This window comes from Ochotona princeps, chromosome 11, assembly GCF_030435755.1.
Source record: "Ochotona princeps isolate mOchPri1 chromosome 11, mOchPri1.hap1, whole genome shotgun sequence".
In the NCBI taxonomy this organism is placed as follows: Eukaryota; Metazoa; Chordata; class Mammalia; order Lagomorpha; family Ochotonidae; genus Ochotona; species Ochotona princeps.
In genome coordinates, this window is record NC_080842.1 from 12,691,272 (window position 1) to 12,979,629 (window position 288,358).

Genomic DNA, 288,358 nt, shown 5'->3' on the forward strand with positions numbered 1-288,358 from the left:
ATAATATACAGTAGTACACCAAGACTCCTTGTCCCATTAGTGGCTTTGTTTCAGGTTTATTTTTTTAAAAAAATATTTTTGATAGGAAAAGTTACAGAGAAGGAGAAACAGAGAAAACAAAAGAGAATCTTCCATCCAATGGGTCATTCTGGGTCTCCCATATGGCTGCAGGAGACAAAGGACCTGGGGCCATCTTTTTTGCTTTCCCAGGCATATTAGTAAGCAGATGGATCAAGAATGGAGCAGCCAGAACTCAAACTGGTACCTATATGGCATCCTAACACTGCGAGCAAAGGCTCAACCTATAATGCTACAGCATCAACCCCCTTTTAGCAGCTTTGTTGTACACAGAATAGCCATGGTGTTCATACATTCATTCATCCTTTCAACAATCATCAAACTCTTACTTTGTATATGTTCCTGAACTTGTCTACAAAAAGTTGCATAAAACAGACGGCTCTCATAATAGTCTGCATTCCACGTCTACTACTTAGAGCACAAAATGAAAGTTAGAAGGACTTTCAGGATCTCATGCAAGAACATCACGCCTCTATCGCCACCCACATCTTCCCTGAGCACTTGTGCAGCTCAACTATCTAGTATACAATTTTCTGATCAACTTGCATTTTGTTGAGGACATAGTGCTTTTTGATCCACTGAATGTCACAAAAAAAAAACTGAAATTAGTCTTGCGCTTCTAAGACAGTACTCTCAACACACTGCACATTCTGACTCAGGAAAAAGGAAGCTGAGACAAAGAAGTACCTCTCTCTGGCAGTCTATCCTGAAAAAGAAAATGTCTATGAAGACAAAATGAAGGTCATTTTACCTTAGGGACTTCTGTGACTAGGGCCATCCCCCACACAAGGTTAAACTGCATCTGTTAACTCACATCTCAGCCACTGAGCAGACATACAATTAAATAAATTTCACTTAACTGCCAGTCTGTGAATATCTAAATCAACGTTTCAAGAATAGAAGGTTCTGTAACTCATTTGTCAGTTCTATTACATTCCTACTAATTCTAAAATGCACAAAATCTGGTAGATTTGTAATGTTCTCAATGCTTAATTACAGAGGAATTTCAAATAGGTGCTTATAAATTATCTAAACCTTAATGCTTAGCATTCCATTAAAATACAATTATTCTTTTAATACTGGAATCAGAAACTAATTTGATGTGCACTGATTTCTAACACCTCTTTTCTAATAACATCTTGACTGTTGAACCAAAACAGTTATCGATACATATCCCTCTTCTTCATTCTGCATCCAGTAAAAATCAGCTGCGAGGTCTAAAGAAAAGCAATAACATCCAATTGCCTAAAGTTAAATTACTCTTCGCTTGGCTATTCTGATTTTCGGTTAAAGTGACCTGAGAGCTTGAAGGAAACAGCCTTTAGTGCTGCATACAAGGTACTTTTCTCAAGGCATCAGGGGTCCCTGTGTGGTAGACATTTCTGATGACTTCTCCAATCCTCCCTGTATCCTCTGCCATTCTTACCCTGAGCTCTCCAGCCATGCAACATCACCATGCAATTCTTTGAACATGTTACATGTTCATGTTACATTCAAATGTACCTTGGGCTCAGTTGACATGCAGATAAAATCATAATAATTGGTCCTGGCACACCAGCCTAGTGGCTAAATCCTCGCCTTGCATGCACCGGGATCCCATATGGGTGCTGGTTCATATCCGAGCTGCTCCACTTCCCATGGCCCAAAGCCTTGGAACCTTGCAACTGCATGGGAAACACAGAAGAAGCTTCTGGCTCCTGACTTTGGATCAGCTTAGCTCTGGCTGTTGTGGCCACTTGGGGAGTGAACCAGCGGACAGAAGATCTTTTTCTCTGTATATCTGCCTTCCCAATAAAAAATAAATAAAACTTTAAAAATATAATAGCAATTATCATATCCAACTATAGCTGCTGTCATGTCCATACTCCATAACCCAATTTTAACCAGTGGCAGAGGCTAGATGGCACTGCCTACGTATCTACAGTGCTGCACTTTGTCAAAAGCAGCAATTGCTTGAACTAGCCCTCTAAAGCCTGTGTCAGATGCTCCAGCCTCTGGGATCCTATTTGCCAATCTGTCATCTATACTAAATTGGGAACTCTTCAAATGTAGACATATGGTCTTCTCTCATAGCCTACTGCTTCATCTTGTGCCAGAACATTGTTAGATCAATGTTTATTAGAGAAAGAGAGCTGGTCTTTGGGCAAGGTAAGAAGCATTATCATCAGCCGTCAATGAATATTCAAGGGCATAGAAAGCGAAAGTCTGCTTCCTGGAGCAACAGGCAAGAAGCAGCAGACACTGGGGCCAAGCAGCATGCGCTCCCCAGCTTGGACTTTCTCGGACTCAGTGTTGTCACCTGCCAAACAGGGTGAAAATAGCCCCAACTTCACAAGTTTGTTGCGAGTTAGCCCGCTTAAAGTTTCAGAGTATTGTTTGGCACATAATAAGTGCTAAAATATTGTGAATCAGCAAAACATGTTGTGACTACCACTTTCATTTGAGCATCTGAAACCTACCTTTAGACCTGACAGAAATGCCACCTGTGTTGATGGCCCATCAAAAGGATGTGAGACTTAACATACCATTCGGAAAGAACCACTGAGGCATACAATGTAATGCTGTCTAATCACCTCTGTACTCAGTGAGCTATCTTTCCCAACGAAAGATAAACATCACAAAAACTGATGTATTGAATCTTCTAGTAGTTCCCAAACCTACTCAGTCATGTTGTGGTAATTTGTCCAACCACCCACAAACGAAGTAACCGAATGGAATGAAACTCCCCCAGAGGTGTGCTGCCAAAAACTACTTGCCTTTCTCTGTTTCCTCTCTTTGGCACACAATGTGAACATTTCAAAGAGAATCATGGTAAGAGTATTTGTTTGCTCACAACCAGCTATTCTTCAGAGAAGTAATCTACAGAATGCAGACCACCTCTCCACTTCCATCAACATCAGTACAGATGTTTTCTCAGGCTGAGACCTTACAGAACAGAGTCACTGCTATTCTCAGGAAACAAACCTGAGAGGAGAAAGGATTTAGAAAAAAAACCCACAGCCTAAAAGCAGGTAATGTTTCCCACCTGCCCATCTCCTTTCACCAATTCCAGCCTCTTACATTCAAAAGATTTTAAAATTTTCTTTAAAGCAGGCCAGGAGTCTGCTTAATAGCTTGCTCCTATCAACTCTAGCTTGTCCCGAAGTTGGCAATTAATGCAGTAATTAAAGCCTTTTCAAAGAGCACTTGATTCAATCAACGGTGTTTTATTTTCCGAGAGAAGAGGCTCTCTTTCTATAAAAACACAGTGGGAGGCACATTTAAAAACTATATTTCAATTGCAAACAATATGGCCATGTTCCCAAATGGCAAAAAGACGGTAAGAAAATGATCCAGGGGGCCCCAGAGGGCGGCACTAGAGGTGTAACCGAAATTCCTTTCAGTCAGATTCACGTTCAGCTGCCGCTCCTACAGCCAAAGAAACATATTTGAAAATGGAGCAAATTAGCAAAATTAAACAGATGGGAGCCCTGGGTCACATCACACCACTTCATTAATACATCTAAGATGAATGCAATGTAACGAAACAAAAGCAGAATTGAAAAGTTTGGCAAAGAAAGCTTCAGCTGTTCCTTATTGACTGATAAAAGAAAATTTCAATAGAGACTGTCTACATTAGTCACTGATTTTTTTACTCACAGGCCAGGTTATCAAGTTTAAAAACGCTACAGGTTAAAGAAATGTTTAAGCCTTGTCTTCACAATCATGCCTTCCATGGTTCCTCCATTGTTTCAAACATGATTTGCCTGCCCCTCCAAACTGCCTGTAGTTCCCACGGTAGCTACTACTTTGTGTACATCAGTGGGCTCTTGCCCAGGACCACCAGCCCCAGGTTACTTTATCAAACTCCCCACTCATTTTTCTCCAAATGAACTGCACAGTCTATAAACTGATCTGGATTTCATCCTGGGTTTAAAAGACGTTTTCTTGTCCCTGACCATTTCTTGGTGCAGTGTCACAGAGGCAACCTAAAAGCTTGAAAAAGACTGGTTTGGAGTTTGAGGACCTGGTACAAGCTCTGATTTTTTACTATTAAAAATTAAGGAAGTCTGGGTCACCTGTACACACTGCTGAGCCTGTTTTTCCTTGCCATGAAACACAAATCAACCTTTTTCCAAGTTGTTGTAAGGGTTAGCACCACCATACATATTTAAAGTACTCATGCCAGCGGCTATACTCCCACATACTTGCTCCTGCCTGTCTCATCCACACTTTAGACCCACCTCCAATCTCATCTTTCCAAAAAAAAAAAATTGTTCTGATGCTTCCAGATCAAAGTGCGCTCTATTCACTCTGAATATTTAATTCATTTATTCATGATCCAGTCATTTGACACGTTGTAAAAATAATCTCGTTGCTACTTTTCAAGGTCCAGATACGTCCCCTAGTTATTGACTGTCCTTTCTGTGTTATTTCACTCACCACAAAGCCAAACCTACAACATGACCTTGATTCACTTAAATTCTGAGTCTTCCTGGATGATGCGGCACATTCTTTTTCCTCTCTGCAACAGAACTCAGTAATTGCTTCATTTCACAGGTCAACCACCATCCTACCCTCCTCTGGGGTCTCATCATTTGGAACAAAGAATTTCATAAGACACTTGATTGTTTTTCTCATTATAATGTTAAGTGGAATCATAAGGTGAACTAACTATCCTTTTAGGAGGTTAACACAAATTACAGAACTAGGTAATGAGGATTGTTTTAATAGCTGTTTTTAAAATTTTATTTGGAAGGCAGTTTACAGAGAGAAAAGACTCTTCCATCCATCAATATATTTCCCTCCAAAGGCTGCAGTGGCCAGGATTGGCACAGTCTGAATCAGGATCCCAGAGTCTCACCGGTATCTCTCACATGGGTGCAGGGGCCCACACACCTTGGTCAGCCTCCACTGCTTCCCCAGGCACATTACCAGGGAGCTGTATCAGAAATGGAGCAGCGAGGACTCAAATCAGTACCCATATTACAGGTAATGGCTTAGCTTGCAAAGCCACAATGCCAGTCTCTTTAAGGATTCTTAGTGAACTGGCAGAACAATCCCTGTATCTGAGTCAAAATTACTTTTCAGCATCAATATATATGATATTTCCAATCTCCATCATATCTCTAGCTCTGATAGATGTTTAACCTTTCTTTCACTCCATGTGTAAATTTCCCTTTCTCCACCCCTTTTCCACTCATTTAAATCACCCTGTCTTCAAAGAAACCTAACCATTTTTGGAACAGAAAGGTACAATTAGTTGATTGCTTCTTCAAAGTGGGAGAATTTCCTGTTCTGTGAAGTCCTGACTGTGGCTGCACTCACTGAAGTTCACGTCTCCCTGTGAAAAATGAAGGAGGCTATAAAAGGTTTAGTTAGTGAAGTTAGACACTAGACAAAAATGCCAAGTGCTCATGAATAAGCAACACAGTGAAGTACAGCCATCCCTTGGATTTCATGCAGACCTGTTCCAGCACCCCGACAGACATCAGAATCCTCTGATGATCAAGTCTCTTACATAAAATGGCACAGCTTTTTTTAATCTGAAACTTCAAAATGACTCAAATCAAAAACTCTGAGCATGTATATGACATCACAAGAAGAAAATGTCACACTTGACCTCATGTGAAAGGTCACAGTCAAAACTCAGAAGCTCTAAACATACTGTATAAAATTACATTTAGGGGATCAACATTGTGGTATGGTGGGTAAAAGCCATTTGTCTATGACGACAGCATACCATATGTATAATAGTTCCAGGTCTACATGCTCCACTTCTGACCCAGTTTCTACCTGATGGCCTGGGAAAAACAGTGAAAGATGGCCAAAGTGCTTGGGTCTCTGCCCCACCCCTGTGTTAAATCTGGGTAAAGTTCCTGGCTTCAGCCTGGATCAGCCTTGGTCATTGTAGCCAGTTGAGGAGTGAACCAACAGATACAAGAAAAGCCTCTCTTTCACCCCACCCCCAGGTTCCCCATAATTCTGGATTCCACATAAATAAATCTTGTTTACAATTACATTCAGGCTATGTTTATAAGGTATATACAACAAATGAAATAAAGATTTTCATGCCTAAGGGATTTCCTTATGTGACTGGAAACATTCCAAATTCTGAGAAAAAAAAAAAAACTCAAAACACCGCTGGTATCAACCACTTCAGATAAGGGATTCTCAACCTGTACTTTTCATTTAATCCACATACTTCCTGCTACATGTTTTATGTCATCTCTAGATTATATAACATTTGCATTAGTTAATGTATGTAAACAGCTATTATGTTGTATTGTTTACATACAAATGAGCAGAAGGTCCACACAGGTTCAATATAGATACAATTTTTAATTTAAATATTTTCAACTCTTGTTTGAGTTGAATACAAAAGGTGAAACTTGAGGCTGTTGTGGACCAGCTATATTTCTTCCTCTCCTTTATTTCAGTTAATCCACCTACTGGATTCATTTTACATGGAAAAGTCACATTCGTATAATCAGAAATTGAAGTGTGGATGAAACAAAGCTGAGTGCATCAACCTGCTCTTTTCCTTTGACTCCCAAGTTTTTCCATCATATCAATCTGCAGCATTCTCCTTCCCCCAATTTGCAACTCCAAAAATGGAAAAGAGAAGAATAAGAACAGAACAACAGAAAGCATATAGTATCGGGAGTCCTTCTACTCAAAAGTGATAAGACAAACACGTCTGCCCGAGAACCGCACATAACCCTTTCTTCCATCGCATTAGCACCCTGCTGCTCTCCCTCCACACTCCTGCAAAATACTCTTTCACAACTGAACAGAGTGCAGTAATTCATGATTTAAAACTTTCTTTGGGGGGCTATGGGAACCCCACAAAAGTATGACTTTCAATCCCCTGTTACCTAACCAGGAAAATAAGGTGTCTGCACACCATAAATCACAGCTAAATGCACAAGCAAGTACCGAAAAACAAAAACCAGTACAGGTAAGGACAGTGGACTCTCCCTGGATGGTGACAGCATTTTGGAGCTGGAAAACAGCATTGACTCTGCGTTCTACTCCTCATCTCTTCCTCTCTTAGGTTTTCTGCTGAAGGAAATGAACACAGAAGAATTAGCACTATGTTTGTAAGCAATCAGGCAATTTTTTAAACACCTGACTACCTTCAAATCAAGGATCTCTGAAAAACAGTGGTTGGAGAGTAAGTTAACCCAAAACACTAATTGAGGTTCCTTATTTTTCCAATCCAATTTATTCTGGGTGTTTTAAGCAGAGAAACATCCTTTCAACAACCATCATCATGGAGCACACAGAAGGTGGCACTTAGAGACCAGCACATAATGCCCAAGTGTTATATCCACACAGTGAGCGAAGAATTAACACTGGGCATAGCAGACAAGGAGCAACTGACCATTTCTTGATGGTCAAGTCCTTCCACACTTGGCCACGAGCAAGGAAGGGTAGGCCCAATGAAACACAGACTGGACCAATAATATGACCAACGTGTCTTCAAAGGAAAGGTTTGTAAGGAGAAAGACAGGGCTGGATAGATCCCCAGATAATTTTATAGCCAACAATGAATTCAAGCTATGTTTTGTTTCTGTAATCTGTAAGTGACTCTAATGATCAAAAAATTCAGTTTGGTACCATAAGTGATGATGAAATGTAACTGAGGAGGATCCTCCTTCAGTTTTCCTACACAACGAGACACAGAGGTGGCTCCATAAGCAACAATTACAAAGTTCATAAGAACCTGCAAAGATGGAGATAGAGTTACCACCGCAAGCAACTTCTATCTGAAGGTCCCAGATTGTAGCAGGCACTGGGATACTTCTAGATACATAAAAGCTAGCAACAGACCAAAGCAGAGACCAGGAAGGCAGAGGAGCCAGGTGGAATTTGCAAACATTGAAAATACAAAGGCTCCTATTTATTTTTTCTTTCTTTGAGAATACTAGAAACCACACAAGTTAAGCTCTGCATAGCTTTCTCATAACATTTTCAGGAATCCATTATCCCAAGGAAACAAAATTTTTAAGGACAGCTCATTTTCAGTTAATTAACTTATTCACAGCATATCAACCTATATTTTAAAAGTTGAAAGTTGATAGAAAAAGTACTTAAGTGTGACTTAGAATTCTTGATAATTCAATGTGGTAAAGAGTTGGGAATCTACCCTTTACCCACAAATCACCAACATCTGTCCACTAGCTGCATAATCTTATTTTCTGGATATTTATTGTAGAAGTGTTGGCCTATATACCATAATGGATATTTTTTTCTATTGAAAGGTAATCTCTGGTGATTCCTGCTCCCTAAAGTTCTTAGAATGAAGTCCTAAAATGGTTTTAGTCCCTTAATTTCAGAAACTTCTTTGGGGAAAGTTGGCCTTTAAGACTGGCTTAGTTGACAGATTCTAACACATGAATATGCATCCAAAGGGTGAGATCCTTATTCAGCATCATTATGTGGGACATCTAGACTTAAGTTTGGCTCACAAGTGCTCAGAGTATATTTACTCAGTAAATGACTGGAAATATGGAGATTGTAAGCAATTCCGAGCCAAAGAATTTTCTATTGGCTTTCAGCATTTTGCTGAGGATACATAACTGTGACATGCATAGGACATTGCTTAGAAAAGATGGAAACATGCAATGACTAACTTTGCATGAAGTCATATGATATAAAATTTTCAGAGCAAAGCAATAATACTGTGAATATGTTGGCTGTTTCATTATTTCGATGAAGATGCATTTGTTTCATTCCTATATATTCACAAATTGTTGCATGCCCACTTGAAATCAATGACATGGGTCCATCAGAGTATGAAAAGGAAGAGTCCACCTTTCCCTAATGTACTGGCAAACAGAGGGTAAGTAGATAAGTTTAACCTGACATCACAGAAACTAGCTGAATCAGCAACTGTGAAATTTAATATTCAAAATTTAGAAATCAGTCTAGCTTGCTTATAGCTTATCTCCCAATATTCTGGTGGGGACTAATTCACTTAAGGCCAACACCAGAGCACAGTAAGCTAAGGAGTCTTAATTACCCTATCATTCTGAAGACAGACAGAACCTAAACCACTAGGAATGGCCAGGGAATTCCTTTCATCTTCTAAGAAATGTCTGCAGGCTAAACAGATTATACAATATTGTAAAAGGATTCCTCCAAAGAACAATTCTGAGGGCTTATTCCTTTTAAATATAATTATTAAAAAATCCTATCCAATAAACATACAAAAAGAACAAAATTATATGAACTAAGCAAATACTAAATCATCACAATAGCATTACAACAAGAACAAGAATAGTAATTATTTTCCAGTTTATAATCCAGAAGCAATAATGTGTCGGATAAATTTATAATATACTTAGGTACTGTAATAGCTTCAATCGGTGGCTACTATTAAATGTAGGTAATAAAAATGCAAAAACAATTACAAATGAGACCAGAGACATGAATTTAAAAGAATGACTGCCAAATATTATCACAAAGAATGACTATCTCACTGGACTCCCAATAGTATCTGAAAAGCACATTACCTCAAAGGTATATTTCTGATGACAGAATTTAAGTCAGGTATTATTCTATTTTCCCCTCCTGAAACAAAAATTAGATTTCTTTGAAGGAAAAAGATGTATATACATTGTTTTTATTGAGAAAGAAATCAGAAATATGCTTTTTCCTCAATTTGGTGAAATTCTTTTCTGGGACTGTATCTCCTGAAGCAGGAGAGTCTGTAGGATAGGACACAGCTTTCTGGAGAAGGGGCAAACGTCTAGTATTGATAAAACTGTTCTGTCTTTCCAACTCAAAACAGACACATTTCTGCAAATGGTTTTTAACATACTCCACAATGAAACACAATCCTATTTACCTACAAACTACAGTCTCAAATTAATATCCTCCCTAGGAATTTCTCGGGCATGTCTCAGTTCAAGTGTCTTCCCTATGCCTAAATACCTGTGGCTCACAATGGCTTTACCCTAGTCAAGCCTGCTAGGTTATAAATTCCTCAAACTTCCCCATTTTCCATAGAACTTCAGTCTACCACAACACAGAGAAGTCACTGACAACTACTGGTTGAATTAGAGACACTGAAGAGTAAGTAGTTAAACCATTATTCAAGTTATAATGGCTATCTCTTAAATAGCATTTTTATTTTTTTTTCAGAGTCAGAGAGGAGATTGCATCTAGGGATCCTTTCTAGAAAGCCTATCACGGTTCTGAAACCCAGCTTCACCACTCATAGCCATTTGGGGAAAAATCTGCAACTATACATCTCCATCCATTAGAGTGGAAACACTAGCTGGCACTGTGGTAGTAAGCTAGGCCCGCACCTATAGTACCAGCATCCCATATAGGTAAGAGTTTGTGTCCCAGCTGCTCCACTTCCCATCCAGCTTCCTGCTTGTGGCCTGTGAAAGCAAGCCTTGGGCCCCTGTCCTCTCACGGGTAAACCAGAAGAAGCTCTTGGTTCCTGGCTTTGCTATAGCTTAGCTACAGCCAATGTATCCATTTGGAGAGTAAACCAGGGGATGAAAGATCTCTCAGTCTGTTTTCTTCTCTGTAACTCTACCTTTTAAATAGAAATAAAACAAATCTTTAGAAAAATAAATGGGAAATGCAGAAAGAAGCAAACTCTAGATGATTTCCAGGATCTAATGAAACAACACTGAAGGACCAGGCACAGAGCAAGCACACCAAGCAAACCCAAATCATTAGCAGCAGCCTGATTGTTCTGTAGCTACAAAAAAGGTCGCTTTTCATCTTGCTCCATTTCCTTAAGACAATATGAATGTGAAAATTCTGCTCTCAGCCAGTTCTACAGAGCCATGCACAAGGACAAGACAGCCACCCAAAGACCTGAGACCAAACTGTTTGAGCAACATCCCTGCCCTCCGGTCTGCCACTGGAGTCTGGCAGGTTGCTCTCCTCTCGACATATTGGAAGATTCTCTTAGAATCACTTTGGGAGCAGGGTCATTCCAGGAACCCCATGCCCCCTTCCAAACACTCTGAGATCTATCAGTCTGTGGCAGCTCACGCCCCAGAGACTTACATGCAGTAGTACAGAGTGGTGTTCACTTCCCCCACAGTAGGAGCCTCAGTTCCCACCCCACATTCTTCCTAGCACTGTGTCCTTCTTGTGTCATGTTCAGCAGTACCCTTACTTGGCATTTCATTATTGCTCATTCATGGCACCATATGACAGAGTCCCTGTGGAAAGAACATGTTATTATAGCATTTTTGGAAAGGTTTTTCCTCCTCCCCAACTCACCTCTCTTCAACATCAATTAAGTGCTGCTACCACCATTCCTGAGGTTCTAAACAAAGAACCATCACAGCTGAGCTCCTCTCTGACCAAGCAACTTTCCCAGACACAATCCATATGGAAGGATGCTATGCATGAAAGAAAAGTGGACCTAAACTGAACTTGAACTGTGATTATGCAACAAGGTGGAGGAATCCACCATGGTGGTAGGGTTTGGGGTGGGGTGGGGAGAATCCAAGTACCTATGAAACTGTGTCACATAATACAATGTAATTAATGAATTAAAAATAATAAATAAATTAATAAAAAAAAAAGAAAAAAGAAAAGTGGATCTAGCAAACACCTGGTGAGCACCAGGTCTGAAGGAGGAGATCCAGAACTCTGAATAAGCATCAGGTTACTACAATGCTCCTGAGTTGCCAGCCACACTCACAAGAACACTCTGTAAACAACATTTGGCACACATAGAATACCCTGATTCATAGAATAGCAAGCCAGCAGCCAACAGATAAGATTTACATTTACAGGCCTGTTGCAATCATTCAATGGCTAAATCTCCACCTTACAAAGCACCTGGATCCTACATGAGCAACAGTTTGTGTCTTGGCTGCTCTATTACCCATCCAACTCCCTGAGTGTGGCTTGAAAAAACAATGGATAGGACCCGGCGGTGTGGCCTAGCAGCTAAAGTCCTCGCCTTGAACGCCCCGGGATCCCATATGGGCGCCGGTTCTAATCCCGGCAGCTCCACTTCCCATCCAGCTCCCTGCTTGTGGCCTGGGAAAGCAGTCGAGGACGGCCCAATGCATTGGGACCCTGCAACCCGTGTGGGAGACCCGGAAGAGGTTCCAGGTTCCCGGCTTCGGATCGGCGCGCATCGGCCCTTTGCGGCTCACTTGGGGAGTGAATCATCGGACGGAAGATCTTCCTCTCTGTCTCTCCTCCTCTGTGTATATCTGGCTGTAATAAAATGAATAAATCTTAAAAAAAAAAAAGCAATGGATAATGGCCCAAAGCCTTGTGACACTGTACCCACATGGCAGACCTGGAAGAAGCTCCTGGGTTTGGATTAGCTCAGCTGTGGTCATTGCAGCCATTTGGGGAGTGAATCAGCAGATGGAAGATCTTTCTATCTCTCCTTAAATCTGAAGTGCCTTTCCAATAAGGATAAATAAATCATTAAAGATAATAATAAAAAAATTACATTCATTTCTATCTCTATTGCTATCTCCAAAGCTTCCATATTCCCAGCTCCATTACTTAGTACTGGCCTCTAGGGCAGCTACCCTGCACCTCTCCCAATAACTTTTAATAGGACAGGGATCTATGTCCTCTCCACATGTTGTACTAGCTGGCATTCACTTACCCCAGAGATATGTTACAAAGAGAAAAAACTTAGAAATTTCAAGCAATGTTCTCAAGGACATACATGACAGGAGTGAGATTTAGGAACAAAGGCCCAATCCTTAAGAGAGTTCTAAGTCCAGACTTACATTTTTCCCAGGTGGGCCCCATCATGTTAACATTCCATGTGTAACATATTGCATTCAACCACAAACTCATTAGCCTAGAACTTCTAAGATACAGTATCAACTCTAGCCACAGTAACCAGGCCTTTTCAACATATATTACTGGAGATACACTTTGAGCAAAATGAGTCTAACTTAATACTCTCAGCACAAACCCAGGCCTTGCCATTCAATCACTCATATACATGCCCTTTGTAGATCAATATGAGCCATCTACCTTTAGGAATAGGTACCCACTACAACAGAGAAGGCAAGTCAACCCCAACCAAGAGACGGAGCAAATAGAATTCTATCAAACCAAACTCACTTTTTTAAACTATTTATTTGAAAGCATTAAAGAGAGAGAGAGACAAAAAAGATCTTCCCTCAGATGGTTCACGCCCCTGGATGGCCACAACATCCAGGGCTGGGCCAGACAGAAGCGAGGTGCTTCCTCCAGGCATCCCATGTGGCTGGCAGGGACCCCCAAACCACTTGGCTCATCTTCCCAGGCTTTTCTCAAATCATCATCAGGAGTTTCGATGGAGAGTGAAGTGGCTGGAACACAAATCTGCACTCATATGCAATGTGAGGATTGTAAGCAGCAGCTTCACTCACTCTGCTACCATACTGGCCCCAGATCACATTGTTCTAATAGAGCATATAAAATGCCCTTAAAAAATGCCCTGGATGCAAATAAAGGTTCTACCTCCAGGCAACTGTGTGACCTTTAAAGTTCGGTAAACCTTTTTGAATCTCAGGTTAAAATTGAAATAAAATTAAATACCTTGAAATACGGTGTTAAAGAATAAATGAAAAATATGTAAAAATGCTAATCTGACAATAGAAACTCAGTAAATTCTAGGCATCCCTTTTCTTACTCATACTATTTTTTGAAGAATTTCTGACTTCAGTAGTTGGAACAACCCAGGATCCAAAATGAAGTGGTGGAGGCAGGCCTTAATTATTCCAGGTCTTTGCCTTCTACTTAACAAAGCATTCTAAGGACAGGCACATTAGGGTGCAAAAGGGACTACGTTTATTTAAAGTGTTAGAAAACAGAGATGTGTGGGCATAGTTAAGAAGTGGAGTGGGCCAGTAAAGGGGAGTGGCTATTTAGACACTGACTCCCCCAGCCCTGGCTCACAGGAACAGGAAACACACAGAAAAGAGAGAAGTTCTAATTAACAAACAACCAGATGGAATTACTCATGGGGTGGGGGACTTGTGGTTCACTGACACCTTGAGCTTCTTGACCCTAACCTATATGTTTATTTAAAATCAAAAGGTTCCCAAGCTGAGCAATCTGTGCATTCCAATGTGCAAATTACTTTGCAAACCACTCATCTAACCAAGTTCAAAATATCTGGTCAACTAACTCATCTAGTCTCCAGGGTCAACTGAACTGAAAAACCTTCGAGCTGAGCTCAGAGGTTTCAGAATTTTTTTTCCTGTTTTACAGATATCTTTTTCATTTTTTCCCTATTTCCTTCAACTTATAATATGTGGCTACCAGAAATACAATTCCTAGATTATTTATACTGTATTACAATTAGGAAAACCCAATGTAAAAAAAAATGCTATGGGGAAAATACTATCATTGCTCAGAAAGTAAGCAAATGCAAGTAGAAAATTTTAAATTATTCTTCCTGTGGCAGTTCAAGCTCCTTATGCAAATAATTGCTGTAAATGCATCATTTCAGCAGCTTTCTACACAATAAGAAACTGCGTATAGCTGGGCAGGGAAGATGTGTTCAGTTACTGTCAAAATAATAACTTTGGATTTCTTGACAATTGTTCATTAAAATGCTCAGTCACAGGCTCCCAAAAAGATAGCTCTTGTGTCAACCTAACACATGGTTCAAGGCCTTTTTGATGCAACCATTATTTTAAATTAGATTGATAGGTGTCACTTTGCATACTAATGTGTTATATTCTCATTGCTTCTCAGTCTTTTGGCTAAGGTCAAGTGTGATGTGTTATCACAGGACCTGTGTGCCAGCTATAGAGATGATAGTTTTACGTAAGTGCGTCGAGAAATATTTGAACAATAATTTGTCACCGAAAGAGAATTTTATGATATATCACAAGGAATTCTTAGCTAAAGGGAACTATCTGATTAAAAATGTGACCTTCAGGGCCCAACGCAGCAGTCTACTGACTAAAGTCTTCGCCTTGCATGTTCTGGGATCCCGTATGGGCACCAGTTCACGCCCCTGCAGCCCTGCTTCCCATCCAGCTCCCTGTTTGCAGCTTGGGAAAGCAGTAGGGAATGGCCCAAGGCCTTGGGACCCTGCACTCACATGGGAGACCCGGAGGAAGCTCCTGGCTCCTGGTTAGCTCCAGCCATTGCAGCCACATGAGGAATGAATCAGCAGACAAAAAATCTTCCTCTGTTTCTCCTCCTCTCTATGTCTGACTTTCCAATGAAAACAGATAATTTTTTTAATGTGACCTTCAGTAACACTTTAATAATGTTATATATAACTGTTCAAGTTTGATTATTTAAACAATTATGTTTTAACACAAGCATCCATATAGTCAGACTTTCAAAATCTATTTCCAACAATGCCTTGGAGTTCCAAAATGTCTCCCTGCTAATCTATGTTCCAATAAATAAAAGTATCACCAAAACCCAATCTTAAAAATCTCGACTTTCGCCATTCACACTTCACCTCTGGCACTTGCTCAGCATTTGCATGGCACACTTTGACCTTGAAGGAATTTGCCACAGTCAGCACTAGGAGAATGGTGGTTTGGGCTTTCCTTTGCTTTGGAAAGGATGCAGCTGATCCCTCTTTCCATCCTGAGTCCTCCTAAGGCCTTCCTCTCTTTTCTGATGGTTCATTTCCTGTCACTCCATCTCCTCCCCGACTCACCTTTAAAGATTGCAGTTCGTCTCCCTCACCTACCTTCCTTAAGCAACCTTATGTACTCCATACACATAGAATAACACATCCAAGCCCAAAATGGTCCACTTCTAACCAAAATTTCTCACCATTATCTCCAAATATTTAAGTGCTTACTTGGATTTCCATTTGGGCCATTCAGATACACATTGAACTTTATTCTTCCACTGCAATATTTCCCCATCTCATTACCTACCATGTGTATGATTTGCTCATGCCCAACACGTCAGAAACCATGCTGCCCCTCTCCCTCTACAGTCATTCTTCATGGCTAAGTCTAAAAGATGCTTCCAGAATAATCTGATTCTTTTGTTTCCCATCCCTACATCTCTCACTCCAGTCCCAGCCCACATCCAACCCCACCTGGATCTCTACCCAAGTTCCCTTCTTCTGTGCATATCTCTCTGTTCAATGCCCTTGAACAACCAGTTGTGATGTTCAAATACAAACTTTCTATTTCTTACTATGAAAAATTCTTCAGTGGCTTTTAGGACAATGTCCAGAATTGTCTAACTTTTATTTTCTTTCAGACTTCACTCTTGCTTCATTGGCACTGATTCTCTCTGCTATTCCTCCTTCCAGCCTGAGAACTGAAAATGCCTTCCCTCTGCTATCCTCTATTTCTCCCTACTCTATCAGAAGTGCCTTGTTCTCAAGGTCATCTTTCAATATCTTTCAGACTAGGCCACATTTACTTCTCCCATGGTTGATGGGCTCTTGTAGCTTTCCCTTATAAAAGCTCAGCACAATTATAATTATATATCGTGCAAATCTCTGTAAATGTTCTATTTTTCTACCCCATTAGCTTGGGAAGGGGCATGTCTTAATTTCTTCATCATTGTCATTCCAGAAATTAACAATCTATCAAATAACAGAAACGCAAGGATATTTGTGGAAAAAGTCAATAAAGAGAACTCTAGAGTTCTTTTTTCTCCTAATTACCAACATTTGTTTATCAATCTCAGGCTTCTAATAATTTAGGCAACATTGTTGGAATGCCTCCTGTAATTTCTCCAATAACCAAGGAAAATCTAGATCTGGGAGGAAAGAAACAGGATTTAAGAACTATACAAACTGAAATGCATTAACAGCAAGTTAATGATAAATTTCTAATTCACTTTAATGGATAGGTCCTTTATTGAAATGAAAACAAGATGGGGCCTTAAACTGTGTTGCATGACAGACAGATCAAGAGCCTTTCAAATACAAATGGCCCATGACAAAGATGAGACTGAAGAGTACAACAAATGTACTTTATTCTTTATACTTCTCACATGACTTATAGGTTACTTTCACCCTCTCAATATTAAAAATGCTTACAAGGGCACAGCAGTCACCTGTATGATACATGTATAGAAAAGACTAATTTACACAGCTTTAAACCCATTCCTTGTCTGTACTGACCTGCTACAAATTAAATTCCTTTCCTCCTGTGTTAAACAAAGGAATTACAACAATATTCAAAACCCAGCTAATCATGAAATATCAACAATTCTTGCCATTAGGAAGTAGGTGGGTTAAATTGATACCTTAATCATTTTCATGTACTTTTCAACAGTATTTTAAAGAAAAAAATATCACTGAGTACATAATTGCAGTTATTTAGCAAGTTATGGAAAGTAAAACTACTTGAGTCAACAGAAGTGATTAAAACGGTGGGAAGATTATTCATCAATACGTTCAATACACTGGGCAAGTTTAACCTAACAATTTTGCTTTTACAGGCAACTTAATCAGCCATTTTTAATTCATCCCACTAAAAAAAAAAAGCGCATGATAAAACCCAATTAAGTCAACAGTGATAAAGCCTGAGAGTAATTCTCCATCATTTCTCTTTCAAATGATTTGTTAAACATGGAGCTCAGAAAGGCATCCTAACATGCCAGTGAAACAGCAAGTATAGTCCAACCTTCTGCATTTCCCATGCTATCAAACGAAATCAGAGTGAACATTACACCTTAAAGATTTAGGACAAAGTTATCCGTAAAATGTTACATTGGGCAGAAGAACATGTAGTTAGTACACTATTTATCAACAAACAGAGATGTTCTTTATGATCTGATCTGTATTGGACTTTTAGGCTCTCCCAACTATGATGAGGCAAAAGAAGGCAATTTGCCTACATTTCAAAAATTTGCAAAGCCATCAAAAACAAACCAAATTAAAATCATCACAAATTAAAATAATTTAACAATTTGAATGAGGTTCAGCCATAATTTAAGTTCAGATGGGTCTTGGCCACAGCAAAGTATAGAGTGCAACATTTCATGTTCTGTGCATTCCTGGGCTGAAATAAACTGCTACTCTTGGACTGTTGCATATTTTGGACATTTGTTGTAGGAGCTACCTGGCCTTCACTAATACTTCCGAAAATGTAAATGAAGAAAATTCTGAACATAAATAATCCAAATATGTCGAGAATAAAATCTGAGATTTTGTAGCAATGTCCTAGGCTCTTATCTCTTGATTTATGAGATTTATGTGCAGAAAATTGATTACAGGCAAATAATATAACGCTCGACGATATTACAAATCTCTTAGCCACAGTTCTATCCAATTTTTTACATTATTTTCTAAAGTTATCATTTTCATATTCAATTCTAAAATTTCCTGCCATGAAACGGGGATATATGACTCTCATGACTCAGCAAAGCCACATGAAATCAGACCACAGAATACATCATCATAGAGCTACACTCCCACTTCTTAAGGGCATTGGCTGGAGCAATGGATGTTAAAGATACAGAAGGCAGAGAACGCACTCTTGAGAAAAGGGGGAAATATGCACATACTTAGAGCTCTAACTAAAGCCAGTTGGCACACGAAGAGCAGTGCCATTGATACAGTCCACAGTTCCAGGTAGAAGTAACTGAATGAAAACACTCTGGACAGAAGTTTAAAGGCTTTGCAAGCCATTCTAACTAGTTTACACTTTATCTCAGTGGCAACTCAGGTTTTAAATAAGGACCTTTTCTTTTTCAGCACAGAGAAATATAAGAAGGGGAGAGTCCACGAGCAAAGAGAATAAAGCAGGTGTTACAATAGTTCCTATCAAATCCACAGCCCCAGCAGCCTCCTTGGAACTGCTCTCCAGCTCCTACCCCAGGAGTACTCTCAGCTCCTATCCTGCAAACCCTGAAATGGAAGCAGTGACATGGGCTCCTCTCCCATGCACTTACTGTGAGGCCTGCATGTCTTGGAGACTAACAATCTGTCAACTGGTTTTTCTAAGATTGGAAAAAGGCTCCAGCTGGACAGAATATCTTCCCAGGGAGTTTACATTATCATTAGCATTGCCTTGGTTCTGAGCAAAATGTAAAAACAGCAGTCGAGACCAGTGTCCCTTATCTAGGAATGCCACCCCATTGGTGACTTCAGGCCCTGAAAATGCCCACTGAGCACAGGGCTTGTATTCAGGGACCCTAGTTGAATGCACCACTGTCACCCAGGGGGCTTGCCCAGCAAGCCTCTGTCTAGCCTCTCTTGCCCAGAGCCCTTGTGTTCACAAGTTATTTATAAATTAATCTGATCTTACCCTTCCCACTTAAATAAGAACTACCAGAAACAAGAGAACTGGAGTAGGAAAAGGGATCGGAGATTTGTTAAGGATGTAGAATCAGTGAGATCTTGCCATGAAACTGACATGGGGAAGATAGTATCAACTTTTTATTCGGAAGCAGAACCTATTATCAGTTGATACTGAGGTGGGGAGTTGACTGAATTTATACCAGTACCTGCTACTCTAGACATAGCACAGAATAAATATTGATCAAGAAAGCCACAGAGCTTAACAGTGGTGATTGTAATGTAGTAGTGATAATAATCTCATTGTTAGAATACAAATGCACACGTGGACTAATGAGAAAGAAGAGATGCTGTTAAATATGTTTAACATAAAATGTTCATACTGTATCTGCATTATCTGCTTTCTGAAGAGTTCAGAGACAGGTCTGGCCTAGACTACGGATTTAAGAGCCATGACTGATACACAACATTTAATGCACAGTGCATGGATCCCCCATGCACTGAGCACTAAAATGTAAAATGCACCTGGCTTGGCTCATTCCTGCCCAGCCTGCCCCAACACTATGGAGCTGCCAATGTCTCTTCATGCAGCAATTTAAAAAGTCAAACCAAATTATTCCTGACTTGACAACTTGTTTCTGCATTGCTCGTTTTATTCATAAAAGGTTAAATGTATCTTTTTCTTGCCCAAGTCATAAGAATCATAAGCTAAGAAAGCAAGCCCTGTAAGCCTCTCATTCCCATCTTTAGAACTAGTGGCACCTGCTGCAAACCAAGCTCTCCCTACCTTGAGTTGGCCTTGACCATTTCAGCAGTCAAGCACCAATTTCTAGAACCTGAAACATAAACCAGAACCTTAAACTCATAGGAAACAGTCAACATCATTTTATTTTATGACAACAAGAGGTGGAGTTTTTTTGTCCTAAAAGTTTAAAGTTGTGAACTGACCTACTAATCACATTTTATCATTTCAAAGATACACAATGTAAATGCAAACAAGTAACTGTTGGTATTTTAAACATTTCAGCAAAATGAACCAGGAGGCACTGAAGGCACAGGCATTTGAGGCAAGCAGGGGGTACTTTGCCTCAAGGGTTTCCTCTCCTTTAGCTCCCAGTCTTTCAAGAGTGTGTAAAAGCTTTCACAAGTTTGCCCAAGATCACTTCCTTAGACAAAAACTGAATGAGAGGAAAGGCAGAGAAAAGCTCCTGGAAGAATTGTAGAAATGGTTTATATGCTTGGGTCATTTCCTAGTGGAGTGCTCGCCATAGTTTGAAGGATCCTAGATCATCATCTTAATTTGCTAATGAAGGAGAAACTAGAAATAAGACCTACAGAGGTAAGTAAAATATAAGGCATCTAAAGCCACGCAGGTTACTAAATTTACAAAGTTGGAAATGGAATAATTCTGATTGAGGCCACGCTACTTTTGACTTGTGAATAAAGTGAAGAGATTGTTAGTGTCTACCCACAGGAACCATATGGCCTGCTGGGTGGGGCAAACTACACACACACACTAATTTAAAAATACAAATAGTACATGAACAAGTAGAAGAGAAAAACAGAAAAGACAATGGAAATGCTAATTAGCTGACTTGATCCTTGTACACTGAATACATCTCGTGAAATACTGTACTGTAGTGCAAGTGTTACATACCAATTGTAACAGGAAACATACAAAAATAAAATTTTTTTCATTTATAAACTACAAAACACACAAAATAACGTTGGAAATCTGTGATGGTGCCACATAAAAAGTTTAAAGAATTTCTCTACATTCAACTAGAGGTATAGGGAACATTTTTCCTGCCAAAAGCCATTTAATTATGATGTCATTCACAGGTCATACAAAATTATCAATGTAAAATTAACCTTTATTACACTTTATTACACTTTATTACACTTTATTACACTTTCAGCCTGCCTGCAGTTACCGTGGCAGGGCCAGATCAGATGATTCTGTGGGCCTCACAGGGCCTGCGGGCAGCATGTCCACCACTCACTCCTGAGAGTGTGTCTGGCAGGAATCCCCACTAGGATGGCCATGGACACAGGCCAACATGAGATGTTCCTCAAAGGAAAGGTGGAATTTCCACAGACAGAAAAGAGGAGGAGACCCAAGAAGAAGTAGTAGCATATGTAAAAACAGGAGAGTGAGGAAGGACATGGCCTGTTCACACAGCAGGTAGATTGGCCCAAAGGATTCAAATAGTAACATGAGAAACACGAGACTCAGTTCAAACTGAAGAGGAAAACGGAATTTGAGCAGCTAGGGTCAGCTAGGGTACACCCAGGGAAAGACTTGGCCCAGAAAGAGTAGGGGAAGGATTTTAGAAAGACCCAGACTCTAGTGTGGTACTCATTGGAAGGACTAGAGCAACACACAGAAACAAAGGGAAATCAGGAGACAAATGAGAAAAAAAAAGGAAGATGAATGATTAAATGAACTCAATTAAGGGGCTCTGATACCAGTCTAAATATGATAAGGTGCCTTTCTGTATTATGTTAATAATGTAAATAGAAATACTGTACTCTTATAATGACCATTGAGTACTATTTTCTGTGTCTTGTGGTCCTAGGCAGCTCAGGCTCATGACCTTCAAAGTCACACCTGTCTCACTTATGTGGTCCTTTCTGCTCACCTGTGATACTCATTTATCATCACCTGGAACCACTACCCTCACAAGTCACCATAAAGGCCTATTCTAAGGAGATTCACTCTCTTGGTGGCGTGCTTCTGTTATTCTGACACTCCAACTCTTGGCCTCCCCAGTACCTGCCTGCTCTCTGCTTCCTGCATACAGATTCCAAGGACAGGTGGTCCCTGAGCATAGTTCCCGTGTGTCTGTATTCATCACACTCTGTTCACCATTTGGGTGTATCACCGAAGGTGTTAATGCTAAGATGCTTTGTATTTCTAATGTGTGTACTTTGGAGAGTTCCAGGAGAGGTGAGGCTTAGCAGTAATGGAATACAGACACAGAAGTCAGGAAACGGTAAATGCTTGCAACGTTGTGTGTCCAGGTTGTTCACTGCATGTCTCTTAGTGTAACTTATACTGCTAGGGAAGCTGGGACATAGGTCTTCAGTTTAGTGGGTGGGGTTCATAGCAACGACCTTTCAGGGTTTTAGCTCAGACCGGATTATCACTGGACTTGCCATTTGCTCATTTCTAGTGGCCCCTATTATCACCAAGCTCCTTAAAACAGCCAAGACTTGTCTGGCATAATCTCTCTCATACCCCACAACATGTGTTTTCAGATATTAATGTGATCATTAGGTAGTTTCAGACTCAGACTCTAAATGCTATGAAAATTATCAATTTAATAGATAAACATCTGTTCTGAGAATTTTCATTTATTAGTAATAGTGTAATTAGAGACACTTTACTTTGTATAAAAACATAAAAGTGTTCACTACCACTTTATACCCATTATGATGGCTATATCAAAACAAAAAACAATGTGTTGGTGATACCATGGAGAAATTAGAACCACAAGAACTCAAATTACCTTCCTAACACCCTGCTGGCAGGAACGTAAAATGGTACTATCACTGTAAAAATGTGTGTGGTTCACAAATTAAATACAGAATTACCACATCACCCAGCCATGCCATGTCTGGTTACACACTGCAAAAAAATTCTCAGCAAGGACTCAAGTAGGTATTTGCACACCCATGTTCATAGAGGCATTATTCACAATCAGCAAACAGCATTATGTTCAGTGAAATGAGTCAGCCAAAAAAGCGCAAATACTACATGATTCTAGTTACAAGTGGTACATAATAGTAGTCCAATTTACAGAGACAGAAAGCCAAAAGGTGGCTACCAGGAGAGACTCTTGTATTTTATGACTATAGTTTCAGTATGGGAGAATCAAAATTTGCACGTTTACACAGTGATTTGGCTCCTAGATGTCACTGAACTGAACACTTGAAAATAGCTAAAGCAACTTGTATGTGACCATAATTTTTCTAAAAACTGGTCATTATTCTAAGACTAGAGTCCAGAATGCTAGGGATTATAGTGTAATTCCAACTTCAGTGAAAGATAAGTTATCGGTATTTCTGAAGATTACGTGCTATCAATCCATGTGGAAGGGCATGACAATGGAGGAAAGGTACATTTCAAAGTGCCTGCCTGGGCCTGCCAAGACAAAGAGCCTGTGCAGGCTTTTTGTGCTGTCAACAGGACAACAAGCCCAACACACATGCTATTTTGGAGCAGAACTCTCCCATTCTAGTAGTCCGTCTAGAGTCCTAAGTGACAGCATCACCTCCCAAGGGTGACCTCTAACAACAAAATTCTACAGGAAGCAAACACAGCCACTTATTTCCTCCCCAGGAGATGCTCACCACCTCCCATACAGAGGGGCAGCCAGGATGCTCCCCGCAGTGGAAGAAATGCTGCTCCACTGATAACACACCGTCCCCCATGGTGCCTCCTGGCCGACAAAGTCAACGGGAAGGATACCATTATTCATCAGAACCCAGACAAATAGGTGTCATCCTACTTGCAGTCTAACAAGGGGCTGACGTGACATTATGTTCAAGAGATTCTGTTTTAAAAAATCATTCAGCCAAACATCTATTTCTTAAAATACAAGCAGTGCTTTTCCATCTTCACTTACAACAACCAAATTTCAACATGAAGTACTTGTAGTACCAGAAGAATTAAACCCCAGCGAGGAGATATCAACAGAGCGCATAGAATTTCTGAATGATCAAGACAAGTATGTAAAACGTGTAGGGATGATCTTAGAAGAGGTCTGCCCAAAAAAAGAGGTGAGGAGTTGGCGAGATTCAGTGTCTTGAATAGCTGTAAGCATTTACAACACAGGATATCTCTTTTTTTCCACTGCTGGGCTATAGATTATAAAGAGCAAGTAGTACTCAAAAACAATTGAGGAAAAAGAAGTTTAACAAAATTAAATAACCTTTCTCTGAAGCCCAAGGTCAATCAAGAGGTGAGGACTGAGTGATAAGGGGGTAAAATCTGGGCTCAATAGGAAATGGCTTCAAACACTACTCATTTGCCTATGTCAGAAACTTTAAGAATCAGAAGGATTTTTTCCCTTCTAAATTTAGCCTGGAACAGTGATTTTCACTATACAGCCTGCTGGGGTGGTTCTATTTATTCATTTAATTATTAACAGCTTTTTAATCTGCACATAAAGCGAAGCTTTAATATCAAAGAGGCAAAACACAACCAGTTCAATGACTGATAAACCACCACATTATTTCTGTTCTTGCACTTGTTAACTGCCATTGCTTCACTGGAAGATCAGAGAGCACCAGTGAGATAGCAACACTGCTGTGGGCTTTCAAATTCAGCAACCAGAAATTCTTCACCTATTTCCGCATCCAACCCTCCAAAAGCTGACTCTTTGGCATGTCATCCCACTACCAAGACTTCAGTGCCCTCCTTACGCATGTTTCCCTGTGCCTGGTCAGTTCACATATTCTGGCACAGCAGAGAAAAAAAGGAAAAGCAAGAACCCCCTCTTCTGGGTCCTCTTGGCTCATCCCAAACCTGGCTGCCAAGTTGGTTCCTGCGCCACTCTGAGCTGTTTTCTTGTATTTTCCTGCATGCTGGGGTAAACACGCAAGGATGGAGCCTTGGACTTTGGAGGAGAAGCCTGGGAAGTAGTGAGCTGATGCATCTGGACCTACATGTCCAGCAGCTTCCCCAGTGTCCAGAGAAGGCAAGTCGAGGCAGTGAGCAACAGCAATCCTTTAACCACAGACTAAGGGCTTGTGAGTGGATCTAGCATGTTCCTAAGACTTCCCTGACCATATCTTTGAAAGGGAAACAGAGATGATGAGACAGCATAGGACGCCCTGAGGTAGGAATGGTAGGAAAATCTCTCCTATCATCCAAGCGGAGCCAAAATCATTTTTTGTTTCTCTGAGTTAGTATGAAAAGGTATGAAATTTATTAGGTCCTAATGAGGTAAAGCAAGGTTAAAGAATAGTTTCCTAGGAAATCATTTTCCACTGGGAAAGAAATACTGATTTTCTTGAAGAAGATCAAAAACTTAATGTAAATTAACACTTAAGCATCTTTCTCCAGGATGGCTATATTGGGGGAAGGGAGAATGCTTCCTAATAATGGGATCCATGCAAGCAGGAACAAATCAACCCATTTTTACTTCCAACTTCAACGAAACTGCTTTTCTCTTATCTGGACTGTACAGATCATTCGGGCTGAAAATCCATGAAGTATACTGTAGCACTAAACTTGAACAATAGGAAAACACAACCTCTCGGCTAGCATGGTTTCTCCAGAAATCGGTAAATTCTCCAATTACTCAATTTCACACTGAAACAGGGTATGCCAGTTGGCAATTATTCAAGCTTTATAAAGTGATGGATATTTGGGAAAATTCAGGGGTCAATTAGTTATGCCACATATTGTTTTATAACATCACTTGAACTTGAATGTTCTGATCCTTTAAGAGCACAGAGTAAAATACACAGGCACAAATGCAGAGTGTTCATAGGCACTAAAAACTGTCTAAGAGAATGTCCATTTCTGCTATCAGAAATGAGAGTTTTTTAACAATAAGCTTTCATTTCCTTACCAAAACTTACTAAGTCATTTTACTTTTCTTGTAACAAATTGTCTGAACCAGGAAAAATGTTAATTACATACTTATTTTCATTATTCATATATCATTTACTTACAGAAAGGCAACTTAAATACCCATTCAATTGGAGCTATCTAGAGGAATTTTTTCATGTAATTGGAGAATATCAAAAATCAAACTCTAAAAATCCAAGTATTATTAAGTACTCAGGAAAGATAAAAAATCTGAAAGCCTTCATGACAATTTATGGCTTAGCCAGTTGTCCAAAGATGTAAAAATAGGCTTTAGGATGTGATGTTTATAATTAAGAAAAAAAAAACAGGAAGAAAATTAGTATCGAAGCAAAGGAGATTTCCTGAACAATGAAGAGATTATATTTGACAAGGGCAATAACCGGGCCAATCATGTCTTTTGCTCTCATTTACTAAAAATATTCAGGCCAGGGGAAGACAGCTCATGTTTTTGATCCTTAGGGTTATTTAAGCTTCCCAGTGTCACCCAACACATTAAGACAGCCAGCCAAGCTTTCTTTGGATTCCAACGATTTACTGATCCCTCCCAACCAATAAGAACTAACCCTAGTACTAGGAAAATATCCTGAGATAAATTTATTTTTTTAAATCTAAATAGCTGTTTTCCCCAATGAGCTATCTTCGCTTCATTTTTAAACATAAATATAAACAAACACATATGCAGGCTTACTACTCAACAGAAGCAAGTATTTTAAACCAAGTATAGTTTTTTTGACAAGATTTATTTGGCTTAAAGCGAGCAGTAACAAACACTTGGGAAATTAAATTTACATGTGTATTTATGAAATATAAGCAGTCAAGCTGTATCTCTTACTATTGCTACTCCCTTAATATAGCTTTTATGAAGAATAATTTTATTCAGTGCTGACTGGAGAATCTCTACTGCATTTTCTCATTTTCACTACACTGTAAGGTCAACACACACTATTCAACAATGATTGAAGACATTGGAAAAGTGGCTGTCATTTATCATAAATATTTGATAAACATGTTTACGTTATCAATATATGCATACGTCTTCATTCCAACATCACGTGCTATATGGATATTTAGTTTGGATAAGAACACAACTGACACACAATCTGTCCTGGCCTAGCTACAGGTATCATTTACCAAAGGTATTTTTACACCATTCTGCAAATCACTTACTGCTTGGTGTAACTACAATAAAAGTGTAGTACGTCAAACAGCAAATTGTTTGAATAGAAATTTAACTGAATAGAAAATCATTTTTCATTCTGAAGAATGCAGAACTATCTTAGGTTCTTCAATAAGCCAGAGTAAATTTAAAAAAAAAAAAGATGGGAAGAAGGTAAATGGACATAAAGGAAGTGTAACTTCTTCAATGTGAACTACAAAGCAAACACACCATGGACTTTCACATTGTCTTCTAAAATGTTCAAACAGTTTCTATTTCAAACAGTTCAGTTTTCAAAGAGCTTCTCTCTATATAGATACTATACAGAAGTTTCTATTAGATGGGAGTGAGGGAAGAATAAAATGCAGGGAAGACTTCTATTAGCTCAAGCCTAAGGGGAATCTGTTGCACGTGTTGTCTCTCCACTAGGATGCAACTTGTAGGAAACAACACTGCAGTTTGCGAACAAGTGAGCTGGAAAGAGCTCCTCTGGGTATGATCTCACAAAATGACTTTGCTATATTCCTCTTCCTGCCTACCACCAGGGCTCAGGCTTGCCCACAGCCATCACACCCCCAAGGAAGCTTCCTGTCTTCAGAGAAGGACCCTCTGCTGCATTTTTCTCCCAGAAATCTTCCAAACAGATGCACACAGAGCCCAACCAGGACAAATCAGCTCCTATTCTCTCGGAATATTTTTTCTCCAGTTGTCTGTGTTGTGCCCAGGAAATTCTCGGTGGCATTGTTAACAGAGATCACGCAAAACTGGACAAACTCACAGGTTTTGCAACACACATGGTCATACGCTTTTACACTCAGTTTTCCAACCACAGATTTACTAACTTTATGTTACGTAAAATAGCTTGTACCATTTAATTTCACCCTCCAATACTATAAGGACTCTTGATAGAAATGTAAGAGAAACTCAGCATGGCTTGCCTTAGTCCCCAGCTAAATCTAATGATTCCACACAACATCCTCCTGTAAAGGACCCAACACTAAACCCACCAAACACACACCAACCCACAAGCAAGAACTTCTGTGATTTCCACATCTACTCAATTACATGCATGAGGACTTAGAGTCCATTATACACCCCCCAAGTTTTCTTGACATACCACAATTAACTCTGTGTTTCCTTTGACTGGAAAACAGTAGGGCAAAAACTATCCCACTAGCTTCAAATGAATCTTTTTTTCTGGATAAAAACTCAACTCAAAAACAGAGTATTATTCCTCCACACAATGTGGACTTCACATGTCCAAACCTCCTTTTGAGGCTCTTTAGAATTTTACACTGAAAGCCCAATATTTATTTCTAATTAGAAGGCACAAGTACCCCCTTGCTAAATTTAGTGAAACACCCACATCCTAGGTATTGCTGCAAATGACACCCCTTTATTCTACCTTCCCATCAAACCTCCCGCACTGACAAGCATCGAAACCCAAGAGAAACTGGATACTGCGGGGCTGGGAAGGTTTCGCGTTGGGCTCTCTAAGAGGGGAAGCCTTACTGCAGCCCAGGGAGGCTGAGCGTTCATACTCCCTCACTGGAGAGCTCCCATCAGCGTCTCAGTGGCTGCTGTCAACCAGGCTCAGGGAATCCTGCCTCCCTCTGCTCCTCCAGCACCACTCCTGGTGAACAGCCTCTGCTACAGAGTGGTGCAGCCTTCACAGGTCTCTGGCACACCCAGCACTTGGTCAAAAGAAGGGCACCGTGAGTGAACAATGCTCACTCCCACCACGAAAGGCAGATCATCAGGTATTAATTAACCGCAGGACACCAGTCCCACGGGTGAAATTTAAATAATTGGCCATCACTGAATACAAAATTGAGAGGAACTGACACACTCTGTATTGCAGGCAGTCAGGGTATGGCATGGTGCTGAGTTTTTGTGAAAATTCAATTAACCCAACCATCTATTAGTCCGATGCATAAAGACGGGGGAGAGAGGAGCAATTAGGCATGTTAGAATTGGTGATGTGTAATCATGTTAATTTGTGGGTTGAGAAGAATCCCTGCTATGTGTTCGAGATTATATGGCAATCAAGAAATTACACAGATATTTAGATCCCAGAAATTATTTTTATGAATGGCACACGCGTACGAATACATGATCATCCAATATCGCCAACCTCAACCATGCTTGCCAGAACCACATGGGGAACAGCACACTCTTGGGGGCCAAACGGGAAAAAAGCGTGTGGAAAAGGGGCTGCAAAACTTATCTTCTGAAATCTTTCTTCTTGGGACCTAGCTGCGCTGCTGCGTAATTATGTTCATCTGTTCTGAATCACTTAAGTGCCAAAACAAACTTCAGAATATTATGAAAACAGATATTCTTGAGATGATTTTGCCAAAATTAAAAATCCCACGAAACTTTTTTATAGAGTTCTCACACACCGAGACTCACAAGGTGCAGCCTGCACTGTCTGTTGGACACCGAATTCTCCACAAACTCCCACTCCATCTGTGGGTACCGTCCCTTACCTTGCCTCTCTCTCTCTCACACACACAAACCCCAGACCATCTCCAAACGCCAAGAGAAAGCGCGAAACCCCAGGCAGCCTCAGCCTCCCTCCTGCTCAGGAAAAGCCGCCTCCGTGGGGCGCCAAGCACCAGCACCTCCTGGTCACGGCTAAGTTCAAGCATCCGCACACGCCCAGAAAGCCACCAGCAACACACTGCCGCTCCAAAAACCAAACCCTAAAGGGAGCAAAAAGTTTCTGGCGGCTCCCACAAGCAGACCCAACTTGGGCTTCCACCACTTAGCGGAGCCCGAAGGCGCGGCGGCCAGAGGGCGTGGGAACCGCGAAGCCTCCCCTCAGAGGATAGGAACCCAGCCCCTCCCGCGAGCGCAGCTGCCGTCGAAGTCCCCGAGTCCCAGGGCGCCCGGCCCGCGCCCCCTCGCCCCTCGCCCCGAGGCGCCAACAACTTACCGCACCGCTTGCACAGCACTCGGCTGACCTCCTTCTTGAGGTTCCGGCCCGTCTCAAGAGGTGGGAAAGAGGCTCTGAAGGCGGCCGGCGGCGCGCGGCTACTGCTGCTGCTGCTGCTGCTGCTGCTGCTGCTGCTGCTGCTGCTGTTGGTCTCCGGCTCCATGAAGAAAATGTACCTGCTGTCCTCCTTGAGCCTCCCGCAGGACGGGAAGGCCGGGTGACCCCAGGTCCCCAGGCGCACCGTGAGCAACGAGTCCTTCTTCAACCCTCCAGCTTTAACCGCCCACACCTGGTGCACCTTCACCAGATAGGGCGCCTCCTCCAGCTCCTGCTCCTCCTCCTCCTCCTCCTCAGGTTCGCCCGGGCTGGACGCCGGGGTTGCGGGCACGGTCCGGTTGGCGGTGCGCAGCGGGTCCACGGCGGGCCACCCCAGCGCCCCGGGGCCAGCGGCGGCTGGCGGCTGGCGCTCGGCGCCCCACGCCCCTGCCTCGCCCGCGGCCGCCGCCGGGGCCGCTTTCCTGTCGAGTGCCCCCTGCTGCCGCCGCGGCGGGTGCACCTTTCCCTCGATCACCACGGCGGCGCGCTGAGCCAGCTCCTGCACCGAGCCCACGCTGGGCGGGGACGAGTAGCACACCGAGGCCCCCGCGGGAGCCGCCTGGTCGCCGGCCGCCGCCCCCGGCGCCAGGGCCGCGGTCCCCAGAAGCAGCAGCAGCAGCAACACCGGTGGCGGAGGCGAGCGGGCGGCGGCTCCAAGACTCCCGGAGCGGCGCAGAGAGCGTCGCCATCTCATGGTGTGAGGTGCGTGCGGGCGGCCGGCTGTCGGGTCGGACTCTGCCTCGCTCTCTGGCGCTGTCTCTCTTTTCCTTCCTCGCCCCCCCCTTTCTTTTTTACCCTCCTCCTTTTATTTATTTATTTGTTGGGGAGGGGGCGGGGGTAAGAGAGTTGTTTATGAGAGGAGGTGAGGAAGAAGTGGGTGGAACCACAGAAAGACCAAGAGCTATAAGAGGAGGAGGAGGAAAAAGAGGCGAAATTCAGGAGGGGAAGCCACTGTCACCGCTTCGGCTGCTGGGAGTGACAGGTCCCCCCCTCCCCGTGCCGAGCCCCCGCTGTCGGGGCTGCTGTCACCGGAGGAGGATGCGGAGCTGGTGGAGCTGCTCGGTGGGGGACGGTCCTTTGTGTGAAGTGATGCTGCTGCGGTGGCGGCTGCTGGGGCTGCAAGCGAGTGGCCCGGCGGGAGCGCGAGAGAGAGCGCCCTGGAGGCGGAGTTGCGTGCCTGGAAATCGCGGGGTGGCCGCGGCGGCGCCCTGCGCCTCTCCGGCCTGTTTACCTGTGGTGCGGACTCGCGCCGCGCCTCCCTGCCCCATGCTGCTTCCGGAGCCCGGCCCGCGCCACTGGGTCCTGCTGGGGCTGCGCTTCCCCGCGCGCCACCTCCCTCGCGGTCGCCCCAGTGGCGACGGCGGCGGCTGCCTTCTGCTGCTGCTCCCGCTGCCGCTGCTGCAATGGGAAAGACGGGCGGCAAACAGGCTGCAGTCCGAGTGGGCTGCGGAGATTGACTGGGGCTGGGAGGTGACGCTTCAGTAAGCAGGGACCTGGTAGTAGGCACAGGATGCTGGGATGCGACTGCGAGGCAGGCTGGGCAGGGTGGAGGTGAGGAGGAGGAGGATCCCTGAGGCACACGGGACACGCCGAAAAGTTTTGCTGAACTAGTGTCTTGAAGCAACACGTTCACAGTAAATCAGCAGCAATTAAATCATTGTGCACAGACACACCCCATCAGCAACACACACGGGGCACACGCTTCAGGTGTGAAGTCTCGGCGTCTTGTGATTTACTTCATTCTTCGTGAAACCTGCGGTTTCTTCTATTCAAACTCCTGCTCCCGTGATTCCATAACACGCGTGCTACTGCTGAGAGGAGCTTAGCTTGAACAAGGCATTTGTTTGGTTGGGCCATTTCGTATCAATTTTATGGCACTTCTGAAGAAGAAAAAGAAAAAAACCTACTGAAACCAAAGTCCCCAGACATGAGGAGTTGTGGCTTAAATACCCATCCGTGTGAATCCTCTACCCTAACTCTACTTCCACCTGTCCTGCCGAGTTGAAAGAGCTTTCAAAAGCAGAACTCACCACCTCCCTGGGAAGGTCTCCAAAGAATTAAACATCTTTGCCTTTCAAGGTAACTATTTCTTCCTGTGCTGTATCAGGGTGAAGACTAGATTCAGTAGCCTAATACAACTGTGTCAAAGTTGTTTCCCCGTGGGCAGTAGACACACATTAGGAAAAACTGAAGATCCAAAAAGCATTCTAACTTCGTATCAGCGTTACTCTGGGGTTCTACAAGTTGCCTCTAGCAGTTTCCTCAAAGTGTCATATAGCTTCAGAATACAGAGAAAATAAAAGCAGGTCATAAGTCACTAAGATCTTTTTGTTCTTGGCATATGAGAGAGTTGGCTAGCAAAGTTGCATTCTCTCCAGCATAAAGGGGCTAGCTCTGGATGCTCATCCATACTTCAGCCTGTGGGGAGTCCTTTTTCTTAGCACCTGAGGGCGTGCTGAAGCACAGGTCACTGTATGGGAGGATTTGGGGACATCTCTGACCTCAGTAATATGTTCTCTTGAGCACTTAGTGCTTCTAGCTATTGAACTGAAGAAACTGCTTGAGACATCCAAACCTGCTAGACTCCACCTTGGTTTGGGTGTCCACACATTGATGACTCTTGAGGGGTTTTTTTTGGGGGGGGGAATAAAACTCCAACCTAGAACACTTTCTGTCTAACTTTCTTTCACACTATCAGATGTCCAACGCCATTTGAAAAACTGCTGCACTGTCCTCAGGATGGTTAGAGTTGATGGTTTGGGCTGGGCTCGGCTACAAGATTACTCAGAGCCTACTGACAAATGCTAAGCCTCCTCTGACCTTGGCTGAAACTGCTCAGCTCATCAAGAGTGGGGTCACTTAGCCTTTAGTCAGCCCAGCTGGGGCTTGTTTGTGGCAGCTGGAAACAATTCCAGAGAGAGGCCAGACTTCCACATGGCCTCTTGAAGACCAGGCTCACAATTAGCATCTCATTATTGCCACGGTTTAAAAGGGGTGCAGGATTCCAGAGGTGCAGGGTTAGACTACCTCCTCATCGTAGAAACTGATAAGTTGCATGGGCAAAGGGCAGATATCCAGGAAAGGGAAACATTGAGGACGTTTCTGCAAATAATCCACCACTACTTCCACCCTTTAAGTCTCATCTGCTCTACAGAGCTGCTTTCCAGACACATTAAACACTGCAAGTGACCACTCCCCGCAGTGAAGTCCCTGCACCTGCAGTCTGTATCATGTGTTTTGAAAGAAGTCTTCATCTGCTGGGTCATGCTCCACAGTGTTTGCAGCAGCTGAGGGTAACCAGGCCAAAGTTAAGAGCTTTCAATGCACATTTCCCACACGGGTGGCAAGTACTTGAACCATTGTCTGTTACCTCCCAATATTATTTTATTGAGCCCCAAAATTTCAATGTAAACACATTAGCAAACTGGAATCCTTTTAGTAGTCCCGTTTTTTTTCTTTTAAAGATTTATTTATTTTATTACAAAGTCAGATATACAGAGAGGAGAGACAGAGAGGAAGATCTTCCATCCGATGATTCACTCCCCAAGTGAGCCGCAACGGCCGGTGAGTGCCTATCCGAAGCCAGAAACCAGGAACCTCTTCCAGGTCTCCCACACGGGTGCAGGGTCCCAAGGCCTTGGGCCATCCTCGACTGCTTTCCCAGGCCACAAGCAGGGAGCTGGATGGGAAGTGGAGCTGCCGGGATTAGAACCGGCGCCCATATGGGATCCCGGGGCTTTCAAGGCGAGGACTTTAGCCGCTAGGCCACAGCGCCGGGCCCAGTCCCCTGTTTTTGAACCCACCCTTGGGCATACTAAGCACTCAATATATGTCAGCTAATTAATCATGAACTGGTATGGTGTTGTACTTACCATACATAATGTCAACATTGGCAACATAGAGATGGGATTCTAGGCAATAATAAACTTTTAAGACATCAACTTGTAGTGTTGCTAAATGCATGCATGCCGCCTCTTAGTTCTCTAAGCATTTTAGCTATGACCAGATGTAAAATTCTTGTCTAAAAAAAAATCTTTAAAATCCCTTTACCCTACTCCCTCACTTTCTCTTCTCTGTGAAGGGACAGGAAGTGTTCTCATGGATGTCTTCTGGGTAGAGGTAGGCCTTGCAAGAACAGTTCTCTATGAAGAATTGCAGGCACCTATTTGCTCTGAGATATGGGGTTTCCAAAAAGTTCATGGAAATAAGTATCATGAAAATAGTATGCGTGGATCTTAAATATTTTTTGCACCAAAATTAACTTATATTTTAGTTATATTTTCCCACAAACCTTCTGAAATACCCTCATGTTGAAGTCTTCATTTCCCAGGGCACCCCTATCTGAGATGATACTTGTTTGAATGTGAAAGGAATGACATTTCTGATGTGATTGACATATGCTTAAGAGAAGACATGGATAATTGCACAGAAAGGGGGCAATTTACCTTGTCCATATCATTGTTAAGAAAGCAAGCTCAGGGCCCGGCAGCGTGGCCTAGCGGCTAAAGTCCTCGCCTTGAAAGCCCCGGGATCCCATATGGGCGCCGGTTTTAATCCCGGCTGCTCCACTTCCCACCCAGCTCCCTGTTTGTGGCCTGGGAAAGCAGTTGAGGACGGCCCAATGCATTGGGACACTGCACCCGCGTGGGAGACCTGGAAGAGGTTCCAGGTTCCCAGCATCGGATCGGCGCGCACCGGCCTGTTGCGGCTCACTTGGGGAGTGAACCATCAGATGGAAGATCTTCCTCTCTGTCTCTCCTCTCTGTATATCTGGCTGTAATAAAATGAATAAATCTTTAAAAGAAAAAAGCAAGCTCATTATGAAAATATCCTAAACCAGTGGTTCGTAGATTTTAATGTGCATCAGAACCATCTGTTCATGGAAATTCAAATGGCCAGCCCCAACACTAGTTGTTGATTTGTGTTTCTGACAAGTTCTCAGGTAACACTGAAATGCTACTTCTGTTTGGGAGGCCCACACTCTTGGAACCCATGCCTAGAAGTTCACATATATAAACTCCAGTACCCATCATAGTCACCTATAAACTTTATAAAAATAGTGCTTCTTCTGAAATACAGTTAATGTCCCCTACATCATGAATTTTCCCCAATCCAATTTTAGTAAGGATATATGAATTATCTCCTTGGTTTGGGAACTGATGCTATTTAGTAGACTTGTGCTGAGGTGGTACAGAATAATTGCCTGTTGACAGTAAAGGTGAATGGTACCTTGGGAACTTAGCATTATCTCTGGTTGGAGTTGCAAACAAAAGGAGCACTAGGGGTCATAAAAGTTGCCGTCATATTTACCTGGAATGTTTTACCTACTCTAGCCGGGAAGGAGTATACAGACAAAACTATGCAGGTAAATAAGAACTGCTATATTTTGGGGTTTGTTTTTTTTTGGGGGGGGGGGTGTTTGTTTTTTACTAGCTTAAACCTTTTGAAGAGGAAATTCATCATTGATTCCACAGTGCAGTGACAACCTGAAAAAGATGTCCCCACCCCTCTCACTTTATACCTGATTAAATGCTTCTCATGGTAGCTATGGGAAGGACAACTGGAAATCCACAGCAGCACTGGTATCTACTTTATCACCATTGACCATAGCTCACAAGAGTGCAAACCTTGCAGGAGAGCCTAAGAACCCAGGCCAGGCACCCCAAGCATCCCCAGAAGAGCATGTCCTACTTAGCGAAAAAGGCGGAGCAGTGGACACAGGCCGTGTTGTAAACAGAGAACATGGCAGCTCATTTGGTGCTGTAGCAGAAGAACAGAACTAACTGGACAACTACCCCAAACAAAAGGTGACAACAAAACAAATCTCAGTGAATGGAGTCAATGGCCATTGGGAGGGTGACATCATCATCCTCAGATCGGAGAAATCAGCAACATTTCAGAACTCTCCAAACCACTTGGACAGAACCCTTGGAATATGTACATGTTGAGACTCTGGGTTGATATGAGGTGGCAGTTCCTCATCCCTGGGTCCTGGGACATGTGGAAAGTTGTGAGAGGCCCCCTCTTTGTCACTCCCATTCTCCCAGAAACAACAAGAGAAAATAGCAAATTTGCAAACAATGAGTACACCCAATTTTCCCTAAACCTTGATCCTTTCCATCTTGATCCACCATGTAATCATAAAAAATAAAATTTATTTAAAAAGCAACCAAAAAAAGAGTGCAGACCTCCAGCCATAAATCGACAGCACAAACTGTTGTGTAAGTCCTGTTTTGCAGTGTACCAAAGAAGCCTCATCTGCTGAATAGCCTGTCTTAGAGCAGGCACAGAGCCTATGACAATTCAGGCACAGCAAATTAACAACCAAACAACAAATACAGCCCTGCAGAGGCCACCCAGGCAAAGCCATGAGGCAGAAGGTTTCCCTGCTGAAAAGCAGGTATAAAGTTAGGAAGACTGATCAAAGATCAGCTGTTTATGGACCTTGGAAAGCTAGGACTACTAAGTCCACAACTCACAGATCCCTGGTAACTTTCAGGCATCCCAATATTCATCTACTGGTTACATGTCTGTGTGCATGTTAGATCTGTATAGCTTACAGAGGAAATATGAAGATAAAAACATTCCGCCTTGAAGTAACTTGAGATTCACATGCCACTACTGTGTACACAGGGTATGAATCCTATAGATTTCACACATTTCAGTCCACCTTAGAGGCACAAGAAGAGGATGAAATCAAGAGGCTTTTTGTGATTCAAGAACTTTGTAGCCTGAATGGAAGATCAAAAGGGTCTAAAGATCATTTAGGTTCACATCTTTCACTCACTAAAGCAACAGCCTTGCCTAGCAAAGGAAGGGAATTATGGGACATTGACACTGAGTAGTATAAGTTTACAGATGTAATGTCTAGGGTCGGATTTCAATTCAGCAGTTGACCATCCTGTAACTTCCAAGAAAAGTTAGACATTTTCTGAGTTTTTTTTCCTTTACTAATATTCTCCCTGTTTTAATTCATAGGAAGCTTGCAAAGCTTAAAACGGCTCCCTGTAAATGAAAACTTATTATCAGCTCCTCTATTATTCAAAATACAAGCTGGAAAAATGATATTTTGCCTCCAAGATTCTGCAAATACTGTGAGTTGATCATGTAATGTCTACTTAAATGACTTTATTGCTGGAAACTTACTGCTTTCTACAGATGCTTATTCTGTTATTAGCTATTTCTAACTGTTTTCCTTGAACAGGAAGTAAGATGATTCTGTTTTTTTAAAAATATTTATTTATTTTTACTGCAAAGTCAGATATACAGAGATGAGGAAAGACAGAGAGGAAGATCTTTCATCTCTTGATTCACTCCCCAAGTGGCTGCAACAGCCAGAGCTGAGCCAATCCAAGCCAGGAGCCTGGAGTTTCCTAAAGGTCTCCCACACCGGTGCAGAATTCCAAGGCTTTGGGCAGTCCCCAACTGCTTTCCCAGGCCACAAGCAGGAAGCTGGATGGGAAGTGGGGCCACTGGGATTACAACTGGCACCCATATGGGATGCTGGCATGTTCAACGCACAGACCTTAGTTGCTAGGCTACCGCACCAAGCCTGTAATATGATTCTTGCTAAAGACTTGCTCATGAACTTCCAACAGCAATTCTCTGTTATGCACCACTATGGTGACAGTATTTATTTAGACTGAGCAGAAATTTCTGCTGTGGAGCTAGCCATCTTTCTACTCCCATCATGTCTCACATCTGTTAGCATGAGGTCTTTTGTTTTTAAAGGGTAGGTAGGTAGATTTGGTGGTTGTTCTTGTTTTTACTTACGTGTGTATGTGCTTTCTAAAGGCTAAAGGATGACTCAGGAAGAAATGGAGGATGGAAGGAAAATAGAAAGTGGAAAATGAAGTGGGATGTGTTTTGCAGAGCAGCTCAAAAAATAAAAAAAAAAAAAAAGGGCTCATCCTTATGGGGAGAAAGACCACAAGTAAAAGCTGAACTTGGGGCCATTTTGAGGAAGGACATTATGAAGTCTCATGCCATGCATGCTGCTTTAAAAATCAGGTAAAAAGTGTAAAACTGCATATGAAGCAGAAGACCTCTTTGTCCCCTTCCCTACTCTCCCTATGTTGGGAAGAGTAACAGTGCAGATGTGTTCTGAAGGAACTGCAGCAAGATGGGTTGGGGGAACCAACCAGCAGTGAGAAGTCGCTGCACCTGTCAGAGAAGAGGGGGTCCTGTTCCCCTAAGGAAGAAAACAGAAGAGCAGGTTTAGTCTCACAGGCCTATAAAGGCCCTCCCCACCATTACCATGAACCACTTTGCAAGTGCTGGTGGAGAAACATAGATTTCATTAATACCCTAAAGCGATACTACAGAATGAGCTAGAAAATGTGGGGAACAGCATAAAGAAAACCTCCTTGGGACTGCTTTGGGGACATTGTGATGATGGATATTAATACTGTTAACTAACAATATAATATTAGAATCACCATCAATGTAACCATTTTACAAATTAGCTGTGGAAATTGTAGTTTTTTTTTTAGGATTTCACTATTTTTACTTGAAAAGTCAGAAAGAAGAGAGACAGAAATTTTTCCCTCGTAACAGCCAGAGTGGAACTGGTCTGCAACCAGGAACCTGGAGCTTCGTCGTCTGGATCTCCCACATGAGCACAGGGCCCCCAAGAAATTGGGTCATCTTCCACTGCTTTCCCAGACACATTATCAGGGAGATGGACTGGAAGTAGAGCAGCTGGGAGTCAAACCAACTTCTTCTATGAGATGCCAGTACCACAGGTTGAGGCTTATCCTAATATGCCATAGTGCCAAGCATAAATGTCTTTCTTATACCTTAGTAGTGAATCACTATCAATAAATAACACACAGGACATGCAATAAAACTAAGCATATTATTCATAAGTTACTTATTCTATAAAGTGACTTAGAAATCTCAGAAGGCACTGAGATTTACAAGTAATAAACACACAGCTATGTATAGGCATACTTTAAGAAGCGTTTTGTTGTTCTTTACAAAGATGCCATGTCTGAATAAGGAACAGGTTTGATGGTTAAGCTGTTTTGAGCTCCATCTTTCTGAAAAGGTAAACAGCATTTTTGCTTTCTTGACAGTTATTCCAAGAGTCACTGAATATTCTGAAAGCTTTCTAATGAATTTTTCTTAATAAACTTGAATTTGAATGAACTTACAAGAAATCAAGTAGTTACATTTGTGACAATTTTTAAAATAAAACTCCGTAGTAAACACAACCTTGATTCAAGAAAGAAAGAAAGGGCAAGCCATGAATTGCTGAGTCTTAAAACTGGAATCCCAATGCTTGATTCTTTAATAAGATTTATTTTATTTTTTTATTAGAAAGTCAGATATACAGAGAGCAGGAGAGACAGAGAGGAAGATCTTCCATCTATTGATTCATTCCCCAAATGGCCGCATCAGCCAGAGCTGCGCTGATCCGAAGCCAGGAACCCGGAGCCTCTTTCTGGGTCTCCCATGTGGGTGCAGGGTCCCAAGGCTTTGAGCCATCCTCCACTGTTTTTCCAGGCAACACACAGGGAACTGGAGGGGAAGTGAGCTGCCAGGATTAGAACCAATGCCCGTAGGGGATCCTGGCACGTTCAAGGCAAGGACTTTAGCCACTAGGCTACAGCGCCAGGCCCCCAATGCTTGAATTTTGACAACTTGATGGTTTTCGGATTCGTTTGCATGGAGCCCCTCAACATCATCCTTCTCTTGAACGTGTTAGGATGAAGATGGCACTTGCAGTGTTTCAGAAGGAGAGCAATAGGTTTTTTAGCAGTTAGGTAAAAATTGCAATCTACCGTATTTCATCTGTGTCCATGAGAATAAAACACTTCCAGTTTTGTCGCTTTTGTTTTCCTTTGGAGTCACAGATTCTTCCACTTTGTCACAATCCACACATGCTCTTAGGCAAACTCTCTGAACTCATGCTTAATATAACTGCATGAAAATCAGTCATTTTATGTCAACTTTGCTGCTGAAATTTCTGATGAGGAACAAGCACTCAGTGAGTTGCATGTGAGGACACTTAAATGTTTGGGAGAGGTAGCTGGCACAACAAGGAACACCCCTCAGGATGCCTGCTCCTCCAGGGGTTCATGTCCTGGCTTTGGCTCCCAGTTTCAGCTGCCAGCTGATGTCTGTCGTGGCAGGGAGCAGGTCATGGCTCGGCTGTGTGGGTCCCTCCACTTACACAGAAGAGCTGCATTGAGTTTCGCGCTCCCGGTTTCAGCCAGGCCCAGCTCCAGCTGTGGTGGGCATTTGGGAAATGAACCATTTGAAGGGAGATCTCTATGTATCGGTCTCTTTTCTCTCATCCCTCTGTCTGCCTTTCAAATCTACTAAATGAATTAATTTTTAAAGGTTTGTGGCAGAGTGGAATTTAAAAGCCTAATTTTTGTTGCAAAAATTATTGATATCCTTGCAAAGTATTTTCATAGCACGCATTTTCCATTAACTTGTTTTATTAGTTATTTTTTTATTTCATCTGAAAATTAGAGACAGATAATAGCCAGGGCAGTCTCATCCACTGGTTCACTCCCCCAAAATGTGTACCAGCTGTTGCTGGGTCAGGCTGAAACCAGGAGCCTGGAATTCAATCTGAGTCCCATGGAAATGGCAGAGATAGAATGCCTAAACCATCAGCTGCTTCCTGTCAAAGTATACCCAAGACATGAACTCAGGCACCCCAATATGGGAAGTATGGAAGCTGCCATGAATTTTTTGAAGACTTCCTTGTACAGTCTTAGCATAAAACAAATTTTATTGCTAGGTTCTGAAGGGCATGAAAGTATAGGAGCTTGAAAAGCAATGACTGTGATAGAAACAAATTAAAACATGAGCAATAGAGGCCAGGATTGTAGCACAGCATGTCATGCTGACATTCTCCCATCAGAGCTTTGGTGAGTCTCAGTTGTTCAACTTTCTCTCCAATGTCTTGCTAGTATGCCAGGGAAATCAATATAAGATGGCCCAAATACTTGGACCCCTGCCACCCACATAGGAGATCTCAATGGAATTCCTGCCTTTGGCCTGGCCCATCCAGCTACAGCTGTGCAACCATTTGGGAAGTGAACCAGTAAATGAAAGACCTCTGTCTGTCTCCCACCACCCCCATCAACACTGGCCACTGGTCATTGTGCCTTTCAAATAAATGTTTTTGTTTACACCATGGTCAATACCGAACTTAACACACTGAAATAATTTTCATGGAAGTTTTTATTCCATCTACTTTTTAAAAAGCTTTATTTATTTTTATTGGAAAGGCAGATATACAGAGAGGAGAGACAGAGAGGAAGATCTTCCATTCGATGGTTCACTCCCCAAACAGCCACAATGGTTGGAGTTGAGCCAATCCTAAGCCAGGAGCCTCCTCCGGGTCTCCCACATGGGTGCAGGGTCCCAAGGCTTTGGGCCATCCTCGACTGCATTCCCAGGCCACAGACAGGGAGCTGAATGAGAAGCAGGGCCGCTGGGATTAGAACCGACACCCATATAGGACCCAGGTGCGTTCAAGGCAAGGACCTTAACCACTACGCTATCGCGCCGGACCCTCCATCTACTTTTGAAAGAATGTCATAAATAAATATTTCGTTGTTCACTTCTAACCTAGCATTCCTGGTTCCTGGCTTCAGATTGACCCAGCTCCTGCCGTTGTGTTCATTTGCAGAGTGAACTAGTAGATGTAAGATTCTCTTGCTCTCTCCTTTTCTCTCTCTTCCCCTCTCCTTCCCCCCATCTCCATAACTGTGCCTTTCAAATAAAAATAAAACTTTTTTTTAAAGTTGACAGCCCAGCCTTCCCTTTCAAAAGTCATTTCTAGAAGTGGAGGATATATATAATCTTAGCACCAAAGAAATGTTGATTTTATACAGCCAGGGTGATACATAAGAAGTATAATCTTCTTATGTATGCAGAATTCAGTGGCTTCTACACACACACACACACAGCAGATTTCTAGTTGTCAGCCCTATTTATTGTCTTTTCCATAACTCTCATCTCTTCAAGGCTCAAAGTAGGACATGAAACAACTAAAGGATTTTCTACTACCTTTTCCTACAATGCCTCAGAAGAAAGTTGTTTCAGGGATTCAGACACACTCCACAATAAGCCATCAAAATGAGTAGAAATAAAGTTACAGATTATCCAAAAGGCTTATATCCTCAATGAAATTAAGTGTGGTCTAAAATTTTTTAAGAACCTAAGCTATCTGTTTTACTGTGAAGGATATGTCTTAGGTGTAAAACCATAGGATTCCTGACAATGGATGCTACAAAGAACAAAATCTCTGAAAGAGGCTGATGTGCACTGTCATTCCAGGTTGAAGGATGCAGTTCCCATGTAAGACTGACTCTGCAATGGCATTGGAACATATAAGGAAGACGATTCTTCCGGTGTTTACAGATCACAGTAAGCCTTCTCCCTCTAAACATAGTCACATTCTAAATTAGAACCCGTGTTTGGGGAACTACTAGCATGCATTAGACATAACAACAGTCAAATCTCCATCAACCCCTATTAGTTTTGTTGCCTTTGGTGAGTCACTTAACCTCGCCATGCCTCAGCTTCCTTATAAAATAGTGTTATTAAAAGTTGCTACTTTTTAAATTAAATTAATTACATTAGATTAATTGGCATAACACACTTAGAAAAGTGCCTGGACCTATTAGGTGGTATATACATTTTGTGTCTTTATTTTTATCCTTGAATGATATACAACAGCCTTAGAGATACTTTAGGTATTGCACGGGACAGAAACAACTAATATATGGTAGAATGGAAAGGAAAATAAAAATCGTAATAAAAACTTTTGGACACACATGCACTCAGAGATTTTATTTTTAGGGTACGTTTTCCCATTATGCTGACCCCAATCATTGCTTTTTTTTTTTTAAAGATTTATTTATTTTATTACAAAGTCAGATATACAGAGAGGAGGAGAGACTGAGCGGAAGATCTTCCCAAAGCTTTCCTCAACTGCTTTCCCAGGCCACAAGCAGGGAGCTGGATGGGAAGCAGAGCTGCAGGGATTAGAACCGGCGCCCATATGGGATCCCGGGGCATTCAAGGCGAGGACTTTAGCTGCTAGGCCACGCTGCCGGGCCCCCACTCATTGCTTTTTGAGGGAAAAACTCCACTGACTCATTTGGTTCATATTCTGACCACAGTATCCCAAAGATCCCATATTAGAGAGACCAACTTTTTTTTTATTTTTTTTAAGATTTATTTTTTTTTATTACAAAGTCAGATATACACAGAGGAAGAGAGAGAGGAAGATCTTCCGTCCGATGATTCACTCCCCAAGTGAGCCGCAACGGGCCAATGCACGCCTATCCGAAGCCAGGAACCAGGAACCGGGAACCTCTTCCGGGTCTCCCACACGGTTGCAGGATCCCAATGCATTGGGCCGTCCTCGACTGCTGGATGGGAAGTGGAGCTACCAGGATTAGAACCGGCGCCCATATGGGATCCCGGCGCGTTCAAGGCAAGGACTTTAGCCACTAGGCCACGCAGCCAGGCCCAAGACACCAACTTTCAATGTCAACAGAGCAACTTCGCTGTATAATCTGTCCTGGTGTCATTGATTCCCTGAACAGTTTGAAGTTACGGTAAAATGGCACTAACACTAACTGGACATTAGTCACCTCTGTTGGTCAGACATTCACATAGTAATCTTTTTGTGATATTCATGGAAGTTTCTCTAGGAGCTTTGCAAGTGTTCACACTGCAGTCCCCTATGAAGGTGAACAGTCTTTGGTGTGCTACTTGAAAAATTCCCTATTGTCCGTAATTTTATATCTCCATCCTAACCTATTACTACAGTGGGGCTATCTATTTTTAAGAGATTTTCCAGCTTTTATAGCATCCTGTTAGGGATGGAAAACTCAAACATCCTTTCCATGCCACTTGCTAGCACCGCATGCTACTCCCAAAGACCCTCATGTTACTCCATCATTAACAACACTCCAGATGTCTGTCTACCTACCGTCAGATTCTCCCAGGAAAGCATGTCCCAATCTCTATGTTCATGATACCTCAGATATCAAAAGCACTTGTACATTCTCCAAAATTCTTTCTCATCATTTCATGCTCTTTTGGCAGCCCTAGAGATGATAAAGGACTTAAGTACTTTGGTATGCCTCTAACAGGAGACAAAATTATGAGTTTCCTCTTATTCTACCTAAATTCACTATCTCATTATAGTTTCCGGCAGCTCCTTTAGTTTGACTTGGAGTTGATATTAGAGAAAGCATGTCCTTGCTTTATCAGAACTGAGATAGGAAACCCACCAATCTCCTCAGAGGATGTTACATCTAGGCATTTTTAAAATTTTCATTCTTCCATTTCTTCTCTCTACAAAGGCCAGCAGTCAGTCACGAGGTAATAAGTGTAGAAGGTGATGATCCCAAGACAAACCTGTCTACATATTAGTAAGTCCACAAAGTACCTGACTGCTTCTTTAGTCTTTGTGCCAGACATCGGTATAGGGCAACATCACAAAGTCAGCAAAGAAAGTGTGTGAAATACTCTGTAAAATAAAAGGAAGGGGTGTATTCTTTATAGAGGTCCAGAATACAACATGAAACAAAATCTAAAACTCATTCTGGCAAACAGGATGGCTAAACTATGAATATATGTCCACTAATGAGATTGTTGAAACATACATACAGTAATTCTATTTTTGATTTTTTTTTTTAAAATCTACTTATTTGAAAGGTAGAGATGGAGAGGAGGAAGGGAAGAATGAAAGAGAATGATAGGGAGGTGAAGCTGGAGAGGGAGAGCGAGAGTGCTTCTATCTGCCAGTTTTCTCCTCCAATGGCTATGGCTGTGAGGGCTGTGTCAGGCTAAAGCCAGGAGCCAGGAAGATCATCCAGGTCCCCCATGTGAGTGGCAAGCGCATAAATACTGGAGTCATCAGCAGCTGTCTTCCCATGTGCATTACTAAGAGACTGAATTGGAAGGAGGCAAAACTGAAACTGGCACTCCATGGAATGCCAGGATCGTGCGTGTCCACACCACAACACTGGCTCTATTTTTAAAATATCTAAAATATGTGTTTATTTTACTTGAAAGTTGGAGTTATAAAAAGTGAGGGGGAGAGAAAAAGAGAATCTTCCATCTGCTGGTTCACTCCCCAAATGGTCACAATGGCTGGAGGTGGGCTGATGATTTAGGTGGAAACCAGGAACCCATATGCAATGCCACTGCTGCAGGAAGGGGATAATCCTGTTATGCCATCATGCAGGCCTGAATATTTTTTAATTTTTTGAGGAACTTTTTTTACCATTATGGCTATACTAAATTTCATTTCCACCATCGGTGTGTAAGAATTCTCTCCTACATCCTTGTCAGCATGTTACTTTTTGCATTTTAATAATTGTCAAACACCTACACCCTACTATTTATTACAGTGCTATTCACAGTGGCCAAGATACAAAATCAATCTAACTGAATGTCCGATACATATATGTAATAGGATAATATTCATCCGTGCAAAGGGGATGAAGTTGTAACATCTTCAGCAACATGATAAGACTATGGATAACATCCAGGGAATGTTGTGTTAAATGTGACGTAAAATGTCATCAGCCAAGCACAGAAGAACAGTTACCAAAAGATCTTATTCCTATACCGAATCTACAAATGTTGATGTCATAGAAATTGAGACTAAAGAGCAGAGGAAAGGAAGAAATAAGGTCGATGGGTGACACATGCCATGGTACAGTTGGACAGGATAAGTATTGGTGTTCTGTTACACAGTAGGATGACTAGAAAAGAGAATCTTGAATGTTCTCACCCCAAAAGGTGTTTTGATGTAATGGATGTACTAACCTATTTGATCATTACACAATGTCTACATGTATCTCAGTACAGCCTATTCAATACATATAAGTATTATATATCAATAAAAATTAAACCAAAAAGTCAATACGCTTTAATTTATAGAACAGTTCAGTCTAACAAAACCAGATATTTGGGAAACTACCAAAGCACTGAGTTATTTTATCATGAGGGCAGGCATTTGTCACAGCAGTTGAGATGCTGCTTGGGACCTCTACATTCTACATTTTAAAGGATTGAGTTCTGACTCTGCTTCCAACTCCAGCTTCCTGTGAGTGTGTACTCTGGGAAGCAGCAGATAGCCAAAATACTTGGGTCTTTGCCCCCTCCACCACCACCACCTGGGAAACCAGCCTGGAGTGCTAGGCCCCTGGCTTTGGGCTTATACAGTCCCTCCTATTACGGACACTTGAGGAGTGATCCAGCAGCTAGATTTCTCTCTCTCTCTCCACTCACCCTCCTCCCTCCCTCCCTCTCATTCTCCCTACCCTCCTCTCTTTCTTTCTCTGGCTCTTGCTCTGTTCACTGTCATTTTCACAGTGGAGTGAATAGGTAGGTAAGTAGATAGAAGAAAGAAAAGAATAGAATAGAATAGAAAAGAAAAGGATAGAATAGAATAGAATAGAATAGAATAGAATAGAATAGAATAGAATAGAATAGAATAGAAAAGAAAAAAGAGAAAAGAAAGAAAATCTCAAAAAACAGATCTTTGCTAAAAAATGTTTTGTCTTGACATTAAAATTGAGTTTGATAGACAACATCCTTTGTTACATTCTCGGATGTGTATGATAAACACACACCTTTCATTGTGTCGAAACATCACATGTGCAAAAAACTCTTCCTCCTCTGTGTGTGCTTCTGGTGAATCCACTTCCCCGGTCTATGCAACCAGTTATTCCTAAGATGGGTACTGAGTACCACAGAGGTTTTTTATTCTGCCAAGAATAAAAAAAAAAAAAAAGAAGAGAGGAAAATTTCTACCGCTATCATCATCCTTTTCTAGTAGTAACACTCTCCTGGCCTGAAAGAGTAGATCTATTCCTGATCCCACCTCTTCATCACTTCTCTGAAATTTTCACTACAAAAAATGTGATGGCAAGTATTCATGGATGTCCTATATGAATGCTTATTTGAGTTTTTCCAAGGAAGTATTGACTTAGTTCAGGGCTGTTCTGACAACAAAAGATTAGAAAATCATTAGCTGGCCGTAGACATGCAACCACCTGAGATTGCTTCTATAAAAAATCATGTTCAGGGGCCCGGCGGCGTGGCCTAGCGGCTAAAGTCCTCGCCTTGAAAGCCCCAGGATCCCATATGGGCGCCGGTTCTTATCCCGGCAGCTCCACTTCCCATCCAGCTCCCTGCTTGTGGCCTGGGAGAGCAGTTGAGGACGGCCCAAAGCTTTGGGATCCTACACCCACGTGGGAGACCCGGAAAGAGGTTCCTGGTTCCCGGCATCGGATTAGCGCAGCACCGGCCCGTTGCGGCTCACTTGGGGAGTGAAACATCGGATGGAAGATCTTCCTGTCTGTCTCTCCTCCTCTCTGTATATCCGGCTTTCCAATAATAATAAAATCTTTAAAAAAAAAATCATGTTCAGAGTCCTCGCAAAGGACATGAAGAGCTAAGTTAGAGATATCCTGATTTCTTTATAAATAATAAAAGTGGTATAGGTGAAAATGCTCCTTAAAAACTACAGGCTCCTCAAATGAACAATATTATGTTTTTAGAATTTCCCATTTTATAGGAAGTAATAAACTTTGCATTGAAATTAATTCTAGATCCCAGAGAAAAGATCTTTCTTCATTTCTTTCTTCTTGATCTGCTCTGAATTAATCCATTCTTGACATCTTTACTTTTCCTACGTTTTAGACTGAAGATACATACTGCTATGTTTTAAGTGAAGATATGCCCTCCAAAATTCATGTTGAAACTTAGTCCCCAGTGCAACTACGTTAAATGTGGCTATTAGGAGGCTTTTACTTCAAGACAGCTCTGCCCTTAGGAACAAGATTTTAGCACTAAAGGAAGTAGTGTCTTCCTTCTTCTCTGCTCCCAAGACACAAAATCTCCCTTCTCTGGTGCAGATGCATCAAGACGTTATCTTGGTCACATGGATCAATCCCTACCAGAAACCAAACCTACAGAGCCCCTTGATCATGGACTTCCCTGTTCCCAGAACTGTAAGAAATACATTTCTATTGTTCATAAATTACCCGGTCTATGATAATTTATTATATCAGCACAAAGATGCCTATATTCAGATGGTGTCACACACCTGCTTAGTGCTGTGTGTCCTTCTGTTACATTTCTGCAGAGGAACAAGGTAGTTGATGTTGAAACCACCTTCCTCTTGTCACTATCCACAACATGACTAAGTTTCATTACCCTTAACCATCCTATAGGCTATTATTACACGGATATTCTCACTTGCCCTCCATTCTCCAGGAGGTTGACTAAGATAGACTTAAGCTGAGGTTAAAAGTACCCTACCTGTCTATCTCACAAACAGGATGTAATGGAGACCAGAGTACCAGGAGTCAAAGATGATCTGCAGAATTCAGCTATACTCCTGAGTAAAAGTAGTCCTTCAATAAAACTGTTAAATATACCTCCACAACAAAATGCTAGACTCCTGATGATTGGTTATGCCTACAGTGTCATAAAACACACAGAGAGCAAAATACTGGAATCAAGGCTACAGTTGAAGGAATATATTATTGTAAAACACAGGGGAACGTGGAGATGGGAAAAAAAGGAAAGCAGGGTGGGGGGGCCCGGCGGCGTGGCCTAGCGGCTAAAGTCCTCGCCTTGAAAGTGCCGGGATCCCATATGGGCGCCGGTTCTAATCCCGGCAGCTCCACTTCCCATCCAGCTCCCTGCTTGTGGCCTGGGAAAGCAGTCGAGGACGACCTAATGTATTGGGACCCTGCACCCGCGTGGGAGACCCGGAAGAGGTTCCAGGTTCCTGGCTTCAGATCGGCGCGCACCGGCCTGTTGCGGCTCACTTGGGGAGTGAATCATCAGACGGAAGATCTTCCTCTCTGTCTCTCCTCCTCTGTGTATATCTGGCTGTAATAAAATGAATAAATCTTTAAAAAAATATCATTAAAAAAGGAAAGTGGGAAAGGGGGAACATGCTATACCTATAAAACTGTAAAATGGAAAATAAGTATAAAACAGCTGTTCTAAAAGTCCAGGGAAAAAAAGAGCAAAGAACTTGATTTTGATGTCCATGATTTCATCAACCACTTGAGAGGAATCTTAGAGATTCTTAAGGTTTTCACCCAACTGATTAGCGATTTATGGACTTAGAAACTCTAGAAATGTTTTGCCAAAGTGATACATGTATCTACCTTGAGAGTAACCAATCCTGTAATGTTTTTAGGAAAATAAGGCTGTCAAAATATCCCCCACTCTCTCCATTTCTCCTTCTATGATGAGATCTCTTTCAACTCTCAGTAATTTTTTAGTATCTACTTAAAAACATGCTTTTGTTATCATTAATGGATTTTTTTCAGTTTGGGGCATTTTGCGTTAACCATGGAATGGAAAGATACATCTCTCTTTTTTGTCTTCCTGAATCCTTAATGAGATGGAGCACACCACCCATGCCCCCACACCTTTTGAGAGTGGTCAAATCACAATTTTCAGTAGGTACTTAGGATTTACATGACCACATCTATGCACATAACTCGGAAATGAGCCATTTAACAAAGTATTACTAATATGCTTTCCCTTTGTAATGTTTACTCCAGTACAAATAATTTTGTGAGGTTTTCCCCCTTTGTTTAACTTCCCTGCCACAAGCTCACATCCTTCAGTGCTTGGTTAAACATACTCTCAACACATTTCTTTACCCTAGCTATACTACTATCAACTTCCTCTTCTTGAAGACCTGTGACTGCTGCAATGCTCACATGCTTCTCCTCCACTGATTGTCCTTGTTGCCTCTGAGATCTTCTCAGATGTTTCCTCCCACTACCAAACAAGTGGAGCTTGTCTGCCTCTCAAGTTGGATCTCTTGTTTTTGAAATACACTTCCCATTTCCATGGTTCACAAACTTGAGTTAACTGTGTATCCTTCCATAGCCTTCCAAGAGAGGATGCAGGGGGTCAGTGTCTTCAGACTGCTCTTAATTGTCATTGAGAGTTGAGAACTGATTTATCAGCTAAAAATTATTTCCCTTTAGAATGTAGAAGATACTGCTATGGTGTTCCAGGACTGTGCTTTCAAAACAGAAGCCATCTTAGTTCATTTTTTTCCTTGTGGTTTAAACTTATTTAATATTATTTATTTGGAGGAAGAGATTCTGCATGTGCTGCTGTTCCTCCAGTGGCTGCAATGACCAGGAGTGGACCAGGCTGAAACCAGGAGCCAATAGCTCTCTCCAGGTCTCCCATGTGGTGTGGGTAGCAAGGACTCAAGTACTTGAGCTGATCATATGCTGTCTTCTAAAGAGGTCTGGTAATCTGGTCCTGATGTGGAGACAAGGCTTGATTCAAGGCACTCTGATATGGAATGTGGTCCTGGTAAGTGGAGACTTCAATTGCTGTGCCACAGTGCCAATCCTAATTCCTTTTTCTTTTGGTTTGTTTGTTTTTTAAGATTTTTTTTAATTTTATTGCAAAGTCAGATACACAGAGAGGAGGAGAACCAGGGAGGAAGGTCTTCTATCCGATGATTCACTCCCCAAGTGCCAATCCAAAGCCAGGAGCCAGGAACTTCCTCCAGGTCTCCTAGGCAGGTGCAGGGTCCCAAGGCTTTGAGCAGACTGCTTTCCCAGGCCACAAGCAGGAAGCTGTATGGGAAGCAGGGCTGCCAGGGTTAGAACTGGCACCCATATGGGATCCCAGCATGTTCAAGGCAAGGACTTTAGTTCCTAGGCCACTGTGCCAGGCCCAATTCCTTTTTTCTTTTTATGTAACTTGACTTCCTCTCATCTCAAGGCTTTTAGGATCTTCTCGTTTGCTTTTCTCTGAAATTTGGTGAAAATTTGTGTAGTCCAAGTTTCAGTAATATTATGACATCCCTTCATGCTAGAAAGTTCAATCTTCTGTTTTAGGGAGTTATCTTAAATTACTTTACTGATTAATTCCTCCCCTCCATGTCTCTGGAATCTCTTCCACTAATTCTACAACTTTGGGATGGTTTTCATTAAATTTTTTATTCTTTCACTCCCTCTTATTTTTCCTCTTCGTGTTTTGGGTTGGATTGTGGTTGGGTTTTGAAATACTTATATGAAAAAACAATCTTGTCCAAATATTTTTATAGCTTTTTATAATTTTTTTAAATGTTCTTAAGTTCCTTTTGTTCTGGATATTCACTTCGAAGCATCCTATTCTTTTTTTATTATTTATTATTTTTAATTCATTAATTACATTGTATTATGTGACACTGTTTCATAGGTACTTGGGTTCTCCCCACCCCTCCCCAAACCCTCCCACCATGGTGGATTCCTCCACCTTGTTGCATAACCACAGTTCAAGTTCAGTTGAGATTCCCCCATGAAGCATCCTATTCTTTATGCATATGTTAAATAAAACAAATTTTGTTTCAGGCATAATTAGTCATAGTTTCTTAAAACTATTCTTCCCACCAAATTTCATTTTTCTCTCAGCTGTTATCTTTTATTTAGAATTGTTCCTTTACCATCTGCTAGTGCTTGGTTGTGTGTTCATATTCAGGAACAGCAGCTAAAAGCTAATGGACATTGTGCACTAAAAGGGACAGTTCTGTTTCAAGTGTCATGGAAGAGAAAACTGGGTGCACTATTTATTTGGAATCTCAGTTGGTCTCTTTCTAAAGTTATCAGATTCCATTAAGACAATTCCTCCTGCTGCTGGCTGGCAGTTAAAGACCTGACTAGTTTCAGCTCCTAAGGGAAACAGCCTCAGAATTCATTGTGTTCATATGCCCTGGGCACCTGGTCTCAGCATGAACCATCCATTCTCACATTTGCCAGACATCCCCAGTTCAGAAGTTCATTTTTTTCACTTTCTCCTAAGAACAGGCCTCCAGAGTAATGTCTGAATAGGGACGGAAAATTCAGGTAGAGAGATGGAGCAGGAGAGGGCAACTGAGGCATCTGTTTCTACAGGAGATTTCAGTTCCCTTAATACCTTCACCCATAAAACTTGCACTTCCAGGAAGATATGGTTCTCATCATTTTTGCAATGAGTTGGTCCTTCACATTACTCAGGGTGAGCTAAAGATTTGGCATTTTGAAATAATGTACTTGTTACCTATATCTAAACTCCTAGTGTTCAAATGTTATTGTGGACATTTCTTTTTTATTTAATAGCCCCTTTTAAAAAAGATTTATTTATTTTTATTGGGAAGTCATATATGCAGAGAAGAGGAGAAACAGAGAGGAAGATCTTGCACCTGATGATTTACTCCCCAAGTGGCCACAATGGCCAGCCATTGTGAGCTGAGCCAATCCGAAGCCAGGAGCCTGGAGTTTCTTCCACATCTTCCACGCGGGTGCAGGGCCCAAGACTTTGGGCCATCCTTGACTACTTTCCCAGGCCACAAGCAGGGAGCTGGATGGGAAATGGGGCCACTGGGATTAGAGCTGGTGCTCACAGGGGATCCCAGCGCATGCAAGGTGAGGACTTCAGCTGTTAGACTACCGTTCCAGGCCCTATTGCTATTATTTTTACATGGAGGGAGTTTATATCATTACATAGATCATTTTATCTCCTTCTGTTTGGATATTAGAAGTGAATAAATTCAATTTTATGCTACCTTCTTCTGAAATTTAACCTATTTCTTTTTGTTTTTTAAAAATTTAAGTAAATCCAATTTTCAGTTTTTTCTTTTTTCTATTTTTAATTTATGCCTTTATTTTTTGTTTTTATTTTTGCCTGTGTTTATGTTTATGTATTCTTTTCTACAAATTTTTCAAATATATCTTCCTTGAAATATTTTCTTCTAGCAACTAGTCTATTCTAACATAATTCTTACATGTAGTACAAGGCAAGAACAGATCTTTACTTTGTTTCCACATTTCTCCCATTGTTTTGCCTCAGCACCTTTCTCAAAAATCAGTTGACAAGGGCCCGGCGGCGTAGCCTACTGGCTAAAGTCCTCGCCTTGAACGCCCCGGGATCCCATATGGGCGCCGGTTCTAAGCCCGGCAGCTCCACTTCCCATCCAGCTCCCTGCTTGTGGCCTGGGAAAGCAGTTGAGGACGGCCCAAAGCTTTGGGACCCTGCACCCGTGTGGGAGACCTGGAAGAGGTTCCTGGTTCCCGGCTTCGGATAGGCACAGCACCAGCTGTTGCACTCACTTGGGGACAGAAGATCTTCCTCTCTGTCTCTCCTCCTCTCTGTATATCTGGCTTTGTAATAAAATAAATAAATCTTTAAAAAAAATCAGTTGACAAGTACGTGCAAGTCTATTTCCAAATTTATTCTGGTCTAATCTTTAAGTACATGTTTTTACCAAAACTATACTGTCTTTTACTGTAGCTTGATTTCAATACTATCAATACTTGATTACAAGTATTGAAATCAGGTAAGATAATTCTCCCAATATACTATTATTTCTTTTGTTTTAATGATTTATTTATTTTTATGTGAAAGGCAGATTTACAGACAGAAGGAAAGACAGAGAGGAAGACATCCCATCCTAGGATTCATTCCTCAAATGGCAGCAATGGCCAGGGCTGAACAGATTCAAAGCCACGGGTTTCTTCCAGACCTCTCACGTGGGTGCAGAATCCCAAGGCGTTGGACCATCCTCCGCTGCTTTTCCAGGCCACAAGCAGGGAGCGGCATATGAAGTGGAGCAGCCGGAACATGCACCAGCACCCATATGCAATAATGGTGTTTGTGGGCAGAGGGTTACCCAATTGAGCCATTGCTCTAGCCTCATTATATTCTTTCTTCTAAAACTGTATTTAGTTACGTAGTTTCATATAAATTTTAGAATGTACAAAAATGTCTTCTGAAGTTTTCACGAAAATCACACTACACTCAGCTCTGTAGATCAACTTGGGGAAATTGGTATCCCAACAATCAATATTGAATCTTCCAATTCATGAACACTTTTATTATGCATTTATCTCAACAATTTTAAAAGAATTTTCAATGATTTGTCTTGTTATTTTCTTTGGTGAATATATTCGTGGAAATTTTAGATTTTTGGTGTTCTCAGAAGGGATTTAATTTATTTTAAAATTTTTCTGCTTTTATATCTGTAAACAATTGATTCTTTCATATTGATCTTGTTTCCTGTGTTCTTATTACTTTCATTTAACAGTACTTAAAGTTTAGTCAGAGAATTTTGTGTAGTTCCTATGTGAACAACATGAAAAAAGAGAATTTTTGTTTCCTTTGCAATCTTTGCGATTTTTTGACTTTTTTCTTTGCCTAGTGTAATGACAAGGAACTTCAGTGTAACATTTGTGAATGAAACCACCATTCAACCTGCTTTACCTCCTTCCTTCTTATTTCTTTGAAATGGAGTTACTTGTGTGAAAGACAGCCCTGGGCTTTGAAACAGAAGAGATTTTAATTTGACGTCTGTGTCCTCTTTAGGCTGTCTGATTCTGAATGTTTGACCTTTTCAGACCACAAAGCTTTCCTTCATCTTTAAATGGAAATATTATCTGTTTCACAGATAGGAATGAGGTAAAAATGAAATCAATCATATACCACTTGGTGGGCATAACTACCCATTCCCTCTCTACCTTTGTAAATAATACCTTTCCAAGGTCAAACTTTGCATTGACTTCTATATTCCAAACTTCATGAAATATCACTGATAGTGCTGGCATTGGAGTCCCAGCTGCTTCACTTGCAATCCATCTTCCTGGTAATACCTGAGAAAGCAGTGGAAGATGGCCCAAGTACGTGGAGACTCGCACCCATGAAATATCAGGATCTGGCTCCTGGCTGATAGCTTTGTCCTGGCCAGCCCTGGACACTGGGGGTGAACCAGTAGATAGAAGATTCTCTCCCTCTCTCTCCCCTCCCCTCTCTCTCCCCCTCCCTCTCTCTCCCCTCCCTGTCTCTCTCTCCTCCCTCTCTCCCTCCCTCTCTCTCCCCGCCCTCTCTCTCCCCTCCCTCTCTCTCCCCTTCCCTCTCTCTCCCCCTCCCTCTCTCTCTCCCTCCCTCTCTCTCCCCTCCCTCTCTCTCCCCTCCCTCTCTCCCCCCCTCCCTCTCTCCCCCCCTCCCTCTCTCCCCTCCCTCTCTCCCCCCTCCCTCTCTCCCCCCCTCCCTCTCTCCCCCTCCCTCTCTCCCCCCCTCCCTCTCTCTCTCCCTCCCTCTCTCTCCCCTCCCTCTCTCTCCCCCGCCCTCTCTCTCTCCCTCCCTCTCTCTCCCCTCCCTCTCTCTCCCCTCCCACTCTCCCCCCCCCTCTCTCCCCCTCCCTCTCTCTCCCCTCCCTCTCTCTCTCTCCTCCCTCTCTCTCCCCTCCCTCTCTCTCCCCTCCCTCTCTCTCCCCTCCCTCTCTTCCCCCTCCCTCTCTCCCCCTCCCTCTCTCTCCCTCCCTCTCTCTCCCCTCCCTCTCTCTCTCCCCCTCCCTCTCTCTCCCCCTCCCTCTCTCTCTCCCTCCCTCTCTCTCTCCCTCCCTCTCTCTCCCCTCCCTCTCTCCCCCTCCCTCTCTCTCCCCTCCCTCTCTCTCCCCCCCTCCCTCTCTCTCCCCCTCCCTCTCTCTCTCCTTCCCTCTCTCTCTCCCTCCCTCTCTCTCCCCTCCCTCTCTCCCCCTCCCTCTCTCTCCCCTCCCTCTCTCTCCCCCCCTCCCTCTCTCTCCCCCTCCCTCTCTCTCTCCCTCCCTCTCTCTCTCCCTCCCTCTCTCTCCCCTCCCTCTCTCCCCCTCCCTCTCTCTCCCCTCCCTCTCTCTCCCCTCCCTCTCTCTCCCTCCCTCTCTCTCCCCTCCCTCTCTCTCCCCTCCCTCTGTCTCCCCCTCCCTCTCTCCCCCCCTCCCTCTCTCCCCCTCCCTCTCTCTCCCCTCCCTCTCTCTCCCCTCCCTCTCTCTCTCCCCCTCCCTCTCTCTCCCCCTCCCTCTCTCTCTCCCCTCCCTCTCTCTCCCCCTCCCTCTCTCTCCCCCTCCCTCTCTCCCCCTCCCTCTCTCTCCCCTCCCTCTCTCTCCCCTCCCTCTCTCCCCTCCCTCTCTCTCTCCCCCCTCTGTCTCCCCCTCCCTCTCTCCCCTCCCTCTCTCTCTCCCCCTCCCTCTCTCTCCCCTCCCTCTCTCTCTCCCCCTCCCTCTCTCTCCCCTCCTTCTCTCTCTCCCTCTCTCCCCTCCCTCTCTCTCTCCTCCCTCTCTCCCCCTCCCTCTCTCTCCCCTCCCTCTCTCTCTCCCCCTCCCTCTCTCCCCTCCCTCTCTCTCTCCCCCTCCCTCTCTCCCCTCCCTCTCTCTCTCCCCTCCCTCTCTCTCTCCCCTCCCTCTCCCCTCCCTCTCTCTCTCCCCTCCCTCTCTCTCCCCTCCCTCTCTCTCTCCCCTCCCTCTCTCTCTCCCCTCCCTCTCTCTCCCCTCCCTCTCTCTCTCCCCCTCCTTTTCTCTCCCCCTCCCCATAACTCCCTTTCTTCCTCCCCTTCCTCCCTCTTTTCCTCCCCGCTTCCCTCTTTCTTCCTAACTCTGCCTTTCAAATAAATAAATCTTTAAAAATAAAAACAACACTGAGTACAAAAGCTTAGTTTTCAAACTTGGCCATTGTTTGAACTCTGCATGTTTTACTTTCAGCTAGGTTCTGGTCTCAATTTCCTTGGATCTGGTTCTGATCTTAACATAGGTAACAATCACATGCATACATAGTTGACTTATACATTTTAAAATGTATTTTTCAAAAATCAAACTAATAGGGATATGTATGATGTATCAATCCATGAGCCTCATATAAGTATTTCTAGATATACCTCTTTTTTAATTAAAAAATATAAGTAGTTACATAACTTGGCTACCAACTTTATTTATATGCATGATTGCTGGCTTATTTCTGGGTATTTTCAAAATTTATTTATATACCCTCAAATATGAATGTTTGCTACTTTAGAAAAATTTAAAATCAGCATAGAAAACATTGAAAACCAGTTTGGGGAAAAAATTAAAAGTTAACCAAAAATTTGTTTCATAATTCATTATTACCAGTTATATGATCTTAGGAAAAATCATACATCCTGGCTGTACCTATCCTTTCTTCTATCAGATCATCAGACACATACCTGCCTTATAAAGTGTAAAACTTACTCTAGAAATACCAAGTAGAAGAAATATATATGCCTTTATCCTCCCTAATAAAGAAAATAAAAATAATAGAATGTGAAAGCATTTAAATTTTTAAAGGCGATAGATATGACTAGGCATCCATTCACGCTGCCGATCAAGGTGGCTACACTGGAGCTGTGATTCAGAACCTGATCAGTACAAGATTACTAGTGACTGCAGTAGGCAACTCCACAGCCCTAGACCCAAATAATGACAATTTTAAGAAATCCACTAAGTCCTGACTTCCCAATCCCTTATCATAACTTTCAAAATCCCCTTCCAGTGCAACAATCCACTTTCCCATTCCTACGCTCTTGAAAGTCCATTAAAAATCCTAATGGTTTATGGGAACACAGCTGGAGGGTTAGTCCAAAAGACGTTGCCCTTCTCCTGTGCTTCAGTGTTACCCAGAGGTGTGCCAGACCCCGTCAGCACACGATGAGACCAAGGAGCATGTTAAGCCTTTTCCTGGGTCGATGGCAGGCTGGCCTATTGCCTGTGACTGCAGTGTCCTCTATAATCCCACATTACCACTAAACACGGGATTTTAAAAGCTCATATATAAATTCAAGGAAGGTAAATAATTCAACAACAACTTTTCCTTAGCCCAAAGCCACACTCACAACTGCTCTAAGAAATGCAATATAGTAAACATTACAGGCGGAATAAACTCAGGTAAGGTGCTACTCTAGAGTACTGACATGAGAAAATGCATGCCAAACAACAAGGTTATTCAGATATTTCCTGTCAACTTCACCTGTATTTTAAGTCATTCTATGAAAGCCTAAAGTGCCATCATATGCACCATGATTAATGTAGTAAAGCTACATTTCTCAACCTTCTTTGTAGTCAGGTGTTGGCAATTGACTGAGTTTCCAGTTAACAAAATGTATTCAGAAGTTAGGTGGATTGCTTCCAAGTGGGACCACAGACTTCCTTCTGGCAGGCTAACAAACAGATAACCCCTGGATGTTCAGTGCTAAGGAAGGTGGAGTCTCCATTAACCTAAGTTTCTATGACATTTGAGACGTCACTTGACTCTAAAATCAATACCTAGAAAAACATAGCAAAGTGTATGTTGTAAATATTTTGTTTGCAACAAAGTGGTCTCAGCTAAAGACCATTTTGCTCAGTAAAATAAGCCAACCCCTAAGGATAAATATCTTATTTTCTATCTGGTATAAGGTAACCTTCATCTAAAATACAAGATCAATAGATATTTAGGTAAAAATTCATGTACATAGTCTTCTAGAGGAACTGTATAAAGGAGATGAGCAAACCGAAAGTACAAGCAAACCAAAGATACAATGCAGTATGCAATTCTACTTGCAAATCAAAGATGGACTCCTGATGAAACTGTTAAATATGTCTTGACGATAGGATGCGGGACTTTCTATTATTGTTCATACCTACAATGTCAGGATATACTTAAATAGCAGAATGACGGAATTATGACTGTTTATGAAGGACTATACAATTGCAATGCAAGAAAAATTAGCAGGGGGAGAAAATTTGGGAACAGGGGAAAGGGAAAATCCCAGAACCTGTGCAACTGTATCATAAAATAAGCACTTTTTAAAGATTTTGTGTCACATTGAAATCACTGAAATTCTTGGAGGCAAAAGAGTGATTGTTATAAGTGTGTCAATCAGATAGACTTGAGTTAGAGTTCATGTTCTCTACTATGTAGATACGTGGCATTGATCTTCTTCCTTTAAGCCTTGAGGGCTTTTAATGTATAGTATTTGGAGAGTAGTTGGATCTTTGTCATGGTGCTGATCTTTATCACATTGTCTGGCACATAAAGAAAGCTCAGGAAGTTAACTCTCACAATCTTAGTATCCTTCTAGGTCATTCTGAGCATTAAACTACATTAATCATTAGTTCTGTCCATAAAATATTCCTGGCTATCCTTCCAGGCAGGTACAGGGTGGGATTACATGTCCCTTCTCACTCTTACAAAACAGTGTACCCTTGTGTCTTATTTTGGCTGATAAAATGTTGAGTGGAAATGGAATATGTCATTTCCCAATGGAAGTTTTAACAGCATGAATTTCAAATCTTACCACAGCAATAACAATAATCCAGTCAATGGTTGCTCTGTCATCTTGAGTCCCTGACTTATGAAAATGCCATAATATACAGATATAGCCAAGAAATAACTTCTTGTTTTTAAGCAACTAGAGGTTTGGAACTTGTTAGGACAGCTCTCCTGAGCTATACAGGAACAAGTGAGCACATGTAGGTGTATGTTTAAGTTAGTTTTGTTATTTTACAGAGACCTTTAGTAACAATGAATAGCTGCCAATTGAGTGCTCACCATTTTCTCAGAAGAGCTGTATGCTTTACATGTGCTAATCCCATCTGTTTTACAATGTTTCAGGGAAATACTTGCAGGATTCTTATCCTTCTTCATAGAGATATAAAGGTTAAGTAACTCACCCCTAGTCACATAGCTTTATAAATAAGTTCCAGATCAGCCCATCGGAGGCTTGAGACAGTGCTGTTAGCTTCATGGCATTATGTCCTGTAGTACACCTCTCAGACACCTTCTTGAGGATCCAGGCTCATTTCAGCAGGTGCTAGAAGCATGCGGGCAATGATCAGAGCTTGGTCCCTTCTTGCAATTACCGTTACGCAGAGTTGCCTCGTGAGGGTTCAGACTCCCTTCCTGAGAGAGTGGCATGAATTCTGTCACATTCACCTTCTCCCTTTGCGTTTTCCAGCTTTCCTCACTAAGTTTTGCTCCCAGAAGCATGATCTCAACCTTGATCTCAATCTCACTGACTCTGATGTTTCAAGGGCCCAGAATAGTACTTTCCTCATATATAAAGCATATATTGATAAATTCCTACCAGTGCATTGAAAACAAACGCTACACATTTACTCAACCCACAGTTAATTGCCACATGCCTGTCATAGAGCATGTGAATTCAGAGCAAGTAAATATCACTGGGTTATCTGGGGAAGGTTTACAATGACAAATCTCTTACAGGGTACTGGAGATAACAGAATCTTATGCTCTCTGCTGAGTTTATTCTGTTTTGTCCTAAATGCCATCTGTGGTTGTACAGATCCACAAAACAGTCAAAGAAAGGACCCCATGTTTTATATATAACAAATGATAGCTTGCCTTGGCTGTGACATTTATTCATACTTGTAAGTATAAATGAGAGCTCCTCTTTCATAGCCAGATATCTCAGGAAACCAGAAACCACATATTTTTTAGTATACCAAACATCATATATCACTGTTATACGTAAGAATGCTGTTGAAAATTGATGTCTTAAATTGATGAATGGGAGATGATGAGTACAAGCTAAAATTTCATTCATAACCCATGGGTTCCCTCTTGAACATCTTAGCTTGCTTGACAGCTAATTCTAATAAAAGTAAATGCCAGTCAAGTATTAGGTATAATGTATTGGTTTTACAATAAGTCTCTGTTTCTCGAAATTTAAGCTGTATCTTTGCATCAGTTGTCTGATACAGGAATATAATCCCCAAAGGATAAATATATATTGTAAAACATCAAACACATAAGTGGAATCATAGGGGCAGTAACAGAATAGATGAAGTTATTACTTCAAAAATTACAAATGGATCTATGGAATTTCAAATAAACATCACTACCTACTTTACCTTGAAAAATGCATATCCTGTGCATTGCATGTTCTGCTAACATATTATTTCAAGTATTTATGAAGATCAATAGCCAATGTTATGTAGAGTTTACCAGAAATTAAAATATTTCTGTAATCTATTTTGTTTCACTCTTCACTTCACCAAAGAAACTTCACCTCAGAAATGAGAAATTTAAACTGAATAGTTTCATTTTATGCATTCCATACAATCTTAGAAAACTTAAATCAGCATACAGCTTGCACATAGATAGGTAACAGAAGCCCTTTGTTATCAAGATTTCAAAATGAAAATAAGGATTACATCCCTAATTGATTGTTTCAAGTTCACAATGGTCATTAAGTTATGGTAAGATGTCAGTGGGGACATATTTTTACATTCATATTACTACCCACCAAACAACTGCTTTAATTTTACAGAATTGCTGATAGAAATAGTAAACATGCATCCTATAAGTAATAGTGGTGAGAGAAACCCCTTGCAGTAATAAAGAACAGCAAAAGGAATCAAGGTTTTCGAGTCAGTGCGGTGGCTCAATTGGCTGCACTAAGTGCCAGCAACCCATATAGGCACCAGGCTGTGTCCTGGCTGTCCCACTTCCCATCCAGCTTCCTATTTATGGCCTGGGAAAGCAATGGAGGATGACTCAAAGCTCTTGGACCCTTGGGGATTCAGAAGAGGCTCCTGGCTGCTGACTTTGGATAGGGTCAGCTTTGGCATCTACAGCAATTTGGGAAGTGAGGAATTGAATAGAAGATATTTTTTTTCCTATCTCTCCTCCATTAGATTCTGCCTTTCCAATAATAATAAATAAATCTTTTTTAAATAGAATGAAAATATTAATATTATAGAGTATTTTCAGAAAAGTGCAATAGTTGAAAAATGCTAAGTGCCTAAAACAATACAAACTCATCCAAGTACCATAAAAGTAATTCTTATGTGAGGTTTAGTTAATGCCTAAAAATAATTATGTAACAGGAACATATCAGTTCTTTGCAGGTAAGTAATTGCTCTTTCTTCAGTCAAGGATGACTTTCTTGTTGTCAAGGATGCTTGACAACATTTATTGAAAAAGTCTATGAACCTCTTTCATAAGTAATCATATATACCAGATATATTAAAACAAAGTTTAACACTTAACTTTCTTTGGAAACTTAAAAACTTGTTTTCCAGAAGTTCCTTATTCCCCTCCCAGGTACTATACCTTCCATTCAATAAGTCACAGTTTGATAGCCTTGAGGTATCATTTAGGAAAGTTTTCTATAACCTTGGTATCTGAAAGACATCTCTTAATGCTTTTTGATTCGGTTAATGCCTCTTCCATCAAAATAAATCCTATCCTTAAAATGACTAAGCAAAAGTATAAAATACATAACATAAAATGATGATTTAAAACACTATTTGTCTAACATTTATTTCTTTGTTGTGTTATGAATTATAAATAATTACCTAATCTAATTTTGGCCCTACCCTCAACAGAGGAGTTCAAATGCACTAACCACTCCTAAATCAAAGAGAGAACAGTCCCAAACTCATTACTCTTTATCAGGCACGGCTACAAGCAACAAGCCCTGAGCCAGAGCTAGCTAAAGTAAGAATAATCATCATGACTATCAAGCTTAATTCGGTTAACAAGATATATTAAACAGAAAAGTGCTTTCTGTTTTGAAAACTGAGTTCCAAAATGGTTTCTTTTCAACATAGTTACTAGCAGTATTTAATGTAATTAAATTGCTTTTGATGACTACAAATTTTTCATTAGAAAAGGAAAAATCAAGAGTTTATCTCAGGATATATATTTCCAATAAGGCAACAATTAAATATATTTTGCTTTCAGTAAGTTAGTGTGCATAACTCTTAAAGGGGATGATATGATATGACATTAATTTACATCATAGGTCCTGAAGCCACGCTGACTGGTAAACTTGACCTCACGATTTCCTAGCTATGAGACTTTGGGTCATTTGCTGAACTCCCTATGCTTCAGATTCCTCATCAAACAAAGGGAAAAAAATTATAACTATAGTTAGGATTGGAATCAATATTTAATGCATTAGTGTGTGTAAAGCAGTGAGAATAGTACCTGGAATATGATAATCACTCAAATAGCATTGAGTTAATTTTGCCAGTTATTTTTTTGTGTGCTGAAGTTAACTTACAAATTCTCCAAATTTTATATCCCAGTTCAGACACTTATGTAATGTTTTGTGTGTACCTGTAATTTTTTTTGAAAGCTTCCTACCATTTTTAAAAAATGTGTGTATTTGGGGCGCAGTGAGTTAAGCCACCACCTGCAATGTCAGGATTCCATACTGGCAAGCCAGTTCAGTCCCAGTCACTCCACTTTCAAACAGGCTCCTTGTTAATGTTCCTGGCAAAGTGGCTGAAAATGGCCTGAGCATTTGGGGCCCAAAGCTCCTGGACTTGGCCTGGACTACTCCTAACTATTGCAGCTACTTGGAGAGGGAACCAGAAGAAAGAAGAACTCTTTTCCTCCCTCACTCTGTATTTCAAATAAATCTTTTAAAAATTAAAAAAAAAAAATGTGTGTATAACATCTGGACACCAAATAAAATACATGGAATGTCTGTTCCTAAAGCTTGGTATTATAAAGAAATATGACCTACTTACTTTTGATCTGCTGAATAGCACAGTTTTTCACACTCAAAGCTCAGGACACAAGTAATGCCATACTGAGTCATACCACTAGCCTCTGTAGATCATCTTTCTCCCTTTGACAGTGGTACCTAGAAGAAGGCTCCAAGGGCACTAAGGCTATCCTCTATACAAATGAAACCGAAGCATTAGAGAGGTATTGTATATTATCCTTTGGACCTATTCTCTATCATCCTTTAATTTATACCAATCCTCCTTTCCCCCCCCCTTCTTCTTCTTATTATTATTATTTCATTTGGATGATATTTACATTGTTGATTAGGATGCAAAGGATCAAGAGCTACAGAAAAGTGGGTAAGACCATTAATTCATTCCTCTTAAGACTACTTTGTCCCTTTTTGTCCATTACAATAAAAAGAGAAAACCTCTAAAATAATAAATAAATTAAAAAGAACACCAAAGGAACACTAAGAAATGCGGTTTTCTTCAAATTGTCAAACATTAAAATCTTAGATTTCCATCCCCATCATGAGAAGTCTTCAAAAAGTTCATGGGAAAACATGTTATGAAAATACTATGGATTTCAGCTTTTTGCATCAAAATAAATTAATCTGCTAATTTACCTCACATCGCTTCTTGACCCTTTGGCTAGAGTATAATTTACTTCTCTACAAACTGTTTGAATTACAATAGAGAGGATTACAAACAAGTGCTCACAATTATATTAAAATGTATTTCCTTTCTGATCAAAACAAAGTATGTGAATTTTTAAATATATTATGATACAGAAATGGTTTTAAATTTTAGAGCAATTTTCCCTATTCATGTGTGCATACATTGATGTTCATAGAAGTATCCCATGGTGGAAACTTCTGGAGAAAAATCAGGATTTGAGAAGACAGATTTGGATTCAACCCCTGACATTGTCACATACCAGCCATGTGGCCTATTTCAAACTTGGCATCATTGAATCTCTGGGTTAAGAACACCTCTGCCACTATGCTGATCTGAAGACTAAGAGAGGTGACGCACGCTAACGGATTAAACAATAAATACTCTTCACACTTTTTCTCCTCATAGAAAATAAGGAAATCTCATATGCCTGTGATTTCTATTAATTTTTCTTACATAGCTAAAGTAGTATTCAGTCTGATAATAACCAAGGAAAAAGCTTACAGGGATTTGAGGATGGAAAAGTAATAAATATGGCACATTTGTATTATTTTAAGGGATTCCTTTCTTCTTTATTTTTTAATCAAACCTCCTTTGATCAAGCTCATTGTAAATAGCATCAGATATTTCTTGGCGATTTTAAACCTTCCTTGCTTTTGAAGACCTTATGCCTGACTTCACAGGTTGCTATCAGCTTCAAACCTGAAATTTACAAATATGCATATGTATGAATCCAAACATTTTATAATGTGTGGCCACCAGACTAGAACAGAACATTTCTAGTGCTCATTTATGCAGAACTACTAAATCCCACCAGCCAACAGTGAATAGCCATATTCTTCTAAAACATCCACAAAAAGCATGCTGACATCTTATGGCCTTAAAGGCAATGCAGCCAGACTGAAAAGATCTATTGGCTTGGTTCCGGGCTCCGTTTTGCCAAAGAGAAACCATTGTAGGGCTGCTTTTGTAGGCTTTTCAAAGCCTTCACACTATCTTAGCCAGAAACTGTTATCTAAATGAGCCCATTGGTATAGTCCAACACCTCCAGAAAATTCGTACATGTAAGTGCTGAAGGGTTTATGGATTTAAAAACACATATAAAAATCGGTGTTGCCAATACTAACATATTTAATTAGACAAATAATCCTCTTTAAAACTTTAATGGAAGACCTGTTATATGAATTGTTGCCGGAGACCAGCTCCAGCCAGGTTCGGAGCTCGGGAAGAGTGCATGAATCGACGGGAAAGAAGAAAAGACGTGGAGCACTACGATGTGATGCTCAGAATGTAAAACTAAAAAAAGTTGCCTTCTTTGTTTACACAGAAATCATCACATGCTTTTGCAAAACACCCAATTGTTTCATTTTTACTTCATGGTTAAGACAATACAAAAGCAATCCTAAAACCATTATTATTATTTTGCTTCAGAGAAAATATTTTCAGCAAGCTATTATTCAAACCTGCAGTGACTCAGCTGAAGCCAGGAATTCCACGGTTGACAGCACATGAGATTATATAGTGACAGGTGGTTTATTTATTAGTAAACCTAAATTAATATTGCTTAAAATATCAAGAATACAAGATTAAAATGAAAGCTTATGAATGAGAATTTTATTAAGCTATATGTCATAGATTCTTTACTCAATCTAATAATCAACAATACATTAATTACCATCGCTTTCACCTAGTATTGATTTAATTGTTTTTCATTCTTTTGTTAAAGGGCAGTGAAAAAGATCAGGGCAACTCAGCCTTTCTATGGGCCTTTACAAGAAACTTTTTTTTTTTAGTTTTTTTAAACTGTTTTCTTTCCCTAAATATAAGTGCCAATATAAAGTAGAACTTCTAAACTATTTTTCTTTGGCGGTTCACATTTGTCTCCCTTTAGAAGATGCCCTATATACTGTCTGGTTTCCGTGGTGAGAAACCAAAATGTGTCATTTCATGTGTTGTAGCAGTTCAAGGCGCATGGTAAATAAACACTTTGTACCTCCATGATTGCCATCTGTTCCAAGATATTATCAAGCCATTTTTTAAGGAAAACATTACTTATATTAGGGCAAGCTCCAGGACAAAGGTGGGCACACAACAGGTTGTTTGGGGACAATGTGGGCTCAATCATACTACTGTATGCTTTTACCTGTGTGTCATTGCCTTAAGTTGCTAAAGACCCTTTTACTATAATGATAGATCAGTTTGAGGTGTTATACCCGTTACAGGAATCATTTCACATTTGCAGAAAAACAACAACAATGTCAGGAGAATTTGATGAAATATTAGAGAGAGGTGATTGAGTGTCCATACAACGGGGTGAGGCAGCAATGAGGTGACCAGAGACATTCTGCTGGGCCTTGCCACGCAGCCAGAAACTCCTCATAGCCTTGCTAAGAGAGGAGTGGTGCTCATCACACCTTCACTCCATCTGTCCCAACTGCATGGCTTCCCACAAATCGTAATATACACATGGTATTTTCCTAAAGCAACTAAAAATATTTTGAATATTTAGAACTGTAATAGCTAGTTGAAAAAGCATATTACTGGACATAATAATGAAAGCACCTTAGCGAAAGAAATAAGTAAAAAAAAAAAACTTGGATGTAATGCTCTCACAAACATGTTCCAAAAGTTAGATATTAACAGAAAATTTCATATTTGAAATGTTATATTGTGCCAGAATTTTAAGATTAAGCTTTTCAGACTATAGTTACAGATGCTGTTACATGACAAATCAAATAGGATTGCTCATACTATAAATTAAGAATTATGTGAAGTTGGGCCCAGCGCAGAAGCCTAGCAGCTAAAGTTCTTGCCCTGAATGCTCCATGATCCTATATGGGTGCTGGGTCTAATTCTGGCAGCCCTGCTTCCCATCCAGCTTCCTGCTTGTGGCCTAGGAAAGCAGTCAAGGACAACCCAAAGCCTAGGGACCCTGCACCCGGAAAAGGCTCCATGCTCCTGGTTTTGGATTGACTCAGCTCTGGCCCTTGCAGCTGCTTGGGGAGTGAATCAATGGATGGATGATCTTCCTCTCTGTCTCTCCTCATCTCTGAAAACTGACTTTCCAATAAAAATAAAATCTTTTTAAAAATAATATGTTGGACAGTTTATGAAACTTACTGATTCAATAATACTCAAAAAGAATTTGTATAATTAATATAGTAATTTAGAGATGACAAAATTCAAAAGAGACCTCAAGAACTTACATCTAAATTATATAACTCTTAAAATTTCCCCAACCAAGAATAAGTTTAAAAGTTGTGGCCAAATTAACATATTCGATATTTTTGGAGGTGAAAATTTTTGGTAATTTTATAATGAAAATAAACTTCCTTTGCTCTTCAAAGGAAAGTTTAAATTATTCTAAATATTTTTCCAAGAATTATTTTATTTATTTGAAAAGAAAAATGACAGAGGTTAAGAGAGCTGTATCTGTGATACATTGAAATATTTCCCTAAATGGCCGCAACAGTTAGGGTTGTGCTCAGCTAAAGCCAGAAGCAAAGAACTCCTTCCTGGTGTCCATGTGGGTGGCAGGGGACAGTAGTCGGGCCATCTCCAACTGCTCCTCCAGGGAACTTTTGGGAAGTAGAGCAGCCAGTACGTGAACTGCTGCTCCAGTAGGATTTGCGGGGATGGCAGCATCACAGGTGGCAACTTCACTTACTGAGCCACATAGTGCCGGCCCAAATTATCTTCTTCAAGCTGAGGAAACAGTTTGTCCTCTCACTGTGAGAAACAATGGATAATTACAGGAAAAAGTTACAAATGATTCAGGAAAAAAAGTTCAGATGGTTAACATAAAACAATTACAAGTCAAGACAACTTGATAACTGATCATAGGAGCTTCACAATTTTCATGTTCTCTGTGATCATTTTTAATTCATACTGTTTTTTGTCACTAATTTATGCAATAAGGGTCAACCGAAAGTGAAAATCTAGTGATAGAAAATATACTTGTAACTAAGCAAATGCCAAGTGTGACATAGTATCAAAAATATAAAAAACATTTTCATTACTCCAAATAAATCTGAAAACTGTACTTTATGAGATATCCAGCAGAGTTCACAGAAGGGTTTTATATCATTGCAGAAAAAAAAATAGCTGTAGACTGAATGCTGTCCTGTGATTATAAAAAGCAAAGTACAAAAAAATTAGACTGCTTTTAAGTAACTTATCTTCATTCCACAACACAGCTCAAGAAAAGGAATATGAAAATGCTCATCACTCAACAATATAAAATCATGTCTAGCATCCAAGCAAAGATTATCAGTCATGCATAGAAGCAGGAAAATATGAACCATGATGATAAGAAAAATTATTCAAAATCAACCCCAACTGCTCCCGATGGTAGAACTATCAGACAAGAGGTGTTATCACTGTATTCCACATGTTCAAAAAGTTAAGAAGACACACAAGCAATGTAAGAATTACCGAATAAAACTCAGAGATGAAAGCAAAATATCTAGATAAACACACAATAAGAGTGCCAACAAATTAGACATTGCAGATTGAAAGGAGGCTGAACTTAAGTATTATACAGTTGTCATACAAATAGAATAGTAATGAATTTTGGAAACATGTCAAATTGCCTAATATATATGGGAGGTTTCTGAAGTTTTGTGAAAAATGCACATTATCTTTTAATTCCATTTTCTCTGAACCATTTGAAGCTCCCGCGGACCCCCAGTCATACATATAGATGAATTCTCCAAGGGAGTAAAGGAAGAGAGCAGGACACAAAAAATAATGACTGAAATTTTTCTGAGATTAATAAAAAGTATAATCCCACAGATTCAAGCAAGTGAATGCACTGAAGGCACAATAAACGTGAAAAGAATTATGCAAAGGTGTGCCATAATCAAATTCCACAAAACCACTGATTTGGAAGAAAATCCTAAAGCCACAAGGAGGAAATAGAACATTACATTAAAAAGTGACAAAGATTTTATGGCAGCAGGTGTCTGCTACTAAAAGTTATAAGAAGGCATGAAGAGTGAAAAGAAAGGTGTCCATCCAGGACACTCCATCTAGGAAAAAGTAATTTTTAAAAATGAAAACCAAAGCATTTTATATGTACAAAAGCAGAAGTAATTAATCACCAGCAACTCCACAGAACAAGACAGGCTCCAGGTGAGCCTTCAGCCAGAGTGAAAGTCATCCCAGAGGACAAAATGGCTCCATACTAAGAAATGTAGGCTATGGGAAATGGTAACTCAAGGAGTGACTGTATGGGGTGTTTTTCTTATTTCAATCTCTTTAAACAACTCTTCACCATTTAAACAAAAATAATAGGGTATTTATAAGAAATGTCTAATAAAATATCAGTAGTATAAGGGATATAAGGTAAGAAATGGAAGTAACACTATTGTAAGGTTTTTATACTTAAAGTGGAAAATACCACTTGTGATTACTTGATATATAAAATGAATTCCAAAGCAATTGCTAAAATAAAACAAAAATATATTGCTATAAAAACTAACAAAAATTATAAAATGAAATCACATGGAATTTTGTTGAACCCCCCCCTCCCAAAAGGCAGGGAATGATTAATGGAGGGACAAAGAACAAGGGACAAAAAGGCTGAATCCCAGTGAAGTCAACAATCCCATTAAATGTAAGTGATCTAAACCTTATTAAAAGGCAGTGGTTGAGGAGCCAGGGTTACTAAGGATGCTCTTCAGCTGTCTTTGCCACAGAGAAAAACCAGAACAAACGAAGAGAAACCTTCAATAAAAGGGTGACAGCAACTCAAAAAGCAAGCACAAAAAGAAAGCACACTATATCTCTGAAGCAGGGTTCCCAGCAGGGGCAGGGAAAGATCAACAGAAAGCTCTGCAACCCCTCACCATATCCACAGACTGGGAGTTCTTATTTCAAGAGGATTCCAAAGTTCTTTCTGGTTTAAAATCCAACCTAGATAGCTGACTGGAGTCCAAGCTACTTCTTTGCTCTAAGAACATAACAAACACACAAAGTACAAAGCATGAACTGCAGCATCATAGTCATCACTTAATTTTGTATTAATTGCAATAGATCCCATGGCCACCAGAAGTTTCCCCCACATCACCTTCACATACCCCAAGCAAGGCATTTCAAAGGGCCTTTTGCTGCAGGATTACTAAGTACAAATACCAGTCTATGCCTACTTGCTCCTTGTGAGCTAGGAAGGGTCCCCTCAGCTTCTTGGAACTCAGTGGCAGCAGCAACCAATACATATGCACAGAAGACAAAGCCCCCTTTGGCATCTCATTGCATGGTGTGCCGAATAGTCAGGCACAAACCCCAGAGTCACCCTTGCATGATATATGGCAGTCCCTTATGTGTCCCACAGCTGTTGGTACTACATTCCTTGGAGTAACTTGCCTTCAGTGTTTGGACCCAGTGGCATTCTGATCTGAATTTCTGATCTTGAAAGAATCCAGTCAGATAAGATAGAAAAAAGAATTTAAAACAATTTGGAAAGCCTATGAAACGGGAAATATCATAAGTGAACAAATATTTATATCAGAGACCAGCACTGTGGCATAGTAGGTTAAGCCTCTACCTCCAGTGCCAGTATCCCATATGGTCACCAGTTTGAGTCCCAGCTGCTCCACTTCCAATCCAGCTCCCTACTAAGTAGTAAGGGATGACCCAAGTCCGTGGGCCCCTCCATTCACCTGGGAGAACTAGAGAAAGCTCCAGGATCCTGGCTTCCAACCAACTCAGCTTTAGTGATTGTAGCCACTTAGGGATGAGCCAGTGGATGGACAATTTCTTTATCTCCTGTTCTCTGTAAATCTCACATCCAAATTAAAATTGAATAAAGATTTTTAAAGTACTCATATTGCAGAGATACCTTAAGGAAAAGAGAATAAATGTGTTGATAACCTATTTAATGAAAAAAATGTTGAAAACTTCCCAAATCTTGAATAAGATATGGATATCCAGATACTCAACACTCAAAAGACCCCAAACAAAATCAACCGAAAAGTACCTTCTCCAAGATATAGTCAATGTTGCAGGACCGGAATTGTAGTACAGCATGTTAAGCCACATCCTGTGATGCTAGAATCCCATATTGGTACAGTTTCAGTCCCAGGTGCTCCACTTCCCACCTAACTCCCTGCTAAGGTACCTGAGAAAGCAGTGGAAGTTGGTGCATGTTTTGGATCCCTGCTAACCCAGATGTAATTCCTGGCTCCTATGTAGCTTAGCCCACACACAGCCGTGGTTGTTGCCATTCGGAGAGCAACTAAACGGACAGAAAATTCTCTCTCTCTCTCTCCTTTTCAAATAAATAAATAAACACTTAAAATAATTAAATGGCAAAAGTTGAAGACAAGGAAAGAATCCTAAAGACAGAAAAATCATCAAGTTGCAAATGAAGGAAAACCCACTTACACTATTAACAAACACCTAAGGAAAAAATGTCCTGTAGACCAGTTGAGAATGTAATGTTGCATCTAATGCCTTGGGAAAAAACAAAAGCTTCCAGCCAGCCATATAATATCCAGCAAAGCTGTTCCTTAGAAGGGAAGGTAAAATGAATGCTTTCCCTGGCAAGCAAAAACTGAGAGAATTCAGCGCTACTAAGAAATGCTGGAGGGAATCCTAAATTAGTATAACCATCATGAAAATATGCAACAGTATAAAATCTACAAAGCAAATATACTAAAGAAAAAGGGATGGAAAGCTAGCAAAGCCAAAGATAAGTTAGAAGAGGGGCCATAAATATAGAAACAACAGTAAGCAATAAACAAACTGACAGGAACTACCTGTGATCTATCAGTATTGACCTTGAATGTGAATAGGTTCTAGTCCCCACTCAAAATGAATTTTGAAAAAGACACAACTTCAACCTGTCCACCGGAAACTCACTTCAACAGATACAGACTGAAAGTGAAAGCCTAAAGATATACCATATTTACCACACAAAGATATACTATACAAAGATTTATACCATACAAAGGTATACCACATATATCACACAAATGGAAACCAAAAATGAGCAGGAATTGCTGTATTTATAGCAGATAAAATTTAAAAACTATTAAAAAGAGACAAGAAACACATCATATATTGATGCATATAATTTCAGCAATAAGATATAATAATGATAAACATAAGTACCCAAGATAAGATGTTTCCAAATACATAAAACAAATATTGTCAGAACTAACAGGAGAGAAAACTTCAGTATAACAAGAGCAGGGGACCTAACCACCATACTGTCGTCAGTCAACAAATGGTTCTGACATGAAGTCAATCAGTGCATCACAGTGGAACCAGACTGCAGAGCAAAGGGACCTGACAGACATTTCCAGAACATTTCACTCAGCAGCTACACAGTACACATTCTTCTCATCAGCCCATGGAACTTTATCTATCTATATATATATTTTTTTTTTCAAAAAAAAAAATAAATCATACCACATTTCTTCTAAGACCACAAAGGAACAAAACATTAGTCAACAGAACAGAACAGAAATATGTAAAAATACATAGACATGGAAAAGCATTGCCCTAAGTAAAGGGCCATGGAAGAAATTAAAGTGAAATAAAAACTCTTTGTAAATGGAAACAAAAAGAGACATACCAAAATCTGTGGGATGCATAAAAGACTCAGACGAAGTTCCAGACTCCTGGTTGCTGGCTTACCCAGTCCTAGCTGTTGAGACTTTCTGGGAAGTAAACCACTGAGTTGAATGTTCTGTGTGTGTGTGTGTGTGCACATCATACTTACCTTCAAATAAAAATACGCAATACAATAAAAGCAGTGTTAACAGGGATAAATGCATATATGAAAAAATTTAAAAGCTCTCCAATACACAGTCTAATACTACACCTCAAGAACTTACAAGCAAGTAGAAACCAAATCCAAGTTAGCAGGAAGCAAAAAAAAAATAGTAAGGATTTGAGGGAGAATAAGCTTTACAAAATACAATAGCTCAAAAAAAAAGTTGTGGGTTTTTTTTTAAGAGATAAACAGAATAGGCCAACCTTTAACCAGACTAACAAGGAATAGAAAAAAACTCAAATACATAAAATTATAGATAAAAAATTAGAAATTACAACTAACATAACAGAAATACAAGGAATCTTAAGGAACTGCCATGAACAATGTTAGCAAATTGAAAGATTCTGGGGAAAAAAAGGATAAATTTGTGAATACAACCTCCAAAAGTTAAATTAATGCAAAATAGAAAACTCAAACAAAGCTGTAACAACTGTGGAGATTGAGACAGTAATTAAGTCTCCCAACAGTGAAAATCCAGGCCTGGTGCCTTTAAAACCAAACTTTCACAATAACTCCATCACTCCTCAAACTATTTCAAAATACTGTAAAAGGTGAATTTCTGCCAAACTCTTTTTATGGCTTAGTGTTACTCTGATACCAAAACCAAAGTGAAGACAAAACACCAAAAGAAAGATACAAACAAGTCCTTGATGAGTCTGGATGCAAAAATTCTCAACAAAATATTAGCAAACTTAGTCCAATACTATGTCAAAAAGATCATACATCATGATTAAGTGGGATTTATCCCAGGGATGCAAAGATGATTCAATGTCCACAAATTAATAAACACAATAAATCACATCAAAAGAATGAATAATCAAAGCCAGATGATCATCTCAATAGATGCAGAAAAGGAGTTTGATAAGCTTCAACAGACCATCATGATAAACAATAAAACTCTCAAGAAGTTAGGTACAGAAAGAACATATCTCAAAATGACAGAGCTTGCATATAACAAACCAATATATAATATACTGAATGAGAAATGCTAAAAACTTTTACCTTCAGGTCTGGAATAAGATAGAAATGGACTCAACATAGTATTGAAACTTTTAACATGAGCACATAGCGAGGAGAAGGAAATAGGAATATCAAAATTGGAAGGCAGGATATCAAAATATTCAAGCTTGAAGATAATATGATTTTATACATGGAAGAACCTAAGCATGTGACTAAAAAGCTGTGAGAGAGGCTGGTGTTATGGTATAAGCGAAGCTGTCATCTGTGACGCTACCAAACCAGTTTGTGTCGTGGCTACTCTATTTCTGATCAAGGTCCATGTTATTGCATCTGGAGAGGCAGTGAAAGGTCAAGTGCCTGGGCCCCTGACACATGGGAAATTGGATGAAGCTCCTGGCTCCTGGCTCTGGCCCAACCCATGCACGACCATTGCAGGCATTTGGAGAGTGAAGCAGTGAATGAGTGAAATCAAGATTCTCTCTCTGTTTCTCTGTCTCCTTTTCCCTCTGTAACTCTGCCTTTCAAAATAAATGAAAAAAAGTTGTTAAAATGGCTAGGCCAATTGTGCATAGTCAGAGAATACAAAATCAACATACACAAACAGAATTTTTAGACATCAATAATGATAGTGCTAAAGGGAAATCAAGAATGTTTATTCTATTCATTATTATTACACAAATATTAAACATTTAGGAATAAATTTAACTAAAAATTGGAAAGAATGATTTCTACAATGGAAATTATAAAACAGTGATAAAAGAAATCATATCAGGAACTCACAATAAAATGGAAAGCTATTGTTTTCAGATTACAATTACCATGAAAAGGGCCACAACAAGGTGGCTGTAGCCTGTGGTGTTCTGTGCTGTGCCTATTTGTGTCCCAGCTGCTCCACTTCTGAACCAGCTCTTTGCTTATTGCCTGTGAAAGCAGCAAAGAAAAATGGTCCATGTTCCTGGGTTCCTGTACCTACTTGGGAAACACGAGGAGGCTCCTGGCTCCTGGCTCAGCTCCAACCATTGCAGCCATTTGGGAAATGACAGCAGATGCGAGATCACTCTCTCTGTGTTTCTGCCTTTCAAATAAAAATAAACTTTATTATTTTTTAAAGAGGTGGAGGCAAAATAAAGCAATCTATAGATTCAATGCAATCTCTATCAAAACATCTGTGACATTCTTCAGATTTGAAAAAAAAATTTAATTCATATGAATCACAAAAGACATAGAATAACCAAAATGATCCTGAACAAAGAAATAACACTGGAGACATCACAATTCCTTATTGCAAATCATAGTGCAAAAAAAAAATCAAATATCATGATATTAGTATAAAAAAGCAGTCTTTTCAGTTAATGCAACGCAATAGAGGGCCCAGAAATTTATCCACCTACATGTAATCAACCAATATTTAACAAAAGTGCCAAGAATATTTTGAAGAAAAAATAGTCTTTTCAATAAATGGTGCTAACAAAACTGGAAATGTGTATATGGGAAAATGAAACTATAAGTCTATTTCTTACAATATAAGAATCAATGCAACATTTATCAAATACATAAATGTAAGTCATGAACTTTGAGATATCTAAAGGAAATATAGAAAAAAAAACAGTTCAAGATAGTGCTACAGGAAATTGTTTTCTTGGAGAAGACTCTAAAAGTGTAGAATGGAAAACAAAAACAAAGTGGATCATATCAAATTTGGAATCTTCTGCACAGCAAAATGAATAACCAATGAACTGAACACATATCTGACAGATATGAGAAAATAATTAAGATATTTACCTTATATTTAATATATATCAAGAAGTCAGAGTTCAACAACATAAAAACAACCACTTCAGTTTAAGAAATAGACAAAGCACCTAAATAGTCCTCAAAAGAATAAATCTGAATAACCATCAAGTATATGAAAAATATTCTGTATTACCAGCCATCAAGGAAACAGAAATCACAAGCCACAATGAGATAATACTCAACCCCTGTTAGAATGGCTAGTGTGAAAAAGGCAAAAAGTAAGGACTGTTATCATGCATATGGAAAAAACTCTTACGTACCATTGGTGGGAATATAAAATAGTGCCACTATGGAAAATACATGAAGCTTTCTTTCAAAAAGTAGAAATAGAGCTGCCATGCGATCCAGCAATCCCACTACTGATTATACATCCAAAAGACAGGAAAAAATTGTTTCATCCCAGAGACACCTGCTCTGTCTTGTTCACTGTAGCACTATTCATAACACCCCAGACCCAGCTAAAAAATACAAGTAAATTTCTCTTACTTGAAAAGGTTGTTTTTAGAGTCTTATCTTATACCTGGTTTGGAGGAGAGAATATTCACTTACATACAGGCTAGTACACAGAACCAGAATTTCATTTTGCTATCTCACCTTGTGTTTCATTGCATTTTCATGCTATGTCACACAGACACACACACACACACACACACACACACACACACACACACAATCAGTATCAATGTCCTTCAATTACTGTCCTCCCACAAATACATCTGATTGTAGTCATTAGGAAATGTTTCTTTACTAATGTCGCTTGAAAACATGACAACGCTGCTGCTCTGCCTTCAGAGAGATCTTCATTTTCAGATGATCTGCCTTCCTGAAAACCATAGAATCTTAACATCTAGGGCCTTCCAGAGTGAACAATTTTGTCAGTAAACTATGGAACCATAATTTGTAAACCTGGGGTGACGAGTGTTCCTAATGTTACCTTACAGCACCGCCTGGTGTTTATATATTGAAGGTTGAAGTTTTTGATGCCCAAGTCTGTATTTTTCCCTAAAACCTGCGATTAGCATGATTCTTTATGATGAAAAGTTAGAATAGAGAATTTATAAACTTAAATTGCTTACAAAACTAAACAGGACTTCTTCACTGGAATCTGCCATTTGTTTTTCAAAAGAAATAAAAAATAACCTATATACAGGATACTTAAGAAAAGTAGATTGGTTTTTATTGGGTGGTACAACAGAATTATTTTTAACAGTTTATGCTTAACTCCCTATAAAGTGTTTTTCATTGAAAGAACTGGTCATTGCCTGGAGATTAACAAAACTATCATTTTTAAAAGATTTATTTATTTTACTTGAAAGTCAGAGCTACAGAAGGGGAAAATGAAAGATCTTTCATCTGCTGACTCACTCCCCAAATGGCCACAAAGACCAGAGTTGGCTGATCCAAACTGGGAGTCAGGAGCTGCTTCTTGTCACAAATGCACTCCAAAGGGAGATGAGGGCCTGCCCCATGAAAGCCATTGTGTGGCTGGGATGCAGAGTTTCAGATGCTTGGTCATGTTTACATTCTCTTTGGCCAATAAAGTGATTCAAGACACAGCATCCACCAGCCTCAACTCCATGAAGAATGGAGTGAAAACAACTCTTGGGTCCAAAGAGGGTTAGAACCTTAGACAAGACAGCTATCCCCATACATGGGCGATCGACCACTGACCAGAGGTTCTAGCCCTCTTGTGCTGTACAAGCTGGCTTTTGTAGCAGTGGGGCTTTTTATTTCTGATTTGTCTGAGCACTTAATAAGCACTGACAGTGGTCAAGATGAGTTTCACCAGAAAGTAGGTTAGGACTGGTTGGGAATAAGAAAAAATTAGAAAGTTGCAAGAAAATGAACATTGCCAGCACAGAGATGCTTGTTGCATGACAGGTACTACACTGCCTTCTTGCTTGTGCCTACATACTGACCATTCTACTTCCCCAGACTTCTGCTAAGCTAATCATTCCAAATAGGAAATGGGAAAAACTGCATTCAGTGCATTTCGCTGCATCTCAGTGATTCTGAAATAGTTTGGAGGCAGTAGAGATAGGGGAGATGAAAGCTTAAATGTCCTGGGATTATCTGTGGATTCCATTTATCCCTGCTAGCCCTCTCCCAATTCCATAGGTAATCCAGAGTTCATGACTTCCATATGGATATGAAACAGCCACATCAAGAGGGGAAGGAAAGCATTTATCATTAAGTTATGTTGAAAACATAACAGAATATTCGCTTTCTTGCCAATGTCATCCCAGCTAACTAATGGGTAGCATGTTTTCATACAAACACACTGGAACACTTGAAATCTGAACATTCCTACTTTGATTATTTACAATGACCTTTATACATAAGTCTTTTCCTTTTATGTTTCCGTTATTCATGTACATTGAAAATACTTTTTACTCCCATGAAGAAAGTCATCAGGGGCTCTTTAGTCAGCTTTTACAGAAACCAAGTTACTTAATGTAACTTGGTTACATTTTATTTTTTATTAAAGATTCATTTCATTGTTATTGAAAAAACCAGAATTACAGAGAGGAGAGTCAGAAAGAACTTCTATCCACTGGTTCGCTCCCCAAGTGGCCACAACAGCCAGAGCTGGGTTGATCTGAAACCAGGAACCAGAAGCTTCTTCCAGGTCTCACACATGGGTGCAGGGTCCTAAGGATGTGGGTCATACTCTGCTACTCTCCAAGGCCATAAGCTGGGAGCTGGATCAGAAGCAGAACAGCAGGACACAAACTGGCACCCATACAGGACAATGGGACTTGAAGGTGGTGTATTAGCCTATTGAACCATAGCACTTGGACCAAGCATCTGGAATTGAAACAAAAGAACAACAACAAAACTAGTAAAAGTCTTACAGTTCTTAAGTATTCTGACAGATGTGTCTGCCATTTTGTAAAAAGACAGAATAGATTTTTAATTTTGGCTTATTTTGATACTGTTTTTTCATAAGAACAGTGATATTTATCTTAGAAGTAAAATGTGCTGTTTTCAACTACGCAAATTTTATCCATGTAATTCATTTTGTCTTTTTGTGGTTTCACCCAGTTGGGTACATAATGAGGGTTCGCCATGTCATGTCTGCTGCAGCAAATAAGGGAAGAATTTGTTCTTAGTGGAGTTAAAGAACATTTGTAGCTGTAGTTTTTAAAAGATAGAGCTACTGAGCATAAACAGCAAGCAGGGCATGCAGCAATGCAGAACTATTCCTTCAAACCAAAGAAGATCAGCAATTAACAATGCAATCTGCATCTTCCTAAACAATTTTGTTTCCTTTTAGAAGCCAGAATCTAATGAAGCCACTTTTCCAATTAACCCCCTGATTTTGAATAAATTAGGAGGTACTTTGGATGGAAAATTTGAGCACAGCTGTTATGATATGAAAATCTTCATCATTTCATACTTGAGCCAACCAATAAAGTACCGTCAATGTTTTACAACTTCAGAAAAAGCCTCCAGCTAACGTTTATGCCTCCTCGCTCTATAAGGCTGCACATGGCTGGGATTTGATTCCAGGGGAATTATTCTGAAAGGAGCTCATGAGGAAGTTCTAAACACACAGACATGTAACACAGCAGAAACCGTTGGCTGCGGATGCGACACGAGAACAGCTGCACATTCCTCCTGGCCTTTGGTTATGCTCTATGTATACCAAGAAAACTCGTAGACTCTGCCTTTCCTCTTAGCTCTCCTGCACCTGACACCATCATCTTGTATTCAGGAACTAAGATAAGGCCAAAGTAGAACTCCTATGATCCAAACAGCAGCTACAGAGCCAACTATCAAGGTAAATTGTGTTTATAATCACTCAACCTTAAAATAGTTCCTTATAGGTGAACAAGTATATACATATATTCTCATAGATGAACTGAATAATGGACACTAGCACACCGGGAAGTGAAGGTATGTCACACTAGGCAAATCCACTCCTAAATAAAAGGAAGACTCCTGATGAAACAGTGAAACATACCTTGATGATATGATACTCTATTTTCTATGTTCTAGCTTATAATGCCATGATACACTTCAATAGTGGAATGCTAAACTTACAACTATTACTAAAGGACTGCACTACTGTAGTAATACATGGAAAACAGTGGGTGGGGAAGGGAAATGGATTGAGAAGAAGGTGAAGGGAAGGGGGAAATCTCTAGGCCTACAAAGCTGTATCATTAAAAAAGCAATAAAAAATAAAATAAAAATATTTCCTAATTAGTGTAAAGCTTCTGGGGGCTTACCAAAAATTGAATTATCTATCTGTGACCCTTTTTCTTGTAACTGATCATTTTTAGCTCTAAACAGCTAAATTGATTGGCTGCCCTGTTATGCCTCACTTCAGCTTCACGTATGTTCACCTTTGACACTGCTTTCACAAAACACTAGTATTTAAGCTTTTTCCCTAAAAATACATGCATTCCCTCCTCTGTTCTGTTGTTGGCAGATGAGAGAGACTGGTACTGGCTCCTCTGTTGGCTGCTTATTTTTAAGAAATCATGTATTGGGCCAGAGCTGTGGAGAGGTAATCAAGAAATCATATGTGTAATTCTCAAAACAAGTCAGCAAAGCTACTGTGAGAAAGCCTCATGTGTCACTTAAAAGACTTAGTCACAGACATCAACCCAGGCACTTCTTCTCAAGTCAACACCAGTTTATGACGAACTGACACTGCTCATTTGCAAACAACAACAAAACAGAAAGCAGAAGCTGTCATACATTGAATTTAGTCAATTTAGGGATTTAACCTTGATTCTTAGAGTATGTCTTACATTTTAAATTTGTTTTTCTCTCTTTCTCTCTCTTTCTTTCTTTCTTTCCTTCTCCTTCCTTCCTTCCTTCTTTCATTTTTTATTGTCATAAAAATGACTATATGTGGAAGAATCAAACTGGTGGAATAGGGTAAGGACACATTTAAACAGACAGACTCATTAGCCAGGGTGAAGCAGAGAGGGCACATTCCAGGAAATACGAGAGGACAGACCAATGTCAGAGGAGCACACGGAGACTGACAGACACAGGAAAGCAGCAGAGATAACAGTGTGGTGTTACAGTGACCACATACCCCAGTGGCAGCCAGCAAGCAGCAATCAACTCTACTAGTGGTGGAGCTCCACCAGCAGCCAGGTGGGAAGGAGAGTTCACCTGGACCTCAGCAGGTGAACCCAGGCAAAAAATGCCCATCCTATATTGGTCACTCATTACTATGTCAATTAATTCCATAATGATGTAAATTTTTGCTGATGGTATGTTGGAGCTTTCAATTGTCTGGGATGATACTCTGCTGGCTCTGTCTTCAGACCAGAGAGGGTATACCTAAGAAGCCGTTGAACTTGACTGGACAATAAGATGCTGGACTCTATGTTTGGTATACGCTTGCAATGGGGGAATCTCAACTGAACCTGAGCTGTGGTTATGCAACAAGGTGGAGGAATCCACCATGGTGGGAGGGTTTGGGGAGGGGTGGGGAGAACCCAAGTATCTATGTAACTGTGTCACATAATACAATGTAATTAATGAAGTTAAATAATAAATAATTTAAAAAAAATGCCCATCCTGCTGATTTGTTTCATTTGACCAGGAGCAGAAACAGAGCAGCAGATCCCAAACAGGCAGTGTAGGGTAGATTTCACATCCCAGATCCCCATCAGAGATGCATTGAGCACCATTTTGTGAAGCGAAGCAAAGGTTTTGGAATGGGACTGTGCATGCATTGAGCTAGGAGTAAACTCATTTCTGGCTCCGTGCATTGCAATGACATGGCACCTTACATATTCCACCCCAAATAGGCCTGGGTAGCCCTCAGATCTAATAGCCAGCAGATCAAAAACTCCAGCAGTGACACATCAGGTGCCATTTTGTACAGTGTGGAAAAGGCTGAGATTGGAAGGACAACAGTGAATTGTGCATGCATTGAGCTAGGAGTGAACTCACTGGTCCATTGCACTTGTCCATCCCACTGTGGCATCCTACAGGTCAAAATAGGTCTGTGTGGCTCTCAGACATAACAGCAGGTTCTGGCAAGATCAGTAACCCCAACAGCCTGCTTATTCAGGACACCTGGTATCTCCCTACTCTTGCTCAAACTGTTCAAACCAAAAGTAGAAGAAAGGTTGTACAGACAATGCTGCAGCCACAGCATGGGATCATAGGAGGTGGAGAGTGGTGAGCCAGGAGTCAGGACTATGGGGACCGTGGTGAAAGTCTAACATAGTGCACAGACCTGAAACACACTGGAGAAAGCAGCACAAGTGACTACAAACAAATAATTGTGTATCAACCACAATAAGCAAAATTTATCTGTAGACTGTGGATGACACAGCTTTAGAAACACACTCTAAGAATCTGCTAAACAAAAGTACAATGATGAGGAGCAAAAGAAGAGACAGAGGCACAATGAATATTACTGATGCCTACTCTGCAAAGGAACAAAAGCCTTTGCCAATCACAGAGTTAACTGAGGAATACATCCGGAGAAACGGGGACAGAATTTACTGAGGAAATGGGGGAAACAGAAATCAAAAAGCTTACTGTAAATATTATCAACAATGAGAAGCACATACATGAGTTCAAGGAATGTAAGGAATATGTCACACAGGAAATAGCAACACTGAAAAAAAGTCAAGCTGAATTACTAGAAATGAAGAATGCAATACAGCAAATTAAAAAATCAATGAGGGTCCAGCGTGGTGGCCTAGCAGCTAAAGTCCTCGCCTTGAACACACTAGGATCCCACATGGGTGTCAGTTCTAATCCCAGCGGCTCCTCTTTCCTTCCAGCTCCCTGCTTGTGGCCTGGGAAAGCAGTTGAGGACAGCCCAAAGCCTTGGGACCCTGCACCCACATGGGAGACCTGCAGGAAGTTCCTGGCCCCTGGCTTCAGATTGGAGCACCACCGGCTGTTCCTCTCACTTGGGGAGTGAATCATTGGACAGAAGATCTTTCTCATCTCTGTCTCTCCTCCTCTTTGTATACCTGACTTTCCAATAAAAATAAAAATAAATCTTAAAATAAAAATCAATGGAAAATCTCCATAATAGAATGAAAGAGACAGAAAAAAATCTCAGAATTGGAAGGTATTTCTTGTCACAAAAAATATTTTTTCAAGAATTAAAGAGACACTACTAAAAGGCCAAATATAAGAGTTATGGGAGTTCCAGAAAGTGCAGAAGGAGAATCTGGGTTTAAAATGTATTTAATGAAATAATAAAGGAATATTTACCTAATCTGGAGAAAGAATTGAGAAACAACATCCAGTAGGGGCACAGAACTCCTAATAGGGTTGACCAAAAGCTATCTTCACAACACATGATAATCAAGCTCTCTTCAATCGAACATAAGTGTACTGCAAAAATAAATTGACCTGTAAAGGAATCCCAATCAAACTCATTGCTGACCTCTCACAGGAAACTTTACAGTCCAGAATAGAATGGAGCGACATAATCCAGATTCGAAAAGGAAGAAATTTTTGGCCAGAACAGCATACCTAGCAAAGCTTTCCTTTGTCTTTGAAAATCAAATAAAATTCTTCCACAGCAAAGCTAAAAGAATGTGCCTGTTCTAGACCTGCCTTGCAAATGATAAAGATGTTTTCTTGACAGAGAAAAGGAATAACACCCACCCAAACCAAAGGCAAATGTGAAGAACATCCCAGTAAAATAATAACACGAGACTAAATCAAACAATGAACAACCCATTACTAAAATGACAGGACCAAGTTACCACCTCCCCGTATTAACCCTGAGTATAAATGGCTTTAACTCATCAATCAAAAGTTGTAGATTAGTAGACAGGATTAAAAAACAAAACCCATGTATTTGTTGCCTGCAGGAGACATATCACCATCAAAGATCAGCGGAAACTATATCTCATGGATTTTGATGTTTTTGTTTTTAGTTTTATTTGTTAAAATCTTTTTACTAAATTCTTTGCTGACTCATAGATCATTCAGTAGCATTTTTTTCAACAAGGTTCTCAATTTTCTTTTTCATTTCTTCAGTGACACATTAGTCATTCAGTAGATGTTATTTAAATAACTACTCGTAGGGGTGACCTTCCACAGGTGGAAGCCAGTTTAGTATTTTGAGGTTTATAGATACCAGGGAAAATTGAAAATATTAGGCAATGATAATTAACATTCCTCCAAAATATACATATTGAGGTGATATAATTGATATATGTAAATGTAAACTTTCATTGTATCTGCAAAGCCAAAAACATAACAGCAAAAACTGACATCACCAGTATTTAATTACATTTGTGAGTGTTTCTTTTTCTGTGCTGTGCCTCATGAGATAGCATTTTAGCTTTTGGATCCAAGTGTTACACATCCACTAGCTGGATTTCCTATGCTGTGCAATTCTCTGAGTAACCTCCATTAATCTAGGGTCTCCACGGGCTCGAAAGCTATTAGATCCCTTAAATTGAAGAGTTGTTCTTTTATGTGTTTCACAGAGAATACATATTGAATTTCTATCTTATCCACAGATTGAAGAAAGACGTTAATTTAAAACAGGTGTACATGGAAGTTGTTTGGGATTCTTCAATACCTTGGTGTTATTATCAGCTTCTCCCTAAGGAATGGAGTCTAGATATTTTTATTCCCCAAAATTGCCTATTTAAGAACCATATTCTCATTCAGTCCTATCAGGATAAGGTACATAAAACAGCGTTGCAAAACATATAACAATGGAGATAATAAGGAAAATATAACCAACGTTATCTTTGATGTTACATCTTTAAGATACTTCCTAGAAGCAAACTGACTACGCCGGAACTGTAAAAATCTCCACATGCAGACTGTGCAATGAGTTGGAACGGTAGGAAAGGATGACAGCATGTGCTAACACAGGTTGCAGATGTGACAATGTCATCTCAGAGACTGGGGGCAGTAAATAGGATTCAGTTTTGCTACTCCTCATCTCTGCAAATCAAAGTAAAATTCATATTTTGCCATGCAAAAGCAAAACAAGGACCCTAAGCCTTTTTCCTGGGTATATTGCTCAGTGATCATACCTCTCCTAAGCTGCCCTATGGAAAAGTTTACAGACATGACTCTGGCTCCTGATTTCAATTTCCTGCTGATGGAGACCCTGAGAAGCAGCAAGGATGCTTCAAATCATTGGGTCCTGCCACCCACACAGGAGACCTGAATTGAAATCCCAGCTTGCAACTTTTGCCCTGTCTGGTACCAGCCTTTGCAGCCATTCTCTCTCTATTTCTGTGTGTGTGTGTGTGGGGGGGGGGGGGTCTTTGTCTCTCCAACTCTATAACTGATTAAATATTGATTATTAAAACTTTAAAAAGAGTATAGCTTCTAGAAATAAATTTTCTAAAAAAACAATCAATGGAACAATGACATTTAATATTAGCTAACAAAATATTTATTTATTCCTATACTTAGAAGAAAATCTAACCAAGGAGCTAAGAGTTTTGTACATTGAAATGACAGTACAAGGAACTAAGACATAAATAAGTACAAAGGTATCATGTTCAAGCATTGAAAAATTATATTAATACACCCATGATACTTAAAGTAATTTATGATCTGCAGATTCAATGAGAACTGTGAGGTAATAGATATAATTATGTTGATTTCATAATTCCATATTGTATTCATAAAGTATGATTTAAGCATCACAAACACAACTGTAATTTGCAATGCACAATAAAAATGTGTGGCTTAATGAATTGTAACTATTAATCAGGTTAAGAAATAGAAATTTTCCAGCCACATAAGCCATTCTGAATGTGCTCCTTTCCAGATACAATTCTATTTCTTAAATTTTAACAGTATTTGGGGCCATCTCAGTAGCTCAACAGGCTAATACTCTACCTGCAGGCATCAGCACCCTACATAGGTGCCACACTATATCTTAACCACTCCACTTCCCATCCAGCTCACTGATTGAAGCCTGGAAAAGAAATAGAGGATATATCAAAGGGCCCTAGGGCCCTTTCACCCAAATGGGACACCTGGAAGAGCTGCTGGCTCTTGGCTTTGAATCAGCTCAGCCCTAGCCATTGTGGATATCTGAGGAAGGATGGGAGATCTTTCTCTTTCTGTCTCTCCTTATACCTGTAAATCTGACTTTCAAATAATAAAGAAATATTTAAAAATAAAATTTTTACAAGTATTCTAGTTTTAGAATACTAAGCCCCCTCTGTTTTAAACCTTTATCCTTAGATATTTATACATATTATAATTTTGTCTTCCTTCACTATCAGTTTTCTATTGCTATAACCATAGCATGTAACCAACCATAAAATCAACTACAGTGGATAAAATTGTAAGAAATAAACTGTCTTGAGGGATCTGCTACTGTGGCTGATCTTGCCCATGTTTCTGCTTCCACAGACTTCCGTCTGATTCTTGCTTGTTTGAGCTTGAATGATTTTGATGATGATGTGACTTGGCTTTGCTCCACATGCTTCTCAATTCCTAGAGGTCTCATGTACAGATACAAAAGAAAATATGTAAGACATTCTAAGGCTTAAACTCTTCTTGGCACACTATCTTTTCTGTTTCAGCTTAGGATAAAGCAAATTCCACTGTCCAGAAGAGTGCCATAATGGAAGAACACTGCAAAGCAACGTGACAGAGGTTATAAACGTAAGATTCAGTGAAGAACTGGAGTCATCTTCACAATCCACCGTAGTGTATATTCACAGTGATAATTATCTACAATCTCCTGTGTGCAAGCTAAAATATAATCACCTTTCATATGTCTCCCCAAAACATCTCATAATTAATCGTCAAATTTGGGATGTTGTGATATTTATCAAGAGGCGATGCAGATTGGATTTTCTGGTAATCAGATTCTGAGAAGGAAATTAGTAGATAATATGATTATTTAGGAGCATTCTGAAGATCCAAACTTGTTGAAGAGAATGAAAGAAAGATTGGATAGATGGAGAAGTTGAAGCCCCCCCCCATTAGAAGACCACACCTGAGTACATCATATCCAAATTGCAGAAAAACAAAGACAAAATTTTGAAATAAACCAGAGGTGCAGGGTAGTAGTCTTACCTATAGGAGAATAAAGATAAGAATTATAGTAGATTTATAATTAAGAACTATGCAAGCAATATACTGAATTATTTTAAGTGTTGAAAGGAAAAAACAGTTAATCCAAAATTCTATCTCAGCAAATCATACTTCAACCTGACAGGTAAACAAACATTGAGGCAATTCATCACCAGCAGACAAATTCTTTAAAAAAAAATTTAAAATTATTTCTTTGGGCAAAAGCAAAGGGATATGTATCATAAACATGGGTTTGCCAAAAGAAAGAGGGGTTATAAGGTAAAATAAATTATTTTAATTTTCTTATGCTAATTTGAACTAATTGATGTCAAAGTAATAGTATATCTGACTTTGCAATAAAAATATATAAATCTTTAAAAAAAATAATAGTGGCAACATATTGAGTAATTATGACAAATATGTGAAATGAATGACAGCAATGTCACAAGGGACATAAGCGGAGATTAGAACAAGAATGCTACACATGATGTGGCAAAGTGTGGACTTATATTAAAATGCACCTTGTAGGGACAGCATTGTGGTTAAGCTACCATCCAAAACACTAGTTCCCATATGGGTTCAAGTCTTGGCTGCTCCACTTTCAATGCAGCTCTCTGCTAATGTGCCTGGGGATGTAGCAGAGGATGGCCTAAGTCATTGACCCCCTCCCCGACACACGCACACACACATAAGAAACCGTGTGTTTCTAGCTTTGGCTTGCCTAGTCCCTGCCATTGTACCTATTGTACCAGGGGATGGATACTTTCTCTCTAACTCTGCCTTTCAAATAAAGAAACATTTAAAAATTTTTATCTTGTAACCTCATCTTGTCACAGCCCAGAGAAGACTAAGGAAATGACATACATGTGAAATGCCTGGAATTCTGAAGCAGAAGAATACCAGGTAAAAACTAAAGAAAACTGCAAGGATTGTGGACTTCCAGTTAATACATAAAACAGGTTAATTAACCATAGCAAAAATACCATGCTGATGTATAAAATGGGTGTGTTTGTGCTTTTTGTCAATGTGTGGGGCAGTTAACCCTCACATAAGGGGAGGCACTGTAGTTATTCTCTCTCTCTCTCTCTCTCTCTCTCTCTCTCACACACACACACACACACACACACGACTATCAAGATTGTTCTTTCCTTTTAGTAAGGAATGTGCATTAAGTTTCTTTTGATTTATATGCTTCCCTTCAACTTGTCTTCTGTCTTCCTTAAAATTTATTGGATGAATCTTATTTTTTTCTTAGAAAACTTATCACTATTTGGCTTGGTTCAATGTGTCTCGTCGCTGCTGAATTACTTGTCAGTTAATTCCTATAACCAGATGTTTGATCAGATGCAGCTTCCTACCTGCCTAACTGCCTAACTGCTTTGGTATCTACACTGTAAGTATTTGTAAAATGCTGATGTGTACATATCTTTTTTTAAAATTTATTTATTATTTTTAATTCATTAATTACATTGTATTATGTGACACAGTTTCATAGGTACTAGGATTCTCCCCACCCCTCCCCAAACCCTCCCACCATGGTGGATTCCTCCACCTTGTTGCATAACCACAGTTCAAGTTCAGTTAAATTTGCATCTGGAATTGTGTTCGCAGTTACCGCTCTCAACGCCAGCGCCGCCTCTCGCTCGCCGAGCTCCAGCCGAAGGAGAAGGGGGTAGGTGAGTAAGGAAGTACTTGCACCATGGCTCGTACAAAGCAGACTGCCCGCAAATCGACTGGTGGCAAAGCACCCAGAAAACAACTGGCTACAAAAGCCGCTCGCAAAAGTGCGCCCTCTACTGGAGGGGTGAAGAAACCTCACCGTTACAGGCCTGGTACTGTGGCGCTCCGTGAAATTAGACGTTATCAGAAGTCCACTGAGCTTCTGATTCGCAAACTCCCCTTCCAACGTCTGGTGCGAGAAATTGCTCAGGATTTCAAAACAGATCTGCGCTTCCAGAGTGCAGCTATTGGTGCTTTGCAGGAGGCAAGTGAGGCCTATCTGGTTGGCCTGTTTGAAGACACCAACCTGTGTGCTATCCATGCCAAACGTGTAACAATTATGCCAAAAGACATCCAGCTAGCACGCCGCATACGTGGAGAACGTGCTTAAGAATCCACTATGAGGAGAAACATTTCATTCTCAAAACAAATTTTTTTTTTCTCTTCTTACCTGTTATATTGGTAGCTCTGAACGTTTAGGGGTTTTTCTTTGTTTTTCTGGTTTTTTTTTTTGTTTTTTTGGTGTTTTTTTTTTTTTTTTCCCATGGGGTCAAAAGGTACCTAAGTATATGATTGCAAATGGAAAACTAGGGGACAGAAATCAGGTATTGGCAGTTTTTTCCATTTTCATTTGTGTGTGGATTTTTAATATAAATGCGGGGACGTAAAGCATTAATGCAAGTCAAAATGTTTCAGTGAACAAGTTTCAACAGTTCAACTTTATAACAATTATAAATAAACCTGTTAAATTTTTCTGGACAATGCCAGCATTTGGATTTTTTTAAAACAAGTAAATTTCTTATTGACGGCAACTAAATGGTGTTTGTAGCATTTTTATCATACAGTAGTAGATTCCATCCATTCACTATACTTTTCTAACTGAGTTGTCCTACATGCAAGTACATGTTTTTAATGTTGTCTGTCTTCTGTGCTGTTCCTGTAAGTTTGCTATTAAAATACATTAAACTATAAAAAAAAAATTTGCATCTGACATGATAGCCTACTGGCTAAATCCTCCCCTGGCATGTGCTAGAATCCCATATGGGTGCCAGTTCATGTCCAGGCTGCCCCATTTTCCATCCAGTTCCCTGCTTGTGCCCTAGGAAAGCAGCGGATGATGGCCCAAAGCCTTGGCACCCTGTACTCATGTGAGAGACCTAGAAGAAGCTCCTGACTTCAGATCAGCTCAGCTCCAGCAGCAGCAGCAGCCACTTAGGGAGTGAACCAGAAGTCAGAAGCTCTTTCTCTCTCCGCTCTCTGTGTATCTTCCTTTCCAATAAATAAATAACTTTTAAAAAGAAGTTTCTAAATTCAAATTTATTGAAATATAACTCATATACAATAAGGTCATCAAATTTTAATTGCAAGAAAAACATTTCAGTTGAAATAAAAAATCCTTGATTATAATAGTTGCTGAAATTGTGGCTATTCTACAGGCAAATGAGTGCCTTGTCCATGCTCACATTTCTTCTCTTTTATTTACAATGAGCAAAGCAATGACCATGATTTTTCAAATAATGAATAAAAGAAATATGTGCCCGTTTTCTTGTTCAGCAGCATCACTGGTAATCCTCTAGAAGAATAGCCTTAACTCCTTACGTAAACATAGTCCCTAGAGCTTTTCCACTGTGCAATGGCATGAGAAAAGATACCCATTTGGGAAAACTACTTAACATTTTGAGTTTTCACTTTGTCCCAACCTAGTGACAAATGTATTTTTCTATGTCATTTTCCAACTTACAGTGTGTTTAATGGGATGTAATCGCATCGTAAGATCAGGAGCAGCTGCATAGATTCTAGAACCCTTCACTTGGATAGCTTATCAAAACTTCAAAAAAATTTTTTTAGAAATTTGTTTTCTAATTTGATGCTGAATCCACATTAGAAGACAGAGTAGATATTCCTAATACTGTAAGTTATACTGAATTGGGATAATGAGGGAGCTGAAGATAGCAGGGTAGAAAAGGGCTATGGAAATATATAGTTCAGCAATAAAATTAATAAATCTTTGTACAGCAGGGAGGAGATGAAAACATTCTGGAAAATCTGATAATGACACATAGAACTGTCTTCTCTCAGTTTAAAAAAGTATTCAATTTCTAAATCTCAAAGAGTGATATAATCAAGGTCAATAAAAATGTATGAAAGCCTATCCACAAGCAACAATGAAACTCATTGTGAAAATGAGATGGAAAACAGGAAATAAAAGTTAGGCTTTTAAAGTTTTTGGAGACACATCTGCATTGGCAGACAGAAAGAATACAGCCACTTGAGGAAGAAAGACCTACACTCAAATCCAAATTATCTATTCACCTGTGTGACCTTGAGTGATTCAGAAAAACCTCTGTGCATGTTGCCTCATTTTAATGAAGAGGAAATACTATTATTTCTGAAGACTATAAAAGAGATGAAAGAAAATTGTACAGACAATGGTGTGACACAAATATTGTTTGAAATGAAGGCCTACTTCCTATAACCTGCCATGGGGTCACAGGAACCTAGCAGTTAGGCTGTTGGGTACATGTTCTCTCAACAATTCAAAAACTGTTTACAAAGAGAAAAAGGCTTAAATTTACTTATCTTTATTAATTTTTAAGCTAAAACAAAGTGGCAAATGGTTACACAACTGATATATTGTTACAAAAGCTGATATTGGATACAGTCCAAAAGTATCTGAATTAAGTAAGAAAAATAAATTATTCATAGAAGAGAGACTCTCCTTTCTGCTAACGATTTTCCTAGTTTGTGTTCTAAACAGAATCCAATTATCATTGTAATGTAAAGTTTACAAATGTCTTTGATTAGGAAATGTTATTCATAAAAGCTGCACAGCAGGGATGTTTATGAAGCATTATCTTTATATTATTATATAATGATACAGTCTCATTGTAGAAATAACAATATAACAAACAATGATACTTAATTCAACAACTCAAAATAGCTCCCTTCAAAAATGTAACAAATGTCTTATCAGTTATAAACTATTACCATTTTTTACTTCATAATTCAACGTGGGGGGTATTTGCTTTCAAGAATCTGTCCATTTCATTTAGATTATTGTTCTCTCTCATAATCCTGTTGCCATGTTCCATAAGTTGTGATTTAAGTTATCAGTGTTCTCTGTCTTATTTTCTTAGTCAATCTGGATAAAGGTCTGCACATTTTGTTGATAGATTTGAAAAACTATTGCTTTTCCCTATTGGTTCTTCCTTTGCTAATTTACATTTAGCTTAATGTTGTTCTATTTTCTTAAATGTAAATTAGATAACTGACTTGATTTCTTTTAAAAATGTGTGCATTTACGTTACAAACTTTCCTCTGCAGCATCCTGTTTCTGTTTTATCCCAATCTATGGTGTGTTGTGTTTTCACTACCATTTGTGTGACAGTATTTTCGAATTTCTCTCTGCTTTTCTGTTTCATTTGTTGAGCAGTGGTTTATTTAATGTTCACTCACTTGAGGATTTTCCAATTTACCTTGGCTTACAATCTACTTCAATTCCATTATAGGCAGAAAATATATTTTCTATTATCTTAATCTTTACAAATTTATTAGGGCTTACTTCATGCTTAAACATCGGTAGATGCTACAGAATGTTCTAATTGCAACAGAGAACAAAAAGTCCTGACGCTGTTGGGTTAAGTGCATATATCTCTCAGGTCCAATTTTTCTATGGTTCTGTTCACATCCTCTTTTTCCTCATCAATATTCTATTTGGTGCTTATTCACTATTAACAGTGGTGTATTAAGGTCTGCTACAATTATTACAGAGTTGCTGATTTCTGACAATTTTTGTTTCAATATTTAAGAGCTCTGATGTTGAGTGACATATATTTATGTCACTTCTTGATAAAGTCACCGTTTTTTCATTTAAACATTATCCTTTTTCATTACTCAGCCATTTTTGATGATTTACAGAGAACTTGGTATGTTACCAGTATAGCCACTTATGCTCTGATTCAGCTATCCTTTTCTTCAGATATCTTTTATCATCCTTTTACTTTTTGACCCATCTGTACTCTTTTAAAAAAAATCATCTGTTTACATAAAGTAACAAATTTCACATATATGACATTACAGATTTAGGAGTTTACTGATACTTCCCACTGCACCTACCCTTGTGTGTTCATTCTCCACTCTCCTCCTGCCTCACTTCTTTCTGTTTTCTAGTGCATACATAGCATACTTTAATTTTATTTTGCAATCACAAGTTCAACACTCCTGGCAAGTAGAAAATAATCACAACAAAGAACAAAAATCAAGACAGAAATCTTCTGTTAAACAAAGGTGGCACACAATCATCAAAGCCAAGAGTGTCACTCTCACACCTATAGATTACATTTTTGTACTCCTATGTATATTATGTATACATATGAAAATGATTCTCTTGTAGACTGAATATACTTGGATACTGTTTTTTATTAACCCATTTTGTCAGTCTCTGTCTTTTGACTGGAGAATTTAGTCAGTTTATATTTAAACATGGATTACACAGTGGCATCATTTTACCCAAAAGACTTTTATGTTTTCTTTTTGTCACCAGTGTGACAAAATTGTACCATAAATTCAAAATAAAAATTTAACAAATAAAAATAGCTACTGATAGGAAAGTGCTTAGTATCGCTACTTGTTACTTATTTTCTGTCACCTTATAGCCTTCATATCTTCTACCCTTACTGTTTTGCTTTATGTTCAGTGAGTTGTTTACTGACATGCTTTAATTCCTTTCTGTGTATATCCTAAAAATAATTTCCTTGTTACTATTATGTGTGGGAAATACTCTGTTACCTGGTGGGCGTGGCCTAAGCTTACTTCCCTGTGGCCCGAGGTGTAGCTTCCAGGCCTACACGTGGCTAAAAGATCAAGGGGAATAGACGTGGAACATAACCTCTGACATGACTGGAAAATCAAGGGAAATAAATGTGTCATACAGCCAATTACAGTGTCTTTGGTAGGCGGGGGGGGGGGAGCTGCAGGAAGACTCCCTCCTGCCCTCCCCTTTCTTACCCTTTAAAATGTGTAACCTGTGAATAATAAAGCAGGCATTCCTCACCAGCTTGTCTCCGGTAGTTCTTGCAGCAGAAACCGCAAGAACTATGGGACTTACGTATGAAATATGAAGATCACAGTAATCTATTTTGAAATGATAGCATCAAATGCATAACAAAAATGCTGCTCTTCACTGTCATGCTTTTCCATTTTATGTTCTTGATGTTACATATTATACCCTTATATGTTATATATCATATGCACGGAATGATTATTTTATTTTTTGTCTTTTAATATTATAAAATAAAGAGTTAGGAACCAAGCTGAACATAGCTTTTACACTTTTGCATACAGTCAGCTTTACTATAAGAGCTTATTCTATGGTTTTGAGTTAACATCTAGCATTTAAAATAAAAATTAACTAAAAATTAGAAAATAAAACTCTTTTGAGTTTGTCTTGAATAGAAGTCTAATGGTAATTTATTTTTTGCTTCTGAAGGATAGTTTTGCCGGACGTAGCATTATTTCAAACAAATATTTAATTGAAGGAGTGGAAACGAAAGAAGGGGGCAAAGGGAGAATCTTCTTCCTGCAGGTTAACTCCCCAAACGCTGACAGCTGGGCCAGGATAAAGCCAGGAGTGCAGAACTCCACCCCAGCCTCCCAAATAAGTGGCAGGAACTCTGGCATTTAGGCTACTATCTGCTGTCTCTCAGGTCATTAAGAGCAAGTTAGGACTTGTAGCAACTCCCCAATGTGGGATGCAGGTACCCGAGTAGCATCTTAATCTGCCTGATGCCAGATACAGAATTCTTCTTCTTTTTTAAGATTTATTTATTTATTTCTATTTGAAATGTAGATTTACAGAAATAAGGAAAAACAGAGACAAAGCCATTCCATCAATTGGTTCACTTCCCAAGTGGCTGCGGCAGCTGGAGCTGAGCTGATCCAAAGCCAGGAGCTTTTTGTAGGCCTCCCACATGGGTGCAGGGTACTCAGGCTTTGAGCAATCCTGCACTGCTTTCCTAAGCCATAAGCAGGGAGCTAGATGGGAAGTGGAGCAGTCAGGACACAAAGGTGCCCAAATAGGACCCTGACACTTGGAGGTGGAGGATTGGCCAGTTGAGCTACTGTGCCAGGCACACCACAAACATCATACAGAATTTTTGATCCCCAGTTTTCTTTCTCTTTCAGTGCTTTAAATGGTCCATACCCCTACCTTAGGTGTGCAAGCTTTCTTTTGAGGACCTTTTGAGCCTGATAGTTTGCTGTTCTATACTTCCTAGCTTCTGTTTGTGGCTTTGATACTACATTTGAAATTCATTGTATTGTACATCCATGTCTTACTTTGTGTACCCCATGTGTTTCTACAAATTTGAGTTTTCAGCCATTATTTTTTAATATGATTTTCCTCTTTCTCTTCCAGAGGTCACATAATGTGTATTGTGGTGTCCTCAATGCATCCCACATGGCCTTTAGGCTCTGCACACTTTTGTTCATGCTGTTTTCACTCCTCAGGCTTAATAATTTTCAGTGATTGGACTTCAAGTTTGTTCATTTATTTTCTGCTAATTATTCAGGTCAGGTATTGAACTCCTTTAGTGACTTTTTCAATTCAGTTATTATATTTTTAAATCAAGACTTTTTGCATTTAAAAAAATAATTTATAATACTATAATTTATTCATATATTGTTTTCCTAATATTCTTGTATTTACTTCATGGAGCATACCAAAAACAATTGTTTTATAACCTTTACTAAGTTAACCTGAAACCAGGTTTTGGATATTTGCTTCTTTAAACAGACATTGTTTTTCTCTTTCTTTGTAATATCACTGGGCTTTTGAAAACAGCCACCTTATCTAGTCTTTGGAAACTGGCTCTGTTCCAGGGAAGACCTTCACTATTTGTTCCACTGAAAGCTTCTCAGATCTTTCCGGAGTATTAATCATCTCTGGACATAGATCTTTTTTATCCAGTCCTTTGCTAAATTAAGCTACTGGCAAACCTGTTAGCACTGTGGAACAAATCACCACTCACTGCTCTATCTACAGTACATACCCCACTGCTAAGCTATAACAGGCAGTCAATATAGATCTGCTCTTCTCATCTTGCCTAAATTTACTTGCTTTCTCCTTTACTTCTACAGAGATCCTGAAACACATAGATTTCCTTTCTGGATTTAGTTTGTATACACCAGACTACATTGTCTCAATATATTTCCATATTACTTGTGCTTGATCTCAAGCAACATCACACAAGTAGCAAAGTTTTCCTCCTTCAGTGTCCTTTGCCCATTAACCATTTCCTTTCCCCTCAGGTAGCCAGTATCCCCATCCTGTTGAAGGAGCAATTACATTTCTAAAGGTGATCTGGAAATCTGACTCCATTATGGAATTGTTCCATCAAAAAGCCTTTTAAGCTGTACAGGGTACATAAGCAAGCAATGACAAGTATGGAAGCAAAAGAATTTTGAAAGGAGCAGTCTCTTCTCTATCTCATCTTTTTTTTTTTTCATTTTCAGTATATAGAATACCACTGCATGAAGAGTTTATACAGGAAGTAGTAATAATACAGAATTCATAAGACTTGATCCCTGGGCCCAGTGTGATGGCTCAGTGGCTAAGATCCCATATGGGTGCTAAGATCCAATATCCATGCCAGTTCTTACCCCAGCTGCTCCACTTCCCATCCAGCTTCCTGCTTGTGGCCTGAGAAAGCAGTAGAGGATGGCCCAAAGCCTGGGAACTCTGCACCCATGTGGGAAACCCGAAAGAAGCTCCTGGCTCCTGGCTCCTGGCGCCTGGCTCAGCTCCAACTCCAGCCATTGTGGCCCTGGGAATGTGAACCAAATGGACAGAAGTTCTTTCTGGTTTTCATTCCCTCTGTAAATCTGCCTTTCCAATGAAAATAAATATTTTTTTAAAGAAAACTCGATCCCTGTTTTTAAATTCAGTCTAATGAAAGATATACCTGGATAAATAATTATAACAGATCATCTATTATTCATTCATTCAAAAAACTTTGTTTTTGTCAGAGCTATGCAAGGTGTTGGAGAAACAAAGATGAACACAAATATTCCTGCTTGGAAAATGTTCAAGATATAAAGGAAAACACACATACAATTATTGTTAAAATACATGTCTATAATCTCAGAAAACTGGGAAATAATTGACTTGTGTCTTTCAGTAATTCAGCTAATAAAGGCAATCTTCCTTCCTCAAAAATATTTTGCTGTTGGTCTCCTTAATAAATGGCAAGGAAATAGACCATTATTCCCCAGAAAGAAATGGAGTATGATATAAATGGGAAATTATGATGAAAGAAGACAAAAGGACCTATAAAATACAAGGGAAAGAAATGTCAAGAGGATAAGAGGTTAGAGTGAAAACACGCTTAAACTTTTAATAAGGTCGAATGGGAACCAATTAAAAATAATAATACTTTATCAATCCAGTTCCTGAGTTAAAGAACTGATGGGGACATAGCCAGGTCACTGATCCAATTTCCTGCCTGCAGGCAGTACTTAATTTCAACTATTCTGGATAGAAACTGTGATGTTCTACCTTAACTCCTGATTTCTATGCACCAGCTATATTTTTCACAGTTAATCAAATTCACTTTTTGTTTTTCTTTGGCAGAAGAAACACACAGGACAAGCATCTGTTTGTCATTAATGGCTTCTTCTATGCTGTCTCAGAGGCAGTATTTGATGCAGCAATCACTCACACACTCACAGTCAGGGGTGGCCCACCCAGAGCACTTCATTATGAAATGGGTAAAACGAGACAAGGTGAGGACTTGAAGCACAGTGAAGTGTCTTCACCTAGTTTTTGGTATCTTGATGAAGCAACACTGAGGGTGTCAGTGAGTTAGTGTTAAATGTCTTAACAATCAAATAGGCGACATTTAAGGTACCTCAGAGTTGACAGTCTAGGACTATGGATCCATATTTTCCAACATTTTGTCTGATCTCACAAGGAAAAACCAAAATAGCAACTTTAGTAGTTACTGCAATGTTCTGTCTCAATGCTACTTTAGGTTCCACTTATCCATCTCTCAACTTTTTTAAAAAATATTTTTTTTAATTTTTATTGGAAAGGCAGATATACAGAGAGGAGCAGAGACAAAGAAGAAGATCTTCTATCCGATGGTTCACTCCCCAAGCAACTACAATATCCAGAACTGCATCAATCCAAAGCCAGGAACTGGTAGCCTTTTCCGGTTCTCCCACATGGGTGAAGGGTTCCAAGGCTTTGGGCCACCCTCAACTGCTTTCCCAGGCCACAAGCAGGGAGATGGATGGGAAGTAGGGCTGCTGGGATTAGGACCGGTGCCCATATGGGATCCTGGCATGCTCAAGGCAAGGACTTTAACTGCTATGCTATTGTATCATTTTTTTTCTTAAACCTTCTCTCAACTTTTTAATATCAAGGAGTTTTTGGATGTGGAAAATAACCACTCCTTGTTACATTTTTTTGGATGTCCAATTTATTAAACCATTGACAAAATTTAAAAATTGTTTTTTAAAAAATTTCAACAATTATTATAAGCTTAATTAAGTATCCTTAACACCTTAAATAAATATCCTTAATATTTAAATCCCTATAAAACTTTAATTAGTAGACAATATAGATAGAAATGCAGTTTTCAAAATGTGTTACTATTCATAGACTTCAGCATGTTCTAAGCAATGGTCAACTTACGCTTCATTCATTTATTTCTACATTTCCTTACCTAATGTTAGCTTTAAGACAATATTCACTTTGATAGAATTCTAGAGTTATATTATTATTATTATCAAATTGACAAAGATGATGAAAAAGATAATGCAGTTTTGTATAGCTAAACTTATTATATGAATTTTTAAAACTATTCTGAGAAAGGAAAGGAAAAGAGATAGCTTCCATTGTCTGGCTCACACCCTCCTTGCCAGCAATGTCCAGAATGCTATGGATTAGAAAGATAAAGTTAGCAGCTCAGCTCAGTTTTTTTCGTAGAGTGGCAAGATTACATATACTTGAGCCATTACTGCTACCTCCCGTTAGCAACAACTGAATCCCAAAACACACAGAGGCACGTTGAAGCAGGATGCAGGTGTCTTAATAGTTTAATCCCTGGACCAAATACATGACCCCAGAGTTTTCAAACTTGATTTCATCTAGGCTTTTGCTCTTTCCAACTGATGGCTACTACTAAAATCATGTACCTTACCATTTCAGTTGGTTGATGTTCAAAGCACAGGTCACACTGTTAACAGCATTAAAATGTACGTGGCTACAATGCCACCCCAGTAGCAAACAGTACTCCTGGAACCCAAATCTTGGATGCAAGATACGAATATCAATAAAGGAGCTAAGACTACTTGGAGAAATGGGTGACAGGTGAGAGGAGAGTGAGTAAGAAATGAGGCTGGAATTATCTTACTGTACCAGTGAGGAGGAAATTTGTAGAAGGTGATGGGACAAGTGCCAACTAAGAGGCAAAGAAGGAGTTAAAGAGTTACAGTATTTTTCAACCATATAGTAATATTCTGGGAAAGAATGATACATGGGTGCTAGAAGCATTACATGAAAATTTGTTGGGATCGTTACAAACTTTCACTTTATCTCCCCACAATTTGTTTGATTTCAATGAGAAAACCACACATGTACTTTGTAGAATTTTGGCTAACAGCACCTTCATCAAGTGATTAAATGTCACCAACATTGTAACTAACCCACACGTTGATGTAATGCAGAGACAGAAGATATAACATCACATATATGGAATTCCTATCAAAACACACAGCTTCAGCATGTATGAGACAGTAGGCACATCCAGACTGACGATCATTCTACAAGGCAACTGGCTGGCACTTTTCAAAATGTTAATGTTGGGAAAGCAATGACAACAGAGTAAAACTGAATTAAAGAAATATAAAGCTTTTTTAGTTAAATATAATGTGTTAGGTAAGTACTGTCTTGCACCCGTGATTGGAAAAATTTGCTTTGTTACTGGGATAACTGGTAGAATTTGAATATGGATTAGGTGTGAGATGATACTATTGTCTCAATGCAGTGTTTTCTGAATTCAATAATCACATTTTGATGGTAAACAAAAATCCTTGCTTAAAAAAATGCACTGAGGGGCCCAGCATGTTAGCCTAGTGGCTAAAATCTTTGCCTTGATTGCACTGGGATCCCATACCCATATGGGCACTGGTTCTAATCCCGCCAGCCCCGCTTCCCATCCAGCTCCCTTCTTGTGGCCTTGGAAAGCATTAGAGGATGACCCAGAGCTTTGGGACCCTGCTCCCATGTGGGAGACCCGGAGGAAGATGCTCCTGGCTCCTGGCTTTGGATCAGTGCAGCTCTGGCTGTTGCAGTCCCTTGGGGAGTGAATCATCAGATCTTCCTCTCTCTCTCTCTCTCTCTCTCTCTCTATCTATCTATCTATCTATCTATCTATATATATATATATATATCTGACTTTGCAATAAATATATCTTTTTTTAAATGCACTGTGAAACAGGCAGTAAATAGTGGAGACCACAAGGCTTTATAGCATCCCACTCAGTGGCCTCTCCCAAGTTTATCATTTGCTGCAGTTCTGAGAAGAACTGTTTAGGGGAAGGGGCTCCAGGTGACTCTTGGTTCCCAGTACTTGGGCTCTGCTGTGTAAGAGAGATGGGAGGGTAGGCATGATGTCATATGGGATGGAGCCCCCAGTTTTGCAGAGTGCATTCTCAGGACCACCATTTAGGTCCTGGAAGAAGTGAAATGTGGGAGCGTGTTCTGTGGTAAAGTGGGTAAAGTCACCACCTACAGTGCTGGTAACCCATGTGAGTGTGGGTTTGAGTCCCAGTTGTTCCACTTTTGATCCAGCTCCTTACTCACACAGCAGAAGATGGGCCAGTGTTGGGCCCCTGCACCTACACGGGAGACCCGGACACCAACAGGCTCTTGGCTTTGGCCTGGCAAAGTCCAGTCTGTTGCAGCCATCTGTCTTTCCTCTCTTTGTAATTCTGCTTTTCAAGTAAGCAAAATTTTTTTTTAATGAAATGTGGTTTGGAAAAGAGATGTACTATAGTCAGGAGGACCTTGAAGGACTATGAGGTTTTGTTCCAAAGTAACTGGAGAAAACCCTTGCAAGTCTGTCAGTTCAGCCCTGAGACATGGAATCCTTGCTGGACAGAGGTTCCTTGGGGATCAAAAGAATGGTGCTGGAAGCTGGTGGGAGGTGGGATGTGAGATATTAAATCAATAAGGATGTGAAAAATCACCAGGTTTTGAGATGAGCTTTGGACCTAGTCATTGAGTCACTGGTTGACATGCCCACATCTCATACTGTAGTGTCTGTCTAACTTCCTGATAAGACATACTCTGGGTGGCCACAGGTGATGGCTGAAGTAGTTGGGTCTATGCCATCTGGGTGCAAAACCTGAATTGAGTTCCGGGATTAGGTCTGGCCCAACCCTGACTTTCGTGGGTGTTTAGGGAGTGAACCAGACAGCTGTGCCTGTCTGTTTCTTTTTCTGCCTCTCGAAAAAAGTAAAATAAATACATCAATTAAAAAGTAAGGGATGAGCATTTGGTGCACTGACATTCCATAGTATAGTGCCTGGCTCAAGCAGCAGTTCCACATTCAATCCTGCTTTCTCTGCTGATGCAGATCCTGAGATCCTGAGGGGCAACAATTTCAAGTACTTGGGCTCCCACTACACAGAGGAGACCCAGATTGAGTTGTGTGGTCCTGCTTTCAGCCTAGCCCAATCCTACATGATACGCGCATTTCGGGATTGAACCAGCAGACAGAAGATGTCTCTCTCTCTCTCTCTCTCTCTCTCTCTCTCTCTTTCTACTAATTGATCTGCCTTTTAAGTAAAATGGACATTATAAAATAAAACTTAATTTTAAAGAACTTTTTTCTCAGAATGTTTTAAATTCACAAAACAAAAATCATACATTAATAAAGAATTCCTATTTCCTCCTCACTCAGTTTCCCCTATACACATCTCATGTTAGTATCTCTGTCATATTTAATGAACCATAGCCAGATTTTCCTATTTTGTTTTTCAATTTCACTCATGCACATTAAGCTTTTGCTTGGTTCTCTACATATCAACTATCACAAATGAAAGAAAATATATGATGCTTGTCTTTTTGTGTTTGGCTCACCTCACTAAGCATAATGGTTTCCAGTTACCTTCATTTAGTTGCAAAAGACAAGATTTCATTCTTTTATATGGCTGTGTAGATTTATTTATTTCAAATTTTTATTTAACTGCTGTGCCAAATGCCTGTGCAATAAATAGCAATTATTTTAAAGTCACTAAGCCTGAAACTTACTTTCAAATGAGACATTTAACTATAAGAAAATAATGACTACATATGTATGTAAACAAATATATGTATTATATATGTAATATATATAATGTAATATGTAATATATATATAAAAGCAGAATGTAAAGTGAACAAGAAATGGGGGAGAAACGGCATACAGGGAGAGTAAATCTGAATTGTTAGAGGCAAAAAGCACTATTATTGTTTCAAAGTTTTTAATTTAACAAGACTTTTGAATGAAGTGTGTTTCTTTTTAGGCTTGGGAGTTTTTAACCTTTGCTAATTTTCTGTAATACATTACTTAGGGTATAGATAATACTTTATAGAAAGAGATATGCATAGATACACATATACTGCTACTATAGATGGACTCTGACTGACAACTCAATTTATGATTTTTTTCACTTTGCAGTAGTAACCATACCCTTCAATAGAAATCCTACTTCATATTTTCAATCTGAATGATTTTCCTTGGCTAGCAATCCAAATGCTCTTTTGGGGTGCTGGGCAACACCAGCTTCCATTTCATCTGGTAAATTAAGATGGTACATAGCTGGTTGTCTCTGGTGTACTCTGGTGCAAGTCTTATGAATACTGTGGTTTGTGTTCACAGCTCATCATATCTACAAAATGCTCATCTGATGATGCTTTTCTTGGAGATGGGAGACTAGATACGAGGTGCCTATCACTTGGCCTATTGATGATCTAGGCACAGCCAAGGATTCTTCCTGATATACCCAAAGAGCATACTGATGACTTCAAAAATACGCAAATGCTTGTAGCACATCACAGGTGGTACCAAACCATCAAAAGGCATCACTACTTTCATAGTGTGAAGATCACTGATGAGAAGTTGCCAGAGTTCTTAGGGAAAAGCTGCAAGGGATAATTGTAGATGAGAAATATTTGTCAGAAAACAAGTATTGAATGACGAAGATGCAATCTTGTTCTGGAAGTATATGGCAGCGTGTCCATGCATCAATCAGGAATCAAGGCCATGCCAGGATTCCATTTCACGGTTCAAATCAACACCTTTCCTAACCTATCACTCTGAGATCGCTCAAGTGAGCAAGAATCTGTTTCCTGTGGATGATCATTGTAACAAGAATGCCTGATGTATTCAGTACTGGCTTTTCAACTCCTTGATTCTGCAAGCAAGATAATGTTGCAGGTAACATGAGGTCCTGCTCAGATTCTTCTGATCTCAGAATAATACTCCAGGGTATCCATGGCATGTTGGCAGCACATATCCTGATGCTATGGCTGTGTGGCTACTGCAGGACACGTACTTACTCAAACAAGGGACCAAGGCACAGTGGCTATGTTCAAAGTACACTATTTACATGAAATGTTTGCCCAGGTTTTTGCAGCAACTGAAATTAATCAAGTATTCTGAGAGTTTCTGAAAGGGTTTTAATATTCTAAATTTTATTTGGAATACTGCTTCAGCATGGGGAGCAATCATTCAAAAATTCATGGCTGGCATTTACAAGAAAGTTTGAAAGTTCATGCATACACATTCAAAGTTTTAAACAAAGATTCTGCTGTTGATGAAAACTAAATAGTGAGACACTAGTACCTGGAAATGGCTAGAATTGGGCAATCAAGATGAGAAAAGCTTTCTGGCATTAAAGCTAAAAAGCTTTCCAGTGAAAAGCTGATCAAACTAGAGGAAGAAGAAAGTAAAGAAATTGGGCCCGGCGGCGTGGCCTAGCGGCTAAAGTCCTCGCCTTCAACGCCCCGGGATCCCATATGGGCGCCGGTTCTAATCCCGGCAGCTCCACTTCCCATCCAGCTCCCTGCTTGTGGCCTGGGAAAGCAGTTGAGGACGGCCCAATGCATTGGGACCCTGCACCCGTGTGGGAGACCCGGAAGAGGTTCCAGGTTCCCGGCTTCGGATCGGCGCGCATCGGCCCGTTGCGGCTCACTTGGGGAGTGAATCATCGGACGGAAGATCTTCCTCTCTGTCTCTCCTCCTCTGTGTATATCTGGCTGTAATAAAAATGAATAAATCTTTAAAAAAAAAAAAGAAAGTAAAGAAATTGAGGGAGAAAAAGAAGGTATACCCAAAACATCAAGAAAGTTCACAGGAAAGAAACTGGGGAGACTCTTGCTACTATTAGCAATAGCATGTGCAAATAAGAAGAAGTGGACATCAATTAGAAGAGATATGCAAATCTGGACAGGCAGATATGGAATGTGTTTGCTTGCTATGGAGCTGTGAACTGTGTACAATGAAAAAGAACAAATGGCACCAAGTGTGATATCTCACTAAAACACACAATGCCTACTAAACCATTCATCAAAGTGGATATATACTCTTCAGTAAGATATCACATTCAAGACGAATAGTAGAAACTTAATGGACTCCATTAAAAACCTAATACATACATGACCTCATCATATATTATTGATGCACCAATGACTTTAAGAAATCAGATGTATCCTGGATACAAAAACTCAACTAAGCAGTGGTAGTCTAAGCAACATCTTTGGGATGTTGATTTGACTCGAGGCACACACTATGACCATGAATCTCTTAAATGCATTGTTTTGCAACACAGTGAGAAAAAAAAACTGCCTACATCCACTTGAAATAAACAGTTGTATATAAATGTGGTGCCTGTGAGCTACCACAAGACAAAAATCTCATTGGTTCACTCTATCTAAAAATTCATGCAATACAACTAGATGAAAAAGAAGTGTTTGACAAGGTGAAATACATGCATACACAAGGTTGGAATATAAATCCTATGAAGATCCAAGGCTTACCACACCAGAAAAAATTCTAAGAATCCCATGATTCAGGGCATCTCGAATCCTCTTCTCCAACTTGCACTTTCCAACATGAAGAGGTGCTTCCATGTCTGGAGGTAACTTTTCCAATGCCAAAAATATGCCACCACAGCATATGCCACGTGACATGATGGCTGCCAGCTCTAACAAAGACCAAAGTATGAAAAACATAGATAGCCATTCAGACTATGATGCAAAAGACTCTGCCACTTGAGTAATGTAACCCATCAGCTTGGAATAGCAATAGAGAATCCAGAAAGAAATTATGCCATATGGTGTTTCTTGTAAGTCCAGCAGGAGAAATGCAATACATATGCAGAGGGTTCTGGAGGAAGTCTATATCATCTAAAGCATATATTTTCATATAACTTGACCATGGACAACAAATAATCACAAAATCTGAGTTGCTATTATAAACTGGGCACTAACAGATCACAAAATCATAGTGTCAGCTGGATGTAAGCCCAAGGTATCATGAAGAGGAGTGATACTTAAAAAGTCTACTGTTCACTGAACCAAAAGACAGGCTAACGTTACATTGGAAGGGAGCTCACATCCTGAAGATATCTAATATTTGTACTATACACTTGACCATCAACTCATACCTATCAACATTCAGGGAGATCTGTTACCTAACATTGAACAGAGAAACATCAAGAGTATAGGCTTGGTTACTGATGTGTTGGCTTGGTTACATGACACAACCTGGAAATGGGTGGAGGTTATCCAAGATGTATTACACCCTGACTTATAAATAGTCATTAACAATAGTGGCAAGGGGGAATTCTCTCAATAGGCAGAGAATGTGGTCACTCGTTTTATATCCTAAAGTGGAATCTGCACGAGCTTGTGAGCTGTGGCAAATGACTTGACTCAGAAGTGAAGGAGTAAAAAGAGTAAGAATCAAAAGGTAGGAAAAGATTTGGATGGAGAGGAAAAAAAATGTAGATCTTACTACCAAATATTAACATCTACTGAAGAGCATCTAGATCAAAAGATGCACCAGATAACCACCTAGACAATACCACCAAGTTAGTTGACATTGACCAGTTTCTGTCCTTAATCTTCCCAGTGCTAGCACAAAGGGCTCATGAATGAAATAACTATAGAGTCAAGGATATAAGCTATGCTCAATAGGAATGCCTCCACTCACCAAAGAAGAGGAAGCTACTGGTCCAATCACCCACAACCTTCATTACACTGAATCAGAATGCAATTTTCCCCTTTCCCATGTCTGCTTTGTTTCCTTCCATTCGAAGACTGTTGTTTCCAAGAGAATTCCCTAATGAGCTTCTTGTTAATGAATCCTTTATTATTCTAGAGAACCCAACCTGTGAAGCCATTGGTAAATTCATGCTTTGAACCAGAAATTAAGAGACTCTGGCTCAGGTCACATGATTTCTTCTAATGTGCTCATTGACCTCAGTTAGATCAGTAAACCACATCATCTTTAGTTGTGTCATAGCTTTTACTGAGAAAGGAAGAGAAACTGCTGTGGTCCTTGTCCCAGGCTAAAAACCAGAACACCTACCTTGAAATTCCCGAGTGGCTGTTAATTTATGAATTAACTCCACTCCCACAGTCCTGCCTCTAAAATTAGAAGTTCATTTTTAATAATCCTCTCAGAGACTGTGTATCTATATATATAAATCCCACAATTATTTCTGTAACATGGCAATTCAGACAGCATTTTCCATTTTTTTTGTCAATAACCTTGTTGCCAAGAAAAATATTTCAGCTCTTTACTCCTCTCCCAGGAAACTATTTCTCATCCCCTTTATCTTCCTTATTGACTTATTCTGTAATTATATATTATTTTCTCCTACCCTTAAGAGAGTAAGGCAATGACAGACTAGTAAAGCAACTACTGGGTATTTAACACTTACTGTTTTTGTGCCTTTTCATTTCTTTATACCTTCTGTCATGTTATACAGACTTTCTACCTAGGTCTTCTTGTTCTGTTTACAAAGGATTTTCTACTAAAGCTCAGAAAAATCTTTAAGTTTCCCCAACGTGTCTCCTTTCATAAATGCCCTTTTCTACTATCTTGTTGCCCCTTGATTTTCAAATTTCATTCCTTTCTTGGACATTATCATTGAAGCTTCATCAAACAACCTCTTTTGCTTTCTTATTCCTGTTTTCATCTAACAGACCCCACACCCTCTTGAAGAAGACAAGAGGTGTCAACATGTAGCAAAAGGAGCAATAAGAAGTGGGACTGATGATTGTCCTGCGCCATTCTCAAGGTCTTACGGGGAGCCAGAAACAGAAGTGAGCTCATGCAAGGCCTGGCACTACCAGAGGAGTTTCCTCAGTTTGTCAAGGCTCTATTTTCTGAGTCATCTTGCACAGCTCACAGGCCAAACCTCATAACTCACATGCTCTCATCTTCATCAAGACACAGTTAGTGTCAAAAAGTGGTTTTGAAAAAGTGGTTTCCTCTAAAGGAAGATCTTTACTCATGCCCTGACAACCTACACAGCCATAAGATGAAACACATGTTGCTCACCTGCAGCAAAGTCTCATGGAAAATCTTGCAAATCATACAACTCTGAGCAATAAATTTATCTCCTATTTTTTATTTCTCCAAATCAAAAAGGTACTTAAAAATTAACCATGTAAGAAAGAAACACATACTGGCATGGTTCCAGACTCCAAGATAGTTGAAACAGAGACCGTGGAGCAGAATGGGAACAGGTCAAAACCATCCGGGGTCCACTGTGAATGTCTCGCAAGTGCTCTTTGCTACCTGAAAATGTAGTTTGCTGTGCAACGAATATCAACTACATTTTTTTAGGTTTTGATTTTTAAATGCTACTATTAATTGGCCATTAATTGGCATTGAATTGGTAAGAAATTAAATTCAATTCCTTTAAACTAAAATTTAATTTGGGGCATTCGTCTTTGTGTAAGTCTATTGAAATGCTCAAGTTGTCATGATTCTGCCTGATTAACCCTTTCCTTATTCTCAGTGCTTGGGCCCTAGCTATGGCATAAAAATTATCCGACTCTCCTCATCAACGGTCAATCAACTAATTCAGAGATGGGATTTTTTCCCCCTTCCTTACCTCTGTCCTTTCCTTCTTTTTTCTTCCTTCCCCCTTCCCCTCCTCTTTTCCCCCCTCCCCCTCTTTATTCTTCTTCTCCCCTTCTCCCCTCTCCACCGCCCCCCCCCCCCACCACCGATGATGAGTGCCTTGAATGGCAGAAGGTAATACCTCTATTAGTTAGGTCCTATCATCCATTGGAGACCTGGATTGAATTCTGAAATCCAAGGTTTGGTCTGGCCTAGTGCTTGGCTTTAGCTGGAATTTGAGAAATGAAAAATCAGGTGATAACTGTCTCTTTGCCTTTCAAACAAACAAATACTAAATAAATAAATAAATAAATAAATAAATAAATAAATATACATTTAAAATAAAATTTGCTTATAATTGCAAAATCTGCAACAGTTTTGTCACCAGTGATAGGCCCACTGATCAGAGCCTTTCAGTAAGCAGTTGAGCATGCATATAAATACAGAGCTTAGTGACACACATCAAGGCACAACCTATTCCATGTGCTCCAGTGTTGGCTGAGCTCAGAATACTGGTAAAAATTGGAGAAACCACACTAATGCCATTAATGCCAGCAAAAAATATGGAAGCTATGAAATTTCCTGGAGAGAATGGAAATGTTGACTCTATGCACTGAGGTCTCTTTATTCTTTAAATGCTGTTCCCAAGCTGGCTGACCCAGCCCAGAAAGAGAAAGTATTAGGGAAACTCTGTCTCTTCCTCAAGACTCCAAGAACAACTTGAAATGAGGATACCAAGCTGCTGGCAAATAGTAACTAATAAAAACCAGTATACAGCCGTTTGAAAAAATGGGATGTTTGGTTAATCACCATCACACTGGTTAAAATATATTGGCTGATTTAAGAGAGAATAGAGGTGTTGCATTACAGCCATCTTTTTGAAGTTCACACTCAACTTCTTCAACATAGTTTGGGCACAGTATGCAATATTAGGTGTTACAAAGTTTATATTTTTTACTTATTGAAAAATTTGGTCTCTCGGTCATATTGAAAATATAAAATTTACAACAACAGAGATGATGGATGGACCAGCAAGTTCCTTGATTCTACCAGCATAATGTGCTCTCAGCTCAGCAAGGGGAAAGATAGCAATTTATTGCAGCACTGAGAAGAAACTATGGGTATGGGAGCACCATCATGGCTACACCAAGGGAAACCTTCATCATCCTTTGATCCACTATCCCTCTTAACATTGTGGAAATGCACCATGCTGTTAACCATGTGAGAGTGGTGTTAAAGAGAAAATCGACAGCAACACATCATTTCCTGGAAAATTCAGACCTACAACACTTCCAAACACCATGTTTTGATTAGAAATAGCAACAGAGTGCCTTCTCCTATACTATTTATTCTTTATTCTTTACCTAACAATGATACAGCACTTCTCAGTTGAGAGACAAGTGTTTTCCTTAAAAAAAAAATGTGTCCAGCATGCTTTGACATAATACCACCAAGAGTAATCTGAGGCATTTGGATATTTGTGAATGCTTTGATATTTTCAAACTGTGCACCTATATGCACTTACTCAATTCAACATATTCAATGTATCTTAAGCACCTGCAATGATTCAGGAACATGAGGCCCACACACAAACACACAATAACAATAACAGAGGCATTATTATCGCCATCCTGCAAATGAGTTAAAGAAGGCTGTCAAAGTAAAATAACATGCTAAGGTCATAAAGTGACAGACTAAAGATTAGTGAGTGACAAGATACAGAAAGATTTGTCAGGACCATAAAGGTCAAGGACTGAGTAACTCTCAGCTATCAGACAATAATGAATATATAAAGGACAGATTTAAAGCCTCTGACAAGCCAGAAATGCCTAGGCTATCAACTGCTTCAGCCACTCCACCCCAATCAGACATTTCAAATTAAACCGCCAATTTTTGCTTGCTCCAATTTTTTCTTCTTTTTCCATTTAAAATCCAAATTGATAAAGAGATCACAAAATCTGATAATCACACACAAAGATAGGTAACTATTTTTCTTTTGTAGCACTGACTCCTTAAACTAACCAGTAAAATCTATGGATCACATCTCAGACTAACATTTTTAGCAAGAAGTTGGATTGGAATTGAAGCAGCCTGGACAGAAGCCAGTGAGCATATGGAATGCTAGCAATGAGACAGTGGCTTAATATGCTATGTCACAACACCAGCCCACAGACTAACATTTTTGATGTATAAAATAAAATATGTATGATTAGCAAAGGCATCAATTACTTGAAAATACGACTACAAGGGGATGATGTGGCACAGTGTTTTATACCACTACCTGCAATGCCAGGACACTGCAATAACACTGATTGGAGTCCTGCCTACTCTGCTTATGATCCAGCTCCCTCCCAAGGAAGCAACAGAAAATTCTGCAACTACTTGGACCCTTGTTATCCACATGGAAGACTCAAATGAAGTTCTAGGCTCCCGGCATTGGCCTAGCTCAATCCTGACCATTGTGGTTATTTAGAGAATGAAACAAAGCGTGAAAAATTTCTCTCTCTCTCTTTCTCTCTCTTTCTTTCTTTCTCTTTCTGTGTGTGTGTGTGTATGTATTGTGTCCCTGTAACTCTGACTTCCATATATATATACATATATGCAATATATATGAGACATGTGCTTCTACATTAGTAAATGAAAAAACAAATGAGCTTCAAATACAATAGCTACTATAATTTTAAATAGTTAAAATGCATAAATGGAGGTTCAAGATTATTTGCAACAACTGTGATGTGATATGAAAATATCTGTGATTGGATGTGGTTAAGAACTTGCATCTTTTTAACACACTGTTTACTCAATACCATGTCAATTAATACCATAATGTTGTAAACTGTTGTTGTTATGTTGGGGTGTTTAATTGATCAGCATGATATTCTGCCAGCTCTACCTTCAGACCAGAGATGGTCTCCCCAAGAAACTGATGAATTTATCTGGATAATGGGATGCTGGATTCTATGCTTGGTATATGCTTGCAATGTAAGAATCTTAACTGAATTTGAAATACAATACTGCAACAAGGTGGAGGAATCCACTATGGGGGGAGGGCGCGGTGAGGGGATGGGGGAATCCCAGAGCCTATGAAACTGTCACATATTGCAATGTAATTAATTTAAAAAATAAAATAAAATCACTATAAACACACACACACACACACACAAAGAAAATATCTGTGATCTCTATTGGTGATCAAGTCACAGACACTCAATCCTACTGTGGTTTTTACCCACAAACATGATTGACAAAATCCTTAATTAACAGTGCATGTTTCATTATTCAAATGACAGAATTTTTATGGCCCACACACACTCTCTCCAAGGGTTTCTTATGGTCCACAGGCCTTATTAAAAATTCCTATAAAGAAGGATGGAAAGAACACACAGCATATTCTTAGCATCCTGAAGCAAGATGGGGCTTCATCAGCCCAGACAAGGACAGGGTTTTGAGTTGCTCCCACAGTTCCCAGAAGCCCTAGAAAAACATTTGATAAATAATAGTCAGGTGCATGGAGGGTGCTTGTCAACTGACTCTTGGTTAGTCTGACCTCCTGGTTGAGTCCCACTGCAGGATCTCCCCTCCTGAGCTCACTTGCAACCCTCTGGCTGGAGACAGATCGCTCCTCCTGGACAACATAAGCTTGTGGCTTCAGTGAGCTAAAGGAACAAGAATGAAATGGACCCTTATCACCACTGGCAGGTGGGAAAATTACAATAGCAAAATGGGAATAAAACAAATTAAAAACATATCAGGGAGAATGTTTCGTTTAATACAGTCTCTACTTTGACAAATAGTTCCTTCTCCTAGTGGAACACTTTATTTCATATGACACTAAATGGCAAGAATAAATCAAAAGTATTGTTTAGTTGGGGTAACGGGAGAAATAAACTTGAATGAATTTAAATTGTAAGTCAAAATGGTACAGATATCCCTGACAAATGACAGAGACTGACTCTCAATGGTTTCATTATGCAAATTAAGTTATTTGTTTTCAAGCTTTACACAAAACAAATGATGATGCCAGAATAAAATCAAATCGTATCCTTATCAAGTATCTCATCAATGTGACTTAAAATATTATAAAATGCACTATGCACTTGCAATTTTTATATTGCCCATTGATCATTTAATTTCAGATGTTCACAGACCACCATAACATCATCACCAAAGTTTTTTCTTAATGAATATTCAGTGGATTACGAATGTATCAGGAAAAATTAGGGCTGATAGTAAGAACAAAATGAATGTGATTTTTCTCATCTTTCTGCCACTTAAATAAGCTATGTCTTATTTTGTACTGGTATGGCTTCTATTTCCTATTATGCCTCCATAAAAACAGTGAAATGCCAAGTATTCCTCAGTTAACAACATAGCAAAATGAAGTATATTAAAATAAATTGTACCCTGGAGCCACCAGATCTCTCTGTGGTAATTTGTCTTCTCCGGTTGAGGAATCTGCATTACCTAATCTACCCATTCCTTCCCGGACTGCTCCCCCATGTTTCTTCACTTTGTTTCCTTTTAAGCAAACTATCTTAGCTTAGATACTTTTTGATTCAATTGTTGAAATACTTTTCCTTCCATGCCTCTGTACTTCTAGTATATGTACTGCCAAAGTGAGACACCCATGTACTTCTAAATATTCCTAGAAAGCGACATGAAATGAGCATCCATCCATCGATGGATGACTGGATAAAGAATGTGGTCCATATATAATGGAATACAATTCAGTAATCAAAAGGATGAAATCCTACCATTTACAGCAACATGGATGACAGCCTAGAGAACACATGGTAAGCGAAATCAGCAGGTACAGAAGGATAAATGTATGATCTGAATTATTAGAGGTCTCTAATAAAGTTGATCTCACAGACGTGGAGAGTGAGCTTGCATTATCAGAAGTTGGAGACCATGTCAGGGGGTGAACACATGGGGAGAACTTAGTGTGTATAAAGCTATACATAGAATTGTTGTTCTATTGCACTGTAACAGTAACGCAGTATGTATTTCAAAACAGCAAGATGAAGAGATTTTTTTGAGTTATCATTACAAAGAAGTGATACATGTTTAAAGTAAATGGATATGTTAATTACCCTGATTTGACTATAACATAATGTGTACATGAATCAGAATATCACGTCATATCCCAAGAATTTGTACAATCGCAATGTGCCAAAGTAATCCAAAGTTTTAAAATTATTCTAAAACTGTCCTAAATGATAAACAAAAATACAATTTTGTAAGAAATTAAGAAAGTAGTTTGCTTGTATCCTATTTAAAAAGCAAAAAAATAGGGTCCAGTGTGGTCATCTAGCAGCTAAAGTCCTTGCCTTGAAAGTGTTGGGATCCCATATGGGTGCTGGTTCTAATCCCAGCAGCCCTGCTTCCCATTCAGCTCCTTGTTTGTGGCCTGGGAAAGCAGTCAAGGATGGCCCAAACTCTGGGACCCTGCACCTGCCTGGGCTCCTTGCTTCAGATTGGCTCAGCTCCAAATGTTGCAGCTGCTTGGGGAGTGAATCATCAGACAGAAGATCTTCCTCTCTGTCTGTCCTCCTCTCTGTATATCTGATTTTGCAATAAAAATAAATCTTTTAAAAAATAAAAAGCAAAAAATAGATATGAAAATATATGAAAAATATTTGAAAACAATATACTTATTCACTAACTAGTCTTCATCTAAGGATTGAGGAACGATTCCAATTGGTTTAGCAATTGGAGAGCTCCTATTTCCACTATTTCAGGGTCATTTTCCTGGAAAAATCTTTTCTCCCACAGTCTTCCTACACTGACCCACCAATAAAATTTTCCTTAAAGAAATAAACAAAAAACACAACTCTATCTTTTTTTAAATCTTAAAATTTATTTTATGACTTTTCATGAAAGAGAATGTATAGTAACTGTGTAGTAGAGACTATCACATACAGATGTGGAGAAACACAGTGCAATGTGCATCTCTACTTGCAAATCAAAGATGGACTTCCAATAAAACTTTTGAACATATCTGGATGCTGGACTCCGCCATTGCTTATGCCTACAACGTCAAGATACACTTCAATAGCAGAATGATCGTGAAGGACTACACTATTGTATTGCAATGACATGAGGGAAAATGTGGTGGAAAGTGAATTTGGGGAGTGGAGAAGATAAATGCAGCAGCCTATAGAACTGTATCATGGAATAATAAAATAAATAATTTTAAAATCTGAGAAAGGAAAACAACAGATGAGGAGAATAAGGTCTTAACATTAACACCAGATGTGAACACTGAAATGCCAGCATATCCACTTGGTCTATTCACTGTTGCATTTAAATCAATACATATTTTTTGAGAATCTGTGATGGGCAAGGAATATGAACTCATTGGCAATGACTTGCTCATGGGACATGGATAGAAGAACAGGAGAAAAGGAGTGACAGTCTTCACCCTACTGGCCATGAGGAGAATGCTGAGCAGGAAAATAATATGGATCCAGCTTCATGTTATCAAGATTACTAAAAGAGAATTGAAAATAGATATTTAAAAATGGGAGCCAACCTTATCTTTGATATTCATGCTGCCTTTGCAGTCGTTCAGATCTTTGTAAACAGTGAGTATGTCATTTCTAATATTTCTACTTAGGGCCTGGCATGGTAGTCTAATGGCTAAGGTCCTTGCCTTGAACGTGCCAGGATCCCATATGGATGCCAGTTGTAATCCCAGCAGCCCCACTTCCCATCCAGCTCCCTGCTTGTGGGAAAGCAGTCAAGGATGGCCCAAAGTCTTGGGACCCTGCACCCGCGTGGGAGACCCTGAACAGGCTCCTGGCTCCTGGCTCCTGGCTTCAGATCAGCACAGCTCCAGGCATTGCAGACACTTTGTGGGGTGAGTCATCAGACGGAAGACCTTCCTCTCTGTCTGTCTTCCACTCTGTATATCTAACTTTCCAATAAAATAATAAAGTAAATCTTTAAGATATATATATATATTTCTATTTACACTGAATCTAACCTATTTCTATATATTTATAACTGTGAAAGAGTCATTAAATGTGTGTTAAGCTATCAGTGTGAACCCATTTAAGGTTTGAAAGCTTAAGATCAAGAATGCTTTGCTCAATGTCACATAGCCAATGATATAATTAATTTTAAATTCCAGCTGTATTCACTTCATATCAAGGGCCATTTCCCATGTTCTTTTGGTCTATGTAATTAACCAAATCACTAAGCTCAGAGTAAGCACTTAAAAATATTTAGTGCTTGACTAATTCTGACAACAATTGCTTAATTCAAAAGACAGTGTTTTAAATTAGTTTAACCGTTAAGACCTTAGAGTCATGTCTTTAAAATCCTTTTATTTTAAAAATAAAAACTACTTAATAAAAGAAAACCAAATTGCTCAGAATGTTGAAGTAAAACTTAATGAGCCAATTCAAATATGATTACCCTATAAAAGTATTAACATATTGTTTTAGCATCTAACAAAAAGGCTTGTAAAAAACTGAAGAAATATGCCTACTTCTTAACCAGTAAATCATTCCAGGAATTCAGACAGTAAAAGACTATTCTCACTCCAAAACAACGAAAGAATTAAATACATTCTAAAAGTTACAAGTTATAATAAATAAAATAATTATGTATTATGTACTTCTGGTTAGGGACAGAGTGAGTCCAGCTTATAAAGCAGATTTATCTCCTCTTCCTCCTTAACTCTGACTTCAAAACATACAGCCAAGGGAAGAGATATAAATCCATGAAAAGCAAAGACATGTCCAGACACAGTCATTGACAAAAGACATTACATAATTTCGTGAAATGAAGCGTGGATGGATGAAAAGTAATTCATTTAACAGAAAGTGAGAACTGAAATTTTGTCTGCTTTGGTGGGAAGGGTAGTTGTCAAAGAGAACTCAAGTCATGTTTCAGAAAATTGGAGCAGTTTGGAACCAGAGCTGCTAGGTAACCGCTTCTTGTAAGATGGGTGTGGGTGGGAGCTAAAAGAAGAGGATGCAAGGGGTGGGTGGTGGTGTGCAGTATGTGAAGACGCTGTTTGTGAAGCCTGTATCTCTTATGGAAGTGCTGATTTCCGTTCTGCTCCTCTGTTTCCAACCCAACTTGCTGCAAGTGCATCCTGGGAAGCAGCAGATGATGTCACGCATGCTTCAGTTGGGGACTACAGGCTTGAGCTTGACCCAGCTCTGGTTATTGTAAGCATTTGGGACTGAACCAGCAGATGAAAAACTTTCTCTCTTCTTCTGTTGATGTTTCTCTTTCAAGTAAATGAAAACAGATACAATGTAGATATTATATATATAAAATATATAATTACATATCTTAAATAATTTATAAATATATGTTTATGTAGTTGTATATAATATATAATAAAATATTAGATATTGTTATATTATGTATAATCACATATTACATTTTCATTATGTAATAAACATTATATAATCATATGCATTATAAACATAATATACATTATATGCATGTATATATACATATAGTATATATATATATAATATAGACAATTGTAGTGTATGTGTGTGCATGTGTGTGCGTGTGTGTATCCACTGTTCTGTGGCCAAAGCCAAGAGCCTCAAACTCTATCCAGGTCTCCCTCATGGGAGACAAGGGCCCAAGTCCTTGAGCCATCTTTGACTGCTTCCCCAGGCAATCAGTAGGCAGCCAGATCAGAAACGGAACAGTCAGGATTTGAACAGGCACTCATATAGAATGCTGGTATACAGGCAGCAGCTTAAGCCACTGTGTCACAACACTGAGCCCAGAGTGTGACTATTATTATTAGTTTCGTAGCACTATTTGACAGTCTACATTCTGTGTAATTACTATTTTGATAAGCATTGGGAGCATTATTGCATGTAGCAGTAGTGTAAATAGTAAATATTGCAGACAGTTTTTCACTGATAATGAAATTATAATCAACATGCATATTATAATTAATTTCTATACATTAAATTCTCATTTGTTTCGGTAAAGTAAATGATGTCCAGTTTATGGTGGGTAATATAAACCTCTATCAACAACAATGTATTTGCTGTCATGGGAAAAATATAATCTCTGATTCTGTAGTTTAATGAAAGCATTTTTGTAGGTATTTTTTCTAGATCCATGTGTAAAAGGATGTGGCAGAACTGATTAACTTTTGTTGCAACAGATATGTTGAAACAGCAAGTGAATGGTTTTTAGGTAAATAGTCTGGACATATCTGCTCAGAAGAAGGGCTCAGAAAGTTTGGTGATTGACTAGAATAGGAAAAGAGGTGTCGACATGGACTCCTGTTTTACTTGAATAACAAGAAGACACATTTTGGTCCCATTCCCTGAGAGAAGTTGCATGGGAGAAAGAACAAATCTAGTGGAAAGGGAGACGTGCAGCATTCTTTTTAGTCCCATTTGACAAATCTGGTAGTGAGTAGACCTATCGGTTGGAGCCTCAAAATAATCTGGACGGACACTTCTTACAGAGTTGGATCCAAAATGGGGAGTATATAAAGTTATAAAAAGGAAGGGCCAAGATTTGTGAGACGTGCAAACAACACTTAAAGTATGGAGGAAAGAGTAACCTGAAAACAACATGGACTGAGAAAAACCAAAAAGTAAAAAGGAATAACAAGATAAGTCTGGTTTAATAATAACCAATAGCAGGGAAAAGAGAAGTCAATGTTTTTGAAGGCTGTGAAGAGACAGTATGAGGATGAGTCCAAAGAATTGGAAATAAAGAAGCTACATTCATCCTTGGTAGAAGTGACTTCTGTGGACTTGTAGTCCTCTTGGGTAAAAGCCCTACAGTAGTGGATTGGTCTACTCATGAAATGAGAAGAGAGAAGGGAAACAAAGAAAATAGATGATTCTACAAGTAAAGAGAACAGGAAGGACAAAATGACAGTAGCTGGAAGAAAAAATAATAATACAACCTAAACAATAACACATCAACCTCTTATCTGCTTGAGTAAGCAGCCTACCCCTTTTTTGTTGTTGTTCTCAGAAAACTTTGTCCTGTTGTCCAAAGTCCCAGATGTATACAATGTCCTCACAGAGACAGAAAAGACCACCCACAGCCAGGACCTGTCGGTTGCCCAGCTCCTAGTACTGTTAATGACCAGAGAATCCAGTTGACTTGGCTGGTTGACACTCCACCTCGCCCCAGGCACTGACTGACTTCAAGTGTGAGCTACCCTCTTTGTGCAGAACCCTGATTCTACCATGGCTTCCTGGCTCCACTAATCCATGCATTCCCCCCAACAGTCCTCCCTCTCCCCTGGCTGGTATCACTGAGTGTCTAACCTGTTCCAATATCAGTAGCACTAACCATTAGTATTGATTGTTAATTAAGAATCAGAAATCAATCATGCTGAGTGCTTGCTAGGCTATTTAAATTTCATCTTTACAACAATTTTATTATTCCTTGTTTTTCTCCTGATGAACAGATTGATGCTTACAGAAATTAACTTGTTCCAAGTCACATTTCATGAGTAAGAGATCTAAGAATTTTAATATAGGCTTGCAAAGTCTTTGGTGGGCTGTATCTAGGATACTATAAAATCAAATAGATCTTGTGGTTACATGTCATGACCTGATGAAGCCAGGCCTTTTGGAACAAAAGGATTTTGTTCCATCCCCTGCTCTAAAAAAATTTTTTTTATCTAGCTGGACAAATCAGACAATTAGGCTTGAAACTGTAATGAACTATTGAAAGAAGTGTATGACTAAGGGTCAACAGGTGACACATATTAGAGGTGTTGTTAGGAGAAAAGAGGAGAGATTAAGTGAAACTGGGTGGATAAGAAAAGACTTGAGAGGAAAATCCTGAACTAGACATTGAAAACAAACAGGACGACAAGGAAGAGGAAGTTATGAAAACAATCAGTAGATATGAAATTGGGACTGACATGCTAGTGATAGGCAAGGGCAGAAAATACGCAGGTTGCTACCATCTGACCAGGGTGTAGACCGTTTTTCTCAGGGTGCAAATTGTCAGGACAACCTGGGGAAGCTTCCCTTGCTGAGCTCCATTCAAGGTCTCACATCCATGATGACTTCATTTGTTTCAGAATTTTTAGAATAAGCAAAGCTTTTGTTGCGTGAGACACTACTCCATCTCACCATTAGCCAACTCCTGATGCAAGCTATGTCAGGATGTTGAGTTCTCATATTTTCTGATATGACTCATGCAGTGGAAGCCGGAAGGAATAGGCATAATACCTCTAATGGATGTCACAAAGAATTGGTGAATAAAACCTTTTAGATCTGTCTTGCTGCCAAGTTGTTATGGAAGAGGGAAATACAGACATTCAAGTTTGTATACATTAAGGGTTAGATGAGCTCATTAAATTTTCACAGCATTAAAGCAAATTATAAAAATAAATCTCCCAAAATTTACTCTACTTTATTCATTGAAACTTCCAGTTTGATAAATGAACAAAGGATTCCAGAAAATGGTTCCTATAAATGAAAATATGTCTCTAGAAAGAGGCTTTATTATTTCCCTGTCTGTTATAAGGAGTAAGAAATATTGTGTTTATTTAAGAAATGACTAAATAATGAGATGCTGTCTTTGTTTGTTTCAGCTTTTGTTGTTCCAATTTAGCAAAAATGTGAAACAGGAAAATATTTGACTATGTCAGAATGAAGGATTTAGAAACTATTCAGGGAATGATCTCATCTGATATTTACAGGATACTAGGTTCTCAGTTATTTGCATATCATTCTTAGTACTGGTGGCCAGACTAAATGAATACAGGTAGTAGCATCCAATGTTACCTTTTCTCCTGTGTAGACCTCTGAATGAACAGTTACAATTTGGAAAGAAAGTCTCATCCTTCCTGGTTAAGACTGGCAATTCATGGTAGATTCAAGATCCCTCATCTGCAAATAATGTCACAATCATCTCTTCATTTGCTGTCCACCGCGAATTGCCAAACATCAAGCTTTATGTGCTTAAAGACAGTGAGAAAATAATTGTGCATAGAAACAATGAGCTGGATTTCGATAAATTTGAAAACATGAATGACAAAAACAAAAACGCCTTGCTCATAATTACTGTAATAAAGCATTCTAAAGATTATACTTTTGCTTTTTACCTGTGTATTTCAAAGTCCCTCAGAGCTATACTCTGAATCATTAGCAAATGATTACCAGATTGATCGTGCAAACAGAAACACCCAACAAACCACCAATTCTAGTCGAAGGAGGCATTGCTATGTAGCCAGCTTTCCAACTTAGGCCGCATTTGTTCATTCATAAGTGCTTAGAAGGTGATCCCTGAGGTATTCATTGATATGGATTAATTTGCATAGTGTTTTGACTAAAGGGAATGAAAGTTTCTTTCTTTACAAGTTTGTGATATGACTGGCTGAGGAAAGTCAAAGAAATGTAGGTAATTTCCCCCTCTCCTCTTCATAAAACAATAAGGATAGTGGTAGGGGAGGAACTCACTTCATCAAAGGCTAGGTAAGGCACTGTTCATATCCACTGGTACTTCAGGGCATGAACCATCCCAGTGGACCAGACCCACTGCAGAAACACTGTCTCCATGGAAGGCAGCTTCAAACTAGAGCAGGCCTGGGAGACATAACCGAGACAGCTTGTGCAGCCTTATGCCTGGACACAACTGAGAAGCCATTCTGTAAACTTCCAGAATCACTGAGGGGGATTCCAAGAGCAAGTGTGGCTACATCCTGAGAAAATCTTCACCAGGTGATTTCATCACATGCAAGTATCACATAGTGTTGGGTGGGGACTTCAAAAATATTTGTGTGGGAAAATGGAATTAAAACTTAAAGCACTTTCTATGAAATTTTGGAAGACCCTCACATTAAACCTAGGTCATTAAACCTAGGTCATTAAACCAAGGTCATTAGGGTTACATACCTAAGGCCACTACTGTATATGTGGTCTACCTTAGCCAAACTATCAGGCAACACATGACAATGTATGAGTTTCATACGTTAATATTGATACTCCAGAATCCTAGCTCATCTCCTATAATTTATTAATATTGCACCTGATGAAAGACTGAATGCTATTCAACCAGATTGGAACTAGAGAAAGATGTCTGTGGTCAGTACTTCTATTCCTCATGGTACTCCAAGTCCAGCTGTGGCAGTATGGAAATGAAAGTAAATAAAAGGCATACAGATTGGATTCAAATAAATAAAAAGCCATAGTCAAATGATCATGTACATAGAAAGTCTAAGTAATTTACTTAAAAGGTATCAGAATTTAAGACTAACATGGAAAAATTTGTAACTATACTTTGATATTGTACATAATATCAATAAATAAATTTAAACAAAATGTAAATGTGTCATTTAAGAGCTTTAAAAAACCACACCAAATATTTAATTTAAAATGTATCCAAATATATTTAAGACTTACACAGTGAAAACTATGTAAACATCACCAATGGAAAATGAAGAACATATAAATAAATAGCTGTAACTGGTAAAGAATCTTCATGTTCATGGAGATGATTATTAAGATAACATACGGGAGTTTGGGAGGGGTTCGGGCCTTGGGTTTGGGGCCAAGTGCCGCTCCTCACAGTGTGGCGGCTGTGGGGGGTGCCGCTGCCGGGTCGGACCCAATGCTGGGGGCTCACGCCAAAGACACTGCCGCAAGGCAGTGAACGAGTCCTCGGCCTCACCCAGGGCAGCCAGTGCACCATGTGGTGCCAGGCTTTGCCTGCTGACCGCCCGGCGGCCTGCTCTGGGGTTTTTTAAGATATGTTTGCTGCTTGGGGACACCCATGACTAAGTCCAATTTTAGTGTAGGTGAGTAATGAATCTTGGGTGATTCCCAGTGACAGGGTCATGGAAGTTTTAGGCATGCGTGGGGACTGAGACCTGGTGGTTTGGAGGGAAGTACCCAGGAGACAATTACGGTTAGTCAGGATACACCAACCCAATTCAAAATACAGAAATGGCCTGTTTGCCTGGAACATCACTGATCGTCACACACCAGCCCACACCAATACTATGGATGGGGGCCTCTTTGGCAGTGATGGGTACCATTACCCAACTGTTTGGTGGAGTGGTGGAGTGGTCACATTTGGCAGGGTCAAGACTGTATCCAGCACGCGAGAGAACTTGGTCTGGGGGTAGACTCTATGGGGTTGTGTGGGCCCAACCCTGTGGAAATACAAGTTCCCCTAGTTGGACACCCCAACAGGGTTGAGGTTCCCACCAAGGGGTGGTGTGCTGGAATGGGGGCTGCGTTCTCTCTAGGAAACAGTTGCAGTCACCCAAGGCACTAGTGTGGGCTGGGATTGGATGCACCAGGCCAGTTCAGACCCCAACACCAACTGGTGTCATGGAGGACCAGGGTAGATGTGGGACTGACTAGGCTGGGTCTCAACCCCATACTGAGCCATGTGTGAGCTGTATGTGGGTATGGACGAGCCATGGCTGGGCTGAAATATCCAACCAGAGTGGGGTGAAAGCCAGCCAGGAAAAGCCACTGTTCCTGCTAGGACAGGAGGTGAACCGAGTAGGGTTGGCTCAAGGACCCCCTGGTATGCGCAAAATCTGGCATTCAGAGGGGTTCTGACAGAGGAGCCTGGGCAACTCCTCTGGCAGGACACAGTCCCTGCAGGTAAGCGCAAGAAGCATGATAGGAAACAGCCCAGAATAGGCCATGGAAAGTTTCCCACTGGCACACATTCGGCATGGGTTGGGGGCAGACCAGGCTGAATCAGTTCATGTCATCCACTGGCAAATCTGAACACCAGAACAGAGTGTGGGTCGAGCCGGGTTTGGTTGTGACAAAACCAGTACACATTATGGAATGCCAGGGTGAGGTTGCCTGTACTGGATTTGACTGCAGCACCCAACCAGCACACGTGAGATCCAGGAAGGGAGGGACAGAGCTGGCAGGGGGATTAAGGGCTGGTCCCCTCGCTGGACAGCTACTCCCACTGGAGAGCATGGGCTGGGATGGGGACAGACCAGACTAAGCAAGGCTACATCACCTGTGCACTGCATGTGGACTAGATCAGGGAAAAGCCAGGCTGGGCTGATTATTCCTGTGAGTGCAAGCATAAATTAGAGCAGGTGAGGGATGTTTGGGCTTGGCCACAGCATCAGCTGGCAGAAGCTGGCACTGGGGACTAATTCTGTCAAGTCAAATCACAGAACCACCCAAAGAGTGCATAAACCGGGACTGAGAGAGACCTGGGAGGGAAAAAGTGGATTCTCCCTTCCTGGGTCACTAGTCCCGCGGGAGGGCATGAAAACTAGGACAGGGGCTGGGGTGGCTAGACAGAGAGGCACTCAACAACGTCTGTGAGGGCTGGATGGTTGAGTTGGTTAGATGGAACTAAGCTTTAATACCCATTGACAAGTACAAGAGCCAAATGGGATGGGGGACAGACTGGTCTTCTGCTACACATACTGGCAAACCAGGGTAGGGGGTGGGCCTGATGGGGGTTATCGTGGGTCGCCCCCACTAGGCTGCAGCTCCCACTAGTTGATGTAAGGGCCGAGTATGTGCTGGGCAGAACCAGACTGGACTGCAACACCCATTGGTTCCAGTGCAACTCGGGACTGAAAACAGAACCAACACAGCAATTGAAACCACCAGCTGATCGGGGTGATGGACTGTGCCGGGCCCTGTGCTTGCTAGAACATACAAGAATCTGGTCTGGGAATACCTCAAGGTTTCTTTGGAGATCTCCCCAATCGAACTGCTGGACTCAGAACTCTAACCAAGAAAAGACAGAAGACAGGACAGGTCAATCATTCATCTCAGCTATATGTTGGCAGCGAAATATGGGGCAAACAGAGACTTTATGATGGACCATATCAGTTAGTAGACGACCTCATCGAGCGAAACTGGCAGCGATTCATAACTGGAGAGCTATTAAGACCACTTGAGCAAATATCTCAGAGCATGCCCCACATCCGGGACTTGGGGTGGCCGGGAAACCGGGTGGGGCTTCTCCCTCAATATCCCCCTTTACCTCAGATACATGATGGAAACAATATGGACATAATAGTCTTACTCATTTCCCTATACCCCCTGAACCATTTTTTTTAACCGCAATTAACTATGTAAAGATTGTCAACAGCAATACAATAAAATAAAAAAAATTTAAAAAAAGATAATGTATGCATGGATTTCAAAATCGTTGGTGCTAAAATAAATTTCTCTAATTTAATTTCCATTAATTTTTCATAGTACTTTAATATTAACGGACTCAGGATGTGACATTGTTAAAATATCAGTTTTGTCTGAATTTATTTATAGTTACACTACACTAACTAAAGGCAGTGAGATCTTTTAAAACTTTATATAGTTCTTATTTACAAATGAATTATTTTTATTGGAAAGGCAGAAAGAGTTCAACAGAAATAGAGAGCTCTTCCAACTCCTAATATGGATATCAGTTGATCTGAGTGATCACCTATTGCCCAACAGGATAATGCATTAGCAGGCAACTGTAATAGAAACAGGAGATGGGACCTGAATTCAAGCACACTGAAATGGAATACAGACGACCCAAGTGGTATCCTATCTATTGCATCAAATGCCTTGCCCCGGGCAGTAAGATGTTTAGACAGACATCTACAAATGCGAAAATGTTTCATTTGTGGAGAATGCTAGAATGTACCATCTCCGTTCACTTTCATCAGTAAAAGAACTCGAACTGTAACTACCTGTAAACAGTCCCAGATATCAGTCCAATTTGATGAGACTAACCCAGCAGAAGAAAGCTGCTTTGCCCCAGTTCATATCCTCCCTCACCCTGCATTCAGTAACCTGCAGTCAGTAACTCACAAAAGCAGAGGCTTAAAAGCCTTTCTTGACCCATGTGCAGACAGTGTGAAGGTCTGTCTTCTGAATTTGTTGCATCACCCACTGAAGCACAGCGCTGGGACTACTATAGATGGACTGCTCTGATGAATCCTAGTGTTCCCCACCCTTCACCAACACGGCCCACTTCCATATGCAAGTATTGATTCTGAAAACTTTAGCTCACAAACCTCCGCCATAGGCATTTCTGTTCTAGAGCAGCTTTCAGGGGACATCGACCTGTGAGAGAGTCAAGGTGAAGTAACAGTTTTTGAGGAACAATAACTGCCTACCACAATGTTCAGAAGGACAAGGCTCTGCCCCGAAAGGCAGTCAGTAATTCAGTATGGGAATATCTTCACAGAGAAGTTCTGATGTAGTAAGAGACTTAAAGTTAGAACCCAAACAGCTGTTCTTGTTCCTGGTGTCTCCCACTAACTAAATTCTCATTGGGTTTTTTAATTGGGGCAAATAACTTACTTCCTGTAGCCCCTTCCTGTTTAGTAAAATAAAACAATTAGATGAACACTATATTCCCTTGTCATCCTATGATTTTACAACCCACAACACATTTTGATAACACGTTTTCGGAAAGGTAAGGCTAGTGTGACCCCGGTTCCACAGATGGTGAAGAGCAGGTTGGAGAGGGTTAGTCCCCTGGCACTCAAGCATGTATAAAAGGAGAATGCAGGTCATTCTGCTCAACTACTAATTCTCTGCTAGATGTACCAAGATCCTCCGTGAAGTGTGTTTGCCAACCATTAACCTATTACAAGTAATTTTAGTATTTATCAAACTCATGCACAAGTTATTCTCTTTAAAATGTCAGCTACCTTACATTCATGTCAATCAGTACATAAAACCTTAGTGTCTATTTGCTACACATCTACAGGTACACAAGTGAAAGGTGTAAAAGAATCTTTCAGTCTTCTGCTTGAGGAGAGCCCTGTTCTCACCGAAAGGACACACAGGGAGGGAGGGCGAAGCGGGAGAGACTGAGACTTTATTTGTAATATCCAAAGTCCTTAAAATTAACAATGCTAGTTATATCAGCATAGATAGTACTGACATTTTGCTTCAGAGTTTGCCTTTCGTGTACATGACCATAATTTCAAGTATATGGATGGGCGCTTAGCACAGCAGTTAAAACACCACATCCCATATTGAGATGTCTGAGTTCAAGTTCCAGCTACCTTGCTAATTACAGATTTCTACTAACATGCACAGCAGAAACTGCTCGAGTACTGTCTCCCTGACACTCACGTGGGGGACACAGATTGAGCACTGAGCCTGTTTCAGCCCCAGCTGCTGCAGGAGCAGGCTAGCTGATTGAAGATCTTTTTATGTATGTCTGTGTCTATCTTTCTTCCAAATAAAGTGAAAAAAAATCTGTGAAGAATATCTATAGACATGTAACACCGAAAAATTGTAATTATTATTCCATTAAGAAAAGCAAAAACCATGGTGGGAGGGTTTGGGGAGGGGTGGGAGAACCCAAGTATCTATGTAACTGTGTCACATAATACAATGTAATTAATGAAGTTAAATAATAATAATAAAAAAAAAGAAAAGAAAAGCAAAAATGAGTGTATCCTATCGCATCACATACAGACTTGAAACAGGAAGCATTAGAAATAATGCCAAGCACATGGAATATTCAGCTTTGAAATGAATATTATTTAATATCCACCTCTAAAAGATTTTTGAAGTCGGAAAAGAAAAGAGTCACATGCAACAATGAGGATCTGCTGTGGGTGTGTGTGGAGGCAAACACCCACTTAGCCATCTATTACGGTCCCTAGAATAAAATCATACACCCACCAATACTTCATAGGTGATTAAAATGCTGAAACATCAGAGAATCGGCTCAGAAAAAAAATTCTGAATTCTTCTTACTGCATCATAGAACACAATAAAAAAATCTCTTAAGTGTTAGTAATGCTGTCTGTAAAGTCCAGCCCATCCCAGAGGCCAGCAGCTCTCTATAGCCAGCTTCTCCAGTTGCCACATGCATGGATTCATGTTTGAACCCAACCTGAAAAGCTGCTTTAGGAGATCAATAAATGTCTCTCATAGATTTCAATATTAGATAAGGATATTTTCAGATGACAATAAAAATACAAGCACCTTAGATTCAATACTTTAAAATGACTGCTTCTATCGATATTTCAATCCTTTTTGAAAAAAACATCTTTGCTGTTTTGTGTCTGCATTTGGTTGAATGACAGAAAATATTACAGCTGGCAAAGTAGGAAATCTGTCAAACATATAATCTTCTTTTCAATATTCAATGACACTGTAACAACACAGATATGGTCCTAGTTCTTAAATCTCCTAGAATGTATGAACGTAGGATATAAATACAGACTATCTTAACAAAATTATAGCTTCAAGTAGCTGCTAGCTATTTAACATTAACTCTGGTTACCATTCTGTGCTTTGTCAGCTATGGTTATAAAGCAAGCCAAAAATAAAATAATTCATATAGAATTGATTCTGTTGTTTTGCATGAGGAAAACTGTCTTAAAAAGTCAAACTTTCTTAGGGAGATTGTGTTAAGTTTAAGGTGGTAAACTGAGTGTATGGTGTGGTCTTTCCATAAATCCCTTTACAAGCTAAAAAAATCAAGTTTAAAAAACCCATTTCAATAATAGAATACAAATAAAGATGACACTATGCAGAGTTTATGAAGGATTGAAGGGAGAAAACTAAGTAGGAGATTAAAATCTCAGTCTTTAAAAAGATTCATAGGGCCCGGCACGATACCCTACTGGCTAAAGTCCTCGCCTTGAACGCACCGGGATCCCATATGGGCGCCGGTTCTAATCCCGGCAGCCCTGCTTCCCATCCAGCTCCCTGATTGTGGCCTGGGAAAGCAGTCGAGGACAGCCCAAAGCCTTGGGACCCTGCACCTGCATGGGAGATTTGGAAGAGCCCCTGGCTCCTGGCTTCGGATTGGCTCAGCTCCAGCCGTTGTGGCCACTTGGGGAGTAAACCATCGGACAGATCTTCCTCTCTCTGTCTCTCTTCCTCTCTGTATATCTGCGTTTCCAATAAAAATAAATAAATCTTTCTAAAAAAAAGATTCATAAGTGTGAAAACATGAAAGATGGTTTAAGCACTGGTGCCTGTCCTTCTGAAGGTACAGATAAGAGGATCAGCATATCAGGGAAGGCTGGGTCCCTACTGTAGTTTCATGGAACACAATGTCTCTAGCCCTACAGATCCTCTGAATCTTCCCTGCTCCCAAACACCAGGTCATGGAACCTGAGTGCCCTAAGCTGAGGCGGAGTGGTCTAAGACCAGGTGGGAGAGAGCAGCATGTTGGGCGATTGTGACACTCAACAAAAATACTGCACCCTGGGCACAGAATTCTGTCTTACCCCACTCAAAAATTAGTCCCATTCTTCCCAACTAGCAGGCTACCAGGACAGATACATAATCCTTGCTTGGGTTTGGTAGGGAATTTCAGCAACAAAGATGTATAGAAATTCCAAGTAATTAACTGACAGAGATCACTAAAGAAGAGTAATATGTCACTCAACAATGGGAATAAAGAATCCACAGAGTGATGTTTTGTTACTATAGGTAACATTCTCCAAAATATATAAGAAAATATTACAACCTCACATAAAATCAACAAGAGATAGAAGAGACTGAAATTTTGACTAGAGAAATATAAATTAACCACGTTAGTTTTACCTAACCCAGTAAAACATAGGATACAGATGCATAGAATTTCCAGCAGATAGAAGTTGCAGTAAGAGATCAAAAATCAGCATTATTCATAAAACTACTGTGGACAGGATAATGACAGGATGCAATAGGTGAAGGAAGATGAAAAGAGGGTAAAGGAAGAAAAGGAAAAAGGTTTTGACTCAAAAAATTAAAATAAGCAATGAAAAAGACTAAAGTATTCTGAACACATTGACAGAGCCATAAAATTACAATAGTGATCAAGCTACAATTTAAAATCATTTTTAAAAATAAGAAATGCTCAGAGATTCAAGTCTAATAAACAAAGAGGATAAGGATACTGAATAACTAGATTTTATTTTTAAAAAAGGAAATTTGGGCCTTGGTATGATGGTTCAATGGCCTAATGTAGAAGAGAACTTCCCAAATCTGTAGGATAATACCAAATAAGATATGTATAATTGTAGTCCTAGTTAAGAGAGAAGAGTGCAAAAGAAATATTTGAAGAGATAATAGCAAGAAATTTCCAAATTTGACCAAAAACAAACAAACAAATCCTGTTTCAGGAAGGTCAATGAGCTTCAAACAGGACAAATATGAAGAAATCCACACACAAATGCATGATGTCAAATAGCTGAAGACAGAGGGACATTCCTAAAAGGAAAAAGAGGCAACAAATATAGAAAGAGGAAAGACTAACGATAATGCAACAGCAGCAGTAAAGGACTTTGAAAAAATTATCCAAGCAAGAACTTGAAATTCAGCAACAATATCCAGAAATGTAGGCAAAATAAAAACATTTTCAGGAAGATGAAATTCCGTGCACCACAGGCACTGATAAAAATCCAGGTATGGCTGGATATTTGGCAAGTATTAGGAAACTGCTTGGGATGACAGCATCCCGTGTCTAAGTGTTTGAATTCAAATCCCTGCCCTAATCCCAATTCCAATGCCATCCTGCTGCAACCCATATGAGCGCCGGTAGTGTCGCAGCTGTTCCACTTCTAACCCAGCTCCCTGCTGATACACCTAGGAGAGCAGCAGAGGATGGCCCAAGTCCCTTGGCCCCGCCTGCACCCACGTGGAAGACCCAGAAGCAGCTTCTAGCTTGCAGCTTCTGAGCAGCTCATCTTTGGCTGTTGCGGCCATGTGGGAGTGAACTAGTGAATAAAAAACCTTCTCTATTCTATCTCTCTTTCTCTCTCACTCTCTAGAAATTCTGTCTTCCAAATAAAAAAAAATATGGATATCTGCCTTAAGTCTCTCTGTAATTATTATGTAGACACCATATAACTAACAAAACACTGTTGTTTGAATAATCTCGACCTTAGGAATGTGAAGTCACCACTGGCCATTTTGTTCACTTGCAACAGCTGACAAAAATTTAGCAAAATTTTGAAAATATCCGCAAAATCCAAGAACAATGACAGAACAATGGATAGCATATTATAGTGAATGTTAGTAAGATGCATTACCATTCTGAATTTTAAATAGCTAAACTTTGAAATGTTGTCTTTTCTTATAAATTATAGCATTTATTGTGTTAATAAAACTTAAGAATTCACTAAAACTTCTAATTTCATTTCTCCAAAAGGCAAATATTCCTGGGGCCAGAGCTGTGGCCAATGGGTTAAACTACAGTGTACAACACAGGCAACCTATCTAGGCACCTGTTTAGGTCTTGGATGCTCTGCTTCCAATCCACCTACCTGATAATCACCTGGGAAAGTAGCAGAGGGTGGTCCAAGGCCTTGGGTACCTGCACCCATGTTGGAGACCCAGAGCAAACCCCTGGCTTCCGGCTTGGTCTAGCACTTTTCTTGCTATTGTGTCTGGAATATCACAGTAGATGGAATCTCTCTCTCTCTACCTCTCTCTCTCTCTTTCTCTCTGTAACTCTAAAATAAATAAAACATTTTAAAAAAGGACAAGTATCACAAGTAAAACAAATAAATGATAAGTAGTATAATAGTAGTGTTGCATTATGAAGTTTATAGTGTAGGGAATTTGTATACAAAAATGCACACAAAAAGCCAGAAGAAACAAAGTGTAAATACCCTGTTGTATTAACAGCCTGTGAAGTGAAATTTATTTAAACATAGACAAGGATAATGAACTTGTACCTACTTATTGTAACCAATTTAGAGTCACTACTTTTGCAGGTAATACAAGGAGATTTAAATTAAGTAACCTGGAAGATTTTTAAATATGATTTAACACGATCACAAATGGAGAACAAGAAAACAGTAAGAGTCAAACAAATTTTAAAAAACACAACCATATTAATAATTGCATCAATCTAAATAAAAATTAAATTGTAAAAGTGAACAACATATCTTTAAGAGACAGACCTGAATATTATCTTTGTAATTAGTATCTGCCTTAAAGTGAAAAATCTGGCTATGTCTTTCAGTTTCTGAATTTTCTGGAGATTCATAAAAAGCCATGGGAATTTTGTTGCAATTTTCAGCTTCATATATAATTGAATAGGGATTCTCTAATCTCAAAAGTATCAATGCACGTCATACACATAATAAAAATTCTGAACATCAAAAAACCAGGGAATTTATATGCTTGAGAACTATCTTATCACATACTTGACATAGTACCAATGAAACACATTAAAAGTGAAGCTTGAGAATCACGTAAACTTAGTTACTGTCTATAATTGATAATCTTCAGTTAATCACAGTTAATATAAAATCTCATATGCTCTGTGACAAATTTTCAGATTTTTTTGTCAAAATTTTTATTTATTTTCATCTTACCAGACAGGACAAGAGACACAGCGAGAAAAAGACCAACAGGCAGCAAGAGACCTTTGATCCTCTGGTTCACTCCCCAAATGGTTACAACAGCCAATCCTGAGTCAGGCTAAAACCAGGAACCTAAGACTCAACCCATATCTCCAGACATGGGATGCAAGCACTTGAACCATTATCTGTTGTTTCCCAGTGTACACATTAGCAGGACACTTAATTGCAAGCAGAGATTCCAGCACGTAAGCAGGCTCTCTGAAATAGGAAGTGGACATTTCAAGTGAATGTTTCTTTCTTAAACTACCAGTGTACTTTCAGAAATTTCAATTGTTGAAATGTACCACAAACAGAAGGACATTTTTGTTTCACATCTACCTATAGGTTGTTTTAGTCATTGTTACAGGTTGAGGCAACTATCTGTGAGTGCTGTTGGCTCCACCCTGGCCTGATGTTTTCATGAACTCATGATCAGAGAAAGAATCCAGGCACCTACAATTCAACAGCCTAAATCCCAACTCACCCTCTTCTGCTCTGCTTGATTCTGTTTTAAAGTCAGTGATGCAATTACAACCATAGGTGCCAGATCATGATCTGGGTGTCACATATGGACCCCTCCATCTTTCTCACCATGCATATGCCACCAATTTCCTGCTATTTACTTTCAAAATCCATCTTGGGACTGAGATGGTGGATTAACAGGTAAATTCTTTGCCTACATTGCCAGCATTCCATATGGGTACCGGTTCTAGACCTGTCTGCTTCATTTCCAATCCAGCTCCTTGCTTATGGCCTGGGAAAGCAGCAAAGGATGTCCCACAGCCTGGTGTTCCTACATGCATTGGGGAGACTCAGAAGAAGCTCCTGTCTCCTAATTTCCCATTGGCTCAGCTCTGGCTGTTAGGGCCATTTGAAGAGTAAGCCAACAGGAGGAAGACCTCTCTATTTCTCTCTTTCTCTCTCTCCTCTGTAAATTTGCCTCTCAGATGAAAATAAATATTTAGAGGAAAAAAAGAGAAAATACTTCTCAACTCTCTCCACCCATCTCCACTTTTATCTTAATTTAGGCTCTCTATTGGGAGTTCTGCGTCCCTCCTGAATGTTGTTTCCCAGTTCTTTCTCCAGATTAAGGAAGTTTTCTTGTATTATTTCATTGAATATACCTTTAATCCCTGATTCTCTTTCTGCACCTTCTGGAACTCCCATAACTCTTATATTTGGCCTTTTAATAGTGCCTCTTAATTTTTGAATGCTCTTTTCAATTTGACCCAGTTCTGCTTCCAGCTTTTTGATTGTTTCCCCACTGTGACAAAAATATTTTCCAATTCTGAGATTCTTTCTTCTGCTTCATATATTCTAATGTTGAGATTTTCCACTGAATTTTTAACTTGCTCCACTGTGCCCTTCAATTCTAATAATTTGGCTTGATTTTGTTTTACTATTGCTATTTCCTTAAAATCCTTGAACTCTTGTATGTGCTTCTCATTGTTGATAAGAAGCTTTATAACAAGTTTTTAAGTTTCTTATACCCATTTTCTCAATGTCTTCCCCAATTAACTAAGATTGGCAGAGGCTTTTGCTCCTTTGCAGGAGAGTTTTCAATAATATTCTTTGTGCCTCCATCTCTTCCTTTGCTCTTAGTAATTGACTTCTAGTTGGCAGATTCTTCTCCTTAGGACTGGTTTCTAAGCTGTGTTGCCCGTATGTCTACAGGTTGATTTTATTGATTGAGTTTGGTACCCAGTTCTTCACTTGTACCACTCCCTCTAGTGAATTTCAGGCCTGGGCTCTTGTGTTAGACTTCCACCACAGACTTCCTCCACTGGGTCACCTCTCTCCACCTCCTATGATCCAGTGCTGTGGGCACACCATTATCTGTACAGCCTTTCTTCCAGTTCAAGCAGTGACCAGGATTAGGGATACAGCAGCTATCTTAAATACCGAGGTTGTCGGTGATGCTGATCTTGCTCAAACCTGCTGGTCCTTAAGTCTGAGGACTACCCAGAATTATATTGGGTGGAACGTGCAAGGCACTATTCAGTACCATCTTCCCAGGGAACCAGTGTAATGCACTGAGCCTGATGATTTTTCTACCAGCTTAGCTTATGCGTAGCTCACTGCTGTCCCTCCAGTCCCACAGCCTTTGCCACACCACAGAAAATGGTGCCTGACATGGCACTAATGGAGTTCTGCGTCTGTTGACCATTAAGTCTGAGAGCCATCCAGACCTGTTTTTGGTAGAACCTCTAGGATGCCACATCACAACGGTTTCCGTGGGGGACCAATGCAATGTACTGAGCTAGAGGTGATTTTACTGCTAGTCTAGCACATGTGCAGCTCATTCTTGTTCCTCCAATTCTATAGCCTTTGTACCATGTACAAAATGGCACCTGACCACTCACGGTTTAGCACATGCGCAGCTTATAGTTGTGCCTACAGTCCCACAGCCTTTGCCCCCATTACACAAAATGGCACCTGATGTGGCACTGTTGGATTATTGGGTCTACTGGCCATCGGGTCTGGAGGCCACATGGACCCACTGTGCATGGAACCTGCAGGATGGCATTACTTTCCCTGTGGGATCAGTGCAATGCACTGAGCCAGAAACAAGCCCATTCCCAGCTGTCCTTCCAGGCTCACAGCCTTCGCCCCACTATACAAAATGGTGTCCGATGCAGCACTAGTGGGTTTCTGGGCTGAGAGCACCCTGTTCCTGCATCGTCCCTTGGAGTCTGCGACTCTGTCTCTGTACATGATCAGATAGAACAATTAGCAGCATGGGCAGTTCCTTGCCTGTGTTCACCTCCTGAGCTACCAGTGATCTATCTTTCTCACCTGGTTGCCACAGGAGTTCTGGCTGCTGGTGGAGCTCAGATTGCTGCTCATTGACCATTCTTGTCACTCCAACACCACTCCATTTTCTCTTCTGCTTAACCATATCCAATTGTTTCCAGGTACCCCCTGCCATTGACCTGTCCTCTGTTATATTAAGTCCAGTTAGATTTTAAGAAGAAAAAAGAAACTACAACAATTGAGAAAGTAAAGATTACAAGGAAGATGGTTGGGAAGGTCTACTTAGGCATAAAATGGGATGATATAAGTTAAGATTAAAGATCAAATTTGGGGCATAGTGGCCTAGCAGCTAAAGTCCTCGCCTTGAATACATCAGGATCCCATATGGGTGCCAGTTCTAACCCCAGCAGCTCCACTTCCCATCCAGCTCCTTACTTGTGTCCAGGGAAGGGAGTTGAAGACAACCCAAAGCCTTGGGACCCTGATCCACATGGGAGACCTGGAGAAGGTTCCTGGCTCCTGGCTTTGGATCAGTGCAGCACCAGCCATTGTGGTCACTTGGGGAGTGACTCATCAGACAGAAGATCTTCTTCTCTGTCTCTCCTCCTCTCTGTGTATCTGACTTTGCAATAAAAATAAATCTTTTTTTAAAAAAAGATCAAATTTGATAAACTTCTCCTCTCACCAGTGACATTCTTGCTGATTTTGCATTTTCTAGGCAAAGTGTACTGCATGACATTTCACACCCAGCCACAGACTCTGTCCTTGCCTTTCAACTGATGATATTCACATTACAAATAAAAATCCAGGGACACGAAATTACTGAATGGACAAGATGCCAAGGATTGCTTTTTGAAATGAGATTGTAATTTGCAAATTCTCTCTGGAGATAGTCTTTGTGGTATTTTACGTCACTATTCCACTCAGGCACATAACCTCAGGACTCATTCCACTGAAGTCCCAACTCTCAAATTATTGCCCCAGAGAAGTCTTGAGAAATTTCATTGCATGAGCTGGAGCCACATAGTCCTAGCACTCTCAGTTCCAGCACCTATAATGATAGCCATACTAAGGGTTGGACAGTGCTTGTTTTTGCTTTGATATGTACTTACTTCACCTGTAGGATGATAAAACCAATAGAATAGGGAAGAAAAATAAAAATATTAGAGATCACAGTTACTAGAGCAATGCCCTTGAGTGGATGAGGACAAATTCTAATCAAAAGGAGAAAAAGTAGAAATAAATGCCATGGCTTGACTATTTAAACTTACTCCCCCCCCCCCAAAGGCAATGATATTAGGATGGGGCTTTGTGGGTCTCTATTGCAAGCAGGGTTAGTACCATGATTAAAACAAAAGATGCCTCAGAGAGTTCTCTGGCCTCCCCACCACATGAGGACATAGAGAACAAGAGTGTGAACTTCATCAGATATCAAATCTGCTGGTGTCTTCAACTCTCCTGCTTCTGAAAACTGTAAGAAATAAATTCTTGTTGTTTGTAAGCTACTTAGTCTACAGCACTTTGCTGCTTCATACTGACTCTCCAGGAATTTTATAATTCAATTAGTAGACTCAGTTGCCATAATAATCAAATTAGATAAATGTGTAATTAATTACATTAAAACAAATGCTTTACTTTCTCATTATCCTACTGAAACTAAATCCTTGAAATTATTTACACTTATTGAGTTTATGAAGTGGGAATACCATATAATGACATGCCACTGCACATTTCTTCCTAAATCCCCTTTCAGCATATCACAATAGTAGCTTGGATCTACTGTGGTAAGAGTATTCAGAAGATCTAACTAGTAAATGGTCTAATAAGAGCTTTATTTTCCTTAGAGACATGGTTATAAACCATTGACTGGCATATCACTGACAGGGGATACGTACATTTGGGAACTGTAAGAAACGATATTTAGATCAAGTTGTTGGAATCAACATGAGGGTAGATGACAAGACCACGTCTACAAGATTTTAATGTTGGGAGAGGAGGAAGAACAAGCAGAGTGAGAGTGAGCGTGAGAGAAAATATTAGCCACCAAATGTTAGGAGAAAAGTCAAGAACATGTGTTGTCCTGGAATAAAATGAGAAACCATTTATAAAGAAGGAAGATACTGCCAACTTAAAGCAACCTGCTGCTGAGAACTGACCACTGACCAGCATAGTGGGGAGTAGAGGGAGGGGAAGGGAAGGTATCATCCTCGACAAGAGTAATCTCAAGGAAATGCTGAGAATAAAAACCTTATTGCAGTAAGCTCCAGGAAGCAGGCGATACCAGGGAAGGGAAAGAAAGGGAGGGGAAGGGAAGGGAAGGGAAGGGAAGGGAAGGGAAGGGAAGGGAAGGGAAGGGAAGGGAAGAGAAGGGAAGGGAAGGGAAGGGAAGGGAAGGGAAGGGAAGAAAAACACGAGTCACTAGAGTTAGATGTAGAGATGCTCTGGCTTGAACAAGCAACTCTTAGACATGCTTAAACCCCAACCATAAGTTGATGGTACTAAAGAGGGTAGAGAGTAGCAACCTAATTATGGTGTCTACCGGTAAGTGATTAGATTGGGAAGGCTATCATGGTAGATTGCCATGATCTACTCATGATGGTTTATGAGGAGACATCATACTGATGGGTCAATTCCCTATTTTGCTTAGTTCCTGATTCATGTATGATCTTACCTCTATACAAGTTCCACATTCCATGACCTTCGTCTGGTGTCAGAATAATGCTGATTTTGTAGTGTGAACCTGCAAAATAAACCTTCCTTTGTAAATATCTCCTCTCATGAATTTTTACAGTGAAAAAAATGTAACTAATTCATTTCCAAATACTCTCTCATGGTTTGGAGGCTTATACAGAAGACACAGCAGATAGTATCAACTGCTACAGCAGGATGAAAAGTGAGCTGCAAGAATGAGACCCTTGAAAGGGTCAGAGGGAGGGATTGCATACGTAAGTGGAGGGTTCAGCTTACCTGGAACAGAAACAAAACCCTCACGGCAACAGGAGGAAAGGTGAAGCATGTGGTCATATGTGTCCTTCAGAGTGAGACCCATACTTCAAATTTCATCTTAAATGTAACTTCTCCCAGGAAATAATCCCTGACTTTGTTCACTACGGACAAGTGACCTTATCTGTGCCTCATAGTCCCAGAACATAGTGTGTAATACTTCTCTTAGAATTTTATTTACGAGAGAGAAAGAGAATACTTCCATTTGGGGCTGGTGCAGTTGGATAACAGGCTGTTGCTTCACCAGCCAACATCACCATCCCACATGGACACCTATTCTAACCTTGGTCATTCCACTTCCCACCCAGTTCCCTTCTGGTAGAGTGTGAAAGCAGTGGAGAATGTCTCAAGCATTTGAGCCCTTGCACCCACATGGGAGACCCAGAAGAAGCTCTTGGCTCCTGGTTTCAGATCAACTCATCTCTGGCCATTGCAGCCATTTGGGGAGTGAATCAGTGAATGAAAGATCCCTCTCCATTCCTTGTTTTCTCTTTTCTCCAGAAATCTGTCTTTCAAATAAAAACATATAAATATTTGTTTAATTAAAAAATAAAAATAAAAATAAGCAAGCTTCCATTTGCTGGCTTACTCTCCAAATTCCCAAAAGTCTGGAGTTGGGTCAGAGCTAAAGCTTGGAGATAGGAATGTAATCCAGGTTTCCCATGAGAATTGCAAAACCCAATCCCTTGAACCATTACACAATCTTCCATCACCTGCCCTAGCAGGAAGCTAGAATCAGGGGTTGGTGCAGGGATTCAAATTCAGAATGTCCAATGTGGAACAGTGTTTCACATTATGCTTTGAAGCAAACGCTTTTTAGGTTCTTTCGATCACATTGTGGTGCTCCCTAGCAGAGCTCTTCATGCTTCAGTCCTGGCACACAGGAGGTAATCTTCCATTGAAGAGATGAAACAAAGAAAAGCCAGAAGAAACGAGGATATAAAAATAGTAAAGGAAAATGTATCACTGTTTCCTGAAGATCCCATCCAGACACAAACCGTTAGGGACTATCTATGCCAAAGATGTGAAATCACAAATCTGCAAAAAACTAAACGAGGATGAGTAAACAGTAAAAGAGAGTATGTTACACTTTAGCCTTAAGCCAACTTCAAATTCATCTTCACAGCAGCAGCCTTCAAAAGACAGATCTAAAAATAACTCTCAAAAATATTACTCAAAAGTAAGCGTGGTTTTCAAGCAAACGATTTTGGAATATTTTTCAATACCATGTTTATTTTCAGTGAATCCAAAAACGACATCATCTAGTCATCTGTTCTCCAGATTGTCTCCTTAGTCACTTTTGTCATTCCGCAGCTTTTCCTATCACCTTCATTTATAAACAATCAAAAGCACTGTCACGGAGGGGAGGGCAGATGACACTTTCAAGTGCAAAAAATAATGATAATACTAATATCATGCAAATCCCTTAAAGAGAGAGAAAAAAAATACAACACCATGAGGTGACAGAGAAGATATTTCCTGTCACCAGGGGGGAAACAAATAAAAAGCTAGAATCAGAGCTGGATCAGGCCAAAAAAAGCATTCAAGAATTGAACGACACTATTAAAAGGCCAAATATAAGAGTTATGGGAGTCGCAGAAGGTGCAGAAAGAAAGCTGGATTTACAAATGGATTTAGTGAAATAATAAGGGAAAATTTCCCTAATGTGGAGAAAGAATTGGGAAACAACATCCAGGAGGGACACAGAACTTCCAGCAGGCTTAACCAAATGTGATTTTCACCCAAGGCACATGATAATAAAGCTCTCTTCAATTGAACATAAGGAAAAGATCCCTAAATGTGATCATGAAAAAAACAATCAACTGACACATAAAGGCATGCCATTAAATTCACAGGAGACCTCTCATAGGAAACTCTACAGGCCAAAAAAGAATGGAACGACATATTCCAGATTCTAAAAGCAAAAAAAATTGTCAGCCCAGGATAACATATCCAGCAAAATTTTCTTTTGTCTTTGAAAATGAAATAAAATTCTTCCACAATAAAGAAAAGTTAAAAGAATATGCCTCTTTTAAACCTGCCCTACAAATGATAAAGATGTTCTCTTAACAGAGAAAAGGAATAGCACCCACCAAAACCAAAGGCAAATGCAAAGAACATCCCAGTAAAATAGCAACAGAAGACTTAAATCAATGAACAACTCATTGCTAAAATGACAGAACCAAATTATCACCTATTTGTATCAACCCTGAATGTAAATGTTTTAAACTCATCAATCAAATGTCATAAATTAGTAGATTGGATCAAAAAACAAAGCCCATCTATTTGTTGCCTATAGGAGACATATCTCTTCAACAAAGATCAACGGAAGCTATATCTCATGGATTTTGCGTTTCTTTTTTTTTTTTTGTTAGTTTCATCTCTTCAAAACACTTTCCTCTGATTAAATTTTTCAATGATTCATAGATCATAGAGTAGCATCAGTTTTTTCAAGAAGGTTCCTGATTTTCTTTTTCATTTCTTCAGCAACACATTAGTCATTCAGTAGCACGTTATTTAATTTCGTGGTGCTGTTAATTTATTTTGTTTTTCTTCCTTTCGTTGATTATGTTTTGTGGCTTTTCATTTAAGCGGATATATAGTAACTGTGTAATGGAGACTATCATATCTAGTAGCATGTTACTTAACTTCATGGCATTATAAATTTCTATTTTTCTTCCTGTTGTTGATTCTGTACTGTGGCTTTTCATTTAAGGGGATGTATAGTAACTGTGTAATGGAGACTATCATATCCAGATGTGAGGAAACAATGCAGCATGCATCTCTACTTCCCAATCATGGATGGACTCCCAATGAAACTGTTTACTATATCTTGACAATAGGATGCTGAACTTTGTCATTGTCCATGTCCACAATGATGGATATCTGATTTGTATGAAGATCTAACTATAGTAATGATACAGGGAAACTCAGTGAGGGAGGAGGGAATTGGGGAGGGGATAAGGGAAATCCCACGATCTAAGGAACTGTATCATGCAACAATAATAATAAAAAGAAGTAAAATAAAAACAATGGTCAACAAACACCATTCAGTATGACCCTTGCTCCAAACACCAGACTATCTCATAAAAAGGACAACCCCAGCCTGAGTGGGGCAATTCTCCTTACGCATTCAGTCCTGAGTGTGTAACTTCCCTTTATCTTTCCATAAACCTTGCCTTTGTGTTCAATCTCTATATCTTCTGCTTGTGTTCCCTCACACACAAGACAAGACCCAGACTAAAATCTAACCAAGGGTCTCTGTCAGCACAGACTGGTCTCTAGAACCCCTAAACACAATCCCAGGATCCTGATCCCAGCAACACTTTATAATGATTTCACAAGTTCAGCATTTCCTATACATGCCCAATAATGTGACTCACTTGATGTGATCTGCAAAGCACAGATTCTCCAAGAACTGTCCTTTAGAGATTGTCAATCAGTAGGTCTGGGATAGGAGCCAGCCTTCTCCATCAAAATGCAAATATCCCAAAGGAGAGATAACAGCTCTTAAATTCATGTTTTATTCATTTTGTTATACTTCTTTTCTTTTAGGAGAGAATACTAAGTGATTACCCACAAGGTGGACCAAGAGAAACCACCAGACTCATAGTGAGATGAAGGCCTTCCAAGTCAGAGGCCACTGGTCTGCTAAGTAACCCTGGACTGACTGTTCATCCCAGCACTCACACAGAGTTTTAACAGGAAGACCCTGGAGTAAATATCCCTAATGGAGCTTTCTCTGCACAACTGCAGAAAAGTTTTTTTCTGCCATTTGAAAGCTGGAATATGTCTCCCTGAAGGAAATGTTAGATCTGTGATCCTCAGCATCTCCGAATGTAACTGTTGTAGGAAAAAGGGTCTTGCAGAGTTAGTCATAGTGACTCCTGGAAACCAATCAGAGCACTGAATGCATCTGTTGCTTTAGGTTGGAATCCTAAGCATCACCCTGTCCCTGTGTTTTGTGCTAGTGAAGTACTAAGGAGAACAGTTTCAATCTGTGGGCAACTTATTCTTCAGCCCTTCAGAAGATTTTGAGTAGTAAAATTTCGTGCTAATAAAAATCTATACTAAATCAGTATCTTTACTGCCATTTCCCTTTAGTAGAATGCAATAAAATATAGAGGGAAGTCAGGAGTCCAAGGGCCCCCATTCATACAGAAATTGTACTGGTGGATTTATCCAAAGCTACCAAAAATAACAGCTAGTGAGCTGATGTTAATTTCTATCTGTAAACCTAGCTGATCTATTAAATCATATCAGTACAATTAATAATGAGCCAACCATAGTTTCTAATGGCCTTATTGTTCACATCTGCACTGAGAGTATATTTAAACCCAATCAGATTATGGGTTCAAAAGGATTAATAATTTCTATTTTTAAAAATTTATGCACAACACGAAGATCATAGTAAGGGGAATTAGACTATTTTCTATAGAATCAGGTTAGGTTGACTTTCTCTTTACACACATTGGATTTCACTATTGTCATTACAGCAATGATTCTCAAACTTTGGTCAGAAAAAAATCTCCTGGAATGGTTGTATAATAAAAATGCAGCTTGGGGAGTTCACTCTCAAATTACTGACTCAGCAGGTCTGCTAGGCCATCCAGGAGTTTGCCTTTTTAAATATTCACTACATGATGCTGATGCTTCTGGGACAGGGACCACAATTATCCTGAAAATTAAGTCAAAACTCTGTATCAGGTCATAAAACAGCAAGAAATAAGCTGCCGGACCCAGCACAGTAGCCTAGCAGCAAATGTTCTCGCCTTGTATGCATCAGGATCCCATTTGGGTGCTGGTTCTAAACCCAGTGGCCCCACTTCCCATCCAGTTCCCTGCTTGTGGCCTGAGAAAGCAACTGAGGATTCTGCACCCATGTGGGAGACTGGAAAAGTTTTCTGGGTCCTGGCTTCTGGCTCTTGGCTTCAGATTGGCTTAGCTCCAGCTAACCTCCCCAGTTGCTTGGGGAGTGAATCAAGGGACAAAAGATCTTCCTCTTCGTCTTTCCTCCTCTCTGTGTATCTAAATTTCTAATAAAAATAAAATCTTTTAAAAAAGAAAAGGAACTACGCTACCAGCTATCATAACAAAAAATACTTCAAACTATCAACGTAAGTAGTATTACACCACATAGGAGTTTTCTCTTTTGTGATAATCTGCTCTGCCAATTGGTTGCTGTGTGATTCTGTTATTCTTACACTCTGTCTTACATTTTTATTTGCATTGGCATGGTCAAAGCTAGGTCAATTTTCAGGTGTATGAACACTCTCCATACTGACTTCTGTCGTGGTTGTACTAGCCTACACTCCCACCAACAGTGCAGGAGGGTGCCTTTTCCCCCGCATCCACTGCAGTGGGTCTTGTTATTAGAGTTCTGAATGTAGGCCAATCTCAGTGGAGTTATGTGGAAGCTCATAAAAAAATTATGGAATAAGCCAGACCCAGAAAGAAAAGTACTACAAGTTCTTCCTTACATGTGGGAGCTAAAAATCTCAAGACAAACCAAATTAAAGCGAACATCTGTGTGTATTAGTATTGCTGCAAATATAGTTTTGTAAAACTGTTTTACACTTTTCTCAAACCAATGGTTAAGAATGTTACACTACTATAGTTTTAATGATCTATGATGCCTTTAGATTCTACTGTATGTGCATGAAACGGTCGATTATTTATATCTATTGTCTGTATTTAAAATAAACTATAGGTTTTCTGTTTTTTACTTGTCAAACTTCTTATTCACTGAAGTGTTAAGCCTTTTTGCTATAATGTACATTTAAAATGTTATCTCAAAACTAAAATAAAAAGGCTGAGAGAAATGGAGAAAGAAGCAAATCAAAGAGAAAAAGGAAGAAAATATACACTTAGAAATGTATCTATATATCACATTGAATCTGTTAAAAACCAACTCAAAGTTTAAAATATTTAAAAGATAATAAAAACAAAGGCTAAAGAAACAAGAATTAAACTGGGAGCCACATATTTCATTGAACTTTTCAACCATAGATTTAAAATACAGATGGCAGCACCACAGCAACGTGACCAAGGACCATACAATCATCCATTCAAATGATTAATACACATAGAAAATTCCTCTTACTAAAAATAAAGGGACAGATATAAAATCATAACAAGAAATACAAAAGGGGTGGACATTTGGTACAAGGGTTAAGATGCTGCTTGGGGTAACTGTATTCCAGATTGAAGTATCTAGGTTCAAATCCTGGCCCTGCTTGCAATTTCAGCTTGCTGATAATAGTCACCCTTTAGGACAGCACTTGATGACTAAATAAGTTGGATCCTTGCCACTCTTGTAGGAGATCCAGATTCCATTTCTAGCTCCTGGATGTAGCTTCATGCCAATCTAGTTCTTACAAGCACTTAGGAAATGAGTGCGTAAGCAGAGGATTTCCTGATGTTTGGCTTCTGCCTAACCTAGACCTGGCTGTGTGACCATTCTGAGCAGGAACCAGAGGATCAAAGATCTCTCTCTGTTTCTCCTCTCTGTGTCACTCTGCCTTATAAATATGAAAATAAATGGTCTCAGTGCTGCAGCTAATCCTCTCCACAGGGAATACAGACATTCCATGTGGGTGCCACTTCCAGGTTCAGATGGTCCATATTCAATGTAGTTCCTCTGCCTTGGAGAACAGAAGAGTTGGGTGCTTGGGACTCTCCAACCATATGGGGGACCTGAATGAAGTTCTTGGCTCCCGGTTTTGGACCATTCCAGCTCTGGCCATTGTAGCCACTTAAGGAGTGAACCAGCAGATGGAAGAGCTCTCTTTCTCTCTCTGACACTCTTTCTTTCTCTGTAACTCTCTCTTTCAACAATAAATAAATCTTAGTAAATATGAAAATAAAAACAAATAAATTGGTCACTCAGTTGCATGCCAATTGAACTTCATGATGTTGTAAATTTCCATATGTCCTCCTGTTTTTAAATTTGTGTTATGGCTTTTCATTTGAGGGAATAATATTCTGCCAGCTCTACTTTCAGATCAAGGATGGTCTCCCAATGAAACTGTTGAATTTATCTGGACAATAAGATGCTGGACTCTCTGCATGATTCATGCCCGCAATGATGGAACTATGACTGGTTATGAGCTGTACTACTGTAATAATATGAAGGAAATCAATATGGGGGGAGGGCTTGGGGGAATCCCATGACATATGGAACTGTGTCATAAAATGAAATAACAATAATGATAAATAAATTTTAACAGACATTTTCAGAAAATAATATATAATTATGAAAACTTTGCACATATTAACAATGGAATGTAATACATAAAGAATAAATGGAGAAGAAAGTCAAAGAAGCAATTTAAAGTCAAACTCAAGAAAATATTAGTACACAGAAGTACAAATACACTGAAATAATCGGAGAAAGTATGATCAATATAGACAATGAAAGAAAAGGAGGCATCATAGGAATAAAGCTATTTTAAAGGAGGTCAGAACAAAAAAAGATTTCTACATGAGCCATAAAAAGAAAATATTCATAAGCTTATAGGAAGTACAGTGTATGCAAATTAAGATTACTATTTTGCAAGAAATATTAATGAGAAGAAATGTTTTACCTAATGATGTAATAAACATTTTTGAATGGCAAGGACACTAGTCACACAATTCTTCACTCAGTCTCCACTTACCTCTACCTGACAAGAGCATACCTCTGAAGACACAAAAGATAGCTAAATATTTAACTCCTCTTCTGCAACACTAAATGCTAGATCTAAATGGGAAAAAATTCAAGATACTGCTCAAAATCAAAGTATAACACATTTTTATCTACACATAGGCTCAGAAAATGCATTACAAGCGATTGATAAAATGTAACTTATATTAAGATCAGTTAAAAACAGATATTAAATCTAAGAAAAAATCATAGTATGGATATAAAATGGATTGCAAGGCAAAGTACATCTCCAAAGGGAAGTTGTGTAAGTATAATGATGTGAGTGCAACTATTATTATTTAAAATACAAATTTATCAATATCAACAACAGGTTTCAGAGAAGGAAGTAGATACTGTGTAATGGAGGAAGGAAAGCAGAAGTCTCCTAAATAATTTCTGTCAAATGGGGAGATACCTAAAGGGAAAGTGTGTGTGTATCACATATTAAACATAATTAAACTTTTTAAGTAATCACCCATGAAATGGAGACAAAGAGAAATGTTTCTAAAACAATGATGATAAAAGACAAGTGAAACAGAAGGTGAAGAAATATTAAGGAAGCATTTATGTTAAATTATCAGGGAAAAAATTAAATTAACAGTAACAATACCGAATAATAGAAATTCAACTCTGCCCACATCCTCAGAATGGCAAATGCCCAGAGCTCATTGGCAAATAGAATCTTTGCAGGTATGAGAAATTAAGATGAAGTCACAAGATTACCCATGACAACTTCAATATTAGAAAAATGGACATCATAAATCTTTCCCAATAGAGAGGCAAATATACTCCTGTTTATGTACAGAACTGGGAAGGAGAAATGGATTCTAAAAATATCGAGTAAAGCTTATTGATATGATATTTAACAACAAAAGAGTGCCTCTAGATAGAGTGTAGGAGGTACTAGAATTTACCATCAAATCACAGATACACACTCCTGCAATATAAACAAACCAATGTTTAAACTGTCCCAGTAAAATACGAGTGCCAAAGTACAAGACAAAAAGTGAAAAGAGATTTTTTTCAGTAAAAGAAGAAAAAAAAATTTTGAGCCCCAGGGTCAGGGATCCAGAGGGCCCTGGGATGCCTGGCCCAGGTCCTAGGACCCACTTGCATGATGGGCATTAGGGCTTGCCTGCACAGTGGGTGCTGGAGCCATTATCCCCAGAGGTGGGGGAACCAAAGGGTCCTGGGTCTTCTGGCCCCTAGGGCTCACTTGCATGGTGGGTATCAGGTCCGTGAACTCCAAGGTCAGGGGTCCAATGGGGCCTGGGTCTCCTGGCCCAGGTCCTTAGGTCTGCCTGCACTGTGGGTACTGGACCCATGAACCGCAGAGGTGGTGGGGTGGGCAGGTCCCAGAGGCACCCTGGGTATCCTGGTCCAGGTCACCAAGCCCATCTACATGGTGGGTGCTGGGTCTGTGAGTTCTGGGGTTAGGGGTTCCAGCGGGTCCCAGGTCCCATGACCTGGGGCCATGGTCGCACCTGTGAGGTGATCACTGGATTCATAGCCCCCGGTTGGGGGGAGTCCAGCTTGGCCCAGGTTGCTTGGCTCAGGTCCATGAGCCCACCTGGGAGAACTGGCCCTCCTCAGCGTAGAGGATGCAATGTTGGAAAGCAGACGATGGTGCACATGAAAGACATGACAGCTCATTGGGGTCTGCAGAGGACATCTGGTACCACAGCAGAGAATGGAGATCAGAACATATGGACAACTATCCCAGCCAAATTATGACAGCAAATATCTGGGCAAATGGAGAGTATAAGGTCAACTGTGTCAGCCAATAGACATTGGAAGGGATTTCTCATCCATAGATTGGTGAGATTAACAACATTTCAGAACTATCGCATCTACCTGGGCAGAACACTCAGAATATGAGCCACATTGAGACCCTGGGTTGATATTGAATGGCCTTTCCCCATCCTCAGGCACTGGGATGGTTGGGAGGCTTAGTATAGCCTTTCCCCCTATCTCCTCTTTCCCCCAGAAACAGGAAGAAGAAATCGAAAGCTTGGAAACAATTATTACACTCACTTCTCTCTAATGCTAGATCCTTCCCAGTCTGATTGACTATGTAAACATCATCTAAAAAAAGTTAGGACGATTTAACTAAAAAAAAAAATCAAGTTTAAAACTCTAAGTAACATTAACATGAAATAAAATCAATTAAAATTTAATAACAGCATGCACAATCATTCTACTAATGAACACAAATACCATGAGTCTTGGCAATGCTTTGTTGGTAGCCACATTACTTACATTTTTTCCTATTATAATCTGGCATTTTTAACTATGAGTGTTCCTGTGTTTCAAAATGTTTGCTCATTAACCAAGTATGAGACCCATATGAATCCAACATGATCTCATCTTAACACCCCAGGAACCACCTTTCATAAGAAAGTCACATTTTGGGCCCGGCGGCGTGGTCTAGCGGCTAAAGTCTTCGCCTTGTAAGCCCCGGGATCCCATATGGGCGCCGGTTCTAATCCCGGCAGCTCCATTTCCCATCCAGCTCCCTGCTTGTGGCCTGGGAAAGCAGTTGAGGACGGCCCAATGCTTTGGGACACTGCACCCGCGTGGGAGACCCGGAAGAGGTTCCAGGTTCCCGGCAACGGATCGGCGCGCATCGGCCCGTTGCGGCTCACTTGGGGAGTGAATCATCGGACGGAAGATCTTCCTCTCTGTCTCTCCTCCTCTGTGTATATCTGGCTGTAATAAAATGAATAAATCTTTAAAAAAAAAAAAAAAGTCACATTTTGATGTTACAGATGGAAATGAATTTTAAGTGGTTCACTATACAGTCCAGTACACCATGCTGTAGATAAAATTCCAGAAAATTCCCACCTGTGGAAATTGTTCAAGGCACTCTCTGAAAACTATGTCACATAAAGCAGAAAATTTTTCTCAAATTACTCTCAAGGAACAAGAGGAAGACCTGCAACTATACACAATCTAAAAACAATGACAATAAAAACAGATGGGGGGCAAACCATGAGGGCAATTTGGGAGCTGGACTAATCTGGCTCTGTCCTGCCACCATGGAGGCAGGACAAGTTAGGACGGATTCCATTCTTGGGGCCGGGGACGGACTGAACCACTTCGCAGGGTGGCAGCTGTGGGGAGGCGCCTCGGCTAAGCGGAATCCGGCTAAGGGTTCGAGTCAAAACCACCCCGCAAGGCGCTGGCTGAGTCCTTGGCTTTGGGTGGCCAGTGCACCAATTGGTGCCAGGCTCTGCCTGCTGGTCACCCAGCAGCGAGCTCTGGGGCTTTTATGATTTGTAATAGCTGCTCAGGGACACTCATGAATTAGGCCAACTTTAGTATAGGTGAAACATGAATTCCTGGCGATTGCCAGTGATAGGGACATGTAACTCTTTGCACTTGCACCTGCAGGTCTACTTTAGTCGGGGATGCTGGGCCATGGTGTCTGGGGCAGAGGCCAGGAGAGGTCCTGAGACAAGCTGAGTTAGAACAGCCACTGTCGGGTGTGTGATCTGCAGCTAGGAGCAGGCCAAGTTGGACAGCTGGGGGACACCCTATCTGGGTTGAGGTTCCCACCAAGGGGCAAATGTGCTGGAATGGGAGCTGCGTTCCAACTAGGAAACAGTTGTAGTCTCCCATGGCACTAGTATGGCTGGGATTGGATGCACTGGGCCGGGCCAGACCCCAGACCCATCTGGTGTCCTGGGGAACCAGGGTGGATGTGGGACTGACTCGACTAGGTTTCAATCCCCTACTGAGCCATGTGTGAGCTATACATGGGTATGGACGAGCCATGGCTGGGCTGAGACATCCAGCAATGGGAACCAGAGTGGGGTGAAAGCCAGCCATGAAAAGCCACTGTTCCTGCTAGGACAGAAGGTGAACTGAGAAGGGCTGGCTCATGGACCCCCTGGTATGCACAAAATAAGCGCAAGAAGTATGATAGGAAGTAGCCCAGAAGGGGCCATGGAAAGTTTCCCACTGGCATACATTTGGCATGGGTAAGGGCGGACCAGGCTGAATCAGTTCATGTCATCCAATGGCAAACCCGGGCACCTGGAGGAGAGTGTGGGTCGGGCCAGGTTCGGTCGCGACAAAAACTAGTGCATGGTATGGAATGCCAGGGTGAGATTACCTGTACTGGATTTGAATGCAGCACCCAACCAACACGCGTGAGAACCAGGAAGGGAGAGGGCAGAGCCAGCGGGGGGATGGAGGGGCTGGTCCCCTCGCCAGACAGCTGCTCTCACTGGATAGTGTGGGCTGGGATGGGGACAGACCAGACTGGGCAGGGCTGCAACATCTGAGTGCCGCATGTGGACTAGATCAGGGAAAAGCCAGGTTGGGCTGATTATTCCTTCCGGTTCTAGCATAAATTGGAGTGGGTGAAGGTTGTTTGGGCTTAACCGCAGACAGCTGGCAGAAGCTGGCACTGGGGGCTAATTCTGTCAAGTCAAACCACAGAACCACCCAAAGAGATCATAAACCGGGGCTGAGAGAGACCCAAGAGGGAAGTGGTGGGGTTCCCCCTCTTGGGTCACTACTCCCGCGGGAGGGCATGAAAACTAGGACGGGGGCTGGGGTGGCTAGAAGGAGAGGCACTCAGCAATATCCGTGAGGGTTGGATAGTTCAGTTGGTTGGAGGGAACTAAGCTTCAATGCCCATTGACAGGTACTGGAGCCAAATGGGAAGCAGAACAGACTGGACTAGTCTGCTATGCATACTGGCAGGCCAGGGTGGGGGGCGGGCCTGGTGGGGGTTATTGTGGGTCACCCTGACTGGGCTGCAGCCCCCACTGGTTGATGAAAGAGTCGAGTGCATGCTGGGCAGAACCAGGCTGGACTGCAACACCCTTGGTTCCAGTGCAAGTCGGGACTGAGAGCGGAGCCAGCCCAGCGATTGCAACCACCAACTGATTGTGGCGATGGACTGTGCCGGGCCCAGTGCTTGCTAGAACATGCGGGAATCTGATCTGGGAATACCTCAAAGTTTCTTTGGTGATCTCCCCAATCGAACTGCTGGACTCAGAGCCCTGGCTAGGAGAGGACGGAGGACGGAACAGGTCAATCAACCACCTCAGCTAAACGCTGGGCAGCGAAATACTGGGCAAATGAAGACTCTGTGATGGACTGTGACAATCAGTGGATTCTTCAATGACCTAATCGAGCTGGGAGTGGTGTGACTGGCAGCGCTCCATAACTGGAGGACTATTAAGAGCACTTGAGCAAGTATCTCAGAGCATGCCCCACATCCGGGACTTTGGGCGGGTGGGAGACTGGGTAGGGATTCTCCCTCAATATCCCCCTTCACCTCTGATACATAAATAGTATAATAAAAATATATATTAAAAAAAACAGATGGGGGCATGCAGGGACTTGAGGGCTCATGTCCAGGTGAGGAATGACCTCTGTGGGACTTACATGGACAAGGTTCCTGTTCCTGCAGATCTGAGCCTCCTCAGTGGCTGAGATGGAACAGAGGATGGTATAACCAGATTCAAAAAGAAGATATGCAGTCCACTGGGGCCTGCCGGGGACATCTGCAGAGGGAGGGAGGGAGAGCAGATTGCCCAGGGAAGAGGGTGGGTAGATGTGTAGGAAAGAGGACTGGCAAGGGAATGCATTGCAGGTGAGGAATGAATACTGAGGTGCTTCCATCAGCAAGGCGACTGTTCTTGCAGGTAAGTGATGGGGCTGAGACTGAGTGGCCAGCCCACATGGAAGACCTGAGCTGGAATAGTTAGCATCAACCACCGCCAAATACCACTTACTGGTACACACTAAAGCTAGGGCTGGGGCACTACCTGGCAGGGCTAGATCATAGCACCTGCCAGTGAGAATCAGAACAGAGGACTGCTAATATGACACTAATCAGCATGTGAGAGAATCAGGTCTGGGGCAGAATCTGTAGGAGTCTATGTGGGCCCACCCCTGTGGAACTGCAATTTCTACTGGTTTGCTTAAGAGCTGGGGGTGGTGACAGGTTGAGTAATGCATGATCATGGAACCCTCCGACACTCATGGGTACTAGGATTGGGTACAGGCTGGGCTGGTCCAGGCTACAGTCCCCACAGGCACACCCAAGAATAGGGTGTGAAGTGGGCCAGGCTGCAACATCCACCACCTAATACATAAGCCAGATGGAGAGGGTAGACTATGCTGGGTAAGGTCCTAGCACCCACTGGCATGTGTGAGATTTGGGTCTGGGAGTGTGCCAAATGGGGGAACTTGGGAAACTCCCCTGGTGGGCCATAGCTCTCACTGGTGAGTGTGTGACTCAGGCCTGGGTGTTGGTCAGGCCAGGCAAGGTAGCTATACCTGTCAACAAATGTGTAGGTTGGTTCTGGAGGGGTGCAGACCTGTCAAGACCAGGCCAACCCTAAATCACTGGCAAGTGCAGGAGCAAGGCTGGAGTGCGAGTCATGATGGGCTAGGCGATCACACCTACCAGTATGTATGAGACAGGATGGAAGCAGACAGGGAAGAACTAGACTGAAGCACCTGCCAACAAGAGTTGGAACTGAGGATGGGTTGGATCAGGCCAGGCTGCAGTATCAGATGGCAAAGGTTAAGACAGGAGATGTGCTGTAAAAAGCTGAGTCAGAGCAACTACTGGCACACATACAATCTGGGGCTGGAAACAGGCCTGGATGGGTAGACAAGGGGACACCCCAGCTGGTCTGTGGTTTCCATGGTGAGCACAAGGGCTGGAATGGAAGCAGAGCTCTGGACTGGACATGGCTGCATTGTCCCTCAGCATGGGTGTGGACTAAGTCTGGGATGCACCAGACCGGATTAATCTCTAGCACACAGTGGTGCTTGCAGGAGCCAGGGTGGTTTTAGAATGGGCTGGCCTGTCATGGCTCCCACTGAGGCACATGAGAGTTGTATCAGGGCATGGACCAAGTGTAGCTGAGCTGTAATACCCAACAATAAGAACCAGAATGAGCATGGGCTGGCTGGGTAAAACCACTGTTCCTGCCATGACAAGAGGTGGACTAAGTCAGCCTGGGCCAAGTACCCACCAATGGGCATGAGATCTGCCATGGGAGGAGATCTGATAGAAGAACTTGGGGAACTCCTTTGTCAGGACTCAGTCCCGGTGGGTGAGTGTAAGAACCACGGCAAAAACTGCTCAGGCTAGATTACAGTACCTGCTGGCATATGTGTGGGTCAGGACTGGGAGCGGACCAGGCTGGACCAATTCATAACACCCACTGGCAGATCTGAGAACCAGGATTGAGTGCAGGATGGGCTGGGTCAGGCCACAGCACCAGTCAGTTCACGTTAGGGCTGGGAATGGGGGCTGGCTGGGCCAAGTTGGGCAGCAGCACCTACCAGCATGAGCTAGAACAGGGTCAGACCAGGCCAGGCTGGGCCACACTACAGCAACCACTGGCAAATGCCAACGTGAGATGGACCATACCATACTGGGCCTTGGCACCCACCATCACATGCAAGACTCAACGAGTTAGGCTTCAATGCCCAGTGATGTGTATGAGAGCTGAATGGGGTATGAGAAATACCCGACCAATCCATTGTACAGGTTGGCAGGCACAGAAACTGGGGCTAGGGTCCAGCACAGTAGGGGTTATTTAGGGCCACTCTGATTAGGTTGTAGCTCCTGATAGTATACATGAGGGTTGAGTATGTGGAGGGCATGACTGGGCTGGGCTGCAGCACCCATTGGTTTGCATAAGAGATGGGGCTGAAGATAAATCTTACCCAGCAATTGCAATCACCAGTGTGGACATAGGCTGAATGAGCCGGACCCCTACACGTGGGCACACAGACAAGAGGTAAGTCTAAGATCACCTCAGATGAGATTTCTTTGAGGGTCCCCCCAACTAAACTGCTGGACTCATAACTCTAACCATGGGGAGAGTGGCAGGACCTTTGGTCTGAAAATGATTGGATCAAAACTAGACATCCTCAGTGGCTTTAACAGAGCAGTGGACAGCATACCCAGATGCACATGGAGACCATGTCAGACCATTGGAGCCTGCAGAGGATACCTGGTACCATAACAGAGGAAGAAGGGCTGAACAAATTGGTCAACTACCCCAGTGAAGTGTGACAGCAAATTTCAGGTGAACTGAGACTCAGAGGTGGACTGTGTCAGCCAAAGGACCTTGGAAAGGTATCCTCATCCTTAAATCTGCAAAATCAACAGCATTTCAGAATTATTGAAACCCCACTTAAGCAGAGTCCTTGGAGCATGCTCCACATCGGGGACCTTGGCATAACATCAGATAGCTGTTCCCTATCTTCGGGTACTGAGGCAGTTGGGAGGCTGGGTACAGCTTCTCCCCTTATCTCTCCCATTCCCAGATACAGGAGGAAGGAAAATAAAATGTGTAAACAATGGTCTCACACACTTCTCCCTGTTCCTTGACCCTTCCCACCTTAATCAACTGTGTAAACATCTTCAAAAATAAAATTTAAAAAATCATACAATGTTGAATAAAGCTCTGTTAAAAGTTTGACATACCAATCAGTGTAGACTATGAAAAAGTTCCTGTTAAGAAATTGGAGGGCCATTCTGTCAGCAATGTAAGTGTATGCGGAGGCTTTCTGCAGGCTGAGAATCAACCAAGGCCCAGAGAGGACCCAACCCACAGGCAGTAACTGGTTAATAGGGGACAAGCCAACTCTGGAGCTCTCTGGAGCATCATCTGTGGTTTATTTTGTCACTTCCAAACAGTTCTTTCCTCCTGGCTTTGCTGCTCTCACCACTGACACCCCAATACTGTGCCCCAAACACACATACTTGAGAGGTTTGGGGTCTGTTTTTCAGAGGATCAGGACTGCAAAAGAAACACTTAACAGGGGACCTCTGCTTTCCCTTGTTCTTTCCTCTATTCTACACCCTGTTCTACACGCTGTTCTACTGTGTGTTCTGGCTCACAATAGGTACTGTGTTGATCTTGTTGAAGAAATCAATAAATCAAGAAAGCAGGAAGGAACATAAAAATGAACAAAACCGAACCCCAAAAATGTGGGAGCTATGTGAATGTCAGTGGAAGAAAAAGAAGCTATGACAAAACAAGAAAATCATCCCCATACTCTAGTCCATCAAAAGATACCTGAAAAGATTCTTCCATGAATCAAACATTTCCAGAAATAGATAACTGAAAGGAGAAAAAATGAATAATTTCTGAAGTCCCATTTTACAAGAAACAATGTTACTTATGCCAAGATTAAAATCTGACAATTCAGTTGCAGATCAACCCTCCTTCACGTATTTAGGAAAATCTTATATTAAAATTTAGCAAATGGAATTGAGAGGATGTCAAAAGTATAATACATCAGGATTAAGCAAGATATTTTCTGCTGAGACAATTCAACAACAGAAACTCTCATGCCAAAAATCATTACATTGCTAAAATTAAAAAAAAAAAATCTTATCTCCAAATATGGTAGGAAAAGATGCAGACAAAATTTATGTCTATACCTAAAAATCTTTAAACTATAAGAATAGCCTAGCGGCTAAAGTCCTCGCCTTGCACATGCCAGGATCCCATGGGTCACTGGTTCGTGTCCCAGTGGCCCCGCTCCCATCCAGCTCCCTGCTCATGGCCTGGGAAGGCAAAGATGGCCCAAAGCCTTGGGACCCTGCACCCACGTGAGAGACCAGGAATAGGTTCCTGGCTCCTGGCTTCAGATAAGCTCAGCTCCGGCCATTGCGGCCACTTGGGGAGTGAGTCATCACGTGGGAGATCTTCCTCTCTGTCTCTCCTCCTCTCTATATATCTTTCCAATAAAATAGATAAATCTCTAAAATATATAAGAGTAGGATTAAGACATTAGTAGCATAAAGTAGAATATCTAATACCAAAGAATGCTAGTGAGCACTCTGCTCCAACAGCAGTTGCAGTCATCTCTGCTGTACTCAGAAATAAGAGTGTCCATCTCAGTCCACATTGTTCTGGAAATTGTATTCAGTGTAAAAATACACATACAGATATATATGTACCATCTGTATAACATCCTTTTTTGTGTGAGAGATAACAGAGAGAAACTATTTTTCATATGGCTTAATAAGGTACTTGGACAATTCTTTCTAATCAGCTGGTAAACTATGCTAATGGATGAACTGATCAGTTAGAACTACTTCCATGTCTGTCTTCTGCAATACAGATGGGTCAGAATGGATGTTTGGTGCAGTAGCTAAGAGGCTGCTTGAGATATATCCCATATCGGTGTGCCTGGGTTCAAGGGCCAGTTCTTCCACTTATGTTTTTAAAGATGTATTTGTTTATTTGAATATCTATTCAAAAAGAATGGTGAGAGAGAGAGAGAGACAGAGAGAGAGAGAGAGAGAGAGAGAGAGAGAGAGAGAGAGAGAGAGAGAGAGAGAAACACTCTTACATCCACTGGTTTATTCCCCAAATGGCCACAATGCCAGAGTTGGGCCAGGGTGAAGCCAGGAGCCAAGAATTTATTGCAAGTCTCCCATATGGATGCTAGGGCTATCTTTTGCTGTTTTTCTGGTATATTAGCAGAGAGATGAATCAGAAGCAGAATAATCAGGGCACCAATCAGTGCCATTATGAGATGCTGACCCACCAACAGGAAGCTAATGTCTGGGTCCCACTCACCCAAGTGGGAGACCTGGATAGAGTTCCAGGATCCTGGATTTTGTTCGGCCCTGTACTGGTTGGTGTGGGTGTTTAGGGAGTGAACCAATAGATAGAAGATTTCTCTGTTCTCTCCTTCTGTCTGCCTTTGAAATAGTTTTTGAAATTTTTAATAAAAGGATACAAAAATGTTCACTTGTTTCTATCATTCATAACGTAAGCTTGGTTAATAGGTTCTGAATGACGTCAATTCTGTAAATTCATACACAGGAATCTCAATGATATGAAAAAGTTGTATATAATATGCTTGTTGGTCATTTATAAAATAAAAATTAAAATCTAAATATCCAGAAATATAAAATAATTAAATAAGCTATGATTTAGCCACATAACGCAATTATTTACTATCCTCAATTTTTCTAAGAAATTTTAGTAATGGATAAAGTGCTTGATATCATAACAAGCAATGGGCCTGGCACGGTGGCCTAATGGCTAAGTCCCTGCCTTGCGTATGCTGGGATCCCATATGGGTGCCGGTTTTAATCCTGACAGCCCCACTTCCCATCCAGCTCCCTGCTTGTGACCTGGGAAAGGAGTCAAGGACAGCCCAAAACTTTGGGATCCAGCACTCATGTGGGAGACCCGGAAGAGGCTCTGGCTCCTGGTTCCTGGCTTTGGATCGGATCAGCTCCAGCAGCTGCAGCCACTTGTGGGGTGAATCAGCAGACACAGGATCTTCTACTCTGTTTCTCCTCCTTCCTGTATATTCTGAGTTTCCAATCCAGATAAAACAAATCTTTTTAAAAAATATATAACAAGGGACAGGAGCAAGCAACCCACCAGTTTGTAATGTCTGACTCCATCTAAAAAACACAAAAAAAAATGCATTCAAAAGACTGGAAGCAAACAGCATAAAACCCACAGCAGTTTTCTCTGAGATGTGGTACTGCAGTTGTCTCTTATTCTCTTTGTTACTGTGGGTTTCCCATAATAAATATACAATATATTGCTTCTATAATTGGGGCAAAAGCAAACACATTTTTAAAAGAACATCACAAATCACACTGTTGTCTATTTGGTTCATGCTGTTGACAGAGACCTAACAAAGCTTTTGCCTTTCTCTTACACATTTTTCATTTGTGAGTATCTCATGAGGCATTTCTGAGTTCTGCAAAATATATGGGATAGAAAAAGTTGAAAATCTGTAAGTCTAACAGGCCATAGAAACTCTCAGTTGCCTCCAGGGCTTCCAGAAACCCAAGCTTGCTGGCATTTCATTGACCCACCCTGGTTCTTGTGAGTCCTGAACTTTGCATAGCTCACCTGGCTAGCTCTTGCTCATGTGGAGTTAGGTCAAACTGAACTGAGTAAACTATTTGGAAAGGTAAACATGAAAATTGAAACAAGGGAGAGAGGAGAGAAAAAGGAAGGCAGGCGGGCAGTGAGATCCTAGGAGGAAACCAGAGTTGTCATTCTCTCAGAGGACTTCTCTCCCAGGGGAAACAGCAGCCTACTCCATACCACCTCAAAGATGCCATTCTACAGGCGAGCCTCACCAACTCTTGCCTTAGTCGGTCATTAAGGCACAAGGAGAGGCCAACATTGCGACCGCCTGGTGTTTTATCAGTTTGGAAGCAGTGTCCCATTCCCTATGAAACACTTCTATTGTGCGAGAGTGCCGAAAACTAATTGGGCTTCTTCAGCTTTTTGTGACTCATAAATTCAGTGCTCTTTTAGTATCATTTTGGCTGAGCAAATTTCCTAACCACAGTTTAAAAGCAAAAGCATTTAAAATAACAGCCTCAAAAATTTTTCCTCCCTCTCTAATTACAACAAAATAAATTGGAATTTAGGAATGCAGGCTGGTTCTGTTAGGCTAACCAAGAAGGATGACAATACTTTGCAATATTTCATTTTTATTTTGCTCTTCACTGTCAAAAATTACTCCTATCAGGACTGAAACAACCTGCCCGGTCATGCACTGTAACTTGGATCATCTTCTCTTGGTTTGATTTGGCTTTTATTCATTCTTTTAATTTGTTATTTTAGATTTTATTAGATCTCTGGGAAAGGCTATGAGATTCAGTTGTCTCTAGAGTGATGAAAATTCTCTCATGTCATCATTGTCAGGAAGTATTTCTTGGATTCAAGGCTGTATTACAGCAAACAACAGAAACGCCTCCACTATATCATTATATTCCAAAATAATAATTATCCAGTCACTGGATAGTGTCTCTGTGATCTTTTGGGTCCTTGTAATTTATTAAATGAAAATAAACCCTGATTCAAAAGCAACTTCATGTATCTAATTGATGAACCGTTAGGTTTGAGGTTTATCCCTGAAGACCTTATGTGATTATGCCTGTATTGTTTACTCAAACATGACCTTCATCAATCCTTATTTCTGGCTCAAAAGTTATATGAAGTTCTTTTGTTAGACTTTACAAATCAATTATCTAAAATCAAATAAAAGAGTGATTTAACCCTTGATAGGAACATACACACACTTCTCTATGTAATAGGCTGCTAAGGGTCAAGTTGTGACATCAGCTTCCAGTTTAGATGCTGGTTCATAACTTGGCTGCTCCACTTTCAATCCCACTCCCTGATAATGGCCAGGAAACAGCACAGGATGACCAAAATGCTTGGGTCCCTGTCACTTTTGTGGGAGACCCAGATGAAGTCCCTGGCTCCTGCTTTTGCCTAGCCCAACACTAGCCATTATTGCCATCCAGGAGTGAATCCACAGATTGAAGAGTCTCTCTCTCAACTCTTTCATATAAATGACTACATATTTCAAAAAATAGTCTACTATTTCTTCTGTAGTATGGCTAATATCTTTCCAGCTGCATTCCTTAGAAGTCAATTGCTACATTTAGGCTCCCTGATAGTAAAATCTCTCTGTAGGCCATGACCACAGGTTAGAATTCATTACAATACACAAAACTCTATCGGCCTCAGCTCTTTTTCGGTAATGTGCATGCATGGTACACCCCCAGCATGACTTGATCTTTTCTTCAAATCTTAACCCAGAGTAGCTTCCTCTCTGCAGGAGAGCACATTGGCTTCCAGATTCCCACTTAGGTGTTCTGACAGCTTCCATTTTGTCACAGTTTGAGCAGCTGTCCTTCACCTGCTCTAAATGCTTCACTTGGCTCAATTCCTCCGGTTTTCATCATTCAAACATTTGCATTTGATCCAGCCATGTTTGTAAATGTTCTATCTGTCCAGCATTTCCAACGGGATGGATACTCCTACAGAAAGTGAGAGAGCCCAAACCTGGGCTCAGCTCCTTATCCTCAATACACTTATTTTGCATCAACCTTTCCTGATCGTTTTCTATTAAGTTCTTTGGAGATGGATTCCTTGTATTGCACAATGTTGTGGTGGTAGAGTAAGAGATGTAGACACAGAGAGAACAAGAATGGGTTTTTGGTTTTACATGCTCAAAAATCAATAATTTTCTATTTTTATTTCCTTTCTTTTTTTAAAAACAGATTTATTTCTTTTTTATTGCAAAGGCAGATAGACAAAGAGGAGGACAGACAGAGAGGAAGAAAGAAGGTCTTCCATCCGATGATTTACTCCTTAAGTGAGCGCAACAGCCGGTGTTGTGCCAATCACAAGCAGGTAGCTGGATGGGAAGTGGAGCTGCCAGGATTAGAACCCCGGTGCCCATATGGGATCCCGGCATTCAAGGTGAGGAGTTTAGCCTCTAGGCCACCACACCACACCCTTTATTTCCTTTCTTCTCTGTCTCCTCAACTTCATAACTCTCCTAACTCCCAAAAGTAGTAAACTGGAGAAATCTTTCCTTTGAGAAAGGGCTAATTACCTTCTCTTTTAGCTCACATTTTGCCTATGATTCTAGACACTACAGTTTTAGCCGCTCCGTTACACTCCTGCTAACTCATAGAAGAAGAAAAAAGTCAGATCTGGAAGCCTGCCAGACATGTCCCTTCACAGAATTTACAGCTTAAATATATTACCAGAGTGTAAGATTTTGTATAACCTCCCAGTCTTAGAAGTAAGCAGCTCATCCTTATCTGCATATATATGTCTTATTCAATTTTGGAAGGAATACTCCACCTTAGGTATTTTATTAATATTTGTATGGGATTCCAATAGCAGAGGTCATATAAACAGATGAGCATGATGCTAGGTCAGCTCACCAAAGCCTGGTTATCATACCAGTACCATAGCAAAGAACAGACAAAATCTGACAAACAACAGTTCTGTTATCCTTGGGTTCATTCACACAAGGCTTACTTTCATTGCTCCTTAGCTGCTAATTCAAGACCAACCAGGAGAAGGCAGTACAGGCTAAACAACTAAACCTTTATATTGTCTTCAAAGCAAAAAAGGAAAAGCCTAATGGAGATGCTATATAACATTATTGTGTGCATGCCAGGAAGGCAAAGGAGCTTTCTCTAATATCAGCATCTAGCACTTTGGTAGCATCCTCCAGTCTCCTTTCTACCAACTCCATCATCCATCCCTACGCATTGACATCAACGGAATACACAAATCTAAAAATAATCTAAATCTCAATACTACCCAAGTCTGCCTTATATGCTCTAACTTGTTCCGCTAAAATTAGTGTTCAAGGCAAGGTTTTCTGATAGCATTTTTATGAGCACCTGGCATGTTGATATTACAAGTTATATTTGTGATAAGCTATGAACAATACTTGCTTCATTATTCAAATACAAAAATGTTTTATGAGCCTCAAGTGGGACAAATTCTTTCCTAATAAAGAGCTTTCTTCTCTAAGAACTCTAAGACGTGAGCACTGCTTGCTCAAAGCCAGAAGGAGAACTCTAAAAGCCGGAAGGTGCCTCTGAGTCACTAGGAATTCATTCACTGTCCTTAGCTGCACTCCTGCAACAGGCAAGGTCCTGCAACAGGACCCCTTCAATGTTCTACAGCACCCTGGAGAGGAAGGAAAAGCTCACTATCTGGATGGAGCCAAGTATATTTTTCTTTTCTGCAAAGCACCATGAGATGTTTATCATTAAAGCATTCTTCCAAGTATCTTTCGGTGGTTGAGTTTTCTGGGGGGCTCTAAGCACCCCTGTGATGTTACCAGTTCACACCTTCATACCTTCCCCATCTTCCATTGATTCCTGAATGCTGCCTTTACTCTGTTCACCACAAGCACTGCCCTCACTGACCCTGCCTGACCAGGGCTCTTCTCAGAACATCTTTGTACCTCATCTTCCTCTGTACTCATTCTTTCATTGCTCACTCCATCCAAAACTTATCTGAAGTGAAACCCATGTGAACAGAATCAGGGTTTCCAAATCTTTAGACAGATTTTATTATACTTCTCAACATTATACTAGATTTACATTGGATTTTTGAACCTTTTTAAATTCCTAGCAAATATCTAAACTTCAATTTTCTGTATGATCCCTAAACCTAATTAATTGGTTGAACAAAACATAAATGAGAATTGCTTTTTTCCTTAAGCTATGAGGTCTGAAATAGTGCCATAGTTCGTCCTTTTTTCAGTCCCACCCCATGGCCTTAGTCCTCCTGGAAATATCTCATCCATCACAAGAAAAATGCAAAGTCTAGAAATAAATCCTCATAAATACAGTCAATCTTAGGCAAAACTAGTAACAATACATACGGGGAAAGTATATCACTCCAATAAATGGCGTTGGGAAACATCATTAACCACATGGAAAAGAGTAAATTAAGACCTTTATACAAAAATTTAAACTATTTGTACTACAGACAAGAGACGAGAAAATAATACTTGTAATAAAAAAAATCTTCCAGAAGTAAACACAGGGGCAAACTTTGGTCCTGGTAATAACTGCTTTGGATATAATCCTTAAAGCACAAGAAACAAACACAAAAATCAACAAGCACAATTATACAAACCAAAAAGCTTATGCACAGTAAAAACGAATAATCAATAGAGGGAAAGGCAACTGACAGAATGAGAGGAAATATTTTCAAACAGCATATCTGATAACAGATTAATGTCCAAAATATGTAGGAAATAAAACAAATCAATAGCAAAAATTAAATAACTTCATAGAATACCGTGATTTAAAAATAGGCAAAGCACTTAACCAAACATTTCTCAAAAGAAGGCACACAAAGGACAAATAGGTATATGAAAACATGCTCAAAAACATTAATTATCAGGACAGTATAAAATTAAAGCAATACTGAGGCATATCATTTCATATTTGTTACACAGGCTGTTGCAAAATGCCAGAGAGATAGGTATTAGCCTAATGGTTAAGAAGCTGATTAAAATGTGTCCCACAACAACATACCTGCACTAGATTCAAGACTCTTGCTTCTGATCCATGCTTCCTGCAAAGGCAGATCCTGGGAGGCAGCAGTGATGGTTAGAACAACTGGGTTCTTCCTACCTACATGAGAAACCTGGATTGAGTTTCCAGTTCCTGGCTTACACCTGGCCAAGCCTCAGCTGTGAGTATTTGAACAGTGAACCAGCAGGTGAGAATGACTTTCCTCCTCTTCCTCTCCCTCCTCTTTCACTTCCTTTTCCTCTCCTTCCAGCTCTCCCCTCCTCACTCGCCGCCCATTCTCTCTCCTCCCCAGTCACTGCTCCCTACTCTTCCTCTCCTCCCTCTCCCTCTCCTACTCTCTCCTCTCCCTATCTTTCTTCTCCCCCTCCCTCTCTCTAATCCCTCCCCTATTTCTCCCTCAAAAACAAATAAATAAATTTTTAACAGGAGTAGTTTCCCATGCTTAAGAAGGGCAATAGGTAACAAGTCTCTGCTCCATATTTATAATCCACTAGATATATAGGTACAGTTGAATTTTCTATCAAACTGAACTCATCATGTACATTTTGCTCTATAAATAGTATTCCTATTTCATTGTATTTATCATTTTACAAATAGAATTACAGCTTAATTTTGCCTTTCTCTGATGATTAGTGATGATTTCTTTTATACATTTGTTGGTCTGTCTTCTGATAAAGTAACGATTCAGGTATTTTGCACACTTTTTCATCAAGTTTTCTTTTGTTATTAATTTGCATTCCTTATGCTATTTTGGACATTTAACATTTTATCAGATGTATGACTTATATACATTCCCTCCTATTCCAGGAATCCTTTTATTCGTGTCAATTGTTTTTCTTGTTGTGCAGAATCTTTTAAGGTTGATTTATTTTGGTTTGTCTGTTTTTTATTCATTGCCTGCCCTTTTGGGGTTAAATCCAAAATATCAATGCACAAACCAATATTAAGAAGGGTATTCCCTGTGTTTTCTCCAAGTTTTATGGCTGCTGGTCTCAGGATTAAATCTTCATTTTGAGATGATTTTTGTATATAGTACATGATAAAGATCCAACTTCCTTCTTCTACACGTCAACATTCAGTTTTGCCAACACCACTTTTCTTGCAGAGATTGTCTTTCATTTTTATTTTATTTTTAATATTTTCATCATTGAGGGGAATGCACGCATATGTGAGTCTTAATTAAAGTGGGTAGGCAAAAGGCATAAAGGAAGGTGGGTGAAAAATGTTTCCTTTATTTTTTCTACTGTGTCTACAGGGAGGGAAGGGAAGGGAAGGGAACCACTCCTTGCTGTCAAACTATATCAGCACTGAGGATGAGAAACAGTCATTTGGTGATGCTTAAAAAGATCCTGATACGAGGGCCCGGCATGCTAGCCTAGTGGTTAAAGTCCTCACCTTGCATCCACTGGGATCCCATATCTGTGCAGATTCTTATCCTGGCTGCTCCACTTCCCTTCCAGCCCCTTCCTTGTGCCCTGGGAAAGCAGTCAAGGATGCCCAAAGCCTTTCAACCCTCCACCCATGTGGGAGACCCATAAGAGGCTCCTGGCTCCTGACTTCAGATCGGCTCAGTTCTGGCTATTGCGGCCACTTAGAGAGAGAACCAAAGGATGGAAGATTTTTCTTTCTGTCTCTCCTCTCTATAAATCTGACTTTCAGATAAAAATAATAAATAAATGTTTAAGAAAAAAGAGAGATCCTGATGCAGGGAAGAGTGTTCTGAGGTTGTTAGTTGAGTGGTTTTGATAGTTCTAAGATATTTGCTTAATTGCATCAAGGTTGAGAAAATCTTTCCAAGGCTTATTGGCTAACCAAGTCCACCTTAGTGTATCCAAAGGCCCAGGAACATGCTGCAAATCTTAGCCAGGGGAGTGATCCAACCTATTCTAATTTCCATACTCTGCTAAAGTACTTGGCATCCTCTACTGGCCTGAATGATCTGGCTGCCACTTCCCCCATGTGCATCTAGGCATACTGCCACTGCATAGGCATCACCAACTGAGGAGGCACAGTCCCAAATCATGTACTTCAAGGTCAGACCATGTATCTTGTGATTTCCCCTATGACTGGGATTTGATCCAGTGATCCAGTTGGATTGTTCCCCAAGAAATGTCACCTGGGGTGACCTTAGATTTGACTGTTGTGTTTGCCAGCTAGTGAAGGGTCAGCCTCAGTCCGCCATCTGCACCAGCCAATGCACATATCAGTGAATACAGATGTCTGGTTAGTTCTACCCCAGCCCCATCTCTCATGAACTGCTGGTTGCTGCAGCCTAACCCAGCCTAGCCTGCCACAGGACTGGTCTTCATGCACACCAGTGGAAGCTGCAGTCGGCTTGGGATGATCCCCAATAACCCTCACCAGACCTGCCCACAACCCTGGTTTTGGCATGTGCTAGCATGTGCTGCAGCCTAGCCCAGTCCATCCAGCAACCCATCTGCCTCTGTGGGTACTGTGATTTAGCTCAGCCCAATCCACACCCATATCTGGCCCACCCACAGCACTGGCTCTCATGCTCAGCAGCAGGAGCTGCAGCCTAGCAGGGAAGTGCCCAGAGTTCTCCTACTAGGCCTGCTCCCAGTCCCAGATCTTGCACCTGCCAGGGTGTACTGCGGTCTAACGTGACATGACTCATGTTCAGTCCTGGCACTTGCCAGCAGGTGCTGTGGCCTAACCTGACTAGCCTGCACATATCTGGTTCTCATGTACACCAGCAGGTGCGGCAGCCTGGCCCAGCCTGGCCTGCTCTCAAATTGGCCTGTCCCTTGTCCCATTCTCATGCTAACCAGTGGAAGCAGCAGCCCAGTAATGGAGAAACCAATGTTCCCCTATCAGATCCATTCCCAGCCCCAGAGTCTTTCATGTGCCAGTGTGTGTTGTGGCCCAGTCTGAGATGGCCTGCCCCCAATCATGGCATTCGCCAACAGGTACTCTATCCTGGCTCAGCCCAGCCTACCCACAGTCCCAGCTCTCCAGGGGGGTGCAACAACGTAGTCTAGTCTGGCCCACACCAGCCCTCATGTGAACTGACAGGTGTTGTGGTCCAAGGCAGCATGGACTGGCACAGCTTTGCCTGTCCCGAGACCTGGCTCACACATATGCTAAAGGGTACTGCAGGCTAGCTTGGCCTGGCCTGGCCCCAACCTCAGCCCTCATACTCACTAGCTGGAGCTGCAGTGTAACAGGGAATTTCCCAATTCCCCTGTGGGACCCACTCCTAGTTCCAGATTTCTCGTGTGCTGACAGGTGCCACACTCTTGTTTGGCATGGTCTGCCTTCAATCCTGGTCTTTGCATGTGCCAGCAGGTGCTGCAGCCTGACCCAGCCCAGCTACTTCCCAACCCGTAAGTGTTAAATGAGTTCTGCAGCCCAGCCTGACTCAGCTTGTCACCACCTCCAGCTCTCTGTGCAAACCAGCAGGTGCTACAGTCCTACAGAGGCAAGCCCACAAGACCCTTACAGAATCTGCCCACAGATCCAGTTCTCTTGTGCTCTGGTGGGTTCTATGGCCCAGCCTGACATGGCCCACCCTCTGCTCTGACACTTGCAGTCCAGTACTGGGGCCTAACCCAGCCAGGAATGCCTCCCTAGCTCCAGCTTTTGCATGTGCCAGTGGGTAGCAGGTGATGCTATTAAGTTCAGTCCAGATCTCCCACATGTGTAGGTGCCTTGGCATGACCCAGACATATCCTCTAATTCCCCTCCTCTAAACCACTCCATCTCAGTTCCCTGGCCTACTTGTAAGTGCAGTGGCCAGGATGTGGAAGGCTCTAGAAGTTACTCTTCCCTAGTCAAGCATGCCCTCAGCCACTCCCACTCCAGTATGTCCCCAGACTCCCTTCTCTGGGCAATCTGCAACTCCTCCCCAACCCCATGGGAGCCATGTTTTGGCCAAGCAATACTTGCCTTCCCCACACACCGAAAGAACGAAGGAAGGAAGGAAGGAAGGAAGGAAGGAAGGAAGGAAGGAAGGAAGGAAGGAAGGAAGGAAGGAAAGAGAAAGAGAGAGAGAGAGAGAGAGAGAGAGAGAGAGAGAGAGAGAAAGAAAGAAAGAAAGAAAGAGAAAGAAAGAAAGAAAGAAAGAAAGAAAGAAAGAAAGAAAGAAAGAGGAAAGAAAGAGGAAGAGAGAGAGGAAGGAAGGGAGGGAGGGAGGGAAGAGAGAAAGAAAGGCAATTATGTTAGCATACTGGTATAATTAACACAAATTTGGCTTTAACCTGGCCCAGAATGTCCACCAGCTACTGGCTACTTTTCTCCCAGTAGTGTAACTATTACCTAGGTAAAAGGCAACCTAGGCAGTTGCCTACAACTGTGGGAGATGGTCTTTTCTTCATTACATGTTTTTGGCATCTTTGTAAAAAAGAAAAAAATTCAGTTGACCATAAAAGGACTATATGGTTTTATTTATGCTTCTTTCTTCTGTTTCATTGATCTGTATATCTATTTTTGTGCCAGTACCATTCTGTTTTGATTATTATAGCTTTACAGATTTTGATAGTTAGCATGATATGGCCAGCATTTTACTTTTTGTTCAAGGTTGCTTTGTCTCATGAGAATCTTTTATACTTTCACATCAATCTCAGGATTGTTCAATTCCTGTGAAAACTGTCCATGGAATCTAAATAACTACTGCTTAAACCTGTAGATCACTGTGGGTAGTATGGGTACCTTAATATAAATTTCTTTCATCCATGAATATGAGATATATTTTCATTTAGTATGCTTTTAATGATTATTTAAAAATTTTCACGTACAGATCTTTCACCTACTAGGTTAGAACTAATTTTGAGTTTTTTATGCTACTGTAAGTGAAATTTTTAAATTTGCTTTAAATGGTCCACTGATACTGTACAGAAATACTACTGATTTTTATATGTTTATGGTTTATTCTGGCAGGGTTTTTGGCGAAGTTTTCAGTATTTTCTCTATCTTTGTTCAGGACCAATATGCTTTAAAGTATATCCATGTTTATAGGTTTACCTCTAATTACTCTTCTCAAATGTAGTGTAGAATTTATTCAAGAGAATAAACTATTATTTATTCTTTCTCCACTTAGTGGACATTTATATTGAACATGGGAAGGGCTACCTTCTTATGTTTCTTGTTTTACAAATCTGCAAGGCTTTCTCTGGCATAAGCAGAAGTAAATCTACTGAGTCAAAGCCAGTTTTCATTAACAACAGATATGCTGGAATTGTTACCAACAGTGGTTGCACCTATTTACATTTCTACTAGTTTCAAAATATTCTTGCTCTATATCCCTCCAAAAGAGCTGGGAGTATCCTATGGTTTCTCAGCAATAATTTTGAGCCATGCTTCCTAATAGGAAATGATTTTGACCATCTTAGTGCTATGAATATGGTATACATAAACTGCAGTCATACTTTTCAGCTGAATCTTACACATATGTCTACCAATGTTCTTGGAAGAATAGAGAGCAGATAACATGAAATGATGTGTATCCCCCAAACAGTGTGGATGTGCATGGTTGCACATTTGTCATTTTTGAAAAACTGGCCACACTGGAGGAGATTCACCAAAAATGACATTTCAACATCTCAAAGTGCCTTTCATGATCTGTAGACTTAAGGATGAATCAGATTGCATCAACTCACCTGGGCCTACTTTCACACATTAAGTCTTCATTCAGCATAGGTTTCCTTCTGATTCAGCTATGGCCCACTCTCTTAAACATTGGACACACCATAGAATACAATAAGACATGTCCATACAGTACAATGAATTTATCAGCTACCTCATTCTGGACCGTATGCCCTACTTAATGATGCCCTAAATCACAATGGTTACTTTGGCAGCCACATCACACTATTGACTCACTATGAGCTCATGCAAACAGTAAAATCCCAGTGTTTTTAAATAGGTTTCCCTTGTCACACCATGTGCTTGTTATTCTGTATTTTAACAGTTTGCATTTTATCAAAAAGTAAGACATTTCATTAAGACTGGTTAAGCTAATTTGTTGTGATTGATAAAAATGATTTTGTTTTAAATTTTATTTGTCCATTTTAACTTTAATTTGAATGGCAGGGAGAGATGGAGAGAAGGCAACAAGGACAGAGCTCTTCTATTTGCTAGCTCACTACCCAAGCAGCCAAAACAGCTAGGACTGTACTCAGGATGCCACTATTCCAGCTGGGGTCTCCCATGTGGGTAGTAGGGACTCAAGCACTTGAATCATCACCTGCTATCTAACAAGCTATGCCTTAACAGAAAATGGAATGGAGATCAGGGTCAGGTTTCAAACCCAGACATTCCAATATGGATTTTAGGTGCCTCAGGTGGCAGCTTAGTCATTCACTTCCCAAATGGCTGCAATGGCTAGAGTTGGGCTAGACTGAAGTTGGTGCCAGAAACTCCATCCAGGTCTTATGTGGGTGCAGGAGCTCAAGTACTTAGGTCATCCTCTGCTGCTTCCTTGGGCACATTAGCAGGCAACTGGATTGGAAGTAGAGCACTCAGGTCTCAAACCAGTGCCTCAACAGGGCACCTGCATAGCAGGTGGTGACTCAACCCACTGTGCCACAGTGCAGGCCCAAAACAAACATTTTTGTTCATTTGTTTTAGAAATGCACCCATTTAAATTCCCATTTTTCTTAAAATTATTAAGTTCTATACTGTTTAGTATAAACTACACAGTTCTGTACTGTTTATACTAGCTTACTATTAGTAAGTTGTATACTGTTTGATACCCTACAGTAAGTGTACTGGATTTTAGATGCATGTAACTATTATGCAATTCATCTCATTATCTCTTTAACAGAAAATGAACTCCAGTTTCAGGGGAAAAAATGAAATACATTATGATGGGTCAAATGGTCCTGCCAGCAAGTAGAAAGAAAACATACAAATGATTAAAGTCATGCGTATATAAATATCATAGCATAAGCCTGAAACAAAAACCTGACAAGTAAATTACAAGGCAGCATCCTATGTGACTATCACTGGAAAAAATCCTGTATAAAGTATTAGTATATTGAATTCAGAAACATCAAAAAGGACCAAACAAGCCCCTCTCTGCGTGTGGCTCACTACATCTTTTTTATCAGCCCTGTAGGTTGAAATTTCTAATTTGAGGCTCACTCGGGGGTTCCTGTTGGCTCTTTCAGCAGTCCACCACCTGTGAAACCGGTTTTCTTGGCTGCATCTCTTCTGCTTAAATTTCTTATAGTGGGATATTTCATGATGAACTGACTCTGACTTGTGAACAAGGAAAGAATGTTTTCCTTTGCCATTGACACTTTGCATGCCGGAAGTAACAGCTGTTCCCTCTCTTCTCCAACTTCCCCAGACATAAAGTTCATTACCACATTAGTCTGCTAGAGCTGTCAAAACAGAATCCCTCAGATTGTGCGGCCTAAGCCATAGACTTTTATTTCCCCCACAGTGTTGGAGCCAGGAGGTTAAGATCAAGGTTGTCCAGATTTGGATCCTACTGCAGGCCTTCTCCCTGGCTGGCAAACAGCTGCCTTCTTGCTGGTTGTTCTCAGGATGTCACATGCACAGGATGTACGTGCAGAGGAGAGAGTGAACCCTCCAGAAGCTTACAAGGATACTAGTCATCCCCACCCTTGGGATCTCATTTAACTTCTTAAGGACTTCCTGAATGGTCAATATCCAAATACAACTACATTAGAAATACACCTTCAAAGAAATTTGAAGAGACACAAACATTCAGTCCAAAAAACCAGCCAATACCTACCTTGAACTCAGCTTCAACAGCTTGTCCTCAGGGAGTTCTTCTTATCTATGCTCCATTGCGCTGGCCTCTGTGTGCCCCTCTTACAGCACTTACAAAATGATTGTCATTGCCTATTAATATGTTAGTAATGATGATAATAGAACAAGGATGCTTAGAAAGGTTTTATGAGAAATGTACCTCATCTTCTAAATTATATATACGGATTTGAGAGGCAGAGAGGTACCAGGAAGAGTGAAAATAAGTGAGACAGTAAGTTTCCATCTGCTGTTTCCTACCCAAATCCTTACAATAGCCAGGACAACACCAGCTAGAAGCTGGAAGCCACGGACTGAATTGTGGTGCCCCACATGGATGGCAAGGATACCATCTGAGCCATCACCACTGTCTCCCTGCTCCCAGCAGGAAGCTGCAGTCAGGAGTTAGAGATGGGAATCTAACAGAGGCACTAGAACATGAAATGCAGGCAGCTTAACTATCGAACTAAATATCTGCCCCACATTATCTCTCAATTACATGAACTTTTTTTTTTAAAGATTTATTCATTTTATTACAGCCAGATATACACAGAGGAGGAGAGACAGAGAGGAAGATCTTCTGTCCGATGATTCACTCCCCAAGTGAGCCGCAACGGGCTGATGCTCGCTGATCCGATGCCAGGAACCTGGAACCTCTTCCAGGTCTCCCACGCGGGTGCAGTGTCCCAATGCATTGGGCCGTCCTCAACTGCTTTCCCAGGCCACAAGCAGGGAGCTGGATGGGAAATGGAGCCGCCAGGATTAGAACCGGTGCCCATATGGGATCCCGGGGCTTTCAAGGCGAGGACTTTAGCTGCTAGGCCACGCCGCCGGGCCCTACATGAACTTCTTGTTGCCTCCGCACATATGATACTAAATGCCAGTATATACTATACTATGTTAAATGAATGAATGTGTAAAGAAGTGAAAAGTAGGATTGATTCCAATCCACACTCCCTAGTCTAGCAGAAATGATAATTTCTCAAGGTGCCACATTGGATATCTGAATTTATTAGCCATGTGCCTTATGTGATTAATTTCAACACAAATGTGGCTTGTAGAGACACCCAATTATTAACTTGTCCATTCCTTTGCTAATATTTGAAGCCTACCTATTCATTTAATAGAAACACCCAAAATAACAGTTCACCAACAAAAAAAGTTCACAGTCATTGCTTTAATTCACTAGCAAAAAAGTGAAGATCAAAATTATTTTCTACTCACCAAGCATAAATTGTAATCACTCTGGACAAGTGCAGAGTTGCCAGCGATTTCCCAGACTGAGATAATCCTCTACTGTAGTGCAGGTAATGATTTACCACTGTGAAATGGGATTGCACATTACCACATTGCCATGCACCTGTCAGGTGCTATCAGATGAGTTCTCAGTTACTGACCTGTGGTCAGGCCACCCTGAGACCTACATTTTCCCCACCACAGTGGAGAGAAGCTTGAGTAGAGAGAAAGCCTCTGCACTTGCCAGATGCTGCTTCAGAGCATGGATAGAGGTAGCACGGGCAAAAAAATTTCTTAGCTCAGCCCAAGTCATTCTGTGGAACCCAGTCACAAAATGGAGTCACTTTGGTTTAGGCCTGCCTAAGTTTGCTAACCTGCTCTCTATGCTTCTTATAAAATGCTTTGCCTGTTTCTTGCTTAAATTTAGGGCCACATCACAAGGTGTAAATGCCCTGCCAGCAACCCTTGGTTCCGGGGATCAATATTGTACGATTAATCACCAATTGTTCCTATGACTGCCTCCTGTGGCATCTCAAGCCAACCCATTGTCCCCATGGCAACTTCCTGTGGCTGCTAAGGCCCACACATTGTTCACTCACTGTTCCCATGGCAGCCTCCTGTGGCTGCTCAACTCACCTGGTTCCCACGGCTGTATAACTCACTCTCTTAAAAACCCATCCAACCCTCACCACTGTGAAGGAGAGGAGAGCTGACCACAGCTGGCTGGTCTGTTTGTCTGCCTCCTCAATAAAACTTGCTGCTTTGCAGTTGCATGGGTTGCATTTGCTAGAGACTCTCCTATTAGATGAAACCCTCTCTAGTTATGTCAACCTGATGACCTCATGTCTCTCTGCTTCCTTGATGAGCAGATATGACTTGGGTTATTTTCTTAGTGAGTGCCTACACTGTTGTTCTCTGACCCTCCCCATAACCTCAGTTTCCTCCGAGAGATAGCCATTAAGAGACAAAAGGCATTAACTGATAAACAAGCTCGAAAGCGCATCACAAAGAGGATCAACAGACAGAACAGAAAGCCAGATAAAAGATATTGGGGTCATCCTCTCTCCCTTGCCATCCATCCCGGATAGTACACGCTCAGTATTCAGATTTGAGCTTAAGAAAGCATTTTTTATGAATCCAATCCTTATATGAGATCACCACCTTAATTCTTTTTTACAGATATCTCACACTATTTTTGAAACTTTGTCTTGGTCTGTTTTCTGTTGCTTTATCACACTCAGCACTTTATAAAGAATAGAGGTTTACTAGCCTACAGGGTTGGTTGAAGATTGAAAGTCAAAGATCAGGAAGCTCCATCCTTTTGGCTTTTAGAAAGGCCTTCATGGTGGATGACATCTCAACGACTTGTTATTATATAATGAGTCATACAGTTACTTCTGTAATAGCTTTCCTTACATGAGACACTGAGCCTCATGAAGACAAACTTGTTCTGCACCAAACTTTCATCACAGGGCCTAACACATAGGAAGTTCCCAATCCTTATCCTTGTTGAATGAAAGAATGGATGTTGGAAAGGGAATTCTAAATTAGGAAACTACAAAAACAAAAGAGTTTGATGCAGCCTGACATCTTCATAAGAACTTAAATATTTATTTGTTTGTTTGTTTGTTTATTGGAGAGGCAGTTTAGCAGAGAGAGAGAGAGACAGGAAGAGCAAGCTCCCACCCATGGATTCACTCCACAGATTTTGAAACTAGCCAGGACTTTGCAGAAGCCAACACACAGAGGTAGGGACTCAATCCTGGTCCCTCATGTGGCTGTCAAGAATCAAGCTCTTGAACCATCACCACTGTTTCCAGAGTGCATTCATAGGAAAACAGAGCCAGGAGCCAAACCCAAAGACTCCAATGTTAGATGAGGGCATCTTTTTTTTTTAATATTTATTATTCTTGGAAAGCCAAATACACAGAGAAGGAGCTACAAAGAGAAAGATCTTCTGTCCACTGGTTCACTCCCCAAGTGGCCACAACAGCTGGAGCTGAGCTGATCTGAAGCCAGAAACCTCTTCTGGGTCTCCCAGGTAGGTGCAGGTTCTAAGGTTTTAGAGCATCCTCCACTGCTTTCCCAGGCCACAAGCAGGGAGTAGAGCACCCAGGGCATTAACCAATGCCCATTTAGGATCCCAGCACAAGCTAGGTGAGAATTTAACCACTAGGCTATCATGCCAGGCCCAGGATGTTGACATCTTAACTTCTAGGTCTAAAACCCTCCTTAATGGGGCTTTGGTAAGGAATTTAGGAAAGAAATATGTATGCCCAGTGGAAAATGGCCCATGTGTTTCACAACCTGCCACCCATGTGGAAGACTTAGATGAAACTTCTGGCTCCTTGCTCCTGGCGTCAGCCTGGCCCAGTCTTAGCTGTTGTGGACTTCAGAGACATAAACCAGCAATGAAGCACATGCTCTCTGTCTTGGCCCGCGCGTGCATGTGTGTGTGTGTTTGTGTGTGCATGTAACTCAAACAACTATTATTGTAAAATAGTTCATGAAAAATATGTAGTATGAATACAACTATATTGATTTAAACCTTATTGCATGAACTTCTGCCTTAATTCAGTTTCCTATGAGCAATTTACAATGCACTTACATGAATGTGATACATAATACATAGATAATCCTTTCAATAAACTAAGTCCTTCAACTGCACATGACCTCCTATATCTCTACAGGATATAGGACCACTGATGCCTAAACAGCCAGCGATGCTGCAGGAAATCCAGAGAGGAGCTTCCGCAGATTATGAGACGTGTCTCACAATTTAGCAGCTGCATGCCATGCATGTTCCCATGGAAACAGACACTGCCTGTCAGAAACACATAGTGTGATAGCTTAAACTAATCATTGTGGCAAAAATAAAAAATAACAGCCTTTTTTCTTCTCACATTGTGGAATTGGTGATTAGGTTAACTGACCCTGATCCTTTTCCTAGGGGGATATTTTTATAGAAATAGGAATAGCAGTCTATCATATTAAACATTTTACTGCACCTGTTCCTTCTGAGCTGCATCAATAGCACTCCCCTACTAAGATTTCAAAACTCAAAACTCAATCCTAACGTAGGAATTAGTATATTATACTGTTTAGATAGATATCTTTATGTTTTTTGTATTTTTCCATTTCTATCAGGACTGCGAAAGCAAGCAAGCAAGCAAGCAAGAAAGACGGAGAGAAAGAAAGAAGGAGGAAGAAAGGAAAAAAAAAAGAAAAAAGGAAGCTTAATATAGCAAGCCCAATTTATGTTTTATCTACAAGTGCTACATTCAGAAAATTAGAACTCCTTTGGAATTCTCAATCCATGAGTCACATTTAATTTTCCAAAATATATAGGTAATTTAACTAAATTGTTAAAATTTAGATAATGGCAAAACATTTGACTTGGTATTTATGATACCTGTGAATCTCTTGAGTATTTGATTCCAATACCATATTATAAAACCACCTTCCTACTGATGCAGACCCTTGGAGACAGAAATGATGGTTAGGTAGTTAGTCACTGCGACCTACAAAGGAAACATGTATTCAATTCCAGACTCTTGATTTCAGCAACAACTGTTGTAGGCACCTGGGAAATGAAGCAGCAAGTGGGAGTTCACCATGTGTCTGCATTTGTCTCTCTGCCTCTGAAAGAGAGAGAGATGAAAGAGAGAGAAAAATAAAAATACAAGGCAAGTTGAGGTGTGGCGAGGAAAGAAGAGAAGAGAAGAGAAGAGAAGAGGAGAGGAGAGGAGAGGAGAGGAGAGGAGAGGAGAGGAGAGGAGAGGAGAGGAGAGGAGAGGAGAGAAGGGAAGGGAAGGGAGGGGAGGGGAGGGGAGGGGAGCGGGGGGAGGGGAGCGGGGGGGAAGGGGAGAGGGGGGGAGCGGGGGGGAGGGGAGAGAAGGGGAGGTGGGAGAGAAGGGGAGGGAGGAGAGACAGAGGGAAGAAGAAGGGGAGGAGGGGGGAAGAAGGAGAGAAGAGAAGAATGGGAGGGAAGGCGAGGGGAGGAAAGAGAAAGGAACAAAAAGAAGAGAAGAGGAGAAAAAGGAAAGAAAAGAAAAAAAGAAAGTTATGGGTACGACTTTGGCCAGGCAAAAAGTTGAAAACCTCTGGACTTAATACATATCAAGAATTTCATCAGACTATTTGTTTCCTTAGCCAATGGTTCTGAATAGCATAGGCTGGAGCTTATGAATCAACTGATTTACAGGCAAGCTTAACTAGCCAGCATCTGCACGGCTTCAAGTGAAAGACCAGGCATTCATATACATTATTGCTACTTGCACGGGGAGTGAAATGTCATGCTGACCATCTGGATGATCCTAATTTCACATACTGCACAAAGGGGAAATCATAAGAGTGTGTTTCAGTCAAGGGAGCAGAATTCTCTGGAATATATACACTACAAATCTAATATTGATGCAGCCTGCTTCTCCAGCAAGTTGTAGACTATAGACACCAACTTATAGTGTTGAGTGCACCGAGAAGACCGAACAGAGTTGCCTGGATTTAGATAAAAACAAATCTCACATATGTACAGTTTCACAGACCTCATCTTCAGGTAAACCATGCGCTCCTTAACCCACCACCAATCAACTTGTCACCCCTAAACAGCCATAGTGACTGTAAATTTAATTTCTTTTACCACCCAACCACATTGAGTCAGCTACACCACTGACAATTCTTCTCTGAACAATTGCCTTATTGGTATATCTCATCTTGCTGAATACCATCTGAATTACTTAAGAATCTGTAACGCATTTCATGGTTTGGTTTACATAATAGTACATGTTCTTCCCAATTTCAAAGAAAATTTTAATTTCTAATGCTGAATACCTTTGTTTCATAAAATTTACAATTATGCCCATGTATATGTTTTTATTAACTGTTAAATAATTAAGTGGTGTTTAAATGTATTAATATACAGAAATTCCATTTGCTTTTTCTGTGGCTGTGTCCAACTTTCTAAGGAGGTTTGAGAGAACTAACCGGAGCTTCTGCACGCACTGAGAACACATTATCATTTTCCCTGTTAAAATATTGGGAGTATTGGGCCCATTGTATGCAAAAGCTTACTATCTGCACCTCTCTCAAGAATTTAGAAGGAGCTCTTCTTCTCCTTCTTAAATCTCAGTGTGCAGCCCTCCAACCACCACAATGTCCAGCTGGGTGACCCGGGATTCCTACAAGGTGGACACCTCCGGACACTCAAATGCATCTGGTGCTCACGTCAGCTCAAGTTGACCAATGAGGAGAGAGCAGCCATATCATAGGTAATGGAGTTCCTGCAAGCCACGGGGGAGAACTGCGTCACATCCTTGGCTCCTGGCTCTGGCTCTGGCTCTGGCTCCAGCTCCGGTTTCGGCTCCGGCTCTGGCTCTGGCCCAGCCCCAGCCGTCACAAGCATTTTTAAAGTGAATCAGCAATGGTATCTCTTCTCCTACTCACTCCCCATCTTTCCACCCCTCAGATAAAAAAAAAGAAAGAAATGAAAAACAGACCGAAACCATTCCTACATGACTGTCAGTCTCTAAAAGTTTGATGATGTTGCTAAACTTTGGCTATTGACCATCAGTCCATAGCCTGTGTGTATGATTATCAGCTCCATGCACTAAGTCCCTCACTGCTGGACAATGAACACATGCACATAAAAATTCTAGCCATGAATTTGATTTTGGAGCATTATCATAAGTGCTGAATTACAAAAAAAGTCTAGTGTGACAATATGAAATGACAGCATAGGTCTGGAGCAACAAATCTCACACACCGTTGGAGTCAAAACTACTGAATCATTTTTTCAGGACAGTGTTATTAACTCATATTTCATATCTAACTCATCCCATTAAATGATTAAGTAATAGTTTTTAGTGCAGCTTCAGATATGGGTAACCACTGTGATCAATGTAGAACATTTTCAACAACTTAGAAACTTTTTAACCTAACCTTCATCTTCCCCTCCCAGAAGCAATCACTAATCTATTGTTGGTCCCTGTACGTTGCCCTTTTCTGGATATTTCATCTGAGTGAAATCATACAGTCCGTGGACTTTTGTGACCAACTCCTTTGACGTGATACAGCCTCTGAGTTCATCCATGTCATAACCCACAGCAGTACTTCATTCTTCCTATGGTCTATCAACATTCCATTCTGTGGATATTCCACATTCCGCTTTATCTATTCATCCATCGTTGGACATCTGGATAGTTTCCACTTTGTTGAGGAATTGACTGCGATGATTAATACTGCTATAAACATTCAAATTCTGTGCAGCTGGACTCTCATCTCTGAAATATATACTTGGCTAAGAGTGAGCCAGCTTGGTCATACAGGAACACTTCAATTTCATTATTTACAGAAGCACTGTGCTGTCTATACCAAGTGGTTGTACCACAGTAAACTCCCACTCACAGCATAGAGGGTATCATATGTGCCCAGACCTTAGACCATTTTTGCTGCTTCACAAAAGCTTGTAGACCAGGTAACTTAGAAATAAGAGATGCTTGTTTTGTCATAATTCTGGACGGTGGGAAATTCAAGGCAAAGGTCATGCCAGGTGGGTAGGTGATGAGAGCTGCACTCTATTCATGATGGTGCTTCATTACTGCATCCTATAGAGGGGAAGGTCACCACGTCCTTGCACGGGGCAAGTGGAAAGCAACCAAACTGAAAACCACCAAAGCCTGTTTTATAAAGGCTTCTTTCTCATTTCTGAGGGAGTCCTCATGATCTAGTCAACTCTTAGGGGCCCGACCTCTTAATAATGTTGAATTCTACCACCAGAATAGCAGAGGGGTCAGTCTGCTGTCCACAACCTGAATAGAATTTAGTTTTCAATAAAGATTTACTTATGTACTTCCTTGAAAGGTAGACCAAGCAAGAGAAGAGAACGCGGAGGGGGTGACTTCTCATCCACTAATTCACTAAGCAAACGCCACTACAGCCAGGGCTAGTCCAAGCTGCCAAGAGCCAGGAACATCATCCAGGTTTCCCATATGGATGGCAACAGTGCCATTCTCAGGTGCATAAGCAGAAAGCTGGATCAGAAACAAAGTAGCTGAAACTCTAACCTGTGCTCTGATAACTCCAGCATCACAAGTGATGACTTAATCCACAGCACTGCAATGCCAGTCTCAAACACCTGCTGTTATCTGATTTTTTTAAATTTATGCCATTATCACATTGTCTTGATTACTGTTACTTTACATAGATTTAGAAATATGGACCCTTTCAAAAAATATCTTGCAATTATAAATAACAAAGTCAAGGTTATAGCTACCTCTGAGGAAGAAGAGAGAAGTATATACAGAGCTTCAATTCTTTATATGAATTTCAATACAAGTTTAATAAAAGTCCTTGACAATATATGGTGAAATCTTGAAATGCAAATAAATTTTTGTTGTTGGTATTCTCGATGCCCTGTGTGCTTACAGTATTTCCTATTAAAATATTCTAATAAAATATGTGTGCAAGTATGTTCAACATTTACTAGCAAACCAAAAGGTGGTGAACAAGACAACTGGAAAACAACAATTGTAGTGAAAAACTGAAAAACGCCCCTCCAAAACGTTATCTAGGTCTTAATTCAGCAATTGTGTGTTATATTTTGTTTACAAACATGGTTTTTCCACATGTGATTGAATAGATAGCCTTGAAAAAGGGAGATTATCCTGGAGTATCTAGTGAGCCCTAAATGCAATCATGAACATCCTTATTAAGAAGAAGATGCAGGAAGATCTGATACCTACAGAGGGACATATGATATGAAGAAAGAAAAGTGAAATATTTGAAGATACTACATCCAAAGAGCAGCGTGAGGAGCGGGTGCTTTACCTAGTGGTTCAGGTCCCAGTGAGGATGCCCATGTCCCATATTATAGTGCCTGGATTCAGAACTCAACTCTTCTCCTTACTTCAGCTTCCTTGTTACTGCTGATTCTGGGAGGCAGCAGTAATAACCTGAGTAACTGGGTTCCTGCCACCAACATAGGAGATTTGAAGAAAGTTCCTGGAACCTAGCTAGAGCCTGGTTCAGTCTCAGACAACATGGACATTTGGGGAGAGAAGTGACAGATGGGAGTGTGCTCAATCTCTCCCTCAAACAAGCGATTAAAATTCGAAGTGTCATACCCACAAGTCAAGAAATTATGGTATCTCCAGACAACCTGGAACAAAGAATAAACTCTCGTCTTCACCCCGAGAGACAGCAGCCCTACAAACCACTAGTGTCCATCCCAGTTACACCGATTTCTGGAGTCCAAAGATGCAAAGAACACATTTCTATATTAAAGCTATGAAGTAGTGGTCATTTGTTGCAACAGCTAGTAGGAACTAACACAATTGATGAGATATTTTCTGGAGAAAAAAAAAAATTTCCCTGAGACATAGTTGTCCTGACAAGACTTCATTTGTATCTTGTTGAACTGAGCATCGAGTTGAACCTACTTCTTACCAGGTCTCTCATTATTCAAAGCTTCAGCCAAGTGGTAAAAGCTATCATTTAATGAAACCAGTTGCATTCCAGTTAATGTGACTATATAATAAATTATCTCACAGTGGTAAAAATAAAGGCAGTGATTACAAATAAATGAACACATATTCATCTTCCTCATAGTCTGCATATTTAGAAGGACTTAGTTTGGCTTATGTCTGTTACATTTGCTAATGGTCAGGATAGTTCAAACACCAGGACCTGAAATGACTTGAACACCTATCTTCTCCCTGCTCTCTTCAACACCTGGAGGCTCATTCTGGCAACAGTCAAGCCTTTACCTGCTGTTTTCTGCAGACCCACCAACAGCACATAATCTCTCCATGTGGACTGACCCCATGTACAGCAGATGAATTGCTCTTCCTTTTATTCACACCATTCTCAACATTTCACCTCTGACACCAGATATGGAAGAAAATCCAACTTTTAACTAGATGTGTAGAGTTTCCCCCCACATCAACCAACTCTCCAACACCAGATGAGTGTCCCACAATTCATTTAGGTTCTGGCACTAGGCAGAATTCGTGCAGACCCCATAGGTTATATAGTAAGGGCTAGTCCCTCAAGATGCCACAATCACTTCTGATCCGAATCACAAATGGTAGGTTTCCAGGTTACCCCAAACTATGTCTCTCATGGCTACAAAACAAAGGTTTCTACAACTCCTGGTCAGCTTTGGTAATTGGTTAGAATGGTTCTAGAACCCAGGAATATACTCATAGTTTACTTACCATTACCAATTAATTACCAAAAAATAATAAAAAAAGGTACAGATGACAGCCAGGTAAAGAAATTCATAGGAAAATATCTGCAGAAGTCCCAAGACAAGGCCAATCTCCATGGGATTAAATACACCACCCTCATCTTGTAGACAAAGTCCCAAGACAAGCCCAGTTTCCATGGAATTAAATGTACCACCCTCATCATGTAGACATCAGTTCAGTCTTTTATCTCTACCCCCTTTGCTAGAGAACATGGGGTGGGTGCAACATAACATTTCAAGTTTTTAACTATGACTTGATCTTCCTATTGACTATTTCCCATCCAAGACCCACCAACAGTCAGCCCATTCAACCAAAAGGCATTTCTAGCATCCAGGAGGTGACAAGAAATCTAGGAGCTCTGTGTTGGATGCTCCTAGCACTCTGAAAATCACAGTCTACGGAATCCTGTGTCAAATACCAGGGCCAAAGACCAAGCATCAAAGCAAGAGATTCTCCCAGCACCTCTGGATACCAGTTACTGCTTTAGGGTCTCTGTCTCAAGAACCAGAGGTGAAAACAAAAATACACTTTTTCTGTCATTTTTAAAAAAGATTTAACTTATATTTATTGGAAAGTCAGACATACAGAGAACAGGAGAGACAGAGAGGAAGATCTTGCATCTGTTGATTCACTCCCCAAGTGGCTGCAATGGCCAGAGCTGAACCAATCCAAAGTCAGAAACCAGGAGCTTTTTCTGGGTCTCCCACACAGGTGCAGGGTCCTAAGACTTTGGGCTGTCCTCGACTGCTTTCCTAGGCCACAAGCAGAAAGCTGGTTGGAAAGCAGGCTGCTGGGATATGAACCAGTGCCCATATGGGATCCTGGTATGTACAGGACAAGGACTTCAGTAGCTATGCTACTGTGCCAGGCCCTTTTTCTGTCATTTTACAATGTCCTTGCAGCGTACCAGCTATCTTCGAAGGCAAGCATACCCAAGAGAGAAGGAGCCAGAGAAGAGCCACATTCTTTCACGTGCCAGCATTACTCTACCACTTTATTCAACAAAACAAAGCCCTACTATCATGTGAGGGTGGGGAGATTAGAATCTGTGCTGCAGGAGATACGGCAATGTTCTGGAAGAATAGGTCAGACTGATTTTTACTAGATTTTACTGTCATGATTTTTACTAGATTTTATAAAATTAAAATTTTTTTTCATTTTATCTGTAAGACAGAAGGAGACCTTCCATTCACTGGCTTATTCCTAAAAATGCCTAAAACAGCCAGCATTGGCCCAATCTGAAAGAAGGAGCCCAGACCTCTAGTGAGTCTCCCACACAGTGGAAGGGACCCAAGTACTTGAACCAGCCTCTACTGCCTCCCAGGGTGCACATCATCCAGAAGCCAGATTGGATGTGCAGCAGCTAGAACTCACGTGGTAACCATACTGCCACACCAAACACCTACTCCTGTAGTCATTATTTCAGCATTTACAGTCTCCCATAGCCCCCTCTGAAATATTAAAGTTGTCAAAAATTAAAGTTGCAAAAAAATTAAAAAATTAAAGTTGCAAAAATTAAAGTGCAAAAAATTAAAGTTGTCAGTCTCCCTTAAACCAATGGCAAATCAGACAAGACATCACTTTGGGAATTACCTGTCTCCTGATGCACGTACAGTAATATCAGAACCCCAGCCCACTTGTCACAGTATACAACCCTATGGCAGTCGATTGGGCTAAAACTCAGCATGCGGACTAACAAAAGTAAGGCTTCATCATTGCAACTTATGCTCTGGAGATCATAACAGCTCACAGCTGGGGCAAGACAGGAACAGCTTTACTGGAAATCAACAGATTCATAAGAGTTTTTGGTCTCAGAAAGAAGTCAAGGTTCCCTGCCTTTGACACACAGGTCTCCCCTGCTCAGACTGTTTTCCCTAGATTTACTGCTGACCAGTGTCTCTGTGGGTTAACATTATCATCTTGGAACTCATCCTGAGGAATTGCTTTGAGGGACAGATCCTCATTGTACTTGACTATTTTAGCTGTTTGACTTGAACTTGGCTGTTTCCTCTGGTGATGGCAGATGACAGGATTGACGCAGTCATGAAACTGCCCTCTGTGTTACAGTTGAGGTCTCTGAATTGGCCCCAGTAAAAGCACTCTTCTTCCAATTTTGTTTTCAAACAATTTGAAGAGTGAAAATAAGAAGCTAAAGATGAAGGCTAAAATATGAATCTTCAGAAAGAAGCGTGCATGCTTAATATAACCACGAAATACAATCAGTCTGATTTGCTAGTCAAGTGTTACACTGTACATGTCATCAGAACAATGAAGTAGGGAGCAAAACGTACCTAACTTAACTCTTATACAGGAAAAACAAAACAAAATCAAACTTCCAAATTAGGAAAGTAGCAGTCCCTTCTATCAGCTACCAAGAGCAATAAGGAATGAGAAAGATTCCTGCTATAAGCACTACCTCTAAGAAAACACACACAAAGGGAGGGGGAAGGGAGAGGGAGGGAGGGAGAGACAGAGAGAGAGAGAGATGGGAAAAGGGTCATTTGCATATTCCCATGTCTATGTACAAACATTATTCAATATATTTTCACAAGGTAGTAAGACCAAGCATCAGAGCAGCAGGCATAAGTACTCGTGTATTCTTTGTCTTGTAAGCTGTCATTTGCCTCCATCTGTGATTGGGAGAGAAGTGCTTGCTGCTAAATTAGGCTTAATCCAGACAACTGCACCAAACCTCCAGGACTTTGCTTTTTTCTTGTGGGTTTTAAATTCTCAAGAATAAAAGAGCTTTCTCCTAACTGCATTTGGCAAATGTTTCTAATGTTAACAAAAACCTGTGGCATTTAGCAATCTCTACACAGACAAATGAAGCGTTGGAATGACACCTGCAGTCTTTTAAAAACCCTCTGAAGGGCACATCCTATAGGTAGTCAGATGATAACAAATGAAGCCTCCTCTAAACTTCACACGTTTGGACTTAACGAAGTGTAACACATGGAGAAAGGGAAGGGAAAACAACCAATCCCACAGCCCTCCCAGCCAATACTTTCTCCCCTAAACAACTGAAACAAACATTTGGAAGCTCTTTGACATAATAGATGCCTTCCAAAAATTACTTGGAAAGCCCTGATATGAGCAGATAAAATGTGGTTTTCATGTAAAGTGCTGTTTGGCAAACTCCTGTGCTGGGTCATACAACATTGCCAGAAGTTATGGGGTAGCTGAGGAATCAGTGATTCCTTCATCAAGAGACCAAAACTTGCTCAGCTCTGTAATATTCTAAATGTAAGTCTTCAAAGAACAAATAAAAATCAAATCTTTATTCAGAAGATGAAACAAAATAAATAATAACTAAAAAAAATGAGCCATGTCCACAACCCATAGAAACTCAAGGGATCTCGGGAATTTCAAGTTGGTCACAATGTCTGTTTTTGTAACAAGGAGGAAAGCCAGCGGTGCATGGTGGTTAACAGGCAAGTTTAAGTTTTTAAATTTACTGCAGCAGGGAAAAAGAAGCCCCGATACACAAGCTTCAATTCAGATACAGATTTACAAAAGTCAAGAGTAACTGCCAGAGAAGCTGGGTAGAGTTCAATGGGAGCAAAAATGACTCAGAGGAAACATCAAGGAACTGTGGCAAATTCCACATAGCAACATTCTCGCTGAAGGCTGGCCAGGGTGGTTGGAGATTACCCAGTGGGATGTGGGAGTGGCGAGATATGAGGAATTGGATTCAACCCCAAGGGTGTTCAGTATCCAAGGTTAAGGGTAACAAGGGTGAGCAAGCTGGCCACAACTGCAACCCACAAGAATAGACACTGAAGCCCAGGGCTGACACCTTGAGAGCCAAGAGGAGCCTGTCTGGAGTTAAGTCAAGGGCAGAGGCACTCTCAGTGACTGACTGGCATGTCAGAGGGGAGATGACTTGGCAGAAAACCTGGGAGAAGGGGATCAAAGTCCTTCTTGTCCTTTTTGCATTCCCAAAAGGAGGCACTATAGTGCTCAGTAAATATCTTTCCCCATCCCCCATCTACGGTTTCACTTTAAATATTCAATGACAGAAAAATATGGAATACATTCAACATGTTACATAATGATTAGTTGATATATGCATACCAGCTATTTCAAAAAGTTCATGGAGAAAATGGAATGAAAAAGGAAGTTTGGGGAACATTGGGTGGCTTAATGGGTTAAGGTGCTGCCTTTGATGCTAGATTCCCATATGGATGTCAGTTTGAGTCTTGTTTGCTCCATTTCTGTTTTAACCCTCTGCTAACACATCTGGCAAAGCAGTGGAATTTGGCCCAAGTACCTAGGGACCTGCCACCCATGTTGGAGACTTATATAGAGCTCTGGATGCCTAGTTTCAATGTATCCCAGCCACGGTTATTGTGGCCATTTGGGGAGTGAACCAGAGGTGAAAGGTGTGTGTGTGTGTGTGTGTGTGTGTGTTTCCTTCTCTCTCTGTAATCCTGCTTTTCAAGTACATAAATAAATCTTTTTTTAAAAGCTCCAATTTGGGATGAGCTTTTCATTTGGTGACTAATAATACACCCCTTAGGACACCTCCATTCCTTATTGGGGTGCCTGGATTCAACCATCACCTCTGGTTCCTGATCTCACCTTCCCGCTACTGAACACCTTGAGAGACAGGGTGTGAGGACCCCAGACTATGTCCCTGCCACCCATGCTGGAGGCACACACTGATTCTTTGGTCCCAATCACTGGCTCAAATCAGAGGCATTGTATATATTTGGGAAATGAATCAGCAGATGGGAAATCTGTATGTGTTTCTGTGTGTGTGGTGTCTCTCTTTTCTGTATTCACGCCATTCAAACACATCACACAATTTCTAAACAGATAAGTTTATTTTGGTGCCAAAGTATTTTGAAATACATGCATAGTTGTTGTTGTTTTCTGAGGACACCTATCTTCCATGAACTTTTTTGAAGATCCCTTATACATTGTATAATGATGAGCACAATCAAATTAACACATCCATCACCACCCACATTGCACATCAGATCCCCAGAACTTGTTCATCTTAAAACAGAGAGTTTGATCAACACCTCCTCCTTTATCCTACCCATGGCAACCACTGCTATAATTCTCTGAGTTTATCTTTTTTAGATTCTATGTGTAAGAGAGATAATGTGGTATTTATCGTTGAGACTGGCTTATTTCACACAGCAAACTTTTTTATTTAAAGGCCTGCATAATCTGACCCTCACCACCTGCTCCTTGCACAGTTGATCCTTGCACACTCCACTTGGCCATGTCCACCAGCCCCTCTGCTTCTCAGGGATGCTAAGCATGTCCTTCTTATTTGCTTTGCTCAAAGATCTCCACACAACCCATTCCTTCAATCCACTTAGATCTGCTTCTCAGAGAGGCATCAGTACCTTCCCACCCATGGCCCTGCCCTCTGTCCCTTTCATAAAAACTTGTGTTTATTTATTGGAAAGGTAGAGAGAAAGAGACTGAGAGACATTCCATCTGCTAGCTTACTCCCCAGATGCTGGGAGCAAACTCACTGAGCTCAGTGCACTGCATTGATCCCACAGGGAAAATAATACTGATTTGGCAACATACGGGTAAAAATAGGTCCATGAGACCCTCAGACCTAATAGCCAACAGGTTCCCGCAAGATCAGTACCACCAACAACCTAGCTATTTAGGATACCTGGTGCCTCCCTAATCCTAGGAACTGCTCCAACTGGAAGTGGGAGAAAGGTTATAGAGACAATGGTGCAGCCCAAGCACAGGAACACAGGAGGTTGAGAGAGATGAAATAGAAGCTTGGGCTACAGAGACCATGAAGTAAAGTCAAACATAAGAGCCCAGACCTGAAACTCACTGGAGGGAGTGGCACGAGTGACTGCAAACAAAGAATTGTGTACCAGCAGCAATAAGTAAAATCCAATTGCAGACCTGAGGGTGACACAGCTAGGAAACCTGCCCTGAGAAAAACAATCTGCTAATCTGAAGTACAATGATCAAGAGCAAAGAAGAGACAAAGGCACAATGAATATTACTGAAGACTCCCCTACAAAGGAGCAAAAGTCTTTGCCAACCTCAGAGTTAACTGAAGATTACGGAAATGGAGGATACAGAATTCAAAAGAACTCATTATAAAGATTCTTATCAACCATGAGAAGCACATATAAGAGTTCAGGAATGCAAGGAATATGTCACACAGGAAATAGCAACACTGAAACAAAATCAAGCAAATTACTGGAAATGAAGGATGCAATAGAGCAAATTAAAAATTCAATGGAAAGTCTCCATAATAGAATGAAAAAGGCAGAAGAAAGAATCTCAGGATTGGAAGGTATTTCTTCTCACAAGGGAACAATCAAAAAGCCAGAAGCAGAACTGGCTCAAAATATAAGTAAAGTACTCAAGAATTAAAAGACACTATTAAAAGGCCAAATATGAGTTATGGGAGTTCCACAAGGTACAGAAAGAGGAGCTGGGATTAAAAGTGTATTCAATCAAACAATAAAAGAAAATTTCCTTAATGGGGAGAAAGAATTGGGAAACAACATCCAAGAGGGACAAAGAACTCACAACAGGGTTGACCAAAGGCAATCTTTACCATGACACATGATAATAAAGCTCTCTTCAATCGAACATAAGAAAAAGATCCCTAAATGTGATTGTGAAAAAAAATCGATTGTCATACAGAAGGATTGCAATTAAGTTCACAGCTAACCTCTCACAGGAAACTCTACAAACCAGAAGAGAATAGAGCAACATATTCCAGATTCTAAAAGAAAAAAATTATTGGCCCAGGATAACATATCCAGCAAAGCTTTCCTTTGTCTTTGAAAATGAAATAAAATTATTCCACAGTAAAGAAAACTTAAAATAATATACCTCTTCCAACCATCTCCTACAAATGATACTTAAAGATGTTCTCTCGACAGAGAAAGGAAATAACACCCACCAAAACCAAAGGTAAATTGAAAACTATCCCAGTAAAATAACAACAGAAGACTAAATCAAAGAACAACCCACTGTTAAATGACATGACTAAATTGCCACCCATTCATATTAACCCTGAGTGCAAATGGCTTGAACTCATCAATTGAACGTAATCGATAAGTAGACTGGATTAAAAACAAACAAAACTCATCTATTTGTTACCTATAGGAGATACATCTCATCAACAAGATCAGCTGAAACTGTTTCTCATGAATTTTGATATTTTTGTTTTTAGTTTCATTACTTCAAAACATCTTTTTTCTCATTAAATTCTCCCCTGTCTCATAGATCATATAATAGCATCATTTTCTTCAAGAATGTTCTTGATTTTCTTTTTCATTTCTTCAGCAACACACTATTTCAGCAGCATGTTATTTCATTTCGTGGCATTTTAAATTTCCTTTCTGCTTTCTGTTGTTGATTTTGTTTTGTGACTTTTCATTTAAGGGGAGGCATAGTAACTGTGTAATGGAGACTCTCATATCTAGTAGCAAGTTGTTTAACTTCATGGAATTGTAAATTTCTGTTTTATTTCCCGTTGCTAATTTCATTTTGTGGCTTTTCACTTGGGGGGATTTATAATTACTGTGTAGTGGAGACTGCCATGCCCAGATGTGAGGATACAGTGCAGTGTGCATCTCTACTTCCGGATTGAGGATGGACTCCCAGTGAAACGGTTAGATGCATCTTGGCAATGGGATGCAGGACTCTCTGCCATTGTCTATGCCCGCAATGATGGACTTTTGACTGTTTATGAGGAACTATGCTGTTGTAATGATACAGAAGAATTCAGTGGGCGGACAGGGGGTAGGATTTGAGGAGGGGAGGAAGTCTCAGAGCCTATGGAACTGTATCATAAAATGATAATAATAACTTGTTTTAAAATATTGGGGTGCCACTGAGAAACAGGCTCCTTACAGCCACTTTGTAATGAGTCCTCCAAAAAAAGCTTATCTATCACCAGTGGTAATCATGGTCCCCATCTTGCCAAGTAGGTCATGGCCGAAAAGATTATTACTTAGGCCCTCAGCAGTCACTGACTGGATGCAACCTTCATGCCCATCAGGGTTTCTCCCTATCACAAGCTGCTTTAACTGGTGACATAAGGCCACCAACACCTCTTAACTCAGACCATTGTGTGGCTTCCCACTTGGGGGGATACTTTCCTCACGCAAGATGGTTACATCAGCACTTGAGTCTGCGATACCTTTAAATACTTTTTCATGTATCCACACATGTACGCAGGACTTAATAATAGATTCGAGGGGGATAGTCCAATAGGCACCTGGGGAAGTCATTCCCATTTGATTGTTTAGTGGAAGAGGATTGGGATGCTCCCCCTGTGGCTTATAGGGCCAGGGGTCATCCCGTTGCCCGTTTAAAGGCTGGCCATCCTTAGCACAGCAGGACTGGCAATCCTTAGCCCAGGGAAACCCCCTTTGGCAGTGAGGGCACACTGACTAGGACACAGAGGCCAGGAGGTCAGGGTTGGGCATTGAAGTGTGGACCTGAAGGGGTGAGATAGGACAGTTGGATCTCATGAGGCCTTGACCCCAACAATCCCACCATAGAGGGGGCTCAGCTGACCCTGCGAGGCTTTGAACTTGGACCACAGCTCCAAGGCTTCGGCCAATATCCTGGTCTGAGAAGAATGGGTCCCTATATCCTGGCAAGCCACTACCCAATCACCCAATCGCTAAGTCACACAGGAGCGACAGCAGCACGTTTCTTGTTTAGTCCTTCCCACACCAACTCATGAACCAGCTCTCTCATGTGCAACTTTACCCTGGACAGCTTGGATCACTCTGGAAAGAACATTAGTAATGTCCTCAATAGCCTTTTGGCATAGCCTCTGAAGGCTAACTGAGCCACTTCCCAGTGCAGGTTACACCAGGCACAAAGAGCATAAAGTTTCACCTGATCAAAAAACTGAGGGGGTCCTGCAGCCTGTACCAGTAGATCCACCCACTGACTCTCACCCCGAAAGCTTGCTGGGGATGTGCAGATGGTGGCTGCCAGGTGATTGGGGTGGCTTGCTCCTCACATTCATCATAATAAAAAGCAGTCCACCTTAGAAAATTTGCAGCTCCAAGGACGCATTCACCACGCCCTTCCTGTCCTGGGGGTTGTTAAGATTAATTTTCAAACGACTTGGTATAGGGCACACACAGGCCATTTTTCTGGATGGTCTCACACACTTCCTTCAAGGTCAAAGGACCATGGGATACCACTGGCAGAGGTGCTGCCTGAAGATAACTATATTAACTGGGAAGGCCTCAAGAGGAGGCTCGGACCCCCGACAGAGCTGGGGAAGGGGTTGGCTCCATGGTGGCTAGAGTGGGAGGGGTAACAGAGCTCCTTGACCAGAATAGAGCCCCACAGGCAAGTACCAGGAGGATTGAATCCAGCCTGTGGCACAATGGGTGGGCAAGACAGAGTTGCAGAGGCTAAGACCAGTAAGATCCAAAACCCACCCACGCAGGCGGCAGTGGTGATGGCCAATTGCCAGCAGGGGGCAATGTTCCTAGATTCCCCAGCACAGCACGCGGACCAATAGCCAGGTTAACAACAGCCATGCATAGGGTGCCCCAGAGGCTGCTGTGGAAGCAATATGGACAGCTATGGAATTCCCCTGCTGGGCCTCATCGTTGGTGGGCACAGCAGAGCCCTGAGGAAGGGATGGAACTTAATTTCACTGCCTTCTGATTCAGAAGAATCTGCTTGCAGGGCATTTTGGGCATTTTGAAGGCAACTGATGCTGCCCAGCCCAGTTCTAAGTCAGCTACCAGGTGCTGGCTGGGGCGAGGCACTGCACTGAACTGCAGATCCTGGGGGCAGACCCCACGGAAGAAGCCCATGTGACTTTTTTGAATCTTGAATCTGTTTGAACCATGGCTGCAGTGAGACAATTTATTGGGCAAGGGACAAGCAACTGATTGGGGTTGTGAGGCAGGATCTCTGATAAAGTCCCATGAGGGGCCGAACTAAAGGGGCCAAACCTGATGTGTTCAGATCCCTGTTTAGGAACCAGTTCTGGGAGCTTATGACCAACAGGCCCCCATGACCACCAAGAGGATGAGCTAACAGTGCTTCTCAACAAGAATCACCAGACAGTTTGGTCATGCATGTCCATTTATTGTAAAGCAAGCATAAACTTATATAGACTAAAAAAAATGCAGAAGGACATTTACCGACAATCCTTGCACCCACCAATGACACTGTAATTGGCTAGAAGGCATTTCTCTCTTTCTCTCTCTCTCTCTCTCTCTCTGGACTTTCCAATCATTCTGTCAGTCATACACATCATGTCTGGTTTGCAGCTGCTTTTCAAAAAGTGGCAACTTTGCTTGAAACCTTTTCATGTTGAAAAGAGTAAAAACACAAGCCCATAAAATAGTATGCAAAGATTCGTGGGAAGAACCCAGCCCTCTTTCTGTGTTCTTTGATATTCTCTCTGACCCAGGCACCTTCCAGCTTCACTTTTCATCATCTTGCTGAAGCCACATGGCTCTGTTTGCTACTCACCAAGGCAGCCAAGGTCCCTATTGGGTGACCACATTGGGCAAGGGCCACACGTGCTTCAACTCAAGGCAGGAAGGTTTAACAGCAATTGGGCATGTGTGAAGAGTCCACTAGGGAGGGAATTAGGGAAGGAGTGGAGGGAAAGAGAAAAAGAGAGAGAGAGGTAACAGATGGCCAGGCTTATGTCAACCAAGTCCCTTGATAACCAACCCATGTTGTGGAACCTTAATGAGTCCTTTCCTAAGGAGAGAGCCCTAGGACATTTTAAAGGTCCTACCACATCTCAAACTGTGACACTAGGATTCAGTTTCAACATGAACTGTGCTGAGGACCCACCACATACAAGCCAAAGCAATGTCCTTCCCAAAAGCTAATAGTACTCAAGATGTGTGTGACATTCTACCAGGGCCCTCTACCCTGTTCTTATTCATACCAGCAGTGCCTGCTCTGCCACTGTTATTGTCCCCCACTTTTCACTCGGCCCTCTAGAAATGTGGGATCAGGGTGGAAGGGGGGATGAAGGAGTTGAGAATGTCTGCCTTTTCATGGCTACAGAGGATGCTGACCCCTTAGTGGAAGAACGACTTGGGGATTACTTGCACTTGAGGTGGAAAACACATCAGTTTAGCAAAGACACAAACAACTAGATCATTCAAAGCACAGCCAAGTGGTGCTTGCCAGAGATGACATAATCCCTGAGCAACGTCAAGCCCTGCACCCATATCCACAGCTGAAAAATGCAGTTAAGACTGATTGATGATCATATCACAGGCCATAAATTTTAACTGCAATTAGCATGCAGAAGAGAAGCAATCTCACTTGTAACCTCAGCTAAGAATCATTTTGCTCAGGATTACACTCCTTTATCTTTCTGGGGACACCACCCTCACCATTCTGACTAGATGAGAAAACACGTTTCAGTTGTGTTTTCTTGTGTCTGTTGGGCTTTAGTTTTTATTTATTTAACTATTTGAGGCAGAGAGAGAGAGAGAGAAATCTCCCATCCACTGGTTTACTCTAAATGTCTTCCACAGCTGAGTTTGGGTCCAGCTGAAGCCAAGTCTCCTATTTGGATGGTGGGAACCTGACTACTTGAACCAGTACTTTTAGCCCCCCTGGGCTCTGCAGTAATTTGGAACTAGGAGTGGATCTAGGAATTAAACCCGGGAACTCCCACGTGGAATGCAAGTGTTCCAAGTAATGTCTTAACCACTGTACCAAACACCACACTCCGACTCCACTTCCCCCTATCAGCCCCACTACCACCATCATCACCACTATCACTCTTAAACACCATTTGGGATTTTTTGACATCTTTCTCTCTCTCTCTCTCTCCCTCTCTCACTCTGTGTGTGTGTGTGTGTGTGTGTGTGTGTGTGTTTTAAGTTCATTTGTTGAGGATGAGGGGCCAAAAGGAGACAGTTCAAATGCTCAATGCATCAGAAAGCCATGTGATTCAAAGCAGCCACTCAGAGTAGATTTTAAATGAGAATCCAGGAGCTCTGGAATTGCAACCAGATATCTCACAGCCCCTAGGAAGGACGAGCATAGCAAGCAGTTGAGTTCTACACTGGAGCAGATCCATTTGATATATCAGAGCTCTACAAAGGATTTTTCCTAGGGAAAAAATAATATCCCATTGCTAGCATTAAGTTTGAAAACCAACTCCCTTATATCGCAACAACATCTTTACAAATTCACTAAGAACTAATTATATCAAATCTGTCCCTCCACTGGCTATGCTAAGGAATCTATGCCTTTCCTGTGTGTCTTCACATCCTACAAATTCCTGTTATTTACACTTGATCATTTTCAGCCATGGGGACTGCATTCTAGAGGTGTGGTCTGTTGTTGATAGCTTTCATTTGTGCTTAGCTAGCTTTACTGACAAGGCTATGTGCCTTCTATTTTCAGAAAATGTCCCCAGAGTGTGTGGAATGGTTAGGACACAGTATCCCATCTCCCTCTATGAAAGACAGCAATGGACTCTCCCTTCCCTTTCTCCGGCGGCCATTCGGCCACATGAGTCCACCAACTAGGTGTGAAGGGTGTGTTGCTCACAGACAACAACCCCAGACTGACTCACTGCAGATACAAAAACAAAACACGCATTTGCTTTTCCCTATTACAAAAAAATGACAAAAAACATTGCTTTATATCATTTATGATGCATAACTTGCCTGATATCTGTATATTTATGCTTGTTAAAGTTGACTATAAATATTAAAACTGTCAGCCATGCTTCATGATCAATAAGTTTTGTTTCTTATATATGATTAAGTCCTCAGGAACCAACTTTTGCTTGAAATTAGGAATCTTAACTTTTTCAGCACAACCACCATGTGAAATTTAAAATTAGACTGTATACAATTGTTTTGAAGCTTCTAGATTAAGCTTCTAAAAGTGACTCAATATATTACTGTGCAGCATGCCAGAACACAAACTTTGTCTTGCTAGGAAAGCACAGTAGGTGACAGATATCTTTTAACCAGAGTTGACTTTTCTGAGTGTGGAGTCTCTAGCCCTTAGTTGATGTGGGGGGTGGGGAGGAGGTGTGACTGTATTGAAGATAAGTTACGCTATATACAAACATAACAAAAACTCCAAATCTTGGTGGTTGACAACACACAGGTTTATTTCTCACAGACTCACTTCTGATGTAGGGTAGCTAACTCCTGCCTGTGGGTTAACATCTTTCCTAGTCTTTCTGCCCTTCAAGAAATAGCCAACTCATTTTCATTTGCCAAGTCTTTGTGGTCAATGGTACCCTGTGACCCAACATTCTTTAAATAAGAGGCTGAACAGCATGCATACCAGCTGCTGCAGGGTTATAGCCTTATGTTATTTATGATTGCTATTGTTATTATCAGAATTTATAGCAATCATTAGCCAAAGCCACTGTGACACTCCCAGCCAGCAGTCTGTCACTCTTCTCCTTGGCTGAAGGGCCTAGAAAGGACACAGGCGGCAACTGAGCCCTCAAAGCTCTGGGGAGGCTGTGGTAAGGATGATACAATCTTCTTCCCAGAAAACAGATCATGCCTGGACAATGGAAAAAGAGAGGAAAGAAAAAGAATCCAGAAAGACTGAAGGAGATCCAGCATCCATCAGTGGTTTCAGGTCCAAACCATCTGCGATGAAAGGTAACAGGTCACAGCAGATCACTATCAGGCATTGGAGACACTGGCTGTACCCCACACAGCAAAAAGGGTGTCATTGTTCACAATGAATGACAACAATGGATATGCCAAAAAAGAATCCCGCTCCATTTTCCCATCAATGGCCAGAAGCAACTCCAGCTCCTTGATCCTGATTTTGCATTCACAGTACAACAACTGCACCTGCTTTGTGACTCATCAACTAATAAAAGAAAGACCTCATCCGGTCAAAAACATAACTGCACAGAGCCGTGAGCCATCCGAGTCAGATGCCGTAATTAACTCTACAGGTTAATTTTAATGATCATCAATTCATAGGGAATGTTCTTTAGGAAAACAAATGTTCTGGTCTTATCTAAATCACTTAACAAGCTTGCTCTTAGCCCCATTGCCAATGGATTAAAAATACAGTAAGCTAATTGCCATCCTAAGGTTGTGAGAATTGTGATATTAATATCAGTATAACCTTTGACGTTTGAAGAGTGATTTTTTTGGTCTGTTTCAAAGTGTCTGTGATCCATTATCTCATTTTATTTTTATGTAAATTCTCTTCAGTAGAATATTGCACTTTATTTTGAGCACTGTGAGGTAGCTCCTTGAGGGAGGGAGGGAGAGAGGGAGGGACTTGGCAAGCTACACATCTCCAGTTCTCTCACAGTGGCTGACATGAAACAACCCCAAAAATGTTCACAGCGAGAATAAGCAAATAAGTGAATGAGTGAAAACTGTCCTTCTATGAAAGATGAGAAAACTGAAGAGGAAAAGTGTGATTTGTTTAAGATCACGGTGCTATTTGCTACTTGCTTAAGATCATGTGGTGTCTTCCAGCCTTGGGTTCGTCTCTCTAAGTTTCTCTGTAGACACTGCTTTCTATAACTGCAAATAAGGAAAGCTGGTATAAATGAGCATAGGAAAGACAAGCTATGCTTGACAAGGAAGACATATTCCTTTTGTCCTATTTCTCATCTGCTGGTGGCTAACTGCAAGCCAACTCTATTTTTTATTTATTTATTTATTTATTTATTTTTCAGTTAACAAACCTAACTCATAGTTGATGCATGGCGAAGAAAGCAGAAATACCACCCAGCTTGGTGTTTCTTCTTGAAGTTTCCAACTCACTTGATCAAGTCTATTAGGATTCCTGAAATCTTTTTTTTTTAAAAGATTTATTCATTTTATTACAGCCAGATATACACAGAGGAGGAGAGACAGAGAGGAAGATCTTCCGTCTGATGATTCACTCCCCAAGTGAGCCGCAACGGGCTGATGCGCCCCGATCCGAAGCCAGGAACCTGGAACCTCCTCCGGGTCTCCCACGCGGGTGCAGGGTCCCAATGCATTGGGCCGTCCTCAACTGCTTTCCCAGGCCACAAGCAGGGAGCTGGATGGGAAGTGGAGCTGCCGGGCTTAGAACCGGCGCCCACATGGGATCCCAGGGCGCTCAAGGCGAGGACTTTAGCCGCTAGGCCACGCCGCCGGGCCCAAGCCAACTCTATTTTTCATAGTTAAATTCGTGATTGAATTACTCCAGCCCAGGACTATACCCAAACCCAATGATGTGCCACCTTAGAGGAAACATCAAAAATTCCAACTACAAAAGAAACTGAAAGAATCTAGCCAGGTCACCCAAAAAAGCAAATAAACAAAAACAAGCCTTCAGAAGAAACCATGATTCAGGGTTGCTACAGCATGTTACTTAAAATGTCCATTTTCATCAAAAAGTTGCACTGACAACATACAGAGAAACAGGAAAGCACAAACAAAAGCAGACAACAGAGATTGCCGATGAGAGGCCCAGATGTCTCATTTTTAAAAGATTTCAAAGCAACTCATTATAAAAACATTTTTAAAAAAAGCAAAACAAAACTAGAAGATGCTGTGTTTAAAGAAGCAATAGAAACTGCATCTTACCAAATAGAAAATACTAATAAAGACACAAATGCTTGTTAGCTTTGTGGCACAGTAAATTAACCTACGGTCTGAGATGTCAGTATCCACATGAACACCAGTTCGAGTCCCAGCTACTTCATTTCCAATCCAGTTCCCTGCCAATGCATCTGGAAACTCAGTGCAAAACAGTCTAATGCTTGGGTATTCCCACTCATGGGAAACCCGAATGACATGCCAGGCTCCTGGCTTCTGCCTGGCCACGCCCAGCTATTGTGGCCATTTTTGCAGTGAACCAGTGAATGGAAGTTCTCACTCTGTTGCTCCCTCCCTGGAACTCTGACTTTCAAATTAAGATGCAAGTCCTTTAAAAAAAATAAATTTTTAAAAGATAGAAATCATAGATAAAAACAACAGCAATTAAAATAAAAATATTCCTAGAAAAGCTGCATAGATATCAATTGGTAGGAAGAAAAATGATGGAGAAAATGAAATCCAATGAGAAAAGAAAAAATGAAATCAGACAAAGAAGTGAGAAACATTGTTAAGTACATCAGCTTTTGAAAAATAGGAGGGGAGTAGAAACGTCCAATACTTTACAAAACATGTTAACACATACAAGAACATCCACTAACTCCAAACAAGGTAATATAAGTGATTTTTCAAAGTTTCCTATTGAGGTAATAGAAATGTTATAGAATTTGTGTGGTAAGGGTTACATGTTTTGAATTTACTGAAAAAAATTCTTTTTATACACATTATGAACTTATGATAAGGCATTTGAATTATATCCCTGTAAAGCTGTTATAGTGACTTACTGGCTTAGGATACCTTGAATATCTATGACACAGTCATTATATAAAAACTCATTTAAAACACAATTGAGAAGTTTCAGTTCCATTATGTTGGTAAAGGCCACAACCACCCACCCCTTTCTCAGCCCAAAATTCGTGGACAACTACGAGGAAACAAATTGTGGAAAAGAATCAAACTTTAGAAAGCAATCCTAACATCAGTGACTTTCCTTCTTCTTTTCTTTCTAATTCCCGAAGGAATAAAATCAGTATTAACTAACATTTTAAGGAAAACTCCAATGAGCTGGCCAGGAAGACCAGAAACACACCTGAAGACAAGATAATGTGGATTAGGTTTCGAAAGGGAGAAACAGAGTAAATGACTTCCTACTTCTATGTGTGTACCCACATAAGTCTTGGCTTAAATCCTTTTTTTTTAAAAGATTTATTTATTTTTATTACAAAGTCAGATACATAGAGAGGAGGAGAGACGGAGAGGAAGATCCTCCATCCGATGACTCACTCCCCAAGTGAGCACAACGACCGGCACTGTGCTGATCCGGAGCCAGGAGCAAAGAACCTCCTTCAGGCCTCCTACATGGGTACAGCTTCCCAAGTCTTTGGGCCGCCCCCAGGGCCACAAGCAGGGAACTGGATGGGAAGTGGAGCTGCTGTGACCAGAACCAGCACCCATATGGGATCCTGGCGCGTTCAAGATGAGGACTTCAGCCGCTAGGCCACCACTCCTGGCCCTTGGCTTAAATCCTAAAGCATGCATGCACTGGGGCAGACTTTGACTAGTATAACAGCTTACAAAACTGAACTGGGGATTCAAATGATCGCCAATTTCAGCAACCTAACTAAAAATTTAGAAATAGCAAAATTTACAGACCAAAAGTCAATCTATAAATTTAAAATACATTTTATCAGGAAAGTATAACTTTGCCAATGGCTATTAACTATCTACTAATCTAGAAACACAGTACAAAAATTGAAAAAATTAAAGGCAAAAAATTACAAACCCTAAAATCACAGTAGTCGACTTTGACAACCTTCTTTGTCAGTAATCAATACAAGGACTATGCAAATAAAATCATTAAAGACATCGAGGACCTGAATGTAGTGAACCACTACTGTATAACTAATCTTCATAAAACACTGCATTACTACATCCCTTTCAACTCTACATGTTGCATGTCATGATAAACCACATTGAAAAACAAAACTATGCTCAGTTTAAGTGGCTCAAAATCATGTAATGTGCTCTATGTTTAAAATGGAGTTACATTAGAATTCAATATTAATGCATCATCTAGGAAAATCTTATGTGTCAGGAAATTAGGTGCACTCCCGAGTATTTAAAAAGATGAAGTCCTTAGAGAAATGAGAAAATACTTCAAACTGCATTAGAACACCAAAGTTAGTGAGATGCAGCTAAACCGATACATACAGGCAAAATTGAAACTTTACAGGCTCGTCTTAGAAAAGAAGAAAGACTTAAAGCCAGTGCCTAGCCAATTTAAAAGAAGAGCAAGGTTAATTGAAGATAAAAATAAGTAGAAGGGAAAAAATAAAGAACAGACACCAATAAAATTAAAAATACAATACAGCAAACTAATAGCACTCAACGCCGGTTCCCTGGAAGCAAATGAAATTGGGCACTTTGAACATGCTCATTTCCCATGGAATAGGGAAGAAAAAAACAAAACAAAAATTCATTTAGTCACATCTACCAATATTTCCTCATACACTATTTTTATACATACATCTTATACATATTATGTCTTCAAGCTAAGCAATTTCTTAGTCATACACAAGTGCAATGTCTATGAACTTTTCTTATGAATTGGTTCTTTTTTTGTGATTGGTGCAGCAATGAAAATGCACTGTGTATATCTCTTTTGTAAGCTGATTTCATTTCTGTAAATATATATTCAAAAGTGTGGTACTGGAGTCACATGACACGGCTTTCACTTTCTTTCATTTTTTAGGAATTCACATTCCTACCAACAATGAAGAAAGGTTCCCTTTTCTACACATCCTCACCTTTTCAAGTGTTGCCCTTACTAATTGTACAGAGATGATACTACATTACGAATGTGACTTGCACTTTCCTGAAAGCTAGAGACACTGAGAATTTTTAAATTTTTATTTATTTAAAAAAATGTTTATTTGATTCACTTGAAAAGCAGGATGTCAGAAAGAGAAAGGGAGAGACCAAGAAAGAGAGCTTCCATCTACTGGTTTACTTCCCCAATACTTGCAATGTCTGGGTCTGGACTAGACTAAAACCAAGAACCAATAAAACCACCTGGGTAGCCAGGGCTCAAGTACTTATGCCATCTTCCACTACTTTAACAGGTGCACTGGCAGGGAACTGGATCAGAAGTTCCTGAGCCATTGCTCACAGCCTTCACAGCTGTATGGATCCAAAGTGAAGCAGCTTGGACTCAATCCTACACCCTAACCTGCTATGCAAGAGGCACAAGTGGTAGATTAGCCCACTGAGCCATAACACCAACCCATGTCTATTTTATTTATAGAGAAATGGGGAAACAAGAGAGAGACATTGATTGTCCATAGGATAATGAATCATTTCAAAATACCCACAGTAGATGGGGTTGGGCCACACTGAAACTTAGAACCTGAAACTCAATCCAGCTCTCCGAGTTGTTGTGGCTTTTAACTGGACCGGGATGATATTCTGCCAGCTCTGCTTTCAGACAAGAGATCGTCTCCACAAGAAACTGTTGAATTTATCTGGGCAATATGATGCTGGTGAAGGAATTGGTTCTTTTTTAAAAGTTTAACTTTCTCACACTAGAATTTGTGAACTTAGAAACAAACCGACCTCAAAGATAAAGCTGGAAAATAGAGCAACTACTAGATTGCACTAATTTCTCATTCAACATTTGGAAAATAAATTGAACTAAAAATAGTCAATGAGGAGAATCCACTTTAAGTTGGCTAATTAAAATGCTCTCAGCATACTTCAATCTCAAAATTAGAGAGAAGTGTCTCAATTCCCCTGCCAAGTGTCTGTACACAATTAGCTCATTAGTGAAGATATTATTTCAGTGCTTGATTAGATGGGCAAATAGTCAATATGAAAGAAAATTCTAGCCTCAGAAGTCCAAATCCAGAACGTCCAGAAATTAATTTTAGTTTTCATGTTTAAGTAATGAAAAAAATCTTGATAAAGAAACCATGGGGTATGTTTCCAGTCTCCAATAATACTTGTTTGGGGAAATTTTCATATCAGTTACAAACACTTGAGCTTAGCCAAAGGCCACGAAATAACTGTTTGAGTTACAAACAAAAACTATAGATTTTACAATTATCTTTCAAGTATTATACTCTACTTCTTTCACAAGATCTTAAAATTTCTCCATGTTTTAAGGGCTAATGCATTAGCTCACCTGGCTAATCCTCCACCTCCAAGTGCCACATCCCATATGAATGCTGGTTAGTGTCCTGGCTACTCCACTTCCCATTCAGCTCCCTGCTCGTGGCCTGGAAAAGTAGTTTAGGAGGGCCCAAGTTCTTGGGACCCTGTGCAAGACCAGGAAGAAGTTCCTGGCTCCTGGCTTCTGCCTCCTAGCTTCTAGTTTCTGATCAGCTCAGCTCTGGCTACTATGGCCACTTAGGGACTGAATCAACAGATGGAAGCTCTTTGTCTCTCCTCTTTGTAAATATGCCTCTCCAATATAAATGAATGAATGAATGAATCTTCAAGAAAACCTCTCCATGTTTTATATTGTCTTCCTGACATTTTCTAGCACTCAAGTAGGTACAAAAATTATCATAAATATAATTTCTGAAAAAAGACTCAATGGTGTATGTAAGGTAAAACAGTTCTAGGTTCTGCTAGAAAATAAACTATATGTATATGTGTGTGTTATGTAATAACTATGTCTTCTTCTAATTCTTAATAATGGTAGCCCTATAATAATCATTGAGCATCACTTTAGCAATATTGCATTTTTAAGGAGTTCAGATATGCCTTCCACTGTGAGTGGCAGCAACACAACAAAGAAAATGAAACGGGAACATTTTAGGATTTGATATCAAGGAAACATAATGAGGATTAAATTAAGTTCCTTCTTCTTTAACATAAATTTAATGGTTCGATTCCTAGCACTATCACTCTCATTTTCAAGAGATACACAGTGCCTGATTTGCAGCAAATAATCAACAGTAGTCATCCATAAACAAAGGTTTACCATATTGAAATTTGTGTATAATCGCCATAATTTTACGTGTCCCACATCATATCACCTAATACTTTGCTGTTCCAGGAAAATGTTACAGGTCTTAGTACATAAGACTTACAGGTGGCCCACACCAATAGCATACATTTGTGTTGATTTCACAGTGGCAAGAATTTCCATATCTTCTTCATTGCGACTTATAATGCATCCCTTTCAAAGTCAGCTCCAAGCTTCTTTACCACTTCCTTGTTCATCATCTGCTGTAGTTAAGGTCCTTTCCTCACAGCCCTCACCTTTTAACAAGCATGAAAACATTCCTTATGCTTCACTGCCAACACACAAGACTGTTGGCGTCATAAACTGTGGTTCCAGTTTTAAGTTGAGAAGTATTTATTAATACATTCTCACTGTTAATTCCACTAATCATTATCTGAAATCATTATCTCTCTTTGTAAATCTTTCAAATAAATAAATAAATCTTATCCAAAAAGCTGTCCAACAACAAAAATTTCTTTTATTAATTACATTGCATTATGTGACACAGTTTCTTTTTTTTTTAATTAAATTTATTCTATGTGACACAGTTTCATAGGCTCTGGGATTCCCCCAACCCCTTCCCGGGTCCCGCCCCCATGATGGATTCCTCCACCTTGCTGCAGTATTACAATTCAAACTCAGTCAAGATTCTTTCATTGCAAGCATATACCAAGCAAAGTCCAGCATCTTATTGTCCAGATAAATTCAATGGTTTCTTGGGGAGACCATCCCTGGTCTGAAAGCAGAGCTGGCAGAATATCATCCTGATCCATCAGAAGCCCCAACATAACATCAACAACAATTTACAACATTATGGAATTATTTGTCATGGTATTGAGTAACCAATATGTTAAAAAAAATGCAAGTTCTTAACCACATCCTGTGATTGCTTCATTGACATTTCAATTTTATTTATATACAGAACAGGCTGCTATACACCTTAAAATGGCTATAGGGTACGATTCAGCTGTCTCGTGTCTATTTTCATTTTAGTATTTAGTAGTTTATAGTGTTGAAGCATAATTTTGCTGAACTTGGCAGATTTTAGGATAGTCTAAACTGGCTTATAACTCTGACAAGCATATGTCAACAGTTGAAGTGCAGAACAGTTTTAGGAGGGATGTGCATAGAAATCTTCAATATCCTAGTGAAGACTAACCAATCTTTGTGTCCTACCTGGTCAGGTATGTGTGAGTCTATGCTGACCATTTCCTGTCTGGTTCTAAGCTTTCCTTGTTGTTCTCTATCTATTCTAATTTTTTGTTTGCTTTTTTAACAAAAATATTTTGTTAAAAAAGGAACATAATGTCCAAGACATACAATGAAGTATAAAAACCTACCTAGTAGCAAAGTCTACCTAGTGGATCCTTTCATTAGACAGGCTTCAATGCAGCCCACTATTCATCCATGTGCAAATACTGATTGATGGCCTACTAAGTGCTGAATATAGTACCATATTTCGGGAATGATAAATACAATCATAGGCAGTCCTGCCCTTAGAAAACTGAAGCTGCGATGAGCCCTGGAAATCACCTCACAAAAAACCCTAACTTTATCCATGAAGCCCACAAATGTGAAAGCCTGGCTACAGGCTACACAAGTTGGTGACCTAATGCAGATCTGGGTCTTCTTTGGAAGAATTTAGTTGTATGTTTCATGCCACTGAGTTGTGTTTATATGATCTTCAAGTATACTTGCAGAACTTTCACACTCTCATGGGGCAAGAGTCAAAAAAGCCTACATTAGTCATAGCAGCAGTAGCAATGGCAACAGAAACAGCAGATGCACATGTTTTTGAGATCTTGCTAGGCTTTCAGCACTTGTCATGCATGAACTCATTCAATTATCAAAACTCCTCAAGGTACATATTATCAGTTACCCCTTATATGATGAGAAAACTTAGATTCAGCTAGCTCTCACAATTGGCACTCAAATCCCACCCCCCATGTCTGTCTTACTACAAATTAACACTCCTTTCTCTACATAGATATTATACAGAACAGAAGTTAATGGAAAATTACTTCTGGGCTTCGGATAAAGAGACAAAAAATATGTCGTGTATGGCCAGTATTGTGGCAAGTGGGTTGCAACATCACTTTCATTGTCAGCATCTCATGTTAGTGCTGGTTTGAATCTTGGCTGATCTACTTCCAGTCCACCTCCCTTTTCATGTGCCTGGAAAAGTCGGAAATGATAAATTAAATATTCAGGCCCCTGCCACATTCATGGAAGGCAAGCATGAAGTTTCAGGCTCCTGGCTTTGGCCTGTCTCAGCCTGTTCTTGCAGCCATCTGGGGAATGAATGAGCAAATGGAAGAAATCCATCCTTCCTTCCTTCCTTCTTTCCTTCCTTCCTTCCTTCTTTCCTTCCTTCCTTCTTTCCTTCCTTCCTTTATCTCTCTCTCTCTCTCTCTCTCTCTCTCTCTCTCTCTCCCCATGCCCTTTCTTTCCCCCTCCTTCCTTCCCTCACTCTCTTTCTTTAAAATAAATAAATCTTAGGGAGACCTGCATGGTTTTGCACAGGCTAATCTTCCACCTGCAAGTGCCGGCATCCCAAATGAGCACTGGTTCATACCCAGACTGCTCCATTTCCAATCCAGCTCCTTGCTTATGGCCTGGGAAGGCAGCAGAGGATGACCCAAGGCCTTGGACTCCTACACCCATGTGAGAGGCCAGGAAGAAGTTCCTGGATCCCAGCTTTGCATCAGCTCAGCTCTGGCCATTGAGGCCATTTGGGGAGCGAACTAGAGATGGAAGGTATCTCTTTCTGTGTGTCTCTCCTCTCTGTGTAAAAATCTGCCTTTTAAATAAAAATAAATCTCTAAACAAATAAACCTCTTAACACCAACAACAAAGAAAATACGTAGTATAATTGAAAAGGAAAGTTATATCACAGATCACCTGGTATAGGGAATTTTGTATAAGCTCCCAGGCTCTTTCAAACATTGACAATCGTGACACGTCCAAACAACCTGGGCTTGGCAGGAAATCAGTGAATAAAAGAGCTTGAGGGGTTTCTAGTAGCCCTGTGCCTTAGGCCTGCACTGCAAAAGAATGAAAACTCCATTACGTTCCACGCCAACTCAGGACATCCAATTTCCCATGAAGCATGTCAGCATCATGAAAAGATGCCATGATGAATATACACATGCCAAACTCCACGTGGCAATCAACAGAAGCACTGCATATTAAATTGGGATATCTCACCCTTTGGGAGTGAGTCCCCTCGTAGGGCCATTCAGGTTCACTTCTAAGTGTGCACCGTCTCTTTAATCTCTTTAAATTTATCTCCTGTTCTTGAACTTTTCCTATGTCTTTGCTTTTAATTCACCTTTTATGCTGAGACAAGAACCCAGAGAAGACATCCCATCCCCACAACACATAAGCATTTGGGTAGCTGGAGACTTTGATAGGTGGACTTTGGCATTCACAATTTTTTCATACAATGCTTATAATAGGTGCTCAATAATTGGGTTATTCAGCTCATGTGATTTGGATAAAGGGGGTTAAAAATTTTTCATTGCTGTAAACAAACATGAATATTTCAGCAGACTGCAGGCTGTGCTTTAGAATTTGATCTAGGACATATATTTATAAAATCAAATTTCATAGTTTATGGCAGTTTTGATGCTATTAAAGATAACTCAGGGCTAATCTCCAATTTAGTTAAATTTAGCATAGCACATTAGTGAGTTCTTAGATATGCAAATGATACCAGTAATTGAAAGATTTTTTTACTTACGGCTAGATTTTAATGGGTCTTTGTCACTCAAAACTTATCTATCCTATCTTTTACTTTCACGGTCTAGCAAAGTAAAATTCTTTCAGCTCTTAGATCACCACACATTTCCTCTCTCCCTCAAATCGGTCAATTTTTTGCTAAGCTCATAGCTTTCTTGCAGTATCTTGCTAACAACAGGTAACTACAACCAACATACCCCTAACATACTATTCCATCTTGCACTATAGCACTACATGCTAAATAGGCACAGTATTGACTTCAAATGTTTTTGGAGTGGTAGTCTTACCAAAAATGTTGTCTCTAAGATGGGAATCCAATTTTTCCACCTGTGACATCAGTTCTCTTGACACCCAATTATTAAGTTAATGTCATTCATTACAGATTTTGTTACAACAGTACATCACTTATTGAATACAGTTATTGGTACCTTAAAAATCAACACTAGCTGCTTGCTATGATTTGAATTTGTTTCCCTGAAGTTCATGTATTCAAAATATAATTCCAAATATCACACATTAAGAATTGAGATGAGTCCTTCAGCAATTAATCAGGACCACTGAGCAGTAATCAGCAATTGGCTGAAGTCATATCATTGGAGCCTCCATTAGTGACATTGGAGGCTGAATAAAATGAACAGAGATGTGAGGAGTTAGACTTGCTGTTCAGCCATATAATGCTGTTCAACATATAATGATACAGAAGAAGGCCCTTTCCAAACACTGAGCAGATATTAGTGCCATGTTTTCTATTTCTCAGCATCCACAACCATGCACTCAAAACAGTGACAGAGAGTTGATGGAAAAAAGTCGAGCCATAGCACTAACTTACAAATTATATACAAGTTATATAGTTTATAACTTGGTAATTTGAGAAGCAATGGCTTCCAGTGGAAAAGGCCTTTGAAATCACACTGCTCTAGACTTAAATCTAAGCTCAGCCAGTTATTATGCATCACACCTTGACAGATTTCTTGATCTCTATGGAACTTGATTTCTTTACCCATAAAATGGAGCTGTCCAAGGTACTTGAAAAATTTCATGGAAAATCAGGCATTTAGTCTGTTAAGATACTCACATCCTATTATGAATATGGGTTTATTCTAACCTTTCTCCTCATCTTGCATCACACAAGGATAAACATTCAGAACAGAGTTCCCAACATCAGCTCTGCTGGCCCTTGCAAGCATTTGGGGATTATAACAGTAGATAAGAGCTTTCTCTGTGTGTCTTTCTCTCTCTCTCCCCTCACTCCCCTCTCTGACTCTAATTATAACCCTAACTTTCTTTCTTTCTCTCAAATAAATAGAAAACATTTTTAAGTTCAGGGAAAATGAGTTCAAACTAAATTTAATTTGGTACAAACATTTGAAATTCATAATACACAGGATCTTTTTCATTATTTTATTTTTATTAGAAGGCCATATTTACAGAGAAAAAGATCTTCTATCCACTGAGTTCACTCCCCAAGCGGCTGCAATGGCTGGAATTGAGCCAATCCAAAGCCCGGAGCAAGGAGCTCCTTCTGGGTCTCTCATGTGGGGGCACCCAGGTCCCAAAGCTTTGGGCCACCCTCTACTGCTTTCTTAGGCCACAAATAGGAAGCTGGATGGGAAGTGGAGCAGCCAGGACATGAACTGGTGCCCATATGGGATCCTGGTGCATTGAAGGCAAGAATTTAGTCAATAGGCTATCACGTCAGGCCCAATGAACAGGATCTTTATAAAGTTTATGAAAATATCCATTATGGAGTAACTGTATGATTTCAAGTTTTTGTACATAAAAGCTTTTAATTACTTTTTGATTAACTTTTTCAAGTATCTTTATAGTTCCTACTTCAGTGAACTATGATGATAAATGAAATATATTTAACATTTTAACAAAGTACCTGTCACTATATAAATACTCCAAAACTATCAACCACTTTTTTAAAGATGTATTTCTTTTTACTTGAAAGTCAGAATTACAGGGAGATGGGGAAAGTCTGGCTCACTGCTCAAATGGTCACCACAGCGAGAGGTAAGCCAATCCAAAGCCAGGAGCCAAGAGCTTCTTCCAGTTGGGTGCTTGGGCCCAAGGACTTGGACCATCCTCCGTTGCTTTCCCAGGCCATTAACAGAGTGCTGGATCTGAATTGGGACAGCTACACATGAACCAGCATCCATATGGGATATTGATATCACAGGTAGATTAACCTGATATCTACCATACCATCCCCATAAGCTATCATTGATATCAGAAGTACAGAGAAGTTTCTGAGGAATCAAACAAAATCACCTAACACTAGTTTCTTTAACAAAAATGCTTAACTTACTGCTGATACCTGGTAAACATTCAGTTATCAAATAATTGTTTCCTATGATGAAGAAATAATTATGTCATGAAAAAAATCAGTAAAATTTTGAAGAGCTTATATAAACAGACATATTGCTTCACAGATGTTCTAAGTGTGGCAAAACCCTGACTGTTACAACATGCTTGCATGAGGATCAGACCATGTCACTTTACAATGAGTAACCACAAAGGTAGCAGAGTTTGCTTATCTTATGTGGGGTTATCAGCTTACTGAACTCAAGAAAACATTGACTTAGGGCCTGAAACTTAAGCTACTGTCTATTTCTCATCTGCAATCAAAACACCGTCGTGGCTGTGAGTCATACAGCTCCCAAACACAGCACAGTCAGTGTGATCAAGGACTCCGAGGTCTTCCTTAAGCATAGGGAAGTGTACATCCAATGAACCTGCTTAGAATCACTTCACACCAAGAAATCCCCAGCACTTCTTTGCACCAAAGTCATAAACCACTGTTTATTTTACCACATTTAATCCCAGTCCCATGCTTTGTTAAAAAACAAAAAAAGACTTCTTCTCGGGGGTGGAGGGGTTTCCTGCCAGTAGACCCCCGCGACCATAGACGGGATGAGGTGATAGTATTCTTCGGCCACAAGAACTACCACAGACAGTCTAATTGAGCATGTCCGTTTATTGTAAAGCGAGCACAAACTTACATAGACTAGGAAAGGGGAAGGCAGAATGGTGTTTCCCGACAGTTCTCATAGCCAACGACACTGTAACTGGCTAGAAGGCATGTCTATCTTCTTGGACCCCCCCAACCAAGTCACAGGTCATGCTTCACATGCACAGAAGGAAACTATGCCTCAGGTCACATTCACCATGTGTGGCTGGCAGGTAGGCTATGGGTTGCATTTGACTTCTTTAGAGTTGCTTATCAAGGAAGTCCCAGCAGAGCTCATCCAAGGACAGCCCACTGCTCTCACCTGCATGATCAGTGATCAGCTCAGGTTGAGATCTTGGTGTGCGCCAAGACCATTGTCAGGGGGCCTCCCCGGGAACTCAATGTGCCATTTATCTATGACCTCCTGCATAAGCTAAGCAGGCAGAGATCCAGGAACAATCTCCCACAATCCCTGAATGGATGGAGTTTGGCACAGTTGTTTAATGGTTGCTTAGAACACCCACATGCCATATCAGGGTTCAAGTCCAGTTGCCTCACTTCCAATCCAGCTTCCTGAAAATGCACATCCTGGGAAGAAGAAGCCTCATAGACTTGGGTTCCTGCCCCTCATATGGGAACCCCAAACTGAGTTCCACACTCCTGACTTCAGCCTGACCCACCCCTGACTGTTGTAAGATTTTCGGACATGCACAAGCAGATAAAAGATCTCTCTGGTGTCTCCCTGTCTTTCAGACTAAAATTAACAAATAAATAGTTTGGGAAAACTCAAGTCCAATTAAACTGGAAAAAAATATTACTAGGATGTTTGAAGCAATGAAGCAGACTGTGCTGTGAGTGTGTGTGTGTGTGTGGTAGCAAGAAGCAAAGGGCAGTAAGTGAGCATCCTAGGAAATAAACCTAAATTATTGACCTAAAAGTAAACTTGATTGAAATGTGGAATTCCAGCCCTGCCATGCATTGTTACTCTATCCCATGTGTTGTTCTTTTTACTGTGAGGAATTAAAAGTGCTAATAGACAGCTAGCAAAGGCTCTTGCTAGAATGAGAAACCAAATTTTTGTAAAAAGACAATTGAGGAGGGCCCTGTGAAAATAAAATTTAAACAATGACTAACATGCCTGCTGATTGGTTGTTATCTTATCCTCAGGACTGGCTAAATTTCCAATACTTTTTCTGACCCAGTCTTTAAAGGCAAATCAAAAGAAGCAGAATCTTAACACTATCCCTAAGACGTGACTTGAGAATGGTTTCCTGCCAGCATATCCTCAGCATGCAAATAAGTGGGCAGGGGAATTGAGGGAAATTCTTCAAAGAGCTCAGACAAGCTTCTATCAGACTCACAGAGAAAGACTTTGTTCTATGTTTGAAGAACGTAGCACACCTGCGAGTTAAACCACAAGTTATTTTTAAAAACATGAGCAGATTTCTCCCTCCTATTCTATGAATCAGTCCCTCACCAAATCATCCTTTCTTAATTGATCAAAACCAAGGGAACCTTTGATCTTCTCCAGAGCCATGATCCTGCAGCCCTTCTGAGCAAATAACTGCAGTGGCACTATTTCTTCTTATCCCAGGGGTACTCAAACATCATTTGCCAAATGACTAATGAATCTTGAGGAACAGGAGAAAATGTAGCCAGGAACAACTTTCAATCTTGTCATGACAAAATAGTTACCACTGGCATCTCTAGAAATGGAGACTGAGTCGGAGACAGGTGCAGTTTTTCTGGGACTTGACAGAGAAGCTGACCCACGGTGTAACCTTAGCTGATGGAACCTTGGCCTCTGCACAAGTATGATCCTCCAGATGGGTCCCAAACAGAGGCAATGGAGCAGAGTTTCTGTAACTCTATAATCACCATTAATGTATTGCCAGCCAGCATTTGAAATGAGGAATAAACCTGGATAGGGCAGTGACTTCTGCCTGAGAACCAGTCCCAAGGAGAGGTGAGCTGTCAGCAGCCCACATTTCCAGCAGTCAGAGAATGGATCTGCCACTCCCCTGAGAGATCTGGGCAGAGCACAACAGGAGGCACTGCATGGCACACTTCCCACCACTTTCATGTTGCATGGTTCATGTTTTACCAAGGTTCGCCACTTCTGGAAATGTTTGCATGAGATTTTTGCTGTGTTTATTGGGGAAATCTAAAAGTGAACAGTGAGTGGGACACATTCCAATAGATGGCATTATTGAACTTGAGACCACAAATAGCAGTAATCACCTTCCCCTTCCATCCAATGTCAGCCAGCCTCCCCAGCAGCCAGCAGAATTGCTCTTCTGGGCAGCTTCTCTGATGCAGTGGCCTCAGACCCTGTCCCTTGGATTCTGACAACCTGGAGACTATGCCTGTCCACTTATTGTTAGAGCTGTACACAGTTGCCCCAAGAGACCAACCAGTTGCTCAATTGAATGACAAACATTCCTCTTTGCTTGCTCCTACTACTAATGAACACAGCTGCAAGAGAAAAAGCCATTTAAACAGGACAAGTTTAACATAGTTATCCAATAACAGTGAATTAAAGCAACAAGATTTGGCTTTGTAAGGGCTGAAAAGAACTTCAAAGTACAGAGAAACAGTAAATATGAAAGTATTTCAAATGGTTTGTGGAAAATACAATCAAAAGATACATTTTGGTGCAAAAACATTTTAAAATCCATGTAGTTTTCCATGAACTTTTGTTGTTATCATTATTGCAAAGTCAGAAATACAGAGGAGAGACAGAGAGGAAGTTCTCTCATCCAATGAGTCAGTCCCCAAGTGGCTGCAACAAGTAGAGCTGAGCCCATCTGAAACCAGCAGCCAGGAACTTCTTCTGGGCCCCCACGCAGGTACAGGGTCCTAAGGCTTTGTCCCATTTTCTACTGCTTTCCCAAGTCACAAGAAGGGAGTTGGATAGGAAGTAGGACATTCGGGATTAGAACCAGAGCCCATATGGGATCCCATCACATGTAACGTGAGGACTTTAGCCCCTAGGCTACTGTGCCGGACCCTTCCATGATGTTTTTTAATATTTCAAGGTTAATTTGCACCCAAATAAGCCTACGTTGATGCTATCATTTCACAGATGTTCTAATGTACTCTTCTATATCCTATTCCTCATGTGAGTAAAAACTGCTTCCAAACCTCCCTTTCACTATGAAGGAAAATGATCTGTTTGCTAGATAAGACTGCACACCACACACCAGAGGCTATGGCAATCTGTTCTGTCAAAAAGATTACATCCAGTACAGCAGCTGCAATTGAAAATTATTCAGATTTTGCAGTAGTTCACTATAACTAGCATGAACCTTCTGGATTTTTCATGGATCAAATCAGTCAATTTTAACAGGGACCACCATCCCTGTGTTAAGTATCAAAAGCAGTGCATTAACCATTCCCACAGATCACTGGTTTCCTATCCAAGACAAGGGTTTAGAATAGGGTAGGGGTCCATAAGCTCTCCATTTTCTTCTCTTCGTTGATATTTCTTATCTCACAGGTCTGGAAATGAGGGTGAATGTTCTCCCAACCACTAAGTCTGTCATTCCAATTATACATTAGAGAATCAAGGACACAAAATCCACATAAGCCCATCAGATGGAACAGGTGAACTCAGAAAGCTGGATATGAGCCAAGGTTGTATTCACCACCCATGTCAGGTAGAGTGAGGGAGAAATGGTGCATTTAACACCCACCTAGGTACCAATGAAAGTCAGGCTTTGTACTCAACATTCCTCAAAAATGCTGGTGTCCCCCTTTCCCCAATGCATGATTTCACAGGAAATGTCTGCAGATCTATTTGGAGAGTCATGTAAGAGGATTATTACTGATGTAGACAATTCTCATTGGTTACTACAGTCCCTTTCCTGGCCTCTCCTTCAACCAATGGGCTTCAAGTCTGACAAGTGGCCCAAGCACAAAAGCTGAATGATGGGTCGTGACTTTTGTTTGGATGGTTGCCCTTAGCATTCTTGGGTTATTTTAATTGTTTAAATTAAGTGTGATCCCTGTTTATCACCCATCTTTCTTGTCTCTAGAAATCTGGTACTCCATTTAGCATCTTCAGAGCTCTCTGCAAATTGAGGCCACTGGCTGCCATGATTATTTTGTCACATACTGTGATAGCTCCACTGATGATTAAACTGTCACAAAACTCTCATATTGTTTATTTGCATCAAATTCTTTGTTGTCAAGAGCCCACAGACACTCTAGTCTACAGAGCCTCTAACCTCTGAGTGATCCCAGTGCTCCTCACACCAGCACATCACCATTACTGATTACTTGCTTAAAGTGAGTGTTCTCGGGGAAATGGAGTGCCTTCGGAGGCCAAGAACTCTGAGGTCACCCACACCCAATTGGATCTACCACATGGGATGGAAGAAGCCCAAATCCTGCCTTGCAGGATCCAAGGACATTGGAACAACAACCAGGATCCCTCAGCGGTCCACAGAAACAGAAGAACAGTAAACTTCCTTCAGGACTAGGGAGAGGAGTTTTCTGTGGTCCTTGTCTGCTTCCAATTTTGGGTCCCCACCCCGTCTCGTAATAACCATCAGGAGCACTCCAGAAACCCCTCAAAACAAACAAACAAACAAAAACAAAACTAGAATAGATAGAAAACAACAAGGAAAGCTTAGAAACAGACAGGAAACGGTCAGCGGGGATGCACTTATAACTCACTGGGTGGGACACAAAGATTAGTTACTCCTCTGCACACCCCTCCTAAACATGCTCACCTAAACTGTTGACATATATCCTGTTAGAATTATAGAGTTAAACCACCTGAAAAACAGCCAGGTTCAGCGAAAACGTGCTTCAATGCTATAAACTGCTAAATACTAAAATTAAAATAGGCATGAGACAGCTGAATAGCAATCTAAGCCATTTTAAGGTGTATAGAACACGGTTGAATATAAACCAAAATTGAAATGTCTATGAAGAAGTCACAGGTTGTGGTTGAGAACCTGTATTTTCCTATTAACATATTGGTTAATCAATACCATGTCAATTAATGCCACAATGTTGTAAATGGTTGGAAATATTATGTTGGGGCTTTTAATTGATTGGGATGATACTCTGCCGGCTCTAACTTCAGACCAGAGATGGTCTCACCAAGAAACCATTGAACTTACCAGGACAATAAGATGCTGGACTTTATGCTTGGTAAACACCTCCAATGAAAGAATGTCAACTGAATTTGAACTATGGAAATGTAACAAGGTGGAGCAATCCGCCGTGGGGGAAGGGTCTGGGGAGGGGAGGGGGGAATCCCAGTGCATAAAAAATGTATCACATAATGCAATGTAATTAATTTTTAAAAAATGAAAGGCAATAAAAATATGTTTGAAAATAAATAAATAAATAGAGTGTTCTCTAGACTCACTCAAAGAACTCTGTCACTCTTGAGTCCTCTGGATGGACAGGAAGAACCCACTGGCATACTCCTAGTTCTCTGAACCTCCTGGCTCCTCTTTTCACCATCGCCAGAAAATCCTGTTTACCATCATCATGCAATTCAACTTCAGTGTTGAATTTCTGTGTCTAATTTTCATGAGAATTTCAGATGGCAAGACAGAGAAATAAAGGCAAGTACTGTGGACAGAACCTCTGAAAATAAATAAATAAAATTAGATTTAGTTTCTGTTTCAATATACTTTGCTTATCTCTACATGTACAATTTGAGGCAGATGGCTACCAACATCCCAGTCACACAGATTAGGTAATAAACAAGGTAGAAAAAAATTTGTAGATCCGAAGTAGGCATGTGGCACAGTGGTTAAGCTTCTGCCTTGAACAGTCACATTCCATATTGGAAGGCCAGTTCAATATGACTGCTCTGTTTCCAATCCAGCTCCCTGCTAATGTGCACCCTGGGAAGCAGTCGATGATGATTCAAGCACTTGAGTCCTTGATAGCCATTTGAGAAGTCCAAATGGCGCTCCTGGCTCCTTGCTTCAGCCTGGGCCAGCCCTGATTGTTACAGGTATTTGGAGAACAACCTAGAAAATGGAAACACACACACACTCTCTCTCTCTTTCTTCTCTCTTTCTATATATGTGTAAATGGGTGTGTGGGTATGTCTGCCATTCAAATAGAATTCCATTTTTAATCTTCATGGACTAACAGCCTAGCATAATTCTACAACCATCACCTTAAGTCTAAATAGAGAATATACAAAACTGTCATTGTCTAATTCTATTTAATAACAACAACAAAAAAAAACAGAATCTCAGGAATGTGTAGCAGAGATCTGAAAACCAGCTTAGAAAATTCCATGTTTTTTAACTTCCCTAGAAAGAAATGCCAACTTGTGGAAGGTGGGTTGACAGAAGCTCTGGACTAAATGGACCCCACCAGCAATGACCAGATTTTGAAAATGTTTAGCCACTAATGTCCTTTTTTTTTTCAAGGTAAAGTTCACAGGAAGAAAATAGGCCATTTGCTAATGCTGAATTCCTTTCTATACGAAAATAATCTGCGCATTAATGTAACCTTTCCCACAAAGAATGGGGGGGGGGCAACTCTGTTGTACTTACCTAACTCTCAAGTTAAATAAAAAGCAACAACAATTCGACCTCCAAAAAAATCACCCATATTTAGTGTCACTGATGGATTCTGCAATCTTTTTTTTGCCTGTTTATGATAATGAATATGGTGAGAATAGGATCAGACTTAAGAATAGCACTGGTAGCTAAATCGTACCCTATAGCTATTTTAAGGTATATAGAAGCAGGTTCTGTATATAAATAAAATTGAAATGTCAATTAAGCAGTCACAGGATGTGGTTAAGAACTTGCATTTTTTTAACATATTGGTTACTAAATACCATGTCAATTAATTTCATAATGTTGTAAATTGTTGTTGATGTTATATTAGGGCTTTTAATTGTGATCAGGATGATATTCTGCCAGCTCTGCCTTCAGACCAGAGATGGTCTCCCCAAGAAACCGTTGAATTTATCTGGACAATAAGATGCTGGACTCTATGCTTGGTATATGCTTGCAGTGAAAGAATCTTGACTGAATTTGAGCTATAATACTGCACCAAGGTGGAGGAATCCACCATGGGGGTAGGGCCCGGGAAGGGGTTGGGGGTATCCCAGAGCCTATGAAACTGTTACATAATGCAATGTAATTAATGGAAAAAAGAAAAAAGAATAGCACTGGTGATTCCTGTCAGGTTTTCAGTGTGAGTTAAAAAGGGGGATTAGAAAAAAAGACGAAGGGAACTCCTTGGGGAAGCAAAGAATAAAATCAATTTTTAAAAAAATTTCCACGCTGTAGAAATATGAATCCCAGGAAGGCAAAGGAGAACGCTTCAAAGAACTATCTGCTTCCCAAATTACTTTTTTCTCCCTTCAAGCATCAAGAAAATGGCATTCCTATTTCTGGCAGGGTTCAAGCGAATTCCACTTTGGGTTTAGTTTGTTACTCTTAAATTGCTTCAGGGCTTGCTCTGATGGGAATTTGGTTTCCTTGGTGACACTACATTAAAATACCCATCCCCTTAAAGTGGTAATGATCAAAGAGCCTGCAAACCACCATTCAGTTATCATCAATGCAGAGAGCGGGGGGGGGGGGAATTATAGAGGTCTCAGTTTGCTTAATTCCTGCACTATATCTATGGGTATATTCTGCATCATTCTTTGTAAGGACTGTAACATGTTCCATTATCCAGTGGTATAAGAAATTCTTAGGACAGGGAAGCCATTATGAACTGAGGAAGTTCTTTGGGCAGGAAAGACACATCCTTACACAGCTATAATGACAAAAGTAGCAGACAGTTAAGCCTTACAATGGAATTAAATAAACAAGCAGGCTGCTGAGTTGTCATATAAGATAGTTATGAAATTACGCTTCCAGAAAAATATCTTCTGTTTTCAACCTATAAAAACAACTTAGGATGAATATCACACTCCATAGTTTGAAGGACTTACAAAAGTAACTATTTTAATTGCATTGGTTATCAACAAAAATGTTATTTTTAAACCAAAAGTGACCATCTCTTTAGTCTAGAATAAGTCACACACATTAAAGTAATTCACTTTTCAAGTAGACTGTTAACATTAGCATATATTTGACATTTCTCTCTAATGAGTTTATTACTCAACTGGCATTTTTCTTACACATGTTATTAAATGTCTTCCTTATTGCCTATATTGTGGGTTTAACCTGCATGACTGAATTAGTTGCATCAAATTAATTTTCCTTTCCCTTCAAGCAGTAACTCTCCATACAGATGTTTGGAGACCGTTCTTTGATGTTTAGCTTTAGAGAGCACTTTTCCTTGACTGCACTCTATTTTTCTAATCATTGGACTTTCCGAGAAATACTTGATACTATTAAATTATTGTAATTCCGCTAGTGGAGATAGCTAGCATAGAGGCGCTTATCTTTGCACAGAAAGAGAATTCAGATGTGTGACAGAGTAGTGGTAAGCCAGGTAACAAGGTTTAATGGGGCAGAGCATCCATCAGAAGGCAATGATGGGCATCTCTCTCCATGGACTCTGAGAGACTGTCCAGTCATGCAGACTGAGATGAGCATGGTTACATCGTTTAATGGAGAGAGGACACCTGATGGGCCAGTTCTCAGCAAAGGCCTAAGAGCTGAGGACTGACAACACCTCATGGACCAGGCAAATGTCTCAGCAAAGAACTCAAGAGTGCTGCCTGTAGTCAGACTGGAGCTTCTAAGGGAACGGAGTCTAGGTCTTTCTGCCATTTCTCATTTCTGCCCTACTCTGTTCTCCTGGACAAAGGTTTTCCTAGGTGTGAAATGGCAAAATTCCTCCCAAGGCTTAATCACCCAAGGTTATCAATCTGGATAGCCAGCTGACCACAAGGCAAAGAAAATTCTCCTTAGATGCTTTCCTTGGGGAATGAGCAGGACTTTGTAGTGTACAGTACTGGGCTGCTTCCAAATTTGCTAGAGGCTGGTTCAGTCTTCTACACAGGTCCTTGATTTTGCTTGGGTGCCTCACACACACACAGGTTCAACTCTAAATTTCTACTTAATAATTCTGCTTTTCTTTCCTCCCACAGCATAAAGTGCATGAATCTGAAATACATGTGTTTGAGTTTAACTCTCTTTCTCCCACTGGGAAATAATTTTTCTCCTAAGTTTATGATGCCATATTTCCTGGTCATGGAGCACTTCACATAATACTGACTTAAAATGACATGGTAGAAAAGTTTAAGAGGGGGTTAACACATGGAATCCTCAAACAAATCTGTTTAGATTTTCAGCCTATTTTGTCTTTACCCTAATGTGCTTTTGTAAAAGCAAACAAACAAGACTGGTATTTGCTTTTTAACCATTGCATTTTTGTCATCTCCATCCTCAATAATCAAATATGATGTCACACAGAAATTTAAGGGCCTTTGTGCTACAAAACCTCTACCTGCTCTCTAGGACGGTAGGTTCCACCAGAGCGATCCACAGAACACCCCGGTCTCCAGAAAACTTTCCCAGGCACTGCAGAAACACTTCCCAAGGATAACAATATCAAGACTCTTACATAATAATAGTAAGACATCATTTCCTTTTTCACTGTGCTGATATTCAGAGTGTACAAAAAGTATCAGACTGTGCTAATGTCATTATATATCACCAGCATGCATTTGTAGAGGTTGGGATAGGGGATGGAGGTAATGCTGGTTTTGCTTAATAATGCTATTGCTGAAGCAAGACTTGCAACAGTGAATGCCCTTCCCTGGGCATGCCCTTTAACATTCCATGAAATGAATCAGGAAGCACACATAAACCTCTTGGGCTGTGTGTCTGAGGGTTGTCTTGCTACAGAAAAGCATCATGCAATTGAGTTGTAATCTGGAACTCAAATTCCCTGGGGGAAAAACAACTGGCAAAGCAGATCATGGTTGCTTAGACTTGAATATATTGTAAAATATTTTTTCTCTAAAATAAAGGAAATAAGCATGTCCCCTGGAAGAAACACCTTCTTTTGCTAATGATAAAATGTAAAACTCCTGGCACAGAGCAGTGATACAGCAGGCTAATCTTCCACATGTGGTGCTGGCATCCCATATAGGTTCACACCACAGCTACTCCACTTCCCACCCAGCTCCCTGCTTATAGTCTAGGAAAGTAGCAGAGGATGGCCTAGGTCCTTGGGCATCTGCACCCACATGGGAGACCCAGAAGAAATCCAGACTCCTGGCTCAACTCCACCTGTTGCAGCCATTTGGGGAAGTAATCCAGCAGATGGAAGACTCTTTCTCTCTCTCTCTCTCTCTCTCTCTCTCTCTCTCTTTTCTCATATCTACCGTCCAAATAAAAATAAGTAATTTTTAATTTAAATTTCCAGCAAAAATTGTCATTACAGAAAACAACAATCATGAGTTTGAAAACTCTTCAATTTAAAATCAGAGTTGGTAAAAACGTGATTTTTCATATTTCAGAATGAAACACATATCCTAATATGTCCATTTAGAATGAAGTATATCAATATTTTTAAGACTTGTATAACTTGGTTAACCAATATTCTTCAAATAACCAAGACCTAATGTTACAAGGCCATATAATAAGTAAAAAGAATTTTTCAAAGTGTAATACTGAGGGACTTAAAAAACTCATGGAAAATGGAATTTAGAGATGCAGAGAGATATAAATATATCTGGAAACCCAGCTGTTTTCTAGTAAGTTAGACATTAAGGTGTGGGCACCTGGTGTAGCAATGAATCCACAGTTGGGATGCTCATGTCCCACAGCTTACTTTAATACTCAGTTCCAGATCCCGACTCCAACTCTCAGATAATTCAGATCCTGGCAGGCTGCATGATGGCCCAGGTGTGGGGTTCCCAGGTTGACTTATTCCAAGTTCTCAGTGTGGGAGAAGTGCAAGCAGAATGAGAGATAAGGTGCAGGAAGGCAAGCAGTATTTCTACATACTGAGACATGAGTGTAGGCAACCCTTTTCCATCAGCCCCTACCAAAGCATGGGTCATTCCTTTACTCTGTGAAGGGTGGTCCCTTAATTGAATATACAAATGGGGTGGACCTTGGGCAGGGCTTCAGCGCTAGAACCTCTATGTGGAGCTGTAACATACATGTAGTCTCTGTGGCATCTCAACCTCTATGGAGATGAGTCTCAGGTGTGTTATGGGAAGTAGATGTGTTAAGCTTCCTGCCATGCTGGATGAGCACAGAAGGGGGTAGGATCCTATGCCACACAGGGTTACGGCAAGGAAACTGCTGGCAGTCTCTCAGGTCCTTGTACCTCTCTAGCTCCCTGCCTGCTCCACATCAGTTAGGTTCCTGCTACCCACCTGGGAGACCTACACTGAATTCTGGTTCCCAAGATTGGGTACAGGCATTTGCAGACTGAACCAACAGATGAGTGCTCTCTGTCTCTCAAACAAATAAACAAAATAACATTAAAAAGATCTGTAAAACTAAAACAATGCTAGACTATGAATTATAATTTTGCTCTGGAACTATAGTGCTTTTGATTGAATTTTACAATTACAAACTATAGGATTATTATTAAAACATTTTAATTGTCAGTTTTGATTTTAATGTGGTAAACATTAAACAGACATAACCTATGTAATAAAACTTCTTTGAAGTCTTCAATAACTTTTAATAATGCAAAAAAAGTCTCATAACTGGGCCCAATTCCTAGCTGCTGTTGATGTAGATTTATCAGGCCTCAATATCACTTCCTTACCTTGCAATTCCTCTAAAAGTTTAATTCATCTAGTTAAAGAAGTACCACAATTGTCCTTGAGTTACCATCTCAATGCTGGCTTCTGTTCTGAGAGTTCTTGCAAAAGCTGTCAGGTAAAATTCCTTGATGCAGGGCTTGAAATTCTTTATCACCCCTAGAACTAACATCCTCCTGCTAAAAATAAATTAAGGGTTTTTTCTCAGCATCTCTAAGACTATCAAAGAAAACATCACCAAATCTACCCTTAGGCCCAGACAGACTAGAACTTACCCTTTTCCATTCTAAAGGAAAAACACTGTTCCCTGTCCCTCACCAAAGAAAGACTATTCACATTGAGGCCCACATACATACAGATCACCCCCAACCATACAAGATTCACTGCTTTTATGTCCCCTACACCCTATCAGCAGGCAAGGAACTAAGCTATAGAGGTCTAGCCACTTGCTCTGTGCAATGCACCTTTGTTCCACTCGCCCAGTGCCAGTGATTGGTTCACCGTCTTCTAGGTAAGTGGACCCAGTTCTCAGATTCCATAGTGATTCTCCCAACTAGTTTTAGGATCATGCTATAACAGTCTTGAGATTGAAAATATTGTGAAATACAGCTCTAATAAAATAACAATAATGGGAAAAAACCGTCAGTAAACAATTGCATTAACCAATATAGGAAACAAAATAAATCAAATCTGTCTCCATATTGCTTAATCTAGATGAGGTATTTATAATTGCAAACAACTATATCAACCATGACCATCAATTTCAATTCTGAAATCATGAGCAACTAATGACCTCCCTGAGGATTCATTCGTTCAAATTCCTGAGAAATCAAGCACAGTCGTCTCAACAATTACCATTTCTGGGAAGGCTTCAGTAGCTGAAATCCTCCTCTGGGTCACTGGGTAACTTATGGGTGGGCAGCCAGTGGCTACTGTATGGAAAAGAATATCCTAGCAGAGTACAGTGAGGCCAGTTAAAGTCAGAAGGAACATCAAATAACATATTCGAAAACTCTCCTTCATAACCTAGTAACCAGAAACCCAACAAATCACTGTGTCTTACACCAGGGCACCAATCTAATGCTAGACTGAGAAAATAATGCCAATCTCAATTTGTTTTCCCAGAGACCTTGCCAAACTGCACAGCTTATATCTTTACATCACTGATAAAAAGTTATCCCACTCCACTGCACAGCCTGTGTCTACCAGCTATGCCACATGTACGCCCTCTGCTACCCACTTCATCACACTTTCAATTCTATTACTATAATTAATTATATTATAGTGAATTGATGCTAATCATTGATACTAACCTCTCTATCATAACCACCAAGCAGGAGTGAATAAAGAAATTCAGGACATTTCAACTGACCAAGGACAGAAAATGCTGAGGTCATACAGAATAAAGCCCAATACTTCCCATTCCTTTTGGCCTCACCCTTCTCTCGCTTTCTCTCTCATTTCCTTACAAATAGCCTGGATTCTCTCTAAGCCATGCTCAAGGGCAGACACACAGATCTATTGACGAATCAATATCAGCAAAGAAAAATGCATTAGTTAGCATGAGTGTTAGTTCTCCTATTTCACAGGGAAAAAAATAGCTGTATTCAAATTGTTTCCCAAACATTTCAGCAATACCACTGTCTGGCAGCCTTGTGAATCAAAGCCAACCTTACCCAGTACTCAATAATTGATAATCTAGGCCACAGTGGAGGGAGGGAGGATGGGGCTGTTGACCTTAAAGAGTCAACCTCCTTTATATCCACTCTTTCCTCCAAAAGTAAAATTGCATTAACACTTAGGCTCAAAAAAAAAAAAAAAACAAAAAAAACACTTAGGCTCAGAAACTTAAATGACACCACAGGTTTCCAACTGTACATCAACCCCATTTTGAAAGCTAATCCTCTCCAGATTCTAGCACCTTCTTCTCTCCTCAAGTGGGAATTACTAGTACAAAGCAAGAATCCAGTCTTTATTTTTGCAAAATTGTCCAACTCAAGGGCAGTTCCTTCTCCTACCAGCTTAGACCAGTACCTGGTGTGCGTGGTATTTCTAATATGTGTGCATAAAATGAAAGAATGCAATGTTATCAATCATTCTGATTTACTCTAGACCTTACCCTCAAAGAAACATTAAATCTGCAATTGACATGTAATCATAAATAAAAGTGATGAAATACTAAGAAAAAAATTTGTCCTGTTAAAAGGCTTAAATGACCTTGCGAAAACATTTTTGATTTAAAAAAAAAAAAAAGTGAATCTGCTACAGCTCAATATTGCTCCTTAAGTAAGCTATATATTTCAACAACTGGTACCCTAACCATCTAAGACAGAAAGTATTTCAGTGCATAACATAATTCCTTCTTTTTTTGGAACTACATATGATATAACTGGAGTAAATCCTCCAGTAGCAGAATCACCAACATGTTCCCAGCTATATGTGGCCTACAAGAGATACACTTTAGATCACAAGAAACACATAGGTTGAAAAGAAAAGGAGAATAGATAGCTCATGCAAATACTAACTGAAAGAGAGCAGAAGTAGTGATACTAACACCAAACAAACTGTATCAAAGACCGCTACATACAAGAAAGAAGAAAGGACATTCTATACTAATAAAAGGTTCAATTCAGCAATAAGGCAATAATCATTAACATTTGCACAACTAGTAACATGTTGGTCGTCAAATTAAATGAAGAATAAACTGACAGAAAATGAAGGAGAAAATAGTTCTACAATAATAGTTTAACAATAATAGCCTTTTTGCAATGGATACAAGGAAACAAAGAACTTAAATAGCACAATAAACCAACTGTATTAAACATAAACAGAAAACTATACGCAATGACAACAGCATACACATTCTTCTCAAGTTAACATGGGATATGATTCAGAAAATACCATATTTTCAGGCAGCTGTTGAATCCCAACAATATTTAAAGAAAAGTTGTGAAAAATATCTTCTCTGACCACAATGAGATGAAGTTAGAAATTGAAAATAAAAAAGAAAACTAGAAAATTAACAAATCTAAGAAAAAATTAAAACAACCTCTCAAACAACCAACAGATCAAAGAAAATCACAAGAGAAAAATGAGAATATTTTTGATGATTAAAAGTAAAATCGCAACATATCAAAAGGTTCTGGATGTTGTAAATGCAGTTTTATGGGAGAAATTTATAGCTAGAAAATATTCACATTTAAACAGAAACATCTTAAGTGAAAATCCAAACATTATAACTCAACGAAGTAGAAAAAGAATTAAGCCCAAAGGTAGCAGAAGAAAGAATAAAGATCAGAGCAGATATAAATGAAATAGTAAAGAAGAACACAATGCAAGGAGAAATCAGTGCACCCCTATGAGTTAGATCACCAAAACTGACCAACTTTCAGTTAAATGGGCTGGCAAAAAAAGAAAATGAAGATTGAAATTACAAAAATTGGAAGCAAGATTAGAAGCATTACTATTGAAGCTTCAGAAAACAAAGAGATTATGAATACTGTGAAATGTGATGCCAAAAAAAGTGTATAATCTAGATGAAATGAACAAATTCCTAGAAATGCAAAGCCTACCCATAGTGAAATCAAGAATAGAGAGAAAAATCTAAATAGACCTATAATTAGTAAAGAAAGAAATACTCAAAAATCATTTTACAAATAAAAGCTCTAGACTGATGGCTGCCTGATAGATTATATCAAGATTAAAGAATAACTGATACCAATAGTTCTCAAACTTTCACACACACATACATACATGATTAAATGCTAGCTATCTCGTGCTGTGAGAACAGCATTATCCTGATACCAAAGCCAAGCAAAGGCACAAACACTACAAACAATATTCCGTATGAACATTGATGTAAAAATCCTCAAAGTACTAAAAAGAAAAATTCAGCAGCAGATTGAAAGAATTAAACACTGTGACCACCTATGATTTTATTACTAAAATTCAAGGATGGTTCAGCATGCTTAAAACAAAACCAAAAGAACAAAATAAGGCACGTGTGTGTGCACACACACACACACACACACACACACCAAGTTGAACATAATGAAAACCATGTACTGAAGATCATACTTTGGGGAAAAGATGGCAAGATTAAAGAGAAGGCAAGGATATCTGAGAATGTCGAAAATATACTACAAAGCTATAGTAGTCAACACAACATGGAACTTGCATACAGGCAGATACATATGATACAGACATAGACACAGATCAATGAAACAAAACATCACACAGAGAAGTACACCCTCACACACAAGGTCAAGAGAGTTTTTACAAGGACATCAAGATGCAAATTTTCAATAAGTGAAGCTGGGAAAATGAATATCCACAGAAGAATGAAACTGAACCCTTACCTAACACTACACAAATTAGCTTAACACAGATCAAACACTTAAAAGCAGACCTAAATTTATGAAACTTTAAACACATGGTAAAGACCTTGCAGTATTGGATTTGATGATTTCTTAGGTGCAACAAAAGTAAAATATTGGATATACAAATAAGAATAACACATAGAATGGGAAAAATGTTTGAAAATTATATATCAGAAAATTTATATCCAGAATTATACAGAATACCTAGAATCCAATAATAGAAAAATAATTTAAATTTGGGGAAAATATAAGAATGGACATGTTTTCCAGAAAACATAAATAAATGACCAACAAGCACATGAACACATGTTCAACGTGACTAATCACTAGGGAAAGTAAAAGCAAAAATTACAATGAAATATCACTTCACATCCATCAGGACAACTATTATAGTTGAAATGTATATAACTTACAGACAAAAAAAAAGTCCAGAAAAGTATCCATTTGAAAGATAATTTCTTCTCAATTTAATCATCAATAAAAATACACTGTACACAAATGTACCAGAGAAATTATAAGAAAGTAAATAGGACCTGTATACAAAAAAGAAAATAAAGAAAGAGGAATCAGAAACAAAGCAGCACGAAAAAAAATGCCCAAGTGAAACAGTGCCTAGATTGCTTAAATAGCTTATTACTCATTTTTCTTCATCAGTTTGAAATGTCAAGTTTATGAGAAATTTTACATAGTAAAAGTTATGTGTGCATTTTTCTATCAATATTGTTATATCTCTAGTAACTATTGTGAAAGTCCTGATTAACAAACAAAAAAGCACTGCTTCTCTTTTCATGCCATAATTAAGACAAATATTTCACTGACCTTGAAATAAGAAAAAATGCACATATACACACAGAAAAATATCACAAAGGAATAGAGTTTTGATTGTGTGCAAAGAAAAGCTATATCAAAAGTAAAGTTTCCCACTGCCTATTGGAAAATATTCTAATAAATATTTCAGCCAATGGATTATTACTGTATCTCTGTTCCACCAATCAAAATAAAAGTACTTCTATCCTCATATTTAAAGTAGCAGATGAAACTAAGAAAAAGTATTTAAGTTCATTCTGAACTAAAGATACAGACATTTTAAAATACTGCTTTTCATTTACCAAATCATCCACTTCTGGCTGAGGGTGTGATGAAATGCTCTCGGTCACATCTTGTTGTTGATTGAGCAGCATGGCACTTTTCTGGAAGGAACCTTGGCATGTCATACTGATAACCTTAAAATGCCTGTAAATGATGATCCAATCATTCAATTTCTCCTCTAGGATTCTACTCTTAAAAGACTCCAAATACTGGGAAAAGCTGAAACATAAGATATTAATGGCAAGAAATGTAGGTTGCCCAATACTCTGTCCACTAATTCCATAACATTATAAATTGTTGCTGATGTTATGTTGGGGCTCTACCTTCAGACCAAAGATGGTCTCCCCAAGAAGCCGTTGAACTTATCTGGACAATAAGATGCTGGAGTCTATGCTTGGTATATGCTTGCAATGAAAGAATCTCAACTGAACTTGAACTGTGGTAATGCAACAAGGTGGAGGAATCCACCATGGGGGGAGGGTTTGGGGAAGGGTGGGGGAATCCCAGTACCTACAAAACTGTGTCACATAATGCAATGTAATTAACAAAAAATGAAAAAAAAAACACATTTCTGACATAAGAGGTTAATCAAATATAGGACATTCATAAACAAAATATTAAATTTCATATTTCAGAAATAAATATTTTTCTAAGAATTGAATAGAAATGAGCATTATATCACAACAAGATGTGACTTAGAAACAAGCAAGATATATTCAGATTATGTATACTTTTTTAACATAATGGCTATCTTTAGAATGAATTTGATGCCCAAGTTGAGTTTAAACATTTGTTTTACTCATATGTTGCACAGCATGTACATATTACTTCTAAAGTCAGAGAAAAAATGTTAATAATTTTTAATCTGACACAAAATCAGAATTATGGATTCAGCGTCCAAATGGCTGTATGCTGTGACTGAGTCCATGTGAAATTCATTACCCCAATGTGACAGCTAATTTTTCATCAAGCCCACTTGTGAATACACCGCCCTGACTTCCTCCACTGTGTTCCACACAATTGAACACTTGATTCTATGCTATTGGGTTCTTCATCATGAATACGTGTTAGTATTTCTGAATCCAGTCAAGGCATGCAAAGACTCAGTTCTGACGCAGGCTGCCTGGTGTTTTCTGTTTCATGATCACAATTTTAACCTACTCCTGGTAGTTAGTGTCATCATGGTTCTTCTGTTTCCAGCACTGCATGACTGTTCCACTAAGTAGCTTCTGCACTCTGAACATAAAATCATTCTTTTCCTTACTCTTCACCTTCAGTGACTAGAACACCTGGCACCATGCTCTGTCGCTTGCCTACTTCCCAGTGGGTGTGACCATGTGGAAATAAGTGTCGCAATTCTCTACTTTCCAATCTGGGCATAAGACAGTTCTGGATTTGTGCTGGTTTTCTTATTCACCTATTCAGAGCTTCATCCTGAATATTTGTCAGTGCACTGGAAACACAGCAAGTGCAAGTGGCACTATGGCATGACAAGAAGATAGGACCCCAGATGCCAGGTAGGTAGAAGGCTGATGATCTAGGAAACTTCCAGGCAGAGGGTGTAGGAGCTGAGAGGCCCAGAAATTCCCATTGTCAGCAATCCACAGGGAAGTCTGGGGGGACCAGGACAAGGTGCTTTTCTCTACCATGGAAGACGGGCAAACAAAGCAAAGTGAGAAGTCATCATCCAAGCTTGCAGTCCTGTCACTCGCGGATGTGGCAGGCCTGCGCTTGTGTCACCTGGATCCTAGAGGTGCTGAGACTGTGCTGCAGCCACAGGAGGGAGGGGGCGGAACCTGCAACCTAGAACTGCATGGGTACTGAGGCAATTCACAGGACAACCACCTCACCACGTAAAACTTAAGCCTGGATGTTTTCTGCCACATGGAATAAATGATTTCATAGTTCTGTCCTTACACCATGAAGTGAGGAGCTTATTCTAGCTGAAAAGCCTGTATGGTGATGCAGCCTAGATTAAATGTGTGCCCCCTCCACCCAAATGCCTTTTCACACTTGGAGATTCCTATCATAGCAATATGTATGCCTCCTCTTTGAAGAGTACAAATCCTCCTTTAGGATGCTCTAAGCTTTTCACCAATATATCCCCAGCATCTAACACAGGCAAGTCATAAAGAATCAATATTTAGTCAGCGAAAAAATGGCCGACCACGGAGGGTTGATGTAAAGGGGAAGGCAGAGAGAGAGGGCCAAAAAGTGCCAGAAGAAGGAGCAAGTCTAGTTAAAAATAGTATACACAGGCGTGCGAATCCCACAGGACACTGCGGAATCAACAAGATCCACGCAATTTGGAGAATCAACCAAAAATAACAACAAATAAACCAAAGCAGCGCTCAGCGGCCGGCTCAGTCTCACCGCAGCTCGAAAACGGGTGAGTTGTGAACCCAGCGGGGGGGAAAGGCCGGCAGGAGTTTTGAACGGCCAATTTTGGGAGATCGTTGCACAAGGCCCCGCCAGTGGCGGCTGGAAACCTGAATAAACCCATTACCGAATCAGAAATAGAATCAGTGATTAAAGAGCTCCCAACAAAGAAAAGCCCAGGCCCAGATGGTTTTACCACAGAATTCTACAAAACATTCCAACCAGAGCTAACCCCAATCCTTTACAAGCTCTTCAAAACAATAGAAAAGGAAGCAGTTCTTCCAAACTCATTCTATTAAGCCAATATCACCTTAATCCCCAAACCGAATAGAGAATTAACAGAGAAGGAAAACTACAGACCGATCTCCCTGATGAACGTTGACGCTAAGATTCTCAATAAAATCCTAGCCAATAGAATACAAAAAAACATCAGACAGATCATTCATCCAGACCAAGTAGGTTTCATCCAGGGAATGCAGGGATGGTTCAACATAAGAAAATCCATAAATGTGATACATCACATCCAAAAACTGAAAAACAAAAACCATATAATAGTATCAATAGATGCAGAAAAAGCCTTCGACAAAATTCAACACCACTTCATGTTAAAAACCCTAACCAGGGTGGGGATAGAAGGAACAATCCACAACATAATCAAAGCAATATATGAAAAACCCAATGCCAGCATCATACTAAATGGAGAAAAACTGGATCCCTTCCCACTGAGATCTGGAACAAGACAAGGCTGCCCACTATCACCACTGCTATTCAATATAGTCCTAGAGGTACTTGCAGAAGCCATAAGACAAGACAAAGAAATCAAAGGAATCCAAATTGGAAATGAAGAAGTCAAGCTTTCACTATTCGCAGACGACATGATTCTCTACATAGAAGAACCAAAAAACTCAATACAAAGACCCCTAGAACTCATACGAGAATTTGGCAGAGTGGCAGGATACAAAATTAATGAACAAAAATCAATAGCCATGGTGTATGCAAATGACCGCAAGATAGAAGAAGATCTAACCAACAAGCTACCATTCAAAATAACAGAGAAAAGCATGAAATATCTGGGAATAAATTTAACCAAAAGCGTAGATGACCTTTATGAAGAAAATTACAAAACACTCAAAAAACAAATAGAACAAGACCTCGAAAGATGGAACAACACCCCATGCTCCTGGATAGGCAAAATTAATATCATCAAAATGTCTATACTACCAAAAGCAATATATACATTCAATGCAATCCCAATCAAATTACCCACAGCATTCTTCATCGAACTGGAAAAAATGATACACAGATTCATCTGGAAGCACAAAAAACCACGGATAGCTAGAACCACTCTGAAGAACAGGCACTTAACAGGGGGAATCACAGTACCGGATCTATGGACATACTATAGGGCAGTGGTCATCAAAACAGCCTGGTACTGGCACAAAGATAGAGAAGAAGATCAGTGGAGCAGAATAGAAACAACAGATGGAAACCCACACAGATACAGTCAATTAATCTTTGGCAAAAAGACAGACAACAACCCAAGCAAATGGAAAGGCCTGTTCAATAAATGCTGTTGGGACAACTGGTTGATAGCCTGCAGAAACAAAAAGATAGACCCACATCTCTCACCATACACCAAGATCGAATCTAAATGGATAAAAGACCTAAACCTACATCCAGAAACCTTCAAACTTTTGGAAGAAAATGTTGGAAACACACTGGAACACTTAGGGGTAGGCCCTCACTTCCTAAAAAAGACTCCAAATGCAGTAGAAATCAAGACCAAAATAAACAATTGGGACCTTATCAAACTAAGAAGCTTCTGCACAGCTAGAGAAACAATCAACAAAGTAAAAAAACAACCTACAGAATGGGAGAAGATCTTTGCACACTACATAGGAGATAGAGGGCTGATCTCCAGAATATACAAAGAGCTACAGAGAAACCAAAACAACAGAACAAACAAACTGCTCAAGAAATGGGCACGGGAAATGGGCAGACATTTCACAAAAGAACAAACCCAAATGGCAAACAAGCATATGAAAAAATGCTCAAGTTCCTTGGCAATAAGGGAAATCCAAATGAAGACAACAATGAGGTACCACCTAACTCCAGTAAGGATGGCACACATACATAATACCACCAACACTTGCTGGCGAGGCTGTGGGGAAAAGGGAACCCTTCTCCACTGCTGGTGGGACTGCAGACTTGTACAGCCTCTATGGGAATCAGTTTGGCGAATACTCAAACAACTGAAAATCAGCATACCATATGATCCAGCAATAGCACTCCTAGGAATATATCCAAAAGATCTCCTACTCAAGAAACCAACATGCACGCCTATGTTCATAGCAGCACTATCTACAATCGCAAAAACCTGGAAGCAGCCAAAATGCCCATCAATAGAAGACTGGATAAGGAAGCTATGGTTCATCTACTCTATGGAATACTACTCAGCTATTAAAAAAAACGAAATGCAGTTCTTTGTGGACAAATGGGCCCGACTGGAATCCATCATGCTAAGAGAAATGAACCAATCCCAAAAGGTTAAATACCGCATGTTCGCCTTAATCTGAGATGAAAAGATGACAACTTGAAAGATAGTACCTGTATATTGTAATATTAGTGCAATCTCTAACAACCTGTATCCAATGCAATAAGATAACGCGATATAATCTATAAACCAACAATTAATGTCAGAATATTTAAGATCTACATCAAAAAACTGTAAAACCTACTATACCCTCAATACGCTATGTTAACCGGTAATGGGGAGGGAGTGCAGGGAAATCTTTCAAGACCATAAAAAGAGTGAGAGAAAAAAAAAGTACAATATAGCTTATCAAGGTCAAATCTGGTAATTCATAGACAACAGACTCAAAGGTGCACTAAACAACAATAAAACTACTATACCAATGCATGAGGGGGGAATCGGGTGCGATCCTGACAACCTCTTAACAGGAGGTCATGTGCGTGGAGCAGGGGGGCACTCCAGAGTGGAGAAGGTGGTAAGGAGGAAGCTTGGATCCCAACCACGAAGACTCCCAGATCTTCAACACAAACTACTAATACGAGCAACAAGGACTATACCCCAACTGCCAAGGAGGCCACAGGGAATTGGCTGCCCTCGGAGGCTGAGTTCTCTGAGGTCACCCACCCCCAACCGGAGCTTCCGCAAGGGATGGAAGAAGTCCAAACACCACCGCACAGAAACCAACGTCATCGGAAAGACAACCAGAAGCCCTGAGCGGTCAGCAGACACAGAAGAACAATTAATGTCCTTCGGGACCAGGGAGGAGAGCTTTCTCTGGTCCGAGCCTGGCTCCACCTCTGGACCCCCGCCCTCCCTCGCAGTGACCATCGGGATCGCTCCGAAAACCCCTCACAGCAAACAAACAATCATACAAACAACAGAAAGTAGAGCTTGAAATCTGACAGGAAAGAGCTGGCATGGATTGGCTCATGCCTTGCTGGGTGGGACACAAAGATTAGTCACTCCTCACCGTGGTGTTGAGGATTTTCCTGCACACCCCCCCCCCCAAAAAAAAAAATGTTCTGCACATTAAATGTAGACAAATATCTTGTTAGAGTTACAAGCCAGTCTAGATTATCCCAAAATCTGCCAAGATCAACAAAATTATACTTCAACACAACAAATGGCTAAATACTAAAATGAAATAGATATGAGACAGCTGAATGGTACCCTATAGTCTTTTCAAGGTATATAGCAGCCGATCCGGTCCTGTATATAAACTAAAATTGAGATGTCAATGAGCTAATCATAGGTTGTGGTTAGGACTTGTTTTTTGTTATTTTGTTCTTTTTTGTTGTTGTTGTTGTTGTTGTTGTTTTAACATACTGGTTACTCAAAACTATGTCAATTCCATAATATTGCAAATTGTTGTTGATGTTATATTGGGACTCTTAATTGACTGTGATGATATTATACCAGCTCTGACTTCAGACCAGAAATGGTCTCCCCAAGAAACTGTTCAACCCATCCGGACAATAAGTAGCTGGACTCCATGCTTGATATATGTTTGCAAGGAAAGAATCTTGATTGAATTTGAACTGTAATGCTGCATCAAGGTGGAGGAATCCACCAGGGGGGAGGGGAGAGGGAGGGGGAGGGGGATTCCCAAAGCCTATGAAACTGTCACATAATGCTAAATATTAATTAAAAATAAATTTAAAAAAAAAAGAATCAATATTTAGTCACTAAAAAAAAAAATCAGGCCCGGCGCAGTACCCTAGCGGCTAAAGTCCTTGCCTTGCTCGCACCGTGGCAGCTCGACTTCCCATCCAACTCTCTGCTTGTGGCCTGAGAAAGCAGTCAAGGATGGCCCAAATTCTTAGAATCCTGTCTGAAGGGGAGTAAGTCATCAGACAGAAGATCTTCCTCTCTGTCTCTCCTGCTCTCTGTATATCTGACTTTCCAGTAAAAATAAAATAAATCTTTAAAAAATTACAAAGTAAATGGGTGCATCATTTGCTGCTCTTATATTCATACTGCAATCATAGCATGCTCAAACATGGCTTCTGCTGGTTTAGGCAGCAAATCAGCCAGTTTATAAACATTGGACTTAGACAACTATGTCCCTAACATTATTGGCCTGCCTGTGCCTTCACCTGCCCCTCATCCAGTTCCACGGTCCAGACAAAACCACAATGAAACACTGATACTCTGAAAGGACGGAAAGTGGGTAGCGTGTCACAGCTGAAGTCTTTATTGTTGAAGTCGCTGACATTTTCCTCTGTACCAGAGCCTCTTTCCTGGGCTTCCTCCACACCTAACTGTGAGAACACAACTACCTACACAGACGATTCAGAGCTCACCATTGCCTGAATCATCTCTGAATGGTCCCATGTGACCAGCCAGCCTGAGAAGTAAGCCCATGTAATCTGCTGCTGATTCCCTACAGGACACTGGTAACTGGCCCATCAAGCTGCCTGCTCTGTATCTACATGAAGAGCTAACACATTACTGTTAGCATTAAGCTACACCACGTTAAGCTACTGCACAAGACTCCTGCATTCGTAGCACAGCACAAATTCAAGTCTCAGTTGTTCTACTTCCAATCCCACTCCCTACTGATGCACCCTTGGAAAGTAGCAGAGGATGGCCCAAAATACTCAAGTCCCTGATATTCACCTGAGAGAACCAGATGGAGCTCCTTGCCCATGGTTTCAGCCTGATCCTGACTCAGTGGCTGCAGCCATTTAGGGAGATGGAAGATCCTGCTTCTCTTCTCCCTCTGTATATCACATACTGCTTAGGGAATCCTACCAACAGCTTTCATTTCTTGCTTCATTTATTAAATTGTTTCATACATTATTAGAAACTGAATGGTATTATTTTGTGTATCACAATGACAAACGCCATTTACATATCCACGTTTGGTACCTTTTAAATTTTTGTTTGAAAGGCATATTTGCAAAAAAAAAAATTTCTTACATGACTCAAGTTAGTCAAAGCTTTGAATGTAGTTAACTTTTTGAACTGAAAATTTCTACAAGAGGAAAGTTTTCAAACATGGCAGTCATTTTACTTTCAAAAAATCAGCCTCTGGCCAGTTTTATTCTGCAGTGACAGCAGCTCATTTCCAACAAACTCATTGCTAGGGGTCCTGAAAACAAAGTTTGTACTTTTGTGCCTCCTCACATGATTTTATTTTCTGAATAATCTATTTTCCCTCCCATAAAGCATTTTGGCCACTAAAGTTTAGCCAAGAAATTAATTTATCATAGTAAGACGACCAACCACCCCAGTTCACTTGGGACGGAGGACAACTGATTCTAAAACTATTACAGCGCTAAGCCAACTGTAACAGCTGTTCAGTCTCTGTCTACAAGGCTTGGCAGGGGTGCACCACAGCAACAAGAAATATCTGTTGTGAGGCACAGGAGGACGACATAGGGCAACCTCTTTCAGGCAAGTAAGAGAAGCAGAAATCCTATCAGTAGTAAGAGGAAGGGAAATTTAAACGAGAGCATGAGGTTCTCTCAGGATCTGGCATCCAAACCAAGGGTTTTTGCTTTAAGACATGAAGGAGGAGGATTTAAAGGGTATAGAAATGTTAAGTCATACTTGCAACAGTACTAGCTGCTCCATTTCTAATTCAGCTTCCTGCTAATATACCTGGGAAAGCACTAGAAGATGGCTCAAGTACTTGGGTCCTTGACATCATGTGAGGGACCTAGATGGATTTTCAGACTCCCGGCTTAAGCCCAACCAAGTCCTGGCCTTTACAGTATTTGGAAAGTGAACCAGAAGATGAAAGATCTCTCTCTCTCTCTCAATCTCTCTCTCTCTCTCTCTCTCCCCCCTCCCCCCTCTCTTTCTTAATCTTTTTTATCCCCCTCTGCTTCTGCCTTTCCAATAAGTAAACAAATCTTTGAAAAAATAGAATACAAAAGCTCCAAACAGATTGAGGAACATAAAAGAACTTGCTTCCTACTTTCCTATTTGATTCCTTGGAAGGAAAACTCCATTCAGGTAACTTGGGGCCAATAGGGCGCAGATGCATCCCAACAGAAACGGCAGGACATATGTAGGCAAGACGTGGAGATAGGAGCATCACGTTAAAGGTCTAGATTAAGGACTTAAAGAAGCTCACAAACAAGAGAAGAAGGTGGCCCTACATCAGCAGTCAGGTAAAGCAGAGAAAGTAGTCTCTACTTGCATAAGGACACATTGCTCAACTAAAAATGGCTGGTCGCATCAGCAGGAGATGAGAGGTGAAGATCAACATGAAAGCCCAGAGACCAGAAACAAAGCGTTTATCAGCAGGTAGCAACAGAGAAAGGTAGCACTTGTGACTGGCAGCCCTTTCTCCAGCCTGAGATGTCTCCATGCATTCAATACCACACTGCAAAAAAAGATGGGGAGAGAAGCTCGGGAGAAGAGAAATAGCCCTGGTATAGCTGCTGGAAATGCAACTGACTGGAGTCAGAATTAACTGTAGGGATAAGTTTATTGGTTCTTATTTATTTTTTAAGGGTCCCAATGACCTTTCTCTGCCATCCCCATGACCAAGAAAGGCCCTGCCTCTCTATGCATACCAGAGTTGCACTACAACACATTAAACTCTGACTTATTTCCATGGTATTCTACTCTATCTCCCTTTCTATTTATTATTCTCTAGGGCTTTTTTTCAAATATACTTTTCCTTTCAAATCAGGATATATTTCTATTTCACAACTCTGATTTATTAAGATTGCCAAGGCCACGCCACAAAAATGGCAACCCCAAAGGTCTTAAATATCAGAGTCATTGTGGAATTGGAAATCTTCTCCCTTTCAAAGTGGATCTTGGCATATTCCTTATAACTGACATGTGTAATTGTAGCCATAATATATGCCTGTTGTTTCTTGGCTAAAACCAGTAAAATTTCCTTTCTCATCTGTATTGTTTTTGTGTCTGTTTTTCATATTTGCAATATAGTCCTTTGGAGACATTATGATTGTTTGCATCTAAAGATTTTTACTAAATTATAGATGAGATAATTTTTCTATGAATGGGCCTGCAGTGCCCAAATCTTTTAACAGAGGAACTTCAACAACTTGGCTTATTCTTAAGCCAAAATGGATGATTGTCTTGGCAGGAAATAAAAATTTCTTCTGACAAGGAATGGATTAAAGCTTCCTTATCTAGACAGTGTGTTCACAATGGCACTGTGTTCTGAGTCAGGCCTGTGCAGGTGTGACTTGGCAGAATTTTGGAGGCATAATAATGGAAGATATTGTTGAAATTGGAGTCATTTTATACATATTGTATGGATGAGTTTCTAATCAACTAATAAAGATGGAATAAAATGCATAAAATATCTTTCTCAAGAGGCACTGGTTCCTATGAAAAACACTGTGCTTTGGAAGTCCCTAAGTTTTCCTAATGTGCCTTCGTCCAGTAAAGTCAGTTCAACCAGATCTTAGAGGTTATGTTCCTTTACAACTAGACCTGATTTTATGCCCTGACAATTCTGTGAAATTTACTTCCAAGCTAACCAGGGTTGTTCACGCACATTTCAATCCTGTGGCCTACACATTTCCCTTGACGATGCATCAGCTTTCACTTCAATACAAACTTCTTCCCCTTGGGAAAGTGTGGTCTGTCCATTTTAGGGGAAGCATGTTTCACATGTGTGAAACATACATACACACACACACACACACACACACGTTAGGAGAAACCAGGAAGGCATCAACAGAGGGCCAGTAACTATGACTCAGAAGGAGTTCCGTAGGAGAGGTTAACACATTGAGACCATCATTAAGCTTTACTGATACAGTCACTCTCCTTCTGTTCCCAGGGAAGACTCATTTTTCCCACCCTTTGGCTGCTGTCATTATATGCCTTGCAAAGTCTAGAATATTCACTGGCAAGCCTTTTACAACAACAACAAAAATCACTAGTCCCTAGTCTCAAATAGGGATGGTATACACAATGCATCCTACCAACATCCTTCCCTTCTGCCATCACCTGTCAACCAAAAATAGTGTGACCTCCTCCCATGAGCCCTTCCCAGGATACAAACAGACACCAAGATTTCTTCCAAATTGCCACCCACAGCCAGGAACACAGGGGGACTTCAAGAAATTTGTGGAAAAATAAAATTAACAATTAATTTTGATGCAGATTTTGAAATTCATGCCATTTTCTCATTATCTGCATTTCCCAAGTCCCTGCATATTAACTGCACATGTCTGATTTCCTAGACTAAGTTACTGGGTTGGGACACATCACAGGTACCCTTTCAAGCTCCCCTTCTATCTTAGTCCATGAGGCTGCTGTAACCAGCAGAGTGTCATCACACGGTGGAAAAAGCCAGGGGTTCGTCTCAGGTCTCTATTGTACAGGCAGTGATCCCAATCTGAAGGGCCTCACCTTTCAATATCTCCTGAACTCTCGGGTGCCTAACACTCTCACATTGGGGGCTAGATTTCAACATATAAATTTTGAGGGGACACAATCTGCAGCAACTTATCTCTGTAATTTCCTGAAACTTGGCCATCTTCCAGTACCTCAACCACTTCTAAGAACTGCTAAGGATTTTTTTTTATCATTAGGAAAGAAAGTCACCTTCCACAGCCACCGTAGATTATCTAATGAATGTCCTTTAAAAAATCAAACCAATTTCATCTTTCTCTGTCATTGTAGAAAGGTCACCATCCTCAGTACTTCTGCTGCTAATCAATTGCCTTGCCACAAAGCTTTTTGTGTGTGTGTTTTTAAAAATCAAGCTTAAAGGAATATTTTCAAATGCATGCTTCTGAGCCAAGGAATGAGAATAAACCTGCATTTTTCCTTAACTACCCCACCCCTCACTCTCTCAGAGTGCATGCTTAGAAAAACTATGGGAGAACAATAATTTATAGTCAGGCCTTCAAATGAGGATTCTTCAGCAGCTACTCTATTCTTCTCTAACTAAATGAGAAAGCACTTAACAAAAGCACTTAAAATCATCACAGTATATCCATGATACAAAAAAAGAATTATTTATCCTCAAGTATTACATAATAAGATATTATTAATGAATGAAAATTATCTACCATAGAAACAACAAAGCTTAATATCTTTCCTACCAATTATGAAATCTCTCTCACACTGGCAGACCACAAAGGGAAAGCAATTTCACTGCAAAGAGCCCCAATGATGTAAATCAAAGGTTTTATGGCTCCACTGCTGGGTTCTCTAGCAATGCATTTCACTGATATCAAATTATATGCATTTGGGGCCTGGCGCGATAGTATAGTGGTTAAGGTTCTCGCCTTGCACACTCCAGGATCCCATATGGGCGCCAGTTCTAATCCTGGCGGCCCTGCTTCCCATCTAGCTCCCTGATTGTGGCCTGGGAAAGCAGTCGAGGATGGTCCAAAGCCTTGGGACCCTGCACCCATGTGGGTGACCCAGAAGAGCTTCTGGGCACTGGCTTTGGATTGGCTCAGCTCTGGCCATTGCAGCTGCTTGGGGAGTGAACCATCGGACGGAAGATCTTCCTCTCTGTCTCTCCTGCTCTCTGTATATCCACCTTTCCAATAAAAACAAATAAATCTTTAAAAAATTAGATGCATTTGAATCAGTAAGCAATGAAGGTTATGAAAGGTTCCCATGTTCCATGTTTGTTTGCTTCACTAAACTTATTTTCACAAATAACAATAATAATAATGCTAGCAATTGTTATATCAGCATGAGTTATTCTTATTTCTTCATACTCCTTACATCTTTATTCTTCAGTCAGCACTTCCAAACCTCAAAGTTAAGAATGAAAAATGTGTCCCAATATGCAATGAATACCATCAGGAAATGGCGAATGCTCTAAGGCAAAGAAAAAAAAAGCTCCAAAGCACCTTTTTCAAATGCACCTCCTACACATACAGTCACTGAATAGCCACTCATCCAAAGTTGAGTTCTCCACTTTGAAGATGTTTTCTATTTTCTTTATGAGGAATAGAAATAGCTAGAAATTCCCACACCCAAGCAAAAACCTTATTATTAAAAAGAGCCATGGGCCTGGCAGATGGCTCAGTGCCTAAATCCTCATCTTGCAAGCACTGGGATCCCATATGGGGGCCAGTTTGTGCTCCAGCTGCTTCACGTCCCCTCCAGCTTCCTGCATATGACCTGGTAAAGGAGTAGAGGATGGTTCGAGTCGTTGGGACCCTGAACCTGCAGAGAAGACCTGAAAGAAACTTTTGGCTCCTGGCTTCAGATTCCTCAGCCTCTCCTTCTTTCTGTAAATCTGATCTACCTTTCCAAAAAATGAAATAAGTCTTAAAAATAAATAAAAATAAAAAAGACTTATGAGGGCCTTTATGTTTCGTCAGATAACTCAAAACTTGGCAATTCTACAATTCAAATCCAAGCATGATTACAAGACACTGAGGGGCAAAGAGTCACGCATTATGGATATGAGAAAACCAAACAATAGGAGTAGGAAACTCAAAAAACGCAAACCTAAGAATAGATTGGGATAGACTGTTCAACATAAAGATCAAATGAATTATTCAAGGTCACAAGGAGGCTACAAAGCAAGAAGCATTTAATTTCTCAGGCATTTCTTATGTAGTCAATCCTAGCTCTCAGAATTAGAAACTAATGACTCTGGTATTGGCAGGCAACTGTGCCACAGTAATGTACTCTCCTACACAAGACAAAAGCAGGTTAATTTTTTCAGACCCTTCCAAATCTCTCCAGAACTTTGGAAGAAAAAAAAAGCACATTGCTGTTTCTATGGTTTTGCTCTACAAACTCTTTTGATCTTAAAAAAAATGGGCTTTCTTGTTTAATAAAAGTTTGATTGTTAAAATTTGAAGTACTTTGGGCCCGGTGGCGTGGCCTAGCGGCTAAAGTCCTCACCTTGAATGCACCAGCATCCCATATGGGCACCATTTCTAACCCCAGCAGCTCCACTTCCCATCAAGCTCCCTGCTTGTGGCCTGGGAAGGCAGTCGAGGACGGCCTAAAGACTTGGGACCCTGCACCCATGTGGGAGACTTAGAAGAAGTTCCTTGCTCCTGGCTCCAGATCGGCACAGCACCGGCCTTTGCGCTCACTTAGGGAGTGAATCATCAGATGGAAGATCTTCCTCTCTATGTCTCCTCCTCTCTGTATATCTGACTTTGTAATGAAAATAAATAAATCTTAAAAAAATTTTGAAGTATTTCCCCTATCAGCAACTGTCACTTTCCCACAGCTTTCTCTTTTTAAGAGTTCAAATTATTTTCTGCTGTATTATGAACAAAGATGCTGATCGGATGAGTGTCAGTGTCTGTGTCAGCAGGATACGCCCACAGACAAAAGCATTTAAGGAGAAATAACCCAAGGAGACAGAAAGTGAAGTACACAGTGGGGAAGGAAACTAAAATCAGCATCAAAAAACTCTTCCTGCATCATCAAGTTGTCCTTCTGAATCGGATTATTCCTTTTGCTTGCTCTTATTTCTCTCTTTCCAATACAATCAATCAAACAAAAACATACTCAAAACCCTTCTCCGTCAGCTAGAGCCACATTTCTCTGTAAAGCTCTTCAAAAGAATTGTCTGCACCTGCTATTTCAGTCTCCAAATCCTCCCCTCTCACCTCTCTTTACCCTAGAAATTCAGGTTTTTCATAACCCATCTAAGGTCACCAGAGACCCTCCACAAAACACTGCTGAAATCAAAGGCCAATTCTCACTCGTTTTTGTGTGTGGCTTCTCTGTAGCTTTTTAATATAGTTCCCCTGCCACTTGGGACGCATTCTTCCCTTGGTTACCAGAACCCCACATTCTCAAGTCTGTATCTTACTTTTATGTTCCTTAGTAGTCACCCAGACTCACTCTGCCCTCTCTATGCCAGGAGTTCTAAGCAAAATGTTCTAGGACAGCATTTTCATCTTTAGTCACTTCTTAACCATCTCAACCAGGCTCCCACTCAGTCTATGCCAGCTCTAGAATGTCTGTTTCTAGATCACACCTCCCTTCCTGAAACTCCACAAACTTGAACCTCCTCCCTCTGAAAACCTGCACTGCATGCAATCATCACCACTTCTGTCCAAATTCTTTAACTGCTCAAACCTAGAGCTTTAACTATCTTTCTCTTAAACATTCAACCAATCTTTCAGGAAACCCTCTCCCCACTTTCACCCCTTCTGCTGCCTAACAGCATCTCTCAGCTTCGCAATCGCACACTAGTTTCACGTCTTACTCACTTGCTTCCTGAGCGCAACAACCAAATGCTGTTTGGATAGTCTACAAAGCTGTAACCCACTCCCTCTATCCCTGATGCTAACACTCTGAGTGCATCTTAGATTACTTTCCCTCTCTTACACTCTACCCTGGCAACTCTAATCCTTTTGCTGCCCCTCAAGTGTACCAGGAAGGCCCCTGCTATGGTCCTCCGCACTGGCTACGCTCCTTGTCTTCCACTCTTTTCCGGATACCAGCCTGAGTTAATCACTCACCTCCCTAAGCCATCAGATGAAGGAAGACCCGCCCTGGAAGCCATATTCAAGATGACAAACATCTCATTAATAACTCAGTGTCCCTAGGGCCGCTGTATTGCTCTCTGTAACACATCAGTTCTCAACAGTTCCACTTAAGCACCCCTCATTACCATTTTTGCCAGTCTTCCCCAATAGGATGCACACTCCATAAAGACAGGGATATTCGCATTGTTCACTCATATGTCACAAAACCAGAAAGAGCAAAAAACACAGAATTCATGACTGACAGAAATTACAAGACACAAAGCAAATACAACTAGCATATCTTATTTTGATTATAGGTCTTGCTTTACAAAATTTTTCTTCTTTCTTGAATTTCTCCTTCACCTTATTGCATTCTCCTGTTCAAAACTACTAAACATGAGCAGCTTTTCTCCTTGGCACATAATTGACAACATATATCTTTACTCTCTGGCTAATGGAGCATTCTGGAAGGCAAAGGATTTCTTCAACTCCAAGGGCTTTTTTATTTAAGGATTTATTTTACCTGTATTTGAAAAGCAGATTTACAGAGAAAGAGAGACAAGGAGAAAAGGATCTTCCATCCACTGGTTTACTCCACAAGTGGTCACAATGGCCAGAGCTGAGCCAATCTAAAGCCAGGAGTCAGGAGTTTCTCCTAGGTCTTTAGGCCTCCAGTGCTGTTTTCCCAGGCCATAAATAGGGAGCTGGATCAGAAGTAGAACAGCTGGGACACAAATCAATGTCCATATGAGATGGCAACACTACAGGAAGAGGCTCAGCCTATTATGCCAAGGTACTGGCCCAATATTCCAAGAGCTTTGAGCAAATAACAGGTAACACTTCAGCAGGTCTGAATTCTGTGAGTAATCAAATACAAAAGTGTTACTTGCACTTTTAAGTTAGAATTTTTTTCCCTTCAACAATAAAAACTAAGTGACTTTGCTGTCTCAGGTTTGTGTCAAGATTTCAAGTATTTGATGAGAAGCGAATGGATTATTCAGATAGAAAATGACAAATGTTAGCACAGGAAACTAGTTCCTGAAATAATAAAACTTATGAAAGGCCAGAAGCAAGAATCAATAGACTAAGCCAAATAAGTTTTTCAACCTAAGTCACTATTTCAATTGTTAAATACCAGCTTGCTCCAGATCTACAATTATAAACTTGATTTTTTTAAACTTGATCAATGTCCTGTTTTTCCTCCATTGAACTGACAGGCATGACTCATTCAACTGAGATAAAAGTAAAAATGAGACAATCCCCCTCAACAGAGTTTGAAACACCACTGTTCTCTAAGAAAGAAAGCAAACCCACTGGAGACATCAGAATTTGATTATTTACCAGTATATCACACAAAGCGATACATGAGGAAGATGAAGATGGTTAATGAAGAAATAGGAATAGATGGGGTGCAGTGGTGGGGAATCTTATTCATGAAAATAAAGACTTAAATTTTGTGTTCCAAATTCTGGTATAAACAGCTCATAAATGAATTGTTTTTTTCCTTATGTCTGTGTTTGCTCTCCTGTGAAATGCTTCTGCATGTGCTTCTCTAGTTTTCTATAAGATTATGCACCTGTTCTTACTGAATCACAGACACATGCAATTCTATGACATTAGCAGCTACACAGTAGAAATCATCTTTCAGCCGATCACTCACTAGTTTCATCTTCATTAGTTTTGATGAGTGGAGATTCTTTGTTTTGACATCTGTTCTAAATAACTCAGTCTTCAAGATTCACTTGTTTTCTTGACTGCTTAAAAAATCCTTTCTTTTTTTTTTAAGATTTTTAAAATTTTTATTGGAAAGTCAGATATACAGAGAGGAGGAGAGACAGAGAGGAAGATCTTCCCTCAGCTGAATCATTCTCCATATGGCTGAAATCCTGGAACTGAGTCAATCAGAAGCAAGGAGCCAGGAGCTTCTTTTGGGTCTGTCACTCAGATACAGGGTCCCAAGCCTTTGGGCTGTTCTTGACTGTTTTTCCAGGCATCAGGCAGGAAGCTGGATGGGAAGTGAGGTTGCCGGCATTAGAACTGACATCTGTTTGGGATCGTAGTACATGCAAGGTTAGGACTTGTGCCACTACGCTACTGGGCTGGGTCCTTGCCTTTGTTTTATATATATATATATTTTTTTATTATACTATTTATGTATCTGAGGTGAAGGGGGATATTGAGGGAGAATCCACACCCAGTCTCCCACCCGCCCAAAGTCCCGGATGTGGGGCATGCTCTGAGATACTTGCTCAAGTGGTCTTAATAATCCTCCAGTTATGGATCGCTGCCAGTCACATCACTCCCAGCTCGATTAGGTCATTGAAGAATCCACTGATTGTCACAGTCCATCACAGAGTCTTCATTTCGCTGCCCAATGTTTAGCTGAGGTGGTTGATTGACCTGTTCCGTCCTCCGTCCTCTCCTAGCCAGGGCTCTGAGTCCAGCAGTTCGATTGGGGAGATCACCAAAGAAACTTTGAGGTATTCCCAGATCAGATTCCCGCAGTTCCAGCAAGTACCGGGCCCGGCACAGTCCATCGCCACAATCAGTTGGTGGTTGCAATCGCTGGGCTGGCTCCGCTCTCAGTCCCGACTTGCACTGGAACCAAGGGTGTTGCAGTCCAGCCTGGTTCTGCCCAGCACGCACTCGACTCTTTCATCAACCAGTGGGGGCTGCAGCCCAGTCGGGGTGACCCACAATAACCCCCACCAGGCCCGCCCCCCACCCTGGCCTGCCAGTATGCGTAGCAGACTAGTCCAGTCTGTCCCACTTCCCATTTGGCTCCAGTACCTGTCAATGGGCATTGAAGCTTAGTTCCCTCCAACCAACTCAACCATCCAGCCCTCACGGATATTGCTGAGTGCCTCTCCTTCTAGCCACCCCAGCCCCCGTCCTAGTTTTCATGCCCTCCCGCGGGAGTAGTGACCCAAGAGGGGGAACCCCACCACTTCCCTCTTGGGTCTCTCTCACCCCGGTTTATGATCTCTTTGGGTGGTTCTGTGGTTTGACTTGACAGAATTAGCCCCCAGTGCCAGCTTCTGTCAGCTGTCTGCGGTTAAGCCCAAACAACCTTCACCCACTCCAATTTATGCTAGAACCGGAAGGAGTAATCAGCCCAACCTGGCTTTTCCCTGATCTAGTCCACATGCGGCACTCAGATGTTGCAGCCCTGCCCAGTCTGGTCTGTCCCCATCCCAGCCTACACTATCCAGTGAGAGTAGCTGTCTGGCGAGGGGACCAGCCCCTCCATCCCCCCGCTGGCTCTGCCCTCTCCCTTCCTGGTTCTCACGCGTGTGGATTTGAAAAAATCCTTTCTTACTATGAGATCATAAACAAATTCTCCTAGATTATTTTCTAAATACTTTAACTATCTGCGTCTCTCAATTACGTCTTTGATCTATCTGGGAGTGATCTCTGTTGAATACAGTACATTCCACACCCTTGTGTACTGCTCTCATCTCTGACTCAGCACCAATATTTAACTGGCTCATCCTGCCAGGTAAGATGTGTTTGTAAACTTACAATCTGCCCCATCAATCTGCTATATACTCTTTAGCAATATCACACAAAAATCAGTGTGGTTTTATATTCATTCTGGCTCTGGTAGACTAATCTCATTACTCCCAAAACACCCCCAACACAATTACCCGATTCCTCTTTTTAAGACACAACTTTTCATTCTTTCTTCTTACATACAAATTTAAAAGTGAGCTTACAAAAATTTTTAAAAGCCCCAGTGGGGATCTTTATTTAGTTGTTTTAAATTGTACATCGATTTGGGGAGAACAAACATCTTTATGATACTGAAATCTTTATGAAGATAATATATCTTTCCATTTATTGGAGTCTTTTGTAACTCTTCCAACATAACACATCTTTTGTTAGAATTGTTCCTGGCACTTCATGCACTTGTTACTATTATAAATACCACAGTTTTAATTGAAATCTCTTTTTTTTAATGTGTTTAATTATTCTAAAAGAGAAGTTACAGAAAGAGAGGGAGAAACAGAAAGAGATCTTCTATCCACTAGTTCATTACCTAAGTGGCTGTAACAGAAGGCCATGGCCAAGGCTGTACTTAGGTCATTTTCTACTGTTCTTCCAGGTATGTTAGCAGCAGCAAACTGAATCAGAGTGGAGTGACTGGGATTTCAACTAATGCCCTTATAAAATACCATGATCTGAGGCATCGGCTTACTCCACTGCACCACAATGTCAACCCTAATTCATTATCCAGCGTTAAACTGTGATACCAGAATCATGTTTGGCACTAGAAAAAATGCAACAAGAATAGCTGACACTAGCTTTTTAACATGACCATTCAGCTATTTGCATGTAACAGTGAAAGAACAATCTTCTATTCTTCATTGTGCCTAAGACAGTGATGAATTTTCTATTATTCCCATACTTGTAATGTTCATATGTATCTGTTCCTCCCCTGACAATTCCTAAGAGAAAGAACTACATCCACCTTGGCCCTTCTACATTAACTATCAAATATCTGTTACATTAATACATTCTGTTTTTTAGTGTTCTCCAGTTAGTCAAAGCACACTCCATATTTACTCAAGGAGAGCAGTAAATAGCTGCTTTGGCCTCACAGTAGTTTCTAGAAGCCAAATCAAGAAGGGTAACCAGAATATCTTTCCCAGTCAAAGTCATGTTTATCCTGTCTCCAGGCTCTCCTCTTCCAACACATAACAAAATCAAAATGGTTAAGAAACAAGTTTCTTCAGTGTTTTAACTTTCTTGAAAATAATTCTGACACTTCATAAGTTACCTGCTACCAAATTCCCATGACATGACTTTAAGACAAGTTCATCCACAAAGAGCCATCCCACTAATACTCACCTATTGTCCTCTGTTCTTAGCAACTAAACCACCTAAGAGTTCAGGAAATACCACTCCAACATATATTGTATTAGTGAGTTGGTTACATCAAGTGGACTCAACTGTTATCATCTTCTAAAAGTCAACTCATGTCACAGGAGAGAGGACTACACCAACCTAGACAGAATTTGTCACAAAGTATCTCCTTTTCTCCTAAACCTCACTAATTCTGGGGATGCCATTTTTCACCCCATGACCATTTTGCTCATTTCAGCAAGAGAGGTTGAGTGAAGGGATCTTGGCCCTTGGTGTGGACCTGCTTTAGATCAGCTGTCCAGCCTATAACCTGTCACCTATCTAGACGATGAAAAGCACTAAGAACCCAGTTAGGACAAGAAGGTCGGAGGTCAGACTTATTTTACAGAACCAAACCTTTTTTATTATCTCCATTGTAAAAGTCTCCAGAATTCCCTCCTTCCCTCTTCCAGATTCAGAGAAATAAGCATATCCAAAATGGAGACCCCACAACAGGTGCAAGTTTCCTCGCCAACCATGCCTCAGATTTTCTGATTCAAATACTCAAGGTATCTTCATTGGATCCAGCCCTGCTGTAAAATAAACCCAATTCCATTTCCATTTCATCTAGTCAAGCCCCTGAAACTTCTTCACAGGGTCCTGTCCACAGCAAGCACACAGCTGCAGAATCCAAGTCAGAACTTGTGTAGGATGCCCAGATGCAGCCAAAACAAGGTGAGCACTATGGGGGCGGTCCCACAAGTGGTGCCAGCCACCACTTGGGGTAGCTGGCATCGCGTTCTGAGGTGACACAAAACTGTTAATGGGAAGATTTCTGAGGCAAATCAAATTAAACAGAATGTACTAAGGCGAAAAAAAAATTACAAATCAAGCAGCTTGCAGAAACAGGACAGATTTCAAGAATTTCAACCAACATGATTAGACAATGTTTATAGAAAAACAGAAAAAAAGGCCATAGAAAAATGCTTAATGGGATTCACCCTACTCTAACAAGAGTCAGTGTGTTGCCACTTAACTAGATAAGTGTTTATAGCCTAATCAATTAGCTGGCTGCAAGGCCTTCCACAACTAGCCACAGCTCAGTGAATACTGGAAAATTCTATTTGCAAGTTTGGCCCACTGAGCCCAGTGCAGATGTTCAGTCTAACACCATAGGTCCTGACAAAGAATTTTTTAACAACCCTTTTCTCCCAGTTTACTACTTGTTTACTTAGCTAAAAGTAATCTACCTAAGAGTACATTTTACTCACTAAGTTTCTAATTTGTTTTTGTTGGGCTTTTTTTGTATATGCAAGGTCTTTTCCTAGTCTACCAGTTTAACTCTGATAGTAGAATTACCCATATTGCACTTTCTTAAATTTTCTTATTTCTACAAACATACCAGATACAATTATTTTATAATTCTAACATCCACTTTCATTGCATGTCTGTCTCTGTGGTTTTCTGCTCTACTGATAAGGGGACTTGTTTCCTATTTAGTGAGGGTTTTATATCAGAAAAATCATATTTCTTGGAATTCCCTCTGTGGAAATTCTTTGTGGTCTAGGCTGATGTTACATTCTTTCCAGAAGTATTGGCTATGTATTTTTGACCATTACATGAAATCTGGGACCACTTAAAATCACATTTCCAACTTACAGCTTTGGAGATCATACATTTAATGTGCATTCTGACTCCAGGTTCTCACATTTTTCTCTTATTCTGAATTTCCTCAAGCCAAAACCTAAGTCAGTAATACAAAAGTGCTGCAAAATAGTTCATGGAAAACGGAATTAAGGAGCCAGCATTGGGGCTGTCTTATGCCGTCACTTACAGGGCTGGCATCCTGTATCAGAATACCCACTGAAACCATGGCTGCTCCACTTCTGATCCGGCTCTCTCTATGCCAATGCACCTGGGAAGACAGTAGAGGTACATGGACACTTCCGACACTCATGGGAGACCTGAATAGTGTTCCAGCCTCCTGGTTTCAACCTTGAAATCATTGTGGCCATTTGCAGAGTGAACCAACAAATTGATGATTTATCTTGTAAAAAAAAATTGTCTTAGTTGAAAGACAGATTTTATAGAGAGAGGAGACAGACAGAGATCTTCCGTCCACTAATTCACTCCCCAAAGGACTGCAAAGGACAGAACTGAGATGGTCCAAAGCCAGGAGCCACGACCTTCTTCCAGGTTTCCCATGAAGGTGCCGCATTGCAAAGTTTTGAGCTCTCCTCCACTGCTTTCCCAATCCATAAAGTACAGGGAGCAAGAGCAGAAGTGGAGCAGCCAGAACACAAACCAGCATTCATATTAGATGCTGGTGCTACAGGCAGAAGATTAGCTTGATATGCTACTGCCAAATCCATGGATGTTTTCTTTTTCTCTGTCTTTCCCTCTCTCTGCCACTCTGCCTTTCAAATAAATAGCTTTTCAAGACTAAATAAAGAAAATGAAAAGAGTTTATGATGGTACAATAATAACTTGAAACCTATGTATAGTAGAGGATCTTCAAAAAATCAGGGGAAATGTGTTTTTTAAAGCAATAAGCATGGCTTTCCAATATTACATCAAAATAAATTCATCTTTTCATTCCGGTTTTTCCAGTTTCTGAAATACTCTCACATATATCCACTATCTGCTCTGTGTAAGGAGGGTTTTTTTCTGGTTTATCAATTAATGATGTCACTTTTAGGAAACAGATTTCGTGTGTGTGTGTGTGTGTGTGTGTGTGTGTGAAAGAGAGAGAGAGAGTGGGAAAGAAAGAGTGTTGTTAAGAAAGAAGGCGGGGGGAAGGTCCCCATTTTTACCTCATACGCTGCTCCTCAATTTTATCTTTTCCACCAATATGTCAATTGAATCTGTACTGTAAAGTATTATGAATGCCTCATATGGGATCCTCTGCTTTCCTGACAGCACAATTGTGCTTTTACTTTTATCTTTTGGTAGTCTATATCACTACAAAGTTCCATGACCATCTGATTTGCTGATATATTAGTAGCACTTTACCTAACATGACAGCCAAAATTGAAAGCCACAGGAAAAATCTGTCATTGTCTTAATTTGTGCATCATGACCATGCCTTGCACGGCTGAAGGGGGCTATCTCTTCACTAACACCCTCACCATATTCAACAATGAAGATGTACATATGCAAAACAGTGTCCACGAAGAGGGAATGGAGACCATTCCATCAAAACAAAAAGTGAAAGGCACTTCTCACTAACATATAATAAAATAAACACATCATTCAGGTAGAGCAGGAATGAAATGCTGGCTCCAGCACTCTATTTCAGTTTTCAATTGGCTGCCATAAGGAGTTACCATATTAATGGCTTGAAGCAACATAAACATGATATCTCAAAGTTCTGCAGGTGAGGAATCGGACACAGATGTTACCGGGCTATAGCAGCACCTGCTTCCTGTCCTTTAATATCTTCTACAGGCAACCACGGTCACTGGTTCATGCCTCTTTCTCTGCTTTCAAAGCCAGAAATGTTGTACCTCTGATTCCTCTGCTCTTTTTCATGTCTCTCTTTAATCCCAGCTGAAAAAGTTTTTCACCAAATTTTAAGAACTTCTGTGATTATACTGAAAGACACAGAAGAGAGAAAAGAGAAAGATCTTCCATCTGCTGACTCATTTCCAAAATGTCCATAATGGCTGTGCCTGGGACAGTCAAAGCCAGGAGCCTAGGACTCTGTAAGAGAGTCCAAGCATGTGGTTTATCTCCTGTTGCTTTCTTGGGTACATTAACAGCAAGATAGATCAGAAATGGAGAACTGGAACTTGACTCATGTTCTGATAGGAGACATTGATATCACAGGTGGTAGTTTAACCCACTGCATCACTGTCATTATTCTTCAACTCTGAAGTTTATAGTCTACATGGTTTAGTTGAGTTTTTAAATCTTCTGGAATGCCGCCATAAAGACAACAAAATCAGTCAATTCCCAGTGAGTCTGTGTTCTAAGCACTCTGTTCTATCATTTACTAATAGAGATACTTCTAAATGTTATACTCGCAACAGCCTCATGCTATATATACTCAATATTTCATTTAGTAAATAATTACAGAATGTCTAGCATTTGTCAGGTACTTTCAGATATTCATACAATTATTTCAACTTTACAGGGCATGAAACTCAGACTTAGGTTGATTTAACTTCACTAAGGACCGTAAGATGTCCACATCCTAACACACAAAACCCATGGTCTTACCTGCATGGCAAAAAGGATTTGACAGACAGGAGTAGAGTTAATCTTTTTTTAAAAAAAAAATATTTATTCATTTTTTTATTACAGCCAGATATACACAGAGGAGGAGAGACAGAGAGGAAGATCTTCCATCCGATGATTCACTCCCCAAGTGAGCCGCAACGGGCTGATGCGCCCCGATCCAAAGCCAGGAACCTGGAACCTCTTCCGGGTCTCCCACGCGGGTGCAGTGTCCCAATGCATTGGGCCGTCCTCAACTGCTTTCCCAGGCCACAAGCAGGGAGCCGGATGGGAAGTGGAGCTGCCAGGATTAGAACCGGCACCCATATGGGATCCCAGGGCGCTCAAGGCGAGGACTTTAGCCGCTAGGCCACGCCGCTGGGCCCAAGTAGAGTTAATCTTGAAATGGTGAAAGCAAAATGTATTTATTGCTTAAATACAAGACATAAAACTGTAAAACAACCAGACAGAAATACAGGAAGAAATTACCTTGGCATTGTTCTTGGCAATAGTATTTTAATCATGACACCAAAAACACATAAAATAAAGCAAAAAATAGACAAGTAATATACCAAACCAAAAGTTTGTGGTCAAGGGCAGGCATTTTATACAGTGGTTAAGTTGCCAACTGGGAAGTCTGCATCTCAGTGCCTGGCTCATGTCCTGGCTCATTTATTTCCAATCCATTTTCCTGCACAAGTGTACAGCTTGTGAACCAGTAGAGAGAGGCTCTCTCTTTCTTGCCTTCCCTGTGTGTGTACCTTTCAAATAAAATTAAATAAATCTTTCTTAAGAAAGATAATTTTTTATTATTAATTACATTGCATTATGTGACAGTTTCATAGGCTCTGGGTTTCCCCCAACCCCTTCCCATGCCCTTCCCCCATGGTGGATTCTTCCACCTTGTTGCAGTATTACAGTTCAAATTCAATCGAGATTCTTTCTTTGCAAACATATACCAAGCATAGAGTCCAGCATCTTATTGTCCAGATAAGTTGAATAGTTTTTTGGTGAGACCATCTCTGGTCTGAAGGTAGAGCTGGCAGAATATCATCCCAATCAATTAAGAGTCCCAACATAACATCAGCAACCGTTTACAACATTATGGAATTGATGTGGTTTTGAGTAACCAATATGTTAAAAAAAAAATGCAAGTTCTTAGCCACATCCTGTGATTAGCTCATCGATAATTCAATTTTAGTTTATATACACAACTGGCTGCTATACCCCTTAAAATGGCTACAGGGTACTATTCAGCTAAAATAAAAAGCTTTGCCTGGAAAACAGTTATCAGATAGGAGAAAATAATTGCAAAGCAAATGCTTGACAAGGGGTTAATATTCAATGTAAATATAAGTACCTCATATAATCCAACTGCAAAATACTCCACTGATGAAACCAGGGCAAATAACATATCTTGTCAATTCTGTGAAAAATATGCACAAATGGGCACCAGTTAAGTGAAGTTGTGCTCAACTTCACTAATCAGAGAAATGTATATCAAAGCAATGGTAAGCTACCACTTCACAGCTATTACAATAGTTATCACCAAAACTCAAAAGACAAGTGCTGCTGGGGATGAGCAGAAAACGGAACTCATGCACACCAGTGATGTGAGTGGACATCAGTACAGCCATCACAGAAGATAGTATGGTGGCTGCTCAAAACGCTCAAAATAGGCTACAACGGCCCTATGATCCAACACTCTTATCTCTGGACATACATCCAAAGGAAATGAAGTCAGGTCTGTGTTCACTGAAGCATTATTCACAATAATCAAAACACAGAAACCAATAGCCGGTTGACAGATAACTGGAGAAATGAATGCAGAAAAACAAGATATATACAACAGGTATTATTCAACTTTAAAAAAGGGAAATCCCGCCAAATTTTTCTATTAGATGAATGATTGTGAAGGACATCATGGTAAGTAAAATAAGCCAGGAAGACAAATACTGCATGATCTCACTCATAAGAACAATCTAAAATAATCAAACTCACAGACACAGAAACAAGGGAATGTTAAGTACAGGGTACAAAATGCCATTTATGCAAGATGAATGTGCTTTGGAGATCCAAGATACAGCACAGCACAGCTACTGCAGTTAATGATACTCTATTGTGCTACTGAAATTTGCTAAGAGTAGATCTCAAAACCTCCCACCCCCAACAACACAAAGACAGTAGTAGCTATATGAAGCGATTATTCTTACTAGCTTGGTTGTGGGGGTCGCTTCACAAATATACATACATCAAAGCATTGAACTATTTGTATTAAATGTATATAACTTCTATTTGTCAACTATACTTCAACAAAGCTGTAAAACAAAATAAAACATGTTTTAAAAGCTACCAAACCCTTTATTGAACTCTAGCCTAAACTAAACTAATGCTATTTGTGAGCAAATACACAAGCATTCACTTTGGTCTTTCTCATGAGGCAAAAAGTCCTAAGCACTGGGCAGTCGCTCAGGCTGGCCATCTGTCGAATGCTAATGACACAACAGTTCTTGTTCCAAATGGAAAACTCTTTTCTCTCTGAGTTACGGGTCTGCCATCACTGAGAGACAATTATCCTGGTAAGTTCCATTCTGACACCCCTCCAATCCTCTTGGCTGGCACAAAGTCCTCTGAGCTTATGAAATCACAGTATTAAACAGAACTGTGTTCTCTATGATTAAATGAGAACTTGTTCCAAATGAGCTTCCAACAAATAGCTCTCTCTAACTGTGGATTGATGCTGCTGCCCCTTTCTCTGTTCCAGAAAGAAAAATCATTACTCCCTTCACAAGGTAATTTTTTACTGCCATCACTGGATCACTTTTCACAGAGCAGGATGTTATCATCTGTCAATTCATTGAATACTCAGTATTCAAATATTCAAAACATCTTAGATTCTGTGGATCAAAAATTCCTGCAAATACGTAACAATGGCCATTTGACCTCAAAAACATGCATGGTCTAGTTGAGCAGCCAGGTGTATTTTTTTTAGTGTATCATATAAGAGTGTGAAAAAAGTCCTTATACAAGATATTTTGAGATTATAGAGGATTTGGTGATTCTTAACTAGTTTTTTAAAGATTTCTGCCATAGTCATTCTGTACTGTACCTCCAGTGGTAAAATACTCCAGGAATATGAATATTTCTAATCAAATACTCAGGGCATTTCAACATTTATGAGGAGTCAAACACATAGGGAGGTCTGACATTTGCAATACACACATAAATAATAGATGTATAATTCATTATGTTAAGCAATTATTAAATCAAATATAATTATCTAGTAGAACAAATTGCAAAAACTAACCTTAACTCTGTTTTTATTCAGCTTAGCTAAAGTGTCATACATGGGGCCAGTGTTGTGGTGCAGCAAGTTAAGATACTACCTATGACACTGGCATTACACATTGTCACCAGTTCGAGTGCCATATGCTCCATTTCCAATCCAACTACCTGCTAGGGCTCCTGAAAAAGCAGAAAAAGATGACCCAAGTCCTTGGGCTGCTATTATCCATGTGGGAGATCTGAATGCAGTTCTTGGCTCCTAGCTTCAGCCGGGCCCAGCCTTAGCCATTGTACAGCCATTTGCAGAATGAACAAGTGGATAGAAGATCCCTCTCTCTCTCTCTTGCTCTCTGTTGCTCTCACTCTTTCAAATAAATAAATAAAATTAGTCTGTTTTAGGTGTCTTATACACAATCAGGGCTCTATGATGACTGATCACTTGCCACCACCGGTATACTCCCCATGGCCTCCCAAGTAGATGGCAACAATTCCAGAGAATCAGATGCACACTGACATTGTAGGAAGCAGCATTAGCCCAGTCTATCAGTCCAATGGTCTATATTATGCTATTGTGACAGATCATCCCAAAAATCACACAGCTCAAGGGGAGAGATGCTTTTGATTGACCCTCATCATCCTCATTAGGGTTGCAGGCTGATGGCACCTCTGCCATCTGAAACATCACCACCCAGCAGGGAGTGGATGAGACCCTTGGAAAATTCTACTATGGTTCTAGCAGTCTTCTGCCTACAAAATACCCTCATCACTCCTATTCTCTTTCTATTGGTGAAGGGAAATCAAATATTCACAGCTACCTTCAGGGCCTGGACTATGCCTGTGGAAGGCAGGCAACATTCTCAATGAACATCCTCGACATCTAGGGTACAGCATTCATTTTCCAGTTAAGATTAGCTTCTCCAGGAAAAAAGATTGGCAGGGCAGCTGAGTTGAGATGCCTGCATCAAGTCCCAGCTACTCTGCTTCCAACTGCTGCTTCCTGCTAATGCAGGAGGCCACAGGTGATGGCACCAATCTGTGGGTCCCTGTCACTCATGTGGGAGACCCAAATTGAGATCCAGGACCCTGGCTTGGGCCTGGTCCAGTCCAGCTACTAGTGACAACTGGGGAGTTAAGCGGCAGAACTAAATGAACCAGCATATGTAAGACAGATACGTACCCCACAATCGTGTGTGTGTGTGTGTGTGTGTGTCCATCTCCACGTCCATCTGCTTTTTCTATCAAATAATCTTTTTTACAAAGTAGCTTCTATACTAAAGTATGCTGCTTCTAATACTGCATCTTTTATTCCTTCAAATATCTCCATCTTTCAGAATCCTCAGTGCAATTACTCCTCTCTAACACATCAGGGATTCACTTCCAAAACTACTAACTTCTAGAAGTGTCTGGTCCATTTTGGACACCATAATTTATATATGCAACGTAATGTTTTATGCATAAGTGCAGGCTTACTGTTCAAATAAAATAAAATATAAACTGCATTGTAGGTATTTGGTCATAAAACTCCTATTATATTTACATAAGGCCTTCATTGACAGTTTGACATATTAGCATATTTTATCTGTACTAGGATTCGCTCAAAATTCAGAGGACTTACAAGGCAATGGCACAGCCCTGCTGGAAACCAGCATTCAAACTGAGCCAGAATGGACTTGCTGGTATCACAGAGTGAGTGTGCAGGGCCTCCCAACCACAAAGCATTGAGATCATCTCTGCATTTTTTTTCTTTTTGCTAAACAGAGGGTCAAAGCAACAGAGGGAAATGATACTTCATTTCTGAAACTTGGTCTAAAGCAATTCTTCAAGAAAAAATTAACTTGGAGATGATAACGGTTGCAGTGGATTTATTGAACTATGAGGACTAGCATCACATACAGAAAGCAATCAGAACCCAGCATGGGTAGCCTAGTGGCTAAATCCTTGCCATGCATGGGCCAGGATCCCATATGGGCACCAGTTCATGTCCCAATTGTTCCACTTCCCATCCAGCTCCCTGCCTGTGGCTTGGTAAAGCAGCAGAGGATGGCCCAAACCCTTGGGATCCTGAATCCACCTGGGAGATCCAGAGGAAGTTTCTGGCTACTGACTGGCTCAGCTAAGCTTTGGCCGTTGCAGCCAGTTTGGGAGTGAATCAGCAGACAGAAGATCTTTGAATCTGTCTCTCCTCTCTGTAAATCTGCCTTTCCACTTAAAAATAAACAAAATCTTGGAAGGAAGGAAGGAAGGAAGGAAGGAAGGAAGGAAGGAAGGAAGGAAGGAAGGAAGGAAGGAAGGAAATCAGCCGCAGCAGCTTGATGTAAGTTATAGATGATAGTCAAGAATATGGTATGAGGGCAGGCATTTGTTGTAATAATTAAGACTTCTGCATCCCAGCTCAGAGTGCCACCTCCATTCCTGCTTCTTGTTAATGTACCCCATAGAAGGTAAACATGATGGTTCAAGTAGTGGGGTCCCTGCCTCCCACATTGGAATCCTGGATTGAGTTCCTAATTCTCAACTCTGGTCTGGCCCAGACCCAGCCATTTAGGGAATACACCAATGGATAGGAGATGTCTCTCTCTCTCTCTCTCTCTCTCTCTCTCTCTCTCTCTCTCTCTCTCTCTCTATATATATATATATATATATATATATATATATATATATATATAATATGAATAATAATTTTAAAGATATCATATGGAATGTTCAAGGGGTCTGAGTACATTCTGGACTTTATCCTCTTAGTGAGTCATCCTTCTGTTGTCATTCTAATGGGTTCTAATGGACACTTTTTTTAACCATAAAGAAAATTCTTCGGGGACTCCATCCAAGGGTAAAGTAGCTTAACTGTCCTATGGAATACCCAAATATAGATGAAGGTCACAGTATAATAATGGAGCAATTTCATATTCTAGCAAAAAATCACATTAATGAAACATAAACCAACTGATAAAATACCTACCACTCTGCTTCTAACAGTTTAACTTGTTCATTTGTTTTAGGACTATGTCACTGAAGCATTTTTGGAATATAGCTCTGCAACAGAAAAAACAACAGAACACATGTTCTAAAGCTAAAGCAGCAAAACAGATAATGAAAATGGAGGATTCTGCAGGTAGGATGGAGAATATTCCAGAAAGAAAATACTACACACAACATAGTGGAAAAGAAAAGGCAAGAATGTAAAAGAGATTAAGAAGGACAAAACGCAGAAAAGGGGAGTTAGAAGAGAGTGGCAATTGTTTAGTTCTAACCTTTTAAAGCTTCAGTCAAGAATTTAAAGTTGCCTGGGTACATGATTGGTCTAGCAGTTAAGACACCACTGTTTCATACCAGAGTACCCAAGTTTGATGGTAAGGTCTGATTCCCTCCTCCAACTTCCTGCTAATACAGACACTGGGGCGGGGGAGGCGGTGGAGGGCAACAAATGATGGCTCCAGTAGTTGGGCCCCAGTCACCAACTTGGAGACATTTGGACTGAATTGAGTTCCTGGCTCTCAGCTCCCAGTTTCAGCCTAGCCAGCCCTGGTTGGTGTGGGCAATTTGGAAAGTGAACCAGCAAATGGGATGGCTCTTTCTCCCCCTCTCTCTTCTTCCTACTCTCTCAAATAATTAAATTTTCAATAACAAAATAATTTAGCCTTAGTTCAAATAGCAAAGATTATCACTTACAGATGTTAAAGACACACAACTAGGTTCAGTGAATGGAAAGTGTCACTACCTAACTAAATCCCCATTCACTAGAAGAAACTGCCTCTGGAGCTCCAATCCCACCCCAGCTTAATTGGCATTTTCCTCTCTACCAGCGGTGTGAGTGTATACCCATCCTCGCTCATCAAGAAAGGAGACACCCACTGCCCTAATTTTAACCATCACACAACTGGCTGTGTTATTGTTAGTTCTCTATTCAGCATATTTGTGTGAAGTTGGTTTAAGTGACTGACAACTTCATTTGGCATTTCTCCATGAAGTCAATTTGTTTGGTGCATATAATGCTATTAGCATTGTCTACATTTCCTTAGCATTTGCTGTGATTTTGCTGAGTTTGAATTGCTGAGCACTGAATATCATGCATGACTTCTAGTGAGCGTATTCTAAAATGGAAAGAATATGGGGCCTAGCATGATGGTTCAATTTGCTAATCCTCCCTTGCAAGCACCAGGATCCCATATGGATGCCAGTCCATGGCCTAGCTGCTCCATTCTCCATAGAGCTCCCTACTTGTGGTCTAGGAAAGCGTTAGAGGATGGCCCTATGCCTTGGAACTATGCATCCACGTAAGAGACCTGAAAGAAGCTCCTGGCTTTGGATCAGCTTAGCCCTGGCCATTGCAGTCATTTGGGGAGTAAACAATCAGATGGGAGATCTTTCTCTCATTTTCTATATAAATCTACCTTTCCAATAAAAAATATATTTTAAAATATGAAAAGAATATAATAAAGAAAATTGAAAAGAGCAGATATATATCTTCAACCCAAGGTAATTAATGCAGAGAAAAATTATTAACTCGTGTATGTTACAAATCTTTTTTTTCTAAAATTTTATATTTTTTTTATTGGAAAGACAAATTTACAGAGAAAGAGACACACGGAGAAAGATCTTCCATCCACTGATTCATTCCCAATTGGCTGCAAGTGGCCAAAGCTGAGTCCATCTGAAGCCAGGAGCTTTGCCTGGGTTTCCCATGCAGGTGCTGGAGCCAAAGGTTTTGGGCCGTCCTCTACCTTTTTCCCAGGCCACAAGCAGGAAGCTGGATAGGAAGCAGAGCAGCTGGGATATGAACCAATGCCCATACAAGATTCTGGCACATGAAAGGTAAGGATTTAGCTACTAGGCTATCACACTGAGCCCACATGTATAATAACCATTGTTACCTATTTTTTAAAATGCTAGCTACTAGAATTATTGTGTAATTCAATAGGGTTTTTCAAATTGGTATAAATTAGATGTCCATTTTGGGTTTCAGAGGAGCATAGAAACCTTTCTCACTTAGGAATAATTTTTTTTTAATTTTTGAGGTTATGTAATCTGTGTGGATGTTTACTCTGGAGAAAGAGCAAATGGCAAAAAATGAACATCTTTGGGCCAGAGTTTCCCAACAGTTGCACTATTGTCAATTTAGGACAGGTAAGATGGTCAGCACCACCCCATGGTCTCCACTCACTAAGACTTTAATTCAGTTGTGACCATCGAAACTCTCTTCCAGTATTGCCAGAAGGCACTGATGCTGTCACTGGGCTGGAGGAGTAACAGCAGGAATGGGCCAGGTAGGATAAACTGAGGAGAAACATTCGGGGAGGAGGGTCAAGAATACTGTTAGCTTGTGGCAAGATACCAGAGGGAAGAAAAACAAAAAGGAAGGTCGACCAGAAGCTTCACACCATCATCCACTGTCAGGTGCCATCCACTGAGATGAATAAAAGGAAAGATGACATTGGAAGGCATTGATGAGGAAAATCATGAACGCTAATTTTCTTGTTATACTGTCTATGTTTATTATTTGATTGCTTTTGGAATACAAAGACAGTAGAAAAACTCATTTGTAAAATTCTAAGCTTCGTAAGACAAATGTGTGTGTTTTTTTAACTCTTTTTTTTGAGTTGAACAAATTCCATGTATTTCACAATGCAGATTTAGGAGAAAAGTAATACTTCCCACCCTAACCTTCCTCCCACCCATGTTCCCATCCTCTCCTCTCCTTCCTTAATTTTATTTCATTGACATATTTTCTGTTCCATTCACAGGCTTACCATCCATCACGTGAAGCATTCAACAAACAGCATGCAGCAGGATAAAAAAACCAGTTCCTCAAGAATGTAGACTGTCAACAATAATCAAATCTTAAAATGTCAATTTTGCTCATACAGAGTATGTTTTTTTTCTTTTTGTACACAAATCAGGGAAAACATGATATTTATCTTTTGGGGACTGGTTTATTTCTCTAAGCATAATGATTTCCAGTTGCATCGCTTTGCTGCAAACAACAGGGCTTCATTATTTCTGGTGGCTGATTAGCACTCCATAGTGTATTTATGCTATTTTTATCATGTCCTTAGTTGATAGACATCTAGGTTAATTCCATATCTCAGATGTTGTGAAGCGAGTTCCAATAAACATGGGAGTACAAAAAATTCATCTGTTTATTTCTTAGCAGTAAATTCCCAGGCATGGGATGGCTGGGCCACATGGTAGATCTATTTTCAGATATCTGAGAAACTCCCACACTGTCTTCCATAAGGGTTGTACCTCGTAGTTTACATTCCCACCAACAGTGAATTACAATACTTTCACCCCACATCATAGCCAGCACTGATTTCTTTTTTTAGTTTTCAGATGGTAGCCATTCTAACTAGCGAATCTGAGCAGCTTTTCAAGTGTGTCATTTGTATTTCAACCTTTGAAAATTGCCTGATTGGGCCCAGCACAGTAGCCTAGTGGTTAAAGTCCTCGCCTTGAATATGGGTGCCAGTTCTAACCCAGGCATCCCTGCTTCCCCTCCAGCTCCCTGCCTGTGGCCTGGGAAAGCAGTTGAGGACTGCCCAAAACCTTGGGACCCTGCACCCACCTGAGAGACCCGGAAGAAGCTCCTGGCTCCTGGCTCCTGGCTTTGGATTGGCTCAGCTCCTGCCATTGCAGCTGTTTGGGGAGTGAACCATTGGGTGGAAGATATTTCTCTCTGTCTCTTCTCCTCTCTATATCTGCCTTTCCAAATAAAAATAAATAAATCTTTAAAAAGAAAACAAGAAAAAATTGCTTGATTAAGTCCTTTGCTGATTTCTTAACTGGATTGTTTGTATTGTTGCTGCTGAATTCCTTAAGCTCTTTGCATATCTTGGCTATTAATCCTCTATCAGCTTCATAATTTGCAAATATTTTCTCCTGGATGTCTCTGTGTTTGGTTTTTTTTTTTTGCTTCACAGTGCAAGTTTCTTAGCTTGCTGTAATTCTACTAATTTTGCTTTAATTTTCTGTGCTTCTGGGTTTTTTTTCCCAAAAAGTCTCTGTATTACACCTATGCCTTGCAGTTTCCCAGATATTTTCCTGTAGTAGTTTGGTGCTATCCTGTCATAGCTTTAGATTCTGATCCATTTTGAGTTGATTTTTGTATAAAGTATAGGGTAGGGTTTCCGCTTCATACATACATGTAGATCCAGTTTTGCCAATGCAATTTGTTGAAGATACTGTCCTTTATCCCTGGATTGATTTCAGCTCACTTTGTAAAAACTGGTCAGCTATAGATGCACGGGTTCATTTCTGGGATTTCTATTTTGTTCTACTGATCTGCAGGTCTCTCTTTGTGCCAGGACCAGGTGGTTTTGATTACAACTGCCCTGAAGCATACCTTAAAAAATTGTGATGCCTCCAGCTTTACTTTGTTTTTTTTTTTTTTTAAGATTGCTTTAACTATTCAGGGTCTCTTAGATTTCCATTTGAACTTCAGCATCATTTTTTGTCTAAATCTGAGAAGAATATTTTGATTGGGATTGCATTGAGTCTGTAAACTGCTCTCAGTAGTTTATTTTGAAGGTATTAATTCTACCAACTCATGAACATAGAAGAGCTGTCCATCTTTTTGTGTGTTTCTTCTCTTAGTTCTTTCCTTATTGCTTTGCAATTTTCATTATTAAGATCCTTCACATCCTTAGTTAAATTTATTCCAAGGTATTTAAATGCTTTTTTGAGCTATTGGGAATGGGAATGATATTACAAGTTCAAAAAGTTCCACCATGGAATTATTTGTGTGTAGAAAGTGTACTGGTTTTTTGTATGTGTGTTGTTACATCCCGCAACTCCACCAAACTCTGAATTCCAATAGTCTCTCAGTAGAATCTTCAGGTTCCCCTATTTAGAGAAACAAATCACTGCAAACAAGGATAACTTGACTTCCTCCTTTTGAATTTGTATCGCCTTGATTTCTTTAGTTTTAGCTCTGGCTAAAACATCCAGGACCATATTGAACATCAGTGGTGAGAGTTGGCATCCTTGCTTGGTTCCATATCTAAGTGGGAATGCCTCCAACCTCTCCCCATTCAGAATGTTGCTGATCATGGGTTTTTCATATATGGCCTTTAGTGTGTTGAGGAATATTCCTTCTATACCCTATTTGCTTAATGTTTTTATCATGAAAAGTTGTTTTATTTTATCAAATGCTTTCCTGCATCTATTGAGCTAATCATATGGTTTTTATTCTTCATTTGACTTTGGAATTGAAGTGCTTGAGACACATTACAGGCAATAATTTTGTGAAGAATGAAAAAGCCTGAGATGATAATTTTAATGTCACATTTTATTTGCATGACTCCTAGTGTGCTGGCATGGAGTTGCTTCCTCAGATCCCACCTCTTGCCCTCTGTCAGCCCTGCAATTGTGGACATTACTGATAATTTTATTTTCATGCCTTTTTCTATATGTCATCATCTAACCCGGGATTTCAAATATTGTTTGTGATGTGTGACATTAGGATTCTTGATATTTTTCATTAATTCTCTTGGGGGGTTAGTTTACAGTTCTCTCTCTCTCTCTCTCTTTCTCATACAACCTTTTCTCAGTAACCCTAGAAAGTCATGAAACATAAAATAGGTATTTTTTCTTAAAATTCATGACACAAAATATTAGCAATGTTATATATTATATGAACTGACTCCAGGTAGATATCCTAGTTGCAAGATCCAATTATTTATTTTTCAAACATGTTTTGTTTTTCTGCAGCAAGGAACAAGAGACCTTTGTGGGTGGGGGACACTTATCCAAGCTCAATTCCCAGGCATTTTCTGCGACACCAGGACTTAGTCGTATTTAATCACACAAACAGCAAGAGATTCCTGTGTATCCATGCCTCAGTCAAACATACTCTGTCTTCTGTCAGCATGGGCTCTGTCTACCTCCTTGCTGTGACTTCCTCATTCTCGGCCTTTCAGGAAGCCTTGGAACACACTGTGCCTCTGTCTTATCTGGCCTAACGTCTCCATGCAGTACTCTTGCTGTGCAGAAAGAACCATTGCTGAGGGTGGGAAGCAGAGGGGCTTTTTTTGTTTGTTTGTTTGTTTTCCTTTTCTTCTTTTCTCCATTGCTCTTCATCAATGTGTTGGAGGGGCAGTTCCTGATTTCAAGGACTAATCTGACAACTCTTTTTGGAAGCCGACCCTACATCATCGTCCTTGAAATCCTTATCTCTAGGCCCGACTCCTACATTCCAGGTCTAAATCCGAGTCACATGCCTGGTAAGAGTTCCCTCCCATCTTACACTTGTTTCCATCTTCTCAACAAATGGCATCACCTTTACTCAATGATTAGGCCCCAAGTACTTCCACCATCCCAATTCATAGACTAGTTTGAGTGGCGCTCTGGTGAAAATATTCACAATTCGATCACTTCTTATCACTCCTATCACAGCTTCCCCTTTCCAAACAAGTCAAGAGGCCTGGTTTACACCAAATGAAAGCATCTCAGTTCAAGGCACAGGCTGCAAAAGCTCAGATCTGTGCAATAACGTGCTTAGGAGCTTACTGCCTCCCTGCCTTCTGACCATTAGATAGCAGAGAAGACAGGAGCACATCAGAGCCCCTTCGCCTCTCAGCACCAAACCTGCCATGAAGCAGAACTCTACAGGTTTCCTTCAAAGAGAAGCATCCAGGCAGAAAGGCACCGGGCAGGCCGTAAACACTGTGCTTAGCAAGTTACATGTAGTGGCCTCAACTGATTCAACAGCCCCAATGAAACGGTTACTGTGACTCTCCATCCATGCTGAGAAACCTAAGGCTGAGATGGCATCAGGGCAGCTTACACAACGAGAGGCAAAGAAGAAAGCCAAAGGCAGGTCTCTGACTCAGCCTGCTTTCTCAACCACAACACCATACAGCCTGAAGGGGATGCCTTCTATGCAGATTATACTAATTTGGAGTCTAATTCAGGATATTCAGATATCTTCTTTTGTAGAATAATGCATCTCATGTTATAGAGAATTAATTACTCAAAAATTTTTACAAAGGAAAAAAACACAAATCTCCGCGAATCTGTTGATTTTGAACTGGATGCAGTAAAGATGTAGTGCTAATTATACATTAAACTATTCAGTTATGATTTAAATTCATGAGCATTATCTACTTCTAATTCACAATTCTAAAAAGTTCTGCAGTGAGAAGCTTGCTTGTACCATTTTCCCCAACCTGTTTTACTGTCTCTGGGAGCTTCAGTATCGGACAAGAATTTAGGAAATTAAGTGGCCATTTCTTGCTCCACTACTAAATTCCTTCTAAAGCATGGCATAGTTCAGTTTAAATGACTTGAACATTGAGAAAGCTTCTGGAAATATACCTAAGCTGGTGTGTGTGTGTGTGTTTAATTAAACATAATTTTTATTTTTAAGTTTAAGAATCATTGTGACTAACAATTTCAAAGATGAAAATAAATTTGCCTGAGCAGAAGAACAAAGCATTCAACTTACATTTTGTGTTAGTTATATACTTGATTCATTATGTACTTTTATTCTTCAATTTCTAAATCCTGGTCCTGCTCTTGTGACAACATGATGCAAATTCCTGCAGGAGTGTGAGCTGGCCACCAAACACAACTAGCAAGGGTTTGTATGGATGCAGGAAGCCTGGCCATAGTGTTAGCTGCTGTCAGGAGTCCATCTTTGATTCTTAATTGTTTTATATTTTTAAACTTTACTTCTTTTTTATTATTGTTATTATCACTTTATCATATAGTTCCAAAGGCCCTGGGATTTCCCTTATCCCCTCCTCAATTACCTCTCCCCTCACTGAGTTTCCCTATACCATTACTATAGTGTAGTTCTTCATAAACAGTCATATGTCCATCATTGTGGGCATGGACAATGGCAGAGAGTCCAGCATCCTATTGTCAAGATATAGTAAACCGTTTCATTGGGAGTCCATCTTCAGTCTGCGAGTGGCAAAGATGATCTACTGATTCACTCTGCCATATGCCAACAACAGCCAAAGCTGGAAACCAGAAACTCAACCCCCAAATCTCCCACATTGTGGGGATATAGGGAGCTGGCAGGGACTCAGCTGCTTGAACCATCATTGTCTGTTGCCTCCCAGATCTTCATTAGCAGGAAGCTGGAAATAGGAGCTGGAACCAGACATCAAACCAAGCACTCTGATGTGGGATACTTGCATCCCAAATGGTGTTTTAATCCCTACACCAAATTCCTGTGCCCCAGCTTTAATTCTAATTACCTGTGTCCTGGAAGCACTGGCCAACCATGGCCTACCTCCCTGTATGACTCACACTGTTCACTTCAGTGATTAAGTTTCAAGCAATCAAATATTCCCTTCAGCTTAAACACATGAGGAAAGTAAAATATTTGTTCACAAGCATTGAGTAGAGAACAAAAACTTAGGATTAACACAACATTGGAGGATAGAAATCAGGATACAATAAAAGCTGTCATTGATAATTTACTATATTTCAGATACTGAAATCAACATTCTGCATGAGTTTTTAAAAGTCAATCCTCACAACGTTCAGGTAGATTCTCTCCTCATGATTGCAATGCAGCTGAGGACATGAGAGTTAAGGTGGATAGGGAACTCCTTCAAGAATTCCCCCTATCAAATGTGGCAATAAAGATTTTAACTCAGGCTGTTTAATTGCAAAGTAGTGATTTCAACACTGCACTCCCTTTGGGAAACTCCATTTGCTTTCCTATGTCTTAACTAGACACTTTGCTGGACTTTTTTTCCTGAGCACAAACATGCTTTTCTCTAACTCCTGATAAAATCCAATTCTTAGCTCTGTGGGCAGCCATTCGCTCCATTTCCGTTCCCGCTGGCATCTGTAAATTAGTCTCTAGTAATTATCTTTGTAGGAAGCAGCAGGCAATGTACAGAACAATAGAACTGTTGGTCAGGTTCCAACTTGAGAATTCAGCATTCTTGAGTCATAAATCAACCAACCATGGCCCAAATTGAGGATGTGCTTGCTCATGCTTTAGAAATAGGCTTTATTTCCATAGCTATGGACAAACATACCTTTTTATACCTTCCACCTGCAAGAAAGAACAAGTATTCACACCTTGCCCTCCAGATAATTGATTCCAACTCTGCCTGACCAGATGGTGAGTACAATTTGGGGGCATCTGTCTTCCCCGGAGAATGTCTTGTCTACAGTTCCGGAAGTCATATTCAGAGACTAGAACTGCAGCCCTAGAAATAGCTTTAAATCACTGAAAAGTGAGGATTTAAACTCCACAGCTGGAGAGTAATTTCCTACGGGGCCTAAAATCTCACAGTTATCGTTTGTTATATCCCTACATTGTAGAACATTCATATTTTTATAGTGTTTCATTTTAGAGGAACTAGAGCACCCAAGAGAGCTGAAATTAGAACAACCCAAAAAGCACAGGTAATCTTGGGCTTAAGTCGGGGATTGGCATCCTACAGCTAGTGGCCATTGTGCCTACCACAGACCTCAGCCACACCCACTTATGTGCATATTGCCTGTAGCAGATTTCACAAGACCTCAGTAGAGTGTAATAGTTACAGCAAGGACTGAATGGTAAAATATTTATGGTCTAGTTCTTAACGGTGATTTTTAAATAGTCTTTTTAGCTTTTATTATTTTCAATTTATATAAAATGAGATTTCACATTTTTTACTATATAGATTTAAAAGCACAGTGGTTCTACTCTCTCTATTCCCCCTCTTTCATTGCTATTTCCCCCCTTATTATTTTCCCAAATCATTATAATAGCACATTCACTCCCTTCATAGGAACAAGCGTAACTTCCCAATATTTAAAGACATCATGACATAGCCAGTAGAGTATGGATAAAGAATAAAATTATATATAACTAAAGTAAATTAAAATAAAAATGGAAATCCTGTTATTACTCAGGAGTTTAGACACTTGCTGAATACAGTAGTCAATTCCCAGTATGGAGATTGCATCTTTTGTGTTCTGTGTACCATGTTACAGATCAGGGAGCACATGTGATGTTTGTCTTTTGGGGACTGGTTTATTTCACCAAGAATAATAGTTTCCAGCTGGCTCTGTTCTGTTGCAAACTGTAAAATTTCACTCTTTTTATGGGTGACTAATATTCCATAGTGCATATATACCACATTTTCCTTGCCCAGTTGTCAGCTGATAGGCATCTAGGCTGATTCCATGTCATACCCATGTGCATGACACTGCTATAAAATTGGGTTACAGGCATCTCTCTCAAACGCAGATTTCATTTCTTTTGGATAAATTCCAGGAGTTGTATGGCTAGGTCATATGGTAGATGTATTTTCAGATATATGAGGAATCCCCATATTGTCTTCCATAGTGGTAGAAGTCTTTAGTTTATTCTTTTTTTTTTTTTTTCATTCCAAAAACTAACTTCAAAATCTAAAGAGACACAGGTTAGACTAGAGCAGGCAGGGTAAAAAGGGAGTATACATAGTATATGGAGGTCCTTCAGAAAGCTCATGATCGGAGCTGCCATTGTGGCACTGCAGGTAACACAGTCACCTATGACACAGGCATACCACAAATGCCAGCATTGTGGGGCAAAGCAAATACAACCGTCTCCTAGATACCAGCATTTCATACAGGCACTGTGTTCCTGCTCCGGTTGCTCTACTCCCAGTCCAGCTCCTGCTAATGGACACCCTGGGAAGCAATACACAACTGCTCAGATGCTTGGGTCCCTGCCACTCACATGGGAGACCACCGGAGATCTAGGTCCTGGCTTCAGCATGGCCCAACCCTGATTGCTGTGGCATTTGGGGGCAAACCAGTAGAGAGAAGATCTCTCTGTGTCTCTCTGACTTTAAATAAAATGACAACCAAAAAAAAAAAAACAAAGAAAAAATGTTAAAGAAGCAGTGGTTGGAACAGTTAGGATTTTCTACCATCCATCTTTCCCTTGGAGTCCTTTATTTCAAAACTTGAATCCTTTTTATTCCTGAATGTTCTTGGGATTTTATTGAGAAGGTACCAACTTAGATTGATAGACAACAAAGTGAAGAAGAAACTGAATTAACATTTTACCTTCAAAAGAGTACTCTTAAAATTCTCAGCATTAAAAATTTCTAAGCACAAATTGGTACTGCATGCTCTGTGAAGCTGGTGAACTAAAATGAGTCATTCATACGAAAAGCACGGCTGATAACCTAGTGCTCCTCTCAAAAATAGCTTTAGAGTTCTCTGCTACCTTTTGACATGAAACAACACTGAAAAAGTGATTCTAAAAAATGACACCCCAAGGAAAGACACCCACTAGTGCTAATGGTAGAAAAGAAAAGAAAAAGGCAGTCAGAAAATGTTAGCCTATTCTGCAACCACAAAACTAAAGGCTAACGATTATAAACCACGGAGTGATAGCCATGAATATGAGCTTTGCAGAAATTATATTAGAGTTCCATGTTAGCAACACGAGAGGGGCAGGATAGATATAAATACAAGAAATGCAGTGGTGACTCCGTACACTCTGAATCAGAAAAGGTGGCCTTCCATGCATGACCTCTGCTACAATGCAAAGAAGTGGTCATCAAAGAGGGTTGTGCTTTTCTCTGGAGGACAGAACTTGCACTTTGTGTATGGCCTTGTCTAATGGCTGTTGAGGTTTCTGCAGATTCAGAAAGCTTCCACAGCCTAGGAATCATGTGTCAATGACGTCAGGCAATCACTGACACCACACATAGGAGTGTTAATTTATTAACAGGAGTCACCGTGTACTAACTTCCCATGCAGGACCTGTATCTTCAAAGTTGTATAGAATTAACAGGAAACCTTTCTCTCAAACATTTACTTCGTCTTAGTCTGTTAAGAAGAAGGTATTCTTACCAGTTTTAGCTATGTCTGAATATTTAGTTCTTCTACTTTGAAGAGATTTGTTATCCTTTGTTATATAAAGTTATATAAAGTTAGCTTCCCTTAAGTCTAAGTCAGTTGTTATGGTGTGTTAATAAGCCTTTAAACATGGACTGTAGGAGTATTAACTCAGAATTTGGGTACAATTCCCAGACTGGTGGCCTATTTTTCTAAATAGCTAGATTCAGCAGCTGCAGGGTGGCCTGCATGCTTAAGGACAGTTCTGGTACGTTGCTCTTGGTGGTGGAAATGACAAAACTGACCATATGTCAGCCACTAAAGGTTCAAACACCATACCAGGTGCAAGAAGTTCTAGAAATTAAGAAACATGGGCCCAGTGCAATAGTCAAGTGGTTGAGGACCTCGCCTTGCATGTGCCAGGATCCCTATGGTCACCGGTTTGTATCCTAGCTGCTCCACTCCCCATCCAGCTCCCTATTTGTGGCCTGGCAAGTCAGTAGAGGACAGCCCAAACCCTTGGGACCCTACAACCATGTGGGAGACCTGGAAGAAGCTCCTGACTCCTGGCTTCAGATTGACTTAGCTCCATTGTGGCCACCTGGTGAGTAAACCAGTAGATGGAAGATATTTTTCTCTGTCTCTCCTCTCTGTATATCTACCTCTTCAATAAAAATAAATCTTAAAAAAAAAAGAAAGAAATTAGGGCCTGGTACAATAGCAGAGTGGTTAAAGTCCTTGCCTTGCACGCCCAGGATCCCATATGGGCTCTGGTTCTCATCCTGGCAGCCCTGCTTCCCCTCCAGCTCCCAGCTTGTGGTCTGGGATAGCAGTCATGGACAGCCCAAAGCTTTGGGACCCTGCACCCACGTGGGAGACCCGGAAGAAACTCCTGGCTCCTGGCTTTGGATTGGCTCAGCTCCAGCCATGGTGGCCGCTTGGGGAGTGAATCATCAGATGGAAGATCTTCCTCTCTGTCTCTCCTGCTCTCTGTCTATCTGACTTATCAATAGAAAAAAAGAAATTTAGGAACATCAGTGGCTGACAGGAGGAATTTCACAAAATATTGGGCCCTACTACTAGACTCATCTGAGATGACTCTTAAGGTATGCCAAGTCTTCAACCCAGCAACCTTATTGCCATTTGAGAATAGTGAAGAGTTAACTCATTCTTCTATGGAAACTACACAAGTGCATTCTAGTAGACCTGACCTATAGGATAAACCTCTGGAGAATCCAGATGTTCAGTGGTTTATTGACGGCAATAGTTACATGAAGGAGGGAGTCAGAAATGCAGGTTATGCCATTATGGGCTTTATACAGGTGACAGAAGCTCAGGCATTGGCGAGTAATACTTTAGCTCAGAAGGTTGAACTTACTTTTTCAACTAGAGCCTTGCAATTAGGCAAAGGTCAGCGGGTTAATATCTATACAGATTGTAAATATGCTTTCCTTGTGTTACATGCACATGCAGCAATCTGGAAGGAAAGAAGCTTATCGACTGTAAGAACAACCCCATTAAGCATGGGAAAGAGATAGCAGACCTACCCCAAGTGGTACTGGAAACCGAAAGTAGCTGTCATTCACTGTAAGGGATACCACAAGAAAGATAATCATATTAGCGAGGGGAATGTACTTGTCACTCAGGCAGCAAACATAGCAGCTGCACAAAAGTCAGGTAAATGGCTTTGATTCCTCAGTCTATAGAGACAATGAAAGAGCCTTACCATACAGAATCAGGTGAAGATTGGCAGATTGATTTTACTAACATGCCTCCAGCAAATACTTAGAAATATTGCTAGTGTTTACTGAAACTTTCACAGGTTGGATAGAAGCTTTTCCAACTCATACAGAAAACACACAAGAAGTAACCAAGGCCCTGCTAAACAAGGTGCTATGCTGTGGGCTTCCAAGATCATTTCAGAGTGATAGTAGACCCTCATTTGTGTCTAAAATAACTCCACAGGTACCACAACTCAAGGAATTTCCTACCATCTCCATGTCCCATGGAGACGTCAGTCATGAGGCAAAGTTGGAAAAACTAACCAGAGTCCTAAGAAAACTCTAACTATGCTTTGTCAAGAGACCTCAGAAACATGGCTTAAACTATTCCCTACTCCCTTCTCAGAATAGCACCTAAGGCTACCCTAAAGCTTAATCCATATGAGATATACTATGGAAGACCCTTCCTTACCTCTGACATCCTTTCTGACTCATACTCAAGACCAGATAGAGCATAGTGTAATTTGGGTCAGGTACAAAATGCTCTAGTGGAATATAGTAATAAAATCCTCCCAGTGCCAGATCTAAATATTCATGAGCAGCCGACTTCTCCAGGAGACTTAGTTTTGTTAAAGACATGGAAAGAGGGATCCCCCTCAGATCAGTTACAGCCTAAGTAGAAGGGACTCTACTAGGCGACCCACCCACTTCAGTAAAATACAGAGCATCCCAAGTTGGGTACATTTATCAAGAACTAAGCCTCTACTTCTTGAGTAAGCCTACTGCTTAGAACCAAAAATCTCAAATACGTTTTCAAAAAGCAAAAAGATAAGTAAAGCCTAGGCTTTCTTATTCTTAAGACTCCTGCACCTTAAGGCAGACATGTTTGATCCACCTCTTTTCTTGATTCTCTCTGGAAACTGCTTTTGGAAGAAAAACTCCTTAGTAACCTCTTCTTTCATATTAGATGGTCCTGGCATGTCACACAAAGCTAATTTTAAAACCTCACCATTGCTCTAGGTAACTTGGCTTACACTTCAGAACAGCTTTTACAGAAAGCACTCACGTCTATGGGCACTGTCTAAAGTAGCTATGGATAGCCAAGAGGCCATAGAGTGTTTATTCATAGAAGAGAGGAACCTGTGCAATGATTAACAGAATCTGCCACCTCTACTCTAATGCCAGCATCTTCACTGAAAGGGATATTGAAAACCTTTAGACTCAGGCAACACGGTTTTACAATCTGCACAGGGACAATCCATCAAATCCCAATACTTGGAAAGTATTGGGAAATATTTCCTCTTTAAAAGGCACTCCACTGGCAATTTGTTTTGTCCCAGTCTTGCTCACACTGCCTGATAAACTTGTCTATTTCAGAAGCCAGCAACGACTCAGAGTAATGATGACCATGAGGGAGACACAACCATTGGCAGTGACTAAAAATTCTCCAGTTCATGAGATGGATCCATTAGATGAGACAGGAAGGGATTTCTAAACCAGGGATCGACAAGGACAATGTCTATGATATGACTTAGACAGTCAGCTGGTTTAGGGTCATAAGTCTGGAAGCCACACTTGCTCTGCCTGCATAATATTTCTCACCTACCCATGTATCAGTGTGCACCCATTACCTGGAACTTGGCCAGGTGGAGGGTGCATTATTACTAGCCACTCCCTTCTCAAGCCCTGTAAAAACCCGTGTGAGGAGGGTGAGAAGGGATTCGTCTTTTTGGCCTTTTGGCTCTTTTTCTTTTTTTAAGATTTATTTATTTATGGAAAGTCAGATATACAGAAAGGAGGAGAGACAGAGAGAGGAAAATCTTCTATCCATTAATTTACTCCCCAAGTAGCCACAACACTGGAGCTGAGCTGATCCAAAGCCAGGAGTTTCTTCCAAGTCTCCAATGCGGGTAGAGGGTCCCAAGGCTTTGAGCCATCCTTGACCACCTTCCCAGGTCACAAGCAGGGAGCTGGATGGGAAGAAAGGCTGCTGGGACATGAACTAGCACCCATATGGGATCCTGGCACTTGCAAGGTGAGGACTTTAGCAACTAGATAACTGCACCAGGCTGGAAGGTTGGGCTTTCACTCTCTCTTCACTTCACCATCCCCAACACCATCTTGATTCCTGCTGGCAGACTCTAAGAACAAAAGCAACAATATCTTTCTCTCTCTTAAGAACAAAAAGGTATCAAACTCTTTCTCCCTCACCCCTTTTCTTTCTGACTCATGGTTAATTTGTATTCCTCACCATCTGAATAAACTTTGCCACTTGTTTAAGCCATATTGGTGCATGCGCTTAAAATGTAAGTAAAAGGCAACAGCCTAGAAAATAAATAATTGGCCCAAAACCTAGATCACAACATTGGCAACTGAGGGCCCCTAAATGACTAATGGGCAGGTAGTACGTTCACTGTGAAGCAAGAGATGGTTTATGGATTATGTCTTGGTCTAGATGAAGTAAGATGGCTTGACATTTTGTCACACTATTTAGAAAACTAAAAAAAAAAAAAATCCAAAATTATAAAGCTAATTTGATCAAAGATTACATCAATTGTAAATGGACTAGAGATTCTCAGTGACAAAGACTGACTGCCAAATTATGTTTTAAAAAGAAAGAGCCGGGGTTAGTACCACGATGTAAAAGATTAATCTGCTTCCAACATTGCAATCCCATATAGGCACACGTTCAAGTCCCAGTTGCTTCACTTCCAATCCAAACTCCCTGCTAATGACCTAGGAAAGCACTGGAGGATGACTCAAGTTCTTGGGCCCCTGCACACATGTGGGAGACCCACAAGAAGTTGCTATTTCCTAGCATTAGACCAAGCCAACAGCGGGCAACATAGTCATTTGGGAAGCGAATTAGCGGATAGAAGGTTTTTTCTCTCTCTTCTCTTTGTAATTCTGCCTTTCAAATAAAAATAAATAAATCTGTAAATTAAAACTCAAAAGTCAATCATACAAACATTAATCCAAAGAAAGATGGAACAGCTAAATTAATCCCAAGTAAAACAAAATTTAAAATAAAAAGTATTCTTATATCAAAAAAAGGAGGTTTCAAAATAAACCAAAAAAAACATAAGATTGTAAGTAAATATGTCCTCATGAGTTGAGCTTTTGGTTTGGCACTTAAAATGCCAGGGTTCCATAGCACAGTGTTGGGTTTAATACCCTTCTCAGGCTGCTGACTCCAGCTTCCTGAAAACACAGGCTCAAGTGATGATTCCTGACATCCACAGGGAATACCTGGAGTGCAATCCTGTTCCTGGCTTCAGTCCATAGTCCCCAACTCCTACCGTTCATTGCTGACATTTAGGGAGTGAATCAGTGTGTGAGCTCTCTGCCACTTCTCTGCCTTTCAAATGTAAAATGCAACTAACAAAGAGCTTCAGTATAAAGGAAAAGAAAGCAAAAACTGGGAAAATAATCTAAAATAGCATTAAATTAGTCCAACACCCCTCAAAATAACAGATCAAGTGACTGGGCAAAATGTCAGGAAAGATACAGACGAGATTGGGCGCGTTCAGGGTGGTATGGCCGTAGACATCAGGAAAGATAGAAAAGATTTGAAAGAAACAGACTACCACATTGATCAAATTGATGCATAAATTTACAGAATACCACACCTACCACTGTAGAATATGGATTCTTGTCAGGAGTACATAGAACATTCCCCCAGAGAGAGGACCTATTGCTTTACAAGCCTTACTAATTAAAAAGATTCAAACCTTGAAAAATGTGCTTTTTGGTCACACAAAAAATTGCAAATTAAAAATGAGAAATCTAAATGAATCTAGATATTTTTTAATTATATGGCACACAATTTTAAGGTGTATAGAACCCAGTTGTATATAAACTAATCATTGAAATGTCAATGTAGACGTCACAGGATGTGGTTCAGCACTTGCATTCTTTTTTTCTTTTTTCTCTTGTAACATATTGGTTACTCAATACCATGTCAACTAATTCCATAACGTTATACATTGTTACTGATGTAATGTCGGGGCTTCTAATTGATCTGGATGATACTCTACTGGCTCTACCTTCAGACCAGAGATGGTCTCCCCAAGAAACCACTGAATTTAACTGGACAATAAGATGCTGGACTTTATGCTCGGTAGATGCTTGCAATGAAAGAATCTCTGAGGTTCAAACTCAGGACCTTCAGATTATGAGACTGACGTGCTGCCTACTGCGCTAAGGAGGCAACTGCAATGAAAGAATCTCAACTGAATTTGAACTGTGGTAATGCAACAAGGTGGAGGAATCCACCATGGGGGAGGGGTAGGGGGAATCCCAGTGCCTATAAAACTGTGTCACATAATGCAATGTAATCAATAAAAAAAAGAAAAAATAATAAATTCAATATTAAAAACAAAAATTTTTAAAAATAAATTATATGGCACACAAACTAATCTGTGGACCAAGGAGGATATCTCAAAAAAAATTATAAAAATCCTTGAATAAGACATCATATAATGGTACTTTAAAAAATTCATCAAAAATGAAACTAAAAGGTAAGTTTGTTGTGGTGTAAGACTTTTTTTAGTCCATGCATAGTTTTTTTCATGAACTTCTGAGAACTGTTCAGCAAAACTGGCAGGGTTGGAATAAAGCAGTGATTACAGGAAAACTGATAGTGCTAAATTGTATAATAGATTTTGAAAGAGGCTCAAAACCAAATCCTCTAAGCCTCTATGCAAACTAGAAAAAGACAAATTAAACCCAAAACATTTCAATCACTGTTACTAGAAAAATTCAAAGTAACTCCATAAGAATATACCAATACATATTCAATGGAAGTTACTGTAAACTGATCATACCAAGTGAGAACCTGTGGCAGGTAAAATTCTCATAAACTGGTGCTAGGAATGCAGAATGGTACAGCCACCTGGAATAGTGTTTGGTAGTTTCTTACAAAGCTAAACATACACTTAACCCCACGACTCACCAAAAACATATGGCCATAAGAAGACTGGCACAAAAATGTTCATAACAGCTTTATTCATCATCAGTGATAACCAGAAATGGTCAAAATGTTCTCCGGCAGATGAACAGATCAACAAAAGGCAACAAACCTACACAGTGGAAAACTACTCAGAAATGAAAGTGAATCAATCACTGATAGATGTAACGAATAAATTTTTTAAAAAGTATTCTAAGTAAAAGAAGCTCCATAAGAATATATATTACAAAATTCCATTTGTAAGACATTCAGAAAAGACTAACAATCTACAGGGACAGGAAGCAGGCCAAGGGTTCCCTGGCTGGGATGGAAGAAGAGGTGTTAGGAATAATTGATTACAAAGCGGCCCCCGAGAGCTTATCAGAGAGGTAGAATCATCCCACATCTTAATTACTTTGGAAGTTACACGCTGAATATATTTATCAAGACTCATGAAACTGACACAAGTCAGCTTCATTTTATTCTGTGTAAGTTATACTCAATTTACCGTTTATGTCTCATTGAACTTCACTTAATAAAAAAAACAAACTATGCAATGAAAAAAATTAAAGGGCAAATGATGATGATGTAGGGGAAATTTTTCTGCTGAAGGTAAAGAGTTTATACAAAATAATGAAAGATCTTCCTCTCTCTCCTCCTCTCTGTATATCCGGCTTTGTAATAAAAATAAATCTTTAAAAAAAATAAATAAAATAAAATAAAATAATGGGAAGGTTAGAAACTGCTCAGGATTTGAGGAAACAATTCTTGCAATACGAAAAAATATAAAGATGCAAAATAGAACACAAATCTTTGGAATAATTAAGGAAATAGAAATAAGAAGACAATGTTTCCTATTTAAAATAGTTGAATATATTATTCAATTTTTTTTAAATAAGAGCTTTTGGTTGTTCATAATTATAAAATCAGTTTAGCCTTCCAGGAAACAATTTAGCATTGTGAATTAAAAGTATTAAAAGTACACATTTTTATCAAATAATTTCATTTCCATGAATCTAGTGCAAAAAATTAGAAATATGAACAAATCTATAAACAAAATGCTCATCCAGCTTAATTTGCAACAGTAAGAAATGGTTAAAATCCAAATTTCTTATAATACATCCTAGGTATTATAAGTGATCATACACAGAATATCAACATTAAAAAGCTTAGGAAGAAACATTAACATAGCATTATATCTAACACTAACTGAAAAGAAAGATAAATTTCTTAGCAAAAGATATATGGAGACAGTAGGATTATAACAGAACTTTGATCTTCTGGTGTTATTTTCTATAATGTTCCCATTTCAAAATGCAGCATTCTTTTTAAAAAAATTTTTTTTATTTATTTGAAAGATAGGTTTTCAGACAAAGAAAAAATTGACAGCTGGAGATAGTAAATCTGCCAGCCCCAAGTGCCCAGAACAGCCTGGGCTGCACCAGGCCAAAACTAGGAGCCAGAAACTCCATGTGGATCTCCCATGTAAGTAGAGGAACTCAAATATTCAAGCCTTGATCCATTGCCTTCCAAGATGCACATTGCCAAGTTTAGTAGGAAGTTAAATTGTAAGTAGGAGTAGGATTCAAACTCAGTAGCTCTGATAAGAGATGCAGACATTCCAAGCAGTCTCTTAACATACTGCAACATAGCACCTGCCCCTGAATGATTTCTTTGATCAGAAAATATCAGAAAGTGGAATGCACAGGTGAATATGCAGGATAATCCACTACGTAAAATATAGCTATCAACACAGAGAGGGCACAGTTCCTTCTCTCAAGGCAGAGAGAAGAGTGTGACAGTAGACAAGAGCAAGACTGAATTTAGCAATAATGTGGCTTGTGCTGTGATGTGGGTAGCGAGAGGCATCATGGAAAGACGTGATGAGGGGTCATCCTTGGACTGAGATGGGGAGGGCTGAACAGAAGGAAGCTTTGGCAAAAGCATCTTCATGAAGAGATAACACTTGGATGAATCAGCTTTGTGGACAATGCCCTCCTTCTTGATTGCAAACATTCTCCTGGTTTCATCGTAAACTTCTCTCTTTTCAGGCTCAACCTTGTCTACCTGGCTTCAAATCTTGATGTTGCTCAAGATAGGGTGTACTAGATTTTTAAAAACAGCTACAATGCTAGGTAAATATACAGATATGAGACAGTCATTGGAGTTCACATAAAATTCTTTTTTCTCCTTGCCCTTTGTAAAGCCCTGATTATTTCTGAGAGTTTGGTTGCTATTATTTGTTGTTGCAGTTTGATCACCGATTCTGATAGTACAGGAACCAGTCATACAGTACTATGAAGCCTTCCATCACTGCTCCACCTCTGTCTCTCCCTGTCCCCCTCAGCCTCCCCACTGCTAGAAGGGATCTAACACAAGTAAGTACACATTGAATCAGAATCTGTTTACATCATGGGGAGTGTGTAAAGCAAAGTATGCTAGTCATATTTCTTGAGGAATTTTCTGGACTTTCACAACATTAATGCCTCCTATTTCTTCTCTAATCAGAAAGTCTTAAAGATTCCCACACTTAGGTAAATCTTCCTCAAAACTACTCCTTACGTGATCAAATGCATCAGATTTTCCGTGTCTCGATGCCCTTTCGGCTGAATCCTCTCCATCCCACATTCTCTGAAATCCAGAGATTGGCCTTCTGCCCCTTGGGGGACCCCGGAAGTGGACTGGCTCTTCAGACAACATAACAAGGAAACTTTCAGGTAACCCTCTCCCAGCCCCATGTTTATCTCCATGACTCAACATTGTCTTCTGTGAAACTGTTGCTGCCAAATCCTGAATGATCTTGACTCTCAGCATAACTGTTGGCTCCCATCTCCTTCCATTCTGCTTTCAGTTTTTAAGAATGTATTGGCATCTCCCATCCACTGTTTTCTTTCTCTAAACTCATATGGCTTTCTTATTTTATGATCAATTTAAGGGGATTGGGAAAGGCAGAAAGAGAAATGAACAACTTTAATCCATCCTGTAACCTCACCCTTCTCCTTACATCATCTCCTTCTACCCATTACTTTTCTTTCCACACAGTTCTTTCCCCAGCTACCCCATGTACCTGTTCTTGAAGCTCACACAAGCAACTTCACACTTCTGTTCTTCCTGTGTCCTGCCAATTGTAATCTATTAACCTTTCCCTGTGGAAAATGTTCTGGACATCAGATTCCAATTAAAATAGTGGAAACTAAGGAAAGCTGTGTGGGTTTTAGAGTTGGTAGTTGTTCTTTGAGAAATCACATGGCTCCTTCCCCCAAGGACTGATGCTTCCTGTTCAAAGTCCTAGAACGAAGGCTGATGTGGGTGCATTCACACCTATTACAGGCCTCCTCGGTCACAGAAGAGTCAAGGAAACAGACCTGCAGTCTATGATCATTCTTGGAATACTGAGATCTCCATGGTAACTATTTCCATGGTTCTCACTTTTCCTTCCATTTTAGCCACTTAGTAATATATTGAAGTTGCAAGATTTTAAGTAATTTTCGTTGAAGTTTCTTTCTACTTTGAGGAATTATATAACTAATTTCATTCTCTATCAACATTGAATTTCTAACAAGTTCTTTGAACATATATACTTATTATACATATCTTCTCCATCCACACTCACTTCTTAGGAGTTCTCTCCCAGCATGGCTTTACATATTACCTCTGAGCAGGTGCTCACACATGTATTTCTCAAGTTCTGCCTCAAGATGCATATATACCATCATCTACTCTGCATCTTTCCTTGGTGGACTATTACATGTCTCTTAGCAGAATCAAAACCAAGCTCCAGTGCAAAAAGTGAAGGCTCTGGTAACATTTCTATCATTAGATAATGGATGTCTTATTTTTATTTGTGAGTCCCCACCTGCTGGGTTCTTGTCCCAGATCCCTACAATGGCCAGACCTGGACAAGACTGAAATAGAGAACCAAGAAAATTCAGGTCTGCTATGTACATGGTAGGAATCGTGGTTGCCTCCCAGGGTGCTCAATAAGAGCAGTTGAGGACAGGTTTGGAACCCAGGTACTCCGATGTGAGACATGGGTGTTTGAAATGCTAGACCAGATGGGCACCAGGACGGTTTTTACAAATTCTTTCATCTGTATATCCCACAAGGACTTGATTGACAAATTAATTCCATGCTGTATTCTTTATCACAGACTCATCAAGTATGCCAGAGAGATACCTATGGCTTTCGGTTTTGGAGATCAAAGCTTTTAGGACCCTGTGTTTGATTTAAGAAACTTTGGTTTAAAATAACAACACACACACACACACACACACACACACACACACCCCAACAAGAAGAAAGTAATTTTTCATGGTATGATTGAAACTGAGAGGCTCAAAGAATTCACATGGGTATGGAAGTGGAAAAAAATGGCGAGACTGGGCCCAGCGCAATAGCGTAGTGGTTAAAGAAATGGCCAGACTGGAGGGAAGAAAGGAACAGGATGGGAGGGAGAGTGCGTGTCCCCCAGTATTGTGCACCTGTGTCATGTTATCCCTTCATGCTGAAAATACACATATCACACGTGCAGGATCAAGAAAGTCAAAGAAATGCACACTATAAAAAGAGAACTTAACTAATCAACTTATCTTATAATTCTACTTTTTCAATAAACTTCTTGAAATACCTTTCTATTTAAATGTTTGTAATAATTTTTAATATATAACATGTTCAATGTTAATACTAATATCATTTGTTGCAGAATCAGTAAAAGTAATTTAGGAAGAATTGACATTTTCAGATTAACCACACTTATCTTCAGGAACATTTTAGTTATCTACATTATTCAAATTCTCTTGCAGCTCTGTTGAATTTTGTAACTTTCTCCACCAAGATTCACATTTCTTTTTAGTGTTACTCATAGACATATTTCTCTTTTAGTTACTATTTTGAATAGAATCCCTTTTGTAACTGTTAACTGGTTATTGCCACAGAGATTAGTCATAATAATTTTAAGCCAGAAAACTTTCAAAGAAAGTATAACCAAGTGTTCACTTATGTAAAAGAGAGAGAAATCTCTTTAGAAAACATCTAACATTGAGACTTGTACTCATCTGGCAAATCTTCTAAAACAACCTCTGTATAGATGATTCGTTCAACTGTTGAAGCTAGACAGTTTTACATTTAGGGTAATGTTTACCATAACTACTGTAGTTAGTTGGAATGGCTGATCTGAGATCAGAATTTTGCCGGTAATGATACAACAGGGCCATGAGTCTATGATATTTCTCTTGGTGTGTGATACGATCCGCATCAACCAGAGTGCTTAACTCTCTCTTCTCTAAAACAGAGTGAAACTGAGGAAAGACAGTATTTTTCCACCTCAGTAGGAAATGGTAGAAAATCCGCAAGACACACAAGCCACAAAGAAGAAAGGTCAGAACATGTCCTTGTTTTAGGAAACATTTCCTAGAAAATGGAGCTGGAAGCCTCAGAAACTATGTTACCATCCTGGACAAGATAGTCAATGAAAATGCAATATTGCAAGCTGCAGGTATTCCAGGGATCAATGGATCTGGAAGGTATCAGTGACCACCAAGGGTGGCATGTGACAAAAATGTAAGCTAGTTTTAAGATTTTAAAAAAATTGCAATCTCTTGACTCACATAATTGCAAATTCCAAAAGAAGGAAGGCACATCCCAGGTTCCCATCTTTCTCTGCCGTCTTCATCTGCCTGCTCGTTCATCCTTTGACTCTGCTTTTCTAGGCTTGCCTTTCCTTATTGGCTTCAGTGTCTAATGAAGACAAACAGTTGATCTCTAATCCTTGAACTCAAGCCCATTCCAAATATTTACCATTATTTCCATTCTCTCTCTCTGATTAACATGATCTCATTGAGACACCAATGTGAAGTGCTGTGGAAAGTCCAGATTATCTAAATTCCTTCAGATTAAGACAGAGGTACTTAGCAGAGTCCAAAGGCAAGACCAGAAATGTATTCTGTTGTCCATGCATATGAATAAAAACTGGGCCTAAACATTCTTTCAATAAGGACAGAAAGAATGTATCCATCTATAGCTTGTGTTTCTTAAGCACCTACATGTACAGGCTCCCTGGGAGATTGGAATTCTGGGCCACTTTTTTTCTTCTTTATACTTGTGTCCTGTATAGAACCACCAATAAATCGATGCATGGAGATAAAAAAAAAAAAGAATGTATCCATCGTACTGAGAGCTGAGTACCACCTTTCTGAGGCTGTGCTGATTTGTTCTAACAAAAATACACTTGACATAGCACCTGCAAGTGATGCTATGATGTGATCCCTTTGTGGCAACCACGACCATTTGCCAGAAACTTTTCAGTTTTTGTAGGGTCAGAACTGGTGATCTAAACAGAGATAGGACTGAGGTGACAACTCATATGTTATTTTAAGTCTCTGGGGGATAGAGGGGAACAGTCATCTCTAGAATAACTATAGCTTACAATGTTGGGTTTTTGTTTTATTCTCTTGGTCAGCATGTAGGACAATTTGTGAAGCTTCCAATTACCTCCCTCCCCCCCGAAGAAATCAATATAAGACCAGCATGTGGCGCAGCAAGTTAAGCTGCCATCTGCAACTCCAGCAGCCCATCTGGTCGTCAGCTGAGCACTGACTGCTCAGCTTTCAATCCAGCTCCCTATTAATAAGCCTGAGATAGCAGTAGAAGACAGCCTCTCGCACTCGTATGTAAGAACTCAATGGAATTCCCAGCTCCTGGTTTCAGCCTGGTGCAGCTCCAGCTATTGCAGTCATTTGGGGAGAGAACCAATAGATGGAAGAACTGTTTCCCCTCACTTCTCTCTGTAATTTCACCTTTCAAATATTAATAAATCATTAAAAAAGAAATTAATGTGCAAATGCTATCAGCTTCCAAGGATTTCCATTCAAACAAGGCTTTTTCTTTTCTAACAGAAGCTAGACATTTACAGCCACCTGGTGAGTGAACTAGCAGATGGAAGATAGTGTTCTTGCTCTCCTTCAAGCAAAAATATATTTTTTTAAAAAATGAAAAAGCATTTATTATGAGTGCTCCCCCAGAGTTTTCCCAGACGAAAGCATGTTAGCTGTGTTTTATACCTCAATCTTGACCAGTCACTGATTGCACACTGCACATACACAGCCCCAGGTAAAGGTGCAACTTAGAAACCAGGTTATGACCTTCTCAATTGAATCTCCTCTTCGTCAACCCAGAACTCAAAAACTTCCCTCTGTGTCTCCTGTTGCTTTTCTCAAAACTTCTCCACCCTACTCCACAACTACAGCTTCCAGGCATAAAGTTCTGGTTGTGACATCATTATTTATGTTGTTTTTGCCAGCTTCACCACAAGCCTGGCCTACATCCATCTGAGCCAGATCAAGACTGAACAGCCGAGCTGCACATGGACAAAACAGAGGATTGTGACCTACACATGACACCCAGAACCAAAGGCACTCTGAACCCCACACCCATGGAGCCAGAACTGGAGACTGAACAGGAACAGAAGAGCCAGGAAGCTTTAGAAAGCCAGGGGTATGAAGATTATAACATCCAACAACTGGATTCTGCATCACACCAATCCATACCTGGTCTTTCCATGGGCTCTATCCATCAGAAAATACCCTGACCACATTAAAATTTCATTCAGACAAAATCTATCAGAGATACATTGGGTTTTATCTGTCTCCCATGCTGGTTGGCCATGCAAATAAAGCATTTCTTTTACCAAAAGGTCAGTGTTATGAGTTGTGTCTTTGACATATGGCACATTGGACCTACCTGGTTCAGTAGTAACTTCTGTTGAAGCAGCTACCTTCAAGCCCACCATTCCCACTGCTGGGATACAGAGGTCCCAGAACTAAAAAGAGGTCTGGGTCATGTACCTCAGCACATCCCAGAGTAAGATACATTTGGTGAACAACTAATAAAAGACTTTAGAGTGTTTGGGAGGAGGAGGTACAAGGAGGGGTAGATAGAGGTTTGCCTGGTTTTTTTTAGCATGGTATTATTACTATTTCATTATTTGTAGGCATAGGGATTCATTTCTCCCATCCCACAGTCCCCTCCCACTATTTTCCCCCATATTATCACAGTAGTAGAATCCTTTAGTAACAGTTACAAGGTTAACTTTCTGTTATGTTAGTGTTTCATGGCATTATAGGTATAGGCAAAGGTAGAGCATCTAATATCATATTGTCAAGATACACTTAACTGTATCGTTGGGTAGCCTCCTTTTATTCATGAGTAAAGATGCAACATATCTTCACTTCTGGGTCAAACTAGCTGAAGTCATTGCCACAGAGCCAATAAAAATAAATTCAGACTAGACATATCATTTCAGAACAGTCATCAAATGGTTCCCAACGCAGGAATCCCTCTGTGATAATGAGGGATTATCAAATACACAAGAAATGTGTATTTGAGGGATGGGTATTTGGCCTAGCCATTAAGAGGAGACTTGAACATCCACATCAGAGTAACTGGGTTCAGGTCCTGGCTCTTTTCCTGATTATCACTCCCTGCTGATACACACCTGAGAGGCAGCAGTCTCAAGCAGTTGAGTCCTCACCATTCACAACAAATGAGACCCAGATTGAGTTCCTGGATCCTGCCTTTGACCTTGTCAGATCTGGCTGTTACAAGAATTTGGAGAATAAATCAACAAATGGAAAATCCTTCTCTGCCTCTTTGCTTTTCAATTACAATAAATAAATGGGTTAAAAGAGAACCATACCTTTGATCTTCATCCCTTTGACTCTGAAATCCTTGGAAGCTAGGAAGTCCTGTGTGGCTTTACCTGCTTGGGAGGCAGCTCCTGTAGAGCTTCAGGGTGGGGCCAGTTGCCAGGGGAACTAACAGGTGATTGGAGGAGGTGGAACTTTAGCCCCACCCCAACAGCAGGCTGAAGGTTGAGTTGCTCACCAGTGGCAAAGCATAGTATCAATCAGGCTAGTGTAATGAAGCCTCCAGAGAAACAGGAAGGACCGTTTGGAAAGTTCCTGGATTGCCCTCACAGAGCAGCCAGTCATATGCGGGCAGAAGCTTCGTTCAGGAAACTTCTTTCCTCCTCCAGGGTATCACTTCATCTAGGTGTTCACCATATTTTTTTGTGATGAGCTGGCGCCAGAAAGCTAGGCAATCGCCCTGAGTTCTGAGAGTCACTCCAGTGAAGGAGCGAAGTGACAGGGGTATGTACCTAAGCACGCCCAATGCATGAACAATTGTCACAAGTTCCAGAGGCACAGACTTGCAGTTGCATCTGAAGTGAAAAAGCTGCCTTGTGGGACCCAGGCCTCTGACCTTGTGGGGTCTGATTTTAACTCCTGGTGGACAGAATGAGAACTGAATCAAACTGTAGGACACCACCCTCCCTTAGCCCCCACCTCACTCCAGCCCCTGCAAGCTGGGTATTAAAGAATTACTGAGTATAGAGGAAAAAAAAAAACCATGCATCTGAGAGTACTTCCAAAACCTATGGAAATAGAATTGAAGTAACTTTGAATGCAGAGAAGACTTGAAATCCACCCATAGAGGATTCTGCTAAAAGTTCATGGAAATGTAGAACATGAAAACAAAAAGTGTGGATTTCAAGATTCTCTACACCAAAATTAATTTCTCTTTTAATTCCATTTTCCACGAACTTTTGGAAGTCTTTCCATATGATGACAGAAGTGTTCTGTGTTAAGTTCCGAAAGCAAAACACTTTTTTCCTTATTTTAGATGCCTTATTTGGATGCTAATAAAAGGGTTTTAATATGTTCAGGGAAAATGTATATTATGAGAAAATGATGCATGGATTTCAAAATTGCTTAGTACTAAAACAAACTTCTCTTTTAATTCCATTTTCCTACAAAGGTCTTGAAGTATCCTTATACTTCAGCTTTATGAAGAGCGAGGGGATTTAGATTTCACATTAGTGACCTAAGAGTCCAAAGCCTGCCCACAGGTGGATTTTAAAAGGCACATAGAGTTTTCTTAAGACGTGAACTAGTGGGAAGTGGTTACAATTATTTAATCTCACAATAAAATCAGGTGCCTGGCTTCTCCTGAAAACAGATCTGGGCAGTGTATTCCACACAGAGTTTCTTCTCGGGAGGAGGACGCCCTCTCCCTGTTGTGGCCAGGACCCCAGCTAAACTGGCCCAGCCCTTCAGGGAAAGCTCTTCTGGTTGCCTGAGGCCAAACAGATGTGAGCTGGCAAAGGTTCAGGCTGCGGTGAGTTTGCACTGCTGAACAACCAAGAGCCCATAAACATATGTATATAGGTTTTTTTTCTTTATTTCTGGGGTTGTAAAGCATACATTTGCTAATATGTGGATCCACCTAATTTTTTCAAACCTCTGATCTCTATAGACCAGTCATTTGAAACTAACAGAGATGGCCTGGGACAGCTATGCCAAGGGTTATAGCAGAGCTGGTCACATTTTTGGCAAGTCCAGGATATCCATCTTTACATGTCATAAACAACAGAAACAAAATGTTCCCTTCAGAAACAATTGTCATATACTGCATAGTGCTGCTTTCCAAACTAGATATTGTAAAAAAAAAAGTTCCACAGACTATGTCAACTCTACCAAATAATATTAAAAGCTGTCATGTAAAAACGTTTGCATTTTAAATATGTACATGTTTATGAAAAGAACAGCCCTGCTCAAAGAAAGGCCATCGTTGGATTCAAGCACGCCTAGCGTTCAGATCCTTGAGAATCAGACTTCTTATATATTATGAGGAAGTGGCCAATGAACTTCAAGCTACCAAGTACCAGGTAGACAGTAAGTACCTCCACAAAAGGAAATACAAAACTTAGGAATAGGCCTGGCGACGTGGCCTAGTGGCTAAAGTCCTCACCTTGAATGTGCCAGGATCCCATATGGGTGCCGGTTCTAATCCCACCAGCCCTGCTTACCACCCAGCTCCCTGCTTGTGGCCTGGGAAAGCAGTCGAGGACAGCCCAAAGCCTTTGGTTCCGGTACCCATGAGTGAGACCCGGATGAAGCTCCAGGCTCCTGGCTTCAGATCCATGCAGCACCAGCCGTTGCGGTCACTTGGGGAATGAATAATCGGATGGAAGATATTTCTCTCTGTCTCTCCTCCTCTATATATATATATCTGACTTTGCAATAAAAATAAATAAATAAAATATTAGAAAACCTAGGAATAATCGTGCCTAAATGACTGGAGGGAGTTAAATGAATGTGAACAGAGATTGAGGAGGAGCATCCTGGATGTTGACAGAAGAAAATGATTGTAACTGTTATTTCTTTAAAAAAAATGTGTGTGTGTATATATATATATAATATATATATATATATATATATATATATTATATATATATTATGCACTATCCAAGAAAGAGATGAAGTCCAAACCTTTGACCATGATATGAACCACAAATCTCTTGGTATTAACAACACACACATACACACACACACAAATGATATAAATATAGAAACCCCAAATGGTAAACAGGAGAGTCTTCATTCCCAGGATCCTGTCAGTGTTTCCTAACCATCCTTTGATGGCAGTTGGCTTGGCTGCAGCAGGCAGAACAAGGGGACAATGAAATGGTGGCAGCCTGAGAAAGGCAAAGTGCTGAGGTAAGACTTCAAGGTTCCTACATTGGACACCCTCCAACGATGATAAGACAAACCACCTCACTGGAGTCTTGTGGGAATGAGGTAATCAGTATTATGCTATGGTCTATTATGCATAGAATGATGAACAGATGTTTTCCATCTCCTCTGAGAAGCCAACAAGTAGGAAAGGGCACACAATGCAGCGTAAGAAGCGAAAGAGTGTCTGCAACTTCAGTGTGCATCAGCATCACCCTACTGAATCCGAACCTCCTGGGGGGAGGCCCGGGAACTTGCAGAGAGCTGCCCTCTGCCGGCTCACCCCACAAATGCCCACAATGGCCAGGACTGATCAGGCTGGACTGGGGATCCAGGAGTTCAACACGTCTCCTGCCTTGGTTAGAGGGAACCGAGTTCCTTGAGTTGTCAATGCTGCCTTCCAAGGTCTGCATCAGTAAGCAACTGGAGTCAGGAAAAGAGCAGGTTATTAAACCCAGGTGCCCAACAGGGGACACGGGCATCCTAATCAGTGTTGTAACTCCAGGCCAGTTGCCCACTAACAGAGGTTATCTGCAGACCTCATCTATGTAAACACTATGTATAAGCAGACAAGACAGAACTTTCTGAAAGTCAGAGCCTCCTGGCAGGTGAAGTTACTACATCTCTGAGGCCCTTACAAGTCCAAGCAGAATCCGGCTTTCTTAGTGACCTGTGCACAGTCCTGCAAACAGAAGGAGTGGCCTTTTGAGGTAATGGGGCTCTTTTGTAACAATCAAACCCCATTCGCAACATCAGCAGGAGGCCAAAAGGAGAAACCAGACTGGAAAGAGTCCAGCCCAAGAGTAATGGCAAGGCAGTCCTTGCCTCCCTTCAGCTGTAACATGTCAACAAGTCTCTTGATATGCCTGTACTTCCGAGGGCAGTCCTCCATTCATGAAGAAAATGAAATTCACCCACAACTCCTAGGTTCCTTTGTCTTGGTTTCTACATTAGTTTTCTATAGCCTCCAGAACCCATCAACACAAACTTTAAGCATTTCAAAACAATACAAATTGATTCACAGCTCTGGAGCCAGGGGTCCCATGTTGGGAGTCTAGATTCTCTACCCAGTATTAGCAGACTGAAGTCAAGGTATCGACACAGTCTAAACCTGTAATCCCATGTTCAAGGTCTTCTTTTCTAAGAACTGAACTGGGCTCCCCCCATTCATATGCTAAAGCCCTAACCTACAATGAGATTATATTTGGAGAAAGGGTCTGAAAGAAAAGTGTTAGGGGGACTGGTAATGTGGTGCAGTGGGCTAAGTGGCCACCAGCAATGGCAGCCCCCCACATGAATGCTGGTTAGAGTCCTGGCTGCTCCACGTCAGAGCCAGCTCCCTACTAATGCACCTGGGAAAGCCTAAGGGTTTCGACACAGGAGGAGTTCCTAGTTTCTGGCTTTGGCCTTGCCCAGCCTTGACAGCTGTGCCACTGGAAAGTGAACCAGGGAATAAAACGATGTTTCTGCCTCCTTGTCTCCCCCATTAGAAGTTGCCTATCACAATACTTCATAAAAATCAGTTAAGCTGATTTATAATTTTATCATGTGAAGAAAGTACTTCAGTCATTATTGTCCTGCCATTTATGTCAAGTTCCTAGAAAATCTAGGAAATCTAGATATCTAGAAAATCTAGATATATTACATTGTTCATTCATAAAGTTTCTAATCTTACATTTTCCCCCTAAAATGAAATATATGGTAGTTGTATTTCTAGTTATTTAATGCTAATGTAACTAGAAGAGTGAAGTTCTAAGTCTCTCAACACACAGCAAAAAGACATTGTTCCTGATTGGCTCAATACACATTGTATACATGTGTACCAAACCATAACACACAAATGTATGCAAATAGCATGTCAATTAAATACTTTAAAATTTGAAAATAAAAGAGATTATTAAAAAGATTATATAGGGTGGTGATTAAAGTGTCTCCTTTTTTTCAAACTTGAATTCAAGATTTAGAATTCAAAATTCAACTTTTGAATTCAAAAATTTAAAAATCACAAAAAATGCCTTTTGACTAATAACTTCCACTTGTAAAAAATAAAATCAAACATGTTTAAAACCATTTTCACTAGTTTTTTAATGTTTCTTTAGTTGAGGAATTCTTTAATCCAGTGAAACTTCAACTGTCTATTAAGCCATTCTTGGGTCCCACTTGGCTCACATCAGTATAGCAGCACACCTGTATGGTAATCTGAAAATCACTGGCTTAATTCTGCATTCTGCTTGACTTACAAATGTAGACTAGATGGAGCTTGCCCAGCCCATTTACTGAAACCAGTGGCACAGTCAAGTGCCGAACTGACTGTCTGCTGTCAGTGTATATGATAGCCTGAGGTTCTTCTTGAATTCTCTATCCTCTCAGCATGATGTCCCCATGCAGCAATTATGAAAGAAATAGATTAAGTCCACTTTCAGAGATGAGACTGGATGGTTCTAACCTAATCAGAGTGGCCCCTTTATCCTTGTTACACTTAGTTGGCTAAGGAAAACCAGACTTAAATCATAGGTAAATAACGTTAGCAGGTCAGAGTAGTTGATTCAGTTAGCCACCAGGGAAGCTAAAGAGATCTCACTCTTTAGAATCAGTAAAAGCCGTCCTTACAAAGACTAATGCTAAACTCTGAAACAACTCCGTATCTGATTGGATTAAAGGCCCCTGGCCTGAATGTCTTTCAAAACAAAAATAAATCATTGATGGGGAAAGAGAACGTGATGCAATTTCAACTGGTTGTCTTGTTTCGTTTCGTTTTGTTTTGTTTTTTCTGAGGCTGGGCCAGGGTGAAGCTGGCAACCAAGAACTTCATTCAGTCTACCACTTGGCTGGCTGGAGTTAACTGCTTCAGCATCACCACTGCCTGTCATGGCCTGAATTAGCAGGAAGCTGGAGTCAGGAGCAGAGCTGGGGTTGAGCCTAGGCACCCCATAAGAAGCCTTAGCGTACATCTTACCTATTAAGCTAAAGGCTTGCCCCCATAACTTCTCATGATAAGTTTTTCTATACCATGTAGAGCATTCAAAATAAAATAACAGATATCAAAAAGTTTCAGGATCATCAGTCAAGAAAACAGACACCAGAAATAATTCAAAAAATTCAAATGCTGAACTTATCAGACAAAATGTAGATTGGCTGTAGTTGACATATTTGAATTATTTGGACAAGATGGAAGATTCCACAACTAGCTGAAAAGCAAATAGAAATTCTGAAATTGAAAAATACAATTATCAATATTAACCAAACAAAGATAAAATCAATAACAAGGACATAATTCAAGCATCCTACTCCAAATAAGTTAATATTCACAGATACCAGGAATTAGAACACCTAGATACCTTTTGAGGAGGCACAAGTTAACCCACAGGACAAAGTACTGAAAATATAGCCTTCTGATTACATTTGTATGTATTTTCATTTTTTATTTGAACAATGATTTTGTCTCGTAGTTATACCTATTGGCTTGTTTTTTAATCTGGAGAATTGGATGATATTTAAATAACAACAAGGACAAAAGCTTAAGATATCATTCACTTTAAATTTGATCTTAAAACAAGTAAAACTATATTGTTTGATTTCTGGGATTTTTTTCTCTTCTGTTAAATTTTTTTTAAGATTTATTTTATTTTTTATTGGAAACCCAGACATACAGAGAGAAGCAGAGACAGAGAGGAAAGTCTTCCGTCTGATGATTCACTCCCTGGGTGATCGTAATGGCCAAAGCTGCCTCAATCTGAAGCCAGGAGCCAGGAGCTTCCTCTTCCAGGTCTCCCACACGGGTGCAGGGTCCCAAGGCATTGGGCCGTCCTCCACTGCTTTCCCAGGCCACAAGCAGGGAGCTAGATGGGAAGGCAGGGCTGCTGGGACATGAACTGGCACTCATATGGAATCCCAACCAGGCAAGGCGAAGACTTTAGCCATTAGGCTACCATGCCAGGCCCAGATTTATTTAGTTTTATTGGAAACACAGATCTATAGAGAGAAGGTGAGATAG

The 288,358-nt window shown here is 40.4% G+C and overlaps 1 protein-coding gene and 1 long non-coding RNA gene across 2 annotated transcripts; one reads left to right on the forward strand and one right to left on the reverse strand.

Moving 5' to 3' along the window:
- Positions 1 to 44,385: 44,385 nt before the first annotated feature.
- Positions 44,386 to 170,558, reverse strand: LOC131481360 (uncharacterized). Its single transcript, XR_009246248.1, has 3 exons — positions 170,015 to 170,558; positions 101,438 to 101,559; positions 44,386 to 44,558 (listed from the first exon to the last, which is right to left on the reverse strand). It is a non-coding gene; the product is annotated as an uncharacterized LOC131481360 (long non-coding RNA).
- Positions 88,185 to 89,270, forward strand: LOC131481356 (histone H3.3A). Its single transcript, XM_058669828.1, has one exon. The coding sequence runs from the start codon at positions 88,271 to 88,273 to the stop codon at positions 88,679 to 88,681; it is 411 nt and encodes a 136-aa protein (XP_058525811.1). The 5' UTR covers positions 88,185 to 88,270; the 3' UTR covers positions 88,682 to 89,270.
- Positions 170,559 to 288,358: the final 117,800 nt, after the last annotated feature.

Coding starts and splice junctions, on each gene's coding strand:
- LOC131481356 (XM_058669828.1), top strand. CDS start 88,271: ATGGCTCGTACAAAGCAGACTGCCCGCAAATCGACTGGTGGCAAAGCA.